General features: G+C 38.6%; 3 protein-coding genes across 5 annotated transcripts; 2 read left to right on the forward strand and 1 right to left on the reverse strand.

Moving 5' to 3' along the window:
* Positions 1–11,917: 11,917 nt before the first annotated feature.
* Positions 11,918–133,700, forward strand: ECPAS (Ecm29 proteasome adaptor and scaffold). Of its 3 annotated transcripts, none has more exons than XM_064378979.1 (49): positions 11,918–11,942; positions 47,013–47,143; positions 53,507–53,623; positions 55,592–55,710; positions 57,192–57,341; positions 60,563–60,731; positions 63,899–64,038; positions 67,239–67,320; positions 69,244–69,363; positions 71,491–71,576; positions 71,813–71,891; positions 74,020–74,069; positions 75,079–75,145; positions 75,236–75,358; positions 77,186–77,289; positions 79,357–79,480; positions 80,992–81,072; positions 82,762–82,987; positions 83,422–83,513; positions 85,583–85,717; positions 86,567–86,723; positions 87,478–87,650; positions 88,652–88,753; positions 98,646–98,769; positions 101,781–101,926; positions 102,339–102,393; positions 103,219–103,333; positions 103,980–104,048; positions 105,408–105,525; positions 105,793–105,960; positions 109,354–109,433; positions 110,383–110,488; positions 111,235–111,282; positions 112,499–112,620; positions 116,006–116,156; positions 117,847–117,912; positions 119,516–119,605; positions 120,656–120,722; positions 121,295–121,386; positions 121,488–121,554; positions 122,105–122,296; positions 122,887–123,095; positions 123,919–123,962; positions 124,055–124,247; positions 125,505–125,643; positions 128,007–128,112; positions 128,310–128,398; positions 130,793–130,864; positions 132,256–133,700. In XM_064378979.1, exons 1-49 carry the CDS (start codon positions 11,921–11,923, stop codon positions 132,393–132,395), a joined length of 5,517 nt encoding a protein of 1,838 aa, XP_064235049.1. In that variant the 5' UTR covers positions 11,918–11,920; the 3' UTR covers positions 132,396–133,700. The 3 variants fall into 3 exon arrangements, with proteins under 3 accessions (XP_064235049.1, XP_021527822.1, XP_064235044.1); XM_021672147.2 differs by lacking the exon at positions 11,918–11,942 and adding an exon at positions 12,474–12,538; XM_064378974.1 differs by lacking the exon at positions 11,918–11,942 and adding an exon at positions 23,458–23,561.
* LOC105707999 (rRNA-processing protein UTP23 homolog) lies at positions 34,963–35,726 on the reverse strand. Its single transcript, XM_064375820.1, has one exon. It carries the CDS (start codon positions 35,724–35,726, stop codon positions 34,977–34,979), a length of 750 nt encoding a protein of 249 aa, XP_064231890.1. The 3' UTR covers positions 34,963–34,976.
* Positions 133,701–137,494: 3,794 nt separating the features above from the next.
* Positions 137,495–155,328, forward strand: LOC105707998 (olfactory receptor 2K2). The gene is made up of 7 exons (XM_012439086.2): positions 137,495–139,135; positions 142,275–142,452; positions 144,013–144,088; positions 144,622–144,820; positions 147,033–147,252; positions 148,080–148,290; positions 153,571–155,328. The coding sequence occupies exons 6-7, from the start codon at positions 148,205–148,207 to the stop codon at positions 154,568–154,570; spliced, it is 1,086 nt and encodes a 361-aa protein (XP_012294509.2). The 5' UTR covers positions 137,495–139,135; positions 142,275–142,452; positions 144,013–144,088; positions 144,622–144,820; positions 147,033–147,252; positions 148,080–148,204; the 3' UTR covers positions 154,571–155,328.
* Positions 155,329–288,358: the final 133,030 nt, after the last annotated feature.

The following is a 288,358-nucleotide window of genomic DNA, read 5'->3' on the forward strand; positions in this document are numbered from 1 at the left end:
ACCAAGGTTGAATCAAAAGTTTGGAGTTTATAATTCTTATTCCACCCCACCCATAAATGAAAAGCTGTATTGTGGCCAGGTGTGGTGGCTCACGCTGTAATCCCAGCACTTTGGGAGGCTGAGGTGGGAGGATCACTTGAGGTCAGGAGTTCGAGACCAGCCTGACCAACGTGGAGAAACCCCATCTCCACAAAAAATTAGCTGAGTGTGGTGGTGCATGCCTGTAATCCCAGCTACTGGGGAGGCTGAGACAGGAGAATCACTTGAACCCGGGAGGCAGAGGTTGCGGTGAGCGAAGATTTAGCCATTGCACTGCCAGCCTGGGCAACAAGAGTGAAACGCTATCTCAAAAAAAAAAAAAAAAAAAGGCTGTATTGCTGCTTAATTATCTGACTATAGTTCTCTGGGGAATGGTCTTTAAGTTCCTCGTGGGGAGAACCCTGCAGTTGCCTAGTTTCTACCCTTCATGAAGCCTAGTACTTTAATTTCCTTTTGTTTCTGTGAACTGTTCCAGTACTCTTCTACAAATCTTGTGTTTACGTGAGTTGATTTCTGTGCTAGGAACCAGAGAAATCCTGACTGATACTACCCACTGACCATCTGCATATAGTGAGTGAAGGTGAGAGAGGATGGAATTATATACTGCTCCCAGGTCTCTGGCTTGGTTGACTGGATGCTGGTTCCACACACTCTGAAGGATACAGGAAGCAGGTTTGAGAAGGAAGTTAAATTCAGTTGGAAACATTAAGTTTGAAGCACAAATGGGACATCTACATGATGTCCTGGAGACTTAACTGGAGAGAGAAATTAAAGAGTCATTTAAGTAACTGAAGATGAGTGGAGATTGCAAAGAAAGAGGAGGTAGAGGCTGGGCACGGTGTAATCCCAGCACTGTGGGAGGCCGAAGTAGGCAGATCACAAGGTCAGGAGTTCGAGACCAGCCTGGCCAACGTGGTGAAACCCCGTCTCTACTAAAAATAAAAAAAATTAGCTGGGCATGGTGGCAGGCGCCTGTAATCTTAGCTATTCGGGAGATGAGGCAGGAGAATCACTTGAACCTGGAAGGTGGAGTTTGCAGTGAGCTGAGATCACACCACTGCCCTCCAGCCTGGGCAACAGAGTGAGACTTTGTCAAAAAAAAAAAAAAAAAAAAAAGCAGGCAGAGTGGTTTGTAGCTGAAACCCAGGAAAATATTGACCTTCAAGGGGCTCCAGAGAAGGCCAGGAGTGGTGGCTCATGCCTGTAATTTCAGGACTTTGGGAGCCTGAGGTGGGCGGATCACATGATGAGGAGTTTAATATCAGCCTGGCCAACATGATAAAACCCCATTTCTACAAAATACAAAAATTAGCAGGGCACGATGGCAGGTGCCCATAATTCCAGCTACTTGGGAGGCTGAGGCAGGATAATTGCTTGAACCTGGGAGGTGAAGGTTGCAATGAGCCAAGATTACGCCACTGCACTTCAGCCTGGGTGACAGAGCAAGACTCCGCCTCAAACAAAATTAAAATTAAAATTAAATTTTTTAAAAATGGAAGAAGATTCAGATAGGTTATTATTTTTTTTAAAGGAGAGACTGGGACAAAATAGGAGAAGAAGAAAGAGCGTGGAAGATGTGTTCTGGAACAAAAGTCCCCCAAAGATTTTCTTAGGATATATGGCCATGGATAATATCAGGGCAATCAATTTCTGGTTTGTGTATATTCTATCTTCAAGTTAATTTGCCTAAGAACACCTTCAAGGTCAAGGTGTCCTATTTCACAAGGTGAAAGGTATCCTATTTCACAAGGTGCCCTGGTCTGGCTTTAGAAAAGCAAGCCATACATCTCAGTCATCTCTAGTCTAATTATGTTCATTGCCCTTGAGTAAAAACTCCAAGACCACTTACTAACAAAGGGAGAATTTTTTTTTCTTTTTGAGATATAGTCTTGCTCTCTTGCCCAGGCTGCAGTGCAGTGGCATGATAGCCTCTGCCTGCAACCTCTGCCTCCTGGGTTCGAGCAATTCTTATGCCTCAGCTTCCCAAATAGCTGGGACTACAGGTACCTGCCACCACATCTGGCTAATTTTTGTATTTTTAGTAGAAACGGAGTTTCACCATGTTGGCCAGGCTGGTCTTGAACTCCCGACCTCAGGTGATTTGCCAGCCTCCGCCTTGGGAAGTGCTAGGATTATAGGTATGAGCCACTGTGCGTGGGCCCCAAAGGGAAAATTTGACGTATCAAATTAGGTAATGAGGATGTAAATGACTGTTTTTTTTTGTTTTTGCAAAAAGCAGTGTCTTTTTCTTTTTTCTTTTCTTTTCTTTTTTTTTTTTTTTGAGATAGTATCTCACTCTGTTGCCCATGTTGGAGGTCAGTGGCATGAACATGGCTTCCTACAGCCTTGACCTCCCGGGCTCAAATGATCCTCCCACCTTAGCTTCCTGAGTAGCTGGGACCACAAGTGTGTGCCACCATGCCTTTTAAAAATTAAAAAAAAAAATTAAAAAAAATTTTTTGTAGAGATGTGGTCTCACTATGTTGCTTAGGCTGGTCTATTCTTTTTGTTAAAAGAGGCATTCCCAATAAAATGTTCTTTTATGTATAATGACTCTGAAAAGCTGTAACACAAAAAATTGCACCAGCGTGGTGGTATGCACCTGTAGTCCCAGCTACTCAGGAGTCTGAGGTGGGAGGATTGCTTGAGGCCAGGAGTTCGAGGCCAGCCTAGGCAACATGGCAAGATCCCATCTCTAAGAAAAAAATATTATTCACGAATAGTATGATGCCTAAGAAGGTTGTAATATATATATATGTTGTTTAAAAAAAATTATTTATATATGTATTTTTGTTGAAGAAAAGAATAATGAAGTGAATAAAACTTTAAAGGTTAAAACTATATTGCATTTGTATAAATTATTGTGAGGGAAGTCAAGTCAAACTACAAGTTCAAGGAGAAAGGACAATTATGTAAAATATCTTGGTTTTTTTTTTTTTTTTTTTTTGAGATGGAGTTTCGCTCTTGTTGCCCGGGCTGGAGTGCAATGGCATAATCTTGGCTCACTGCAACCTCTGCCTCCTGGGTTCAAGCAATTCTCCTGCCTCAGCCTACTGAGTAGCTGAGATTAAGGCATGGGCCACCACTTCTGGCTAATTTTCTATTTTTAGTAGAGACAGGGTTTCTCCATGTTGGTCAGGCTGATCTCAAACTCTCAGCCTTAGGTGATGCACCTGCCTTGGTCTCCCAAAGTGCTGGGATTACAGGCGTGAGCCACTGTGCCTAGCCCCTGTATTTTTAAAATAATGATGAGGTATATATCTGTGAAAACATGTTTTCTTCTATGGTTCCTGGCTTATGACTCCAATAGCCCATGTTATAATGTTGGGGTGCTTTAGGCCCCAGAAGCAGGCTTCAGAGAACAGAATCTCTGCGGGGCATGATAGCTCAGGACCATAATCCCAGCACTTTGGGAGGCTGAGGCAAGTGGATCATCTGAGGTCAGGGGTTCAAGATCAGCCTGGTCAACATGGCAAAACCCTGTCTCTACTAAAAATACAAAAATTAGCAAGGCATGGTGGTGGGCACCTGTAATCCCAGCTACTTGGGAGTTTGAGGCAGGAGAATCGTTTGAGCCCTGAAGGCAGAGGCTGCAGTGAGCCGAGATCTTGCCACTGCACTCCAGCCTGGGCGATAGAGTGATACTCCATCCCCCACCCCTCAAAAAGAAGAAAAAGAGAAGAAAGCAGAATCTCTCTCTCTGACCTTCTGTTGCCTTCCTTTTTCTCTCCAAAGTAGGAATCTTCTTCCCCACCATTCCATCTTGGAGCCTGGCAGTAAAGAAATTCTCTGACCTAGGCTGGGTGCAGTGGCTCACAGCTGTAATCCCAGCACTTTAGGAAGGAGGACGAGGCAGGTGGATCATGAGGTCAGGAGATCAAGACCATCCTGGCCAACATGGTGAAACCCTATCTTTTCTAAAAATACAACAATTAGCTTGGTGTGGTGGTGCACCTGTAGTCCCAGCTACTCAGGAGGCTAAGGCAGGAGAATTGCTTGAACCAGAGAGTCAGAGGTAGCAGTGAGCTGAGATTGTGCCACTGCACTCCAGCCTGGTGACAGAGTGAGACTCTATGTCAAAAAAAAAAAAAAATTATCTACCTTGTCTAATTGTAGATCATAACACCCTCATTTCAGAAGGGGTCCTGCTCCATACCTGGCGGAAGGAATGCTGCACAGAGATGCAAAGAAGAATCTGAACAGACAGGCCTGGCTGGGTTTCCCTACTCAGTCTATTAGTATTAGGTCATATTGTTTTTGTCCGGTCACATTTCTGCAAGATTGTCCATGTTTCAATCATGTCTTTGCACTGAAGTCTTCATAAAAGGCCTAAGAGGATGGGGGTATAGATAGCTTCTAGGTGGCTGAGCAAATAGAGGTTCCAGGAGGGTGTCATCCCTGGGGAGGGCATGGAAGCTCCATGTCCCTTTTCATTCTTTGCCCCATGCAGCTCTTCATCTGTATCTTCTGTAATATACTTTATGATACATCAGTAAACTGTTTCCTTGAGTTCTATGAGTTGCTCTAGCAAATTAATTGAACCGAGAAGGGAGTCATGGATCCCCAATTTATAGCTAGTTGATCAGAAGCCCAGGTTAAATAACCTGGAGCTTACAGTTGGCATTGTAAATTGTGGGGCAGTCTTTTGGGACTGAACCCTCACCTGTGTGATCTGACACTATCTCCAGGTAGATGGTGTTGGAATTGAATTGGAGAACACCTAATAGGTGTCTGCTGCAGAACTGCTTGCTTGCTTGTTGTAGGGGAGAACCTACCTTCTGCCTCCACTTGGTCTCAGAAGTCTTCTGTTTGTTTGTTTGTTTTTTGAGAAAGAGTCTCACTCTGTTGCCAGGCTGGAGTGCAGTGGTGCAATTTCAGCTCACTGCAACCTCCGCCTCCCAAGTTCAAGCGATTCTCTTGCCTCAGCCTCCTGAGTAACTGTGATTACGGGTATGTGCCACCACACACAGCTAATTTTTGTATTTTTAGTAGAGACAGGGTTTCAACCTATTGGCCGGGCTGGTCTTGAACTCCTAACCTCAAGTCATCTGCCAGCCTTAGCCTCCTAAACTTCTGGGATTACAAGCATGAACCACCAGGCCCAGCCTAAAGTCTTCCATTTTGACTGTGATGTAAGCCCAGAGAAAAAAAAAAGTTTGTGTTTTTAACCTCACAGTATCAAATAAGTATCTTATTTAGAAAAAGTCTTATTTAGATTCTATACATTTTAAAAAGTGATAAAAGGGTCTTTATTTTAAAATGCTAATATTTACAATAGAATTATTTGTCAAAATTTTCCCTTTTTTTTTTTTTTTTTTTTTTTTTGAGATGGAGTTTCGCTCTTGTTACCCAGGCTGGAGTGCAATGGCGCGATCTCGGCTCACTGCAACCTCCGCCTCCTGGGTTCAGGCAATTCTCCTGCCTCAGCCTCCTGAGTAGCTGGGATTATAGGCACGCGCCACCATGCCCAGCTAATTTTTTGTATTTTTAGTAGAGACGGGGTTTCACCATGTTGACCGGGATGGTCTCGATCTCTTGACCTCGTGATCCACCCGCCTCGGCCTCCCAAAGTGCTGGGATTACAGGTGTGAGCCACCGCGACCGGCCTCAAAAATTTCCCTTTTTAATTATTTAAGCTATGAGAAAAAATTTTAGATGCCAACATAAAAATGTATTGGATTACAGTGCTTTTCAAAATTCTTTTAGGGGAATATGAACTTTGAAATCATTGTCTAAAGGAACCCAGAAGAGATAGGATATTCTGGTATAGGGGTATATTTTCAAAAGGGGGAAGATGGTCTCCTAATAGCCATGGTTTAGTTTTTTTTTTTTTGAAAGAAAGGAAGAAAGAAAGAAAGAAAAATAATAAAGAAGAGGAAGAAAAAGGAAGAGAAAGAGAGAGAGAGAATGGGAGTATTGCTTTCTTGCCCAGGCTAGAATGCAGTTTAGTAATGGGTATTGAAAACCTCTTTTATACCAATAATTATACTTGATGTAAACAGGAAGGAATAAGGGAAGAAAATAACAAACGAGCAGCCAACCAATATTTCATTTAAACCTATGAAGTGCTATGCGATTACTGAGGAGTGATTTATTTCCAATTATGTAGTCACTTATGGAATAGGTGTGAGGTGGTAATGTATGTTTTATGTATTTGAAGTGGAGAGTTCTATAAATGTTTATTAAGTTTACTTGTTCCAGGTCTGAGTTCAAGTCCTGGATGTCCTTGTTAATTTTCTGTCTCGTTGATCTATAAAATCGTTAGCTCTTCTTGTTACATTGATCCTTTTGCCATAATGTAATGTCCTTCTTCGCCTCTTTTACTCTTTGTTGCTTTAAAATCTATTTTATCAGAGGCGAGAATTGCATCTCCTGCTTTTTATTTATTTGTTTATTTTTACTCTCTGATTGGTTGATAAATCTTCCTCCTTCTCTTTGTTTTGAGTCTTTGTGTATCATTGCATGTGAGATGGGTCTGGATGCAGCATACCGATGGGTTTTGGCTTTTTATCCAATTAGAATATATATAACTTTAATACTGGCATTTGATGCTAGCTGGCTGTTTTGCCCATTAGTTAGTGTAACCAGGTCAGCTTTTTGCCTTTTTTCCAATGGTTTTTGAGAGGGAAAATAAAGTGGATGGTGGGGTTTGCACAATATTGGGAATTGACTGGCACATTTCGTAAGATAAAAACCCAGGGAAAAGAACTTGAAGGTGCTCTAGTAAGAATTCATTGCCAGGCCAGGCATAGGCTCATGTCTGTAATCCCAGCACTTTGGGAGGCCAAGGTGGGTGGATCACCTGAGGTCAGGAGTTTGAGACCAGCCTGGCCAACATGATGAAACCCTGTCTCTACTAGAAATACAAAAAATTAGGCGGGTGTGGTGGTGTGCACCTGTAATCCCAGCTACTTGGAGGCTGAGGCAGGATATTAGCTTGAACCTGGGAGGCGGAGGTTGCAGTGAGCCGCGAGATTGCGCCATTGCACTCCAGCTTGGGCAACAAGAGCAAAACTCAGTCTCAAACAAAACAAAGCAAAACAAAAAAAAAGAATTTATTGCCATCCCTGGGCTCTAGTCTAAGACTGGAGCAAGTGATACTCAGGAGAGGACACATGGACCAGAAAGCAGTTGAAACATTTCAGATGATGAGACTCTAAAATGTATTCTGAGTTCACAGGAATTAGAGAGTAAAATACGGAAGGATTCTAATCATGGTTGGAGACGGATGTTTCTGAGTGTGTTTTAGGAAGTGCAATGTTTTGAGTCATGACGGCTTTATGTGCAGTGAAATATGTCTTTAATAAATAACTGACTGAAAAGAGCAGAGATGAAGATCAGAAGTTTGAACTACACTGGCTGGTTGGACCCAGTCCCTGACTTTTTCACAACCAAAACAAATGGCATATGAGATTTATTTATGTAGAATTTTGGCTTGTCTGGAACTCTGGAGGTCCAAATTGAATTCAATTCCAAATGGAATCACTTGGGATAATTTAATTCTCTCGACGGTTTAGAATTAATCTTTTTAGGCACCTAAAATTACTTATTATAATCATTTTAGATGAAAGGCTTACTAAAATATACTCCATACTTTCTTGTTTTTTGATGCTAATATACTTGAGATAATTATACTACATTTTTTTCCCTTTTTTTGTAGAGACAGGGGCTTGTTATGTTTCCCTAGGCTGGTCTTGAATTCCTGGCCTCAAGCCATCCTCCTGCTTCAGCCTCTTAAGGTACTAGTATTACAGGTGTGAGCCATTGTGCCTGGCCACAATTTTACTGTTTTTTAAGGTTAGGATTAGCACCATGAACATCATCTATCCACGAGAAATGACTTCAGGACCTATGGAGTCAGCAGTGCATTTTGTACTTTATAAATACTCCCAGAATTTACCTTTTTTTGAGATGGAGTTTTGCTTTTTTGCCCAGGCTGGAGTGAAGTGACAAGATCTCGGCTCACTGCAACCTCTCTGCCCACTCTCCCCTTTGCCCCCAGGCGATTCTCCTGCCTCAGCCTCTCCAGTAGTTGGGATTACAGGCAGTGCCACCACGGTTGCCTAATTTTTGTATTTTTTTTTTTTTTTTTTGAGAGGTAGTCTTGCTCTGTCACCAGGCTAGAGTGCAGTGGTGCGATCTTGGCTTACTGCAACCTCTGCCTCCTGGGTTCAAGTGATTCTCCTGCCTCAGCCTCCTGAGTCTCTGGGACTACAGGCGTGCACCACCACATTCAGCTAATTTTTGAATTTTTAGTAGAGATGGGGTTTCACCATGTTGGCCAGGATGGTCTCAATTTCTTGATCTCGTGATCCGCCTGCCTTGGTCTCCCAAAGTTCTGGGATTACAGACGTAAGCCACTATGCCCAGCCTTCTAATTTTTTTTTATTTTTAGTAGAGATGGGGTTTCACCCTGTTGCCCAGGCTAGTCCTGAACTCTTGACCTCAGGTGATCCACCTTCCTCGGCCTCCCAAAATTCTAGGATTACAGGCATAAGCCACCACACCTAGCTCAGAATTTACATTTTGAGTTATTATATGTTAATTTATTTATGATTTTTGTACAGATGGGCGTCTTGCTATGTTGCCCAGGCTGGTCTCAAACTCCTGGCCTCAAGTGATCCTTCTACCTCACCCTCCTGAGTACCTGGGATTACAGGTGTGAGCCTAGCTGCTGTTTTTTTCTTTTCTTTTCTTTTTTTTTTCTGAGACAGGGTCTCACTCTGTTGCCCAGGCTGGAGTACAGTGGTGTGATCTCTGCTGATGGCAACCTCTGCCTCCCAGGCTCATGCAATCCTCCCATCTTAGCCTTTCTAGTACTGGCACCACAGGTGTACACAACTACACCTGAATGACTTTTTGATTTTTTGTAGGGACAGTATCTTGCTAGATTGCCCAGGCTGGTCTTGAATTCCTGGGCTCCAGGGATCCTCCTGCCTCAGTCTTCCAAAGTGTTGGGATTACAGATGTGAGCCATTGTGCCCAACCCTGTCTAGCTTGTTTTAATAATTTGTCTGCTTCTTTGTTGTTAGGTGTCTGTTAGCACTTGTCAACCATGTTTCTGCCCAGAAGAGGAATGCTTTAAGATGTTCTGCTTTAACTCTGGACACAAGATTTAAAAAAATCTTGTTAGATCTGTATATGCATTTGATGTGAAGACAGCCTACATGAGAGGAGAGGGGACGGATTTTTAGTTCTCGGATTTTATGATATCCTATTTTGGTTTCTCAGTAGTCTCTTTTCTGGCTCCCATTTCCTTTAGGAAATAAGAATGTCTTCACCGTTGGACCTTGTACATGGCCTATGTTACAACAGGAATGACATATAGTGATCAGAAGTAGCACTGTAAGTTGCTATAAACAACTGTATGTAATGAGACTTTAAGACTTTTTGCTTAACAGGTCCACATCTACATATAGAAATATGTGATTACATAAAGGTATGTGTAAGACTGTTTTATAGTAGTATTGTTTGCGTTAGTAAAAAATTGTTAACAACCTAACTGCTCATCAATAGGGAATGGTTAAATATATCTTGTTGGTACTTATCATGCAGCCATTAAAAAAAAAAAAGAGAGTTCTGTACATACTGATCCTAGTGATTAAACAAGCAGACTCTGGATCCACGCTGCCCAGTTGAAGTCCCAGCTCCACCACTTACTTTCCAGTTTGTGGCACATTAGATGTGCTCCTCAACCATGCAGTGCCCTAAAAATCCCTATTTCATAAGATTGTTGTGGGGATTAGATGAATTCATCCAAGTAAAACACTAGAATGGTGCCTGGCATAATTAATATTACATTAGCCATTACTATCATTACTGATATGAAAGCCATTAATACATTATTTGGTGAAAAGATAATGTTACATAATAAGGGAAGTAGAGTTCCATTTTTGCCAAAACAAAAATCTGTGTACACACATTCACATGATTTGTACATGCAGAGAACCTGGAATTTCTACATGGGAGGAACTAAAGATTTGTTAACTAGTCTTGCCTGGAGGTTAAAATTGCCTAACAGGTCAGGTGCAGTGGCTCACACCTGTAATCCCAGCACTTTGGGAGGCTGAGGCAGGTGGATCATCTGAGGTCAGGAGTTCGAGACCAGCTTGGCTAACATGGTAAAAGTCCAGTTCTACAAAAAACAAAAAAATACACACACACACACACAAAATTAGCCGGGCATAGTGACACATGCTGTAATCTCAGTTACTCAGGAGACTGAGGCAGGAGAGTCACTTGAACCCAGGAGGCAGGGGTTGCAGTGAGCCAAGATTGCGCCATTGCACTCTAGACTGGGCAACAAGATCAAAACTCCGTCTCAAAAAAAAAAAAAAAAAATTGCCTAACAAACTCATGTTTTTTTTTTACTTAGATTCGGTATTTATCTGGGGTGGCTTTGGAAGGATCCATTTGAGATTATGGGAATCAAATTTCCCCAAATCAGTCTTTGGTGCAGCTACTTTCTATGGTCACAGAAATAGTCAGGCAAGGTTGAATGTACCAAACTGTTAATGGGGATTATTTATGGGCATGAGTGTATTTATGATCATGAGTGAGATGAGGGGGATGGTGGGTATGGAGTTGGGGGAAGACCTTTATACACTGCTGTGTTGTTTGTAAATAGTTCAGTGTGCATTTATTTTGGAGCAACATCAAATAAAAGAGGAGCGTACAAGAAAAAATGGATTGGTTAACTTAATGTACTATAAAGTTACTAACAAAAGAGGGTGATGGTGGTGTGTTTTGAATTAACATGGAACAATGTGTTTGAGGGAATCATTGATCCAGAACATGGATTTTTATTGTATGAAACCTGTCCCCATCAGAACCATACATAGGGTTGTATATGTGTGTCCAGAGAAAAGGTCTTCTGCACACTTAACTGTTAGTCATAATTTCTCTGCAGAGTGGGATGGTGGTGCTAGGAGGAAGAACTTTCACTTTTCATATTATAATACTCAATTTGCATTTTTTACAAAGATCATGTATAATTTCTATAATAAAAACAATAAAGGAAATAAGAATGTCTTCACTGTTGTACTTTGTACATGGCCTATGTTACACAGGAATGACATATATTCCATTTTCAAGACATTACTTAGGGATTTATAGATTTCTGCTTTAGGGAATAAACGCAATTTCAATCCATTTAAGAGTCGATTTCTTCTTATATATATATAAAAAAACCTGATCTTGTATCTAATTTGTTATGACAATACCATCACTTAAAATACAGCAATTATGCAGCCCCTTAATTTGAATTTCATTTTGCAAGTGTACAAGACCTCACGGACAATGGGAAGGCAGAAAGTTAAAATCAGCATATCTAAAATAAATCACTCTGGTTACCAAAAAGACGTAGGGTATCTCAACAAAATCTTAGAGTTCACATAGGCATAGAAACTTCCCTGTAAACTTTAGGAATCTTACTCATCTAACTTTTGCAGGGCTGAGTGAACCCCCTGCTCCAGTCAGTCGTTTCGGAAGCACCAGCAATCTCCACCCTAGCACGGGACTGTAGGGGGCCACTGCGGCGCAGGGGCTCGCCCGGCACTGACTCAGCGCCGGGCCCGAGAAGTTCGGCGGGAGGCGCAGGGCGGGGCTTCCTCCCGCCGACTCCTAGCCGGGCTACACTTTTCCGAGTCCACGTCTCTTCCTTTGGACAGGCGTGTTTCCCCAGGTCGGGCCCAGCCAGCGTGACAGCCGCAGACCTCGGAAAAGGGTGCTCCGGCGCCGCCTCGAGGACTTCCCCTAGCCGCCAGGGCAGCCCGGGCCCGCTCGGCCCAGCCCCTCACGGACTGAGACTCCCTGGGCCCGGCCCGCCGAACGCCTCGCTCCACAGCCCTCACCTCGCGGCGCCGAACGCAGCGTCCGCGGCATGGAGACCGGCTCCGACTCAGGTCAGAGGCCCGCGCCAGGCTGGCTCCGCGCGCGTGGCGGGGCAGTTAGGCCGGGCCGCCCGCGCAGACCGCCGCGTGCCGGGTCCGCGCGGGGAGCGCACGCGGGGCGGGCGGCGACAGGTGGGCAGGACGAGCCGCGAGCGAGCGAGGGCGGGCGGGCGCGCGAGGGGCCCGGCGGGGGGGCCGCTGGGAGGATGGCTCAGCTCTTTCTAAATATAAAACCGGCGTGAGCTGGGCGAGCGCGGCGCGGAGTCGCAGAGCCGCCGCGCGGGCCTGGCGCACGGGGATTCGGCTGCATAGACGGCGGCGGCGGCAGCGGCTCCGCAGAGGAGCGAGGCTGCGGGAGCGCCCGAGTCGCGAGCTCGCGGGGGGCAGCGAAGAGCGACGCTCGCAACGCGGAGGACGCAGGCGGCGGCGGCGGGCGGGCCTCGGGGCGCAGCGCGGTCCGCGCCGAGTGACCGGAGGCGGCTCCCGGCCTCTGCCGCACCGCGAGCCGCGAGCCCCCTGGCCGCACCCTCCCCCCCCAGCTCCTCCCTCGCTCCCTCCCCGGCGCAACATGGCCGCGGCCGCCGCCTCCGCCTCCCAGGATGAGCTGAGTAAGTGCAGCGGCCGAGCCTGCGGCCGCGAGCCGAAACAGAAGCCGCGCGGGACCGGGGGGCGGCGGCCAGGGCCGGGCAGGAGGGCTGGGGAGCAAGGCCCGGTGGGCGGGCGGCGGCCGCGCAGTGCGGGGGGCTGGGGCGCCAGGGCCTGCTGGGCGGGCGGGGCGCGGGCCGTCGCCCCTGGCGTTTGTAGGCCTCAGGTTTGCACCGTCACGTTGCGAAATTGAAACCGGAGCCCCAGGCGGAGCCACCTCTGCCCGCGATCCGCCCTGGCCCGGGGTGGGGGGACCCAGCCCCCTGCCCGCCGAGCCTTGGCTGGCAGGAGGGCCGGAGCCCCGGGTGACGGGCAGTGTCCGTCCGTCCCGTCTGACCCCGCCGTGGCCTCGGGTCCCCGACGGTTGGGCGAGTTCTAGAAATGTAGCTATCGGGAAGGGGGAGAAGGTGCCTTTCTGTGACACTCTAGAATTTAATCAGCCGAAAGGTTACGAATAGGCGGTGACCCTCAGGTGGAGTAGGGAGGGCGGAGAGGGTCGCCGGACGAAGCGCTGGAGAAACCGCGGGGTGACAGCGCTTTCAGAAAGGAGAGTCAGTGCCCCCTCGACCGTACGCGGTGCAGCCTTCCTGGGGACGGCGGTCCCTGTCCGGGGAGAGCGGTGGTCACCCTGAATCCCAGGCCGCCCCGCCCGCCGCCGGGGTTCGCCTCGATGCTTTGTGGGAAGTGTAGTCCCGGGGCGCCGCGGCCCCACGCTGGGGTCATAAATACTGAATTTTCATAGGGCATAGGACATGTGAGATAATTTCTGATTGCGTTTTGGGTGTTTATTTTTCTAGGGTTTTCTTTCTTCCGTTTATTTATTATTTGTCAGTGCTGCCCTTCAGTTTATGGCAAAAACAAGAAAGGTGTTATTTGGAGATGTTGTGGATTTTAAATGGAATAAAGCATGGATGCGGTGTTGCAAGCTTTATGAAGCTTATGTTGTTAAAGCCGCTTCTGAATTTCCATATGAAAGTAGTTATACACGTAATTTATGTTTCTTTGGTGCTTGTCAGTTTAAAGCTACTTTTATATACATGATCTCACTTTTGCCCTCATAGCAACCTTGTGAGGCAGATAGGTAGGAATTATCCTTGTTTTAAAGAGGAGGCAGGTTTGGAGAGATTAGGTTCCTTGCTGCTTTGACACAGAACTGGTGGAGCAGGAGTACTGTTTGTTCTTTTTGAAGCTGAAGTAAACACTTGGTGTGATCCTGAGCAGATTGGAGAGTCGGAGAAGACAAGGTCTCATGGTGTGATTAGAGATAGAAGTGGGCTGAATAGATTGCTACTCTGACAGTTCCACGTGGAAGCACCACCAGGCCTTCTGAGATCAGTTCTATGTTTTGTTTTGTTTTGAATTGTGATAAAAATACACATACCATAAAATTTACTATCCTAGCCGTTTTTTTTTTTTTTTTTTTTGAGACGCAGTTTCGCTCTTGTTACCCAGGCTGGAGTGCAGTGGCGCAATCTCGGCTCACCGCAACCTCCGCCTCCTGGGTTCAGGCAGTTCTCCTGCCTCAGCCTCCTAAGTAGCTGGGGTTACAGGCACGCGCCACCATGCCCAGCTAATTTTTTGTATTTTTAGTAGAGACGGGATTTCACCATGTTGACCGGGATGGTCTCGATCTCTTGACCTCGTGATCCACCCGCCTCGGCCTCCCAAAGTGCTGGGATTACAGGTGTGAGCCACCGCGCCCGGCCCTCCTAGCCGTTTTTAAGTGTACAGTTCAGTTGGATTGAGTACATTCTCACTGTTGTGTAATCATCGCCACCGTCCATCTCTAGAACTCTTCATCTTGCAAAACTGAAACTTGATACCCATTAAACAACAAATCCCTATTCCCTCCTCCCTTTCAGCCCCTGGCGACCATCATTGTACCTTCTGTCCCTGTGATTTTGAGTATGTTTGTACCTCATGTAAATGGAATCATACAGAATTAGTGACTGGTTTTATTTTCATTTAGCATAATGTTCTCCAGTTCTCCAGGCTCATCCATGTTGTTGCATGTGTCAGAATTTCTTTTCCTTTTAAAGGTCCCTTGTGTGTATATACCACATTTTCTTGGCCATTTATCCGTCTATAGACGCTTGGGTTGCTTCCACCTTGTAGCTATTGGGAATAACGCTGCTGTGAAACTAGCTGTAGAAATATCTACTTGCTTTCAGTTCTTTTGGGTACATACCTGGAAATGTCATTGCTGGATCATGTGATAATTCTAGTTTTAAGTTTTTAAGGAACCAGTGGACTGTTTTCAACAGTGGTTGTACCATTTTACATTCCCATCAACAATACAAAGAGTTCTAATTTCTCTACATCTTGGCCAACACTTACCTGTATTCTCAGAAGTAACCATCCTGATGGGTGTGAGGTGGTCTGATTATTTTTTTTTCAATTGTTATGCTGTATGACATCTGAGTTCCTTTTTTTTTTTTTTTTTTTTTTTGAGACGGAGTTTCGCTCTTGTTACCCAGGCTGGAGTGCAATGGCGCGATCTCGGCTCACTGCAACCTCCGCCTCCTGGGTTCAGGCAATTCTCCTGCCTCAGCCTCCTGAGTAGCTGGGATTACAGGCACGCGCCACCATGCCCAGCTAATTTTTTGTATTAGTAGAGACGGGGTTTCACCATGTTGACCAGGATGGTCTCGATCTCTTGACCTCGTGATCCACCCACCTCGGCCTCCCAAAGTGCTGGGATTACAGGCTTGAGCCACCGCTCCCGGCCCTGAGTTCCTCTTATAGCACCAAACACATTCAAATCTGAATTGCTAGCAGGAATGGGGAACAAAACTAGAGGAAGAATTGGACATTCTGAAGTGGCTGAAGTATTTGTGTCTATGCAGTGTGCTTCCATACATTCAGGTACTGGTTAAGATGCTGGTAGTTAAAGGATTTCCTGGCTTTAGTAGCTAATGGAAAGTTAGGAACAAATAATTCCAATCCTTGCCTTCCCCTTGCTTTGTTTGGTTAAATTGTCAGTCATTAGCCACAGATAGATACCTGTTGACTTGGTTTCTGTATTTCTTTTTTTTTTTTTTTTTTTATGAGACAGAGTCTCACTCAGTTGCCCAGGCTGGAGTGCAGTCGTGTGATCTTGGCTCACTGCAACCTCCACCTCCTGGGTTCAAGCAGTTCTCTGCCTCAGCCTCCTGAGTAGTTGGGATTACAGGTGCCTGCCATCACGCCTGGCTAATTTTTTGTATTTTTAGTAGAGACAGGGTTTCACCATCTTGGCCAGGCTGGTCTTGAATTCCTGACCTCTTGATCCGCCCGCCTTGGTCTCCAAAAGTGCTGGATTACAGGCATGAGCCACCATGCCCAGCTGGTTTCCTTCTTAGGAGAGATTGAATACTTGGCAGTTGATAACTTAGAATAATTTAACTTGAATGCTTATACATGTATGCTGGTTAAGAAGTTTCATATAAACCACTTTTAGTTTTAGAATGGCTATAATAAAATAGGAGATGGCTGATAAAATGTGCTTTTGGCCAGTTGCGGTGGCTCACACCTGTAATCCCAGTACTTGGGGAGGTCGAGGCGGGTGAATCACCTGAGGTCAGAAGTTTGAGACCAGCCTGGCCAACATGGTGAAATCCCATCTCTACTAAAAATACAAAAATTAGCTGTGTGTGGTGGCATGTGCCTGTAGTTCTAGCTACTCGGGGACTGAGGCAGGAGAATCACTTCAATCTGGGAGGTGGAGGTTCCAGTGAGCTGAGGTTGTACCACTCCAGCCTGAGCAACAGAGCTAGACTCTGTCTCAAAAAAAAAGTGCTTTTAAGAATTCCACCAAAAAATGAGCAAATTATCCGAATATTTTCTATTATTTATGACTAGTAGATGGTAATAAAAGCAAACTACTTTAGCTGGCGTGGTGGTGGGCGCCTGTAATCCCAGCTACTCCCGAGGCTGAGGTAGGAGAATCACTTGAACCCAGGAAGCGGAGGTTGCAGTGAACCGAGATCATGCCACTGCACTCCAGCCTAGGCGACAGCTAGACTCTGTCTCAAAAAAAAAGCAAAGTACTAGATGCCAGCATTGTTTTCCACCAACATTTTATTGTAAAAAATCTTCAAACACACAGAAAAGTTGAAAGTGAACATTCATGTGCCCACCACCTCGATTCTACCACTGATAGTTGAATAACTTCATCATATTTACTATAATAGCAACTTTATCATTTGTTCATCTCTCATCTATTGACTTTTAAAAATTGTTAAACATTTTTAGTTTACTTTTTTTTTGAGACAGGGTCTCGCTCTGTCACCCAGGCTGGAGTGCAATGGTGTGATCTCGGCTCACTGCAACCTCTGCCTCCCCAGTTCAAACAATTCTCCTGCCTCAACCTCCTAAGTAGCTGGGACTACAGGTGCATGCCACCATGCCTGTCTAATTTTTGTATTTTAAGTAGAGACTGGGTTTCACCATGTTGGTCAGGCTGGTCTCGAATCCCTGACCTCAGGTGATCTGCCTGTCTTGACCTCCCAAAGTGCCGGGGATTACAGGCAGCTGCCACAGCTGGCCCCTAGTTTTACTTTATTTTTTAAAAAATTAGGCCAGGTGTGGTGGCTCACTCCTGTAATCCCAGCACTTTGGGAGGCTGAGGCAGGCAGCTCACGAGGTCAAGAGTTCAAGACCAGCCTGGCCAACATGGTGAAACCCTGTCTCAACTAAAAATACAAAAATCAACTGGTGTGGTGGCATGTGACTGTAGTCCCAGATACTTGGGAGGCTGAGCCAGGAGAATTGCTTGAACCCAGGAGGCGGAGGTTGCAGTGAGCTGAGATCGTGCCACTGCATTCCAGCCTGGGTGACAGAGTGGGACTCCGTCTTAAAAAAAAAAAAAAGTGGTAAAATACACATAACATAAAATTTACCACCTTAACAATTTTTAAGCCTACAGTGGTATTAAGTACTTATTACTCCATCTTTTTTTTTATGCATTTCAAAGTAAATTGGTGACATCAGCACACCTTCCCCCTAAATATTTCAGTACCAGCATTGTTTTAAATGCTTTGTATGTGTTATTCCTCAGAATAATCCTGAAAGTTAGGTAATATTATTATTGCTACTTTATGGAATGAGAAACAGGGTTCTTAGGTCTCCTGGGTCCTGCAGCTGGAAAGTAGTCCTGGGTCCTCAGCCTTTAGTATGCACTTACAACCACCCTTGAGGCCGTCTTACCTCTGTGCACCATAGAGTGTGCATGCTGATGAAACAGTTCAAATCGGATGCATTGCCAGATTCTCAGCTAGACGTTATAATCCAACCATTTCACTGCTGTTGGGTACAAAAGAGACACCAAAGCCCACCAAATGAATTATAATACTATTGAGAAAGAGGAAGAATATGTGTAAACAGATAAGTAAGGACCAAAATGTATGACTGTATGATATGGATAATAGTCAAGTAATATTTTCTGTGATTCCCAGGTCTGTTATTTTGAGATGTGTAGCTGGTAAAACTGCATTTCTATAGATTTCAAATAAACATTTTCCTCCTTGCACTTGAAGTAATTTACGTCATATCAATTTAAGTGAAATCTGCAACTTTCAGTTATATCTGCTACCATACTTTGTAGGAGAAGCAAAATTGACTGTTAGGATTCTTTTTTATTTATTTTATTTTATTCATTCATTCATTTATTTTGAGATGGCGTCTCCCTCTGTTGCCCAGGCTGGAGCACAGTGGTGGGATCTTGGCTCACTGCAACCTCCGCCTCCTGGGTTTAAGTGATTCTCCTGCCTCAGCCTCCCAAGTAGCTAGGATTACAGTTGCACCCCGACACCCAGCTAATTTTTGTATTTTTAGTAGAGATGGGATTTCACCATGTTGGCCAGGCTGGTCTTGAACTCCTTACCTCGTGATCCTTCCAGCTTGGCCTCTTAAAGTGCTGGGATTACAGGAGTGAGCCACCTCACCTGGCCTATTTATTTTTTGAATAATATCATTGAGCGTGCATGTTGCCAAAAGCCTGGGTGCAGTGACTCAAGTTTGTAATTCCAGCACTTTGGGAGGTCGAGGCGGGCAGATTGCTTGAGTCCAGGAGTTTGAGACCAGCCTGGGCAACATGGCGAAACCCCGTTTCTACAAAAAAAATACAAAAATTAGCTGGGTGTGGTGGCACCAGCCTGTAGTTCCAGCTACTCGGGAGGCTGAAGTCGGGGGATGGCTTGTGCCCAGGAAGTCAAGACTGCAGTAAGCTGAGATCACACCACTGCACGCTAGCCTGTGTGACAAAGCGAGACCTTGTTTCAAAGAAAAAAGGTTACCAAAAATAGGCAGGTTAATTTTGGGTTGAGACTTGTTAGCATTTGTTATCCTTTCACAAACCCAAATCTCATGTTTGAGTCAGTGATTATAAGAGAATAGTTAATAGTAAAGCTGTTTATTTATTGTGTATTTACCATGTGTTCTAATTGTTTTACATGTATCAACCAACTGAATCCTCAAAACAACTCTGCGAGTTTGGTCCTATTATTGTTTCAGGGGTAGAGCTATCCTTATTAGACAGTTAGGGCTTGAACTCAAATTCTTTGATTCCAAAATCTATGTTAATTCTGCCCTACTACTACTGTATTATTCCTGCATGGGAGAATATAGAGTTCATAACAAGATCAAGATGGCTTTCTTTTTTTTTTTTTTCATGTCTAACTAGTATCCAGAAAGAACCTTCTGTAGTGTATAAAATACGGCAATTGGGGCCAGGCACGGTGGCTCACACTTGTAGTCACAGCACTTTGGGAGGCCAAGGCTGGTGGATAACTTGAGATCAGGTGTTCAAGACCAGCCTGGCCAACATGGTGAAACCTCCTCTCTACTAAAAATACAAAAAAATTAGCCAGGTATTGTGATGTGGGCCTGTAGTCCCAGCTTCTTGGAAGGCTGAGTTGGGAGAATTGCTTGAACCTGGGAGCAGGAGGTTGCAATGAGCTGAGAATGTGCCACTGTACTCCAGCCTGTGTGACAGAGCTAGACTCCAAAAAAAAAAAAGAAGTGGCAATATTCTGATGTTTGTTGAACAGAACATAGTAGATTTTTGGGTAAGTTGCCAAAAAAGAAAACCATTAGTTTTGACTGTTAAAGGCAGTTCTGAAATCTAGTTTGTAAATTAGTTAAGCTCAGAGCTGTAGCTTTCTTTCCATATGCTTAGAGTGATTATAACTATTGCAAATGAAATAAAATTCAATTGCAAGACATGTGGCTAGTTTTTCTGCTAATATTATCTTCTGCCACTTTATGGAAAAATTGACATTATAGTTAATATTTCAGCAGTGGGTTGAGAGATTTCTGACAGGAAAAGAAGCATTTGAGACTTTTTACCTGGTCAGCTGTTTAGTGGTTTCGTATTCTGGGCTTTATAATTATAAGGCATCCTTAGAATCTGATCTTCGTTGGGATAAAGGCAACTCATGAAGAGCAACTGCCTGTAATCTTAAATCATGTACTATTCAATTTGACCATTTGACATAGCCATGGGAAACTTCAGTTGCAGAAGTTGGCCAGATAATCAGCATGTCAAGTTTCTTCTGAGAGAGCCTCTGCTAGTGCCAGGAATCCTAGTGACTCTTTTAGAGGATGAGACATGGGAAGCTGTGTGCTGAACATGATTCTGTGACCATACTGAAATAGCTCCTAAGAGTTACTTGTTTAGGCTGGGCATGGTGGCTCATATCTGTAATCCCAGCACTTTGGGAGGCTGAAGTGGGTGGATCACAAGATCAGGAGTTCAAGACCAGCCTGGCCGAGATGATAAAACCCCATCTCTATAAAAAATTACAAAAAAATTAGCTGGGTGTTGTGGCAGGTGCCTGTAACCCCAGCTAGTCAGGAGTCTGAGGCAGGAGAATCGCGTGAACCTGGAAGGCAGAGGTTGCAGTGAGCTGAGATCACATCCTTGCACTCCATCCTGGGCAAGAGTGAGACACTGTTTCAAAAAAAAAAAAAAAAAGTTAATTGCTTAAATGACCGGAATACAGGCTTCGGAGCTGATCTTTGTAGAAAGGCCAAGGCAAGCCTGTATTATTTAAATTTTGGTTACTTAACCAAATAGAAAAGTTAAAATGGAAAACGGCATCGGATATTTCTGTTTTTTATTTCTATTCTAATTTTTTTACTTCCACTGCATTCTTTTTTTTTTTTTTTAAACAGTCTCTGTCACCCAGGCTGGAGTGCAGTGGCACACTTGGCTCATTGCAACCTCTGCCTCCCAGGTTCAGCTGATTCTCTGACCTCAGCCTCCTGAGTAGCTGGTACTACAGGTGAGGGCCACCACAACTGGCTAGTTTTTGTATTTTTAGTAGAGACGGGGTTTTACCATGTTGCCCAGGCTTGTCTTGAACTCCTGATCTCGAGTGATCCATTCGCTTCAGCCTCCCAAAGTGCTAGGATTACCTGCTTGAGCCACTGCGCCCGGCCTACCACATTTGTTTTGAATTATGCTTTCAGTAAACTATAATATTTAATAAAGGCCAGTGTGAGTGAGAATAGTTGGCACTGGAGCATTGACATTGTTCAGAAGATCGATGTTAAAATTGAAGGCACTGCCAGTGTTCACAGATGGTTTGATCCCTGTTGCTGAGCTCTCGTTTCAGGCTTGACCTTGATGCTTCCCATGTTATATGGCTTGTTTTGCCCACATAATTTTTTCAATTCAATAAGCAGACTTTTAAAATTGAGTAAATAATGTATGGCTCTGTTGTCAGAGGGCTTATAATTCAGTGCAGAGAGAGATTTATATGCAAATATAAATAACGTATACAAAGCATGATAAGTAAACTGCCTAACACCGTTCTTTGGAAACCTCAAGAAATGAAAGTGGTATTTGAGGCTAAAGGAAGAATAGCTTGAGCTGAGACATGGAAATAGGAAAATATTATGGAAAACAAAAAAGCTGAGTAAGTCTGTTATGATGGGAATGGGAGTGCTATGGTTGTATGAAGTGCTGGGGAAGGGGATTAGCTGTGTAGTTTGAGACTTGGCCCATGCTGCCTTTATGATTCGGGATCTTGGACAAATTACCTTACCTTTCCAAGTCTCAGTTTCTTCCTCATAAAATTAGGATGACAAAAATCACTCATAGTATTGTTAGGATTAATGTATGTGAAAATGTACTGTATAAACACTTAAGCTCTTATAAATTATTATTATTATTTTTGGTGTGGGGAGTAATAGTAGATGATGCTGTGGAGCTAGGTTGGGACTAGTGTGTTGTAGGAACGCCAACAGAACTAGTTTGGACTTTGTTCTGTAGACAGTAGAGAATCATCAAAGCTTTTTAGCAGGAGTGTAACATGAGTAGGTCTGTTTTATAAGGCTAACAGGTGGCAGTGATGTAACACTGATTGCAAGGATCCAGAGACCAAGAGCAGCAAGACTTGGCCTACAGAGGCCAAGTAAAAAGAAACTTAGGATCTGAATTGGGACAGTGGAAATGGATTTGGCAAGGAGTTAATATAATCTATAATCCCTAAAATAGGGAGAAATTATTGACTAACAAGATGAGGGTTATTAAAGAAGGGAGGAGTTAGAGATGAATCTAAATCTAACCTCAGACTAGAAGGTGGAGGGAGGAGTAAGGGAGAGTGTAGACTCTAGACAGATTTAGGAAAGTGAAGAAAAGACAGAACAGATTCAACAGATAGATAGTCTGTGTTCAGCAGGTAGATTATTTGTTGAATGAATGGGTTGAATTACTGAGGCTGCATGTTATTTAGGGAGACTGTTTTGAGTAGTGGCTAAAACCTCTGGAATTGAAATCAGAGAGAGTTTTGAATCCTGATTCTGACACTTCTTAATGTGTTCTTGAACAAGGGACTTAGCTTCTGGGCCTTGGTTTTCTCATCTGTAAAATAAGATAATAAAACTTAGAAGATTTTTCTTTTCTTTTCTTTCTTTTTTTATTGAGACAAGATCTCTCTCTGTCACCCAGGATGAAGTGCAGTGGCATGATCTGAGCTCACTGCAGCCTCAATCTCCTGGTCTCAATCCATCTTCCCACCTCAGCCTCCTGAGTAGACTGCAGGCGTGCGCCACCTGCCCTGGCTAATTTTTGTATTTTTTATAGAGACAGTGTTTTGCCATGTTGCCCAGGCGGGTCTCAAACTCCTAGACTCAAGCAATCTGCCCTCTTCTGCCTCCCAAAGTGCTGGGATTACAGGCGTGAGCTGGTGTGCCTGGTCAGGATTGTTTTAAGAATGGGAAGAGATAGCACATGTTAAGAATTGTGCTTGGCACATGGGTTGCAGGTGTGTGGGAACCTTGGTTCTGAAGCTAGGGAGTTAGTATGGGAATTATTCCTATAGTAGAGCTGTGGGAATGGGCAGATTGTTCACACGGCTGACTGGGGGCCACACATATATGTATTTAAGAGTGAGAGGAAGATAATCAGAGAAAGGAGATGAAGAGTGCCAAGAGAGGTCAAAGGTGGCCAGAGTTATGTCTGTTAGCCATTTATGTTCTCATATGTAATGTGCTAAAAACATGTATACACGTTTAGTAATACTCTTCTTATGAAACTATTGTATAATTCAGATACATTCTTCTAATTTTAATGTAACAGGTTATGTGTTTATGATATATGTACACACATATGCATAGACGATAAAATATGTTGCATTGGTATTAGAGATTTTAAGTCTTCAGTGAATAATTATCAGTGTATTTTTGGAAGCATTAGCATGTTCTCAATAAATTTGTTTTGTGGACATATGCCTTATTCTTTCTCAAATTTGGTAATTACAATTTTTTCCTCATATTGAATTTGCAAAGCAGGACATCAAAGATCTAATAAGAAATGAAAAGTGCTAATTTTTTTCTTAAAATGGTAGCTATGCATATACATCTTTTAATTGTATTTTTTTGGTGTTCTAAATAATAGATTCTTTATACAATTGCGTATGTACGAGTGGATGAACATTCCATTGGTGATCCTGAGGATTTTTGTCAAGATTGGATAAACCATGTATCACATTGATTGTAGAGGTTAGTAGATTTAGTTCCTTAGGATGTGTGCATTTTTTTTTTTTTGTAGCAGCATTTAAAAATGCATAGGTTATCAGATAGCAATTTCCCCCTGAGATCTTCACGGTTTTTTTTTTTTTCCTTTTCTAGCTATCCTGAGAGAATTGGTGAAGTTTATGTTAATTTACAAATGCCTGAAGCCTCTATTCTCTGTGATACTAAACATAAAAAAAATTAGTAAAAAGACAAAGATAAAACTTGAAGTTTTTTTTTTTTTTTTTTTTCTGAGACAGTGTCTCACTCTGTTGTCTAGGCAGGAGTGCAGTGGTGCAATTGTGGCTCATTGTAGCCTTGATCTCCCAAGGCTCAAGTGATCCTCCTGCTTCAGCCTCCCTGAGTAGCCAGGACTACAGGCGCACACCACCATGCCTGGCTGATTTTTGTATTTTTAGTAGAAATGGGGTTTCGCCATGAAGGCTGGTCTTGAACTCCTGGGCTCAAGCGATCCACCCCCCTTGAAGATGTCATTTAGCAATGTGCACAAGAAAAAGACAGTGGGTGATCGTTTATAAGCAACTTTGTGTGCCACAATCACAAAAAATCATTTTACATGCTCCAGGAATGCCATCATGGAGTTATTTTTTATTAATTAAAAAAAATTTTTTGAGACAAGGTCTCGCTCTGTCACCCAGGCTAGAGTACAGTGGCACAATCATGGCTAACTGCTGCCTTGATCTCCTGTACTCAGACGATCCTGTCACCTCAGCCTCTCAATAAAGTGAGACTACATTTTTAAAATTTTTTTATTTTTTGACTCAGGGTCTCGCTTTGTTGCCCAAGCTGGAGTGCAGTGGTACGGTCATGGCTCACTGCAGCCTTGACCTCCTGGGCTCAAGTGGATCCTCCCACCTCAGCTTCCCAAGTAGCTGGGATCATAGTTGTGTTACCATGCCTGGCTAATTTTTTATTTTTATTTTTGGTAGAGACAAAGTCTCTCTGTTACCTAGGCTGGTCTGGAACTCGTGAGCTCAAGCTATGCTCGGACCTCCCAAAGTGTTGTGGCTTTAGGGGTGAGCCACTATGCCCAGCCAGTTGTTCTATTTGTGAAGAAAAGAGGTATTGAAGGAGGCATCATCATGGTAATTGGATGTTCCTAATTCTGCCATTTTGTCATGTATTGTGATTTTGAGAAAAGCCATTTAATTCTACTTCATTCTAAGGCAGAACAAGAGTATGTTGTCATTTTCACTCTTAGATGATATTGGATGGTCTTTTGATTGAAACTCTGTAAATTCAGATTGTCATTCTCTGATATCATGGACTCAACATCCAGTGAGTTCCTGGGATTTTGTAGCTTCAATCCAAAAGTGCTTTTTGTTGATATCTTCTAGTATAACTGTTGGACCCCTTCTCCCCACCCCTCCTATGCATCGTACTATTTTTTGGTGTATATATATTGCTGCTGATGATATAAAATGTCTTACTTAGGTGAAATTTTGAGGGATGGAATAATTTTAAAACCAGAATTCAACTTGAAAATAAATTTTGTCCTGTTTTTGCTATTTTCACGTATCTTTATTCCTTGGGTGCTTAGAGAAATGAAAAATGGGGAGATTGGAAGAACTGTTTAGAAGAGCAGTGAGGACATTGTTTATTTCCTCCTAGATTCTTTAACTCCTAGGGCTTTTGGGGTTGTGATTGATATGTTAATGTCATTATGATATACTGAAGGCAAAAGTGAAATGACAACTGCTAGTGTTTAAATAGTGACTTAAATAAAGAACATTCTAGGGTTTACACACCCAGATGAGCGTTGTTCTTCTAAGTAATCAGCTGCTTTGGGTGGATCTTAACTATTGTACATTTGACTTTTATGCAGTTTGAACTCTTGCATAGTATATATTATTTCCTCTAAGCCAGTTTTCACAAGCTGAAGTAATCCTTCCTGCTCATCACCTCCTAAAACCTGTTTCTAACTGAGTATCTCTGCCAGCTGTTGTCTCTGGGGGAAAGGGCCTTGGGAGGTAGGAGTGTTTGTGGACCTCAGTGTCAGGAGTCTGACACTTACTCAATCTAGGGTTTCTGTCTTGTCACCTGGCCCAATCCTGCCAAGCTACCCCTATGATTTCCTCTTCTTCCTCTGTGTGTGTGTGTGTGTGTGTGTGTGTGTGTGTGTGTGTGTCAGGAGGAGAAGGCATGATGGGTTGTGGGGAAGAGGGGGCTGGGTGGTAAGCAGTCTGAGTGGGGAGGGATAGCCTTATTATGGACTAAGCTGAATTGATAGGGGGTTTGAAGTAGCCTGGAATCATATGCAGAAGGCCAGGAAAAGAAAAACTCTTTTTCTCTTCCCTGTTTAAAGAGCTTACTCTGCAGTAGATCCAGATGCAGGAGTTTCCAGATTAGGGTATCTATCTGCCTGGGCCCTTCGGGGACAGACAGTTGGACTAGGGAACAGAAGGATTATCTGTCTGATTGCCTTAATTCTGCGGGGGCAGGGGTACTAGCAAAGGGCTCCGTCAGCAGGGACCTCCTGTTCAGGACATCATTGCCTGTGAAGGTTCTCATTGCCACCCCTTGGGCCCTGGCTGGAGAGAGGCAGCTCCTGCAGGAACCATGATGGATTGTCTCTTTCTGGGAATGGATATTCTCCCCACTTCCAACTTACTATATTTATGTTTACTGCTAGACTGCCTGACATTCTCCTTTTAAGTACATTTGCATCTGTTGAATTTGGTGAAAAAGGGTGGGCGTGGTGGCTCACGCCTGTAATCCCAGCACTTTGAAAGGCCGAGTTGGGCAGATCATGAGATCAGGAGATCGAGACCAGCTTGACTAACATGGTAAAACCCCTTCTCTACTAAAAATACAAAAATTAGCCAAGTGTGGTGGCACGCGCCTGTAATTCCAGCTATTCAGGAGGCTGAGGTAGGAGAATCGCTTGAACCCCCCCTGGGAGGCGGAGGTTGCAGTGAGCTGAGATTATACCACTGCACTCCAGCCTGGGTGACAGAGTGAGATTCTGTCTCAGGGCCGGCGTGGCGGGGTGAGGGTGGGGGTGGGGGATGAAGGCTGGGGAGGGGTAACTATTTAAAAACAGTAGTAGATGTCAACTTTCTAGACTTTAATTCTTTTTTTTTTTGAGACAGTCTTGCTCTGTTGCCCAGGCTGGAGTGCAGTGGCACAATTTTGGCTTACTGCAACCTCTTCCTCCTGGGTTCAAGTGATTCTCCTGTCCTAGCCTAACAAGTAGTTGGGATTACAGGGGCCTACCACCACGCCCAGCTACTTAATTCTTAAAGAAGCATCCTGCTGGCCTCATTTGGTTTTTGCCAAGTATTAGAGTGGCTTTTGGTGAATTCAGATGGTATTTCAAATAGATGAAGTGGACTTTAATTTCCAGTTAGTGTCTGGTTAGATTTATAATTCACAGGATTGGTCTACCAGAAAATTACACACAAAATCTAGATGCCAGTTAGGGCTTTCTTATTTTTCTATAGTTTTAGCCTCAGACTTCTAACTGTAGTGACTGTCAGAGCCCATTCTCTTCCCTACCTTCCAGCCTGCTATTTCCAATTTTTGTGAATTCCCTATAATTTAGTTTCTTATTCTTTTCTTAGCCTCTGGGCTCCCATTTCTGAAAATGTTCAACTTGGATATGGAACCCACTTGTTTTACTGATTTACACAGTAAATCTCCCCCCCACCCTCCCCACTCACTTACTCACTCTCTTTTCCCAGAATTGGTATGTCCTAGGGAACGGCCTTGCTTTAAGAGCGCTTGATTTTCTGCCCTTTTACTGGTTCACCCCTTCCTCTTCCTCTTTTTCTTTTCTCTTCCTTTCCTTCTCTCTGCAGTAACTGCTGCACTTCTGCTGGTTTGTAGTCATGTCGTATATAGTTGTCTAGTAAGATTTAGTATCTTCTCCACCTACATTCTCTGCTTAAACCATGTTATAATTTAGCATGCTAGAAGGAGCATTGGACTGCCTAGGGTTTGAATCAGCCCTGCCACTTAGTAGCTTTGTAATCTTGGTTAATGGAATATTTTCGAGGTTCTGTTTCCTCAGCTGTAAATTGGAGCTAATACTACCTGTTTTAATAGAAGTACTTTCCAAGAAGGTACTGTGTTCCAGTGTGCACTTGGAGACCTCCCTGTTCAGATTCTTTTTTTTTTTTTTTTCATTTATTTGAGATGGAGTCTTTCTCTGTTGCCCAGGCTGGAGTGCAGTGGCACGATCTCGTCTGACTGCAACCTCCGCCTCCTGAGTTCAAGCAGTTCTCCAGTCTCAGCCTCCCTAGTAGCTGGGACTACAATCACATGCCACCACACCCAGGTAATTTTTGTATTTTCAGTAGAGATGGTGTTTGACCATATTAGTCAGGCTGGTCTCGAACTCCTGACCTCTGGTGATCCACCCGTCTCTGCTTCCAGAATTGCTGGGATTACAGGCTTGAGCCACCATGCCGGGCCTGGATTCAGCTTGTGAATCTGTGTATTATTCACTTTGTGACCTCTGGCAGGTCAGTTAGGTAGTGAGTCTCAGTTTTTCATCTATAAATGCATCTATAAGCGCACCTCACATTTTTCTGAGGCTCAGAAGGCCATATGAAACTGTTTTGTAAGTATGATGTATTTTATGTACTTATATATGTGAATCAGAAGAAAGTAAATACCATTAGGAAGAATATTTCCTTGTGAAATAGTCTATTATAGTATATTTCCATAGTAACTTGACAGATCTTTTTTTTTTTTTTTTTTTTGAGACGGAGTTTCGCTCTTGTTACCCAGGCTGGAGTGCAATGGCACGATCTCGGCTCACCGCAACCTCCGCCTCCTGGGTTCAGGCAGTTCTCCTGCTTCAGCCTCTTGAGTAGCTGGGATTACAGGCACTCACCACCGTGCCCAGCTAATTTTTTTGTATTTTTAGTAGAGACAGGGTTTCACCATGTTGACCAGGATGGTCTCGATCTCTTGACCTCGTGATCCACCCGCCTCGGCCTCCCAAAGTGCTGGGATTACAGGCATGAGCCACCGCGCCCGGCGACAGATCTTTTAAAAAATATTCTGTAGTATTAGACAGTCGTGGTCTAGGTATTTAGAGCTTTGTCTTCAATCTCAGCTTCTATGTAAGACCTCTAACCTGATTTGTATTTTAAAATTTACTTTCCTATTCAGAAAAAATAACATTCTTTGTAGAAAATTTAAGCAACCTTAAAAAACCTGAAACCTGTAACTCAGAAATAACTACTCATTCTAATTCACACAAGTAATTCATGCTCATGAAGTAAGTTAGTAATGACACAGAATTAAACCAGAAAGAATCCTCTGAAATTCAACCAAACAGGGATAACATTACCTTAAATAGAATCCTTTTCCTATTCCTTTTGATAGTATACTTTCCTTGAATCATTTCTTTTTTTCCTTTTTTTTTTTTTTTTTTTGATATGGAGTCTTACTCTGTTGCCCAGGCTGGAGTGCAGTGGGGACGATCTCAGCTGACTGCAACCTCTGCCTCCCGGGTTCAAGTGATTCTCCTGCCTCAGCTTCCTGAGTAGCTGGGACTACAGACGCCCACCTCCACGCCTGGCTAATTTTTTCGTATTTTTAGTAGAAACTGCGGTTCACTGTGTTAGCCAGGATGATGTGGATCTCCTGACCTTGTTAACCGCCTGCCTTGCCCTCCCATAGTGCTGAGATGACAGGCTTGAGCCACCACGCCCAACCCTTCTTGCATACTTTCTAAGGAATGTTTTGGTGTTCTGGTTGTCCTGAAAGGCGATACAACTAAGGAAACTGATTTAGTGCCTATTCTATTCTACTCTACTCTATTCTTTCCTCCTCCTCCTCCTCCTCCTGCTCCTGCTCCTGCTCCTGCTCCTCTTCCTCCTCCTCTTCTTCACGTGCTTTTTCCATTAGTAATGATATGACAGAAAAATAAGTAATTGTAGGTTTATTGTCTTTTCTAATCCTGTAAGAAAATAGCTTTTCCTCCTTAATTTAGAGGTTAAAGTTGTATTTTTGAGAGAGATCTGAAAAATGTGCGATTTGTGTGGACAGTTTTATTTCTCAGGAATAAGTTAATATTTTCAGAAATGTCAGTAGCTAAAGGTGGGTAATACTGAAGTCCTTCAACTTTTACTGGTCTTTTTCTTTTTATGCAGATAGGAGGAGGGAGAGTTCCTTCTTTGTCTTTAGATAGAGAGATTAAAGACAGGTGAATAATATAAATTTGAATTATTTAAAGAAAAATAAATGAGCTGGGTGTGGTGGCTGACGCTTGTAATCCCAGCACTTTGGGAGACTGAAATGGGAGGATTGCTTGAGTTTAGTAGTTTGAGACTGACCTGGGCAACATAGGATGACCTCATCTCTACAAAAAATAAAACAACTAGCTGGGTGCAGTGGCATGTGTCTATGGTTCTAACTACTTCTGGAGGCTAAGATGGGAGAATGGCTTGAGCCTGCAGTGAGGTGTAACTGCACCATTCTACCCCAGCTTGGGCAACAGCAGAACCTGTCTCCAAAATAAACACACACACACACACACATTTATTTATATTTTTAGTAGGGTTTTTTCCTCCTACATGAATGTAATGCTTAACATAAGCTTGATTTTTGTTTTGTTTTGTTTTGAGATTTAAGATTCTCAGGGTTTTGATACTTTTCCTTTGAGATCAGATGTTCTTTTTGTTCTTTCTTTCTTTCTTTTGTTTTTTTGATACGGAGTCTTGCTCTGTTGCCCAGGCTAGAGTGTAATGGCGTGATCTTGGCTCACTGCGACCTCTGCCTCCTGGGTTCAAGCGATTTTCCTACTTCAGCCTCCTGGGTAGCTGGGATTACAGGTGCACACCACCATGTCCAGCTAATTTTTGTATTTTTAGTAGAGACGAGGTTTCACCATGTTGACCAGGCTTGTCTCAAACTCCTGACCTCGTGATCCACTCACCTCAGACTCCCAAAGTGCTGGGATTACAGGCCTGAGCCACCATACCTGGCCTCTTTTTGTTCTTTCGTATGCTTTAAGGTTCCTTTCACGCTTTATTTATTTTTTCTTATATTTTATTTATTTATTTTTTAAGCCGGGGTTTCACCATGTTGATCAGGCTGGTCTTGAACTCCTGACCTCAGGTGATCCGCCTGCCTTGGCCTCAAGTGCTTGGATTACAGGCGTGAGCCACCACACCCGGCCCACACTTTAAAGTTCTGTGATTAAAAAAATTTTTTTCTTGTCTTTAAAACATGGATTTTTGAAAAACATTTGCTCTGTATACTTTTATCTTTCTCTTTTTGGAACATGGTCTTGCTTTGTTACCTGGGCTGGAGTGCAGAGGTGTGATCTAACTCACTGCAGCCTTAACCTACTGAGCTGAAGCGATTTTTCTACCTCAGTCCCCTGGGTAGCTGGGTCTACAGGCACGCATCACCATGCCTGGCTCATTTTAAAATTTTTTGTAGAGATGAGGTCTTGACTGTGTGGCCTAGGCTGTTCTCAAATGCCTGGGCTCAAGGGAGTCTTCTGCCTTAGCCTCCCAGAGTGCTGGGATTACAGGAGTGAACCACTGCATATGCTGGCCTGTATGCTGTTTTTTCTAATTAAAAAAATGTGTTTTCACTGAAAAATATTTGAAAAGTATCAAGAAGAAAAATTACTGATGTATTTTCTTTCCCTTTTTATATAATTATGTCATAAAATAAAATTACTATGGAATATATATATCCTTTTAAAAACAGTGAATTATTTCAACTATGAAGAAAAGTATGGAGAGTAATCTTATGAACATTTATGTATGTCTGACTCATCTTTGTTAAGTCTTTATGTTTTTTGCTATTAGCTTCAGGTCTTGTATTTTATTTTATTTTTTAAAGAAATAAACATTGCAGATGCAATTCAAACCCTTGTGTTACTCCTTATCGTATCATTTTCTTTTTTTCTCTTTTTCCTCTCTTCCCTCCTTCCCTCTCCCTTCTCATTCAGAGATTGTCATTACTGTGATGTATATATCATACTCAATATATATTGCATTTAAAAACTTTCCATAAATGGAACTAAACTATACATATCCTTCTGTAACTTACTTTGTTTGATCCTTCAGATAAGGTCTTGTTGGCTCATGTGACATGTAATCCTTGTTTATTTATTTCCATTGTTGTGTGACCCTGCCATAATTTATCCCTTCTCCTGTTCACTGATATTTAGATTGTTTTCATATTTTTGCTTTTATGAATTCTGGGCCATGAACACTTTGATATATGTGTCCTTATGCTTGTCTCTTCCTGGGAGATTTCTTTTTTTTTTTTTTGAGACAGGATCTTGCTCAGTTGCTCAGGCTGGAGTGCAGGGACATGATCACGACTCATTGCAGGTTTAAGGGATTCTCCCACCTCAGCCTCCTGAGTACTGAGTAGTTGGGACTACAGGTGTGTACCACCATGCCCAGCTAACTTTTGTGTGTGTTTTTTTTTGTAGAGATGGAGTTTTGCCATGTTGTCCAGGCTGGTCTTGAACTCCTGAGCTCAAGCGATCTGACTACCTCAGCCTCCTACTAAAGTGCTGGGATTAAAGGTGTGAGCCACCACACTCAGCTCCTGGGAGAGTTTTTTTCTAGGACAGTGTTACACAAAGTGTTGTCTCAGCACTAGGAAATTATTTCTTGCAAATAAGGAACTTGCATAAAAATGTCAATCAACTGTCACTGTTAATTTATTTAAAACTTCTTATTCTAGCAGCACTTTTTCAGTAAGAAGTGTTCCTTATCGCTTTGCTGACTGGTGATAAACAGTTTGTAGATGGGTACTCAAATGGCAGAATTGTTGGGTTGAAGGGTATGTCCCCCTTCAACTTTGCTAGAGATGTCTTTACTGCAGAATTGTTCTTCAGAGATTGTATCAGTATGTACCCCATCAGTAGTGAACCAGAGTTCTTCTTGGTTTGTTTCCCGTCTTTGCCAACATTTGGTACTGTTAGATTTGAATCTTTTTTTCCTGACGTGTAGTCCGTTTTTTTCATCTCTGATTCTTAATGCCATTTTTGTTGATCTCAAGTTTCCATATAGTCCCTGTTATCTTTCTGTGTTCTCTGTTTTAATCTATTGATTTGTCTATTTGCCGACTGGTGCTTTTGCCATACTCAGTCTTAATTGTCAGCTTTATAAGTCTTGAAATCTGGTAGAGTCACTTACACCTCACTTTTATGGAAAATTGACAGTTATTCTTGGCTCTTTGCTGTTACATATTCTGTTCCATTCCTATTCCATATGAGTTTTATTATTTTTTTCAGCATTCACAAAGCACTCTGTTGTCTGTAGAGAATATTTGACTGTGGGGCTTCCCATCTTTGCAACATTGAGTTTATTTGTGAGCATCAGTGCTGTTTACCAGATATTTCTGGTTCTCTCTTTTGGGCACAAAATAGAATTTAGTGCTGGGGACAGAGTGAGGGACATGTGATTAGTTTTACCACAGAAAGGTTAAATTGAGCCAGAAGGATTGAGGTAATGACTCTAACCAGCAGTGTTCGAAATGGAGTTGGCTCTGTGAGCCAACTGACTGCAGTGAGCAGAGCCCTCCTCCTGACCTACGATTGAGGAGTAGTCTAAGTGAGAGACTAATGTTGGTTGTTTTTAAGGCATGGAGATTTGGGGGTTATCATCACTAACGTATCCTGACATGGAAATCCATGAATGTGGCTGGACATGGTGGCTCAAGCCAGTAATTCCAGCACTTTGGGAGGCTGAGGTGGGTGGATCACCTGATGTCAGGAGTTTGAGACCATCCTGACCAACATGGCGAAACCCCATCTCTACAAAAAATATGAAATTAGCCAGGTGTGGTGGCACATGCCTGTAATCCCAGCTATTTGCGAGGCTGAGGCAGGAGAATCACTTGAAGCTGGGAGGCAGAGGTTGTAATGAGCTGAGATCGTGCCACTGCACTCCAGCCTGCATGACAGAGTGAAACTCCACCCGCCCCCCCAAAATCCATCAATGTTATGCTTCTCCATTAATTTAGATCTTATGAATTATAATTAGGATTATAATTTTCTCTGTAAAGGACTGTGACATGTTTAATTAGATTTATTTTCAGATACTTGGTAGTTTTTATTGCCATTGTTAATTATTCATTTCTAAAAATTACATTGGCTGATACTTTGTTCTCATTTATCTCAGTTGACTTCTGTACTCTATGATAGTGCATATTTTGTCTTGTTTCTGATTTTGTATGAGATATATTTGCTGTAGATTTTACATAGATGTTTTTTGTCAGATTATGAAAGTTTCTTTCAGTGATGGTTATTTTTTTTTTTTTTTTTTTTTTTTTGTAGTACAAAAACATTTTTATTTTGACCTGATAAATGACTAAAACAATCGCAGGGGTAACTGACAGGTATGATTATTCAATTTGCAACGGAATTGACCTTCAGACTAATTTAGATACTTTTTAATAACATTCACAGTCAATCTTAAAGAGAATTTTTGCTGTTGAAGTTAACACTTACATCTAAAAGAAAATCATCATCCTTATTGGACAAATGGAACTCAAAAAAGCAAAAAAAAAAAAAAACCATCATAATAATGAAAATACTGAGTTTCTGATGTACAAAGAGTGAAATATTCATATATTAGACAAATGATGCAGTATAAATGGGAAAAACTCCATTCTTTCTAGAAGGATGTCAATAAAGAATGGATGTATCAATTATTTGATGGAAATATAAATTCTTCAACCACTAGAAGAACTGAAAGAGGAAGTTTCTTCTGTCAGTGTGAGAGACTTACTCTTTCTTGTCACAAGACTTTTAGAACTACATGACTTTTTTTTTTTTTAAAGACGGGGTTTCACCATGTTGGTCAGGCTGGTCTTGAACTCCCGACCTCAGGTGATCCGCCTGCTTTGTCCTCCAAAGTGCTTGGATTACAGGCGTGAGCCACTATGCCCGGCCTACATGACTTTTTTTTAGCGATTTGCATATAATGTTTGAAGGTGGGAAGGGGATCAGAGAGGCAAAAATGATAACTGGAAAAACAATCTCCCTAAACCATTTAGTAAGTAAAGTGAACACCATCACACCTAAACCCATTCATTGTATGTATGTATGTATGTATGCATGCATGTATGTATGTTATTTATTTTTTCTGAGACAGGGTCTCACTCTGTCACTCAGGCTGGAATGCAGTGACACGATCTCGGCTCACGGCAACCTCCGCCTCACAGCTTCAAGCAATTCTCGTGTCTCAGCCTCCCAAGTAGCTGGAAGTACAAGTGTGCACCGTCCGCCCATGCTGGCTAGGCCGGTCACTGTTTTCATTTTACAATTAATTTTAGCTAAAGAATATGGATTCATTTACAAAAATAAGTTTGGTCTCTTATTATAAATACTTCTAGTTTTTAAAAAAATTCATTTTCACATTTGAATGTACTTAAAAGTATCTAAAGGATTCATTCTCCTTCTGCATTCTGCTTCTCAGAAAGTACTTTTGAGGTAGATCTGTTCCGAATTCTTTTTCTTTTTCTTTTCTTTTCAGAAGCAGATGATTGTGTATCCGGTGCCTTTTTCTTTTTCTTCAAACAGCTAAGAGGATTGGGACCACTTATTTTCTTGCGCTTTTTTCTTTTTCTCTGTTCAGGGTTTTTTACTAAACCCTGTTCCTCTTTGAGATGTTTGATACTTTGTTTCTCCTGCACTGAGACAAGCTGACCTGACTCCACTGCTTTTACAAAGGCAATTGTTTTGGGAGAAGGTTTGTCCAAAACCATAGTGTTCTGAATAATAAACATCAGAGGAACTCCAGGCTTCTTCTTTACTTTCACAGACAAATTCTGATCCTGTGTTGCCACAAAATAATGATGAGGATTTCCCTCTTCAACCACAGAAAGCAGACATTCTGATCCACTCACTGCATTCTTGAAATGGGGACAATTTCGAACTTGGCATTTTTGTGCAATCAATTTTGCCCCATATAAGTACTTTCCCAATGTTTCTAACTCTTTTAACACACATCTGGTGGTGCACAGTTGCGTCTCCCCCATGAGGTAGCGCGGCAGCTGCTCCCGCAGCTGGATGCGGCCCCGCAGTGCCGCCTGACAGAAGGTGCCGTCCAGCAGGATCTGGTATGGCTTGCGGACTCCGAAATTGTTGCGGAAGAGGCCAAGATGCTTCTTAGCGTGTTTCTGCCTCGTGATCTTCATGCCTGGCTTACCCGGACCGAAGCCACCGGACCAGGAAGCCAGTGATGGTTATTTCTAACTCCACATTTCTAAACTCTACTCTGTGAGACAGATTCTGCTAATCATATTTCCCAGACTTCCTTACCATCTAGCTTCATGTTTTAAGGTATCATTTCCTATCTTGAGGTAATGAGAATATTCTTTATTTCTCTAGGAACTTTATTGTTTTACCTTTGACATTTAGATTTATGATTCATCTGGAATTGATTCTCCTTTATGTATGGTGATATGGTTTGGCTCTGTGTCCCCACTTAAATCTCATCTTGTAGCTCCCATAATTCCCACGTGTTGTGGGAGGGACATGATGGAGATGATTGAATCATGGGGGCAAGTCTATCCCTTGCTATTCTCATGACAGTGAATGGGTCTTAGGAGAGCTGATGATTTTAAAAATGGGAGTTTGCCTGCACAAGTTGACTCTTTGCCTGCTGCCATCCATGTTAAGATGTGACTTGTTCCTCCTTGCCTTCTGTCATGATTGAGAGGCTTCCTCAGCCACATGGAACTGAGTTCTCCATTAAAGCTCTTTCCTTTGTAAATTGCATAGTCTTGGGTATGTCTTTGTCAGCAGCATGAAAATGGACTAATACATATGGTGTGAGATAGGGATTTAATGTTTTCCCATATTGTAATACAGTTGATCTAGCACCAGTTATTGAAAAGACCATCATTTACCCACTGCACTGCAGTGACACCTCTGCTGTGTATTTGTCTTTTATGCATTTTTAATTTTGTTTAAGTTTTCTACTTATTTTTTGTAGCATATCACTCTTTTTAATAGTTTTTATTTTGCTTATTTTTTTGAGACAAGGTCTTTCTCTTTTTGAGACAGGGTCTTTTTCTGTTGCCCAGGCTGGATGCAGTGGCATGATCTTGGCTTACTGCATCCTCTGCCTCCTGTACTCAAGCAATTCTCCCACTTAAGCCTCTCAAGTAGCTGGGACTACAGATGCATGCCACCACACCCAGCTAACTTTTTTTTTTTTTGGTAGAGATGGGGTTTCACCATGTTGCCCAGGCTGGTCTCAAACTCTTGAGCTTAGGCAGTCACCCTGCCTCGCCCTCCCAAAGTTCTGGGATTACAGGACTGAGCTACTGTGCCCAGGCTACTATAGTTTTTAATAAGCCTTGAAATCTAACCAAAGTCCTCTAGCTGTTGTGCCTCTTCAGGATAGTTTTGGCAAATCTTGGTCCTTTGCATTTCTTTAAATTATAGAAAGAATCTGCTTTTCTTTTTCCTTCTAATGGTATCCACACTTTTAAAAATTACTCCTCCACTCAATCATGGATTGATTGAGATAGTATCTCCCTATGTTGCCCAGGCTGGCCTGGAACCACTATAGGCTCGGGCCACTGTGCCTGACTCTATGATCAGCTTTTTATTTTATCTAAAATATCTGCTGGATTGTGCTTGGATTATATTGTCTATAGGTCAATTTAGGGAAGAATTGACATCTTAATAATATTTTCTAATCCATGAATATGGTGTATCCTTTAAGTTTTCCTTAATTTCTTATAGCAATGTATTTTGTTTTTCTGTGTAGAGGTCTTACACATTTTTCCCTAGATTAATTTCCATCTATTTGATGTGCTTTGATGTCATTGTAATAGGTGTTTTCAAATTTTGTTTTCTAATGGTTTATTACTAATGGTTTATAGGAAACCAATTGATTTGTGTGTTTTGTTATTCTAATGTATCCATAGATTGTTTTGGATTTTTTTTGTGTAACACTCATTATCTTTAAATAATGAAAATATTATTTCTTCCTTTCTAATCTTAATGCATTTTATTTTTCTTTGTCTTACTGCTCTGAATAAAACTTGCAGTACAAATCTGAAAAACTGGTAATAGTGAACATCTTTGCCTTGTTCCTGAACTCAGAGGAAAACTGGTATTTTACCTTTAGATATAATGTTTGCTGTAAGTTTTTATAAAAATCTCTTATCAGGTTAAGGAAGTTGTCTATTCAACATTAATAGTTTATTTCCCGCTAGGTGAGGTGGTTCACACCTGTTATCCCAGCACTTTGGGAGGCTGAGGCGGGCAGATCATGAGGTCAGAAGTTCAAGACCATCCTGGCCAACGTGGTGAAATTCTGTCTCTACTAAAAATACAAAAATTAGTTGGGCATGGTGACACACACCTGTTATCCCAGCTACTTCAGAGGTTGAGGCAGTAGAATCGCTTGAAGCCGGGAGGCGGAGGTTGCAGTGAGCCAAGATTGTGCCACTGCACTCCAGCCTGGGTGACAAAGCGAGGCATGGTGGTGCATGCCTGCAGTCCCAGCTACTTGGGAGACTAAGGCAGAATTGCTTGAATCTGAGAGGCAGAGGTTGAAGTAAGCTGAGATCACACCACTGCACTCCAGCCTTTTTTTCTTAATCTCAAAAAAGAAGAAAATGTTTATTTCCATCAATTTAGCATCAACAGATGTTGAATTTGATCAAATGCCTTTTTTGTATATATTGAGATGATCATATGATTGTTATTCTTTATTGTGTTAACGTGGCAGATTACACTGATTTTAAATGTTAAACCAACCTTGCATCTTTGGTATAAATCCAATTTTGGTAGGATGTATTATCTTTTTTATATATCGTTGGATTTGACTTACTTTTTTTAAACTTATTTTATGTATTATGATTTAAATATTATTATCTTATTTTCCTCTATATTCATGAGATACATCTTTTATTTGCTTTTATCTTTCTTTCTGGTGATAACCCTTGTTTTGTATCAAGGTTATTCTGGCCTGTTAACATCAGGGACATGTTCTCCTGCCATCCCCTTACCCCACCTTTTTCTCTTCTCTGGAAGAAGTTATGAAGGAGAATTTACCAGTGAATTAATAAAGTCCTGGCATTTTTTTGTGTGGGGAGGTTTTTAAATAATACATTCCATATTTGTGGTAATTTAAAATGAACCAGTTTTTTAAAGCAGGATTTATAATTGCAAGTTGTATCATTGTGGTCTGTCTTTAGAAGTAATTAAAAAAAGAACCCTTAAAATCACATAATTATGACTTTGTATTAAGTTATGCCTCCAAATGATGAGCTCTTGTGTCTCTGAGGTATTGTTATATGGGATTTTTAGCTTTCTGGCCTGGCTCAGTTTTCCTTTGGTGGTAGTAAATGGGGTTATTAACCAGTATAGGATTCCTACTCTAGGTGGGATTCTACTAATAATTCATATTTTGCTGCCAGGTGATGGAATGTGTGGTCTCAAATATTTGGTAGACTCTTGATTTATTAAAATACTTATTTTTGTAGTAGTTGTCAGCTTTATTTAAAAAGGAGGTAAAATTAGCTAGTTGTGGTTGTTCATACCTGTAATTTCCAGCACTTTGGGAGTTTTAGGCAGGAGGATCCCTTGAGGCTAGGACTTCACAAGCAGTCTGGGCAACAATAGACTTCATTTCTACAAAAAATACAAAAAAGAAAAAAGATAATAATTTTTTCTTGCCATTGAGCTTAAGGGAGGGAAAAAAAGAAAAAGGTAAAATTAAAGGAATAATGTATTCTGAGAGAGAATCGTTATGTATAATGTTTATATAACCTATATAAAATATTTTATATCATATATAATTATGCTGCCAAACCTAACAGGTTAAGGGGATAGTCCTCCACAAGACTAAATTGATTTTATATGCCACCTACAAGTTCCTGTGATCCCAGAGCCACCCTCACTTCTGACCTGTTGGCTACAGATTTGGGGGTCTCCATGGACTCTCACCCCCTGCCTCAGGTTTAGTAATTAGCTAGAATGAGTCAGAACTCAGGAAAGCCCTGTATTTATGGTTATAGTTTTATAGGAAAGGATACAAGTTAGAACCAGCCAAAGAAGAGACATATAGGGCAAGGCCTGAGAAGGTTCCAAATACAAAGCTTCTGTTATGTCAGGGTACTTTCCCAGCACAGCGATGTGTGATAATATACACAATACACTGCTAATCACAGAAGCTCACCAGCTCACCTGAACTTTGGTGTCCAAGGTTTTTATTGACCAAGCATGATTGCTTGATTGATTGAATCATTGTCCACATGACTCAGTTTCTAACACCACCCCCCCCACCCCCGGCCCAGTCCCCTTTCCCTCTCCAACTCCCCACCCTGTTCCCCAAGTCACCTGGCTGAAACCTATAAGATGATTAGTCTTTCCAGTGTGATTAACCCCCATCCTGAGTTATCTCTTAGCATAAATGATCTAGGGGCCCACGGTGAGTTACTTCCTCAGCATAAGTTATCAGATGTGATTAGAGGGGCCCACCATGAATAACAAAGGCACTTCAGTTACTGGGGAAATCCCAAGGGTTTAGAGCTTACCTCTCAGGAGCATGGACAGAGGTCACCTAAATTCTTTATTATACAAGAATATAAAAACTACACATATAATATGATAGCCATGTAGATATATCTAAATCTAGATATATGGCTATATCTAGATATGATATAGAAATGATAGCCATATAGATATAATGTTGTGAAACATTATATAATATTCTTATGAAAACATTCTTATGAACCAGTCTTATGCTGTTCCTAATAGACAAGTTTGTTAATAACCTTAGAGAGATTTAGTTTATTAACTAAAACCAGTAATGTATCTGACATGAAAATATAGGTCCATTGACTACTTTATATTATAGAACCTCAGAATCATTAGTTGGGTTTTCAGAAGTCTATATGAATAATAATTGTGTAGGTTATAAATAATTGCCCATTTGGAATTGCTCCCATAGTATATGCAAAGGAGGCATTTTATACTTGTTTAACGTGTGTGTCTCGTGTATGTATATGCACACAAACTCTAGATACTTCTTTTAGCAGAAATTCTTTTTGGTTGGTTGATATGAAATAAAGGATATTTTTTAAAATCACATTTGTAAGTGAAGATTTAGAAAACCTTGTCTGTATATGTTTGTATTTTTTCAGTGATTAGACAATAGTGTAAATGCTATAGGGGTAGGGGGAAGAAAGGATAGATTTATTTTTTATTTGTTTGACTGTGTGGACTGATGCTGCTATAAATTTATATTCACTAACCTCAGTTGGGTCCTTTACACTTTCTTCACGTTTGTAGTTCATTTTACCAATCAATTTTCTTCTCTTCCTCACTCTGTTGCAAGCTGTTTCCTACTATTGTCACACTGCTGACTTGCCCTCTGCTCTCCAAATATCAGAAGAAGACTTTGCCTTCTATTTTACAGAAACAGTAGAAACCATCAGAAGGGAATTCTTTCAGGCCCTTCCATAAAATTTGTAACATTGATTTTTATCAACACCAGTCTTCCTGTTTCCCTTGTGTTAGAATGGCAGAGATGGCCTTCCTGTCCTATGGAAGGTGATTCCTCAAACCTTGGGCTAAATCCTAACCTGTCCCATATTCTCAGGGTCACAGTCTAATAACTTTTTCCCTCTTCAATTTTTCTTTCTCTAGTGGCTTTTTCCTGTTGCTATTTAAATGTGCTCAGAGCTCTTATTTGATTGAAATAATGAAAAAATAATGGTTCCCCTTCCCTTTAATAACTAAAAGTTTCTAAAGAGTTGTCATTTATTCCTCACATCCTTTTTAATCTTCCACTGGATTCCTCTACCCTACATGGTCTGCTTTTGTCTCTCCCACTTCGTTGAAACCGCTTGAGCCAAGGTCAGGTGTGAACTCTATTGCTAAATGTACTGGATTCTTTTCAATTCTTATTTTGCATGATCTTTTTGCATCATTTGAAATGGTTGACTGCTATCTCTAGGAAAATCTTTCTTTTCTTAATCATTCTGACCCCATGTTAGTTTTCTTTTTATTTTTTCTGTTGCTTATCATTCCCTTTTTCAGACTCTCCTTCCTCCGTCTTTAAATGCTGTTGTTCATGAACAGTCTGTCCCAGGCCTTCTGTTATTTTCTTGCTACATGCTGTTATCATGTACCTGTGAGGTAAACCTGGAAAACATTTTCCCTCTTTACTCTTTTTTTAAAAAATTTATTTTATTTTATTTTGTTTATTTATTTTTGAGACAGACTATCACTCTCGTTGCCCAGGCTGGAGTGCAGTGGTGTGATCTCAGCTTACTTCAACCTCTGCCTCTCAGATTCAAGCAATTCTGCCTTAGTCTCCCAAGTAGCTGGGACTGCAGGCATGCACCACCATGCCCAGCTAATTTTTTGTATTTAGTAGAGACAGGTTTCACCATGTCGATCAGGCTGGTCTTGAACTCCTGACCTCAGGTGATCCACCCACCTTGGCCTCCCAAAGTGCTGGGATTACAGGCGTGAGCCATCGTGCCTAGCCCCCTCTTCCCTCTTTATACCCATGACCTCTTTCCTCTTCACTCTTTATACCCATGACTGCCAAGCTCTGGCACATGGTAGAGTTTCAGTAGGTACTTGAATGAGTGGCCTAGATAAGAGAATGAGTGCTTCACTGTGAAACTAGGAAGGTACTGGGGCTTGAAGGAGAAGAGAATTTTGATGAGCAGGGAGGAAGAGGAGAAAGGTTGAATTGCAATTGACCATGTATGGAGTTAGCTTCTTAATCATAGTAGTGAGCTCTCTAGTGCTGTTTTCTGACCTTTGAATTTGTATATTTTTCCATTTTTGTAATAAATACTGCCTGAATGAGACACATTCTGGTGAAACTTTGGATATTCTCTCAAATAAAACTTCCTGTATAGGGTATAGTATGGATAGTATGGGTACCCGATAGAAAATAGGGCCATTTTTGGAGACAGTTGTATGGTATAGGCAAGGATTTTTAGACTAAAGGTCAGAAGACTCCATTCTTATTCTTACTCTGCTGCTAATTACATCTGTGACCTTAGGTGAGTCCTTAAAAACTCACTGTGCTTTTTTATGTTATACAGTCTTTCAGTCCTTTTCAGTTCTGTTTTGAGACCAGTACAAATCTTTATGCAGGCTTCAAAATAAATTTTCTTCTTGACTTGGGTGTTAGTTACAAGATTGTTTATAATAATTCATTAAACTGTGCATTTATGTTTTATATGATTTTCTGTATGTGTTATTACACAGTTAAGAAGATTTAAAAAACCCACAAAAGACTTTGTTTCCTACATCCCTCCATATGCCAAAAGAAAATTCCAGATAGATCAAAGACTTGAATGCAGAAAGCAAAATCATAAGTGTGCTTGGAAGAAAACATAGATAAATATACCTTGCAGGAGTCTCCAAGTTCACTCCTAGCTTTAGTGATTGTCTAGTAGGATTCACAGACCTCAGCATATATTTATACTCTTAGCTAAGATTTAGTATAGCAGGGTCACCAAAGGGAAAAGGCATGTGAGTGGAGTCTGGAGGAAACCAAGTGCAAGCTTCCAAGAACCTTCTGGTAGAGTCACAGAGGACATGCTTGATCCCTCCCGAAGTGAGTTGTGACAACAGGTGTGAAATGGTATCCACCAGAGATGTTCATCAGAGACTTGATGCCTCAGGTTTTTGTTTGGGGCTGGTCATGTTGGTACCTTCTTCCTAAAATGTACCAAAACTCCTCCCTGAAGGGAAGCTGTTATTCAGCATAAACAATGTTGTTTGTATAAATAGGCACACTAAGAGTGAACCACTCTTAGCAGTTCTGGGAATGGTGGAAACCCTGCTGAAATCCAAGTTTCCAGATGTCAGCCAAGGGCCAGGCTCAGCTAGAAAGCCAGCCTTTCTACAGGTAGCAGTCTTAGGTCTGTGTTAACTCTTTTCTACACAATACAGTATTTTAAAAAAATCTTGCAGTGAAAATGGCTTTTCTAAGCATAACTAGAAACTGAGAAGTCCTATGAGGAAGGAATGGTAAGTTTATACTCAAAAAACTGAGGCTGGGTGCGATGGCTCATACTTGTAATCCCAGTACTTTGGAAGGCCAAAGTGTGAGGATCGCTTGAGTCCAGGGATTCAAGACCAGTCTGGGGAACACAGTGAGACTGTCTCTACAGAAAATAAGACATCAGCTGGGTGTGTTGGCGTATGCCTGTAGCCCCAGCTACTTGGGAGGCTGAAGTAGGAGAATAGCTTGAGCCCAGGAGGTTGAGGCTGCAGTGAGCCATGATATAGCACCACTGTACTCTAGCCTGGGCGACAGCAAGACTGTCTTATTAGAAAAAAAAAAAAAAAAAGGAAAAGAAAGAAAAATTTAGTAGTTGGCTATATCTGTAGATGTTGATGTTTCTTTCTTTTTGTGAAATTTGAACAAGATTATCTTTTATTTAAGTATAGATGGGTCTGTAAAGATGGTCTAACAGTGTTAAATTGATTCACTTCAAAGCAGGTAGAAGGCTTTACCTCTTCCTCTGGTGTACCCAGCCTGTTTTAGCGGGACCCTCTCACATGGCGGTTGGTGCTCTTTCTTCCCATTCCCACGTTCTCATAATTTTAATGTGCTTAGGATGTTACATTTGCCTGTCTCGTGAGGGAGGGAAGATGTTAGGTACTATACTGGGCATACATAGGAAGCATCCAAATGATGGCATGAAAAGTAACAGGGACTAGATATTCCACCTGCGCCACCCACCCCCCAGTTTCTTTAACTGTGGCAGAGATATTCTAGGTCAATTTATTATGAGTTTAAGTTTCTGCCTTTGTCCACATAACAGTTCTTTCCAGTTTCTGTAGCTCAAATTCGTAGGCAATTTCTATGGCCTAAGAGCTGTAAGGCACTAAGGAGCTGTTCCTTTACCTGTAACTTCCACGAACACTGTGAGTTAAACTCAGCATTCTTGAGAACTCCTTTTACAGCAGTGTTCAGCATTTATCAAATAGAATCACTGTATGGTAGTCTCAGAATGTGCCTGTCTTTCTTTCCTCCATCCCTTCTTTCTTTTTATTATTAATTTTTTAAACTAAATTTGATACTTTATTTGGATTTTACCAGTTTTTCTATTAATGTCCCTTTTCCCCGCACTACGATCCTGTACAGGGTACCATTTAGTTGTAATGTTTCCCAGCCTTCTCTGGTCTGATACACTTTTTTAGTCTTTTCTTATTTTTCATGATCTTGAAAGTCTTGAGTACTGGCCAGGTGTCTTATGGCATGTCCCCCAGTTTGGGTTTTTCTGTTGTTTTACTTATGATTTCATTTGGGTTATGGGTTTTTGTGATGAATACCAGAGAGGTAAAATGCCTTTCTTGTCACATCATTTCAGGGACACATGATATCTGCATGACATCATAAGTTAACCTTCTTCACTGGACTAAGATAGTATTTGGCAATTTACTGTGAAGTTAACATTTCTCCCTTTTTTGTATTCTAAGGAAGCAGTCATTAAATGTAGTCTACCCTCAAGCGGGAGGATGGGCAGGAATTAAGCTCCACCTCCTGTAGGGGGAAATAGCCACATATATTATTTTGAATTCTCCTATAAGAAAAATTTGTCTCCTTCCCCCCAGTTTCTTTTATCATTCAATAATTATTTCCAACTGTATGGACTCATGTAGATTTATATTTTGGCTTATAATTCAATACTGTTACTTATTTTGTTCCTTCTATTGTCATGGCTTGGGCCATTAGGAGTTCTTTCAGGTTGATTCCTGTATCCCTTTGACTTGTTCCATTTCTTTATTTTTGAGACAGGGTCTTACTGTGTCACCCAGACTGGAGTGCCAGTGGCACCATTATGGCTCACTGTATGCAGCCTCAGCCTCCCAGGCCCAAGCAATTCTCCTACCTCAGCCTCTGGAGCAGCTGGGTCCATAGGTACTTGCCACCATGCCTGGCTAATTTTTTCTTTTTTTTTTTTGTAGAGCTGGGGTGTCTCTATGTTGACCAGGCTGGTCTTGAACTCCTGGCCTCAAGTGATCCTCCCTCCTTAGTCTCTCAAAGTGTTGGGATTATAGACATGAGCCACCATGCCTGACCCCATGTTCCATTTCCTTTTAGGCACTACAAGATGCTTCAGGCACGTCTTGTTTTTGCCCTGCCCCAAGCCCTAGATTCAGCCATTTTTCCAGGGAGCTTGGTTCCTTTTACTGGAGAATGGTATTGAAAAACAAGATCAATTCTGGGTGTTGGGTGTGCTTCTTGCTACTCAGGATTGATCAGTCGATCTGTTGATCTGTCTGTCTCTCCATATATCTATCTGTATCTCTGTCATTGATTGAGCTATGGAGCAATCTATATCTAGCTAAGCTATCTTCCTTTAGAAAATTATTGTGGAAAATTTCTGGCAAACACAATAGTAATTCTCAGTATCTGTCATGAAGCTTGAATAATTATCAATTTGTGGTCAATCTTGGTTTTAGTTATATAGGCCCTTCTGAGTGTCTCTTTATTATTTAAAGAAAATTCCAGTAGCTATTATTTCACCTGCAAATGCTTCCATCTTTTTATCTTTAAAAAATGACTCTTTAAATATATATTTTAAATTGAAGTATAGTAGGTACAGTAGAAGATAGGAACAAAGAGAGCTTGATAAATTTTTATAAATGTATTTATCTCTGTAATCATCACCCAGATCTAAATATAGAACATTTTTAGCTCTTTATAAAGCTCCCTAATTGCCATTGACAATTTTTGTAGGGACCTTTAAAAAACAAACATAACCACAATACCATTATAGTACCTAAAACAATTTTAACAGTAATTCCTTAAAATCAAATATCTAGTTGTTTGTGTATGCTCTCCTTTACCCCCACCTTCCCTCTTGCCCCTGCAGTGTACTGGTTGAAGAAGTTGCCTGGTCTGTAGTTTATCACAGTCTGGGTTTTGCTGAGAGCATCCCCATGGTGTCATTTAACATGTGTGTCTCATAGTGCCTTTCTTGGGGAAACTTGGCTCTGTGTTTCTAACTAGGTAACCTTAACACAGTAATGTGCAGTGATTCTGTCTTTGGAGAAACTTCATCAGTAAGATAATTTCACCAGGATAGATACATTTTCCCTAATATCTGATGGTATCTGATTAAAGTTTTGCTGCCTTGCTCTACTACCTAGTTCCAGAAAATGCCTTCAGAAATCCTGTATCCTTTCCAGTATCCAGTTCCTTTAGAAAAACTGAATAACATTGCATGTGGGAGAAAATTCTGTTATTCTTGGTTTTGTTTTCCTCCATTCTAAAGGGTAGATCAGGATAGTACAATTAACCTTTCTGGTGGTGTTTTGTAGCTGTGTCAAAGTCATCTGTACAGGGCTAGCTATGGTTAAAGTTCTGACTGAAGGATTGCAGTACAGAAGAAAGGAAAAAGCTATAAAAATAATTGGTCTTGGTTGTGTTTGGTTTGCTAAGTTGTCTCTTTTTTTTTCTTTTTGTATTATAGATCAGCTTGAACGGGTCTTTTTACGACTTGGCCATGCTGAAACAGATGAACAATTACAGAATATTATATCTAAATTCCTTCCTCCTGTTTTGCTCAAACTGTCTAGCACCCAAGAAGGAGTACGTAAAAAGGTAAGCGTGCTGGGAGAATTTAATGATGAATAAATGAATATACATTTTTCAAGTGAGTTTTCTGTTCCTGTTATTGAAATCTAGGTTTGTGATCTTAATTATGGCCTTTCAAAATGGTGAGTAAGTCTAGAACCAGCTTTTATGTTTTAAAAGTAGCTTTTGTATGCTTTGCACAGCTGCCTTTAGTACCAACTATATACTTGGCATCATTGCCAGATAGTATAGTTGAGATAATTATCCTGGAATGTATGGAGACATGATCTGAAATACATGCCCTTGATTCCAATATGCAAGTCAAGTGGTAATGGGGCAAAAATATTCTTTAGTTATTGGTTGACAATGAATATAACCTTAACTAAAAGTAAGCAAAATAAAAAATATTTGAGCAAAATATTGTATAGCTCCTGTTTTAGGATTCTGCAAAGTACTCTTACAAAAGTTGGATAACTGTCACATCAGTATCATCATCATCATCATCTCCTCCCCCCCTCCTCCTCCTTTCCCCCTCCTCTTCCCCACCCCCTTCTCTCCTCTCTTCTCTTTTTTCATTCGAGCTAGGGTCTCACTCTGTTGCCTAGGCTGGAGTGCAGTGACACAATCACAGCTTACAACAACCTCAATCTTCTGGGCTTTGGCCATCTTCCTACCTCAGCCTCCCAAGTAGATGACACTACAAGTGCAGACCACCGTGCCCAGCTAATGTTTAAATTTTTTGTAGAGATGGGGTTTCACTTTGTTGCCCAGGCTAGTCTCAAACTCCTGGGCTCAAGCAATCTGCCTGTTTCAGCCTCCCAAAGTGCTGGGATTACAGGCATGAGCCACTTGCCTGGCCAGTATTTTCATTTTTTAACCTAACTGTTCTACATGGAACATTTTCCTTTTGATTTGTAGAATAGTTCGTTAGTCTTCCAGTATATTTATAGTAGATCATCCAGTCTTTGAGCTATGGTCAGGTTTTATTCCTTGGGCCACTGTAATTGGCAGTGACTTCCTGGAGGTCTGCCCTGAGAAGGATTCCAAGGTCTGATTTGGGTTCAATGCAGAAAGAGTATCTTTAAGAATGTCTTTTATGTTTGTGTCTCTTTATAGGAGGGAATGGGCATTCTTGTCATGTATTTGACATGTCTACTGTTAATCCTTTGCTGAGATAGACGTGCATTTGATTATGTCACTCTTCTATTTAAAACTCTTCTGTGGCCTTCTGTTACCCTTAGGATAGCAAGGTCTAAAAGGCCCTTCATGAGTTGATTTCTGTTTACTTACCTAGCTTTATCAGTTTCTTTATTCATTTAGCGAATATTTACTGAGGGCCTTCTATATGCCAGGTCTTGGGGATATGGTGATGAATGATGACAACACCTAGTTGGGGGAAGTCAGTATAAAACAGTCAGGCAAGTAGTACATAGTTATAATTTGTGATACATGCCAAAATGGAAAAGGAAAAGATTTTATGAAAGAATATATTTGGGACATAATTTAGACTAAGTGTGGGGTGTAAGAGAGGCCTCTGTGTTGTGCAGGAAGTAGCCAGGTGGAGAGATGGGGAGACCATTAAGGATAGAGAGGCCCTGTGCAGGTGTTATGAGCTGGGACAGAGTGTGATGCCTTTAGGAAATTGGAGAAGACCACAGTGATGTCCCCAGTGCATGAGAGGAAGCCTGATAGGAGGAAAGAAGTATTCCAGGGGCACTGATTTGAAAGGGTAGTGCTGGTATTGCCACCATCACTACTCCAAAGAAGCACTCGGAGTAGAGACCAAGAGTGGAGACCTGGAGAACAAACAGGGAACTTTTGCATTAGTCCAGGCTGAGTATTGTCAGTAGCTTTTAACTCATTTACATCTTAGAATTTTTTTTGTTTCTTTGTATTTTATCTTTTAATAGAAAGTCATTCATCTCTGTCCATCTACTTTAATGTTCAGTTGTGTATCATTCACTTCTATCATACTATTATTCTTTTTTTAAAAAATAAATTTTATTATGTATGTTTGAGGTTTACAACATGATTTTATGGAATACATATAGATTTTAAATGTTTACTGAAGCAGATGAGCATATCTATCTCACATAACTTTATACTATTATTCTTAATATAGTCTTAATAGTCCCATTATTTCAAATGGGAAATTCTATTCTTGTTTCTTATTTTATTATTACTACCAAAGTTTTAACCTTTTAATGGCCATTTTAAAAAGAAACCTAGCTTTTAGATTAATTTTCCCTCTTTAACTTTATTTTTTTCAATTTTTATTCAAATTATTTCCTTTTTTGGATATGTTTTTCTTGTGTAAAGTTTTAATTTATATAATGACCTGGCAATTGTTCTTATGTATCAAGAAAAGTGCTAAGGACTTACATCCTCATGAGGTTATGTGAGGTAGGCATTATCCCTATTTTACAGATGAAGCTGAGGCTTGGAATGATTAATGAAGTTGTTTAAGGTCAGATAACAAATGGTTGGGCCAGGATTTGAACCCAGGGCTTTTGAGCTTCAAAGTGTAATGTTGGCTGTCAAGTTAAATGCTTTATTGTTTAATTATAATTTTTTTTAAAAGAACCAAAAATAACCTCAGCTTATGAATTTCTCTTTGATGATTATTTTAGTTATTTAACTAGTTATATTGATGTGCAGTTTGATTTTTGACTTATTAATTTATAAGAGTGTTGATTTTAGTTTCAAAATATTTGATATAAAATTTTCCTGGTTTTATTGCATTCTGGTCAGAGAACCATAGTGTGCAAATGTTACAGTCCGTCAAAGTGTATTCTAATGTTTATAAGAAAAAGCTTTCAGAAGGTAGAAAGAATACTTCCTGCTTGTGGAATATGGAGCTCAGCATGTGCTAAGGCCATTCATTAGTAACATTATGCATTTATGTCTTGAACCTGTCTTTCAGACCTATTATGAGTTGGTAGTATTGAAGAGTAATGTCCTACTGTTGTTGCAGTTTTTCTGTATTTCTTTAAGTTTTTTTAATGTTGACTTGGTGCATTTTGATGTACAAGTTTAACATCTTGTCTTTATTAATAATTATAGTATTTTATGTATATTTTTTATCTTTTGAATTCCATTTATGGTTTTTTCTTCAAAACCTATTTTATCTGAAATTAGTATTGTTAACCATTGTTTTCCTTCTGTCCGTCTGATAAATCTTTGCCCCAGCCTATAATTTTAACCTTATTTACTTTGGCTGTATCTCTTAGTACAATGGAAATGTCACATATTTTTGAAGTTTGAGTTGAGGACATTTACATTAGTTATTGTGGTTATTAACCTATTTAAAAATTTTTAAGAATTTTTATTGATACATAATTATGTATTTATGGGGCACATGTGATATTTTGATAAGCGTATGTAATATGTAATATTAAATCAGTATTTAGGATACTCCTCACCTCATTTATTGTTCCTTTGGGTTGGGAATATTTTAGATCTTCTAGCTATTTTGAAATATACATGATTATTAACCTATTTTATCACTTGATCTATTCGTCGTCTCCCTTTCTTCCTTTGTTTCCTTCTCTTTCTTTCTCTCTCACTTTCTTGTTATCTAACTATCAACACTGGTGTCTTCAAGGGGCTGTGAAAGGACAAGGGAAAAGTCTTGCTTAAGACTTGCCACTTGATTTATTACAATAAATGTATCTTTCTTTCTTTCTTTTTTGAGACAGCATTTCACTCTTGTTGCCAGGCTAGAGTGCGGTGGTCGATCTTAGCTCACTGCAACCTCGACCTCCCGGGTTCAAGCAATTCTCCTGCCTCAGCCTCCCAAGTTAGCTGGGATTACAGGCGCCCACGACCATGCCCAGCTAATTTTTGTATTTTTTGTAGAGATGGAGTTTCACCATGTTGGTCAGACTGGTCTTGAACTCTTGACCTCAGGTGATCCACCTGCCTCGGCTTCCCAAAGTGCTGGGATTACAGGTATGAGCCACTGCCCGCAACCATAAATGTATTTATTATAACTTTAAAAAGCAATAAAACAGAATAAGGTAATAAGGATAAATGTAATCATTTTGAACTTAATATATTAAATTTTAACTAATAAAATAGTATTTTTATTTGTGCATGTCAAATTGGTTAAGTTGAAAACTTTTGGAGGAAGGGAAATGGAATCAAACAGCTAAAATAACCTGTTTTATTTTAAGCATTGTGCTCAACTCTTTGACTTATCTTTTCATTTAATCTTTACAATAGCCTTTGAAATGTTATTTGAATTCCACGAGTGATTTTTAAATTTTTGTTGGTTTATAGATGATTCCAGACAAGATATAACCATATTTAGAAAATTCATCAATATTTAACATGATACTACTAGTAGAAAATTAAGTAATCCATTTAAAATTCAAAATAGGCCAAGTACAGTGGCTCACGCCTGTAATTCCAGCACTCTGGGAGGCTGGGAAGATCATTTGAGACGAGCCTAGGCAACATAGCGAGATCCCCCCAAAAAAAAGAAAAAGAAAAAAGCCATGCATGGTAGCATGTGCTTATAGTCCCAGCTACTGCAGAGGCTGAGACAGGAAGATTGCTTGAGACTAGGAGTTCAGGGCTGCAGTTAGTTATGATAATGCCACTGAACTCCAGCCTGGGTGGCAGAGTGAGACCCTGTCTCAAAAAAAAAAAAAATCAAAATAAGTTTATTATGTAAAAAAGCATGTAATTGTGGGCAGGATTCTCTATCACCATCGATAATAATTTGCTATAGAGTCCCTCTAGGAATCAGCCTAGCTTAGAATGTTAGAAGAGGACTCTTTCTTTTAGACTAGTTCCTCCTGATTCTTTTCTCTTGTTGCCTAATGGTATCACAGATCCAGGACAGGTAGGAAGTTCAGATGAATATGGATGACAATGCAAATTTCTGGCTTCTTGGAAGGTATCATGTCTCACTGACACTTTTGCTGATGTGAGTTCAAATATCAGTGTTTGAAAAGGTTAAAAAAAATGGGCTCTGGCATCATATCTTGACTTTTGTCACTTGCTGACCTAGTATCTTGGGACAAGTTACTTTACTTGAGGCTTCTGCTTCCTCATCTATAAAATGGGAATGACACCACCTCACTGGTTGTCATGAGAATCATATTAGATAAAGAGTGCCTGGGGGCAGAGTGCATAGGAACTGCGTGATAAATGTTAGCTATTTTATTATTACTGTTTTATCATTCATTTAACAAACATCGATTATAGATTTGTTTTGATTTTTAAATGTAATTCACCTGTTTCATTATTGCTCTAGATCTCTTGGAATTTTTGCTGTCACTGTCAAACATCCCTCCAGCTTTCCTTGTGTATACTTTGAGGCTAGAGCACAAATTTCAGAAATAAGGGAGAATAGTGTAAACGTGGCCCTGCAGAATAATTATCTTAAACTGTTGAGTCTTTCTTAGGTGAGACCTGCTAAAATTCCTATTTCTCAATGCTCAATTTCTTCTCTGTTGGCAGACAATCTTTTGATTGTAGTATGATTGAGGCCGCTTGACATGAGCCTCTCTACATCCCTTTGTACCCATGCAAACTGTTGACTTGTCAATTCCTATTTTTGCTCTCTTTTCCCACTTAACGGAGAGGAAGCTTGTTTCTTACAAATTATTTGACAGTATCGGATGATCTTCAGAATACAATAGAAATGCTTCAATTTTTGCCAGAATCTGTTTGTAATCCAGACCCTGCTTTTATGAACTCTTATCATTATGGGCTTCTGTCAAATGCATTGTGCCCTAAATCTTCTTATAACTGATACTTTGGTTGGAATTCTTTCAATCTTCAGGACTCAGTGTTCCTGTCACTTCTTCTTTGAAGTCCTTCTTGATGTGGCAGATACTTTCTTTTCTGGAAACCCACTGTATCTTGTGTTTCTCTTTTTTCATAGTATTCATGGTGTGTTGCAATAATCTGTTCATCTTGGGGGACTATGCTTCAGTCTAGGCCCAAGTTGGACCTCAACTTTGTTTAACTAAAGGACATTGTAAAAATAAATTCACTTGGCCGGGCACGGGGGCTCACACCTGTAATCCCAGCTACTTGGGAGGCTGAGGCAGGGGAATTGCTTGAACTCAGAAGGTGGAGGTTGCAATGAGCTGAGATCATGCCACTGCACTCCAGCCTGGGCAACAGAGCGAGACTCTGTCTTGGGGAGAAAAAAAAAAAGGTAAATTCATGAGTGCATAGATTTTTGGGAGACAGAATTTTTGAACAAGACTCATGTAGTATATATTCCCTTTCTGGGATATGGAATTTGCACCCTTTAAAAGAACAAAGTAGCTACTATTCACTAACATAGATGACATCTGATAAATGAATTTTAAGATGAGTGGTTTTTAAGATATGATCAGTAACTTCAGTTCCCATCTCTTTGTATTTTAGGTAATGGAACTGCTGGTCCATCTCAATAAACGTATAAAAAGCCGCCCCAAAATACAGCTTCCAGTAGAGACACTGTTGGTTCAGTACCAGGACCCTGCTGCAGTTTCCTTTGTCACAGTGAGTATCGTATTGGAATATTTTCTGACTTATAGCAAGTTTTCTTTCATAACATTTATCAGATGTCATCAACATATCGGCAAGCTTAGAATTTCACCATAGATGAAACATGAGGAGATATTTTTCTTTAAATTACACACTGTTTTTCCACTGAGTACCAATCCAGAGGAAATGCTGCGTTAAAGGAAATGATAGGAAAAGAGTAGTGAATGGCTGTTTACATTGGGCTAAGGAATGTTGGTGAAATGACTTGTCAGGTATGTTATATAAAAGAATGATTTGATTTTTGGTAAGAGACTATGTGAGATGGGTCTGAATAGAGAGAAGGGTTATGCAGCTTAGGCACGAATAAAGCATAATGGAAGAAAAAAAGCGAGTAAAATGGCAAGAAGATACAAGAAAGTGAGTTTAAAAAATCTTCTGTGTTTTTGATGTGTATATTCAGAAGGTATCCTTTTTTTAAAGTGGAGTCAATCTGAGGCTGGTAAGAAACGTTCCTTTTAAATTGTTGTCTTCGTGAAAATTAAATGTAAAAAATGTTGATCCTGTGTGATGGCAGGTGATGTTTTTTTCCTGGTCCTTGTAGTTCCCAGCATTCAGACAGAATCGATTGAATCTTATCTAACATCTGGAGTCACAAAACTTTTGGAGCTACCTATTGGTCCAGACATCATTTTGTCTGTTCCTGTTCTGGCTATTTGGCTCAATTTCGCATGTTGCTTTCTTTAAGCAAATAGGAACACTGTGTGCCAATAAAAATGTCAAATAGAATTTATTTAAAGAAATCATCTTATGAAGCCCATTTACTTTAGTAAAGAATTCATCAGAGGCCAGGCACGGTGGCTCATGCCTGTAATCTCAGCACTTTGGGAAGCCGAGGCAGGTGGATCACGAGGCGGGTGGATCACAAGGTTGGGAGTTCAAGACCAGCCTGGCTAACATAGTGAAACCTCGTCTCTGCTAAAAATACAAAAACTAACCAGGCATGGTAGCGCATGCCTGTAGTCCCAGCTACTCAGGAGGCTGAGGCAGGAGAATCACTTGAACCAGGGAGGTGGAGGTTGCAGTGAGCCGAGATTGCACCACCATACTGCAGCCTGGGTGACAGAGCGAGACTCTGTCTCGAGTGGGGAAACAACAACAACAAAAGAATTATTCAGAAAAGCAAATCTTAATCTTATATGTAAATCCAGATTGTATTTATGGGTTTGCTTAAAATCCAGTATTCACACAGATTATAGTGATACAGGTTGAGTATCCCTTATCTGAAATGCTTGGGACCGTAAGTGTTTTTGGATTTTGGAAAATTTGACCTGATTTAGCATCCCAAATCCAAAATCTGAGATACCCTAATGAGCATTTCCTTTATGGGTCTTGTTGGCACTCATAAAGCTTCAGATTTTGTAGCATTTCAAATTTAGGATTTTCAGACTTGTGATGCTCAACCTTGCACAAACACAAAGCACTCAATTTCCTTTGGTTCATCATGCATTGGTGAGTTACTAGAGTGAGGAACCACAGAGTGCCTCAGTATACTAAGGTTGTTTTAGTCATTTGACCAGTTGGGAAATGGCAGCCTAGCATTTGTCAACACCTCATCTCCTCCTAGCTTGTAAGGATTAATGCAACAAACTGGGAGATCTGATGTAATGTGTAGTGTGTAGGTATAATTAGATTGAATGATTATTTTTTTAATTCTCCATGATAAGAAATTGCATATATGAATGTTTTAGATTAGGCCATGCTTCCTCACATGAGGCCTGCGTTAAAGCAAGTGTTTGGAATAAATTGGACTGGAATTCTTTCTCTGAGATACAGTAGTTGGTAAAGTTGTAATAAACATGTGGAGGGAGGATGATTCATGTTTACCATGTGTTTGTTGTAACCATAACTCTCTAAGTTATCAATTTTCATTGAAATCACAGAGTATTTCCTTCATGCTGACTTGCTTTTCTCTTATTGCATTAGAATTTTACTATAATTTATGTTAAAATGGGCTATCCTCGCCTACCAGTGGAAAAACAATGTGAACTGGCCCCTACGCTTCTTACTGCCATGGAAGGGAAGCCTCAGCCACAGCAGGATAGGTATGGTTTCCTCAATTCTAATTTCCCTCCTGCAGGAGTCAACAACTGCCTTTCAAATGTTAGTTCACACATTTGGTTTTACTTGGGCAAATGGGAGGTCTTGAACTGCTTTAACTGACAAGAGTTTTCTGTGGTACCTCAAAGTTATTGTTTTATTAATACTATCATAAAATTTCTTGATGTGAACATTGAAAAATGTGCAGAACTAACAACATTTATCTAAGTCTATCCACTTTTTTGCCTAGTTATCTTGAAGCAGTTAATTTTACGTGATTGCAAAAATTACAGTTAAAAATAATTTGCATCAAAACATTTCTATCTTGGAAGATATAAAGTTTCAGAGTGGTTTTCTTAAGGAACAGAGCGCTTGTTTGTATTAATGTGGGAACTGGAGAGGTGGAAAGGTTTTTAGATAACATCACTTGTTTCTAGGCTTAGCCAAAAGTTTTGTCTTGTAACCTTGTCATAGTGAGAATCATGATGAAGAGTGCAGAAGTGTAGAGGAAAGATGGAGTTAAATCATGTTTTCAGTTCACCTTTTAGAGCATATTTATTTTTAAAGAAATACGGTAATACAGAAGTTTACAAGTAAAATTAATAGACATTATAAGCATGGTTTGAAATTGTTTTCATATGTTTTAAGAGTATCAAAAGGTGTTAGTGAAAGGAATTACTGAAGCCTGTTACTTAAATTAATGTAACAGAAATGTTAATGCTGTATTAAAATATTAATATGGTTGATTTTTTAGTTTTTAAAATTTAGAATAACTTTAGTTGTGGGAAATAATTTTTTTTTTTGAGACAGAGTCTCACTCTGTTGCCCAGGCTGGAGTATAGTGGCACAATCTTGGCGCACTGCAACCTCCGCCTTCTGAGTTGAAGCGATTCTCTTGCCTCAGCCTCCTGAGTAGCTGGAATTACAGGCGCCTGCCACCATGCCCTGCTAACTTTTTGTATTTTTAGTAGAGACAGGGGTTTCACCATGTTGGCCAGGCTGGTCTCGAACTCCTGACATCAAATCATCTACCCATCTTGGTCAGGTGCAGTGACTCACGCTTGTAATCCCAGCACCTTGGCCTCCCAAAATGCTGGGATTATAGATGTGAGCCATTGCACCCGGCCAAAAATAATGTTTTTTGAAAAGACAAGTTATAAGTTGAACTTTACTTAAGATGTAATATAAAATCTCTTGTAGAAACTTCAGATATTAACATTGAACCCATTTTTTGTATTTTTTTCATATAATTTTAGTGATGAGCCAGATTGGCTAAATGCTAATCATCACTCAATATACTGAGCTTTCAATAAGAAAGAAATCTAGGCCAGTCCCTAGATTAGGACTAATTTGTAAATTAGTGGTGTTGAAAATCAGTGTCTCTTGCTTACAACTGCCAGTTCTTGTTATGTGATTTTTGTCTGTTTTTTGCATGTATAAAAATCTCATTTTTAAGTAGCTGCAATAAATGTAATTGTTTTTTCAGCTTAATGCATCTTTTAATACCAACCCTTTTTCACATGAAATACCCTGTTGAATCATCAAAATCAGCTTCTCCGTTTAATCTTGCTGAGAAACCAAAGACTGTGCAGCTGCTTTTGGACTTCATGCTAGATGTCCTTCTGATGCCTTATGGGTGAGTTACAAAATAAAAACAAAGCAACCTTGTTCTTGACTGCTTTTACTGTGTGGAGTTAAGTACTATTTTAAATGATTCCGGTCTCACTAGTAAATAAATGCATCTCAACATCCATTTACATTTACAAAGATTTTTTCTTCTAAACCTCTTTTAAACTTCAGCTTCACTGCTTATCGGACTTACTGATGCTGAGTTGCTGTTGTAATTTTAGACTCTACCTGCCCAAGATGAAATCAATCTATCCCCATAAAAATAGTTCCTCTTAGGCTGAGGTGGGAGGATCACTTGGGGCTAGGAGTTTCAGACCAGCCTGGGTGACAGAGTGAGACTGTCTTTCAAAAGAAAGTTTCTCTTTTGAAGTTACTATCAGTGCTGTGATGATTTTCCTTGCCACCTAGCCATATAATGATCAATTGTCTCGAGCTTTTCTCTTTTTTGTTGCTACAATATCAGTTTCATAATGCCTCCTTCCTTCTCCTTGCTGTGTCTAGAACCCTTCCCACTGCTATTGTCTAGTTTTGCCTCTTTTCAAGTCTTGTCATAATTTCTTCCCAGTGGCTCCACTTCTTCAAATCTCTTTACACATCTTCTCTATGCTTTTCTCGTTTTTCAAAACACAGATCCAGGCAACACCTTGGTTTCTCATATCCAGTCATTAATACACTCATGCATTTCATGCACTCTTATGTGTCCTTGCCTTTTATTTCTTAAGAGAATGCTTTTCTCTCTGCCTCGAATGCTTCTTTAAAAAAGAAAACAAGCAAGCAAAAAGACATGTTGAAAAAAAGCATCCCAGCCATTTACAGTGGCTCACATCTGTAATCTTAGCATTTTGAGAGGCCAAGGCAGACAGATCCCTTGAACCCAGAAGTTTGAGAACAGCCTGGGCAAAATGAAAAAACCCTGTTTCTACAAAAAATACAAAAATTAGCCAGACCCCATGGCATGCACCTACAGTCCCAGCTACTTGGGAGGCTGAGGCTAGAGTATTAATTGAGTCTGGGAGGTTGAGGCTGTAGTGAGCTGTGATTCATGCCATTGCACTCCAGCCTGGTGACAGAACAAGACCCTGTCTCAAAAACAAAAAGGAAAGGAAAAAGAAAAGGATCCCAAACTGGCTTAAATGTCAACTCTGTTTGTCTCTGACAAATTTCTTGCCCCAGGAAGATATAATTGCACTAATTTCTGTGTCATAATAACACGAAATACCCGCCTGTATGGGCACTGTATGTTTCTGCTGGCGTTGTAGATATTTCCATCTCCCGTAGTAGATGGTGAGCCCCTTGTAGTCAAGAGTTGTTTCGTGTAGCTTTGGTCTCTAACATGGAGCCCTGATTGCTATCTACTTCTAGTCTACTTATTTTGTCCTGCTGCTAGAGAAATTTTTCCAAAATGCTGTTTTCATCTTGTTTCTTTCCTGATCACAAAAATATGTGTACATGATAAGCTTGGCATATAGGGCTCCATATCATTTGTCTCTCAATCCAGAGACAAGAGAGTTCATGTGGTGTGATGAACCAGTTTGTTCTCCTCCTGCCCCTCTTGTTTGGTAGCCCAGTTTTCTGGGCCTTCAGTCGCTCCATGTTCAGTCTCACCACCTGTTATATCACTTCTTATTTCTCAGCAGTTTCTTTGTCTCTGATAAAATGGCAGATGCTATTACATGTGTTACATTGTTACTGTCTCAGCTTACTCCAGATGGCAGAGACTCCATCTTACATCTCCTTATATTCCTCTGTCTTGTGTTTAAGTTGATGTTTGTTTGTTTGTTTGTTTGTTTGAGACAGGGCCTCACTCTGTCGCCCAGGCTGGTGTGCAGTGGCAACTCACTGCAGCCTTGATCTCCTGGGTTCAAGCAATCCTGTCACCTCAGCCTCCTGAGTAGCTGGGACTACAGGTGCACGCCACCATACCCAGCTAATTTTCTTTTATATTTTTTGTAGAGATAGGGTGTCAACATGTTGCCCAGGCTGGTCTCAAACTCCTGGGCTCAAGCAATCCTCTCACCTCGGCCTCCCAAAGTGGTGGGATTATAGGCCTGAGCCACCACACCCAGGCTTAGGATGTTTTATACAGTGTTAAGATGTACATACTTATTGATTGATTTACTTAATGCTACCAGTCTTGCTATAACTTAGAAATAAACTTCTTTTTATATTTGTTAAATCAGGAGGCAGCCAGAATGACAGGTGATGATGGCTTTGATAAATAAGCCTTGAAATTCAGATTTACCTTAGGAATATGATGTAATCAAGCCGGTGATTCCTCACATTTTTCTTACTTGCATCGTTTATATAATAATATTAAAGCGATTCCTTAATAGGTTTTAAAAAAATAGATTAGGAATTGAATGAATGAGACATGTAAGTAATGTGGAATAATTTATGCTATCAAGTTCTAAGTGTTTTCTTGAACTTTTATTATAGTGGATATTTTAGTTTAATATCCAATATGATAATGGAAGTTATCAGTATAGACCTTTAGTTTTAAGAGATTTGAATTAATATTTATATCAAAAACTTCATTTTGTAGGTGAGTAATACCAGTTTAATTGGATCAAAATGAATTTCTTGGAGATCTTCTTTCTCCTCCATAGAAGCTAAAATGAAATAGAGGTGATAATTTAACCAGGTGGTGCAAAGGGCTTTGAACATATAATGGGAAAAGTCAGTTCTTGTGTAACTTTTCTTTGGGCCCTTTTGATTTCTTTCATTTTGAGGACTTTATGTGGTTATGTGGTATGTCGTTTGGAGGTTTCAGTGGGGTTTCTAATGTAGGGATAAAGACTTCAGGGAGGGCTGAAGGTGAATTACAGCTTTGTAGAAATGAGAATGGCTGTAGAAATACTCTGCTTTGGGTATACAACAATGGCTCCTCCCAGTCCCCTATGTCAACAAACTTTTCTCCATATTTGGCAGCTAAAAACTCAAAATGTGGTGCTTCTGGAGTGGCTCTTAGAGCTATCATTTATAGACTGAGTAATGGTTGTAGTTCATTTGTAACCAAGTTAAGTGATGTGCTCTTCTGGTTAATTTGCTGAAGATTTAGAAACCTTTTCTAGATACCTTAAAATTTTTTTTACGATGAAATTTTAATTTCAAGTGTTTATTCTTCTAGTAAAATACAGGAGGACAGTATATGATTGATTGTTTTATATACACATATAGATGTAAATGCTTGTGTTTTTATAGAGGTTTAAAGTGTTATTTCCTTTCCAGATATGTGCTAAATGAATCCCAGAGTCGCCAAAATTCATCTTCAGCACAGGGTTCTTCTTCAAACAGTGGAGGAAGTTCTGGAATCCCACAGCCACCTCCAGGAATGAGTTTTTATGCAGCTAAACGAGTTATTGGTGATAACCCATGGACACCTGAACAATTGGAACAGGTATCACATACTGCTTGCTCATAATAGTGCTTGATCCTGGACACTTGCCCCTGTGAAGTCCATGAACCATTTATAACATAAGTATAGTATATTCAGGCTCTCTAATGAAATATGTTTGAAAGGAGCAGTTGATGTAATGTGTTCTCTTCATGCTAGTTGTTTATTGAGCCCTAGGGGCAGGGAGGAGTGGGATATGCTGTTTAGCTTTTCTAATATTGTTTACATACTTTCAGTATAACTCACTTATAAATTGAGTATGTTTAACTTGTTTTTTACGATTTTTTAACTTTTGTCATTTTAGTTTTTAAATTGTAGGTTTAATTATCATCTAGCTTTTTTGTTGCAGTTAAAATACAGTTTTTCTTACATTATTCAACTTTTTAGGGCTGTACATTTTATGTAAAGTGAGGAGCCCAACACTTCACAGGTGACAGTGTGGGGAAAAGCATGACTCCCTGTTATATTACTTCTTGGGAATTTAAAAATTGGCATTAAGAATTTTATTCTGGATTTAAACAGGACACAGATGTTCTCTGAGCAGCTTTTAAAAATGACTGGTGCTCTACAGAGAAGGTGCCTCACTGTGCCTGTGTCATCAGGCACTTCAGGGAAGAACAGATGAGATCAGTATGTAATAATTTTGGAATTCAAGCAACATGGGTTAGTCTTCTAATCCTTCCTTTATTTCTCCATGGCAGTCTAAATGATTTGATCCTTTTCTTTTTGGGAATGTAAGTGACCATTGATTAAAACAGTGTTCCCAGTAGAGGGAAAAAGAGGCAAGCGGGGTATTCTTGCCATTCACAAATTTATAGAATGTTTTATTCAGTGAGGGGTATAATTGATTTGATTTCCTTCTTCATGTTTTATGGATCTTTTTTTCCTTCTTAAATTATTATGTAAGTAAAGGTAAAGAGTTAACAGAAGCTACTCTTTTTTGAGTTCAATCTATGTGACAGGCACTGTACTGGGTACTTTGAATATAATATCTCATTTAATCCTCACAGCAACCAAGTGAGGTATAGAAATTGTTAGTTCCGTTTTCTGAAAGGCATGGAAGTTTTGAGATTTGCCAGGGTTTCACTTCTAGTACCAAACTTTGAACCTAAGTTTATCTGAAGGCTAAAGCTACAAATGCTAGAGGAAAATGGTTATTGTTCAATTATAGTCTTATATTGGTCATTATTTGCCAATATGTCTCTGTATGTGTTTTGTCAGTTTCATAATCTAGTGCTGAAACAAACAGTTTAGTTTCAGGGATGAAAGCTGTTTTCCTCTAATTTTAAAATATCTCTTTGTTTTATACTTTTTCTTCCAAGTAAAACATGGTTTTTTTTTTTTTAATTATAAACTTAATATAAATATTCAAGTAGTTAAGAATAGTAGAAAGCGAAATTAAAAATTAAGGGGCTGGACGTGGTGGCTCACGCCTGTTGCAGTGAGGCTAAGGCGGGTGGATCACTTGAGGCCAGGAGTTTGAGACCAGCCTGGGCAACATAATGAGATCCCGTCTCTATTAAAATTACAAAAATTAGCTGGATGTGGTGGTAACGCCTGTAAACCTAGCTACGTGGGAGGCTGAGGCATGAGAATCACTTGAACTCAGGAGGTGGGAGTTGCTGTGAGCTGAGATTGTGCCATTGCACTCCAGCCTGGGTGATAGAGCAAGACTCTATAAAAGAAAAAAAAAGGCACAGTGGCTCATGCCTGTAATCCCAACACTTTGGGAGGTCATATTGGGCAGATCACTTGAGTTCAGCCTGGCCAACATGGCGAAACCCCATCTCTACTAAAACAAAAATTAGCTGGGCATGGTGGTGTCCTTGTAGTCACAGCTACTGGGGAGGCTGAGGCACAAGAATTGCTTGAACCCAGGAGGCAGAGGTTGCAGTGAGCCATGATTGCACCACTGCACTCCAGCCTGGGCGACAGAGCAAGATTCTGTTTCAAAAAAAATAAAATTACCTGGAATCCTGTTACACTAGTTTATCATCTATCTACAGTTTGCTCTGTATGTATATGTGTGTGTTCACAGTTTTAAACAACACATTTCTACTTGTCATGTAATACATTATTTGTAGTTTGATTTTTATATTGAACAATATTTTGAATTTTTTGAAAAGTAATTCTTTTTAATGTTTGCATACAATTATATATGGTATTTTTAAACCAGTCTCCTGTTGGTGGACATCTGTATCACTTTTGGTTTTCTTTACACATTTTTTTGTTTATATCTTTGTGTACTTGACTTCCATAACTGTCCTCTTTATGGCTGCACAAATGTTTGAATCTTTTCTGTTGTAGCTGTTGTTAAAAGTAAGTTATGTTGAGCAGGGGAGAGAAGGCAGGCCCGTTTTTGATTTGTTATATCTTTTTAAATTGCATTTTTTCTTATTTAATAATTGTAAGCTTTATTCTAGTATATGTTAAAACTATTATGTGACTGATTTTTTAAGATAAAAATGAAATTTTATTTTTCAGGTGTATTTATCCTAAATAGAGTCATTTGTAATGAAATTCATAGAATCTTCACATTGCATGAAGTTCTAATCAGAATCTCTCTTTAGTCTGTTTCATTTCAGCCAGTCAATTAAATTGAATACTGTTCGGTTAGAATTTCTCTTGCATTGAGTAGCCAATATTTGAAATCGTATCCTTTGTATGTTAGCAATAGAGTGAAACTCGATGGAATGTGAATTATTTAATTATTTTTGAACTGTCAGAATCCATGGAGCACTTTATTCCTAGTATACCAACCTCTTATCTGGAGGCTCCAAATTTGGACTTCAAGACTTCGTCACTCTAGAGGGGCTGTGTGACCTCACTAGGGAGGCTGTATATCATAATAATTTTGGAGCCAGAGAGACTTGGGTTTGAATCCCGCCTTCATCATTTACCTGTTTTTTAATCTTTTAAGCCTTGCGTCAGTGTCCTTAGCTAAAATGTGGGTATAATAATACCTATCTCATAGATTGTGAGGATTAAGTGAAATTTTGAATATATGTGCTTAGTACAGTCCCTGACACATTGTAAGCCTAAGTAGGAGCTGCTATTCTTGTTACTGTTCATCTTAGGCTTATGACTACACTGATATGTTAAGCAGTACTTTGAGTGGGTGTCCTTTGCTTCCCTGACCGTTCTTTCTCCTTCCCTTCATTTATCTACAGTGCAAATTGGGAATAGTGAAATTCATAGAAGCTGAACAGGTGCCTGAACTTGAAGCTGTTCTCCATTTGGTGGTTGCTTCTAGTGATACACGCCACAGTGTGGCAACGGCAGCAGACCTGGAACTGAAGAGCAAACAGAGGTGACCACTTCCCTGTTAAGCTTTTAAGATTGAAAGGGCTAGATTTTTAAAAGCTTACTTACCACATATTATTACGTTTTTTTAGGATTTTATGTAATGAGGCAATCAACTTAGTGGAGATTATGAAATACACCTAGTTTGTAATAAAGTTTGCTAAGGAGTTGCATTCTGTGTAAGACAGAGAAGAAAATCTTTGTGGAGATGGTGTTTATAGCTGGAATAGGTTAGAAATGTCGTCACAGTCAATGAGACTTTTGACTAGGTGGATGAACTTTAAGAATTGATGTTAAGAAAAGTGTCAGTTCCTGGCCGGATGCTGTGGCTCATGCCTGTAATCCCAGCACTTTGGGAGGCTGAAACGGATGGATCATTTGAGGTCAGGAGTTTGAGACCAGGCTGGCCGATGTGGTGAAACTCCATCTCTGCTAAAAATGCAACAGTCAGTAAGAATTGATGTTAAGAAAAGTGTCAGTTCCTGGCTGGATGCTGTGGCTCATGCCTGTAATCCCAGCACTTTGGGAGGCTGAAATGGATGGATCATTTGAGGTCAGGAGTTTGAGACCAGGCTGGCCGATGTGGTGAAACTCCATCTCTGCTAAAAATGCAACAGTCAGTCAAGTGTGGTGGTGGGCGCCTGTGATCCCAGCTACTTGGGAGGCTGAGGTAGGAGAATCACACGAACCTGGGAGGTGGAGGTTGCAGTGAGCTGAGATTCCACCATTGCACTTCAGCCTGGGCTATGGAGCGAAACCCTGTCTCCAAAAAAAAGTGTTAGTTCTGAGAAGCTACTAATTTTTATTTTTTTCTGTCTTAAACCATTTGAGATTATTTTTAATAAAGACTATGTATGTATTATGGTTAATACAGTGAAAATTACATTCATGAAAAGAGTTGCTGAATAGATTCTGATTAACATACCAGGAAATATAGATAGCAAATAGACTTGTAGAAAACATTCTTTCTGTGTAAGAAATAAAGTCAATGAAAAATAAATGAATGGGGTACCAGTAGCAGTTGATAAACCCGTTTACGTTTCTATTGACACTGCTATTTTTATTTTTATTTTTTGAGACAGAGTCCCACTCTGTTGCCCAGACAGGAGTGCAGTGGCACGATCTTGGCTCACTGCAACCTCTGCTTCCCAGGTTCAAGCGATTCTTGTGCCTCAGCCTCTCAAGTAGCTGGGACTACAGGTGCCCACCATCACGCCTGGCTAATTTTTGTATTTTTAGCAGAAACAGGGTTTTAACATGTTGCCTAGGCTGCTCTCGGACTACTGAGCTCAGGTGATCTGCCTGCCTTGGCATACCAAAGTGCTGGGATTACAAGCGTGAACCACCACGCCTGGCTAAAACTATTTTTATACCATGTTGATTGGCATTATAAATTGAAGTTTTGTAAAGTGGTTTGCAATAAGTAATGAATCGTAAGGATATTTCTATCCTTTTATCTCAATCTTCTGGGAATTTATCCTGAGGAAGTTCATTCAAAAACGGAAAGAGATTTAGAAAAATGTTACAGATTTGTTCATTATATCATTTCCTATCATTGTTAAAATGTGAAAAAAAATTCAGTTTTCCATAATGGGGATATAGTTAAGTAAATTACTGTATGTATCTTTATGGAGTATCATATATCTGCCAAAATATGAAAGAAGTTAATTACTACTAAGTTTTTAGTTTGTTTTACTAAAGTGTTTGTTTTGTCTGAAATCTTTAAACCACAAGTATTATGAAAGAAAAGCAATGGTGGATTTTGAGGAATAGTTAGTGGCAATCAGCTGAGGAAAGATATAGGTGAATCATACCTAAAATAGAATTGTAGAATGCCTCTGAGGATAGTGGGATTGTGGCTATTCAAAGAAGAAGCATATTGATAAACTATGAAAGAAAAGATGAATCAGAAAAGCAGTCAAAGCAGCTTCCTGGGTTGTGTTTGCACAAACATAGGATAGCTTGAAAGCAGAACCAATGTCAAAGGGCAGAGAGAATATAGTGTGGTAAACCAGTCAAATGAAAGGAAGGATCGCATTATTACTAGGTTTATGAAATGATTGGGTGGGATCTGCTGCGGAGGGTGGGAGCGAATCACCAGTCATTTTTTTTTTTTTGAGATGGAGTCTCACTCTGTCACACAGGCTGGAGTTCAGTGCTCGATCTCAGCTAACTGCAACCTCTGCCTCTTGGGTTCAAGTGATTCTCCTATCTCAGCCTTCTGAGTAGTTGGGGTTGGTGGTGCATACCACCATGCCTGGCTAATTTTTGTTCTTTTAGTAAAGATGGGGTTTCCCTATGCTGACCAGGCTGGTCTTGAATTCCTGACCTCAGGTGATTCGCCTCCCTAAGTGCTGGGATTACAGGTGTGAGCCACAGTGCCCAGCCTTCACCAATCCTCAAATATCTGAGTTCACCTTGTCGTGGGGCCCAAATAGAATTAAGTCTTAGTGACTAATAGCAGCATAACTACTCTGCAGAATTAAAACTGCAGGTATGTACTGGTAGATAAGAGGGGGATGCTGGAAATCACAGTGACATAACATTAGAGAAATAGAATGGCTTGCAAGTGTCCTAAGTGTGGCTTAATTTCATGGTCACAAGTTTTTTTGTCACTTTCCTTATCACTTTTGAATTGTCAAATGGTTAAAAAGATGAATCCTACCCTGCCCCAGGCCTCTTTGAACAAATGTAGTAAAGCTCTGCTGTGTTGGAGTTGCTCCATGCTATGGGTCCAGAGTATCCATCTATATAGGAGCAGTGTCTGGTTTTCTTGTGGTAGCAAATTGTGCCATTGGATACAATAATCTGTTGAGTCAAGGTGGGATAAGTGATTTGTATTTGTTTTGGTTTAAACCCCAGAGCCCAAAGTACAATTTAAAAAAAAAAAACAAAACCCTCACTTGTAAGCCATGGAAGAGTTTGGATCTTAAGTGTTAGCTGCCCAATTCTCCTTGCTTGGTGCCATGCAATGATTTCCTAACTTTCTCTCACTGCAAAAAAAAAAAAAAACAAAAACAGAAACAAACAAACTGATAGAAATTAGACCCTTTCTTTTCCTTTCTTTCTACAATGTGAGTTGCCCATTTCATTTGTGTGTTTCTAACATTTTTTTTTTGTTAAGAAATGTTGGGGCTATAATTTTTTGAAATTACTAAAGGAGGAGGAAAAAATGATTCTAACAACCTGTGTTGAAACCTTCCATAGCTTAATTGACTGGAATAATCCTGCCATCATTAATAAGATGTACAAGGTGTACCTTGGAGATATACCACTGAAGACAAAAGAGGTATGTTGTTTTGATTTATTCTCACATCAGCGTGAAAAGTATTTTGTTTACATGAACTATATATATTTGTACATTTTCTCCTAGTTTGATTTAAGCTGAATCTGTGCTATAACAAAATTGTTGTTAAGTCGTGTTAGTTTAGATGAAGTAAAGCCTGGTAACGTAGTTTACTGGATCTGGTGTTGTAAATTCAGATTCCTAAATAACAATGCAAACTGTCTAGTGTAGGGATTGACAGATTTTTTCTGCAATTTTTTAAGGCTTTGCAGGCCTTATAGTCTTTGAGATTGCAGCTACTCAACTCTTGTAACATGAAAGCAGCCATAGGCAATACATAACCAAATGAGCATGGTTGTGTACCAGTAAAACTTGGTGGATACTGATGTTTGAATTTCATGTAGTTCTCATGTATTATAAAATATTATTCCTTTGATTTTTTAACCGTTAAAAAAATGTAAAAATGATGCTTAACTCACAGACCTTATCAAAATAAATGGTGGGCCAGATTTGGACTGTGGGCTATAGTTTGCAGACTTCTGGTCTAGAATCTAGAACAAAAGATGGGTTCTTCTAAAGGCTCTGAGTAAGACTTTTGCCTTAATAACATGAGTTCTTTTTAGTTCACTGTGTTTAAAAGTATTCCAAGTCTAAACCCAGACAGACAAGGATTATTTGTTTGCATGCCTTTTGTGAAGGCCTTTTTTTTAATGTACTGTGACAATATTTGCACTTATGATACAAAAGCAATGGTGAGTGTACTGGCTAGGTTCCTACCACACATCCAAGCTATGTCATCAGATGACTAACAGTCATTCTATTCTTCACTGTCATGTACTCATTAAAAAAAAAAAGAATAAAACTCAGCTTTACTTGAGAACATCCTTGATGAAGCAGTAAAAATGAGTTTACTTGAAGAATAGACAGGCAAATTATAGTTATTGAGATGAGTATTTGGCAGGTATTTTCTCCAAAAGGGAAAAATGAGGACTTCAAGAAAAACAACATGATTTATTATCTATGATAAATGTTAGCTTTCAAGCAAAAATTAGAATTTTGAGAAACATGTATTTACCACAGTGATTTGATAGCTTATCAATACTTGGTGGATTTTTCTGATGAGATTAGAACACAGGTGATATAGAACACAGGCATTGTAAAAAAAATGTTGTACAAGGAAACGTTTGCTTAACTCAGTGAGCCAATATTTTGTGAATGAGGAATGACGTTACAAAAGCATATAAGGGCAAGGGAGCCATTCAGAGTAACATAACAAGTGGAATATAGTATAAGAGTATTCAGAAGTTCATTGATACCGTTTCAACTCAAATTGCAACTAACATTTGTTTTTCAAAAGCAATTAACTGTTAGTTATTATTTGTCAAGTTTTGGTGTAGTATCAAAAAAGAATATCCACAATTACCTAAGAAAGCTGAAATCATCTCCACTTTTTCAAGCACACATATCTGTGCAAGCTAGGTTTTTGTTACTTCAGCCAAAACAATGTATTATAGCACATCGAATACAGAAGAATATGTAAACATCAATTTCTCTCGTAGTAAGTTGAACATCGAAGAGATTTGTAGACAATGTGAAACAATGCTACTCCCACAGTACAATTTTTTTTGTTTTGGAAAATAGTTATTTTTTATTAAAAATATGTTAGTTTTGAAAATAATGAGTTTATTAAGAATTCTGAGTAAACAAATATTTTAAAATTTCTCAGTTTTAATTTTCACTATAATAAATATTGATGGGTTATTCAGATATAAACAAAAGCTCTTTGGAGACTTCAGTAATTTTTAAGAGTGTAAAGGGATCTTGAAACAAAGTTGGAGAGACCACTGATTTATATGAATTGTCATGACATTTTGATTTCAAAATAATTTTAAATTGCTGAGTTATAATCATGCGTATTTTTAACAGGGTGCAGTTCTGAAGCCAGAGCTTAAAAGGGACCCTGTCAGTACGAGAGTCAAGTTAAAGATTGTCCCCCATCTCCTTCGCTCTAGACAAGCTGCTGAAACGTTCCCAGCAAACATTCAGGTAATTTGTTTTTTCCAGAGAATGTTGGCCTATCTACACCTTTTATGTCTATTTAATTAGAGAAAGAACTGTGTTAATGGATATTCAGGGGTAGGTTGATGTGTATAACAAGATTAATGAGATTCTTTTTTTTTTCTCTCTTAAATTTGCTGCAGTATGATTTAAAAAAAATTATCAGAATATATATATAGGTTAAGCATCTGTAATTAGGAAATCTGAAATTCTAAAAGCTCCAATGTCCAAAACTTTTTGAGTACTGACATGATGCTTCAAGTACAAAATTCCACACCCGGTCTGATGTGATGAATTGCATTAAAACAGTCAAACTTTTGTTTCATGCACAAAATTATTTAAAATATTGTATAAAATAACCTTCAGGCTGTGTGCATAAGGTGTGTAGAAAATGTCAATGAATTTAATCTTTAGATTTGGGTCTCGTCCCTAGGGTATTGCATTATGCATGTACACATATTCCAAAATCTGAAAAAATCTGAAATCTCAAAACACTTCTGATCCTAAGCATTTCCAGTAAGGAACACTCAGTCTATACTATATATGGCTTCCATTTATCTCAAATGTATGGTAATAATCCCTTTCAAACAAGGTTTTTTTTGTGTGTGTTTGGTTTTTCTCCAAAAATGGTATCATTAGTCATTTAGTCACTTAAGTGAAAAAGCTGAGTCATCCTTAACTGAAACCTCTTGAAGGCAGTGGCCAAATCCTCTTGTTTTCATCTACTTAATGTCTTTACTTCTCTACACCTAATGCTGATATTAATTCAAACTGTTACTTCTTGTTTTGATTACTGCAGTATTTTTTTTTTTACTTATCTTCCTGCCTGTAGTCTTGGCCCACATCCAGTCTGTTTTCTTCTTCTTTACTTGTTTTTTTTTTTTTTTTTTGAGACAGGGTCTCACCCTGTTGCTCAGGCTGGAGGGCAGTGGCACAGTCTTGTCTCACTGCAGCCTCTACCTCCCAGGCTCAATTGATCCTCCCACCTCAGCCTCCTGAGTAGTTAAAAAAAAAAAGTCTGTTTCAAATAATGTAGCACTTGATTATATTTTGTCCTATATCTTTTTGTGTTTTTTTGGAGACAGAGTCTTGCTGTGCCACCCAGACTGGAGTGCAGTGGCATGATCTTGGCTTATTGCAGCCTCTGCCTCCCATGCCCAAGTGATCCTCCCATCTCAGGGCCTCCCAAGTAGCTGGGACTATAGGTGTGTGCCACCACACCTGGCTACTTTTTGTATTTTTTTGTAGAGATGGAGTTTTGCTATGTTGCCCAGGCTGGTCTAGGACTCTTGGGCTCAAGTGATCCTCCTGTCCCAGCCTCTCTAGTAGCTGGGAATATAGGTGTGAGCTACCGTGCCTGGCTCTGTATCATTTTAATATACATACCTCTTAACTCCTTGACAAGATTGAGTGCTTGTTCTTTTTTATATCTCTTACTACCTAGCACAGTGGCAATTATAAAGCAGATACTCAATCCTAGTCTGGAACTCAATGTTACTGTTAAACAAGATCAGAATACTGCTGGCAGTTTTAGGAACAAGAGTGTAGAGTTTTTTGTTTTTTTGGTTTTTGTTTTTTAGTGTAATCTTTGTCATCAAAAGTAGGAACTTGAGGGATTTAGGTATTTTTGATGTTGATGGTTAATATTGAACTTGCTGGATGCTGCACAGGGCTCATCTACATGACAGTTTTGCCTTCTAGGTGGTTTCATAATACATGAAGCCCTTTTACCCCAGTGGCACACTTGTAGAATATTTCCATTTGTATATTTTTCCTGAAGCTTTTAGTAGAATTTGTCCTGAATCGTATAATTAAGAAACCTAGGGAATGGCTGAGTGGTGACTCACTGCAGTGTGTACTCTTTGTTTTCTCACCGTGGTAGACCCACAAGCCTTGCAAACTTGTGAAATCAACCATTGTGTTTGTTACTTCACAGACTATTTATGGGAGCTTCTGATTGTCTTTCTAAGTTGGTCAGCTAATAATGTTTATCTGCATTAATGTTGAAGAACAAGATGTAGTATGAAAGATCTGCTGTTGAATTCTGATTACTATTCAAAAGTATTTAATTCTTAATTTTGTTAATTGACGTTCTCAACTCTTCCTTTCACATAGGTGGTGTATGATGGACTTTTTGGTACAAATACAAATTCAAAGTTAAGAACATTATCCCTGCAATTTGTTCATCATATTTGTATAACGTAAGTTTTAACTATTTTAACTATAAAGTTTTCAAGCTGCTGGAATGCTTCAAGTATATCTTTTTATTTATCTTACCTAGAAAGAAAACGTGTGCTCATCTTTAAAAATTTTTGTATTTTAATAGATTATTTAACTTATTTTGGTTATGTCTCTAATTATTTTATGTAATCATCAGTAAAGATAAATAGTTATGAGATTTCTTACCTTGCTTTGTGTATGTGTGTTTTATTTAAAGCTGTCCAGAAATTAAGATTAAGCCATTAGGTCCAATGCTTTTGAATGGCCTCACCAAGCTAATCAATGAATACAAAGAGGTAAATGACTTGTCTTTTAAATTTTATCAACATTTTATGTCTTAAAATATTTTCTATAATCTTTTTGGTCTGTTCATTAATGTAGTTAAAGTTTGCTATTTAATTGTTTCTTAACAATTTTACTTGAAGTAGTACAAATTTCAGAAATTACTGCCCTTTTTTCCTTTTTTGTGGGGGAAATAACTGTTAAAAACTGATGAGTCTTAAGAGGTCTTACTGCATCTATTTTTTTTTTTTTTTTGAGACAGAGTTTCGCTCTTGTTGCCCAGGCTGGAGTGCAATGGTGTGATCTCAGCTCACTGCAGTCTCCACCTACTGGGTTCAGTGATTGTCCTGCCGCAGCCTCCCGAGTAGCGGGGATTATAGCTGCCTGTCACCATGCCCAGCTAATTTTTTTGTATTTTTAGTAGAGATGGGATTTCACCATGTTGGCCAGGCTGGTCTTGAACTCTTGACCTCGTGATCCACCTGCTTTGTTTTCCAAAGTGCTGGGAGTACAGGCATGAGCCACCTATTGTGTCTTTAGGTAGCATTTTTTCAGCCAGTGCCTTTTGTGCTACTTGTAGGCATTGTGCAAAAATGGAATTAAAGAAATTGAGATTTATGTTTATTTCCATATGGGACTATTTGGATTTGGCTTGTGATGGGAAACAGTGTTAATTCTCAGGGGCTAAGATTTTTTTTTTTCTTTTATATTTTTCTCTGGTAAATAATGGGGCTGAGATTTTAATGATTAAAAATTTTGTCAAAACATGCATTCAGTAAATTTTTGATTCCTTAAGCTAAATGGGATGAAGATTCCTTGAATTGTAGATTTTTAAATCTCATTTTCCTTGCTGTATTTCTTTTGCTATATTATCTCCAATATTTAAGAGGAGTTTGCTAAAAAAAGTTAATATTTCAAGAATTCATTAGTATTGTTTTCCTCAGTCTAAGCTCAACATGAATGCATGTTTGCAGTAGTATAGTGAGCTCAAGATCTTATACCATTGGAAATTAGAACTGAGTTTGAATCCTAGTTTTGTTTTTTGGTGAGTTACTTAGATTCTTTGCACCTTCTTATCAGAAAAATGAAAATAATAATACCACTTCATTAGATTACTTGTGAAGATTAAATGAGTTAATCAACCTAAATTGTTCAACATAGTTAAGGCACGTTAATAGATACTATTAGTGAAAGGCACTTTATTTTCTGTGCAGCTCTGCTTTGCGGGTAAGTAGGCCTGGTTCTCCTAGCTTCTTTCTTCTATTGAGTAATGCTTGTATGGTTAAGATCTAGGGGACTTCTCAGATTATTTTATGGCATAGATAGTGAGATGCTTTGGAGTCATGGATAGAAATAAAAATGCGCCGGGGCTTTTGGGGAGAAGCTGTATATTTAAATATAAGTTAGAGAGGCCAGACAAACCACAGGTGTGAATCCCCTTACCTCCAGGTGACACCTACGTGTCTTCCCAACAGATGAATCCATAAGAATAGCCATTTAGATGTGGAAGGGGAAATCCTAGGATAAACATAAACTTTGGTGGAAGTTTATTGTATTCTGAGTAATCAGATTATTAGTTTTCGTAAAACCATGTAGAACTCTGTCTGTATCTTGAGGAAAGATCCTTACTAATTCAGCTGATGACTATGACCCTCTTAATTTTTTATGGTAGAAAATATGGTAGGAAGCTGTTTATTACAGTGTGGATTTTTAGAAAATCGCACTACAATTTACCTCAATTTTGCTGAGAGACGGAGGATCCTAGTCTGTTGGACCAGTGATGTATTGTCTAATGAGTTAATGTGTTTTAGTGTGTTGAAGATCAATTTTGGTGTTTGCAGGTTACATAGTGTTGAAATATCTTGAACTCAGCACCAGCTAAGAGAACACTGCATTTTCCTTTTGGAACGAGTTGGGGATGCAAGGTTTTGTTATGTTTTTCCTTTTACTAGTGTGGTGGAGTCTGAGTTTGGATATTTTTGTTGTTGTTCAGGTGCTAACACCATATAGTTAGACAGAGTGAGACCTAGGTTTAATAAAGAGTAAAATAATGCATGCAATTGCAGCGAAAAGGTTTTACTGTTTACTGTATTTTTTGTTTTGTCTGTTTTTTGTTCTTTCTTTTCTTTTTTTAATTTAAAGGACCCTAAACTACTGTCAATGGCATATTCAGCAATTGGAAAACTCTCCAGGTGAGTAAACTCTTTTTTAGTGAGAGATATGCTGTTGGTAAACTGAGAAAAATTATGTGGCACTTAATAATGGTGGAGAATAAATTTGTTGTGATTCTGAAAAGAAATGGATTTAATGGCCATAGGTTGTTTAGAAATGTCTTCTGTGTAGAAGGAAAAAGATGTGAGACATTTTAATTTATATTTGAAGGTATGTTACTGTATTAAATAGTGGTCTTGAAATGAGAGTTTGAACTGAATTGTGTCATAATGGGTTGTATTTTTTTGTACCCTAGAGACTTTTGGTTGACCTTATGTGTTTTTGTTGCTACTTGGCACTAATCTTTATAAACCCAGTGATCAAGGTTTTTCTAGTGATTCTCTTTTCTGAGAATAGTGTTTATGATTCTGAGTGGCCCTGACAGATTTTTTTTACTTCTCAGTGTGATTTCCTCATTCCAGTTCCTGCTGGCTTCATCTTCCTTTACTGTATTTCAAAGCAGGGAGAGAGAGGTGAAGCATCCTCAGTGGCAACCATGTGCTGCTTCCACCCCAAGTACAGGTTTTATGTTGGCCTCTGTAGACCAGGTCTTGCTCTTCTCTTCAGAGAAAGGAGCTTTGGGGTTTGGAAGAAAGCCACCCCAGATCAGTGGATACAGTGCAGGGTTGTCAGCCAACCTTATCCCTTGTGTGTTGGCATGAAGTAACAAAGCCCCTTTCCACGACAACCATTAGTTTAGATCACAGTTTGGTCTTACCTAATTTCTTCATGTTAAAATCAGAAATGTTAACTGAATGCATGGAATATTATAGAGGGGATATCTAGAAGATGTGTGTATTAATCAAGGGCTATTTGGATTAAATAATTAAACAATTACTTAGAAAAAATTTTGGCTCTTGGGGGAGGTAATATAATGATGCCGACATTGTGTTCAGAGAGTTCAGGAAAATTTGTGTTTAGTTTCATTTTGTCCCGTTTTCATCTCTTGGAAATTTATGATAGTAACAATATTTTTACATTCTTTTGCAGTCGAATGCCACATTTATTCACTAAGGATATAGCGCTTGTGCAGCAGCTTTTTGAAGCCCTTTGTAAGGTAGGGAAGCAGCTGCTAAGTTTATGCTTTCTGTTTGGATGTTCCCCTGGGGACCCAAGAGGGAGGGAAACATTTTTATTATCTTTATAGGAAGAGCCTGAGACTCGACTTGCTATTCAAGAAGCTTTATCTTTGATGGTTGGAGCATATAGTACTTTGGAAGGGGCACAGCGAACTCTCATGGAGGCACTTGTGGCTTCGTATTTAATAAAGGTAGGTCTGTGTGAACTACAAAGTCTGGGTAGTATACAGTTTACATTTTTAAGAACAAAATTTGAATTGCTACTTAAACGTTTTGATAATTAAGAGGAATATTTGCTTTCACTTGGTCTGTGATTTATGATCTATTTTTAATTCTTCATGATGAAAATTTGACTTTAGGGGAGAAGGAGTGGTAGTATTCATAGCGGTGCTTATGTTTAAAGCTTTCCATGTGGGAAAATTATTCTAAATACCAGGTCCCTGAGTTAGAAGTGTTTTGTCTTTGTAACTGGTAGCTGAGCACTACTGTCCGCTGGGGTAGAGTTTGATAGGTAACGTTTTCAGAGAAAAGCAGAAGGGATGAAAGACAAATTCCATATGTCAAAGTGATTCTTTAGGAAGTGAGCCAGTGCTGTCATACATGCTCTTCTTCCTGTGGTCCTCTTTATTTGGTTTTCAGAGGAATTTGTGGGAGGATTTTGAATATCTGTAGATATATACACACATATGTTTATGTAATATGAAAAATACTGTGTATTTGCTTCAGTCAGTTCTTCGTTCATTTTTAGGAGTAGAAAGAGAGGGAGATTGGAAGATGGAATGATACTAAAATGTGGCAGTGAGATTAATGTAAATTGTGTCCTAATGGAATTAGACTGACATGATTTAATATATTTATTTTGAGGGAATTTTAAGTGTTCAGAAAGGTATCTGCTTGCTATGAAAATATGACAGGATTAAAATGTGCTATTAAATATATTCAGACAGCTTACTATGGGTGGAGTCCTATTGTCACGTGCTTTTAGTGTGCACTGTGCATGGTTCATGTTTGTACATCATGGACAAACGTGTAGGCATATTTGGAAGCTCATTAGAATAGAACACTTAAAACTTTCTCTAGGTAATCTTACAAGGAAATGTGATGCTTATATAACCACTTATAGATACTGGTTCTACTCCTTCAGATCAAATAATGTAACACTATTACCAATAGAAAGCTAATTTCTTTTCTTTTCACAGACAACATTTAAAGCAACCAAACTCTAGGTTAATTATGTAATTTAGGCTAGTCTTTAATATCATCACTCTTTAATGTAGTTAAAGGAATGCTAAATAGCAAGAATGCCAGAATGAATAGGACAATATATGTATTTTTAGTGTCTCTCTTATTTCACTTATGTTTGTGGTTGGAGAAGTGACCTAGGGAAGGTACATAAGAATAAAGCTTCAGGATCAGTAGATTCTAAAACTACTTTTCTGGTTGAACTTTGTAGTCATAGATTATTACTCTAAGTTAATTCAATATATTTCCGTAGTTGAAACTGCTTTGGAGTCAGTTTTAACTTCAGAGCTAATCTGAGAACATTGGAGGTATTTTGCTTCAAATTGGTGGGGATTCCAAGTAAGCTCTGTTTGTGATTTCTGCAGAATACCTGAGTTTCACTCATGTGGCTGACTGAGAGTTGGGGAGGCAGAGGTGGTGGCCAGAAACTGTCACAGTGACCCTGGTCCCAAGGTTTGGGCTGATGATGTGCAGAGGTTCCCTGGTTATGATCTTTGGGGGGGTCTTCCTGTTTTGCCTGGAGTATCCTCTTAAATTGTAAGAGTATTCTTTAAGTAATGCCACTGTCCAAAAGACTTAACATCATTAAAGATCTTGGACAAATGATTTATTTTATTTATTTAGATACATATTTATTCAAATGTCACCTTAGAATTTTGAATTGTTTACAATTAGGAAGACTCATCTTGATTGGAATGGATGGCTGGTAATTGATTTTTTTCCCTCTTTTTCTTTTTTGGGTCGGGGTGGTCTGTGTATGTTTACATGTCAAATAGCCTGAAGTTCAAGTTCGACAAGTGGCTGTGAAATTTGCCAGCACTGTGTTTCCCTCAGATCATATCCCTTCCAGATATTTGCTGCTACTAGCTGCAGGAGATCCGTAAGTTTCAAAAGGTGTTAATTTGAATTTTGGTTTATTTTGAATTTATTTGAAAATTACCAGAAGTCATATTGTTTGCAATGTTGGTCTATGAAATTTAGAAGCTATTTATTAAAGAAAGTATGGCTCTTGATGTGATATAGACCTGTACTCATATAGCTATATATTTATATAATAATATAAATATTACATGTATATCTCTATATAATATATATTATATAGATGTATATATGTAACATATATATAGCTAATACAGAAAATGCTTATGAAATGGTCAAGTGTAAATAAAGCAGATTATATGTTTGTGTGTGTAACGTAATTATATCTCTAAAAACAAGCTCTATGTAAGGAGAAAAAAGGCTAATGATGGTTTGACATATGTATTAATATTTTATTAAATGTGGAATTTCATTTTATATCTAACATACTAATATTTTAAAATGAGGCATAGGTTGCATTTTATATTAATTATACTACGGCATTTTCTAGAGTATATAATACATTTTAAAAGAATGTTTAAATGGTTTTGAAATTGGAACATGCCTTTAAAAGTTATATGCACATATAATGAAGTATATGTGGACATATTAAAACAACTCTTTTCAAATCTGTTACATATCTTATAGCCAAAGACATCTTAAAATCCATGCAGCACTATAATCTGTTTCATAATAAACCATTACTACTACATTTAACGTTTAGAATTTTTGCATCCTTTAAGTGAGATTCTTGTATATATTTTTCTTTTTTGTTATCAGGGATAGCCTTATTTAGGGGAGGTGAAAAGCCTCATTTATACTGAGGAGTAGTTTAAATAAATTATGCATCCTATGATGATTTGAACACCCTTGCTCATAAACTTTTATGGTCCATTTTTTTTTAAAATGGATAATTCCTTAGTAACTGTTTCATTATTCTAGCTGTCCAACTGTGTGCCCCTCATGCCATTTATTTTCTTTCCTATAAATTGTATATATTTTGCTGTTATTTATTTGGTTGGTATTTTAATTGGACATTGCAAGTTATTACCAGGCCCTGACTTTTGACTTCTGATCTTGGCTGCTGCTTCTTATAGAGCACATTTCGATTTGGTTAAAGTGGCTTTGGATTGTTAATCTTGATTCTGGTGCTCTGTTGCTTCTTTTTCTTTCTTTCTTTTTTTGCTTGAATTTCTCCCCAGGAAGCTCTGTTGCTTCTTACTTTTTCTACATTAGTTTCCCAACCACAGGCCAGATGTACTGGGGCCTGACAGCCAAGGTGGCAGATCATCTTAGAGCGAGGATTTAAGTCTAGGGAGTTGGACTTCCAAACAGAGCTCTTAACTGCTGTATCTTACTCTCTAAATGCTGCAAATTATTTTTATTTAAGAAACCAAAGCCATAGCATAACTAATTCAATAGTTTTTCTTCTTTAATTAAAACTGTTCAGGTCAAATGAAAATCCTCTGACAACTTGAGGTATTATTTATTAATTCTTTCTTTTTGGCCCTTTATCTGTTTGGAAAATGAGACACGATCAGAGGCAATTGAGGAATTAAAAGGCTTTTATGTGGTATCTAAGTAAGACTATTGCTGAGATCAATCTCTAGATGATCTGAAATTGGTTGGGGTTTATATTTTTACACACTAATGTTACTTATCAGATATTAGTTATACAGAATTGCATCTGAATACATACAGATGTAAGAGTTTGGGTGGAATGTATAGACCACTAGATAGTCAACTGAATTTTAAAATATGTGTTATAGTTGTTTAAGATTTAATTCTACAAGGTAAAGCATACACGTAGAACTTTACATAATGGATTACTTACCGTATGCTACCTCGTTTTCTTCTGTGAGTCAAATTCAAAGGGGGAAGCCAGATGACTCCCTGAACCTCATGCAGTTTCTAAAAAGAAGTGATTTCTTATAATGTGTTATATTGACTCTGCTTAGATAGCCAAGAGTGTATTGAAGACATTTTCTGACAACTCCAGCTGCCAAGTAGAATTGCTGTTCTTATTCTTCAAATGATCATTCTCCAATTGGTGACATATATTTTTTATTCTTATTGTCTTTTCTGAAAGACGTGAAGAAGTTCATGGAGAAGCACAACGTGTATTAAGGTGTCTTCCAGGTAGAAACAGAAAGGAAAGTACTTCTGAGCAGATGCCTTCCTTCCCAGAAATGGTGTATTACATACAAGAAAAGGTATGGCATGCAACTTAAGGTAATTAGTCTAAATCATATAATGGATGATGAAAATAAAAACATCCATCTTTAAAGTGAAAAATGTAATCACTAAATGCTGGCTCATAAAATTTCTTTCTTTCTTTCTTTCTTTCTTTTTTTTTTTTGAGATGGAGCTTCGCTCTTGTTGTCCAGGCTGGAGTGCAATGGCATGATCTTGGCTCAGTGCAACCTCTACCTCCTTGGTTCAAGTGATTCTCCTTCCTTAGCCTTCCTAGTAGCTGGAATTACAGCTGCCTGCCACCACGCCCAGCTAATTTTTTATATTTTTAGTAGAGATGGTGTTTCACCATGTTGGCCAGGCTGGTCTTGAACTCCTGACCTTAGGTGATCCACCTGCCTTGGCCTCCCAAAGTGCTGGGATTACAGGAGTGAGCCACCGTGCCTGGCTGACTCATAAAGTTTCTAGTGTTGATAGTTACAATAGGGGGAGGTACAAAGTGAAATTATAATTTTCACTCGTATTTTGATCTGTTTTGCCTAAACTTGAATTACTTATAATTCCTTTTATGCTTGGTAACATTTTGGCTGTGTTTAATATTTTTTTCCCTTAATATGACATGTTTAAAAATTTCCTCTTTTTAAAATTTTTTGAGACAGGGTCTTGCTCTGTCACCCATGCTGGAGTACAGTAGTGTAGTCTCAGTTCACTGAAACCTCTACCTCCTAGACTCAAGCAATCCTCATTCCTCAGCCTCTTGATAGCTGGGACTACAAGTGTGCACCACCACACCTGGCTAATTTTTTATTTTTTGTAGAATCGTTTTTGCTATATGGCCCATGCTGGTTCTCCTTTTTTATTTTTAAGGGCACTCTTTAGGGTAGTATAAGTTTAAGGATGCTTCAGGGAACAGTTTTCTCCTTACCATATTCATAAGAGAGCATCCTACCTACTTTTGCAAGCCTCTGCTTTTGCATAGTGTTTTCTGCCAGTAGTTCCAGGATATTGGCAGTAATGACCACCCACCCCCTCCAGGCCTTGACTCTATCCGCTTTGCTGGAGGATACCTTCCTACCTTTTAGCTCCACGGGTGATCCTAGCTCTTTGCTAGGTGGGCACCTTAAGGGAGTTTAAGGTCAGTATGGGCCAGGATTCTGTTTTCCATATAGCAGCACAGTCATATTTGTGGTTAGAATATTCTCTGTGCTTGTAGTTTCCTCCCACTTTCATTATTAATGAAAATAACTGGCATGCAGTGACCTCAGATGACCATGTTAGTAGATGTCTAGAATAGGTTTATTATTTTTAAACAAGTCAGTACAAACATGGAAAAAGGGCAACACATTTGTCATTTAGTGTGTGAGGGACATGCACTATCAGCATGATTAATAGGAAAGTGGAAAATGTATTGATCAGAAAAAGAAGCAAACCTAGGACATGTAGCTAGAAATACAGTTGTTTTTGAGTTGAGGAAGTGCAGATATGCTCCATTTTTCACTAATTGTGTCTGTTTTGGCACTTTTAAACTTAGGCTTCCCATCGAATGAAAACTCCAGTCAAGTACATGACCGGGACCACTGTCCTTCCATTTAACCCAGCAGCCTTTGGAGAGGTAGGACTTTGATATATTCCTATTTACTTTTTGTAAGTGTTCTAAAAAGATCACACCACACCCAAAGAGGTGTCTGTCATTTTGTTTTGTTTTAGGTAAACCCGTATTATGGTATTATTGTTCTTCATTGGGTTGTTTATTTTAAAAAATATATTGGGAAATTGTTATTATTTTAATTCATAGTGGAGTATGTAAATATATTTATCTCTGTGAGATTCTTTTTGTGAAAGAACTGGATGTTCTGTAGTGATTACTGTTGGGATCTTGCAGTAAGCTATTTGGGTTTTAAAGCCAACATACTGTTGAGGTTGTTAGGATTATTTAGTTTTGAAGGTTGGAGAGGATTAATTGATCACACTTATTAAGGGAAATTCTATTTTTTAGATCATTGACTTGCATTAAGTAAATTACAAGAGGTAATCTTGTTCAGAGTAAGAATTTTCACAATGCATTTGCTACCTATCCTAACTGTCAATGACAAAGCTTCCGGAGGACTCCTTAGTAGTCTGTTTATGTAAGGGTTGTTTTGTTTTTTTGTTTGTTTTGAGAAGGGGTCTCACTCTGTTGCCCAGGCTGGAATACAGTGGCGTGATCTTGGCTTATTTCAACCTCACTTCCTGGGCTGAAGTGAACCTGTCACCTCAGCCTCTTGAGTAGCTGGGACTACAGGCATGCACCACCACTCCTGGCTAGTTTTGTTATCTTTCTGGTAGAGATGGACTTCACCATGTTTTCCAGGCTGGTCTTGAGCTCCTAGGCTAAAGCAATTCTCCTGCCTCAGCCTCCCAAAGTGTTGGGATTACAGGCATGAGCCCCCATGTCTGGTCTGTATCAGAGGTTTTTATGGTGTTTTATCTATTTTTCTGTAGATGATTTGAACCCATTTTCCCAAATTCTTGTCAGTGGAGATTAAACACAGTTGGAATTCTACGGGAATAATAGGCCATTTGCTCCAGATTTCTGCCCTTCCCTCCTTCCCTCCTTCCCTCTCTCCCTCCCTCCCTCCCCTCCTTCCCTCCTTCCCTCCTTCCCTCCTTCCCTCCTTCCCTCCTTCCCTCGTCACACACACACACACACACACACACAACTTTTACAAAATAATGATTTTTAGTATAATTTTTAACTTTTTAGGTTTGGTATTAAGCCTGGTATTAAGCCTAATACCCCATAGTGATCTTTTCTGCTCCTCTCCTTCCTCCCACCCTGTCTCCTCAAGTAGACCCCAGCGTCTGTTTCCTTCTTTGTGTTCAGAAGTTCTTACCATCTAACTACTACTTAAAAGTAAGAACAGTATTTGATTTTCTGTTCGTGCATTAGTTTGCTAAGGATAACATCCTCCAGCTCCAATTTCTGACTTTAAAAGTTGTTTGTATTTTAACTTCATTAAAAAATGAAGTATTTTATTTTCTGTTCCTGCGTTAGTTTTCTAAGGATAACAGCCTTCAGCTCCAATTTCTGACTTTAAAAGTTGTTTGTATTTTAACTTCATTAAAAAATTATTTGGATTTGCAAACCTTGCTGTATAGATTTTGCTCTGTGATGGAATATTTTCTGCTTTCCATGAGGATTGGAATAGCTTTATGAAGAAGGGTGGGGGAATCAAAACTAGAAATTGTTACTTTGAAGAGTACCTTCCCACATTAACTTTTCAAGAAGCTTATCTAGTCTTCCTCTCTGTTCTGTTTGTAGATAGTTCTGTACTTGCGCATGTGCCTCGCGCACAGTGCGGGGGTGGTGCCCACCTCTCAGAGTTTGGCTGATATGCAGGATCATGCCCCAGCCATTGGACGTTACATACGGACTTTAATGTCAGGCGGGCAGGTGGCACCCTCATCATCTTCTAACAAGAGTGGGGAAACTAACCCTGTGCAGATCTACATTGGCCTGCTTCAGCAGCTGTTAGCAGGTGTTGGAGGTAGGAATTTGTGATGCTAAGGAAAGATATTAAAGCACTTAAGCAAAAATTTAATTTTAAACTTAGCTAAGATATATAGCAAAATTATTCTCTCTCTTCACTTCGGTAACTGAACATTAGCCTTTGTTTCTTTTTAAATGTTATCTGATTCATTCTAGATACTAGTTCTTTTTCAGAAAGAAATGCTAACAATAGATAATATATTCTTACTTTGGAAGTGGATGTGAAGAACAGGATATCCTTTTAAAGATAGCTAATCTGTAAATTTGCTGTAGTGAATCACATACTATATTTAGGTTGTGTAGGTTTTTTTTTTAAATAGAACTGAGAGAATGTGTGTTAAAGCAGTAGCCTTATACTTTAAAGGAATTTAGTGATCCCTGTATGTTCATTACTTTTCTTGAAACTTAAAGTGGTTCTGAATTCTTACTTAGGTTTGCCAGTTATGTACTGTCTATTGGAAGCTGTGTCAGTGTATCCAGAAAAGCTGGCTACCAAATTTGTAGACAAAACAGAATGGATAAAGGTATGTTCTGCATGTACCTTTTTTTTTAAAAAAAATTCTATTTCCAAAATAGAATTAATTAATAGAATTAACCTCATGATTTTTTTTTCCCCACCAGCATTCATATGACCTTTTCTGCCTTTAGGTCATTTTGAAAACTCTCTCATCATCAGACACTTACTGGGAAGCATGTAGGTCACTATGTTTCATTGACACATCTGGAGGAGAGTGGGAGGTGAATTGAGAAGCATAGGAGTAAAAAAAAAATTCCTTTTCTGTTTCAAAAGTTTTTTTTTTTTTTGAAAAAAATAAGCAATAGATTTGTGTAGTTTAAATAAAAACTATGTAAAATGTCTCCTTTCCTTAACCATCTCCCACCTACCCAAGTCTCCTAATTTTTGCCCTTTCTGCTCCCCTCGGGCAAGCATATGTCAGTCACCACTTATATATGGCATATTTTCTAGAGTTTACTTACGTACATACACATAAAAATGTGCATAAAATCTTTTTACAAAAAGCAGAATGCTATTCACATGGTTTTATACATTCTTTCACTTAATAGTAGAACCTGGAACTATTCCACTGCAACTATGGAGAGCACATCTTGTTTATTGTAACAGTATCCGTTTTTATTATATGAATGTACTGTAATGTATTCTAGATTTTTATAGACGGCCAGTTAGAGTAAGTACTTCCATTCTGCTACAATGAATAATCTATCATCTTGCATATTGAGGAAGTATATGTTTTCGATGGATTCCTCAGAAATGGAATAGCTGGATCAGAGGACATGTGCTCTTGTAATTTTCCTAGATAATGCGACACCCTCCATGTGGGTGGTACCAGTGTACACTTCTACCAGCCATGTATGAGGGTGTTCCTGTCCCGTGGCCACATGAAAAGGGATACCAAGTTTAACAAACAAAAATACGAGATACTCAGTTAAATTTGAATTTCAGATAAATAATGAATAATTTTTTTTAGTGTAAGTATTGGCCCACACAGTTTTCTGTATCTCCATATGCTACATATTGCAGTTCTTTTTTTTGGAAAATACAGCTTGAATGATGGTAAAAATGTACAAATTATAACTTTAAGTGTGAAAACATGAATGAAATTTACCAAGAGGTGTTAGTTTTGCACATTTCTGGATAATCTGGTCTCATGAAACTGCTTCTAGTTTAAAAAGGAATTTTTATTTCTTACAAATTTATACTGATTTTAAAATGATTTTATAGGTTTTGAGCTTTGATGTTTTAGATCAGAGGTAGTCCAAGGTCCAAATATGGCCTGCCTCCTGTGTTTGTAGGGCTTGCAAGCTAAGAATGGTTTTTACATTTTTAAATGTGGAAAAAAAAAATCAAGAAAGTAACATTTCATGACATGAACATTTTTGTGTCCATGTTTTACTGGAGCACAGGCATACTCATTCGTTGGGTATTGTCTGTTGCTGCTTTTGCATAGCAGTGGCAGAATGGAGTAGTTGCAACAGAGACCAAATGGCCCATAAATCCTTTTCTTTTTTTTTTTGAGACGGAGTCTCAATCTGTTGCCAGGCACCAGGCTGGTGTGCAGTGGCACGATCTTGGCTTACTGCAACCTCTGCCTCCTGGGTTCAAGCAATTCTCCTGCCTCAGCCTCCCGAGTAGCTGGGACTACAGGTGCATGCCACCACGCCCAGCTAATTTTTTTTTTGTATTTTTAGTAGAGACAGAGTTTCACCATGTTGACCAGGATGGTCTTGATCTCTTGACTTCATGATCCACCGACCTCAGCCTCCCAAAGTGCTGGGATTACAGGCGTGAGCCACTGTGCCTGGCCCCTTTTTGTTTTTTTTATAGAAGTTGCTGACCCTTGTTTTAGATCATCTGTGAATAAATTTCACCTGTTTTGTACTTGCGTTATCTTTGATGACAATGCACCGAAGATTTTGTTATATAATTCATTAAGGTTTCATTTTGTTTTCAAATAATACCTTGTTTTTTTCTCATGGATGTCAATAGATTGAACATTCTTTTAATTTTAAAAGAAGTTTTCAGCAGGCACATGGTTCTATATCATGTATATATTTGTTTTTTTATGCTGCTCAGAGTCTGATGAATAGCAGTAAAGAAGAAATGCGTGAACTGGCAGCATTGTTTTATTCTGTGGTGGTATCAACAGTGTCGGGGAGTGAGTTGAAATCAATGATAGAACAGCTCATAAAGACTACAAAAGACAATCACGTATGTTATTTTGTCTTCATTCCTTTTTGTGGGAGGTAGGGTTTTGTAAAAGGATCTAATTTTAGTTTCTCATTTGTAAAATGAACTTATAAATTCCTTGCTTTTGTGAATGTAAAGACTAAATGGGATAGGTAATACATTGGTTCAGTCAGCTCACTTAATGAATATGGGTGCTGTGCCTGATAAGCACTGTTTTAGGTGCTAGGAGTACAGTGATTCATAAATACGTGAGAATCGCTAGTACAACAGGATGCTCACAGCCTACAGCCATACCACCGTGAACACACCTAATCTCATCTGATGTTGGAAACTAAGCAGGGTTGGGCCTGATTAGTACTGAAAGCGAGAAATGTTAGCTCCTTTTCTCTTCCTCATCCATTGCTGCCAGTAAAAAAAGCAAGTTTTACTTCAAATAGTTTGTTGGTTACCTTGTGTTTAGAGGTTTTAGCAGTTAGAAATAGGATCTGTTCATTGTCTTCTGTTGGCAATTGGGAGACATTATGTGTGAAAGTTATGACATTGTAGTTACATAAGTGCTGTAAGCTAGAAAGTGGCATGGGAGCATGTAGGAAAGTCACCTCACCTGGAATTGCAGTGGGCATGGAATTAGAGAATGTAAATCTTAAAGTGAATCAAGATTCAGTTTCTCAAAATTCTGTTGGAAACTCAAGGTTTCTCTTGTTCCCTAAGCTTGATGTATTAGCATCTAGTGAAACCTCAAGTGTTCACTTTATTCCTTAGCCTTATGTTTTGTTGGAGAGATGATCTGAATAGACACAAAGATATTGCCATGTATTCTTGAATATATGAGAGAGAGCCAGAGATATGTTATCGTTTTGTTAAATTCAGAGCCCAGAGATACAGCATGGATCCTTGCTTGCATTGGGATTCACGGTGGGAAGATATTTGGCTAAAAAGAAAATCAGAATGGCAGAGCAACAAGAGAGAAATGCTGACCTCCTCCCTGATCAAGAGGAACTCATTCAGAGCGCTACAGAAACAATAGGTAATTAATGTCTTTATGCTGACTTGGGTGTTGCAATTTTTGAATTATGTTAAATTTTAATATGGCATTTCAGTTTCTTTTTATAGCATTGTACTTTAAAGACACAAGCTTTTTCACAAAAAAACTTACTTGATAAATTCTCTATCTTTAATAACAGTGAAGGCTGAGTGTGGTGGCTCATGCCTGTAATCTCAGTACTTTGGGAGGCCAAGGTGAGAGGATCACTTGAGTCCAGGAGTTTGAGACCAGTCTAGGCAACATAGTTGAGACCTAGCCTCTACAAAAAATAAAATTAGCTGGATATGGTAGCATGTTCCTGTAGTCTCAACTACTGAGGAGACTAACTAAGGTGGGAGGATCACTGGAGCCTGGGAGGTTGAGGCTGCAGTGAGCTGTGATCATGCCACTGTACTCCAGCCTGGGTAACAGAGCTAGACCCTGTCTCAAAAAGAACAAAACAGAAAAAACCAAAGCACTGTTTTTTTTTTTTCTGTACATTTTTTTCCTACATGTTTTTATAAACAGGGATGATCCTATTATGGGCAAAAATTTATATATTAAAAAAAACCTACTCTATCCTCTGTTGCCATGCTGTCTTTCCACTGAATAAATGTTAACAAATTGTCAACTAGAAGATATTGTAGACTTTGATTCTATTTTGCTGTCTTAAAAATAATCTTGAGTACGTCACTGGTTGCTTTAGATCATAAGGATAATGGTATATGATTCTCTTTCTGGCTAAATGTGCTTATAGGCTCATTTTTGGACAGTACATCACCCCTCCTGGCAATTGCTGCCTGCACAGCCCTGGGTGAAATTGGCAGAAATGGTCCACTCCCAATCCCCAGTGAGGGATCTGGCTTTACCAAATTGCATCTTGTAGAAAGCTTACTAAATAGAATACCTTCCAGTAAAGAGACAAATAAGGTAAGTTTCTTTCTTATTTCTTCCCTTTCTGAAATTCTATTCATAAATGAGCAAAAACAAATTCTAATGAGAATAGTTGGCATTACAGTTGAAGGAAGGGTTTAATGTAAAAATGGGTGATAAAGAAGCAAGCTTGAGTGTTTACTTTTGAGTTAGAGGTGATCTGTGTACAACCTTAGTATGTACATCTTTTGACCCAGTCATTCCAATTTAGGTCTTTATAACTATTACGATTTGAGTGAAATATTCATCAGGAAATATCTTTCGTCATGCAGAAGGTGTGTAATAAGATGTTAAGTAGTTTCATGATTTTTGTCATTTTAGACCAAATATAAATCCTAATCTAAAGCCAGTTTTGAGGTATAAGATGATTTAATGAGCAGAAATATCAGTTTACTACTACAAGTTTAATTGACATAATCTTAATCTTGGTCTAGCTACTGTTTAAAACTTTCTGAGAAGATACACAGTATAGTTTTTATTAGCTGTTAACTAATCATTACCAATCATTGTTAAGCACTTGTAATGTACCAGAGAGTGTGTTAAGTGCTTTGCATGTATTGACTGAATCTTCTAAAAGGTCTAGTGAAATGGGCACAGTTATCATCTCTATATGAGATAACATGAGGAAACAGAGTCACAGAGAGGGTAAGTAACTTGCTTAAGGTCACACACCTGTATAGGCGAAATGGTTGAGATATGATTTGGTCCTGGCCCAGAACCCACATTTTAAATCGTTATAGTTTGAAAGGTAATAAGCCTAATTAAGGCTATCTTCTTTCTTCTTTTGCAGCTGTGGGTCCTTAGTGGACTCAGATTTGTGTGTTTCTACCTTCAATGACTTATATACATACTATTGTAAAATTTGATGCTTTTATAAAAATTTATATGTTGGTGTGTTAGATAGACTGCCCTTCCTGTCATCTCATTTTGGAAATACTGTACTGAGGTAAAGCCATTATATACTCTGTTTAAAAGAAAAAAATTTGGTGTTCTTCCAGATGAAAGAACGAGCAATCCAAACTCTGGGATATTTTCCCGTTGGGGATGGAGATTTTCCTCACCAGAAACTCCTCTTGCAAGGTCTGATGGATTCTGTGGAGGTATTTATATTGCTACCTGATTGTTAGTTATTCAAAGAAAAAGCAGTGGTTTTTTTTTTTTTTAGGTACAATTTTGCCTGCTATGAGTTTTTTTTTTACTCATTTATTCACTAAATACTTAAGTACTAGTTTTGCGCTCATCACTGTGCTAGGTATAGCATTGACTAAATCACCTATGAGGGAAAGATCTTTGCTTATAATTTTTGAGTAAAGCACAGTGCAGTGTGGTAGAAGGGAAAACATACTCACATACCGAGTCAGCCAGATGGGTGGAGTGAGCCATTAAAAAACAGTTGCTCTTGAGTATTTCAGTTGTTTTCAAGTCTGATGATTTAGCTTCTGTCCTCTAGATGCCTAGTATAGTGGAGAAGACCTACAAGTAGGCAAATGCCAACAGAGTGTACTAAGTGTCTCAGCATGGCCTGATCTGGCCCCTGCTTTCCTTAGCCTTGATTCTTGACATTCACTCACTTTCTGTATACCAGCCTTTTTGGCCACCTTGCACTGAGCTTTTGAAAGCCTTCTACTTCCTTCCCAGATTGTTGCTGAGCTCCTTGAAAAGCCTTCTCTGGCCCATCAAACTAGGGTCGATTCTATAGTTATTTGTGCCACCATGTCTCTCATTCTTTTTCTTCACAGCATTTATCACAGTTTCTAATTGCCCACTAGGCTGCATGCAGACTCTGTTTTGCTGACTGCTATAAAACAAGTGCCTAGCAGTGTGATTGGTAATAGCAGGACCTCAGTAAATATTGACAGACTAAGGGACTGAATGAAGAGACATTTGTATATAAGGCAGTAGAATCACAAAGGAAGGTGTAATTCTATCAGGAGGAGTTAGTGTAGGTTTTTGGAGGAGAGGTTTCTGTTGGGCCTTGAAAGATGGGAGGGACGAGAGAGAATTGAGGCCAAGGACTGAGGCACCCAAGTAAGAGAGCCGATATTAGTCTGGATTCTGAATTCAGTATTTTTAAAGTGAATTTTTTTAGACAACCCCAGGCTCCTGGGATGTCATTCACATTGTAACCACTTGGAGAGAAACTTATGTTACTGGCTTTATTATTTTTTTTCTTTTTTTTAAATCCCTGAGCAAGGTGGGTTTCTTCTAGGGTTTTTTCCCCCCCGAGTTGGAGTTTTGCGCTGTCTCCTAGGCTGGACTGAAGTGGCGTGATCTTGGCTCACTGCAGCCTCCACCTCCCAGGTTCAAGCGATTCTCCTGCCTCAGCCTCCCAAGTAGCTGGGATTACAGGTGCATTCCACCATGCCTGGCTAATTTTTGTATTTTTAGTAGAGACAGGGATTCACCACATTGACCAGGCTGGTCTTGAACTCCTGACCTCAGGTGATCGCCCGCCTCAGCCTCCGAAAGTACTGGGATTACAGACGTGAGCCACTGCGCCTAGCCTGTTTTTTTTTTTTTTTTCAAGGAAGGCTTGTCTGCTTGCTTTTAATGCCATTATTTTAAGAGTTTAGAAATACATGAAAAACTAGAAATATGGAAATAAGGTAGAGAGATTAGATGATGAGAATAATGAAAAACATGAAACAGAAACAGAATATCTTCACAGTCAAGGAGGACACAGTGCTGAAGGTTTTTTGGTGTCTTTTAACTTTTTATTTATTTTATTTTTACAACAGGATCTCACTCTGTCACCAAGGCTGGAGTATACTGCATCTCCTAGGCTCAAGGCACCCTCCTACGTCAGCCTCCTAGGTAGCTGGGACCACAGGCCTGCCCTACTATGCCTGGCTAATATTTTAATTTTTTTATAGAGACAGTGTATTTCTGTGTTGTCCAGGGTGGTCTTGAACTCCTGGGCTTAAGCGATCTTCCCACCTGGATCTCCCAAAATGCTGGGATTATTGGTATAAGCCACTGTGCCTGGCCCATTTTCAATTTTTTAAAATTGATACATAATAGTTGTACATATTTCTAGGATATATGTGATATTTTCATACAAGCATACAATGTATTATGATCCAATTAGGGTAATTGGGATATCCATCGTTTTAAGTGTTTATCATTTCTTTGTGTTAGGAGAATTTCAAATTTTCTCTTCTAGCTATTTTGAAATATACAATAAATTCTTGTTAAGTATAGTCATTCTATTGTGCTGATGAACACTGAAACTTACTTCTTCTAACTGTATTTTTGTTTCCATTGGTCAAGCTCTCTTTTATTCCTGACCTCTGGTAACCACCATTTGTTCGCTACCTCCGTGAGTTTGATTTTCTGACATATGAATGAGAACATAGGATATTTGTTCTGTGCCTGGCTTATTTCACTAAATACAGTGTCCTCCAGTTCCATCTATGTTGCTGTCAGCAATAGGGTTTCATTCTTTTTTATGGCTGAATAATACTCCATTGTGTTTATGTACCACTTTTTAAAAATCCATTCATATGTTGATGAACACTTAAATTGATTTCTTATCTTGGCTATTGTTAATAGGGCTGCAGTAAACATTGGAGCACAAATATCTCTTCAGTATACAGATTTTCTTTTGGATATGTACTTAGGATATATACTGGGATTGCTGGGTCATATGATAGTTCTAGTTTTAGTTTTTTGAGGAACCTTCATACTGTTTTCCATGATGGCTATACTAATTTACATTCCCACCAACAGTGTATTAATGTTCCCTTTTCTTCACATTCTTACTGTCATCTGCTGTTTTCTGTCTTCTTGATAATAGCTATTCTAACTAGGGTGAGATGAGATCTCATTGTACTTTTTCTTTGCATTTCCATCGTCAAACTTTTTCATGTACCTGTTGGCATTTATATACCTTTTTTAGAGAAATAACTATATTCAGATCTTTTGTCCCTTTTCAAATCAGATTGTGTATTTGCTGTTGAGTTGAGTTCCTTATTTATTGTGGATTTTAATCCCTTGTCAGATGGGTAGATTACAGATATTTTTTTCTGTGCTATAGGTTGTCTCTCTGCTCTGTTGGATGTTTCCTTTGCTGTATAGAAGGTTTTTCACTTGATATAATCCCATTTGTCAATATTTGCTCTAGGTGTCTGTGCTTTTGTGATCCTACTTAAGAAATCTGTGCCCAGACCAATATCTTGATGTATTTCTCCATGTTTTTTTATAGTAGTCTCATAATTCAAGTCTTAGATTTAAGTTCATTTTGGTTTGATATGGTGAGATAAAGGGGCCTAGTTTCATTTTTCTGCATGTGGTTATCTAGTTTTCCTAGCACGATTTATCGAAGAGACTGTCCCTTCCTCAATATATGTTCTTGATGCCTTTGTTGAAAATGAGTTGACTATAAATGGGTAGGTTTATTTTTGGGTTCTCTGTTTTGTTCCATTGGTGTATGTGTCTGTTTTTATGCCAGTTCCATGCTGTTTTGCTTACCATAGCTTTGTAATATATTTTGAAGTCAGGTAATGCAATGCCTCTGGCTTTATTCTTTTTGCTTAGTATTTTTTGCTCATTATTTAGGGTCTTTGTGGTTTTATACAAATTTTAAGATTGTTTTTTCTAGTTCTGTGATGAAGGTCCTTGATATTTTGATAGGGATTATATTGAATCTGTAGATTGTTTTTGGTAGTATGGAAATTTTAATAATATTTCAATCCATGAACATGGGATATGTTTTCTTTTTTGTGTGTTCTTTTAAATTTTTCATCAGTGTTTTATGGTTTTCATTATAGAGATCTTGTATTTCTTTGGTTATAATTTATCCCTAGGTATTTTTTTTTTTTTTGGTAGCTATTATGAGTGGGGTTACTTTCTTGATTTCTTTTCAGATTGTTTGCTGTTGGCATATTAGTCTGTCCTTGCACTGCTATAACTGGGTAGTTTATAAAGAAAAGGAGTTTAATTGACTCGCAGTTCTGCAGGCTGTTCAGGAAGCATGACTTGGAAGGCCTCAGGAAACTTACAATCATGGCAGCAGGCAAAGAGGAAGCAAGCATGTCTTACATGGCATAGGAGCAATAGAAAAAGAACAAAGGGGGAGATGCTACATACTTTTAAACAACCAGATCTTATGAGAACTCACTATCAGAAGAGTAAGGAGGAAGTTGATCCCCATGAACCAGTCACCTCCCACCAGGCCCATCCTCCAACATTGGGGATTACGATTCAGTCATGGGATTTGAGCAGGGACACAAATCCAGACCATATCACATATAGAAATACAATGGTTTGTATGTTTATTTTGTATCCTGTAACTTACTGACTTTATCAATTCTAATAGTTTATTGTTCATCTTTTAAAGAACCCAATTTTTCATTTCATTGCTCTTCTGTATTTTTATTAGTCTCAATTTTGTTTACTTCTGCTCTGAATTTTATTATTTCTTTCCTCTACTAATTTTGGGTTCATTTTGTTCTGGCTTTTCTAGTTCTTGAAAGTGCATCACTAGGAAAGTCTTTCTACTTTTCTGATGTAAACATTTATTGCTGTGAACTTCCTACTTAGCACTGCTTTCATCGTATTCTATAGATTTTGGTATGTTGTGTTTTCATTTTCATTTGTATTAATAAATTTTAAATTTTTCTTACTTGATTTTTTTCTTAGACCCATTGGTTGTTCAGGAACGTGTTGTTTAATTTCCATGTATTTCTATAGTGTCCAAAATTCCTCTTGTTATTGATTTCTAGTTTTATTCCATTATGGTCAGAAAAGATACTTGATGGGATTTTGATTTTTTTTTTTTTTTGAATTGCTTGAGACTTGCTTTGTGTCTAACATATGGTCTACCCTGGAAAATGTTTCATGTGCTGATAAGAAAGATACATATTCTATAGCAGTTGGATGAAATGTTCTGTAAATGTCAGGCCCATTTTGCCTAGAGTGTAGTTTAATTTCGATTTGGGTGGCTTGATTTTCTGTCTGGATGACCTGTGCATTACTGTAAGTGGGGTGTTGAAGTCAGTCTTCAACTGTTTCTTTCCCTTTCCCTTTCTCTTTCCTTCTGCACATTGAATATGTTATTCCAATCCCTTCTGGCCTGTAAGGTTTCTGCTGACAAATCTGCCACCAGGCATATCAGCGTTCCTTTATGTCTTATTTGCTTCTTTTCTCTTGCTACTTTTAGCATCCTCTCTTCATCCTTGACCTTTGTGAGTTTATTTTACGTCTTGGGGTAGTCTTATTTGGGTTGAATCTTCTTGGTGTTCTTTGAACTTCTTTTACCTGGGTGTTCATCTTTTTCTAGGTTTGAAAGTTCTCTGTTATTTCTTTGAATAAACTTTCTACCCGTTTCTTTTTCTACTTCCTCTTTAAGGCAAATAACTCTTAGCCCCTTTGAAACTGTTTTCCAGATCTTCTAAGTATATCTCATTCTTCTGCATTTTTCTCCTCTTACTGTGTATTTTCAGATAACCTGTCTTAGAGCTCACTAATTCTTTCTTCTGCTTGATCAGTTCTGTTCTTGAGACACACTGAAGCATTTGTCAGTCATCCATTATATTTTTCAGCATTAAGATTTGTTCGATTATTTTCCCCCCATTTTAGTCTCTTTACTAAATTTCTCTCATAAGTTTCTGAATTCTTTCTCCATGCTTTCTTGAAGTTGTTGGGCTTTCTTAAAACAGCTATTTTGTGTTGGGCACAATGGCTCATGCCTGTAATCCCAGCACTTTGGGAGGCCAAGGCAGGCGGATCACGAGGTCAAGAGATCGAGACAATCCTGGCCAATGTGGTGAAACCCCATCTGTACTAAAAATACAAATATTAGCTGGGTGTGATGGCACAAGCCTGTAGTTGCAGCTACTTGGGAGGCTGCAGCAGGTGAATTGCTTGAACCTGGGAGGCAGAGGTTGCAGTGAGCTGAGATTGCGCCACTGCACTCCAACCTGGCGACAGAGCAAGACTCTGTCTCAAAAAACAAACGAACAGACAAACAAAAACAGCTATTTTGAATTCTCTGAGGTCACATATCTACACCACTCCAGGATTGGTCACTGGTGCCTTATTTAGTCTGGTTAGGGCAAATGTTTTTTCAAACATTTTTTCTCAGATGTCCTTGATGCTTGTGAACATTCATCAGTGTTTGGGCTTTGAAGAGTTAAATATTTATTTCAGTCTTCACAGTCTGGTCTTGTTTGCACCTGTTCTTCAGAGGGCCTTCCAAATATGACTCAGTGTTGAGTTCCCTAAGCCTGTGGTCACTGCAGTTGTTTCAGCACTAGAGGGCACCCTAATCCCAGTTGTGCCACCACTCTTAACAGACACCTCGATAACCAGCGTTGATGGACTTGGGTAACTAGGTGTCTGTAGACATCTAACATTCTCTGGGTTCCTAGGCAAAGTTTCTTGCTTTCTTCCTTCTCTTTCCCCCAGGTAGAGGGAGTGTCTTCACAATGAACTGCCTGAAGTTAGGGGAAGGGTAATGTGGGCACTCGTGTGGCCACAGCAGCTTAACACCATGCTGGGTTACACCCAAAGCCCATGGCCTCCCAGACCAGCACAGTACCAGGGCTCACCCAAGGCCTATGGCCACCTGACTGCTGCTGATGCTTTTTCAAAGATGGGGCTGCTTTAGTCAGCAGGTGTTGGAGCCACCCAGGACTCGGGACTTAGGTTGTTTCTGGCACACCAGCAGATTCCCGTCTCGCCCGGGCTAGGTCTAGAAGTGCTCCTCCACAGCAGCGTCCTGGAAGTGGGGCTTTTGAACTCTGCCTGGTGCTTTGCTTTATTGTGGCTGCACTGGTGCCTGGTTGTGAGATAAAGTCTCCTGTACTCTTGGTTTTCCTACCCCGAGGTGTGGCCTAGCTGCTGGTGAAATTTATTTGGGGACTGAGGTCACTTTAGTCAACTGACTTGGGTTCCTCTCACTGAAAAAGCTGATTCTCCTCTGGCCCAGGTTTGGTCTAAATGCTCCCTCCTTGGGCACTGGCAGAATCTGCCTGGTGCTGTGTTCTACTGTGACAGGGTGGCACTGAGTTGCAGTGTGAAGTATCGCACTCACTTTGCTCTCCTTCACCCAAGCACACAGGTTCTCTTTCCAAGCTGTGCTGCCTGGGACTGGGAGGGGGTGGTATAGTCAGTGTGTTCTTCCCACCCTATTCAGTGAGTCCCTTCTTGTTATTATGCTGAAGCTGGGTACTGTGATCTCTCACCGAATTATTTTAGTTTTTATGAAGGTGCCTTTTTGGTGGATAGTTTAGTTTGACGTTCCTGCATTAGATAGGGAGGGGATGAGGTTCTGTTGGGCTTTTTTTTTTTTCAGTTTTAAGTTTTTGTAGGTACATGTTGGATGTTTATATTTATGGGGTACATGAGATGTTTTGATACAGGCATGCAATGCTTAATAATCACATCATGGAGAAGAGGGTATTCATGCCCTCAAGCATTTATCTTTTGAGTTGCAAACAATCCTATTATATTCTTTTAGTTATTTAAAAATGTACAATTAAATTATTATTGACTACAGCCACACTAGTTGCTACCAAAGAGTATTAGGTCTCATTCATTTTCTTCTTTTGTTTTTTTATTTGAGACAGAGTCTCGCTCTGTTGCTCAGGCTGGAGAGCAATGGTGCAATCTCAGCTCACCGCAACCTCTGCCTCCTGGGTTCAAGCAATTCTCCTGTCTCAGCCTTCTGAATAGCTGGGATTACAAGTGCACACCAGCATGCCTGGCTAATTTTTGTATTTTTAGTAGAGACGGGGTTTCACCACGTTGGCCAGACTGGTCTTAAACTCCTGACCTCAGGTGATCCACCCACCTAGGCCTCCCAAAGTGTTGGGATTATAGGCATGAGCCACCATGCCTGGCCTGAATTCATTATTTCTATTTTTTTGTACTTGTTAACAATTTTCACCTCCCCTTCCCTGTTCAGCCACTTTGCCCTGCCTCCTGCCTCTTGTAACTTTCTTTTTGTTTTTAGATGGAGTTTCGCTCTTGTTGCCCGGGCTGTAGTGTAATGGCGTGATCTTGGCTCACTGCAACTTCCCCCTCCTGGGTTCAAGCGATTCTCTTGCCTCAGCCTCCCAAGTAACTGGGATTATGGGCATGCGCCACCACACCCAGCTAATTTTGTATTTTTAGTAGAGACGAGGTTTCTCCATGTTGGCCAGGCTGGTCTCAAATTCCTAACCTCAGGTGATCCACCGGTCTCGGCCTCCCAAAGTGCTGAGATTACAGGTATGAGCCACCATGCCCAGCCCCTCTTGTAACTTTTTATTATGGGAAATTTTATACATATTCAAAAATAGAATGATAATAATGTAATGAATTCCCATGTATCTGTTCTTATTTTCTCTATTGAACCCCCCTTTATTTCTGGAATATTTACAGCGAAGTCCAGATATTCATAAATGTATCATTCATAAATATAGTTATGGAGTTTTGTTTTTGTTTTTCATGGCAAGTGTATTGTTATTAACCATAGGAAATATGCAAAAACAGGTACATAAAATGAACCCTAATAAGGATTATGTTGAAATACCTGTTTTCAGCTCAAAGTTGCCAAGAGAAGCTTTTAACCAGGGAAGCTGTAGGACTAAAGCCTTTAAATCCTTTTTCCTCAGTCTAGGAAGCATGTTGCATTAGCACTTGATGCCTCATCACAAATAGAGCGTTTATTGATTAGCATAGGAAAGTCTCAGCTGTTGTCTTAATGCTTGGAAGAGTCAGTGTTTTCATAGCCCTCGAATGCTCTCTATTCATTCCCTTATTTCTTCTCTTCCTCCTAATTTCTTCTGGTTTACAGTAAAAAGTGGAAAATGCAGGTCTAGGTAGTTACATGTTGGGTCAGTGACTCCTACTTGTGAAGCATGTCAACATTTCCGAATCAAATTTTAAAATACTTGAGTGTGTACTAAATAGAATTTTCAAATGTTTGGCTTTTGAAGCACTTTCAAACTTACAGTGAAGCTGTAAGAATAGTGTAAAGAACTCATGTGTGCCCTTTATCCAGATTTTCCAAATTTTCACATTTTACGTTTGCTTTGTTCTCTTTTTTTTCTGAGCCATTTAAAAGTAACATCAAGGCCGGGCGCGGTGGCTCAAGCCTGTAATCCCAGCACTTTGGGAGGCCGAGGCGGGTGGATCACGAGGTCAAGAGATCGAGACCATCCTGGTCAACATGGTGAAACCCCGTCTCTACTAATACAAAAAATTAGCTGGGCATGGTGGCGCATGCCTGTAATCCCAGCTACTCAGGAGGCTGAGGCAGGAGAATTGCCTGAACCCAGGAGGCGGAGGTTGCGGTGAGCCGAGATCGCGCCATTGCACTCCAGCCTGGGTATCAAGAGCGAAACTCCGTCTCAAAAAAAAAAAAAAAAAAAAAAAAAAAATAAATAAATAAATAAATAAATAAAAGTAACATCAAGATATCATATAATTTAAGAGTACAAAGAGTTAAATAGTTGTTAAGTAAATGTCAATAAAATGTAATGGCTACTATTTATTGTGGAGTAACCACAATCAGGCATACTATCTAGTAGTTTTATGTACATTAACCTCATTTAATGCTTAAAGCTTAATGCTGTGGATGATATTATGCTTCTCTTAGAAATGAAGTTTTTGAGGCTCATGGAAGTTTAAATAAGGGTATATAGCTGGTGAGAGACAGCTAGAATTTATACTGACACTTACATGGCTTCAAAGTTGATGGGATTCCCTGTCTTCCTTAGGTGAACCATATTATGCTTCCAGACATCGTAAATCACTGCTTAGTGCTTCTCTACTGAGGCGAGGAGGACAGCAAAGACTTTGAAAAATATCTTCAAGGCATTCTTAAGTCCTTGCTCCTTTACCCTCCCCTGCCTTTGAGCCATTGAATTAGCTGAAAGCAAAGTAGGACAAAACAGAGAAAACAAAACATGCTCAGAAACACACTTTTAAGCAACTGTTCTGTAGAAATGGATGTTTTAGGGAAATGTGTTTTCTCATTCATGGCTTTTACTTCCTTCATTGCAGGCCAAGCAGATAGAACTTCAGTTCACTATTGGCGAAGCCATTACCAGCGCGGCAGTAGGAACTAGTTCTGTGGCTGCCCGAGATGCCTGGCTAGTGACTGAAGAGGAATATACTCCTCCTGCTGGTACCAAATATTCAGCTAATCAATTTATAATTATCAAGTAACGTTTTTGTTCTCTTTATGACATTTGAGGAAAAAAATTACACATTCCATATTCTTTTTCAAATACGTTTACCAATTTCATTCAGTGAAGAAAAATAGTTGATGGAAGAAGACAGCATGAGGCCAGGCACGGTGGCTCACACCTGTAATCCTAGCACTAGAGGAGGCCAAGGAGGGTGATCTCATGAGGTCAGGAGTTCGAGACCAGCCTGGCCAGCATGGTGAAACCCCACCTCTACTAAAAGTATAAAAATTAGCTAGGTGTGGTGGCGCAAGTGTGTAATCCCAGCTATTCTGGGGGCTGAGACATGAGAATCGCTTGAACCTGGAAGGCGGAGGTTACAGTGAGCCAAGATCATGCCATTGCACTCTAGCCTGGGCGACAAAGGGAGACTCTGTCGCAAAAAAAAAAAAAAAAAAAAAAAAAACGGACAGCATGAAATTAGTAACTTTTTTCACTTTGGCAAGCAAGCAGGGGAGTTAGCTCTGGATTACCTTGAAGCTTGTGCTCTTTTCACGAGGATTTCAGTGTTTAGCCAGTTTCAGAATTCAAGGTATAGGTGTTTCCAGATGAAGCGTCCTCTAATCCTTCATTACATAATGAAGCCTCAGTGCCTTCTGCTAGTGTTCTAGGTACACTGGCTTTTAGTGACAGCATATAGTTGAGGGAACATGTGGTTTCTGACTTTGTTGTATATATCATAATTTCAAATGTGTTATGGTTTAATTTGAATTTGGAATTGAAAATATATATTAGTATTTGAGCTAGAATTAAAAAAAATTTTAAACAGAAGGAAAAGTCACCAAGTTTTTATATTTTATCTTCTCAATTAAGGAAATTAAATGACAGTATTCTCATGGTAACAATTTGATTGTGGATTGTGTTCCATCATGAGTAATACATTAATTTAGTTATTGCACTTAGTGTTATAGTTAACATTTAACTCCATGGTAATGTGTTCACTTGTTATTTCATTAGCCACCATAAAGAGGTTTAAAGGAAATAGAAAAACACACTTTTGCTTGCACTGTAATGAGAATTGTGGATTGACGGAAGCTGAATCAGAGTCAGTTTTTTGAGGTTTTTCCTGAACACACATGAAGCAAGGCAAGGAGAAGTTTGTATAGAAGGATGAAGATAAGGGAGGGAAGTGACATTGTTAACAAGCTTAGGCAGCCATACCTGAAGTGGGAATTTTCAGGTTGCATGTGAGAGGTGATAACAGAGACTTGACAGCAGGGAGGGTTCACACTGAGGAGTGGGTTTGCTATGAGAGGCATGTTTCTGACGCCATAGTTTTTTTTTTTGTTGTTGTTGTTGGTTTGTTTTTGAGATGGAGTCTCGCCTTGTTTCCCAGGCTGGAGTGCAGTGGTACGATCTCGGCTCACTGCAACCTCCGCCTCCTGGGTTCAAATGATTCTCCTGCTTCAGCCTCCCAAGTAGTTGGTATTACAGGAGTCTGCCACCACACCTGGCTAATTTTTCATATTTTTAGTAGAGACGGTGTTTCACTGTGTTGGCCAGGCTGGTCTTGAACTCCTGACTTCAGGTGATCTACCTGCCTCAGCCTCCCAAAGTGCTGAGATTACAAGCACGAGCCACTGCACCCAGCCACTCTATGGGTTTTTACATAGTGAGTTAAGCAAATAAAGGTCAGTAGAAAGGTATCTATGCCAGTCTTCATATTCTGAACTCTTTTATTGCTTCAAACTCCTCTTGGAAGATTACATTCTGCCTGGCTTTTTACTCATCCAAAGGAATCTCAAATTGTCCATTAAATGTCAAAGTTTTATTTTTGTCTGTTTCGGGAAAGGAAAACATAACATATTGTGGAGAGAGGGTGATGATGAATCTTTGATGTGAATTTTGGTCATACGTGTTCTATGTCATTCTCATCTGTGTGCTACTCAGCCTTTGGATGTTGTTGGTTACGCTGTACCAGTCTTGCTGTGAATAGAATGAACAGCATTTGAGAAGCCAGTTAGGGCTCAGGTCTTAGCCGTCTTAGCATCTCTACATATTATTCTGGGCATGTTGTGGGACTTGAGTAAGGACTTGTTGGTTTGGTAATTGTATTTGCCCAGATAGTAGAACTGCTGGCAGCTAGAGTTGTGGTTATGGGTATTAGAAGAAGAGATTCTGACTCTGAGAACTAGAGTAGTGTGATCAGTGAGGAGCTATGAAGAGATGAAGGATGGAGGGGAATTGAACATGTCATGTACTGCCAATTGATCAACTAAGGTGAGAAGTGAGAAATAATCATTGGACTTAGCAACAGCAAAGTCATTCGTGATTACTGTGAATAATGTCCATGGAGAAGAGAAGGCAAAAGGCTTATTTGGAGTGCTCAAGAAAAGAGAAGGGCAAAGTTTGAACATGAATTTAGACAACTATTTTGAAGGGTCTTAATGTAAAACTATGCTTGTTACTGGAGGAGTGAGATTTTTGCCACACAGAGGACATTTGGTAATGTCTAGACACTGGGGATGGTGGGTGCTCCTGGTCTCTAGTTGGTGAAGGCAGAGGATGCTGCCAGACATTTTGCAGTGTGTAGCATAGCTCTCTACAATAAAGAATTACCCAGCCAAAATGTCAGTAGTGTTGAGGTTCAGAAACCCTGGAGTAATAAAGGAGAAAAACAGTATGGTAGCTGGAGGAGGAAAGAAGTGCAAAAGGTATCTGTTACTTTTAGGTATCAGAAAAATTGGTGACACTGAGAGAGTAGGGATAATTTTTCATTCTAGAGAACTAAAAAGTTACTTGAGTGCCTTTGAAATGTAATTTTGTTTATGCTAGGTTCTAGAGTGAATAATTATTGATTCCTTCAGCAACTTTAAACACCTTAGTCATTTGGACTTTAGTATGTTACAGGATTGTTATGTTGAATAAATGTTGATTTAAATTTAATTTTTTTCAGGAAACAATGTTGAATTATTTTAATTCTTTATTATTTTTCTTTGTTTTTCCCCAGGAGCCAAAGTGAATGATGTGGTTCCATGGGTATTGGATGTGATTTTAAATAAACATATCATTAGCTCCAACCCACATGTGAGGCAAGCAGCCTGTATCTGGCTCCTTTCCCTTGTGAGGAAGCTAAATACCCACAAAGAAGTGAAGGTGAGCCATGCTGTATGTGGTCAGCCCTTTTGGAAACCACAGTATTATAAGTAGCAAGGAAAGCATATGAGGATGAAGATCATTAACCAATAGTCGATTTTGAAATACATTGTACATGAAGGAATGAATGGTGTATATAGGCTGGAAGATGATTCTAAACTTGAAGGTATAAAGTCAGAAGTGCTTGAGATGGGGAGGCTCAGTTGGACCAATTGTCAGCTTGCATGTGTTAGACTACCTGTAAGTGGTGCAGCTCCAGGTGATTTGGGCCACCTGTAAAGATGAGAACAAAACAGCGATTGTAACTGGCTTGGATAATAAGACTACAAATTTTGTACATAGTGAGAGTAACATTCTTATTCTCTCAAAGAGGTAGAGTTTCAGTGTTGTAATGCCTTTTTTCTTCTTTCAGTCTCATCTTAAAGAAATTCAAAGTGCATTTGTTTCAGTTCTATCAGAAAATGATGGTAGGTTGTTGGTAAATATTTGATTTCTAAACTTATTTGAACTTGTATTTTAAATATTGAAAAACCTGGATTAATGAACGTAAAAGAAAACTTTTTTGAACTACGTGATTAAAACAAATGATCAAACCTTATTTATTAGTAGTAAGGGTAAGCATTATGTTAATGGCTTAAAAACCAAAATTTCTAGTTACGAGACAGAAACTTAGGTTCTTATTTATTTATTTATTTATTTATATATTTATACATTAGAACATGTTCCTTAGTCTGCATTTAAAAATGGAGCTGAGGCCTTCTTTAACATTAGTGTGTCTCTTAATAGCTTTTTTATACTTCTGGTTACTTTTCCTCTCCGATTTAAGCTAGGAGAGAGTGAATGTATGTGTGTTAAACATTTCACTAGTAGCTTTGTTTTATAACTTGATTTAAACATATGGTCTTGCTTTGACTTTTAAGTTAGGTGTGAGTGTATTGAAATCCTGTGAGGCTGTTTTATCTCTGATGTGTATGACTTTACAGTCTGTGGATAGTCTGTCACTGCACTGTCCAGTGACACTGTATAGGTCCATCAGTATTGTCTAGGTTTGTAAACTGGATCTTCTGTGAATGTGGTTCTCATTTATAGTAACTTGTATGGTGCCATGTCCACTGAAATGATTTAGTAGTAGTATTTTTTTTAAATAAAATAGGCATATTGATTCTGTTTTTTATCTTTACTTTGATAACATTTTGGGTCCATGTCAACATAACTTTTTAAAAATTTTGATTTCATAGCAAGTAGACAATTTTTTTTTTAAAGTAATACAATCTTGTCTGCTTTTCTTGTAGAACTTAGCCAAGATGTTGCATCAAAAGGCCTTGGGTTGGTTTATGAACTAGGCAATGAACAAGATCAACAGGAATTGGTTTCTACACTTGTAGAAACACTTATGACTGGCAAAAGGTATGGTGAACTTGAAAATTTTAGATTCAAACCCATAGAGCAAGTTTGTACACATAGAATATGCCGGAGAAGGAAAATTCAGCTTTCCATTTTTTTGTTTATGAAGGCTTTTCTAAATTGCAAGTCTATAGTTATTGTGCTGTGAATATCACAGTTATTCCAGTGTATACTTTAACTTGAGGAGCATGTCACTAGGTCAAGCTTTGAAAGTTTAATGGTCTCAGATAATTAATGCATTGGATTAGAAAAATGCTGTAATTACTGTTGGCTAAATGGAAGTTAAGATGCAGAGAAGAAGCTTGCATATCATTCATAGTCTAATCTGTGAAAAGTGTGAGGGGAAATCATCCATGTAAGGGTTTGCTGCTTTATGTTGCCTGCCTTGTAGGAAGGATAGTTTTTCATGTTGTCACCTCATTTAATTCAGTGCAAATTATGTGGAATGTCTTTTTCATCTGTTAATTTGTTCATTCTGGATTCATTTTACAAAATTTGCAGCCTGATGGAAAGGACTTTTTTATCTTGTACATAGTAAATGCTTGATAGAAAGTTCAGTTTTATCACTTTGTCAGTGAATTGTATTGGCTAGTTGAATGTTGGTATGAAAAGCTTTAAGCTTATTGAAATTCTTCTTGTTTTGATTTAGAGTTAAACATGAAGTTTCTGGAGAGACAGTGGTATTCCAAGGGGGAGCTCTTGGCAAAACACCAGATGGGTAAGTATGCTAAATCCATCAATTGGTTATGCTAATAAACATCTTTAAATATATATATGTATTTATTAGTCTGGTAAATAGAGCAGTCCTGAAGTTGATTTCTACTCTCTTAGGAAATGTTATCTATTGGTGGAAGAAGAAAACTTATATGGAAAAAAAGGCTCATGTCTTAAATTGAGTGTCGTGGAAAATAAACTCTGAGATGGAGATTTCTAGTTTGGAAATTCATTGGGTAGTGCCCTAGGGATCACTTTGGGGTGATGAGGAAGCAGGACAGGGCCTGTGACTGGGGGAGGAGCTGAACTGTTGCCATTGCTTCGGTGGATACCGACCTCTGGAGGAGCTCTGAGCTGGCATGGAGTGACCTTTTGGAGTTGTTCTGCTTTGAGGCATGGAGCCTGGCCCTTTATGTCCCGTCAGTGACCAGCCATTGGTGGTGGGCTGCTGCTTGGGAGCCCATGATGTTGGGCCCTAAGGGCATTTCTGGGAGACTGACTAGGCCAAGAACTGTCAGATCTCAGGCAGCTGAGTCCTGGGGGACACCTGAAAGCATAGCCAGGTGTACCCACTGCCCCTAGTTTTTGGGTGCGTGTAATTCTTTATCTTAGAGGCCACTACTTTGGCATTTAAAATAAATTGCTCGAGCTTGACCTCCTTTATTTTATCATGCTTTATTTCTGTGGATCGTTAGGCAAATCTTTGCTGGTTGCAGGGCCTTGCTGTGGTGTCACACATAGCCTGCTTCAGTGTTTTCTGCAACAGGAGAAAGCTGCAGTGTGTTCTGTCCTTGACTTTCCCCCACAGTGCACTGTTACCACGTCAAAAATGGTTTTAATTTTACTTACTCTCCTTATAGACTCTAAGTTTTTAAAAAAGTGCTTACATTTTACAAAATAACATAAAACGATTAGATATTTGAGCCGATTTTATTTGTTCAGAGGAATGTTAACAAGACTCCAGTTGGTTTAGGGTGGTCTAGTTTAGAAAAGACTTAGGGAAAACAGATGTTGTCTTCAAATGACTCTCTTATGATCATGTGAGATTATGTGTAATGTAATGAAGAATTATTGAGTTGCATCCCCAGGTGGTGAGGGCACCACTTCCATGGACTTACACGTGTATTTAGGTCATTTATCAGCAGCGATGTAGATGGACTTAGGAATTGCTGTTAGTTGAATTAGCTGACTTTTTATATTCTTCCCAACCTGGCTTTCTTTGTCCATGGTGATAAGATAACTCAGTATTAGAAATTGAGTGAAAATTTGATTTTAATATGTCCTAGTAATACTGATGATGTAATTTTTTAGGCTGGAGAGAGAGAAGTTTATTACTGCCTACCTCTTTTTCTTTGTTTCCAAGTCAGGGCCTTTCTACTTACAAGGAACTTTGTTCTCTGGCAAGTGATCTTAGCCAGCCAGATCTGGTGTATAAATTTATGAATTTAGCTAACCATCATGCAATGTGGAACTCTAGGAAGGTAAGTTGCTATCACTGGACGATTATTTTTTGTTTCCCTGCAAATCAAACATGCTACATTGGCAGACAGTGGAAAATGATATACAGTGCATTTTGTGAAAGTCTGTGCTTGATGAGAAAGCTGAACCCCACAAAGCTACTATTGATTGGAAAGCCCAATAAATCAGCCTGTATTTAGGCATAAGTTTGGGAGGGAGAATTTTTTGCTGTGTTAATATTTTACTGTAATGGGTGCATCTGAGTCACTTCATCCTATTATTATTTTTAGGGTGCTGCTTTTGGTTTTAATGTAATTGCTACCAGAGCTGGAGAGCAGTTGGCTCCTTTTCTGCCTCAGCTAGTTCCTCGACTTTATCGTTACCAGTTTGATCCCAATCTTGGCATTCGACAGGCCATGACAAGTATTTGGAATGCGTTAGTCACTGACAAATCCATGGTAAGTATCTGTGGACCCCTGCGTGTTAGGGAAACAGGTCAAGCATAGGATTTAAACCCAGTGCCCATCTTACTTTCTACTATTTTTATACTTACTTGTTCAAACCAATAAATTGTCTTTCATTCTATGTTTCTTCCTTCTTTCAAGGCATCAAAGACATATATGGCAACATTTACTGAAATCTCCAAAATGGAAACAATATAAATGTCCACTGGGCAGATGGTTAAGGAAATGATTATATATTCACACAAATGGAATAGTAAATGTGGATAGAGACTATTGATGCAGTGGAGAATGGGTCATAATCCCACCTCCAGTGAATTCGGTTAGTTGGGGAGACAGCCAAGGAAGCAGGCAATTGCCATATTGTTTTCTCTCTTGGTGTCCTATCATCTGGCTGGTCAGAATGTTCCATTTAGGTATTAAGATTTCTCAGGGCTTATCTCTGAGTATCTTTTGCTCTCTGAGGTTTCTCTGTATCAATCAGTTCCAAGGCATATAAATGTCATCTTTATTGTGAAAGTTCCCAGTCTAACACTTTTGGTCCAGCTGTCACTTGCACTCTAGACTTGCGTATGTCTACTTGAAATTTTCACTTTACTGTTGTTTCAGAATACCATAAGCCCAACGTGCCCAGAACAGGACTTAAAAAATAACCTTCCTCCTCTGTTTTCACTGTTCACCTATTTGCGCAAGCCAGAAAACTTGGTGTCATACTTTATTTTGGGCTGTGTCTCACCATCACCCCCAACTGAATCTAGTAGCAAATTCTGTTGTTTCTGTTTCCAAAGTATTCCTTGAATCTGCTCTCTTCTTTTCCTGATTCTTTCCTGATGAACAGGTCATCATCGTCTTCTCTTTTCTCTTTGTCTTTCTTCATTTAATTATCTACATAGTAGCAAAAAAGATTTTAAAAATGCAAATTAGATTGTGCCATTTTGGGTTAAAATCATTTAGTGGCTTTACAGCTCATTTTAAATAAATTCAATGCTCCTTACTATGTCTTACAAATCTCTGCCTATAATGTGGCTCCTTCCTGTCTCTCCTATCTGGTACTAGGGTGAGTATGTTCTATTCATGGTGGTACTTCAGGGTTCAGCTTTGAAGGCTCAATGAGTTCTGCTTGCTCCAGGAGGAATTGTGGTACTTCTGGGTCAGCCAAGATCTAATAGGCCATTGGGCTTTGTAGGTCTGAGCTCAGGACACAGGCCTAGGACCTTGAGATATGAGTACCATCTCTGTGAGTGAAAGGATTAGGCCACAGTGTGGATGAGATCACCCATGGAGAATGCTGAGAGAAGCAGACATAGGAAGACATCAGTTTGTTATTTACCTCTTTGTCTTGGTTTTCTTACATGTGAGTAAGGATAACAAAACCTTTCCTACCTATAAAAGTGGAAAAGCCATAAATTTTGAGAGGGTCAGCATTGGTATAAATCTGAGTCTACCATTATTTTCTCGTTACTACCAAGTTGCTAAGTAGAACAGAGGCTTAAAAAGTAAAACTCATATTTCATTCTGAACAATCATGAGCTAGGCACTGGGTAAGGTACTGGGGTTAAAAAGATGAGTGAGACACTGTCCCTCATTAACTGCACTGATGACAAGTGAGGCACTGTCCCTCAGTAACTGCACCGATGACGAGTGAGGCACTGTCCCTCATTAACTGCACCGATGACGAGTGAGGCACTGTCCCTCATTAACTGCACCAATGACGAGTGAGGCACTGTCCCTCAGTAACTGCACCGATGACGAGTGAGGCACTGTCCCTCATTAACTGCACCGATGACGAGTGAGGCACTGTCCCTCAGTAACTGCACCGATGACGAGTGAGGCACTGTCCCTCAGTAACTGCACCGATGACGAGTGAGGCACTGTCCCTCATTAACTGCACCGATGACGAGTGAGGCACTGTCCCTCAGTAACTGCACCGATGATGAGTGAGGCACTGTCTCTCAGTAACTGCACCGATGACGAGTGAGGCACTGTCCCTCAGTAACTGCACCGATGATGAGTGAGGCACTGTCCCTCAGTAACTGCACCGATGACAGTGAGGCACTGTCCCTCAGTAACTGCACCGATGATGTGTGAGGCACTGTTCCTCAGTAACTGCACCGATGGCGAGTGAGACACTGTCCCTCAGTAACTGCACCGATGACGAGTGAGGCACTGTCCCTCAGTAACTGCACCGATGACGAGTGAGGCACTGTCCCTCAGTAACTGCACCGATGATGTGTGAGGCACTGTCCCTCAGTAACTGCACCGATGGCGAGTGAGACACTGTCCCTCAGTAACTGCACCGATGACGAGTGAGGCACTGTCCCTCATTAACTGCACCGATGACGAGTGAGGCACTGTCCCTCATTAACTGCACCGATGACAGTGAGGCACTGTCCCTCAGTAACTGCACCGATGATGAGTGAGGCACTGTCTCTCAGTAACTGCACCGATGATGAGTGAGGCACTGTCCCTCAGTAACTGCACCGATGATGAGTGAGGCACTGTCCCTCAGTAACTGCACCGATGACAGTGAGGCACTGTCCCTCAGTAACTGCACTGATGATGTGTGAGGCACTGTCCCTCAGTAACTGCACCGATGATGAGTGAGACACTGTCCCTCAGTAACTGCACCGATGACGAGGGAGACACTGTCCCTCAATAACTGCACCAGTGACGAGGGAGACACTGTCCCTCGATAACTGCACCAATGACGAGAGAGACACCATCCCTCAGTAACTGCACCAATGACCAGTGAGACACTGTCCCTCAATAACTGCATTGATGACAAGTGAGACACTGTCCCTCGATAACTTCACTGTCCTGAACAATAATTGTGTTCGACCCCCTTGAAGGTCTCCACATAGTGGAACAGTGCAGTTACTGTATGGTCTTGTGTGATGCACCTTCAGAAGGTGCTACGGGAACAGAGAGGAGGTTACTCAGGCCAGTCTTCTCTGGGAAAGAATGGCTAATACGAACCTTGAGGGACAAGTAGGCGTTGGCATGTAGGACCTACAAGCACGTAGGACCTGGGAAGGGTATTGTAGATAGAGGTGATATGTACCAAGGAAAAGAAGTGAGACAGAATATACTTTTGGGGCTGGACAAGTCATGGAAGGCTTTGTGTGCATGCCCAGGTGATTGGACTTCATTCTCATGCACTGAGGAAAATAAGAGCATCAAATGTACATTTTAGAATGATCACCTGACAGCTTTTAGCGACCAAAGTAGGGAGAGATTTGTGGGCTGAGTGGCCTAGAGAGACATGGAGCCTGTAAAATACAGAAACATGGTCAGTGTGGTTAAGTGTGGTTAACCAGTGTGGTTCAGAGTTGAATAATTTGATTATTGATGGATTTTGCATGTTAAATTTTATCCTTTTGCTTTCATTAGGTGGATAAATATTTGAAAGAAATTCTTCAAGATTTGGTTAAGAACCTTACAAGCAGTATGTGGCGAGTTCGAGAATCCAGGTACTATTTTTAGGAATATAAGTTTAGTCAAATAAAACTGAATTTTTTTTCCTTTCAGAATTTCCAGGTTTTATACTTTGTGCAAAAGGACTAAATTAAAACTGCTGAAAAGCTGGCCGAGTGTGGTAGCTCACACCTGTAATCCCAGCAGTTTGGGAGGCTGAGGTGGGTGGATCACCTGAGGTCAGGAGTTCAGGACTAGCCTGGGCAACATGGTGAAACCCCATCTCTACTAAAAATACAAAAATCAGGTGGGTGCAGTGGCATGTGCCTGTAATCCCAGCTACTCGGGAGTCTGAGGCAGGAGAATCACTTGAACCCAGGGGGCAGAGATTGCAGTGAACCGAGATCGCACCACTGCACTCCATCCTGGGCAACAGAGTGAGACTCTGACTCAAAACGAAACAAGAAAAAAACAAAACAAAACAACAAAACTACTAAAAAGCATGATTTCTGGTTGGCTACGTTTGATAGTTATTTTTCTTTAACAATTTAAGCTTTGGTCAATGATTTTCCTAAATTGTCATAGTTCATATAAGTATGAAATCAAAGAAGTTGAAGATTACCTGTTAAATTGGTAGACACCAAGATATATTTTTATAGTGTCATGACTTTATAGTGTAGCATTTCTGTATACAGATTACATTCATTCAGTGCCCACTGTATACTTGGCAGTGTGCTGAGCCCTGGGGGCACACCGTTGAATAAAAACCGATGTGTCATCTCAAAGGGATTGTATTATAGTTACGGGAAACAAACATTTTATAATTGTAAATGCCGTATATATATTGGTATATTTGAGGGACCCAGAGAGAAGTCAAGCTGTCTTGGAGTAAGGGGATGAGAACTTGAATTAGAGGCAGAATCTGTATTCTTTTTTAGTATAAATGTTTCATAGTAAAATACTGACCTTCTTCATCATATATTGAAATGAAATTTTAATTTTCAGCTGTTTAGCTTTGAATGATTTATTGAGAGGAAGACCCTTAGATGACATCATTGATAAACTTCCAGAAATTTGGGAAACGCTTTTTAGAGTACAAGATGATATCAAGGTATTATAGAAATAAATCACCATTTATATATACAAAAAGTTAAATTGGAATTATTAAAATATTTATGTTGCATATGTCAAAATTCCATCTCCAGATAATTTTAAGAGACCAACGTTTTCCTCCAAAGTTTCATGTTTTCCTCCAATGTGTCTGTGAAATTGTAAGGTTGGGTATCCTTAGATCTAAATTAAATAGACTTAGGGAAAAAAAGATGGCCTATATACCTTCTTTCAATAGAGATCTCATGATTCTATTGAATTAGGGACAAACAACAGTTTTGAACATAGTAATGGTATTTTGATCAGTTCTGTAAATGGGATTAATTATTCCCAAATAATGTGACCAATTAATTTTAGGTATTTTGATATTTTACCATTAAAATTAGGCACTTCAATTTTACCTTTCTTTTTGCTTTATTTATTGGAGACTTTTAAGTGTTTCAGAATTCTCACATAGCTCTTTATATATTTACTTTTAAATTACATTTAGTTTCTGAACTGTTAATAGCTAATTTTTTTAAGGTCAAAATAGGTTACAATTAATGTTTAAAAATTAATAGTATGGCATGGTACTGTGTTCCTTGATGGGCAAAGAGTCTAATAAGATACTTATTTTTTTAACCTGATATGAAATGTAGGATTTTCCCCCAATCTCTATAGGGTCTGAGGCAATTAAACTGCAACTTGTAGAGTAAATGACAGTGAAATTCTCTAACTTGTATTATGTCACACTTTTGTCATTTTTAGGAATCTGTACGAAAAGCAGCAGAACTAGCTCTGAAAACTCTGAGCAAGGTGAAAACTCCTGTCTTACATTGGGAATGGAGTGGGGCAGGGTTCTGGGTGACCATGACAGTAAGGATTTATTGATTGTCATAGGAAATGACATTTAGTTGCAGTATAATTGGCTTTGTGGTGTAGTTCACTACTCTTACAGTGAATGAGAAAGTGAGTGCTATAAACACTGCAGTGCTAGTATGTTGAACAGAGTATACTTGTGGTGAACTGAAGATAAAACTTAGACTTGACCCTGAAGAGCACATCACTCCATTAGATCAAGCAACACCTGTCTTTTCTCTTGCTTTTGCTATGTTTATATATAAATCTACCTTTCATGTCTATTAGGTTAGAGAGATTTTTGAAACTAAATTATCTACCACTTGAACTTGATTTTGTGATATATCAGGAACTTTTACATTCTAGTTACACAAACCTTGCCATAGGTCACATTGGTAATAAGTAGTAAAACTAGGTTTTAAGTACAGGTGTTTTCTTGTTTAATATGTGATCTTGACCACTATATTGTGCTGCCGCCCAATGTTATTGATGATGATGATGATGATGGTGATGATAATGATGATGATGATGATAGCGATGATAACACTTTACACCTTCTTTATTTAATTTTTTATTTTAATTATTTTTGAGACAGGGTCTCACTCTGTCACCCAGGCTGGAATGCAGTGGTGTGATCACGACTCACTGCAGTCTTGACCTCCCAGATTCAGGTGATCCTCCCATCTCAACCTCCTGGAGATCTGGAACCACAGGCGTATGCCACCATGCCTGGCTAATTTTTTGTATTTTTTGTAGAGACAGGGTCTCTTCGTATTGCCTAGGCTGGTCTCAAACTCCTGGGCTCAAGTGATCCACCTGCTTCAGCCTCCTAAAGTGCTGGGATTACAGGCATGAGCCACTGCACCCAGCCCTAAACCTTTTTAAAAGTGTTTTCTTACATATAGTCTCATTTCATCATCATCTGTTTTGTTCTGTATTTCACAAATTGGAGGACCAATGCGTAGAGAGTGAAATGTATTACCAAATTTTCTGTTTAGTTCTTGGCAGACCTAGGACTCAATCTCAGATCTCATTCCTCTTTCTCTCTATAGTATCGTAGAAAGTAGATTCACTTACTCTTTTCATGGATATATGAAGTGGAAAGTCTTGTCAGATGAATGCTTTATTAGATGAGCGGTCACTTTCACTAACATCCATTCTCTTTGTATGTGAGGTCTGTGTGAAAATGTGTGACCCTGCCAAAGGAGCAGCTGGCCAGAGAACCATTGCGGCCCTTCTGCCTTGCCTTCTGGACAAAGGAATGATGAGTCCTGTGACGGAAGTTCGAGCCCTCAGGTGTGCATCAGTTGATGAAATGGATGTGTTAGATTTGCTCAGTTCCTAGAAATTGTGTTTCTTTCAAGGTTAGATTCTTGAAAATATGGAGAAACGTTTAGGAGAATGACTCTTGGGTTATTTGTGAAAACTTATATTTGTGAAAACCTAATATTATCCCTCTCCAATCCCCCGACCCCCTGCTATCCATCCCCTAATGCCTCCACCCCCGCAACAGGCCCTGGTGTATGATGAGAGGACCATGTGAAATGACATGATTGGAATACAGTCAGTGAGGAAAAATAAATAAGAACAAAAGAGGAGAGTGGAGGCTGTTAAAAAAAAGATTTAAGAAATGCAGTAGATTGCAATGCGTGAGTGAACTTGGATCCTGATTCAAACAAACCATTTTAAGAAGCTGATGAAACAGAGAAATTTGGATATTTGATATGAAATAATCATTCATATTTTTAAAGTGTGAAAATGGTATTATTATGATAAACAACCTTTGTATCTTAGAGAGTCATACTGAAGTTTAGTTAAGGGATATGCTTTCAAGTGCAGTCACGTGTCACTTAGTGACAAGGATATATTCTGAGAAATGTGTCGTTAGGTGATTTCATGGGTGTGCAAACATTACATGAAGTTGGAAAGATGGTGCAGTCAGATTGCTTATGCAGGGTTGCCACAGGTCTGCTCACTTCGTGTCTCTATGTCACATTTTGGTAATTCTCACAATATTTCATACTTTGCGTTACTATTGTATCTGTTATGGTGATCTGTGATCAGTGATCTTTGATGTTACTTTTGTGATTGTTTTGGAGTTATATGAACTGCACCCATTTAAGTTGGTGAACTTAATTGATCAGTGTTGTGTGTGTTCTCATTGCTCCCACTGAACAGCTGTTCCCCATCTTTTTCCCTCTTCTCAAGTGTCTTATTCCCTGAGACACAGCAATATTGAAATCAGGCTAATTAATAACCCCACAATGCCCTCTAACTGTCTAAGTGAAGAGAACAGGTGCCTGTCTCTCACTTTAAATAGAAAGCTAGAAATGATTAAGCTTAGTGAGGAAGGAATATTGAAAGCTGAGATAGGCTGAAAGCTAGGCCTCTTGTGCCCAACAACCAAGTTGTGAATGTAAAGGAAATGTTCTTAAAGGAAGTTTAAAGTGCTATACCAGCCAACACGCAAATGGTAAGAAAGTAAAACAGCCTTTTGCTAACAGAAAGTTCGAATGTTCTGGATAGAAGATCAGATCAGCCACAAAGTTCCCTTCAGCCAAAGCCTAATTCAGAGCAAGGCCCTAACTCTCTTCGATTCTGTGAAGGCTAAGAGAAGTAAGGAAGCTGCAGGAGGAATGTTGGAAGCTAGCAGAGGTTAGCTCATATGGTTTAAGGAAAGAAGCTGTCTCAGTAACATAAAGGTGCAAGCAGTTGCTGATATAGAAGCTGCAGCAGGTTATCCAGAAGATCTAGCTCAGATCACTGATAAAGGTGTCTACACTCAACAACAGATTTTCAATGGAGATGAAACAGCCTTCTGTTGGCAAAAGATACATGTAGGATATTCATAGCTACAGAGAAGTCAGTGCCTGGCTGCAGTGCTTCAAAGGCCAGGCTGACTACCTTGTTAGGGGCTAATGCAGGTGGTGACTTTAAATTGAAGCCAGTGCTTATTTACACTTCTGAAAATCCTGAAGCCTTAAGAATTCTGCTAAATCTGCTCTGTGCTCTAGAAATGGAATAACAAAGTCTGGATGACAGCCTGTCTGTTACAGCATGATTTACTGAGTATTTTAAGCCTGCCGTTGAGGTCTACTGCTCAAAAAAACAACAACAACAAAGATTCCTTTCAAAGTATTACTCATTGACAGTATGCCTGGTCACCCAAGAGTTCTGATAGAGAGGTACAAGGAAATGAATGCTATTTTCATGCCTATTAACCTAACACAGTATCCATTCTGAAGCCCATGGATCAAGGAGTAATTTCATGCCTGCTGTAAATTCAAGTCTTACTATTCAAGAAGTGTATTTTGTAAGGCTAGAGCTGCAATTAATAGTGATTCCTTTGATGGATCTGGGCAAAGCAAGTTGAAAACATTCTGGAAAGGGTTCACCATTGTAGGTGTCATTAGAACACTCATGATTCATGGGAGGTCAAAACGTCATCATTAGTAGGAGTTCAGATAAGTTTATTCCAACTTTTATGGATGACTTTGAGGAGCTCAGGATGTCAGTGGAGAAAGTCACTGCATATGTGGTGGAAATAGCAAGAGAATTAGAAGTGGGGCCTGAAGACATGACTGAATTGTTGCAATCTCATGATAAAACTTGAACAGAAGAGGAGCTGCTTCTTAGCGATGAGCAAAGAAAAGTGGTTTCTTGAGATGGAAGCTACTCCTGGTGAAGATTCTGTGAACATTGTTAAAATGACCACAAAGGATTTAGAATATTTCATAAACTTAGTTGATAAAGCAGCAACAGGATTGGCGAGGATTGATTCCAACTTTGAAAGATGTTCTAACATGGGTAAAATGCTATCAAGCCACATCTTATGCTACAAAGAAATCTTTTGTGAAAGGAGGAGTTCATTGATGCAGCAAACTTCATCGTTGACTTATTTTAAGAAATTGCCATAGCCACCCCAGCATTCAGCAAACACCACCCTGATCAGTCAGTAGCTATCACCATTGAGGTAAGACCCTCCACCAGCAAAAAAATAATGACTTGCTGAAAGCTGAGATGATCAGTAGCATTAAGATATTTTAAAATTAAGTAGGGTACTTTATTTTAGACATGATGCTATTGCACTCTTAATAGGTTTGTATGCACTGGTAAACCAGAAAATTTATGTGGCTTGCTTTGTTGTGGTGGTCTGGAACAGAACCTGCAGTATCTCTAAGGTATTCCTGTATGATCTTATGGGACCACTGTTGGACATGGTGGTCTGTTGTTATTGACTGAAATGTCTCATGCATCACATGACTAATACAGTGGCAGAGGGAATAGTGGCTGTATATGGAGGAGGAGGTATAAACGAAACAAAATTGGTCAAATGTTGCTAATTGTTGAACTGGGTGGAGCATATATGGCATTTCATGCCTCCTATAAATTCCTACTATAAAATTTCACTAGAAATATAAATTTCTACTATAAATAAATACATGGAATTTTATTCCTACTATTAATGAAGTAGGCTTTTCCTAGTTCCTAGGCCTTTCTACCTCTATATATGCTTGAAAGTTTCTTTAATAAAAGTTAAAAAAAATAATGCCAAGACTAGGCTCTGTAAGAATGTGAGAATATGCTTTAATGCAGTAAACTGCACAACATCCCCACGGTTAGATTTGTAGGTCTTACTTTTGTTAAAAGGACTTAGGAGTTGTGTTCCATATGTTTGTAGCATTAACACCCTTGTGAAGATCAGCAAAAGTGCAGGAGCCATGTTGAAACCACATGCACCAAAACTCATTCCAGCTCTGCTAGAGTCCTTAAGTGTATTGGAGCCCCAGGTTCTCAATTATTTGAGCCTCCGGGCGACAGAGCAAGAAAAGGTGAGTTGATAGCACAGGCATGTTGGTAAGTATCATGAGGGAAGAGCCCTGTTGATGTACTGAGGTTCATTTGAATGATACTTTCACTATATAAGAACTCACCCTTTCCGACCACATGCCATGCTTTACTGTTTTTTGGAGAGAGGTTGTCAGCTCATACACTATTTTGTGAATTGGATGAAAACTGACACTTCCATCTAAAAAATGAATTAACATTTGTTTAACATAGTTTGTACATTTCAATTTTTGTAGGGGTTGGATCTATACTTTCACAGCCCTTCCATGGACTCCCTTGCCCTATAAGCAAAGAGTATCGAACCTAAATTTTGGCATATCTCAAAGTTGTTCTGCTTTTTAGGTATAATGTAGTCACCTAGTCTCTGATGAGAGTCATTTTTTAAAAACTTCAGATGAAACATATTTATTGTGAAAAATAATACAGAATGATAGAAAGTAATGCCATAGAAGGTCTTCCCATCACCACAGTATCATTCCCTGAGGAGTACCTGCTGTCAAAAGTATCCTGTGCCTTCTCTAAAATTCCTTTTTAGTCATAGGCTACAAACCAAACAAACATACAAATTTAAAAATAGTATCAGACTGTGAATGTTGTTTTGTGATTTGCTTTTTACATTTACAATATATCATGTCTATATATACACTTATTCGTTTTAATGTATGCATAGTGTTTTACAGTGAGATGATTTTGAATTTTTGATGGAGAGGTTTTGCAGCATCAAAGGTTTTAAGTGTTCTTTTTTCTCCATACCTTTGGCACTGTTGAATAATGTATATCTGATAACAAGAATCCTATTTTTCTAATTTGCACTTTCTTTTCCTAACATTGTCCATTGCTTTTTCATATTGTATTAGTTGTTTGTATTTCTTCTGTGATTATGTTTATATTCCATGCCTGTTTTTCTATTTGACTGTTTTTTTCAATTTATATTTTTAAATTAGAACTATTAAACCCCTGCCATATATAACGTTTCCTCTCTGTTCAGTTTGATCTTTAACTTGCCTAAACTTCTCTAATAACCTGCTCTCTTTACCCTTTGCCTCTAATATTGCTGTTTCTTCTTCATTCATTATTTTCCCCTCTTTCTACAGTAGACTTGCCCCTTCCTGGGTGCGCATAGGATGTTTACTAAGAATTGAGAATTTGGAAACATAAATTCTAGTCTAAACTTTGCAGCCCTAGGCAAGTCACTTGTGTATGCCTTACTTTTCTCCTTTATCATATCTGGATAGTGTCAACCTCTCCTTCAGCATAATTGCTGGATTAAAATACCTTTGTAGATACAAAGATTGATTACGAAGTTAAAGAACTACACATAGAAAATTTTCTACTGTTTTTCAATTTTAAAAACCTTAGAAATTAGTCAGTTCCTTTTTTTAGGGGATGGAGAACCTCAGGCTCAAGAAGGCTGGATGACTTGCCCAGAGCCATACTATGCTAACTTTTTAATTATTATCTGAATTTCTCACCTGTAGTGAGGTGCTGCTTCTCCTGTAAATTGTTAAGTATAGGTCAAAAGAAATTAGAGTTAGACATGTGTTTGCCTTTGTTATAACTACAGATTATTTTTTTAAAGTTCTTTAGTTTGGAAGTGCAAGTCTTTTATGGATGTTTGTGTGGATTATTCCTAATTAACTGAATGTGTCAAGTGACTTGAATTTCGTTCTTCAGGCTGCGATGGATAGTGCTCGGCTCAGTGCTGCCAAATCCTCTCCGATGATGGAAACAATCAACATGGTGAGTGTCTAAATAATAATGAGAGGGTTTGTTTGCTTACTTGAAAGTGTAATTCTTCTAGTCTTCAGGCTACATTAAATGAAGTAGAGACTTATGTGATGAGTCAAGCAGCTGTTGTGACTCCAGTTTTTTCTTAGTATAGTTCTCTTTTCTTCCCTGTTACTAAGTGGAATAAATAATTTCCCAAATACCAGAATCAGTTAGTTCAAATTTGTGTTACAAAGGACAGCAATATATTAAGAGCTCTCTATAAATTTACATCTGTAGTCTTTTGATCTGCCTATTTAGAAAGGTTTACAATTGTGCCTCTGCGTAATAGTTATCTTTGGGAGGAACTAGGAAGGTTATAAGCTGGAAGTATTAAATGAGTAGGTAACATAATGGTAGGTGAAGAGATTGGGCAATGTTGATAGGTTGTTTTAATCATAGGAAGGAATTTGTAGTAAAGAGCTGCTTGGCACTCTGAAGTTCTGATTTCTTTCTTTTGTTTTTTTTTGAGACGGAGTCTCACTCTGGGAATCTCACTCTTTCTCCAGGCTGGAGTGCAGTGGCGTGATCTTAGCTCACTGCAACCTCTTCCTCCCGGGTTCAAGTGATTCTCTTGCCTCAGTCTCCTGAGTAGCTGGGACTACAGGCTCGCGCTACCACACCCAGCTAATTTTTATATTTTTTAGTAGAGATGGGGTTTCACCATGTTAGCCAGGATGGTCTCGATCTCTTGACCTTGTGATCTGCCTGCCTCGGCCTCCCAAAGTGCTGGGATTACAGGTGTGAGCCACCACCCCTGGCCCTGAGGTTCTGGTTTCTGAAGTTCCTGGAGTCTTGGTAAAGTTACTCTGCTGTGCATTCCCTGCAGTGGTTAGTTGGCTATGATTGTAAACTACTGGAAATTAATTTGCTAAGCAGATCTGTATCTTTAGCAGGACTCTGAAGTTATAGCTCCAACCCCTAAAAATATTGAAATGTACCAAAAACTATGATAAATTGGACAAAAGAAGTAGCTATTTTTTAGTGCCCGCTGGGGGACTATTACCAAAATTTGGTCTAAGAATGTTATATCTTAGTTGGATTATTGGGGGGAAATAAAAATTTAAAGAAATAGGAACAGTTAGTGAATACCATTTAGATGTATTCATTAGTAATAGAAAACATGTTATTGCATTTTCAAAAACAAAGGCCAGCAATTTATAGGAAAAATCGTCTAAGAAATTTACTTATTACAGGGGTTTGGTAGGGTAGGCCCACTGAAGAAGATCAATTTTTAGTTTGGGATTTTTATGCTAAACATGGATTGATAAAGAGGAAGTAGGCCCAGAAAGATTTTTATTCTTGAGTAGTCATTATTTATTTTCTTTTTTAGCAAATTGATGTTTTTAATTTTTATGGTCTGTTTTTAGTGTTGAACCACTGATAAATAATTTTTTCTGTTTGTAGTACAATGGTGGTTTTAATATTGAAATCAGAGCAGAATCAAACAGTGATTTTTCAACTTCATGTCAAGTCCAGTGGGCACTCGTTTGACAAGGGCAGTTTTTAATTAAAGATGTGGTCCTGACTTAATTATTTGCCAAGGCTTACCTTTATATTTATTCTTTTTCAAAAGTGCCTGCAATATCTTGATGTGTCGGTCCTGGGCGAGCTAGTTCCTAGGTTGTGTGAACTGATCAGAAGTGGTGTAGGTCTTGGAACTAAGGTAGGTGTACTCTTCTCAAGAGTAAGTGTGCATCTTCATTAGTTTTGGCTGTAAAGATATAACAGCCATCATGTTTGAAATTTATGTTTTACCATAAAATCTAATATTATTGTACACTAACCATTTTGTTTCCGTGGTTGCACTGATAACCGAAAACATGTAACTGGTTCAAGAAATAAAACATGTAACTGTTCAGTAAGTATTGTGTTAACTTATTTAGTGGAATCATTTCTGTTCTCTGGTTGCCATGCACATGCCTTTTGGGTTGTCATTCATTAGCAGCTCATGGAAATGCACATTCACTTATTAGGGCCTGGATTGTTTTAGGTGGCAGTTGCATTTTTCACAGAGGGATCAGTATGTTTGAATAGAAAAATGTCTTAGTTTTCAAGATGTTTGAAGGATCAGACACCAACACCCTTTTAACAAATTAATAACTCACATTTTTTCTTATGATAAAATTAACACTTTTGCTGGTATTTAAAAATTTTAGCATTTATAGATCAGGAGAAAGTTAAAATAAAAATTGTCTAGAATTTTGCCATGCGGAGATGACTGCTGTTAATATTTTGGAGTCTTTCCTTCCAGTCTTTTATGCACATGTATCTTCTGCAGTGTCCTCTTCTAATGGCTGTATGATACTCCATTGTACGGATGTAACATCATTTATTTTACTCTATCAAGGAACATCTGACTTATTTTCAGTTTTCGAAAAAATATTAAAGTGTATCTGAAGATATTTGGTTAAATTTCTAGAAATAGAAATGTTGGCACAATGATGAACAAGATGACATATTTTGCTTTTCCAGAAGACAAGCAATTTTCTTTCTTTTTCACAATGTCTGAGATCACCCATCTTTCTCTCGGACATTTAGAAAGACATCTCTGCATTACTAGTTTAAGAGTTTTCCTTTTTCTATATTGAATCCTGGAGGGGGTATTAGGCTTCATGTATTTTATATCTTTAAGTTTTTGGCACCTAAGCCAATGGTTTGGTGGGTAGAACATTGTGACCATCAGTTTTAGACCTTTGCTTTTGTAATCCTATAGGGCGGCTGTGCCAGTGTCATTGTGTCATTAACTACTCAGTGTCCTCAGGACCTAACACCTTACTCAGGTGAGTTTGTCAAATGATGTGTGGTGATATTTTTGCTTGGCCCTGTCTTGTGTGATAGAGTTTTAAAAAGGGAAAAATAATTATTCAGACCTGCCTGTGATGCTGTGTGCTTTTTCTCCCCTCAGTCCCCTGCTCCCCTCATTTCTTTGTCTGCATGAAGTGGAGGGTTTATCAGGTTTAGCAACTTTTACTGTTCATAAACATTTGATTATTTTTTAGTGGTATAAGGAGGCAAAAGTATCCTCTGTTCCATAGGACTTACTTACCATTGATAGCTGATTTACATCAGCATTTTTCTCTTCTTAGATTGGCTTCTGCACGGGGCTAATGTTCTTTATATACCTGGCTCTCATTTTTGCAACATTTTCCGTAATATTCTAGACACAGTTTAATTTTAACTTATATCAGGTGAAAGGAAGCAAATGGATATATAATTATAACATTCAGAGATCTAATTAAACTGTGGAGTGAATCAGATGTTAATTACAGGGTTAGGTTTGTTTGGGTTCTGGGAACAGAGTGAAACATTTGGTAAACCAAGTATCAAGTTTTCTTCTCTTTATTTCTGGTAGGTAAACTTATGAGTGCTTTGCTTAGTGGCCTGACAGATCGGAACAGTGTGATTCAGAAGTCCTGTGCATTTGCCATGGGCCATTTAGTTCGGGTGAGTTAAATTTCTTGTTTAGTTAAATATACTCTTTGAGTTAATAAACTTAGTTAAATAAAACAGTTATAAAGAAATACCTAGGATTGTTTCTTTTTCAGACCTCACGGGATAGCAGCACTGAAAAACTCCTGCAGAAGCTCAGTGGCTGGTATATGGAGAAAGAAGGTACCTTTCTTTTTCTGTTTTATGTCATTTTAAGTTTAGATGTTAACAGCCCAGTAAAACAGTACAAATTGGGTCTTACACTCCATGATTTTATGTGCTTTGCTAGAAACATTTGTTTTTTTTCTTTTTTTTTGAGATGGTATCTGGCTCTGTCACCAAGGCTGGAGTGCAACAGTGCTATTTTGGCTTACTGCATCCTCAGCCTCCTGGGCTCAAATGATTCTTGTGCCTCAGCCTCCTGAGAAGCTGAGACTACAGGCACATGCCACCATGCCCCGCTAATTTTTGTATTTTTTGTAGAGTTGGGGTTTTGCCATGTTGCCCAGACTGGTCTCGAACTCCTGAGCTCAAGTTGTCTGCCCACCTTAGCCTCTCAAAGTGCTGGGATTACAGCTGTGAGCCACCACACCCAGCCTTCTGGAAACATTTCTAATTGATTTTACCTGTTTGCTTTTTGTTTTGCTATTATATGAGTTGAACAATAGCCTGTTTATGTCAGTTACCCTTAAAAACAATAAATATCATGAAGATTTTGGTTTCTCCTTTTCAGAACCTATCTACAAGACCTCTTGTGCTTTGACTATTCATGCTATTGGACGATACAGCCCTGATGTATTAAAGAATCATGCAAAAGAAGTCCTGCCTCTGGCATTTTTAGGCATGCATGAAATTGCTGATGAGGAGAAATCCGAAAAAGAAGAATGTAACTTATGGACTGAAGTGTGGCAGGAAAATGTACCTGGTTAGTAGTGGTGCCTGAGTTAAACCTGCTTTTTAGGAATCACAGCTATATCACAATAAATGTCAGTGCATTTACTTGCATTCCTTATTCATAAATTCCTCTAAAGTTACTTACCCAGGACCTTAACAACATGCATTCCATTTAGTTTTAAATTCATCCAAATTGCTGAGTTCTAAAGGTTGGCACTCAGGATTTTTGTCTTATACTCATTCATCACTGCCCATATGAGAGAATATAAACTCTGTGAGCAAGGAGAGCTTTACATTTTTAATTGAGTGTGCATTTATGTGGCCTTAGAGTATTATTTTTCAGTCGTTTTCTAAATGTGTTTTTCACCTTGTCACATATTAATGGATGATGCCTATTTGTGTGATAACCTCTTGTGGGCACTGAAGTTCAAAGTTCTACTATTGTGAGAATAAGTCATACCACCAACACACTTTCTCTTCCTTTGAGAGAGTGGTGTGTTTTAACAGTTGAGAATCACTGCTTTTAGACTATTGGTCACTGACATTTTTTCAGACTTAGAAAAATCAGTTAATTTTTCTTGTCACTTAAAAGTTATTTTAATTTTCCTTTTTATAACCCAGGTTCTTTTGGTGGCATTCGATTATACCTGCAGGAGTTGATTACTATTACCCAGAAGGCTTTACAGTCTCAATCCTGGAAAATGAAAGCCCAGGGTGCAGTTGCCATGGCATCAATTGCAAAACAAACTAGCTCTCTAGTACCTCCATATCTGGGAATGATACTTACTGCATTGCTGCAAGGCCTGGCTGGAAGAACATGGGCAGGAAAGGTAAAGAAACGATTCATGCCCAGTTAAAGGAATTCTGACTTCATCTTTCATTTTCCATAATAAGAATCTGATTATGTGTACCTTCTGATGGATTATTTTTGTGAACCAGATTTCCTAGGCAGTGGGAAGCTTTGGGTAAACCTTGCCTGATTAACTGTGGTATTTCCTCTCAAACTGTAACCTACGTGGCCTTGTATAATGGACAGTAATGCTGGAGATAGAGATGTTTTTCATATTCAGCCTTCCAAGTTATATCTTAAACCAACTTGTCCTCATTTTGTACCTGTTGACCTCATGAACAGATCAGGATTGGGCATATGTGAAATAGAGTAGCAAAGTGGGCTGCTTCTAAACCTGGGGCTGAAGATGCCCATCTCTGGGACCTGTGGATTAGTAACAGTTTTTTTTTTTACACAAGGGCTATAGTAGGATTCTTACAGTGAACACTCAGTGGGGAACATGAGATTGTGGCAGCATAATGATCTTTATGTTGTAAAGGTCAATAGTGGCTCATGCAGCACTGAAGTAGTACTGGACGGGGAGTTAGACATCATTCTCATTCTCTGGTTGACACTGTTGTCTGTGAGACCTTGGTCAAATCAGCTCTTTAGGCTTCTATGAAATGGAGATGAAGATAATTATCCTGTGTCCATGGTTTGGAGTAAAACTTGGTGGATGTGCTTAAAATTATGCATTAAAGATATGGTGACTTGTTAATTTTTGTTGTCATAGTTATAAGAATTCCTAAGGTAATTGTAATCATAGTGTAGAGAGTATAAATGACATGTTTGGGCTTAATCATATTCATCTTTCAACCCCGTAGGAAGAGCTGTTGAAAGCCATTGCCTGTGTGGTGACAGCTTGCAGGTAAATGTCCTTTCAATGAAGATGCCATTTCTTAAACTGAACCTGAAAGCTGCAGACTTTATTAACTTCTGATGCTTTTGTGGATCCTGTAGTGCAGAGCTGGAGAAGTCTGTGCCCAGTCAACCTAGCACAAATGAAATTCTTCAAGCTGTTCTGAAGGAATGTAGCAAAGAGAATCTCAAATACAAGATTGTAGCAATCAGCTGTGCAGCTGATATCTTGAAGGCCACCAAAGAAGACAGATTCCAGGAGTTTTCTGACATTGTCATACCTCTCATCAAGAAGGTAATACCACCTGTATCCTCAGTTCTGGTTTATACTTTAAAAAGAAAAAGTTAAAAGATTGTTTTTCCCTGTGACCTAATTATTAGGATTAGTTTAGCTGCAAATAGCAGAGAAATTCCAAAATATGGCCTTCAACAAGATAGACGTTTGTTTCTCACATAGCGTTGGGAGGATCACAAAGCATTCAGGTATTCTGGCTCTTCACAGCTCTCAGCTCTGCCATTTCTAGGGTGTGGTCATCGGCCTCATAGTCCACAGTCTGTTTGTGTTCCAGGTAGGGATGCAGAGGAGGTGAAGCGAGGATGAAGGATCACAGTAGACATGCCAGTTCTCTCTTGAGGAGAGTTCCTGGGCACTGCTAGACAGCACTTTCACTTATATCCATCCCATTGGTCAGCACTTAGCCACACCTGGCAGCAGACTGAGTCTTCATTCTGGGTGTCCATTTGCCTTCCATGGGAGAAGGGGAGGGTGGATTTGGTAGTGAATGAACAGTTTCTGTCATAATCAGCTTTTCCTTGCAGGCATGTACAGAAGCCACCCCAGCCATCCTAAAGACAAGAAGCTCAGTGTGCCATGTGAATTGCCTCTGCCACATAGTGGAGGATTTGGGTCAAAAAAAAGACTCAGGTTTCATGTGGAAAATGGAATACTCATTTTTTAAATTTGGGCACTGGTTCCCCTGAAAAAGGAGTGTAGTTTACCTATTTATTTGTGAAACATGAAATATTTTAAGTAACATTCTTATTTCTTATTGCTGCTAATTTGCAGTTGTTTTCTTTCAGTAATAAGGCTATTTAAATAATTTCCATTACAAACATAGTAATAGTATATGGTTTTGGGAGACTTGTGTTTTAAGTTGATTACATCACCAGCGAGCCAGACAAGTTGTTTCTCTTAGCCTCTGTTTCCCTATCTATTAAGAAAAGAGTTTGGATTTAGATCATTACTGAGTTTCTTCCATCTTTAATATCTGATTCTAACGTAAGTCTTCTTGTATTATGCTCAAAAAACTACATATGCAGTGTTTTTTAGCTTTTGTTTACAGATTCCCGTAAAGTATTCCTAAATTTATTAGAGATACAGTATTCTGGTTATAAATTCTTATTGTAAATAGGGAAGCTTATGGTAGAGAATTTACCATTTAACTCTTGGTTAACGTCTCCTGCTCTGGTACCCTGATAGCTTTAATAGTTTACCTGTAACTTTGAAGAAGAAAATATTAAATTTTCTTTTCTTTTCTTTGATATATCGTAGAACTCACTTGAAAGCAGTGGAGTCCGGACAACCAAAAATGAAGATGAGAATGAGAAGGAAAAGGAGCTCCAGCTGGAATATCTGCTGAGTGCCTTTGAAAGCCTGGGCAAAGCCTGGCCCCGAAACGCAGAGACCCAACGTAAGCACCAGAAACCACATTTGAAGAAGTGCTGTAACCAGAGGTTACTTAATGAGAGCAAAGATTTTCTGTATGACAAGTTATAGTTATTGTTTCTTATCGAGCCTGATTGATTAGTAATGAGAATTATCCAGTGGAAATTTTATGTCTACATGAGCGTATCATCTCACTGATCATTGTACCACTGCAGCTAGGGCTGCTGTAAGAACGTATCACAGACTGGGTGGCTTAGCAGAAATTTATTCTCTCACAATTCTGGAGGATAGAAGTCTGAGATCAAGGCATCAGCAGGGTTAGTTTCTTTTGAGACCTCTCTCCTTGGCTTGGGAATGGCTGCGTTCTACCTGTGTCTTCATGTGGTCTTTGGTATCTCTGTCCTAATCACCTCTTCTTATAAGGACACCAGACACACTGGATTAGGGCCCACTCATATGACCTCTTTAAAGGCCCTGTCTTTTGTTTAATAATAATACAGTCACATTCTGAGGTACTGGGGGATAGGATTTCAACATAGAATTTTGGGGGCACGGTTCCACCTATAATAATCGTGATACATTTTATGCAGATAGTTTGATATATAGAAGAGTTCTGCTTGTCTTCTTGATGATCATAGCTCTATTCTGAGGAATCCACAAAGTTAATTAATGGGGTTTCTTTGTCCTAAAATGAATGGCCTTGTTACCAAGTGTTCAGTAAGCAATCCCTGTTTCAGTGAAAAACTCATTACTATTTGGACGATTTTCAGAACTGGAGATGTATTTCCCAAAGATTAAACAGTAAACCTGTATTATTGGATGAGGTGGCAGTTAGTTTGGAGTCCTCTGACAGGGCCTTAACCCTGTGATGATGCTACCCTCTACGCTTGATCTTAGCCAAAAGGCCAAGAAGCAATGATGCTACCTGTTAAGTTTGCTGTGTGTTGGGTCTTACAGTGCATCCCACTGAAGATCTTAGTATTCTTTGTTTGAGACAGGGTCTTGCTCTGTTGGCCCAGGCTGGAGTTCAGTCCTTGCAACCTTTACCTCCTGGGCTCAAGTGATCTTCCTGCCTCAGCCTCCCAAGTATTTGAGTCTACAGGTGTGTGCCACAACGTCCACCTAATTTTTTTTTTTTTTTAAAGAGTTGAAGTCTTGTTATGTTGCCCAGGTTAGTCTCAAACTCGTGGGCTCAAGTGATCCTCCCACTTTTTGGCCTCCCTCCCAAAGTGCTGGGATTATAGGTATGAGCCTCCATGCCCAGCGACAATATTATTGAATGCTATGAAAGGTATTGTTGATTATTTGTGATTGGCTATGTCTAGAGTCAGAGTTAAGGTTCTCTTTGAGCCCTGCCATCCTTTGTGTGAACTTAGATATTTGCTATGCTTATAGGAAGGGTTTCTCAGAAGATAGAAATTTGTAAGTGGTCATATTTCTTAATATTATGTTATAGACTGCAGAAGTCCACTAATATGACACCATAAAGACTATTAACTCTTCTTTGATAGGTAGAGAAAATTAAAGTAGGGAATTATATGAGAAACATGATACAAACATAAAGCAGTTTATTTTAATATAAGACATAGAAATGTGCATTTATTGAGAACCAAGGCCTTTTCTTTAAGAACTAATTGTTACCCATTGGCTTCTCATATATATTTACAATTTCTGGGCTTTGTTTCTTAAAAACAGAGAAAGTTCAAGCTCTTAATTAAGAGGCAATCCTAGTGCAGAATTCTAGATTTTTTATTTCCTCTCCCCCATCTTTACATTTGTTTGAACCCTACTAAATCCTACAGTAATTAAAAATAACTTCTTTGTTGAGTTTTCTGCTGATTCATCAGTTGACATAATATTAATTATATAATTATCATAACAGTTGCAGTTGGCAAAACAGGTTTATGATATAGCACTGTTGACTCTTGGTAAACCTGCAAATTGCAGAAGCTTGTGAGCATCTAGAGAGGAGCGCCTGGCCTCCAGAGTTCTCCTTTCTTTGGCTGTCATTCAGGGAGTTTCGAGGGGCAAAGGGAGTATGGTTAAAATGCTTTCTCGGTTCCATGGAGGATCATATGCCTTGAAAGTGAATATTTGTGAACAATTATATTGCACCTTTGTGGGGGCAGTTTCTGGTCAAGGAAATTTGTTTGGGGATTGAGTGCAAAGTCAGGCTGAAGTTTTGGGGGAAGTTTTAGTGGCTTTAATTAAAAGTATTTATTGTTTTATTTCTCTTTCTCCTGCTTTTCTCTTTTTTTATCCTCCCCACCTTCCCTCTTTCTCTGTCCCTCTTCCTTTCTCTTGCTCTCTCTATCTGTCCCTCATGTATTCTATCTTGCTCTTTTATACTCTCCTCTACTCTGTCCCACCTTGTTTTCTTTTCCCCAGGTTGTTATCGTCAGGAGCTGTGCAAATTGATGTGTGAACGGCTAAAACTCAGCACGTGGAAAGTGCAGCTAGGAGTGCTGCAATCAATGAATGCCTTTTTTCAGGGGTAAATTGCTTCATGGTTCAGTTCTGAATCCCCCCCCCCGCCCCCGCAGCATTTTCTATATAATCGATGGAATTTTTATACATTTAAAAACTAGTAGCTAAAGTGACAATGATACATACAAATAGAAATTGTGACAGGAAAGTTTTTGACTGTTTCTTAATAATTAGCATTTGTACCTTGCTTTCTGATTTATATAGGTTAATGCTTTTGGAAGAAGAACATGCAGATCCTGAGGCTTTGGCTGAAATTCTGCTTGAAACTTGTAAATCAATCACATATTCTTTAGGTGAGTGTAGTAAACTAAACTGATGAGGGAGTCCTAATTTGGAAGCTAAAGAGCTGAGCTTCAAATATTTCTTATCTTCTCCTAGGAACTAAATTTCTGAAACAACTGCTGGACTCTGCTACTTAATATACTCCATGTGTACCCCTTAACTGGAACATTTAAATCTGGAACTATAACAGGATTTTAGCATCCAGTTTAGAAAAACCTTCATCAAGTATTTTTATAAAATTGTTATTTGAAAGTAAATTCAAACTTACAGAACAGTTGCAACAACAGTACATATAATACTCTGCAGTTTGTATACACTCTACCCTGTATCGTCTGTTAACATTTTGTGCCATTTGCTTTGTCATTTGGACTTCTATATACATGTTTTTCTCCTGAACCATTTGAAAGTATATTCTTACATCAGGCCCCTTGTTCCTCAATTATTTAGTGTGCCACAGTACAATTGTCAACTTTAGGTAGTAAACATGGATGCAGTTTTTTAAAGCAAATGTTTATTGTTCATATTCTGGTTTGTTCAGTTGATTCGGTAATGTTCTTTTACTTTTATTTTTTTTGAGACAGAGTCTCGCTGTGTCACGCAGGCTGGAGTGCAGTGGCGTGATCTTGGCTTACTGCAACCTCCACCTCCCAGGTTCAAGCAGTCCTCCTGCCTCAGTCTCCCAAGTAGCTGGGATTACAAGTGTCCACTATCACGGCCTGCTAATTTTTGTATTTTTTTAGAGATGGGGTTTCACCAGGTTGGTCTCGAACTCCTGAACTCAAGCAGTCCACCCACCTTGGCTTCCCAAAGTGCTGGGGATATAGGCATGAGCCACCACACCCAGCCAGTAATGTTCTTTATAGGATTTTTTTTTCCTCCCCTTATTAGAGAATCCAATCCAGGATGATGATGGTGATGATGATGATGATGACGATGATGATTGAGATAGGGTCTTGCTCTGTCACCCAGGCCAGAGTGCAGTGGTGCCATCTTGGCTCACTGCAACCTGTGCCTCCCAGGTTTAAGGGATTCTCCTGCCTCAGCTTCCCAATTTTTGAATTTTTAGTAGAGACAGGATTTTACCATGTTGGCCAGGCTGGTCTCGAACTCATGACCTCAAGTGATCTGCCTGTCTTGGCCTCCAGTTCAGGATTATTTATTGAATTTTGTTGTCATATCTTTTTAGTCTCCTTCAATCTGGAACACTTCCTCAGCCTTTCTTTGTCTTATGACATTGACAATTTCGAAGAATAAAGTCCCCTGGACTTCCTTTCTGAAAAAAAAAACAAAAAAAAAAACGGAATGTTTCTCATTTGGTGTTTGCCTGATGTTTTCTCATGATTAGATCCAGGTTATGAATTCCCAGTTGGGATAATTACATAAGTGATGTGTCCTTCTCACAATCAGAGGCACACAGTGTCCATCTGTCATCATTTGTGATGTTAATTTTGATTACCTGGTCAAGGTATTATCAGTTTTCTCTACTGGATAGTTGCTGTGTTTTCCTTTTGTGACTAATAAGTAGCCTGTGGGAACAGACCTTAAGATCATTCAAATAATCTGTTTCTCCTCTTTAAAATTTCTTCTCTAGATTTAGCATATTTATCTGTTACTGGCATTGATTCATGGATTCCTTCCTCCTTCAAATGGTTTATAATTTATTTTTCTAAATCTAATTTGTTACTCAAATTGTCCCAGATTTGGCCAGTGGAAGCCCTTTCAAGGTGACTCCTGTGTCCTTTGACAGATCACCGTCATTCCTTGTAGCACTTCTATACTTTGTAGCATAACAAGATGATATAGGTTCATATCATGTCTACCCTGCTTTGGGCTTGGTTGTGTGTTGATTTTTTTGGTAGACAGTTTCACTGTGAACCAGATGCTATGTCAAAGAGTGGATGCCAAGGAAGCATGTTTCAGTTGCCATTGCTGGCAGTAACATGCTTTTATGGATAAAGAACTGGCAGCCAACAGACACCATTGCTGGGTTCCAGGTGTCCCTGATCAGCCTAAATACTGGGTCATATAATGTTTTTTTGTAAAATGAGGAGGGTCATGCAGACCTAAGGATTGTTCTTATGTGAAGATGATTTTGTATTTGAGATTTTTTTTTTTAATCTCCCACTTCTAAAATGGATCTTTTAAATATTGCCATTTGTTGTGGTGATTGGTATACTTGGCTGGCAGGGTTTTGTTGTCCCAAAGTAAAGACTATGGACATTAGCACATTTCAAGTATTTGTTGATAATTAGCAAAGGGAAGCTTCCTTAAAAAAAAAGAAAAAAACAAGTGTACCTTTTCCTAGAGTTGTAATTTCTGGACATCTTTCTTTCAGTAGCACAAATATAATCTTGGAGGTTGTGTTTTTCAGGCATGCCATATGAACTGTTGATTTTTATTTTTAGAAAATAAGACCTACTCATCTGTGAGAACAGAAGCTTTATCTGTGATAGAATTGCTACTTAAAAAACTTGAAGGTAAGTTCTTGATAGTTCTGATTGGAGGACCACAAAGCCATGGGGCATATGTTTTAGAATTTTTTTGTTTCATTTTTGCTTAGACTGTAAGCATATACTCTGAAATGCAAATCAGTATGTATGCACATGCAAGAAGAATGGACAAAGCCAAAACGATTAAATTTTACTAAATATTTAAGTTTAGTACTCTTTAAATTTATATATTTTTAATATGCTATTAAGCTATAGTTGTCTTAAAGTAAAAACGTTTTTGTTTTCATCATGAATCATGATTTAATCTTGGTTAATTACAGGAAGTGGTTGGCAGTGGCATGTGTACATGCAAATAAGCAGAACAACGACACACTGAAAAGTGGAGTTGGAAAAACATTTTAACAGTTATCTACCTGAGTCATCAACTCTGATAGTAGCAATTTTCTTAATCTTCTCCTCCCCCAACGCTTTTTTCTTCTGATTGTCTATCGGGGTTGAGGAGGGGGGAAACTGTTAGCATTTTCTCCAGTGGTGTATCTGTTATGGATTTCAAAAGGAGGACTCTCTTCTTGTCTTTCTCTCTCAAATTGTTTTAACTTCATGGATTAAGAATGTGGAAGATGGAACCATTTTTCCTGCAACCTTGTGTGTTTGCTCTTTTCTACTTCTATGTCTTGTCTTAGCAATTTAAACACCTCTCTTAGAGCTCCATTAAACAGAACTTTTAGACTCAGTAACACTAAACATCTCCCAATCCCTTTTTTCCTTGTTGAGATAAAAGAGCTAGACACTTAGTCATATTACCAAATTCTGAGTTTGGCAGATAGGTACTAATATAGTCCAGATGAGGAAAATGAGGCTGAAGGCAAGCTAAATTTGCTTGAAGCCACATTGCTAGAAAGTGGCAGAACCTTGTAAACAAGATTTATGATTTGATAGACTTTCTTATTTTCTAAAAATTTCAGTGTATATGTATTCTCAGGTGCTTCCTTAAAGAAAAGGGAGACACTCATCTACTTAATCTGACCTTGCAATTATGAAATTTCTTACAAGTTTTTTTTTTTTTTTTTTTTAACTGACCATATTTTATGAAGTGGCCTTGCAATGGTGTTGTTGAAATGACTTTTTTGCTACTGTGTGCCTTGCCTTGATAATTCCTTCTTCCCACTGTGCTTCAGTGTAGTTATTTCTCTTTCTCCGGGAAGGAGAGGAAACTCCCTGATGTGTCTCTAGGCTATTGTCAAGAATTAGGTTTTGAGATACCTGTTGAACTTACAATTATTATGTACTCATCTGCTATCAAGAGGTTGCTTTGTATTTATTTGGGGGATAGGATGTTTTTAATTTTTTTTCTTGCTTGTTGTATAAGGATTCTTTGGGGTTTTTTCTTTTTGTTTGTTTGTTTGTTTTTCATGCAGAATCTAAACAGTGGGAATGTTTGACATCTGAATGCAGAGTGCTCCTAATTGAGTCTTTAGCTACTATGGAGCCAGACAGCAGACCTGAACTACGGGAGAAAGCAGCGTTACTGAAGAAAACACTTGAAAATCTGGAATAAATTAGAAGGGGAAGAAACAAACAAGTGCCATGTTCGTTGGGGGTTGAAATGGTGGTGTTCTCTGAAAAACCAAGTGGGGAAGAGTAGAGATTAATCTGTAGCATGCATCATTCCTTGGCTGAAATAAAAAGAAAAAGCCTTAAATTTTGTTCCTTATTAGCTTTATTTTACTTTATGTTTTTAAAGTATCTGGGCTGAGTGAGCTTGATGGAACCTTGGATGTTTGGGGGTGGTTGTAAAGGACACTGGCAGAAATAGTTATTAAAAAATGAGTTCAAGCTGTTATTAAAGGAGTTAATAGACAAAGTTGCGGAGCAAGCTGGATAAAAATCTTAGAACTGCATTCAAAGTAGTTATTTCAGGGAGGGCCTATAACTTATTTTAACCTCCCTCTTACACACTTGAAGAAAGAGGAAGCTGTGTCCTCTCAGAGGCTTTCTGAGGCCTGTGCCAAAGTCCTGTGCCCTGGTGTTTAATGTCTCTGGCCCTGGATACTTTATTTTACAGCCATCTGCCAAAACAGTGCTAACCCTGGCCTAACCAAGAAACTCTCAACTAAAGTGACCCTTACCACTGAGTTCCTGAAAGTCAGAAGCTAAACATTGTCTTGTCATGCTGGTTGATTGGAGAAAATGATTGTATAGCATCTTTACAAATGGAGAGGGCAGATTCGGTCTCCATAGGATAATTCTAATCATCTTCCTTTTACAGGCAGATAAAGTAGATTAGGACAAGATCACACATTCTGTCTGTGTCTGTGGTTGCATATTTTGCAAAACTAAGAATAATCACAGACTGCCTTGGTTAAGACCATTTATAATCTCAGAACTGTAATGACAACTTAAAATTTCTGTTCACTTTTATGCTACCAGTATGACTTTATAGGGGAGATGGAAAGCCTTTTAATTAGCCCCCTAGAAATTACTCTTTTAAAAAAAGTCTTTTTTTCAAAATAATGAGATAAAATGATACCACTCCAAGTAAATCATTGCCGCTAGGGGTTTTCCTCCTTCCTTCTGTTGCCCATGCCCCTGCCTAAAAGTGTAGGGTAAGAGAAAAAACAACTAAAACTTAAGTGCTTATGGTAAACTGAGAACTCTGTAGCTTATCTTGGATTCCATAGCAGAAGATTGGTTACATTCAGTACTGATCCTTATTGACATTAACACCAGGAATCTCCATGTTTATTATTTTTCGTGGAAACTCCATGTTTATTATTTTTGGTGGTCTCCATTGACCGATGTATTTCAAACTTTTTTGACTGCAAGTCACAATAAAAATAACTTTTTACATCATGACCCAGAACATGTGTGTTTGTGTGTGTATATTTGTGCATGCCTGAATATAAAATCTTTAAAACATTTCATGAAATAATACATACTTAACTGTGTGATACCCATTAATTCCTGCCCCCAGCCCCCTGATTTAATACTCTTCAGACCCTCTAAATTCATTGCTTGACTCACAACTGGGTTGCTACTCACAGTTTAAAAAACACTGCCATAGATAACACCTAGACTTGGCTGAATATGCTGCATTGGGGATTGTTTCTGATTGAAAAGGGAGTTTACAAATAAAAATTCAAGTGTTTATTACAAAAACATCCTCTTTGCTGATACTAAAATGTGAGTTTTAGTAGCATCATGAATTTTAAGGAAACTCATGGATTTTCATTTGAGAATGGCTTTTGCTTGGGGAAAAATCAACTTCCAATGTTTTTTAGAAAGCTTATGGCCTCTTTTAGGATGTGGTGTTTTTCATATCAGTATTTTCCCCTCCACCAAGTACTCTCTGACTTTCATTTATGGTACCCAGGATATTCTTCCTTGGCAAGAATGCAATGCAGCTTGGGTATTTTGAGAAAGTAGGACTATAAGGGCAAGAATTATGCTGTCAGTCTATATCAAATTTTAACAGTTTGTCAAATGCTGTGTTTTTTAAGCTTTTTGTTTTTTAATATTGGGAATTTCCCTTGGTGCTCTGAGTGGTGCTGAGACACCTGAACCTTTGTGCTTCGTGGTATTGAATTCCTGTACATAGGACCTCGTTGGTCTGTGCTCTGGTAGTAATTGCACTGTGTGCACACTGCCCTTCATGGGGGCATTTCTGCCTGCTGCTGCCACGATATATTCATGCTGCTTGTTAAGTCCAGGGAGTTATTTTGACGTTGGCCTCATTGTAATATACGAACTGTTGTTAAATGGATGTATATGTAACAGAATTTTGTATTTTATATGCGACTTTCACAGAATCCTCTGCAGTATGTCCCAGCTAGCTAAGTGTGTGATATAGTCTTATTTGAAAGGAAAATCCCATCTGTGCCCAAGAAGGTATTAAATGACAAATAAAAGCTGCATGATCTCTTCTTTTGAAGTAGTGCATTAATTTTTATTCTCCAGAAAAACAGTTCAACTGCCAAGGCATTAACTAGTTATACTTTAAGAAAAAAAAAAACTCTACTGCCTGCCATATTCTGAGCTAACTCTAGTAAGTAGAAATTGCTGGCTTAAGTGTTTGGGAGTTCCAAGGCAAAGCAGCAACAAAAGGAAGACTCCCTGAACAACTGCCATCAGATGCTTGGAGAAAAGGTATCAAGGAAACATTTGATTAGCTCATAAAAGCAATCCCTTGTGAACATACAGAGCACCACAGGCAGTTCTCCTTTTGACCAAGATTAAGATACGTGGCTACAGACATAAAATGTCAGAGGTACAAGTACATCCTGTACTGTAAACTGCCAAGCAAATTTTAGACCGTGGAAGATGGCTTTGAAAGTGAGTTACCTTGCTTATTCTCTGGAGCAGCCAACAAGCCTATGCTATTCCTTCCTGGTATGCTTTTCTTTTTCCTTTCAGGCAGATTCCAAAGTAGCTTACTAGAGTAACAATTTTTTTTTTGAGACGGAGTCTTGCTCTGCTGTCACCCAGACTGGAGTGCAGTGGCGCGATCTCAGCTCACTGCAACCTCTGCCTCCCAGGTTCAAGTGATTCTCCTGCCTCAGCCTCCTGAGTAGCTGGGATTACAGCCTCCTGCCAACACACCCAGCTTATTTTTGCATTTTAGTAGAGACGGGGTTTCACCACCTTGGCCAGGCTGGTCTCAAACTCCTGGCTCCAGGTGATCCACATGCCTCAGCCTCCCAAAGTGCTGGGATTACAGGTGGGAGCCATGGAGCTAGAGTAAATACTTTTTTTTTAAGAGAAACATTATAATGTTAAAATTAAGTTGGAAACAGCCAGCCTTTCAAACTGATGCTTTCTGAAAGTTTTAAGTGTTTATCTTTAAAAATGTTACATTTGTTTTACATTCAAATAGAATTGAAAAAGCTTTTATGAAAAAGATAAAGGACAGTGAGAAAGTACTTTAAAACCAATTTTGGGTATTAGTGGTTAGATATATAATTCTGTTATGCTACTTTTGATTCCAGAACAGTCTTCAAATACAAGATCTCTTCTGAACATCAGTATTTTTGAGTATTTGTTTTATTTTAGCGTTGTAAAGATGCCCCACTGTTTCTTGGCCTTCAGGGTTTCCAGTATGATTTCTGTGGCCATTCAAATTGTTGCTCTCTGGATGTGGTGAGTAGTTTTTTTTCTGTCTCCTTTCGTGATTTTTCCTATTTTTGGATTTCAGCACTTTGATGTACTAGGTGTGCTTTTCTTCATATTTATCTTCAAGTTTTGCTTCAATTTTTGAATTTCTAAAAGTATGAATTTTACTGAATTTGGGATTTTTTTGGTCATTTATTCAAGTGTTTTTTTTCCCTGTGCCATCTTCTCTCCTCTCTTTTTAGAACTCTAGTTAAACCTGTGTTAGATCTTTTGATATTGTACAGGTCCAAGTCATTTTCTTAAAATTCTCATTAAGTTTACTGACTCTACTATGTTCATTCTGATAATAAAGCCCATCTAGTGAGTTTTTATTTCAGATATTTTAATTTTTCATTCTAAAGTTTCCATTTGGTTCATTTAAAACATTTTCTATTTCTAATCTTTTCATTCATTAACATGAATTAAAAAAACTTTATGGAGCATAATTATAATTGCTTCTGAGTTCTTATCTGATCATCACATCTGGATCATCTTGGCTTTGGTCTTTTTTGATTGCCTCCCCCAGGTCCTCAACATAATTTCCTGGTTCTTCATAAATCTGATATTTTGGGATTGTATCCCAACATTCCTGGATATTGTGCATGTTATATTGCGGAGACTCTGGACTGTTCCTCTGAGGAGCTGCTTTTCAATTTTAGCAGGTGATGAACATGGTTAGACTCAAACTGCCAACTATCTCCCCTTTGGTGGGTGGCTCAGATCTCAGTTCAGCCTTTTTTTGCAGGAGGCTGAGCTGTTTGCAGTCTGCCATGAGTATAGGTGGTTCAGAGGTTAGTCACAGACTTGGGCAGAGTTACACATAGAAACTTGGGTTCTCTTTCTCTGCTGTTTTATTTCCAGGATTTCCCCCTTATTTTGTAGTGGGCTCTGCCTCCCTTAGCCTGGAGAGAAAGTGATTTTCAATGGGAGCTGTAGCTGTTCTGTGCCATGCTCTGACTGTGCTTTACCTTAAGGACAAAGCCACAAAGCCTCGAAACTCACCCCTTGCCAGCCCCTTCCATGTTTTGGCTCTGTGCCAAAATCTACCTGACCCTGACTCTAGAGCCTTAAGAAAATTGCTTTGTTTTTCAATGCAGTGTTTATAGTTTCTATATACAAGGCAGTCTTCTGGGAAGTTACTCTGTTGTACTGGACATAGAATTTGAGAATATTTGTTCTTTTTTTTTTTGAGACGGAGTTTCGCTCTTATTACCCAGGCTGGAGTGCAATGGCGTGATCTCGGCTCACTACAACCTCCGCCTCCTGGGTTCAGGCAATTCTCCTGCCTCAGCCTCCTGAGTAGCTGGGATTACAGGCACGCACCACCGTGCCCAGCTAATTTTTCGTATTTTTAGTAGAGACGGGGTTTCACCATGTTGACCAGGATGGTCTCGATCTCTCGACCTCGTGATCCACCTGCCTCGGCCTCCCAAAGTGCTGGGATTACAGGCGTGAGCCACCACACCCTGCCTATTTGTTCTTTTAAAAAAAACTATACAAAGCTAAACATACCCTTGCCATTTGATTGTACTCATTGATATTTATGCAGGTGAATTGAAAACTTGTGTCCATGCAAAATCTGTACATGGATATTTATAGCAGCTTTATCCAAAATACCCCAAAATTGGAAGTAACCAAGATGTCCTTCAGTAGGTGAATGGATAAACTGATATATCCAGAAAATGGAATATTGTTCAGTGCTAAAAAGAGCTATCAAGCTATGAGAAACATGGAGGAAAAATAAATTTGTATTATGCAATGAAAAAGGTCAATCTGAAGAGGTTACATACTGTGCGATTCCAGCTACGTGACATTCTGGAAAAGGCAAAGCTGTGGAGACAGTAAAAAGATCAGTGATTGCCAGGAATTGGGGAAGGGAAGAGTGAATAGAGCACGGGGGATTTCTAAAGCAGTGAAAACACTGTGTAATACTGTGGTTGTGAATATATCATTGTACATTTGCCCAAACCTATAGAATGTACACCAGCAGAAGTGAGCCTGAAGGCAAACTATGAAATTAAGTTGATAACTTTATTAGTGTAAGCTCATCAATTGCAACCAATGTAACCCTGTGGTACAAGATGTTGATAGTGGACAAGGTTGTACATGTGTGAAGGTAGGGGGTATGTGGGAACTCTGTACCTTCCTCTCAATCTTGCTTTGAACTGGAAACTTCTGTAAAAAATAATGCCTATTTGAATTATGTTTTAGATCAATCTAAAAAATAAGTATTTTTTTTTTTTTTTGAGGCAGAGTCTGGCTCTGTTGTCCAGGCTGGAGTGCAGTGGTACCATCTTGGCTCATTGCAACCTCTGCTTTGTGGGTTCAAGCAATTCTCCTGCCTCAGCCTCCTGAGTATCTGGGATTACAGGCACTCACTTCTACATCTGGCTAATTTTTTGTATTTTTAGTAGAGATGGGGTTTCACCATGTTGGCCAGGCTGGTCTCAAATACTTGCCCTCAGGTGATCCACCAGCCTCTGCCTCCATAAGTGTTGGGATTACAGGCATGAGCCATTTTTTCTTTTTTGAGTCAGAGTCTTGCTCTGTCACCAGGCTGTAGTGCAGTGGCGCAATCTCGGCTCACTACAACCTCCAACTTTCTGGTTCAAGCAATTCTCCTGCCTCAGCCTCCCAAGAAGCTGAGATTACAGGCAAGTGCCACCATGCCCAGCTAATTTTTTTTAATATATATTTTTAGTAGAGATAAGAGTTTCACCATGTTGGCCAGGATGGTCTCGATCTCCCAACCTCGTGATCCACCTGCCTCAGCCTCCCAAAGTGCTGGGATTACAGGTGTGAGCCACTGTGCCTGGCCCCACTTTTTGTTTTCAGACAGGGTCTCTCTCTGTTGCCCAGGTTGGAGTAAAGTGGCATGATCCTGGCTCACTGCAGTCTTAAACTCCTGGGCTCAAATTGATTCTCCTGCTTCAGCCTCCCAAGTAGCTAGGACTACAGGCACACACCACTGTGCTCAGCAAATTCTTGTATTTTTTGTAGAGATGTGGTTTTACTATGTTTGTTGCCCAGGCTGGTCTTGAACTCCTGAGCTCAAGTGATCCACCTGCCTCAGCCTCCCAAAGTTGGATTACAGACATGAGCCACTGCTCCTGGACTACACGTGAGTTTTAAGTGAAGAGAAGATTATGGGTAGGTAATTTTGCCTTTGGTCAAAAAATTAGAGAGTTCAAGTTTTTAAAAGTTCTTCAAATATGGAGTGTGGAATATGGTATATTTATTTGCACTTGAAACTTCTGCTTGCTCTCGTTTGGATTCCTAGGTATTGGATTCTAGCTTATTCTTTTCTATGCTGATATGGTCTTTCTAATTTGACGTTGAATTATTCTGGCCATTTCAGGAATTTTAGAAATAGAGTTTTGAAATGAAGGTTTACATTGTTCAGAACTATTCTCCAGAAATCAAAAATGTAAGGGAAGAAGAAAAGTATGAAAAACACCTTTAGAATATTTCTTTCAAAAGGGGAGATTTATTTCCATGCACTCCCTTTCCTCACACATCCACAACATTGCCCACTATCAACATCTTGTACCACAGTGGTACATTTGTTGCAATTAATGAACTTACACTGACATATACTTATCACCTCTCTTGGGGCCTGCCCAAGTCCATAAGCCATATAAAACAAGCCACAATTCCCAAGCTGATCTACAGATTCAATGCAATTCCTATCAAAATGTGAGAGGACTGAAATTGTAGAAAAGGTACTAATCACAATGAATTGAAAATAGAAATTAATAAGTCAATGAAATTGGGAATTTTGTAAGCATGGAAATTAAGTTACATACTTCTAAGTAACTAGTGGAACAAGAAGAAGTCACCAAAGAAATTAGAAAATACTTTGAGATGAATGAAAATGACACAAAACTCCAAAACATATGAAATGCAGCAAAAGCAGTGCTCAGAGGGGAATTTGTAACTGAAAACACATTAAAAAAAAAAACAGGCCATCTTACTAGAGTATAAATAATAAAGACCAGGTGCAGTGGCTCATGCCTGTAATCCCAGAAGTTTAGGAGGCAGAGGTAGGAGGATTGCTTGAGCCCAGGAGTTCGAGGCTGCATAATTGCATCACTGCACTCTAGTCTTGGCGACAGAGTGAGACCCTGGCTCAAAACAAAAAACAAATCAGAGCTATCCCAAACCTTTCTCTTGAAGCATCGGGGGTGGAGGGGAAAGAGCAAATTAAACCTGAAGGGAGGAAATAAAGATCAGAGCAGAAATGATGAAATTGAGAATAGGAAAAAAAAAAAAGAAACTTCAAGTTGGTTCTTTGAAAATATCAACCAAATTGTTGATCAACAAATCTTTAGGTAGACTGACCAAAGAACAAACAAAACTCACTGAATTATTAAAACAGGAATGAAAGAGATATATTGCTACTTGCTAATCTTAAAAAATAAACCAGAACATAAAGGAATACTATGAGCAACTATATGACAACAAATTAGATGCAACTTAGATGAAATGGACACATTCTTAGGAAGATACAAATCAAAAAATTAAATCTGACTCAGAAGAAATAGGAAATATGCGTAGACCTACAGCAAGTAAAGAAGTCAAGCTAGTACTCAAAAAGCTACCGGCAAAGAAGTGAATTCTACAAAACATTTTAAAGAATGCCAGTTCTTTTTAAAATTTATAACTTTTTAATTTTAAATTATAGGTACATAATAGTTATGCCTGTATCAAAAGAATAGCGATTATTTACACACTCTTCTGAAAAAATAGAAGAAAATAGAAGACCAGTATTACCCTAGTACCAAAACTGGACAAAGATATAGATGAAAAATTAAACAAGCTATAGAGAGATTTCCCTTATAAATATAGATGTAAAACTTGTGAGCAAAATACTAGAAACTGAGTGAAGCAATGTAGATAAAGGACTATACATCATGACCATGAGGCATTAATTTCAGGAATACAAGGTTGGTTTAATATGAAAATCAAGTTATATAATGCCTCATGCAAATAAAGGAAAAAAGAAACCACATTATAATCTCAGATGCAGAAAAAGCATTTGATAAAATCCAATATCCCTTCATTTTATACACACACACACCCACACACACCCCACTCAAAAATTTGGAGTAAAATAAAACTTCATCAACTAATAAGTTGGATCTACAAAAAACACAGCTTACACCATAATACTACATGATAATACATAATAGGGTTAGATGATATGTAATGGAAAAAGACTGAATGTTTTCCCTCTAAGATCAGGAATGAGATAAGGATGTTTACTCTTGATACTTCTATTAAACATTATACTGGAAGTTCTATCTAGGGAAATCAGTCAAGTAAACAGAAGGCATCAAGATTGGAAAGAAAGGTAAATTAATGATATTTTCAGATAATATGTTGTATATAGAAAATCCTAAGGAATTCACTAAAAACCTATTGGAACTATAAATGAGTTCAGCAAGTTTGAGGATCAATTAATGATTGATTTTTCTAAGTTATTTACAAAAATCACTTATTTCTACGTTGTACCAATTTCTGTAAATTAAATTAAGAAAACTTTCATTTTTAGTAGAAAATTATTTGTTCAAAATGAATTTTTAAAAATGAATTTAATGAAACATGCAAAAATAACACTCTGGGAAATTGTAAAATATTGTTGAAAGAAATTAGGAAGAGCTAAGTAAATGGAAAGACATCCCTGCTTGTGATTAGAATACTTAATACTGTTAAGATGACAATAGTGACCAAGTTGATTTACAGATTCAATAGACAAACTAATTCTAAAATTGATGTGGAGTGCAAAGGACCCACAATAGTTAAAATATTTTGAAAAAGAACAAAAGTGGATTATTCCTCCTTCCTGACTTCAAAACTTACTAAAAATCTATAGTAATCAAGTCTATGTGGTACTGGCATAAGATTGTACATACAGTTCAAAGGAATAGAATTAAGAGTCCAGAAATAAACCTTTACATTTATGGCAAATTGACTTTCAACTTGAGTGTCAGGTTCACTCGATGAGGAAAGAATAGTCTTCAACAAATAGTGCTGGTACAACTGGACATCTACATGCAAATGAATGAAGTTGGACTTGTTCCTCACATTGCACACAAAACGAACTCAAAATGGATCAGACTTAAATGTAAGAGCAAAAACTGTAAAAAAAAGTAAATCTAGAAGTAAATCTTCATAACCTTGGGTAAGGCAAAGACTTCTTAGACATGATACCAGAAGCTCAAGTGACAAAAGAAAAAATATATAACTTGAACTCCATCAAAATTCACATCTTTTTCTGTTTTTACAGGACACTGTCAAGAAAGAAGAAGCCTACAGATTCAGATAAAATATTTGCAAATTCTATATCTGATAAGGAACTTATATTCAGAATATATAGAAAAAAACTTTTACAACTCAAAAAGACAACCTAATTTCTATAATGGGCAAAGGATCTGGATCGACATTTATCCAAAGAAGATATACAGGTGGTCAATATATACATAAAAATCAACCACAATGAGATGCCACTACAAACTGTCTAGAATGGCTATTAAAAAAAAGACACATAAGTATTGATAAGGAAGTGGAGAAATTAGAACCCTCAAGCATTGCTGGTGGGAATGTAAAATGATACAGCTGCTTTGGGTAATAGTTTTATAGTTTCTCAAATGTTTAAACAAAGTGTAACATATACTCAAGAGAAATGAAAACATCTGTCCCACAAAAAATTATAAATGTTCATAGGAACATTATTTATGAAAACCAAAAACTAGGAACAACCCAAATGCTCAACGGATGACTATATAAAAATTAAATGTGGCATATCTATACAATGAGATATTTGGCATGTATGATTATTTCATTCCTTGCCAAATATCTCGTTGTGTATGGATATCCATACAATGAGAGATTATTTGGCAAGAAAAGGAATGAAATAATGATTCTTGCTATTACTTGGATGAATCTTGAAAACATATGATGAGGGAAAGAAGTCAGCTTAAAAGACCACACATTGTGTGACTCCATTTATGAGAAATGTTCAGAATAGGCAAATCTATGGAAACAGAGTAGATTAATAGTTTGCTAGGGTTAAGGGGTTGGGGGAAAATAGAGAATGACTGTTAATGAGTGTGAGTTTCTTTCAAGGTTGATGTTCTAAAATTGATTTTGTGTCGATAGTTGTACAACTCTGCGAATCCACTTAAAATTATTGGATTGTATATTTTAAATGGTTAAATAGTATGATATGTGAATTAAATGGTTTTTAAAAAACATTTGGAACATTCTGGGGCATTTTTGAATATTTATAATTTGTAGATACGAAAACATGGTATTGGTTATTTTCTATACATACTACTTGTTAAAATATGTTAGTAAATCATGTTTCCTGGAAAAAAAAACCCAACATATGACATCACACATTGAAATGACTAAAATCAGAGTGACAAAATAAAGCATTGGCACAGATGTGAATCAAGAGGAGTTCTCATATCACTAATGGAATAGCAAAATAGGACAGCATCTTTGAGAAATTGTTCGATGTATCATATGAAGTTAAGCATACACTTGTACTATGATGAAGTTAAGCATACACTTGTACTATGACCCATAAATTTCACACCAGTGTATTTACCTAAGGCAAATGGAAATCTATGTTTGCACAAAGACTCATAAGTAAATATTTATTATAGGCCAAAACTGAAAACCATTAAAATGTCTATCGAGTAGTGAGTATACCAACAGTTGTAAATCTACACAGTGGAATACAACTCAGCAATAAAAGAAATGACTACATAAACATAAAACATTTTGCTAAGTGAAATGACTGCATGCTACACATAGTTCTATTTATGTGAAATTCTAGATAAGGAAAAACTATAGTGACAGAAGTGAGATCTGTAGTTGGAGGCATGGGGTCAGGGGAGGTCATTGACTGTAGATAGGCATAAGGGATCTTCTTGGTTCAAGAATATTCTACATCTTGATTTGCTCATAATCAAAATTATGTCTCTATCTTACTTAAAACAGTTCTCCATTGTCCACAGAATTAATTTCAACTTACTTAATATGGCATTAAACCCATTTATGATGTCAGTACTGTCTCCTCTTGAAGTCTTTTAAGTAAGTTTATGTTTTTATCTGACTCTTTTGGCAATCAAAATGACTTTCAAATGCAAGAATGTGCTAAACTAGAAGTTCTGTGTTTAGAAAATAAGGCTCTGGAAACTTCGTTGTTTACCATTTATTTCTAGTGTGTGCTTGGGATCTTTTTTAGGGGGTGGGGGGAGGAGGGTGATCTGGAGAGAAGCCTCTGCCAACCAAAGTTAAAGTTAAGGAGATTGAGGCAGAAATAATTTGCTAAGGGTTTATTGGAAGTCAAATGTAAGTGTGAGGACCAACTTGAGAAGGTACACTAACAAAATTGGGCATGGTCTGGAGTCAGCTTCAATTTGAAAGGCTTTTCTGGGAAAGTTCAGGAGCGGGGAGGGGCACTCCTCAAATGGAAGTTGTCCTTTTTCATTGGTGATTACAATAAAAAGGTTGCAGTCATTGGCTACAGATGACAACGTGCAGGTTAAAATGTTCTATGTGCAAAACAGGCAGTAAAACTGTATGATTCAGAAACAAATCGGTGTTCTTTTCAACATCAACAGGTTACGTATTCATCAGTACTTCAACAGTAGGAGGAACTCGAGATTCTTTACTCATGGAACAGGATGTACACCACGAGTTATAAGATTTTCCCAAGGCAGTTAATTTGGGAGTCTGCCAGATGTGGCCTGCAGATGATCACTTCCATGACCCCTCTATCTGTTTGTGCTCACATAATTCCATCATGAAATATATAAAATTGTAAGTGTTCTTTTAGGTAGTCCTTTTACATGTAATTCCTAATGTTAGATGATACATTTTTTTTTTTTTTAGTTTTAGACAGAGTCTCGCTTTGTCGCTCAGGCTGGAGTACAGTGGCATGATCTTGGCTCACTGCAACCTCCATCTCCTGGGTTCAAGTGATTCTCTTGCCTCAGCCTCCCGAGTAACTGGGATTACAGGTGCGCACCACCATGCCGAGTTAATTTTTGTGTTTTAGTAGAGAGGGTGTTTCACCATGTTGGCCAGGATGGTCTCAAACTCCTGACCTCAAGTGATCCACCAGCCTTGGCCTCCCAAAATACTGGGATTACAGTCTTGAGCCACCATGCCTGGCTAGACCATAAATTCTTTAGTGAAATAACTTTCTTTTAGATAATTCTCCTGGAGAATATTTATTCACAGAATGAATCTTCTCCTTTCATTAGTTTTACCAGGTTTTTTTAATTCTGAGGATTAGTTCATTAGCTCTGACCACAGTTGAACCAACTCCTAGAAGAAACAAAAACCTACCCACAAAAATTAAAAATAAAAAAATTTAAAAAGTGAATACAAGAAAAAAAGTTCCTAATCCAAAATCTTTGCCAAACTTATATAATCTCACAAATACCTCCCTAAGTAGTCTGAATTTCTACTCATACTTCCATGATGCATAGGAAAGTGGCGATTGTTTGAGTTACTAAGTTTTGGTTTTGTTTGTTATGCATCAGTAGGAAACTGGTACTCTTGAGAGTGTAAATTTTCATAACATATTGGAAAATCATTTAGCGCTATCTACTCAAGTTGACGTCAGCACGTCCTATCACCTATCATTTCCACTCCTAAGTATATACCCAAGAGAAATGTGTATGCATGTGAACCAAAAGACATATGCACGCAGGTGTATAATGACATTGTTGAAATAGCCAAAAAGTGAAGACAATTCAAATGTCTAACAATAGGACAACAGATAATGTGTGTTGTTTATAAAACAGTCAATAACAACAACAAATATGGACAAGCTGCAACCACATATGTCAACATGGATGAATCTTGCAGGCATATGTGGAGGGAAGGACACCAAACACACCATAATGCATATCATATGCTTCCTTTTTTTTTTTTTCCCCAGAGCCAGGGTTTTGCTCTGTTGCCCAGGCTGAAATGCAGTAGTGTGATCATAGCTCACTGCAACCTCAACCTCCCAGGCTCAAGCAATCCTCTCACTTCAGCGTCCTGAATAGCTGAGATTTCAGTCACATACCAATGAATTTTTTTAAATTTTTTGTAGAGACAGGATCTCACTGTGTTGCCTGGTCTGGTCTCAAACTCCTTGGACTCAAGCAGTTCTCCCGCCTCGGCTTCCCAAAGTCCTGTGATGATAGACTTGACCCACTACCCTGCCCTGATTCCATTTTTTTAAATGCAGTAACAGGCAAAATTAACATATGAAGTAGAATTCAGGAGTGCAATTGCCTTTGTGGAGAAAGAGCATACTGATGGGCGTGGGCACAAAATCGGCTGGTGATATTCCATCAGCACTGGAGAAGAATGTGCAGTGCATGGGTGTGTGCTGTGCATGGGGTATTCCTACATCACATAATTTTACAGAGAAAATCTGTAAAATGCTTTGCATAGTGCTTTGGCATGTGGTGAGCATTCAATAAATAATAGCTGTTTATATGAAAATTATTTTTATCAAAGTTAGTTTAATGTTCATCAACATATTCTTGTAATTATCACTTTTTAAGATTTTATTTTTTAAGGCAGTTTTAGGCTCACAGTAAAAATTGAGAGATTTCCCATATACCCCGTGCCCCTACACATCCATAGCCTCCCCAGTTATCAACATCCCCCTCCAGAGTGCCATAGGGTTCACTCTTGGTGATGTAGAGTCTATAGATTTTAGAAAATTTTTAATGACTTGTACCCATTATTATAGTATGATACAGAGTATTTTTGCTGTCCTAAAAATCTTCTATGCTCCTCCTATTCATTCTTCTTCTTACCCCCAATGCCTATCATCCACTGATCTTTTTACTGTTGCCATATTTTGCCTGTTCTAGAATATTAGGTGGTTGGAATCATACAGTATGTAACCTTTTCAGATTGGCTTCTTTCACTGAGCAATATGCATTTAAGTTTCCCTCATGTATTCTATTGTTTTTTCATTTAGCCTTGACTTGAAATTCATCTCCCATGTCTTTTTTTCCAGGAATTAATAGCTAATTTCTTTTGAGTGCTGAACAATGTTCTACTGGCTGCATGTACCATCATTTATTTATCCATTCACCTACTAAAGGACATCTTGGTTGATTCAAAGTTTTGGGAATTATGAAAAAAGCTGCTATGAACATCCTCGTGCACATTTTCATATGGACATGTATTCAACTCCTCTGGGTAAACACCAATGGGCACAATTGCTAAATCATGTGGTAAGAGTATGTTTAACTTTGTAAGAAAGAAACTGCCAAACTGTCTTCCAAAGTGGCTGTACCATTTTGCATAAAAGTTTTACAGTCAGTTTATTGATATCTACAAAATAACTTCCTATGATTTTGATTGGGATTGTATTGAATCTATAGCTCATGTTGAAAAGAGCTGACATCTTGACAATATTGTCTTCTAGCATCCAAGAACATGAAATATCTCTCCGTTTATTTAGTTCTTCTTTGATTTCGTTTATCAGAGTTTTGTAGTTTTTCTTATATAGATCGTACACATATTTTGTTAGGTTTATGCCCAAGTATATCATTGCAGAGGAGAGATGGTAATGTAAATAATGCTGTGTTTTTAATTGCAAATTCCACTTCTTCTTTGCTGGTATACAGGAGAGTAATTGACTTTTGTACGTTAACCCTGTATCCCGAAGCCTTACTGGAATTGTTTCTTGTTCGTTTCAGCAGTTTTTTATTGATTTTTTCAGATTTTCTACATAGACAGTCATCTCATTGTCATTTTTCTTCTAAAATTCTTGTTGTTTTGTTGTCTGGTGATGGGAGGGATTTGTCGTGAGTGCTGACTTTTAGAAAAATAAAGTGTCAAGATTAATATTATTAAAACTTGAAGTCATTAACAATCATGTTTCCCATGTTTTACAGTCGAACAAACCTATTGGACTTAGTGAGTTTCACTTTTCCAAGCTCATGCTATATGGGCCACTTTAGCCCATTATCCCCAAAATATAATCCTACTACTTAATTAGCTCTATTTAAAAATTTCATATTATTCAATATAGTTGTGTTATTCCTTCTTTTCCTAGAAGGAAACAATTTGCCTATTCGTGTGGTAGGACCAAGTTCTTCTGATGGTCTTCTTTCTGTACGTTTGCCGTCAGTGATCAGAGTAAATGAGCCATCATAAGGACGCAGAAAATATGGAGATTGCATGACTTGCACTAAGAATGTGGGAATAAGTGCTTCTTCTTTTCACACACAACTTTTAAAAAACCTGTTTTTACCGATGATTTCAGGGTAAGTTGGAGACATTTTGCTCCTTTCACATTCATTGCATTTTTAGAATAAATTACCTAATATTTTCTAAGGCCTGAGATGTGCTTAAAGCTTTTGTCACATGTTTTACCTTTGTAGGGTGTCTCTAATATAAATTCTCTTAGGCTTTGGGAGGCTGAGGCAGGTGGATCACCTGAGGTCAGGAGCTTGCGACCAGCCTGGCCAACATGGTGAAACCCCATCTCTACCAAAAACACAAAAATCAACCTGTATGGTGGCACATGCCTATAATCCCAGCCACTCAGGAGGCTGAGGCAGGAGCACCACTTTACCCCAGGAGGCAGAGGTTGCAGTGACCCAAGACCGTGCCACTGCACTCCATCCTGGGTGATGAAGTGAGATTCCATCTCAAAAAAATGTTTTTTAAATACATTTTCTTAGGTTCATTAAGGTTTGAGGTCTGGTTAAAGGCTTTGTTACTTTTTTATGTTTATATAATTTTTGTCTAATATGAATTATCTCAGGTACAATAAAGGCTTGGAACTGGTTAAAGGTTTGCCAGTAATTTTTTCTCCACACTTGCAGTAATTTTTTCCAGTATAATTATTTTATAGAAGGCCTGAGGGCTGGACTTTCCCACATTATTCACATTTGCAGGGTTTCTCTCCAGTATGAATTATCTTATGATTAGATAGACCCAAGGACCACTTAAAAGCTGTCACATTCTTCACATTTGTAGGTTTCTCTCCAGTATGAATCCTCTTATGAGTATTAAGAGTTGAGGAGAAGGTGAAGGCTTTCCCACATTCTTTAGAGATTTTCCTCCTTTAACACTAAATGCTTCAGTCTGTATATCCTAAGAACAAGAGCATTATCTTACATAACCATAGTACAGTGATCAAGGTCAGGAAATTTGATATTGATAGACTACTAATATCTAATCCCCAGCCCGTATTCAAATATTGTCGATTGTCCTAATAATGTTGGTTATAGCCCGGTATTTCCTGATCTAAGCTTCAATGCTGGGGCATGTATTGTATTCAGTTGTCCTATCTTTTTCAGGTATGGAACATTTTCTTGGTTTCTCTTTTTGCTTCCTGATTGATTGTGACACTTTTTTTTTAAATTAGGAGTTTATTATTTTATTTTTTCTTCTTTTTTATTTCAGTAGGTCTTGGGAGAGCAGGTAGTATTTGGTTACATGGATAAGTTCTTTAGTGGTGATTTCTGAGATTTTGGTTCACCCATCAGTTTACACTATCCCCAGTATATTGTCTTTTATCCCCCACTCCCCTATCCTTTCCCCCAAGTCCCCAAAGTTCATTGTGTCATTCTTATGCCTTTGCATCCTCATAGCTTAGCTCCCACTTTTAAGTGACAGCATAGGATGTTTGGTTTTCTATTCCTGAGTTATTTCATTTAGAATAAGGATCTCCAATTCCATCCAGGTTGCTGCAAATGCCATTATATATATTTGTATCTCACATTTTCTTTATCCACTCATTGATCATTGGGCATTTGGTCTGGTTCCGTATTTTTGCAATTGCGAATTGTACTGCTATAAACATATGCATGCAAGTATCTTTTGCGTATGATGACTTCTTTTCCTCTGTGTAGATACCCAAAAGTGGTATTGCTGGATCAAATGGTAGATCTACTTTTAGTTCTTTAAGGAAACTTCACACTGTTTTCCATAGTGGTTGTACTAGTTTACATTACCACCAGCAGTGTAAAAGTGTTTCCCTTTCATCCCATCCATGCCAACATCCATTATTTTTTGATTAAGGCCATTCTTACAGGAGTAAGGTGGTATTGCATTGTGGTTTTGATTTGCATTTCCCTGATAATTTGTGATGTTGAGCATTTTTTGGATATGTTTTTTGGCCATTTGTATATCCTTTTTTGAGACTTGTCTGTACTTTTGAAAAGTGTAGGCTGATTATGTTGCGTAGTATCCCTAAATTTAGGTTTGTCTGGTTTGCACTCATGGTTAGATTCAGGTGATTTAATTTTGATGGGAATACCACAGAGGTGATAGTGTATTCTCAGTACCTCATATCAGAAGGCACATGGAGTCTATTTGTTCCAATTCTGGTGATGTTAACACGATTATCCTCCAGGTCTCCCCACTGTAAAGTTATTATTTTATCTTTAAACTTACTAAGTAATTTGTGGTGAGATATTTTGACACCATGTAAATATCCTGTTCATCTAACTTTTACCTTCAACAACTACAATGCTGTATCAACCTAATACAACATTTAACCTATGGGAATCTATTGCCTACAAAACCCTTAACCATGATTATTTTCTAACACCATTCCTCTATATTTATTTTTTTGGCATCTTACTGTGAGGAAGAGCTTTATATTCCTATTTATTTAAGTCATAATGAACTTGTACATTTTTATTTTATTCTGTGAATTATGATCAATCATTTTTTATTTTGACACTTTGAACAATCTGTCCTAAATTAAGCAATGGGAGCTTCATCAAGTGGGTGTCTATGACCCTTTGCTACATCTCTACCACTCTTTGCATATTTCTTAGTTTCTGGTACGATAAGATACTCTGTTAATCTTGTTCTTTCCCCATCCTACTTCTGGTATTAGTTATCTTCACAAGGAGCCATGTTTCCTTCTAGTTGTGAATGGTGTTTAGAAATGAATATCTGCGACTGGGCATGGTGGCTCACACTTATAATCCCAGCACTTTGGGAGGCCGCAGGCGGGTGGATCGCTTGAGCTCAGAAGTTTGAGACCAGTCTGGCCAACATGGTGAAACCCCGTCTCTACCAAAAATACAAAAATCAGCCCTGTTGGGTAGCACGCACCTGAGACCCAGCTACTCAGGAGGCTGAGGCAGGAGAATCACTTGAACCTGGGAGATGGTGGTTGCAGTGAGTTGAGATCATGCCACTGCACTCCAGCCTGGGCAACAAAGCCAGACCATGTCTCAAAAACAGAACAAAACAAACTAAGATCTAGGATATGCCCATTACTACCCACGTTTTATTGCTTTATGATCCTCTCAGTGTGTGTATATTGAATAACATTTCTGATCAGAATAACATTTCTGATCACAGTCAGTGATTTCTCTGTGTCTTTAAAAAGTAAATATTCTTTCCCTAATTTCTGAAAACTAGGAAGTAATTTCACTAATGCACAAAATGTGTCTTAATATTGTAGGGACATCTTTTCTCTGTATTCTGGTAAGTATTTTACACCGAAATCATTAGCTAGGATTGACAAGAAGAAAGCGAATAGAAAACTTTGTTTTCTGAGTTTTTCCAAAGTCTTTTGGAGGAACTATGTGGTTTACTCTCTAGCTTTTTAAAAGTTCAATATAATTGGATCTTTGGGACAATATCCCTGAAGGATCTGAAGTTTCAAACCTCTCTATATCTTAGCTGCTGAACTTTAAATTGTTTAGGGACAACAGGTATTCCCCTAAAACAACAAATGATTTAAATCTACCTAATATTCCAGTTGCTATCCTTTGAGATTTTTAGTTGTGGTGGGAAAAGTTAATAATTTTGAAAGAAATGAATTGCACTATTGATTTTTACATAATATTTAACATTTTAAAATGTGGATTAATTTATTTCTTGAACATAGTTAACTTTATGAAGTGCATCATAAAACAACATTTTATTTGAAGTTGGTGACAGGGAATTCATATGGGATGATCAATTTTTCTTGGCTACTGTTACTTTTTAAATAATAGCCCAGCTACCTGCGATTTGCTGTTTTCTGATTTTTTCATTTAAAAACTTTTGTGCTTGTTAGTATTAGCAATAGTATAAAAATTAAGCTTCTTTGAAGTAATCTTTTATAATAACCTAATAATTTTATTATTAGAGAAATCTATTAAATATAAAATTTCGCAGAAAAATTTATAAGATGAAGGCAATTTTTAAGAACATGTATATTTGAAAATAGGAAAGACTCAGTGGAGAAAGAAAAAGGTTGAAGGTTTATTAAAGGGCAATATGAGTTCAGAAGCAAGGTAAGTTTCTGTAATAGTTTTTTGTTAATAATGTGAAACATAAGAAAAAAAAAAACTTTAAGTTTCTGACTGCCCTGCTAGAAATTAGTTTTGCGCTGCAGTGACCCCTCTGTGGGTCACTGGATATGATCATGACAGCGGTCAACATTCTTCTCTTGCCAATTCCAATGTTCTTATTTATAACTATATGCTCTGTAATCTATTTTCAAAAAGATCTTATGATAATCTTCCAAGCGAGTTTAGTTTCTGCATTTCCAGGTATATGGGTTTTAAAGTATTGCCTGGCTATAATTATTACAACTCTTTACACACTCACAATAATATGGGACTCAACAATGAATGAAACTGTACAGTGGATGTATTAATATTTAAATGAGGGTGGGTTATTTTGTGTGACATAAACTAGCTCTTAAATATAATTACAAATTAGTATCTACAATGCTTTGAGCATTGTTGTCCTTTTTGAAACCAGTATACAGCCCCCCAAACTGTTAGCGGGAAAGGACAGAGTTTATTTAGACCCAGAGCCTCTAACTCTGAAGTTGGCTTATTTATTTCTTTACTTACTTACTTACTTACTTGAGATAGAGTCTCACTGTCATCCAGGCTAGAGTGCAGTGGCACAATCTCAGCTTACTGCAGCCTCTGCCTCCCAGTCTCAGCCTCAGCCTCCTGAATAGCTGGGACCACAGACATGCACCACCACATCTGGCTAATTTTTGTATTTTTCCTGGAGACAGGAAGGATTTCACCATCATGTTGCCTAAGCTGGTCTAACTCCTGAGCTCAAGCAATCCATCCCCTGGGATTACAGGCATGAGCCACTGTGCCTGGCCTAAAATTTATTTTATTTGTTTCTTTCAAGGTTTCTCCTCTTGTTTCGGTGAAGATCAATATTGCTTTTTATTGTATATTTGAGCTTTCTTTTCTTCACTTATCTGGATTACTTTTCTGATTTGAACTCAATAACTTATTCAGTGTACATTTATATTTTTCCTCATTCAGTCACTTTCAAATCTTTATTAAAGACCTACTGTGTGCCAAGGATAGGTTTAGGAGCTCAGATTCAAGTATTAAATATATATATTCTTTTTTCAAATTCGCTGTTATCTAAATTTTGTTGTGGAAGAATCAACTTATATAGATCAAACCTGCTTTCCCCCCTTACATCAATAAATACACTATCCTGTGATTTCTTGTAGTAAAATTGCATTTATAATAGTAAAAATAAATTTGAGAGTATTTTTCTAACTAAATGAATATCACACTTTATTCATTTTTTTATGTCCTCAGATTAAATGAAGGGAATACTACAGGAATAAATATAGATGAAAGAAAGAAAATGCAAGGAGAAAATTTCACCATTTGGAGCATTTTTTTCTTGGAGGGATTTTCCCAGTACCCAAGGTTAGAGGTGGTTCTCTTCATCTTCAGCCTTGTAATGTATCTGACAACCCTCCTGGGCAACAGCACTCTTATTTTAATCACTATCCTAGATTCACGCCTTAAAACCCCCATGTACTTATTCCTTGGAAATCTCTCTTTCATGGATATTTGTTACACATCTGCCTCTATTCCTACTTTGCTGGTAAACTTGCTGTCATCCCAGAAAACCATTATCTCTTCTGGGTGTGCTGTACAGATGTATCTGTCCCTTGCCATGGGCTCCACGGAGTGTGTGCTCCTGGCCGTGATGGCATATGACCGTTATGTGGCCATTTGCAACCCGCTGAGATACTTCATCATCATGAACAAGCGTGTCTGTGCGCAGATGGCCGCGGTCTCCTGGATGATGGGTTGCCTGACTGCCCTGCTGGAAACCAGTTTCGCCCTGCAGATACCCCTCTGTGGGAATCTCATTGATCACTTCACCTGTGAAATTCTGGCGGTGCTAAAGTTGGCTTGCGCAAGTTCAGTGCTCATGGACATGATCATGCTGATGGTCAGCATTCTCTTGTTGCCAATTCCAATGCTCTTAATTTGTATCTCTTACATCTTCATCCTTTCCACTATTCTGAGAATCAGCTCAGCAGAGGGAAGAAACAAAGCCTTTTCTACCTGTGGTGCCCATTTGACTGTGGTGATCTTGTATTACGGGGCTGCCCTCTCTATGTATCTAAAGCTGTCTTCATCAAACTCACAAAAAATAGACAAAATCATCTCTTTGCTTTATGGAGTGCTTACCCCTATGTTGAACCCCATAATTTACAGTTTAAGAAACAAGGAAGTCAAAGATGCTATGAAGAAACTGCTGGGCAAAATACCATTGCATCAAACACATGGATGTCTCTGATTGGGTCTCTATGGTTTTACCAGAGCTGTGCCCCTGGCAGAGCTCACCAGAGAAATTCTAGACCACATACAACCTCTTAGAATTCTGATTGGATCTTATCTCTATATAATTTCACAGTTATGAGATGCATACACAGAGTGATTGCCTATTAACAATAGTAGGTTTCAATTTGCATTTGTTAATATTTCCTTTTTGTGTTTTGTGGTTGTGGGGTTTTGAGTTGTGAAGTCATCAAATGTGTGCTCCTGAAGAAATCTTGTATATCTTCTGTGCTTTAATCTTTTCTCAAATGAGGTGGGAGCAAAAAGAAACAAATAAAGACTGGCCTTGATTATGCAACTGAGAAAACAGAATTTAAAAATGTAAAAGACTAGCTCAACATCACACAATTGTAGAACTGGGACTATGACATCCTTCCGATTTCTTGGCCAGAGGTTGTTCTACCACATCATAGTGGCTTTCAAATTACCCTTCATTATTCAGAACTCCTGATTAAAATTCCTTATCTCCCTGAGTAAAGCATTCAATGATGCCTACTTGATTTTTCTACTTCCAGCCTTGCTTTTCTAAGCTCACAAATACTTGTGCAAATTATATCTGCTTTTATGCCAGTATACCACCCATACACTAACTAAGTCTTTTTCATTTATGTTTGTCTTTTTTCTTCATTGGATGATTGACTTCACAGGGACAAGCATTCCTGTTATTTTGTACCTTTTCTGTTTACAGTAGTCATTCAGTAAATTAATACATTTGTCAGCTTTACACCAGTCACTTTATTTCAAATTAATACATTTGTCAGCTTTACACACCACTAGAAAATACCACTTGTGAAAATTATAAAGACGAAACAAGGGCAGTAAGGTGTATTGCTTTATAAATATTTAAACATTATAGAGACAATGTTTACATTAGTTGTTTTAAATCTCTTATTCGCATACAAACATTGCTTGTTAAAAATGCCTTCACTCCCAGATATTCTGATTCAGTGACTCTAGGGTGGCTCCTCAATAATCTGTAGTTATAGGTGGAGCCTCAAGAAATTCTGATATAGATTGGGCGGTGACCATACATTGGGAGACATTATTTCCAGCAAAAATTTATCTTTCAAAAAGAGGCCAGGCACGGTGGCTCATGCCTGTAATCCCAGCACTTTGAGAGGCCGAGGCGGGTGGATCACGAGGTCAAGAGATTGAGAATATCCTGGCCAACATGGTGAAACCTCATCTCTACTAAAAATACAAAAATTAGCTGCGCCTGGTGGTGCATGCCTGTAATCCCAGCTACTCGGGAGGCTGAAGCAGGAGAATGGCTTGAACCCGGGAGGTGGAGGTTGCAGTGAGCCAAGATTGCACCACTGCACTCCAGCCTGGTGACAGAGCAAGACTCCATCTCAAAAAAAAAAAAAAAAAAAAAAAAAGGAAAATAAAATTAATTCTTTTTCCTTTTTTATTTTATTTTTATTTTTATTTTTTTTTCCTTAATTCTTTCTGCCTCCAGGTGTACCTTCTTACTTGTCTATCTCTACTTCTAAAGTAAGGAAGGGAAGAGGGTTTTGACTGGAGGAATGTAAACTTATGGGACAAATTAAAATATAAAATAAAATGTTAAGTATTAGAGGTTGAGTTTTGGATTACTCAACTCTTAGAACTTCCTTTAGATCTAGGACTTCTGTTACATGTTCCTAGATGTGTAGCCTACATATAAAGAAACTCGAACCCACCTATAAAGAAACTTGAAACCATATATCAAAATTTGGGAGATGAAGCAACAAAATTTTTTTTTTTTTTTTTTTTTTTTTTTTTTTTTTTTTTTATTTTTTATTTTTTTTTATTATTTTTTTTTTTTATTGCATTTTAGGTTTTGGGGTACATGTGAAGAACATGCAAGGTTGTTGCACAGGTGCACACCTGGCAGTATGATTTGCTGCCTCCCTCCCCTTCACCTATATCTGGCATTTCTCCCCATGCTATCCCTCCCCAACTCCCCACCCCCCCCCACTATCCCCCCTCCCCCCAACAGACCCCCGTGTATAGTGCTCCCCTCCCTGTGTCCATGTGTTCTCCTTGTTCAACACCCGCCTATGAGTGAGAACATGTGGTGTTTGATTTTGTGTTCTTGTGTCAGTTTGCTGAGAATGATGTTTTCCAGGTTCATCCATGTCCCTACGAAGGATGTGAACTCCTCCTTTTTAATGGCTGCATAATATTCCATGGTATATATGTGCCACATTTTTCCTGTCCAGTCTATCATCGATGGGCATTTGGGCTGGTTCCAGGTCTTTGCTATTGTAAATTGTGCTGCAATGAACATTCGTGTGCATGTGTCCTTATAGTAGAACGATTTATAATCCTTTGGATATATGCCCAGTAATGGGATTGCTGGGTCAAATGGAATTTCTATTTCTAGGTCCTTGAGGAATCGCCACACTGTTTTCCACAGTGGTTGAACTAATTTACACTCCCACCAACAGTGTAAAAGTGTTCCTATTTCTCCACATCCTCTCCAGCATCTGTTGTCTCCAGATTTTTTAATGATCGCCATTCTAACTGGCGTGAGATGGTATCTCAATGTAGTTTTGATTTGCATTTCTCTAATGACCAGTGATGATGAGCATTTTTTCATGTGTTTGTTGGCCTCAAGTATGTCTTCTTTTGTAAAGTATCTGTTCATATCCTTCGCCCATTTTTGAATGGGCTTGTTTGTTTTTTTCTTGTAAATCTTTTTTAGTTCATTGTAAATTCTGGATATCAGCCCTTTGTCAGACGGGTAGGCTGCAAAAATTTTTTCCCATTCTGTTGGTTGCCGATTCACTCTATTGACTGTTTCTTTTGCCGTGCAAAAGCTGTGGAGTTTTATTAGGTCCCATTTGTCTATTTTGGCTTTTGTTGCCAATGCTTTTGGTGTTTTGGTCATAAAGTCCTTGCCTACGCCTATGTCCTGAATGGTTTTGCCTAGGTTTCCTTCTAGTGTTTTTATGGTGTTACGTCTTATGTTTAAGTCTTTAATCCATCTGGAGTCAATTTTAGTGTAAGGTGTCAGGAAGGGGTCCAGTTTCTGCTTTCTGCATATGGCTAGCCAGTTTTCCCAACACCACTTATTGAACATGGAATCCTTTCCCCATTGATTGTTTTTTTCAGGTTTGTCAAAGATCAGGTGGTTGTAGATATGTTGTGTCGCCTCCGACGTCTCTGTCCTGTTCCATTGGTCTATATCTCTGTTTCGGTACCAGTACCATGCTGTTTTGATTACTGTAGCCTTGTAGTATAGTTTGAAGTCCGGTAGTGTGATGCCTCCCGCTTTGTTCTTTTTGCTTAGAATTGACTTGGCTATGCGGGCTCTCTTTTGGTTCCATATGAAGTTTAAGGTGGTTTTTTCCAGTTCTGTGAGGAAGGTCATTGGTAGCTTGATGGGGATAGCGTTGAATCTGTAAATTACTTTGGGCAGTATGGCCATTTTCACGATATTAATTCTTCCTAACCATGAACATGGAATGTTTCTCCATCTGTTTGTGTCCTCTCTTATTTCGTTGAGCAGTTGTTTGTAGTTCTCCTTGAAGAGGTCCTTTACGTTCCTTGTTAGTTGTATTCCTAGGTATTTTATTCTCTTTGTAGCAATTGTGAATGGCAGTTCATTCTTGATTTGGCTCTCTTTAAGTCTGTTATTGGTGTATAGGAATGCTTGTGATTTTTGCACATTGATTTTGTATCCTGAGACTTTGCTGAAGTTGCTTATCAGTTTCAGGAGATTTTGGGCTGAGGTGATAGGGTCTTCTAGATATACAATCATGTCATCTGCAAATAGAGACAATTTGACTTCCTCCTTTCCTATTTGAATACCCTTTATTTCTTTTTCTTGCCTGATTGCTCTGGCTAGAACTTCCAGTACTATATTGAATAGGAGTGGTGAGAGAGGGCATCCTTGTCTAGTGCCAGATTTCAAAGGGAATGCTTCCAGTTTTTGCCCATTCAGTATGATATTGGCTGTCGGTTTGTCATAAATAGCTTTTATTATTTTGAGATACGTTCCATCGATACCTAGTTTATTGAGGGTTTTTAGCATAAAGGGCTGTTGAATTTTGTCGAAGGCCTTCTCTGCATCAATTGAGATAATCATGTGGTTTTTGTCTTTGGTTCTGTTTATGTGGTGAATTACATTTATAGACTTGCGTATATTGAACCAGCCTTGCATCCCCGGGATGAATCCTACTTGATCATGGTGGATAAGCTTTTTGATGTGCTGTTGTAATCGGCTTGCCAGTATTTTATTGAAGATTTTTGCATCTATGTTCATCATGGATATTGGCCTGTAGTTTTCTTTTCTTGTTGAGTCTCTGCCGGGTTTTGGTATTAGGATGATGTTGGTCTCATAAAATGATTTGGGAAGGATTCCCTCTTTTTGGATTATTTGGAATAGTTTCAGTAGGAATGGTACCAGTTCCTCTTTGTATGTCTGGTAGAATTCGGCTGTGAGACCATCTGGGCCTGGGCTTTTTTTGGGTGGTAGGCTCTTAATTGCTGCCTCGACTTCAGACCTTGTTATTGGTCTATTCAGGGTTTCGACTTCTTCCTGGTTTAGGCATGGGAGGAGACTACTGTCCAGGAATTTATCCATTTCTTCCAGGTTTCCTAATTTATGTGCATAGAGTTGTTTGTAATAATCTCTGATGATGGTTTGAATTTCTGTGGCATCTGTGGTGATATCCCCTTTATCATTTTTTATTGCATCTATTTGGTTATTCTCTCTTTTCTTTTTTATTAGTTTGGCTAGTGGTCTGTCTATTTTGTTGATCTTTTCAAAAAACCAGCTCCTGGATTTATTGATTTTTTGTAGGGTTTTTCGTGTCTCTATCTCCTTCAATTCTGCTTTGATCTTAGTTATTTCTTGTCTTCTGCTAGGTTTTGAGTTTTTTTGATCTTGCTCCTCTAGCTCTTTCAATTTTGATGATAGGGTGTCAATTTTAGTTCTCTCCTTTCTTCTCATGTGGGCACTTATTGCTATATATTTTCCTCTAGAGACTGCTTTAAATGTGTCCCAGAGATTCTGGTATGTGGTGTCTTCATTCTCGTTGGTTTCGAAGAACATCTTTATTTCTGCCTTCATTTCAGTGTTTATCCAGTCGACATTCAGGAGAAAGTTGTTCAATTTCCATGAGGATGTGCGGTTCTGGGTTGGCTTCTGAATTCTGAGTTCTAACTTGATTGCACTGTGGTCTGAGAGACTGTTTGTTATGGTTTCTGTTCTTTTGCATTTGCTGAGGAGTGATTTACTTCCAATTATGTGGTCAATTTTAGAGTAGGTGTGATGTGGTGCTGAGAAGAATGTATATTCTCTAGATTTGGGCTGGAGAGTTCTGTAAATATCTATTAGGTTTGCTTGTTCCAGGTCTGAGTTCAAGTCCTGGATATCCTTATTAATTTTCTGTCTCGTTGATCTGTCTAATATTGACAATGGTGTGTTGAAGTCTCCCAGTATTAATGTGTGGGAGTCTATGTCTCTTTGTAAGTCTTTAAGAACTTGCCTTATGTATCTGGGTGCTCCTGTATTAGGTGCATATATATTTAGGATCGTTAGCTCTTCTTGTTGTATTGATCCTTTTACCATTATGTAATGTCCTTCTTTGTCTCTTTTGATCTTTGTTGCTTTAAAGTCTATTTTATCAGAGATGAGAATTGCAACTCCTGCTTTTTTTTGCTCTCCATTTGCTTGGTAAATCTTCCTCCATCCCTTTATTTTGAGCCTTTGTGTATCCTTGCATGTGAGGTGGGTTTCCTGAATACAGCACACTGATGGGTTTTGGCTTTTTATCCAATTTGCCAGTCTGTGTCTTTTGATTGGGGCATTTAGTCCATTTACATTTAGGGTTAATATTGTTATGTGTGAGTTTGGTCCTGTCATTTTGATGCTAGCTGGCTGTTTTGCCCATTGGTTGATGCAGATTCTTCATTGTGTTGCTGCTCTTTACCATTTCGTGCGTTTTTGGAGTGGCTGGTGCTGGTTGTTTTTTTCTATGTGTAGTGTCTCCTTCAGGAGATCTTGTAAAGCTGGTCTGGTGGTGATGAAATCTGTGAGTACTTGCTTGTTCACAAAGGATTTTATTTTTCCTTCACTTATGAAGCTTAGTTTGGCTGGATATGAAATTCTGGGTTGAAAGTTCTTTTCTTTAAGGATGTTGAATATCGGCCCCCACTCTCTTCTGGCCTGTAGGGTTTCTGCTGAGAGATCTGCTGTGAGTCTGATGGGTTTCCCTTTGTGGGTAACCCGACCTTTCTCTCTGGCTGCCCTTAGTATTTTCTCCTTCATTTCAACCCTGGTGAATCTGATGATTATGTGCCTTGGGGTTGCTCTTCTAGAGGAATATCTTTGTGGTGTTCTCTGTATTTCTTGGACTTGAATCTTGGCCTGCCTTGCTAGGTTGGGGAAGTTTTCCTGGATAATATCCTGAAGAGTATTTTCCAGCTTGGATGCATTCTCTTCGTCACATTCAGGTACACCTATCAAACGTAGATTAGGTCTTTTCACGTAGTCCCATATTTCTTGTTGACTCTGTTCATTCCTTTTTACCTTGTTTTCTCTAATCTTCCCTTCTCGTTTTATTTCATTGAGTTGATCTTCAACTTCTGATATCCTTTCTTCTGCTTGGTCAATTCTGCTGTTGAAACTTGTACATGCTTCGCGAAGTTCTCGTGTTGTGTTTTTCAGCTCCATCAATTCATTCATATTCCTCTCTAAGTTGTCCATTCTCGTTAGCATTTCGTCAAGTCTTTTTTCAAGGTTCTTAGTTTCTTTGCATTGGGTTAGAACATGTTCTTTTAGCTCACAGAAGTTTCTTATTATCCATTTTCTGAAAGCTGATTCTGTCATTTCATCACACTCATTCTCCGTCCAGTCTTGTTCCCGTGCTGGTGAGGAGTTATGCTGCCTTGTAGGGGGAGAGGTGTTCTGTTTTTGGGTGTTTTCATCCTTTTTGCGCTGGTTTCTTCCCATCTTTGTGGATTTATCCGCCTATTGACTTTGTAGTTGCTGTCTTTCTGATTTTGGTAATTTTAAGTCTGCAGCAGCTGAACTCATAAACCCCCTTTTCTTCTCCCCAGGTGTTCTGGCCCAGGGGTTTAGCACTTTCTGTTTTTCAGCTGTGTTGCTACCGTTTTCCCTGCCCACAAGGTGGCAGTCTAGTCACACTCAGCCTGCAGAGGCTTCGCTGAGCTGTTTTGGGCTCCGCCCAGCTTCCGTGTGAGCTTCCCTGCAGTCCTGTGAGTGTAGTTAGAACTGCTTCCGCTATGCTGGCCCGCCCCTGTAGTGACGGAGTCTCTGTAGTGGCGGGTTGTCTTCGTTACGGAAAATTGCCCCGGGAACTGTAGGGTGTTTCCCGATGGAGGACGCCCCTCCCCCACAGAGCTGAACCGTCCCGGGTTCAGCCGTGTTGCCAGAGGGGCCCTCTTTGTCCTGTAATCTCTTGGCTTGCCTCCTTGCCACAGTTCCCCTTGCTGGTCCAGAGGGGACACAGTCTCGTTCACTTTGTTCAAGGAGCCGCTGCTCCCCGCCCCCCGTGCAGGCCGAGCGGCTGCTCCGGTCCAACCAGCGGCGCTGGGAATGCGGGGAGCTTCTCCGCGCAATTAAAATCCGCTGCCCTGTGTGCCGCTGCGTCAGCCGAAGCAGCGGCTCTGAGATTCGTGGCACTCCCTTGCCCGGGGGTCTCCTGGCTTGGCTCCCTGCTTCAGCTCCCCTTTCTGGCTCAGAGGGAACTCTGTCTCTCTCGCTCTGCGCAAGAAGCCACTGCCCCCCGCTCCAGGGCGTAGGCTGAGCGGCCACTCCGCTCAAACCAGCGGCGCTGGAGACCCGTGCGGCTTTTCCTCCTGTGAATCTCCTGGTCTGTGGGCAGTAAAAGTCCGTCTGGAAATGCAGCATCCACTCACCCTCTGCGCCTTCTCTCGGAGCTGCAATCCCGACTTCCTCTTAAGTGGCCATCTTGGATCAAAATTTTTTTTTTTTTAAGACAGGGTCTCACTCTGTCACCCAGGCTGGAGTGCAGTGGCATGATCTCAGTTCACTGCAACTTCTGCCTCCTAGGTTCAAGTGATTCTACTGCCTCAGTCTCCTGGGTAGCTGGGATTAAAGATGTGTGCTACCACGCCTGGCTAATTTTTTAATATTTTTAGTAGAGGTGGGGTTTTACCATGTTGGCCAGGCTGGTCTTGAATTCCTGACCTCAAGTGATCTGCCCGCCTCGGCCTCCCAAAATGCTGGGATTACAGGCATGAACCAACGTGCCCGGCCAACAATGGGACAAATTTGATGCCAGATATTGCTGCCAAGAGATGTTTGATAGTAAAGAATGGAATTAAGCTCTGAGTAATGGTTTTGAAATAGTAAGGGAAAGCTGATTGGGAAGCATTTATCCTAGAAGTAACTATCTTTCTTCCTAGATACCTCAATCTTCCCAATGCAACTGCCACAATCATTGCCTGGCAATTTCAGTGTTATGTTGCAGTGTAATTTTATAGTAGGCTTTTATTCAAGTAGAGCTAAATTTTATGTCATAATAGAACTGAATTGTCTGCTTTCTGGAATTTGTTATGTGTGGTTCCAAACATAAACAGGAATAACTAGAGCTGTAGAAATAGCTAAAAGCTTTACTTCAAAGAGGGAACTATGAGACCTTGGAGACACAGACCAAACACCCTCTGTAGTCAGTCTGTCAGCTTTGACACAAGAAACTGAGCATATTGGCACAGAACCAAGTGTTTTAGAATGGGATATGGACCAGAATGGAACAGCAAAACAGATGAGAACCCAGATGTCAGAAGAGGACCCAGAGAACCTGGGTGAGAATCTCCTTGCAGGTCTTGGCTAAGACATTAGTAGTTAAGCTATATGTTCCATAACATTGCTGTGTACAACAAATATATATATATATATATGCTTTATATATATAATATGCAATAGTAAAGTTAATTATTGGTAAAATGGTGCATTCCTTTCTTTGGATTAGATTCTATCTCAATCAACACTAATTTCAGTTGTTACTTTTATAGAGCCTCAGATAAGGAATCCTTTTGAGGTACTGTTTAAGAGAGGAATATATTTGACAAAGAAGGTAGAACTACCTCTGATGGAGAACCAATTCCTGCATGAAGGATTATGTGACTAGATTTATGCTTTAGAAAAATCTGATTATGCCACTTCTCTGCTTAAATCCCTTAGCACTGTTTCACTGCCCTAACATTTTAAGTCCTTAAGATGACATGCAAAAACTTTCATAATCTGATTACTCACCATTCATATCTTTTGCTTTAAGCACACCAGAATTCTCTTGTTTCATCATGAATATGTTATGTTCTCTCTTGTTTCCTTCCTTCCTTCCTTCCTTCCTTCCTTCCTTCCTTCCTTCTTTCTTTCTTCTTTCTTTTTTTTTTTTTTTTTTGAGACGGAGTTTCGCTCTCGTTACCCAGGCTGGAGTGCAATGGCGCGATCTCGGCTCACCGCAACCTCCGCCTCCCGGGTTCAGGCAATTCTCCTGCCTCAGCCTCCTGAGTAGCTGGGATTACAGGCACGCGCCACCACGCCCAGCTAATTTTTTGTATTAGTAGAGACGGGGTTTCACCATGTTGACCAGGATGGTCTCGATCTCTTGACCTAGTGATCCACCCGCCTCGGCCTCCCAAAGTGCTGGGATTACAGGCTTGAGCCACCGCGCCCGGCCTCTTTCTTCTTTCTTTCTTCTCTCTCTCTCTCTCTCCTTTTTTTGAGATGGAGTATCACTCTGTCACCCAGGCTGGAGGACAGTGGCACGATCTCAGCTCACTGCAACCTCTACCTCCTGGGTTCAAGTGATTCTCCTGCCTCAGCCTCCCAAGTAGCCAGGACTATAGGCTCACCATGCCCCGCTAATTTTTGTATTTTTAGTAGAGACGGAGTTTCACTATATTGGTCAGGCTGGTGTCGAATTCCTGACCTCAGGTGATTCACCCACCTTAGCCTCCCAAAGTGCTGGGATTATAGGAATGAGCCACTGCACCCAGCCTTTTGTTTCTTTTTTTAATGAATAGCATTTATCATAATTTGTAATTCAATAATAATTTGTGGGTTTCCTTGTTTGATGGTTATGTCCCTCACTGGTCTGTAGGTTCACTGAGGCAATGACCATATCAATTTCACCTATAACTGTATACTCAGGACCTAGCACAAGTCTGGCATAGAGAAGACAGACATTCAGTGCATTCATAACAGACATTCATAACACTTAATATAAAAAATTAAGTGTTTACTGAACATTGTTTGAATAAAAATATACATGTAATAAGCTTTTAATGGCTATTCAGTTAGGTACTTAACCATTTCTGTGATGAATGCCTCTCTTTGATTGCTAGCTGTGGTTGGGTGGTTGTGGTGGTGGTGGCAAAAATGTCTATTAGTTCTTAGCATGGAATCTTTAAGACTAAAGCATTAGATTAACCACCTTTACTTTTCCAGTAGAAATGGCACACTGTTAAATAAGGGAAATATGCTAGAAATTATTGTTTCAGGCTTTTGGCCTCTGGTACTGTATTTGATGCAAATTCTAATGATCACGATGGAGCATTCTGTGTACATTTATGAGTGACTCATAATTTGAGTGACTCTGGGGTGGGTCCTCAATAATCTGTAGTTATAGGTGGAGCACCATGAAATTCTGATATAGATTGTGAGATGACCATACATTAGGAGACATTATTTCCAGAAAAAAATCCATCATTCCAACAGAAAAGTAGGATTAGTTCTTGTTTCTTTCTTTATGAGAAATAAGATGAACATGGAAGAGTGTTGGATCTGATGAATATTGGAAGAGTGCTCAGAATAGAATGAGTACTTGGTCTGTTCATAGAAGGGATTCAAGTATCACATGAATGATTGGGCCATATGTCCCTTACAGCCTCGATTCCTCATTTGCAAAATAATAATGATAACATAATAGGCTTTTAGCATTCCTTCATTCTCAGCAATATGAATAGCTGTAATTTTTAGACCTATCCAAACTATCTAACTTTAGAACTTGTCTCAATGGATAGAAGAAAAGAAGATAAGTCTCATTTATGAATAAGTGACCTGGATGTGAACAGAAGCTCTTGGACTGACTTGGGTTATACAGGTTTTACTCTCTCTTTTTAGATAAGGAACACAGAAATAGGAAATAAATATTGGGCTGATGTGTGAAGAAAAAGTTAGATAATGTGAAGAGGGGTAGAGAGTATCTCTGGCAAGAGAGCAGAAGAAAACATGACACGAAGAACCAAAAGAAGATAAATATGTAGAGGCATGGAAAGAAAAGGGAGGAGTAGGGCTGGGTGCGGTGGCTCAGGCCTGTAATCCCAGCACTTTGGGAGCCTAGGTGGGTGGATCACTTGAGGACAGGAGTTCAAGACCAGCCTGGCCAACATGGTGAAACCCCATCTCTACTAAAGATACAAAAATTAGCTGGGTGTTGTGGCGCATGCCTGTAATCCCAGCTACTCTGGAGGCTGACGCAGGAGAATCACTTGAACCTGGGAGGTGGAGGTTGTAGTGAACCAACATCGCGCCACTACACTCCAGTCTGGGCAACAGAGCAAGACTCCATCTCCATCTTCAATGGCACATTGAACAGCCATTGAAATGGCTTGAGTGGGGGTTTAGCAAGTATTTTCATAGAAAAGTCATTCTGGCTGCCATATGGAGAATTGATTATAGAGAATAGAAGTGAACACAGGGAGATCAAGTTGGAGAAAATTGGAGTGGTTCAGGTGAATGTTACTGGAAGCTTGGACGAGCATGGGAGCAGTGGAGGAAGTAGGCAGATTTGAGAGCTATTTAAAAAGTAACCTCTCAACAATTTGAGAGGTAACATCAACAAGATTAGACATAGGCAGAGAGAGAGGCAAAAGCATCAAAGATGACTCCTAGGTTTCTTGTTTGTAGAACAGAAGACTGATGGTATCATTAACTGACACAGGGAATCCTGAAGGAGGATCAAGTTTGCGGTTGAAAGGTAGGTCATGATTCGTATTCTAAACATGCTGAATTTTCCCATGATTTTGAGATATATGGTGGAGATATCAAGGAGTCAGTTGGATATGGTAGTCTGGAATTAACGAGAAAGGTCAGTTTGGAGATACAAACTTTGCATGCACATGATAATTTCAGTAATGAACATGGTTAACATTAACTAGGGAGAGAAAGTAGAGTGAGAAAGTTGCCTAAAATGAGCCTGAGGTAATGCTAATATTTAAAGCTAACCAATTAGGAAAAGCTAACCAAGGGGCAATGAGAAGAAACAACCCCTGGAGTAGGAAGTGGGTAAAAACTAGGAGACCACTTCCGGTTCTGGTCAATATGAAGTAAGCACATTGCACTCTGCCTCTCCCCTTGATAGCAATTTAAAGCCCTAGACCCAATGCATGGGGCAGCTGAGAACTCCTCCACTCCCACCCCCAATATGTCTTGGCTGGGTGACTCCAGTGCAACCTGAAACCCAAACCTACACACTGGGCACAGACAGAAAGTTCTAAAAGACGCTCTAAGAGAAGCTCCCTAGAAAGAGGGAAATGGGATCCCTTTGCTTCAGAAAGAGTGAAATAAATGCCTTGATTTTTTTCAATTATGCCCAGACCCCCAGGAAATCCTGTGGTGGCAGTGGCAGCATCAACAGTGGTGGCTGGACAGGCATCTAAAATTCTCAGGAAGAAGAACTCTTCTCTTGGATCAGAGGAACTGTGGTTCCAAGAAGATGGGGGAGTCCCTATTGTTTCCTTTCCCCCCTCTATCCTCTCACCATTTGGCCCCTGAAACAGATGCAGTTGTGAGATGTGCACAGCACAGTGGAGACATAAAAGCGCTGGCTTTTTAGCTGGAGAAGGAGGACTTTTGGGGAGTGGAAAGTTTCAGAAAGCTCATGGAGAGAAGGGAGTCAATAAAGCAATGCCATAAAGTTGTATGTAAACACCTGGGCCATCCCCAAGTGGAACATGAATTTCTCTGACCCTAACGAAATTCTGTAAGGTAGGCCACTTTTAAGTCCCAAATATGCCACTGGATGGCACGCATACTGGGCAGATTTGAATAACACTGCAAAGTCTCTGTAAACTTGTGTAACAGTGAACCATACCTTAAAGATGGGTAGAAGCTCATAGCCTGAGCCCAACCAGGTCAATGGCTTGTTAAAACACACACACACAAATTACAATTTTCTTTTGGATTTAAACAAGAGTCAGAGTCTCATGATATAATAATCAAAACGTCCAAGATGGAATCCAGAATCACTCAACATATGAGGAATTAAGAAAATCCCAATGTCTTGCAAGGGAAAAGGCAGCAAATACCAACCCCAACATGACAAAGATGTTGAAATAATCAGAATAAGGCTTTAAAGCAGCTATTATAACCATGCTCCAAGTCATAAGGGCAAACATTCTTAAAATGAATAAAAAGAAAGAGAACCTCAGCCAAGAAACAGAAGATAAGAAAAGAAACAAGTGGAAACAATAGGATTAAAACATAGAACTGAAATAAAATATGTACTTAATTGGCTAAATTATAGAATGTAGATTATAGAAGAAAGAGTGTGAACTTGAAGACAGATCAACAGAAATCATCCAAACTAAACAGAGAGAAAAGATTGAAAAAATATGTATGAAAAACTAACATTTATCTTCTAGTTATTTTTTGAAGAAAAAAATGGTAATCCATGGCTGGGCATGGTGGCTCATGCTTGTAATCCCAGCACTGTGGGAGGCCGAGGTGGGCGGATCACCTGAACTCAGGAGTTTGAGACCAGCCTGACCAACATGGAGAAATGCCGTCTCTACTAAAAATACAAAAATTAGCTGGGGTAGTGGTGCATCCCTGTAATCCCAGCTACTTTGGAGGCTGAGGCAGGAGAATCGCTTGAACCTGGGAGGCGGAGGTTACGGTGAGTCGAGATTGCACCATTGCACTCCAGCCTGGGCAACAAGAGCGAAACTCAGTCTCAAAAAAAAAAAAAAAAGGTAATCCATGAAAACAGTTATTAATTCAGCTCACAACTCAAACAAAACAACTGAACAAATGCTTTTCCTCAAGATAATCATGAAAATTCCAGATGCAGCAGAGCTGTGTCCTTCCCATTTTGTCACAGTTACTATTAAAAACACATGTGCCCAAAGGTCAAGATTTAATACGTTTTTTTTTTTCACTGCTTCATCATATATGCTTAAGTGAAACTGGAATTTTTTTCTATGAGTGCATTATGATAAAGAATATAATAATTACTAGTATAGTTAGGTGCTAGTCCTTTTATTTCTACTACAGTGCCATCAGTTTTACTCACCATTGCTTTTGTAACATCTGCAACCATTAAAAATATCATCAAGGTAAAAAAGTAAAAGAAATTTGTTTGTATAATTATAAATCTTATTTTGACCTCACAGAAAGGGGCTTGGAGACTTTCAGGGGTGTGCATACCATTTGTGTTAGTTTTCTATTGCTGCCATAACAAATTACCCCAAACGGAGTGATTTAAACAATACAAGTTTGTTATCTCACATTTATATCAGTCAGAAATCTGACATGAGTCTCAGTGGACTAAAGTCAAGGTATGGGCAGAGACGTATTCCTTTTAGTAGGCACTGGGTAGCAGTTGTTTCCTTGCCTTTTCCAGTTTCTGGTGACCACCCACATTTCTCAGCTCATGGCCGCTTCCTCCATCTCCTAAGCTTTCTCCTGTAGCAATATCCTGACTCTGCTTCTGGCACCACTTCCCTTTCTCTGACTCCCTCTTATGCCCCTCTTGTCCACTTTTAAGGCCTCTTGTGATTGCACTGGGCCGAGCTCGATCACCTTTCCATCTTAAGGTCAGCTGATTAGCAACTTTAATTCTGTCTTGAACCTTAATTCTCCTTTGCCAGGTAACTAAAATATTCACAGAATCCGTGGTTTAAGACATGGATATCTTTAGGGGCCATTATTCTTTTTGCTACAACTTGATTTCAAAACAAGTGCAGTAAGAAACAAAAACACTCAGAACTTTTGGATTTCTGAACATTGATTCAGACCTTACTCCAATTCCCAGAGACCCAGAATAATACTGCAATATGTGTATCTTGCTCCGTGGCTCAGGCTGGAGTGCAGTGGTGTAATCATAGCTCACTGCAATTGCAACTTTCTAGGAGCTTCCTCTTCTGTTTTTTGAAATAATTTAAGAGGGTTGGTGTTAATTTTCTTAAATGTTTAGTAGAATTAACTAGTTAAGCCACTTGGTCCTGGGATTTTCTTTTTTGACAGCTTTTTGATTTCTAGTTCATTATCTTTGTTACTTACAGGTTGGTAAGTAACAAATTTTCCATTTCTACTCGAATCAGATTTGGTAGTTTGTGTAGTTTCCAAATTGGAAAGGAAGAAGAAAAATTATCTCTTTTGGTAGATGACATGATATTATGTAAAAAAATTCTAAACAAGTGACCAGAAAAAAAAGAAAAAGAAACTATTAGAGGTAATAAATAAATTTAGCAAAGTTATGGGATCCAAGATCAATGTACGAGAACTAGTAATATTCCTATACATTAGTGAACATTCTGAATAGAAAAAAGAAAACAATTTCATTTATATAGTATCAAAAAGAATAAAATACTTAGGAATAAATTTGACGATAAAATGGTGAAACCCTGTCTCTACTAAAAATACAAAATATTAGCTGTGTGTGATGGCATGTGCCTGTAATCACAGCTACTTGGGAGGCTGAGGCACGAGAATTGCTTGAACCCAGGAGATGGAGATTGCAGGGAGCTAAGATCAATCACTGAGTTGCAAGACTTGTATGCTAAAAACTATAAAATTTTTGAAATTAAGGACCTAACTAAATGGAAAGATATTCCATGTTCATGTTCTGGAAGACTTAAGATACTCCCCCAAAGTGATAATCCCCAAAGTGACCTACAGATTCAATGCAATCCATATCAAAATCCTAATGGCTTTTTTTCATCTTAAATTCTAAAGGACACCAAATAGCCAAAACAATCTTGGAAAAGAAGAACAAAGTTGGAAAACTCACACTTCTTATTTCAATATGTACTATAGAGCTACAGTAATCAAAACAGTGTGGTACTGGCATAAAGATAAACATATAGGACAATGAAGTAGATTTGAGAGTCTAGAAATAAATCCATGCATCTATTGTCAACTGGTTTTTGACAATGGCACCCAGAACATTCAATGGGGGAAAGAAGAGTCTTTTCAACAAATAATGTTGGGAATGCAGAATATCCACGTGCAAAAGAATGAGGTTGTACCCTTACCTCATATTATATATACATATATAAAAATTCACATTATATGTAAAATTCACATTATAAATAAAATTCACATTATAGATATAATTCATTATATATAGTGAATTATATAGTTCTATATTATAACATATAAATATATATTTAAATGAAAATATATTTAAAATGAATATAAATTAATTAAAAATATATAAATACTATATAATATATACTATTATATAATATATAAATATGATTTTATATTTCATATTTTTTATATATATATATATATATATATATACACGCACACACACAACTTAAAATAGATCAAGGACCCAAATGTAAAAGCTAAAACTCTTCGAAGAAACAGAGGGGCAAATATTTATGCCTGGATACAATAATGGCTTTTTAGATATAACCTCCAAAGCCCAAGCGACAAAAGAGATAATAGATAAATTGGATTTGATCAAAATAAAAGACTTGTAGCATCAAAGGGCATTATTAAGAAAGTGAAAAGGAAACCCACAGAATGGGAGAAAATATTTGCTAAATATAAATCTAGGTCCTGGATTTATGCTAATCATAAATTAGGTTCTAGTATATAGAATATATAAAAGCCCTGGCTGGGCACAGTGGCTCACACCTGTAATCCCAGCACTTTGGGAGGCTGTGGCGGGCAGATCATGAGGTCAGGAGATCTAGACCATCCTGTCCAACATGGTGAAACTCTGTCTCTACTAAAAATACAAAAAATTTGCTGGATGTGGTGGTGCGTGCCTGTAATCCCAGTTACTTGGGAGGCTGGGGCATAAGAATCACTTGAATCCAGGAGGTGGAGGTTGCAGTGAGCTGAGATCGCACCACTGCACTCCAGCCTGGTGACAGAGCAAGACTCTGTCTCAGGAAAAAAAAAAAAAAAAAAAAAGGAATATATAAAAGCCCTATAACAGAGAAACAATCCAATTAAAAAGCAGGTAAAGGACTTGTATAGATATTTTTAAAGAAGATATACATATGGTCAGCAAGCACATGAAAAGGTATTCAAGTTATTAGTCATTAGAGGAATGCAACTCAAAACCATAAAATTCCCACTGGAATGGTTATAATTAAAAAATGGAAAATAACAAGTGCTTGTGAGAAGGTGGAGAAATTGAAACTTTCATACATTGCTGATGAGAACATAAATGGGGCAGCTGCTGTGGCAAACAATTTAGTGGTTACTTAAAAAGTTAAACTTAGAATTATAATATGTCCCAGAAATTCCATGCCTAAATATATATCTAATAGAAGTGAAAATACGTGTTTAAGAAAATACTTGTACCTGAAAACTCATTGTAGCACTTTTCACAATCATAAAAATGTGAAGAAAACTCAAACATCCATCAATGGATTAATGGATAAACAAATGTAGTATAGCCATACAATGAAAATATTATTCAGCCATAGAAGGAATGAAGTACTGATATGCTACGACATGTGTGAACCTTGAAAACACTGTTAAATGAAATAAGCCAGACACAAAATGCCATATATTGTATGATTCCATTTATACGAAATATCCTGGTTAGGCACATCCATAGAGACAGACAGCAGGTTAGTGGTTGGAATGGACTGGGAAGAGTGAGAAGTGGGAATTGACTGCTTAATGGGGTTTTCTTTTAGGGTGATAAAAATATTCTGGAACTAGAAAGTGGTGATGGTTGTACAATACTGTGTATGTGCTAATGCCACTAAATTGTACACTTTAAGGTGTTTAAAATGACTATATGAATTTTACTACAATAAGAAAATGCTAGAAAATACTATGAACACTAATATCAAAAGCTTTGAAAAATTAGATGAAATAGACCACATTGTTAGAAAAATATAACTTGTCATATTCAGTATGAAATAGAATACTTGAGAGTTTATTACCTCACAATTAAAAATTTTTCTTACTAAAAATTTATAATTTTTTTACCAGAAATTTAGGGAATAAGTAACTGTAATCTCAGAAAAACAATTCCGGGATATAGAAGTAAGAATGCTTCCAAACTCATTTGTGAAGCTATCAAAATCTTGATACCAAAATATAAGGAAGAGTATATAAAAAATGAAAATCATAGGTCACTTTGATTCATGAACAGAAAGGCACATGTCAGAGATAACCCATTTATAATAGCTTCAAAACAGAAACTATTTACGAATCAGTCTAACCAAAGAAGTGAGAAGCTGTAAGGAAAATGATAAAACTCTGGTGAAAGAAATTGAAGAGGACACACAGAAAAAGGAAAGATATTCCAAGCCCATGGTTTGGAAGAATTACATTGTCAAAATGACAATACTATCCAAAGCAACTTACAGATTCAACGTAATCCCTATCAAAATATTAATGACATTCTTCACAGGAAAAAAATGTCCTAAAAGTTATGTGGAACCACAAAAGACCCCAAATAGCCAAAAGAGCAAAAAGAACATGGCTGGAGGCATCACACTACCTGATTTCAAAATTTACTACAAAGCTATAGTAACCAAAATCGCATGAAAACAGACATATAGACCAATGGAACAGAACTGAGAACCCAGAAACAAACCCACACCTTTACAGTTCACTTATTTTTGGCAAAGATGCCAATAACATACAATGGGGAAAGGAAAGTCCCTTCAATAAATGGGGCAGGGAAAACGGAATATCCACATGCAGACAAATGAAACTAGACTCCCATCTCTCACCATACACAAAAATGAAATACAAATGGATTAAAGATGTAAATCTAAGACCTAAAACTGTGAAACTACTAGAAGAAAACATCGGGGAAATGCTCCAGGACATTGGTCTGGGCAAATTTTGTGTGCATGAGACCTCAAAAGCATAGGCAAGCAAAGCAAAAATAGACAATTTAGCTTGATTACATCAAGTTAAAAAGCTCTGCACAGCAAAAAAAAAAAACAAACAAACAATAGACAAAGAGACAACCCACAGAATGGGAGAAAATTTACAAACTGCCCATCTGACAAGGGATCAATAACCGGAATATACACGGAGTTCAAAAAAATTCAATAGCAAAAAACCAAGCAATCTGATTAACAAATAGGCAAAGGAACTGAACAGACATTTCTCAAAAGAAGACACACAAATGTCCAACAAGTGTATGAAAAAATGCTCAACATTACTAATCATCAGAGAAATGCAAATCAAAACCACAATGTGATAAACATACAGATACAGATACAGATATTGTCTGTCTTTTTGTTTATATACAAAAGACAGACAATAACAGATGCTGGTGAGAATGTGGAGAGAGGAGAACCCTTGTACACTGTTGGTGGGAATGTAGAGTACAGACATTATGGAGAACAGTATGGAGGTTCCTCAAAAAACCACAAATAGAACTATCATATCATCCAGCAATCCCACTGCTGGGTATATACCCAAAAGAAAGGAAATCAGTATATCAAAGAGACATCTGCCCTCCCATGTTTATTGCAGCACTAATCACAAGAGTCAACATACGGAATCAATGTAGGTGTCCGTCAGTGGATGAATGATAAAGAAAATGTGGTACATATATTCAATGGAATATTATTCAGCCAGAAAAATGAATGAAATCCTATGATTTGCAACAACATGGATGGAATTAAAGGCCATAATGTTAAGTGATATAATCCAAGTATGGAAAGAGAAATATCACATGTTCTCAGTATTTTGTGAAGATAGAGAATAGACTGGTTGTTACCAGAGGCTGAGAAGGGGAGGAGGGAAGGAGGGATGAAGAGGAACAAAAAGAATATACATGTATTTATTTACTGTTACCACAGAACTGTACACTTGAAAATGGCAAAAGTGAAAACTTACATATATATTTTTTACCTCAACAAAAAAATTTTTTTAAATCGGAATTAAACAAGTAATGAAATCCAATCACATGTCAAGATCGTGCCACTGCACTTCAGCCTGGGCAACAAGAGTGAAACTCTGTCTCAAAAACAAAAAACAAAACAAACGAAACCAGGTAATAGATGTAAAACTTGGGATTATCCCAGATGTGCAGTTTTTTTTGGCAGGGAGGGACAGGGTCTCACTCTGGTGCTCAGGCTGAAGTAGAGTGGTGCAATCTTGGCTCAGTGCAGCCTTGACCTCTCTGGCTCAAGAGATACTCCCACCTATGCCTTCCAAGTAGCTGGGATTACAGGTGCATGCCAGCATGCCCAGTTGATTTTTGTATTTTTTGTAGAGACAGGGTTCACCATGTTTCCCAGACTGGTCTTGGACTCCTGGGCTCAAGTGATCCACCTGCCTTGGCCTTCCAAAGTGCTGGGATTACAGGTGTGTGCCACTGCGCCTAGTCCTAACAAAGTTGTTTTAACAAAAGCATCAACTATCACATTATTAGATTAAAGGAGAAAAGTTATATTGGCACCTCAACAGATGAAAAAAATTCCATTTGATAAAGTTAACATCCTTTCATGATTTTAAAAAACTGCTAGCAAACTTAAAATAGACAAGAACTTCCTTAACTTGGAAAAAACCCATATACTTACTGTGAATTTTGAAAGCATTTCTTTTTTTCCTTTAGCTTTGCACAATTGGTTAGCTCATCGTTTATTTCATTATTTAATTGATATAATATTTGTACATATTTATGGGGTACATGTGATATTTTGTTACATGCATAGGCTGTGTAATGATCAAGTCAGCGTATTTAGGATTCACACTGCCTCAAGCATTTATCATTGCTATGGGTTGGGAACATTTCAAGGCCTCTCTTTTAGCTATTTTGAAATATACAATACATGTTAACTATGATCACCCTACTCTGCTATTGAACAGCAGAACTTATTCCTCCTATCTGTATGTTTGTACCCATTAACCAACCTGTCTCATCCCCTGACTCTCCCACTTCTAAGCCTCTGGTAACTATTATTCTACTCTCTACCCCATGAGATTAACTTTTTTAGCTCCTACATATGGGTGAGCTCCCACAAATATTGCATATGGCTCCTACATATGCAATATTTTTCTGTAATTTTTATTTATCAGGCTGGATTTATTGGATCTGGTTATAAAAGAATGCTAGTACCATAAAATGAGTCGATGAGTGTTTCCTTTTCTCCATTCTCTGAAAGAGTAGGTATAAAAATTGGAATTCTATTTCCTTAAGTACTCGGTAGAACTCACTGGAGTTTTTCTTTTTCTTCTTTTTCTTTATGGATCGCGGGTGAATAGAATTGTAATAATTATAGTCCTTGCTTCATTCAGTAATTTCATTATTCAAGTCTCATTTGTTTATTTTGAATAATATGATGAACAGTTATGAGCTTGTTCATTTGCACATAAGTTGGAATGTTGACAAAATAACTTATGTCTACCTATGGGTTCATTCCCAGCCTGTTCCTTGACCTCCCTATTAAGGTAAACGCTGTCCTGAATTTTGTGTTTATAATTTTTTTGATTTATTTTTATATGGTTTTGTCTTATGTGATGAGGTATATTTAGGGTCTTCTTTGTCATTGTTTGCAACATTCTCTCTTAAAGGTGTTTGCTTTTTCACATGATATTATATTGCTAAGAGGCATCCCTATTATGCTTTGTGTGAGTAGTTCATTCATCCTGACTTCTGTATAATATTCCATTGTGTGAACATACCAAAATTTACACACTTTTCTGTTTTCGGCATTGGGCTATTTTTTTCAGTTCGTTTATTTGTTTTTTGCTATCACAAACAGTGTCGTTATAAATGATCTTGAACATTTCTCCTGGTATAAATGTGAAAGTGTGCCTGTTGGTTTCTACTGAATGGAATTCCTAGCTTGTATGAAATGTGAATGTTCAGTTTTAAAGGATAATCCCAAACTGGTTTCCAGAGTGGTCATTAACAGTTTATAGTCCTACCACTAATGTTTAAGAGATTCTGTTAATACACATGCTATCTATACTTGGTATGTCAGACTTTTAAATATTTGCCAATATTAATATAAATTGATATTGTGGTCTTGATGGCATTTCTCTGCTTGTGGTATTAGTTCAACGGTTATGAAGATACGTAAGAGAATGATATCTTACCACATTTCCCACATGTGCCCTCTGTGCCAATGGATACTATCAATTGGCTGTTGTGCTGCTGTAATATAATACCTGTGACTTGTAATTTATAAAAAACAAAAATTTATGTCACACAATTCTGGAGACTAGGAAGTCTGAGATCAAGGTACTCACATGTTTGGTGTCTAGTAAGGGCTGGGTTTCTGCTTCCAAGATGGTGCCTTGAATGCTGCATCCTCTGGAGGGGATGAATGCTGTTCCTCACATGGCATAAGAACAGAAGAGAGTGAATCCTCTCTTGCAAGTCATTTTTATAGCAGCATTAATCCATTCATGAGGGCTCCATCCGAAACACTTCCTATTAGTCTCTACCTTCCAGTGCTTGCACTGGAGATTAAGCTTCCAACCAATGAATTTGAATGGGGTCAAAAATGTTCAAACCATAGCACCATCGGATGATAGGCTTCCAATACAGCTAGGCCAGAAGATTGGCAGCAGAAATATGGTAGGAAGGTTAAATAGAAACATTTTGACTTTGTAATTCTCTGATGCCTGAGAAATGTGAAGAAGCCCATGACCTCTTAGAAATCCTTGTAGAAGTATTACTTTATCAGAGACTGAAGGTTCAAGCATCATATTAAGGTTAAATTCACACTGAACAAACAGTCTAAGATTTATCAACAAAACAAATTGGGGATGTTTTGCTTTGGCTTTCTGGGAACTGGTGGTTCTTGGTGCTTGATTTAAGGAGTGGTGTGGGTATTATCAGATACTCGTGGGAAATAAAATTAGAATCAAATAGCTTTCATTTGCCCAGTAAGTTCTTTCCAATTTTGGTATGGACATCTCTGAAGCCATAATGTCTTTCCATAATGTCTTTGTTCATGGAGTTGGTGCTGGGAAATTAATTGTGGGGAACTGCTAATGTATTTGGGCAGTACAACTTTGCCTGAAAGAGCTTTGTAGGTTCATAGGAAACTGCTTATTAAAGAGTTATGTCTTTTTTATTTTTTGAGACAGAGTCTCACACTGTCACCCAGGCTGGAGTGCAGTGATGTGAACTCGGCTCACTGCAACCTCTGCCTCCCAGGTTCAAGTTATTCTCCTGCTTCAGCCTCCCAAGTAGCTGGGATTACTGGCACCCACCACCATGCCTGGCTAATTTTTTTGTATTTTTAGTAGAGATGTGGTTTCACTGTGTTGGCCAGGCTGATCTCAAACACTGATCTACCCATCTTGGCTTCCCAAAGTGCTGTGATTACAGGTGTGGGCTACCGCACCCGGTCAAGAGTTATATCTTCTTAAGCAGAATGTGGTGAAATTGTCACTGGACAAATATAAATTCTGTTTCAGTTTATTGAAATATTTATGGCATCTTTGTTCCAGATATGGGTGAGTACAAATTTACTCAAAATGCCAGCTTAATCTCACTAGTCCTAAAGAAATGAAGCCATTTTATACTTGCTTCAGGTGCTATTAGCATTTTATTAAAAAATTAATGTGCATTTCTAATTCACCCAAGGATATGAGGACAGACTTTAGGCAATACAGCCAGATAGTGGATATAAAACCTAGAAGAGCATGGATCAATTTGCAGAAATATGGGACATGCCTATGAGCTGGCATTCATAATGCTTGAGAACAGTTAATCACCATTCCGATATTAACTTTTGTAGACCCTCAAATCTCTTTGCACTAGACACTTATATTAGCTGGCAGGGCGTAGGGAGGATACAAGGATGAGTCTGGGGAAGACGAGAGTGTGAAAGCAGATCTGATGGTGAGCTAATAACCTGCCATAAACTGGAGTTTTTAACACTGAACTGGGCTACACACAGATACATTAAATATACGTATGGAGTAGTCTTTCCAGTGGCTTGACCCAGTAATGATCCTCTCTGTTCTGACATGAGCTAAACTGAATGCTACAGCCTAATGTTTTCTGGCTGCTTTAGTTTACTATAGTTGTAGCATTCTATTTTGTTGGGTGCTAAGAAATAGAGGCCGTTTCTTTTACCTAGAGAAATATCCTTTCCAGGACATGGATATTATACCAAATGAAATAATAAAATGGTCACTTTTGCTGAAGAGGAACAGCCAGAGCTTACCCTGAAGGATGTGCCCCAAATAATCTGAATTACATTATCCTATATTAATTGCTTCTGCCCCAGGGAAGGCGTGGGGAGCTGTGGAGCAGAGCATAGTGGGCTGATTTAGGGACTAGGTTGGTAATGGAGGAAAATGTAGCCCTGCCTGTGGGAAGGAGGTGAAATTCTTCCAAATGCACAAGAATTCTGCTTTGAGATCGGCAGAAGTCATCACTAGGCAGAAGGGATTGCATAGATTATTTTTGTGGATTGTGGAAGCCCAGACATTTATTTCTTGCCTTTCTCTGCTTTAGCGTGGATAACATTCACCTGTGGAGCTTGTTATAAATGAAGACTCCTGGACCTCATTCTCAGTAATTCTGACTCAATAGACCTGGGGTGGAATCTAGGCAACTGCACTTTTATGAGCACTCCAGGTGATTACACGATGCATGTAGTTCAAAGGCCACATTTTGAGGCACATAGTTGTAGAGCAAAGTCCACTGTTTCCAGTAGAAATATTATTGTATATTATTGTAATCACTCTCATCCGCCTATGAAACTTCAGAGTATCTGCAATATATAATATAGAGCAAATTTTTTAAACTTGAGAGTGATATCTTTTTTATTTTTTATTTTTTGAGACTGAGTTTCACTCTTGTTGCCCAGGATGGAGTACAATAGCACGATCTCGGCTCATTGCAACCTCTACCTCCCAGGTTCAAGTGATTCTCCTGCCTCAGCCTCCCCAGTAGCTAGGATTACAGGCATGTGCCACCATGCCCGGCTTGTATTTTTAGTAGAGACGAGGTTTCTCTATGTTGGTCAGGCTGGTCTTGAACTCCCGACCTCAGGTGATCCACCCTTCTTGGCCTCCCAAAGTGCTGGGATTATAAACATGTGAGCCACCGCCCCTGGCCAAGAGTGACACTTTTATGGACCTTTTTTATGAATACTTTAAACTACTCTCACTTCTCAATGTTTCACTGTTACTCAAAAGGAGAAATCAATTTCACCTTGAATCCACTTCAAATTCACTTTAGGAAACTTTCTGAGAAGAAAAGTTCTCTTACTAATAAGTCTCAATTGTATTTGTACACACTCACTCCTACGCTGTTGCCTACCCCAGGGGCTGAGTCTCATGGTATCTTATTTAACCTGTGCACACTTCCAGGGCAGCAGTGCCTCTTGGTTCTAACCTGTAATGAAGGCTCTTGAAACTCAGCTCCCTTCAGAACAGTCTGTAACTTGTACTTGGTGTAGTGGGAATACTGTCATAATGAACTGAGGTGCAGAAGAAAAAGAAAAGCATTATGACTGTGTTGGTTTGGTGTATTTTGCCAACAAAGACATACTCTTGGGCTGTTTTCAGAGCTAAGCCCAGTGGCTGCTTCTCCCAGAAGGCCACAGGAAGGTCTTCTGAGAGGACTGGTGGAATGAGAGACAAGCTAGGTGGAATGTGGCATGGGCTGCATGCATTTACTATTCCCTGAGGAAAGAAGCCCTTCCCAGTAGGACTCCAGCTCCTTTCCCCATCTTCCATTTCTCTGCCTCAAATGCACCTGCAGATTAACGAAAACGTTTTCTTTCATCTTCATGCTCTATTGCCCCATTGTTAGGGAAGAATGATCCCTCAAGATTGTATTAATATTAGTACAGTAGCCAGGACAAGTCAAGGGCTAGTTCCATTCTACCCTGCATGGGTCAGAACTGCTCCCACAGTGTCTGCTAAGTTGAGGAGGAATGTACCATCTACTTTGGTAATTATTCTGAGCAGTCCTGGTCCACAGGAGGCTACTCCTAGAACCAGATTGCCTGCCAGCTGTGCTTAGAGGAAATGAATTTAGGCATGGCATCAAAATCCATTTTAATTTCCCTTCTAGCATTTGTTGTCTTTTAGCCATAGGCCAAAGTTAGCAATGGATGAAATCTGCGTCTAGAGACTAGCATTCCAATTTACAAGACATGTTGATAAAAATGGGGGCTATGCCATATTTTACGCAAATATTTCCTGAGTACATTATCCTTGAAAAAAATTGTTTCAGGTTTTGTTGTATTTTTAAATAACACAAGCAATAGGCCAGGCACAGTGGCTCCTGCCTGTAATCTCAGCACTTTGAAAGGCTGAGGGGAGGTTCGCTTGAGCCCAGGAGTTTGAGACCAGCCTGGGTGACATAGGGAGACCCTGTCTCTACAAATAACTAAAAAGTGAGCTGGGTGTAGTGACGTGCACCTGTGGTCCCAGCTACTCGGGAGGCTGAGGTGGGGAGAAGATTGCCTGAGCCCAGGAGGTCAAGGCTGTTGTGAGTTGTGATACCACCACTGTACTTTAGCCTGCGCGACAGAGTAAGACCCTGTCTCTAAATAAATAAATAGCATAAGCAATGAACCAGTATATTCTTGTAAAAACCACTAAAGTGATATGCTTTAGCAGAATTCTCCTTTGACCCCATTCCCACCCCATCCCAGCCCTACTCCTAGAGTTAATTTCTCTGATTCATTTGGTGTGTATCTCTCTGGACCATTCTTATGTCACATTATAATAGTTCTCAAACTCTACTGTGTTTGAGCATCATCTGGTGTTATGGGCTGAATCGTGTCTTCCCAGAATTTATCTGTTGAAGCCCTCATCCCTAGTACCTCAGAATGTAACTATTTGGAAATAAGACTTCTAAAGAGGTGATTGAGTTAAAATGAGGTTTTGATTCATACAGAACAATATTAAAATTATGACACACTCTTATAATAGAATATCTTGCTATAATTAAAATGATGAATATCTGCATTTGTTCAACTGGGGAAAAGTCATGTGATGTGAAAAGGCAAAAATATTTCTATATAAAACATTTTTATATTACTTTGAGATAGCGTGTCCTAAAACCTGTCAAGGCAAACACTTATATGCTTATAATATAAGTGGAAAAAAGCTAGCATCCAAAGTTAGCAATGGATGAAAGTTACATCTAGAAACTAGCATTCCAATTTACAGGACACATCGATAAAACCCATCTCTACTAAAATACAAAAAACTGAGGTGGGTGGATCACGAGGTCAGGAGATCAAGACCATCCTGGCCAACATGATGAAACCCCGTCTCTACTAAAATACAGAAAACTAGCCTGGTGTGGTAGTGTGTCCCTGCAGTCTCAGCTACTTAGGAGGCTGAGGCAGGGGAATCGCTTGAACCTGGGAGGCGGAGGTTGCAGTAAGCTGAGATCATGCCATTGCACTCTAGCCTGGTGACACAGCAAAACTTCATCTAAAAAAAAAGAAAAAAAAAAAAGAAAAAGAAATTTCTGTTGTTTAAGCCACCCAGTTTATGGAATTTTGTTATGACAACTATAGCAAACTACTATAATAATAATCATGTTGTGAAAACATGATCCCCCAGCCCACCCTAGAGATTCCATTCAGTAGGTTTGGAGTGGAAGGTGAGAATATGTATTTCTAATATGTAAGTCCCAGATAGGACTTCATGTTTCAGGAATGCAATATCTTCCTATACTTTTAAAATACCTTGTTTCCCTGCTAATTTTAAAAATTATTTTTAATTTTCATGGGTGCATATTAGGTATATATTTTGTGGGTGTATGTGAGATATTTTGCTACAGACATACAATATGTAATGATCTCATCAGGGTAAATGGGGTCTCCATTACCTCAAACATTTATCCTTTCTTCTTGTCATACACAATTCAATTATATTTTTATTTTTAAATGTACAATTAAATTATTATTAACTATAGTCACTCTGTTGTGCTATCAAATATTAGATCTTATTCACTTTTTCTAACTATTTTTTTGTATCCATTAATATCCCTACTCTCCTGCCCTCCACTACCCTTCCCAACCTCTGGAAACCATCATTCTACTCTGTATTTCCATGAGTTCCGTGGTTTTCATTTTTAGCTCCCACAAATGAGTGGAAACACCCTGTATAATATCTAATTCTTCTGATTTGGCTTTTTTCCAGTTTGTTTGCCTTGACGGGTGTCAAGACACACTATCACAAAATAATATAAAAGTGTTGCATATAGAAATATTTTTGCCTTTTTATGTCACATGACTTTTCCTCAATTGAATAAATACAGATATACATTATTTTTAATTACTGCAAGTTATTCTATTATGAGAGCGTATCCTAATTTTAATATTACTTTGTATGTCTCTGAATATGCATTGTTTCTCTTCTTGAGTAATTTCAATTTGCCCAATAACCAAGGAGCACATTTTGTCCCGCTGTTCTCTTACTCATTATTTCCATATTGGCTGAATTCAGTCTGGATTATATTTGCTGTTCTTCATCAGCTTTGTCTTTTCTGTTTAGAATTGCCATGTATCTGTTTACTCTAGTGGAACAAAAAGAATGTCTTAATTCTCTGTGATGTTGCTTTTACGAAAGATAGTCCTTTAACTGAACCGCTTTAATAAGCTTTATTTACTCAAAACATGCAGACTCTTTTATATGACTTTTGTGCTGATTTAAAAACTGCTGAAGGTCTTTCAGTATTGTGTTTTATGATATAGAACATACACACACATAAGTAAGAATTAATTATATTAAGACAGAATAAGTCTACCTATCTGTACTCCCCCGCTGTTTTGAAAATGGAATATTGAATCAATATCCAAAGTGTGATTGACTTCATCTAAATATATTTCCACATCTAAATATATTTCCAAAGCAGTACATGGATGGAGTCTTTAAACTGTTTGAATATACAAAAATAAGGAGTATACATAATCTATTAGTCAACATAAGCTGAATCATATGCAATAAACTATAAATCATATCCAGTGGGATTTTGATATTAATTTACAACTGCTGTGTAACTATGAGAGTTTCCCTTATTCTATCGGGCATGAATTTCTCTTTTCACATAATGTAGATCCTGCTGATCTTCCATCCAGGAGTCACGATGAAACGTAATGCAACAGAGTACCGAGAAAAAAGTCTTCTTTAAAATAGTGAAGGGAATGTTGAGAACATGAAGATTCAAACAAAGAGGGGATAAGTAGTCTTCATAAATTCTTGGTGCAGCAAGAGAAGAATGAAGATATGAGAGCCAATATACATGATAGATGCTCCATCTTGGGGCCTCAATTGGGTCCAGTAAGGAGAAATTCTTTAAAGAAGGACATATTCCAGGGTTGTTGGGTGGAGTCTTTGTCTTGGCTGGGTAGCTTCTTGTCTGATTTCATAGCATTCCTTTTTATGATTCCAAAGTATTGTAATTATCAGCGATCAGAAACTCCTGGAAAGAGCTCAGATTATTTAAACGAAGAAGACTAATTTCCAACTTCCCAAGTGTTGGCGGACTAAAAGCACCAATTATCGCATAGAAAACTGAGAAGCGCTGGTGGCCAGAGGTCGTCAGAGCTAGCAGGTGGTCAAGAAGAACTTTGATGATATGAGCTCTCTTACAAAGAAACAAACAGCCCTGGGTATTGGCTCAGAGAATAGCACCACATTACTACTACCCAAGTTCTTGCTATTCCTTCCAGCTGGTATGCTCTGGAGGCAATCCATTCTCTTCCTCCTTCTCCCTCTCTTTCTTTCAAAATGTGCATTGGTACTTTTCATTGTCTCCATACACCTTGACGCCATTACCTCCCACTTGAATATGATCTTTTCATTTATTTTGATTTTGATTTTTTAAAATTTTACTTTAAGTTCTGGTATACATGTGCAGAATATGCAGGTTTGTTACATAGGTATACATGTGCCATAGTGGTTTGCTGCATTTATCAACTTGTCATCTAGCTTTTAAGCCCACCATGCATTAAGTATTTGTCCTAATGCTTTCCCTTCCCTTGCCCCCTACCCCCGACAGGCCCCAGCGTGTGATGTTTCCCTTCCTGTGTCCATGTGTTCTCGTTGTTCAATTCCCACCCATGAGTGAGAAAGTGCGATGTTTGTTAGTTTGCTGAGAATGATGGCTTCTGGTTTCATCCATGCCCGGGCAAAGAACATGAGTTCATTCTTTTTTATGGCTGCAGGACGTGATCTTTTTAAATGCCCTATTATTAGTTGAAAATAATATATGTATCTTTATAAAGTTCGTAGGTTTACCCCAAAAGACAAATTCCTTGATAGTTAAAAAAAAAATTAATTCATCAGTGTCTTCTAATTTACTTTTCTCCAGCTTGATTTCTTTTGGACCTTGGGCTCATGCTAATTTTGATAGCCACACTAGGAGGCACTGTTGAGTTACAAACGCTCTCAACAGTGTTTGCCTGTTTTTTATTAATGCTGAACTTGCAACTCCTTTCATTTATGTCAGTATTTCACCTTCTGTGCTAACAGTAGGATATGAAAAAGACGTGTAGATTTGCTTCCAGCGCAGAAAAAAATAATGATGACTTAAAACAGTACTTGCTGGAAGGCGGGGAAAGAAAAAAAATGCATTTTTGTGAAGGAATACTATTTTTTTTCTCTTGGCATTTTTTGGGTTATAAATTCACATTAGTGATACAGCCAATATACAAACCACAGTTGTAGCAACCAGAGAAAGAAACAGGATATGACCCCTTTTGTAAGATGCTCATAATATTCCCAAGGAGGCAGGAGAAAACTCCATTCATCTGTAGTTTATTCAGAATGTTCTTTTCTGTTGCTTGTCATTTTGGAGTGGATTTAACTGTTGCTAAAAAGTTACAGGAACAAAAGCCTCATAGCTAGAAATCATCTGTTTCTTTACAAAACAAGTTCACCCCAGATCAGCCACGTGACTTGCCCCAGCAGTGCCCAGCCCTCTGACCCGGGTCTTGCTGGAACAGCATCTCTTTTGGGACTGAGAAAGAATTTACGTTCTAAGTCCTTCCTTCTATTTCTCTCAAGCTTGGTGCCTGCTGTGATGGAGGCACCAAGCCTCCATCTTTTTTCTTTAAACCAGATACTGAAAAGTAAACCTAAAAACCCAAATCCCTTCAACAGAGAATTAAATGTGCAGATTTGGGATAAAATAAGCCACAAATATTTGACCACTATCATGATACACCAGTGCAAAAATTTACAAAAATTGTCCAGGATGATTGAGTTTTCTCAGAAAACTAACATAGCATCTAAACAGTTGGCAATTTTATTTAAGCTGAACCTCAAAGATTCTTACATTTATTTTCGATCTTTTGTGTTAACAGAGTCGGAGCTACATCTTTTGTTACCTATACTTAATATAATTATCATTTTACAAATCTTTTAGAAATGATATGTCCTTCTTAACTTCCATTAAAAAGGATTTATTAAAAACACACGTTTTTCTTTTTTCTTTTTTATATATATATATTTAATCTTTGATTTTTTTTCTCTAAAAACACACATTTGTTTATGTAGTACACAACCAGTTTTTTTTTTGTGTGTGATTCTTGTTGACTCGATGTTCATTCTCCACTGAGGCACCAAATATACCCGGGTTTGTGTCCCAGCCCAGCGGGTGTATTTGATTTTCTGAGTCTCAGATTAATGAGGATAATAATAGTTTCATCATAGTGGCTTTGTAAGAATTAAATGATGCATTAATGTGGGGTAGCCAAGTAGGCACAGTATTCAATGGGATCTAGTGTGCTCCTTTTTGCATTCACTTAAGAGCAGCAATGATGTAATATACAGAAACAATGAGTCCAATCTGCTGCATTGTTGTGTGTTCTCACATGATCCTAGAAAAGTATCACAAAGGCAAAAAAAAAAAAAAAAAAAAATTAGAAAGGGGAATGCTTATTTCTTGCATTATGATGTCAAAGAAAGAACATATATGCTGTTTAAAACCTAGACTAAATTTGAGCTATTTATAGAATGAATTTGAACTATTTGTACTTCAGAATATTTTAATCAAAGTTTTGTGAATAACTTTAGATCAAAGAAATGAATCAAATAATCAACAGAAGTACAGCCTCTATTTCTTTAATGCTTCATAGTCATACTTAGAACATTTAAGTACTTCATACTTACATGAAGTACAGCCATTTTGGAAAATAGTGTGGAGGTTCCTCAAAAAACTAAAAATAGAATTGTCATGTGATCCAGCAATTCCACTTCTGAGTACATATCCAAAGGAAATAAAATCAGCATTTCATAGGCACAGCTACATTTCCGTGTTCATTGCAGCATCATTCACAATAGCCAAGATATGGAAATAACCAAAGTGCCCACCAATGGATGGATGAATGGATTGAAAAACCGTGGGCCGTGATCGCACCATTGCACTCCAGCTTGGGTGACAGACTAAGACACTGTCTCAAAAAAAAGGTGCTTACTGTCACTCATTGAAACTACACTAAAATATTTTAACCTATGAAAACCTATAAAATAACAAATGATTAAAAAACAGTGCTGCTGAAGAATATAGGTATAGCTGATAAGAATATATTCGTGTGCATATGTGTGTATGGAATTATACAATACTATTTAGCCTTTAAAAAGCAGAAAACTCTGTTATTTGCAACAACATGGATGAACCTGGAGGGCTTTATGCTAAGTAAAATAAGCCAGGCCCAGAATGTCAAATACCACACGATTTCACTTACATGTGGAGTTTTAAAAATAACAAGTAGAATGACCAGAGTCTGGGAATGGGGAAGGTAGGCAGGGAAAGAGGAGATATTATCAAAAGATACAAAGTTTCAATTAGGAGGAATAAGTTCTGGTGATCTATTGCACAGCATGACAACTATAGTTAATAATAATGCACTACATACTTTAAAATAGCTAAAAGAGAGGACTTCAAATGTTCTGGCCACAAAAATGGTAAATATTTCAGGTGATGGATATGGTAAGTGTTAAGTGTAACAATGTATACATGTATTGAAACATCACATCATACCCTATAAATAGATACAATAAAAGCAGGAGGAAAGATAGTTTAAATTTCTATTTTCATTAATTAGTGTGAAGGAAAATTTAAAGAAAGGTATCATAGGCTGGGCGCGGTGGCTCACGGCTGTAATCCCAGCACTTTGGGAGCCTGAGGTGAGTGAATCACCAGGTCAGAAGATCAATACCATCCTGGCCAAAATGGTGAAACCCTGTCTCTACTAAAATAAAAAAAAATTAGCTGGACGTGGTGGTGTGCACCTTTCATCCCAGATACTTAGGAGGCTAAGGCAGGAAAATTGCTTGAGCCTGGGAAGCGGAGGTTGCAGTGAGCTGAGACTGCACCAAGGTACTCCAGCCTGGCCACAGAGCAAGACACGATCTCAAAAAAAAAAAAAAAAAAAAAAAAGCCATTGTAATAAAAACAGGTTTTCTTAATTTAAGAAATATGAAAAATGTGAAAAATAAAATTTGAAAAGGTAGTAGGGCTTGAGATCCAAAGGGTACAAATGAATGTAGTATAAATGGATTTTAAAAAATAGTTTTTCTTTCTTCCTTATACTCCGCTATCCATTGTCCTTCCCAGAGGCAGCCACTGATATATTTTTGCCTATCTTTCTATGGAGAGAGATAGACCAATGGATATGAATCTGGATATAGATATAGATGTAGACATAATCATTTCACACATTTGGGATATATCTTTAGGATAAATTACTAGAAGAAATTGCTGATCACAGTCTTTGTGCATTTTTAATGGTTATATGGCTAAATTGCCGTCTTATCCTCTACAGAGGACAATTTAGCCATGTAACCATTATAAATACAACTATGTATCTTTCTATAATTCCATACGCTCATATGCACATGAATATATTTTATCAGCAATACCTTTATTCTTCAGCAGCAGTTTTTTGATCATTATTTTTTAGGTTAAAATATTTTAATGTAGTTTCAATGAGTGACAGTAAGCACCTTTTTTTGTTTGCTTGTTTGTTTTGTTTTTGAGATGATAGGGTCTCACTCTGTCACCCAGGCTGAAGTGCAATGGTGCAATCATGGCTCACTGCAGCCTCAGTATCCTGGGCTCGGGTGGTCCTTTCCCCTCAGCCTCCTGAGTGGTCGGGACAACAGGTACATGGCACAATGCCGGGCTAGTTTTTGTATTTTCAGTAGAGACAGGATTTTGCCGTGTTGCCCAGGCTGGTCTTGTGCTCCTGAGCTCAAGTGAATCTCCCACCTCAGCCTCCCCAAATGCTGGATTACAGAAATGAGCCACTGTGCCTGGCGTTGTAACACCCTTTACGAGCCATTTTCACTTTTTTCTATGAATTGTTTTTTCATATCCTTTACTCATTCTTAATTGGACTCTGTCTTTTTCTCACTAATGTTTAAATATATTAGGAAAATAAGGCCGTTGTAATCTCAATTATAATTTTTCCAGCTTTCTATGTATCTTTTGGCTATTTATGTAAGTTTTAATATGCAGACATACAAAATTGTTTTGAAACCAAACCATTCTAAGATTATAAGAACACAGAATTTGCCATATGCGGAGTCCCTATGTGTATTTTGAGATGTTTAGTGTTTAGAACACTGCATTTTAAGAGAATTTTTTCTTCCTTTCTACTGGAATTATTATCTTTTACTATAAACATATAACAAAAATATTTCTAAAAGGGTTGGAAGAGACCAACTTGAATCATAGAAATGGATTTTATTAAAGAACATACAATCTCTGAGAGTAGAGTAAGGGCTGATGAGTAGAGATAAATGATTTTAATTGGCACATTGATTGTATGTCTGCAAATGAATGCTTCTGATGAGCCTGAAACTAGTCCTTCTCTTGATTGGTTCTTTTAAGATAATTTTAGTTTAAGAAGAACCTTTGTGAAGTCTTCTGGTACTGGCTTTAGAAATATCCCATTTGTATGGCTGATTACTTTTTAGCATTCCTGGGCATATCTGCTGTATATGACAGGTGCATTTTGCCCTGCCCAACAGCACAAAGTTACACTAGTAACATAAGCTTGGAGAAATGTTTTATTAATGACCTTGTTTACATTCTTGATATATGTATGTATGTGTGTGCGTGCGCACACACAGACACTCACACATGCATACATTTTCCTATAAAGGAGAATACTGAACATCAGCAGATAATTTCCAAGCTATTTCTTAAAAACCAGTAGACTACAATCTGATGAGATTTCTCTACACTACTTGCAGTGCTTCAAGCCATCATGTGTTATATTTGTAAATATTTAAACAATGTCACTGGGAGAGATTTTGGTTTATGAAAAGTTATTGTAGAGATGTGCTTGAAAAGCATTTATGCAGTTGTGAAAAGCGTTTCTCAGTGATTGAAAATGGTTAAAGAAAGGTGAGAAGCTGGTTCTCTTTACCGGTTTCTTCTAGGCCCCTTTCAGAAGTCTCTGGTTTGTCCTACTAAATGGCTCCCCATGGTTTTACTCAACAGCTGTAACTTAAGACTGTCAGGACTTGTTTCTTTGAGTGAAGGCTGCTGAATTGCTCTTTTTCCAATAAATATGGACTCTAATTTTTTTCATGTTAACCAGACAAAGATTCCCTTTGAGACACATAGTCTGAGCACCAAACACTGGACTCATTGTCTCTGAAACAATAAGTGCCACATTCAGTCTTTAGAAATAGTGACCAATTTGCTTGTATTCAAGAACCATAGGAGTTTTACACATCTACAAAAGTGATTCACAGTTGAGTTTCCAATAATGCTAATACTGCATGTGTGAGTGTGATTTAATGCTGTGATGTATACAGTATTGTATCCTGACTGTTATATGCCTGCCACTCATGGATCAGCTTTGGACTTTTCATGATGAATTACTAGTAATTCACCTAGTGACTTCAAATGAGAGTAGAAAGAATTCCCGTGCATGTTTAGTTTTGCATATAAGCATATACAATTTGATTATAACTGTCATACACGTTTTGGGTGTAATGTGGCACTCAACATTAGGGACTGTCTTATAGGAGTTACTCCAGGAGCAGACACTGAATAAAGAATTTATGTGCAAATGATATTAGGAAATTGCTCCCAGGAAAAACTGGTAAAGAAGTAAGAGAAGCAGATCAGGGAAAGGAAGGAATCCAGCCAAGGGTACAATTTCAGGCAAAGTTGTAGCCGCAGTTATATTGCACAGATGAACAGTAGAGATTAAATTACAGCTCAGAATTTGTCCCAGTTTGAGGCAAGGAAGCTGGACCTTCACAAGCCAGACATTGTTGCAAGGACACTTAGGAGTCTTAAACTCTCAGATCTTTCCAACTCACCGCATAGGCAGGCCAAGCGGCATCTGTGGCTCAGGGCAGTCTTCTGAAGATAGTCATAGGTGCAGGCCCATGGAAGCAGAAGCACAGAAAAGCTTGGGGTGCGTTGCAGTGGGTACAAAGAAATGGCAGAAGGGCTTCAGGAGGATCTGGATCTAGTACCAATAGTTGTTTGCTGCAAAGGTAATTGGGTAATAATTCTGAAGAAATTCTTTTCAATAGTTAAAATTAATTTACTTAGTGATTCTACTACATTTTATATATTTTTAAAAGTTGTTAGGTAAATGATTCTGATCAGATATTCACTTAGTCAAGGACTGCACTACAGGTAATCTTACTCCTCACTATTTCTCAAATACACCACATATGCTTTTGTCTCGGGGACTTCATTTTTGTATCTTTTGCTAAGGTTTCAGACTGATTTTTTGTAAAAAGCAGGAAAAACATAACTTTGTGATTGGTCTGTTTCACCTTGATCCAGTCCTGCTGTCATTGGCTAGATGTTGTATACCTCTTAATGTCAGGCAATATGAAATATACATGTTCATGAAGTGTTCTTGCCCAAAACTATTTAAACAGAACCTTATCAGACCTTTTCCTAACTTCTGGTTTATAATACAAATATTATTTTTAATTTTATTTTGTTTTATTAGACAGAGTCTGTCTCCGTAGGCCAGGCTGGAGTGCAGTAGCGTGACCTTAGCCCACTGCAACCTCCACGTCCTGGGTTCAAGCAATTCTCATACTTCAGCCTCCCAAGTAGCTGAAACTACAGGCGCTAACCAACATGCCCAGCTAATTTTTATATTTTTAGTAGAGATGGAATTTCACCATGTTGGCCAGGTTGGTCTTGACCTCAAGTGATCTGTCTCAAGTGAAGGACTCAGCCTTCCAAAGTACTGAGATTACAGGCGTGAGCCACCATGCCTGGCCCAAATATTATCGTTTCATACAGTCAATGTTATTTTAGAACATTGGATTTTTCCACATATTTACCACTTGCTTTCCTCAACCTCCCTTCTTGCATGTCAGTCCTTCCATCTGGAATCATTTTCCTTCTATCTAAAGTGTATATTTTAGCACAGTGCTGACTACTATAGTGATCACTGGTCGCGTGAATATTGAGACTTGAGATATTACTAGTATGAATTGAGATTTGCTGTAAGTGTAAAATACACACTGGGTTTCAAGGGAAATACAAAACCCCAAATTTCTCCTTAATGGTTCTTTTATCAATTACATTTTGAAATGATAATATTTTGGATATATTGGATTAAACAGACTCTTTTTAAAGTTAATTTTATCTGTTCTTTTTTGCTTTAAAAATGTGGATACTAGACCATTTAATTTACATATTGCTCACATTATATTTCTATTGGACATCTCTGTTTTAGAATTTTCTTTAATGATGGCAAATTATGAAGTTTCGTTTTGTCTGAAAATGTCTATTTTGTACTTGCCCTTGACATCTCTTTTCAATGGATAATTGAGTTATTTTCTCTTATCATGTTGAGGATATGATTTTACTCTCTGGCTTCCATTGTTGCCATTATGATGTCGGTTAATGTCGTTATTCCTTTGGCTTTAATTTGTCTTTCTATTCTAGTTCCTGTTTGAAAAATCTTCTCCTCGTTTTTAATATTTTGATATTTTATTGTGATGAATTTAGCTATGTGTTTATCATTATGTAGCCTGCTTGGATTCACTATTGATTTCTTCTATAGATTCTAGGAAATCACTCATCATTATCTCTTCAGGGATTACCTCTTCCCCATTCTGTTTCTACCTTTTTATGAAATGCCAATTACATGTATATTACACCTTTTTATCGTCTATATCTTAACCTCCTTTTTTATTGTTTTCCATCTTTTTGTCTCTCCAAGGAGCATACTGAATTAATTCTGTATAACTAACCTTTTGCTAATACTTTTATCTTTGTCTAAACTTCTGGTTCAACTCCTTCACAGAATTCATTTCATTTCAATGGTTTTATTTTATGTTTTGATACTGGGAGCACAATCTGGTTCTTTTTCAAAACTGCTTATTCTTATAATCCTTTGCTCTTTGATCATGTTTAAAACACTTCATTTCTTTGAACATATTTTAAGTCAACATACTTTTAAAATATTCTATTACCAATAATTCCAGTATCTAAACTCTTTGCAGGACTGATTTTGCTGTCTATTATTATTGCAGGCTTTCTCAGGTGGTAGCTTCTTTCCTTGTGTATTTTGTACTTTTTGACTGGTCACGGTCCTTGGATTATCTTTGATAGGAATTCTTTGAGGCTTTTGTTGACGGTTGATTCATTGAAAAAATATTTACCTTTGCTTCTTCCATGAGCCTAGGGACACTGAAAACCCAGGGGGATAACTTTAAATTAAGTTTGCAGGTTTGTTGGATCATCTATACAGAGAAAATTTCAGACTCCTGAGGGTATTAGCCTGTGGATGAATTTGTATACTGTCTTTACCCCATCCAAGGTTTCAAACAGGCAGTTTTCTCTGTCATGCCCTTGGTATGTGAGGTGTTTGATTCTATTCATCTTACACTGACACATAAGTAGTTCTTTGGGAGCTCACTTGTTATTTGGCCAGTTTTCCATGAGACTGTGAATCAGAGGTGAGCTTTGTCTTCTGTCCTCTGCAACCCATGAGCCTGTGAAAACAGAAGCCTAAGGTCACCTGGATTCAGAAAATGCCTCAAAACAAAGCCAGGTTTAGTTCTCCACCTATTTCATTAAGTTTTTTTTTTCTCTTCAGTTTTTATTGTCCAAAGTTTGTCTATTTTCTCATCAGCTTATTTAGTATTTAAAAAGAAGTTTAAATATATGCATGTGTGTGTGTGTGTGTGTGTGTGTGTGTATTAGTGCTGGGCATGTTGGCTCATGCCTGTAATCCTAGCACTTTAGGAGGACAAGGCAGGTGGATCACTTGAGTCCAGGAGTTCAAGACCAGCCTGGGTCTTGAACTGTTTTGTAGAGACATGGCAAAAGCTCGTCTTTACAAAAAGTACAAAAATTAGCTGGGTGTGGTGGTGTGTACCTGGTCCCAGATACTTTGGAGGCTGAGGTGGGAGGATCACTTGAGCCTGGGAGACTGAGGCTGTAGTGAGCCATGATCGCGTTACACTGCACTCCAGCCTGGGCAACAGAGTGAGACCTCGTCTCACACAAAAAAAGTTATTTCTTGTAAATCTTCTTTAGTTCTTTGTAGATTTTGGGTATTAGCCTTTTGTCAGATGGGTAGATTGCAAAATTTTTTTCCCATTCTGTTGATTGCCAATTCACTCTAATGATTGTTTCTTTTGCTGTGCAGAAACTCCCAAGTTTAATTAGATCCCATTTGTCTATTTTGGCTTTTGTTGCCATTGCTTTTGGTGTTTTAGTCATGAAGTCCTTGCCTATGTCTGTGTCCTGAATGGTTTTTGCCTAGGTTTTCTTCTAGGGTTTTTATGGTGTTAGGACAAACAAACCCATTCAAAAGTGGGCAAAGGATATGAACAGACACTTTTCAAAGGAAGACATTTATGAGGCCAACAAACATGAAAAAATGCTCATCATCACTGGTCATAAGAGAAATGCAATCAAAACCACATTGGGATACCATCTCATGCCAGTTAGAATGGCCATCACTAAAAAATCTGGAGATAACAGATGCTGGAGAGGATGCAGAGAAATAGGAGTACTTTTACACTGTTGGTAGGAGTGTAAATTAGTTCAACCATTGTGGAAGACAGTGTGGTGGTTCCTCAAGGATCTAAAAATAGAAATTCCATTTGACCCAGCAATCTCATTATGGGGTATATACCCAAAGGATTATAAATCATTCTATTATAAAGACACAGGAACACATGTGTTCATTGTGGCACTGTCAAAGACCTGGAACCAACCCAAATGCCCATCAATGATAGACTGGACGAAGAAAATGTGGCACATATATGCCATGGAATACTATGCAGCCATAAAAAAGGATGAGTTCATGTCCTTTGTAGGGACGTGGCTGAATCTGGAAACCATCATTTTCAGCAAACTGACACAAGAAGAGAAAACCAAACACCGCATGTTCTAACTCATAGGTGAATGTTGAACAATGAAAACACATGGGCACAGGGAGAGGAATGTCATACACTGGGGTCTGTTGGGGGCTAGGGGAGGGACAGTGGGGGTGGGGATGTCGGGCAGGGATAACATTGGGAGAAATGCCTGATGTAGGTGACAGGGGGATGGAGACAGCAAACCACCATGGCATGTGTGTACCTGTGCAACAATCCTGCAAGATCTGCACATGTATCAGAACTTAAAGTACAATTAAAAAATAAAAAGAGTTATTAAAAAATACATATTTGATCTAGCATTTTTAGTCATTTTCACCAGGAGGGTCAATCATGGATTTTAGTCCATTATGATACCATAAATGGCAGTCTTACATTTGCTTTGAGTGAAATTTTAAAATTATATTTGCAGCAGGTTTTGTAGTTACTTTATTATATTGTCATGTTATGTTGTCTATACGGATACTAGCACTTTTATATTTTGACTTTTAACTTCTTGAATCCTCTATCAACTACTTTAGCTATAGAATGTAGTTCAAGACATTTCTGTCAAAGGTACATTTGTGGAATTCTTGCTATATCTTTGCATAAGAAGTTTTTTCTGTTGCTTTTGTTTGTGAAATAAAAGTTGACAAGGTTTAGAATTTTGATTCACTACGTTTTTTCCCTCAAAATCTGGCAGATATACCTCCATTGTCTTCTGGAATTTATATATGTGATAAAGCTTGAATTGTTTCCATGTCTAGATCATCTTTTCTTCTTCTTTTACTCTATAGTATTTTTTTTAATCCATATAATTAAAATAGTTTGTCTTTTGTGTTTGAATGGTTTCTAGTTCACTAATTTCCCCCAGGACATGCTGGACCTTGTTTTTGAATAGACTCAGGGTTTCTATTTTTTTAATTCTAGAAATTTTTTTTCTTTCTTTTATGTTTTTTGTTCATTGTGTTTTTGGGTCCTAATATTTCTGACTGCCCTGTTTTTTAAAAGTATTATTTTTCCTGTCATTATTTAATTTTTGTTCTTATTTTCTCTTTGTGCAGTGAGAGATTCTCAAGTTTGTCTTCAATATCATTGTTCCAATTTTATCCAACGTCATTTCTGCTCTTTACCTTCTTCAATGGGGATTTTATTATATTAGATTTTTTTGTACTTTTCCCCCCTCATTCAGCTAGTTCCTTCTGCATCTCTTTCTTCATTTAACTGTATTTCCCATTCAAACTTGGAGTTTTTGTTTTACAAAGGTCATGCCTTCCTATAATTCTGGGAATACTAGGAAACCATTACCATTAATTTTCTTCTGATTCTTCTGGAAGTCATTTTATTACTTTTTAGAAATCTATTTTTCTCCTGAGTTTTCATGCCTTATATTTGGCTTCCTCCTTTGTTCCAGTATCTTTTCATTGATTTTATATTGGTTTATTTTTTGTTCATTTAATTTTGAAAATTTAGATCTATTCAGGCATGGCATGGTCTACAAATCAGGGTAGAACTATATATCTATACACACACATATGGTATTTAAAGAATTCAGATTCTGTTAGCACAAGTATTTTTAAAATGTTCTCTGCAGGTTCCTAGATTTCTAGTAAGGTCCTTCTGGGAAGCCTCAGGGGTCAAGAATGAGCACAAGCCTATCCACCTGAGTTCTCTTATCCTGAAAACAGAGGCACTCCACACTTAACTGTTTTATATATCAAGCGTCTGCATTAAAATGTATTTGAAGAAAGAAGCAAGATGTTTAAGACATTTCTGAAAATGATTCCTCTGATGTATGAGTAACATCTTAGATTAAGTTAGTCACTTTTGGAAACTTTGTTTCAGGATATTGGAGTACCAAAAAGTAGAAAAGCTGAAGGAAATAGGTCCCAAGAGAAAACAATGGACTAATAACTGCCTAAAAGGACTTAAAGGAGGGGCAAATAACTTAATAAGAGGAAATGGATGTAAATTACTTGAACAAAAATGAGCCAGTTGCCATGAAGATGTGCTTAGCTAAAGCGAAATAAGTATGACTTGCATCTGAACTCTGAAATAAAGAGTGAGTCAGCTTAGAGGTTGGTGAAATTTCAGTTCCTTTGGTTTCTACTCATTCCCTTACAACAGCATCTAAAATACAACTGTTCCAGTGAATGCTCCAAGATTTGATAGTTTCTGTCAAAGGAATCCAAGGGCACTGACTGGCTGGAAGGAGGGCATAGGACTTGAGAATGTCCACGGCGGAAACATTGTGGACAGCTGTGGGATTGACATACCAAGATGAAAGACTAAAGTTAAGGAACATTCAGTTCCACTAAGGAAGATTTTCATATCATATATATATTTCATATCATATATATGATATAAATATCATATCATATATGTAGATTTTCATAGCATATATATATCAAATATATATATATATATATATACACACATTTTTTTTTTTTTTGAGATGGAGTCTCACTCTGTTGCCCAGACTGGAGTGCAGTGGTGTGATCTTGGCTCACTGCAACCTCTGCCTCCCAAATTCAAGCAATTCTCCTGCCTCAGCCCCCTGAGTAGTTGATATCACAGATATACGCCACCATACCCAGCTAATTTTTATTTTTTTGAGGTGGAGTCTAGCTCTGTTGTCCAGGCTGGAGTGCAGTGGCACAATCTTGGCTCACTACAACCTCCACCTCCCAGGTTCAAGTGATTTTCCTGCCTAAGACTCCTAAGTAGCTGGGATTACAGGCACCTGCCACCACGGCCAGCTAATTTTTTTATTTTTAGTAGAGACGGTGTTTCGCTATGTTGGCCAGGTCTCGAACTCCTGACTTCGTGATCTGCCCACCTCAGCCTCCCAAAGTGCTGGGATTACAGGCATGAGCCATCACGCCCAGCCACCCAGCTAATTTTTATATTTTTAGTAGAGACAGGGTTTCACCATGTTGTCCAGGCTGGTCTCGAATTCCTGATCTCAGGCGATCCACCTGCCTCAGCCTCCCAAAGTGCTGGGATTACAGGCATGAGCCACCATCCCCAGCCTCACACATATTTTCATAAGTGTTTTTATGTGATAGGAATTGAGTGGATCAAAAATATAAGATAAAATTTGAGTAAGGAACTAGAACGAACACTAGTGTAGGGTTTGGACACATGGTAGAAGGTGTACATGGGGGTTGTAGTTCTAGGAGCATGATAATTTTCTGTTTGTCTCTTGTCGTTGGCTTCTGCTGGGATCAGTTTACATTTGGGAGTAAAAAGCACACACTGCTTCTCTTCCCTCTCCTCTGTGTTCTTCTTCCTCATTACCTCATCTGTTATTCTGTAGGTAATCACATGTTGTCTTACAAAAGCACATTTTTGCTTAAAAGCCTTTCTTTTCTATGCAAAGAATTAATTAAAAATTTTTTTGAGACATGGTCTCAGTCTGTTGCCCAGGATGGAGTGGAGTAGTGTGATCATAGCTCACTGTAACCTTGAACTACCAGGCTCAAGAGATCTTCCTACCTCAGCCTCCTGAGTAGCTGGGATTACAGGCACGTGCCTCTATACCCAGCTAACTCACCATGTTGCCCAGGGTGGTCTCAAGCTCCTGGCCTCAAGAAATCTTCCCACCTTGGCCTCCGAAAGTGCTAGGATTATAGGAGTGAGCCACAGTGGCTGACCAAAGAATTGCTTTTTTTTTAAAGGAACAGTCTCACATAATAATCTTAGAATATGTGTATGTGTTCACATATATGTGTGTGTGTATATATATAAACATATATGTGTATATATATCTATATATCTATATGGACACTTTATCTGTACATAGTTGATGAACTCTGAGGTATGTCATGGCTAAGTGGCAGGAAATGATTGAGCCACCTCAAAGGGTGACTCAAGGTTGCCTTGAAGCTTAGCAGAACCTTTTCCAGGAGGACGCTGGTCCCTGTGTGAATGCATTCCACTGCTTCCAGCCTGAAGCAGTTGAGGCAGAGGGAGAAATATCATCAAAAGGCCTGGAGATCCCTCCTTGAGAGATTTGATTTCTCTACTGAATGTGTGCTGGGAAGGCGATGAAGGCCAGACCAGAGGCCAGACTCTCTGTTTCTCGGGCTGTATCATTAGGAGAAAAGTGAGGTTGCTCCGTGTGGAGAAATCCTCTAACTCAGGTGAGAACTCTGCTGCTATCTTAACAGGTGGCTCAGATGTTCAGGGGGACCTGCTCAGCAGGAGTGGTTTTACACCCTTCAGTAAGCCACATTGGCAGAGACAAAACAGTATCACAGTCCTTGATAGGGCCACCACCTGGGACAAGGTGCTTAAACTGTGGTTGCACCTACGAATCACCTGGGGAAACTGTTAAAAACACAGACACAGACTTGTGGGCCTCACCACAGACCTACTAAATGAGAGCTTTTACTAAGGCAAAGGAAGAAGAAGCAAACATAAGACATAAATTGTGAGCATATTTGTACCTAGTTGAACATATAACTTATCTTGCTAAACAATCATTATGATCGAGTAAAAAGTGGCATTGTAGTCTAGTGAAAAAGCATAAGAGACTAATAACCAGAGAAACTCAAGTGTAAATAACACTTGATTATGTAATAGTTGAGTGACCTTACACATTTGACTTAACCTTCAGAGCTTCAGTTTATTTATCTCTTCTTAAGAATTATAGGCCAGGCATTCTCACTCACCACTGTAATTCCAGTGCTGTGGGAGGCCGAGAGGGGAGAATTGCTTAAGGCCAGGAGTTTCAGATCAGTCTGGGCAACCTAGTGAGACCCTATCTCTACATAAAAATAAAAATAGCTTGGTATGGTGGTGCATGCCTGTAATCCTAGCTACTTGGGTGGTTGAGGCCAAAGGATTGCTTGAGCCCTGGAGTTTGAGGCTGCAGTGAGTTATGATCAAGCCACTGCACTCCAGCCTGGGCGACAGAGCCAGAGACTGTAAAAAAAAAAAGTAATAGGAACTCAGAAAGTTTAAGTTTCTCTGTCCTTCTGTGTGGATCCAAAGAAATAGACCTTCTGAGTTTCACTGTAACTATAGTGTACTGAATTTGTATGTTCTCTACATAACAATTCTACCATATTGAGTAAGAAGGTTGTGATATCCTGCTTTGCTTCCATTGTGTTACAGAAATTAAAAGTGTACTCTTTTGAATGTGGTTTTCTTAAAAAATGATTTCCCAAGGTGAAATAGTCAAGTGTATTCATCTGCCAAGCAAATTAGCAGAATACTATTGTTGTTCCTTGTGCATTGCAAATTTTACAAGTGGATTTGGAAAACAAATTAAAACTTTGAAATACAAAAAAGTTTCTTTACATTAATCTGACAGTAAGTTGAACTTAACTGTGTTTCTTCATATGCCAGTACATTTACAAGCTTTTCAAGTTTGGAATGTCATTTTTTTCCCACCTCAGTAGGAAAGGGTTGTATTTTAGGTGCCAGTAGTTGAAAAGGATGCATATACCATATTGATTTGCAGGCAACTTGCAGCCCTCCACAATCTTAAGTTTCTCAGATTGGAAAATATTGTCATTTGGAAGACATTTTGGGATTGAAGACTTATTTAGGTCAAAAAATTCAAATCTTCTCCTTAGTTTTATGCTGCAGATTCATTTTTAGGACATTGGCCTTTCTTACATTCCAGATGAATCTTTAATCCAGATAATGGGGACCAGTTTCAGCACCTGCAGGTTCAGCATTCAGGTGGGGTCAGATGGAAGGGCATTTTTATATCTTCCTGTTTGATCTGTCATGTTCTACACTGAACAACATCCCCCAGGTGTACCGGCCAGTCATTGGGCCTATAATTTGCTGTTTCTACAGTAAAAATATGAGAAAAGCATTACATTTGTTAGGTCACAGTCATGACTTACAAATCCTTTCTCTCTCTCTCTCTCTCTGTGTGTGTGTGTGTGTGTGTGTTTGTGTGTGTGTGTGATGGGTGAAGAGAGAGAACTGGGGGAGGCTGTACTTTTTGCTTTGGCTAATTTTGTCTCATTGGTAATGGTAGTAATGTAAATGTGTTTTTCTTTTTATTATAACCCAAATGTTGAACTCATTGGAGAAATCCATACATCTAAAAATCAATGCACAATACAAAAGTTTAACTCAAACACATTTTAGAAACGATAATTTTTACTGTTGTTTTCTTGTGAAGATGGGGGAAGGGTTTCAGTGCATACCTTAGAACAAAACTCCCCTAAAAGTCCTCTGGAAGCATCTTTCTTCCGTAAAGTTAGTTTCACTCCACATAGCAGCTGCTATATTTCTGCCCTTTGCACTTTCTCTTTCCCACCACTAGCCTGAAGCTCTTCATCCCCTACCTTGTGCCTCCGCAGACTTCTACCAGCACACCTCATTCAGACATTCATCTAGAAAAAGGCCAGCTGAAGGCAGACAGCCAACAAACCCCAGTCACTTGCCACAGCCCTGGCCATCTTTGTCCCTCAAGCATGCCCACTGGGAGCTTCCATTCATCTTACCAGACTGTTATGGAACAGCACAGTGAAATGGAAAAGGCACAGAGGACTCAGAAGACCTGCTACCAAGAAGGGGTGTGGTATCAGTAAGCTTACTTAACGCTAGGCCCCATCTTCCTCGTTCTACAACGAGGCTAGTAATTCCCACCTTACCAACCCGATAGGGCTGCATAAGGGCCATATTCAATGATGCATGTGGTGAAAGTGCTTTACGAGCTGAAACACTGGTACTGCTGTGAGTTTTAGAATAAGAATGTGATCACTGGATAGGGGTCTTAGAGTTCTCTTGAGTCCTACCCTTTACTTTAACAATGAGAAAATCGACAACCCAGAAAGTGTTGTAACTCACTCAAGGCCATATAGGCAGGTAGAAGCAAAACCAGGTTAGGGCCAGTTTTCCCAGTTTGATGGCCAAGAGTTAGAATGAGTTTTCAACTGTTCAATAATGAAGCAAACACAAATGGATCAAATGACTTTCAGTGTTGGAAGTGACGCTCGCACATTAAGGATAAAGTGGAGGGACAGAGTCAGAGATACTGCTGATAGTGGACAACAAGGGAAAATCACATGAAACAGGTCATCGATGTGGGAAAGAGCAACTGAATTCTTTGAATTGTTGGTCAAGGATGATAGGGAGTCAGTAACATTTGTTATCCTACCTATTCTACAGTGCCACACAAAGATGTGTTTTGTTTGGAGTATTTATTTATTTTGAATGATTAATGATAGGTTATCATCTCAAACTGAACTCCCTAATTTCTAGTCTTAATTATGGCTATACAACAGCTGTGGATATGTGTCAGAAATTCATTTACTGGAATGAGAAAATTCCCCTTACCCATGAGTCATAAGAATCTTCTTACCATGGGAGTTTTATTTTAATAAAGCCAGTGATTTTTTTTTTCTTTGAGACAGAGTCTCACTCTGTCACCCAGGCTGGATGGAGTCCAGTGGCTTGATCTCGGCTCACTGCAACATCCACCTCTTGGGTTCAAGCAATTCTCCCAGTCTCAGCCTCCTGAGTAGCTGGGATTACAGGTGCCCATCACCACACTTGGCTATTTTTTTTTTTTTTTTGTATTTTAGTAGAGATGGGGGTTTCACCATGTTGGTCAGGCTGGTCTTAAACTCCAGACCCCAGGTGATCTGCCCACCTTGGCCTCCCAAAGTGCTGGGATCCGCACCTGGCCAGCCAGTGATTAAGCAACTGGCAAATTATTAGATTCACGATGTCCAGATTCTCACAATCTGCCTACAAGTATTGCTTATCTTTTAGTTTGGAGTTCTCCATCACTTGGGTGAATAGACCTCAGATAAGGCAGTTGGCCAGGTCATTCTCTCCTTGTAAATGGCAATGTCGTGAGAGACCTGATGACCAGATGGTGGCTACGTGAGGAGCTGGCCCTCCCAGGTAACAGACTGATGTGCATTAGGAAAGAAGTGAGCTGGTTTCTTCTATGTCTTTGCTTTTGTGTTTCTTCCATTTACATGTCACATGATGTGTGCTTTTAAAGCTTACGCTGTCATCAAGTATTACCATTTTTCTTAAGCAATTCCTTCAAGAGAAGTTTCATTACCTCTTTCTTTGAAATGATACTCTCCATCTGTTTTTGTTGGCAACACAAGGAACAATTTCCAGTACCCAATTAAAGTTATGCAGGCTGACTTTCATTAATATGTTGCCAAACATTTCTGACTTTTGTGCAGTTTTTAAAAATAAAAAATCAAGGTCCCTTGGTAGTCACTTCCTGAACTATCTAGAGCTTACATCTGTTCTGAGTCCTCTTTTCAGAGGTACTAATGCTTCTTTTTTGTTTTGGAGACAGGATTTTTTTTTTTAATGTGAGGGACAATTCCTTGAAGAGCTCTGATAATGCTCATTCAAGTTCTTACCATGAACAGTGAGCCAGAGTATATATGTATATTGCTGTGGTTAAAGTATATAACTTCAATATACATTCAAAGTTTGATTATCTTCTTGTACAATTTTGAAATTCTCATGTCTGAAAGCATATTTTGTCTCATCCCATTTCAAATCTTGAACCTATTCTCAGGATTGACTGAAGGACAATAAGAATTTATCTGCTCATTGCCATATTTACAATTCATCACAATTAATTTCATTTGATATAAAACAGATTCTGAAAAAAACTTTTTCAATTTTAACATAGTTGGATATTTCATGAAAAGAAAAGCCACACGGAAGACAGAAAGAGGGGGCAGATCTGGAGAGAGAGAAGAAATTGTATGTTCTGATCTCAGGCTCTATCAGGGAAAAGGGAGGGGAGCTGGGGGGAGAGAGAGAGAGAGAGAAATGAATCCTAGATAGCAGGTGCTGAGATCTGAAACCCCCTTGGATCCAGTCATCCTTGTGCAGAGAGTTTCTTGAGGAAAATGACTGCTTGCAGGTGTGTATAAGGTCAAAATAAGTAAGGCACAGGATCGAGTCTGGGCTATTGGTTGAGAGCTCTAAGAATCTGTACACCCAAGTGATATGGACCACATCCAAGTATGTGGCTGTATTTCCTCTTTTATCTTATTGCCCAATAAAGTCAACAATTGCTCAAGTGGTAAATTATTGGTTAATGATGCCCAGGTACTCACAATCTGCCTACACGTGTTGCTTATCTTTTAGCCTTGGGTTCTCTACTCGTTGGGTGAAGAAACTTCAGATGAGGTCTGTCGCCATTGGTAGAAAAGCCTGAACTAAGGGGTCTATGCCTGGAAGTGGACCACAATTATCACAAAACTGATGGGTTTGTAAGATTTCGATAAAGATGTGGGCCCATTTTGCCATAAATCTAGCAGGAAAAAAAGCTGGATAATGCCCAAGTTACTGAACCACCTGGGTTTCACTAGTGACCTCAGGTGGCGGTGTCAGCCCCAGAGGCAGTAGAGTATGGAGCCATCTGGTAGACAAAATTTGCTCTGTAGCTCCATCCATGTTCCTGCAAAGGACATGATCTCACTCTTTTTTATGGCTGCCTAGTATTTCATGGTGTATATGTACCACATTTTCTTTATCCAGTCTACCACTGATGGACATTTAGGTTAATTCCACATCTTCGCTATTGTGAATAGTGCTGCAATGAACATATGCGTACATGAGTCTTTATGATATAACAATTTCTATTCCTTTGGGTGTATACCCAGTAATGGGATCAAATGATAGTTCTGTTTCTAGCTCTTTGAGGAATCACCACACTGCTTTCCACAATGGCTGAACCAATTTATACTCCCACCAATTGTATATAAATGTCCTGTTTCCTCCACAACCTTGTCAGCATTTGTTATTTTTTTTGACTTGTTAATAATAGCCATTCTGGCTGGTGTGAGATGGTATCTCATTGTGGTTTTGATTTGCATTTCTCTAATGATGAGTGATACTGAGCTTTTTCTCATCTGCTTGTTGGCCACATCTATTTCTTCTTTTGAAGTGTCTGTTCATGTCCTTTGCCCACTTTTTAATAGGGTTGTTTGTTTTTTTCTTGTAAATTTGTTTAAATTCCTAATAGGTGCTGGATATCAGTCCTTTGTCAGATGCATAGCTTGGAAATATTTTCTCCCATTCTTGAGGCTGTTTTCTCTGTTTCTTTTGCTGTGCAGAAGCTCTTTTGTTTAATTAAATCCCATTTGTCAATTTTTGCTTTTGTTGCAATTAACTTTTGGCATCTTTGTCATGAACTCTTTGCCAGTTCCTATGTCCAGAATGGTGTTGCCTAGGTTGTCTTCTAGGTTTTTTACAGTTTTGGGTTATACATTTAAGTCTTTAATCTATCTTGAGTTGATTTTTGTATATGGTGTAAGGAAGAGGTCTAATCTTCTGCATATGACTAGCCAGTTATCCCAGTACCATTTAGTGAGTAGGGAGTCCTTTCCTCATTGGCTGTTTTTGTCAGCCTTGTTGAAGATCAGATGGTTATAGGTGTGTGGCCTTATTTCTGGGCTTTCTGTTCTATACCATTGGCCATTATCCTTAGCAAATTAACACATGAACAGAAAATAAAATACGGCTTGTTCTTACTTGTAAGTGAGAGCCAAATGATGAAAACATGTGGACACAAAGACGGGAACAACAGACGCTGGGGCCAACTTGAGGGTGGCGGGTGGGAGGAGGGAGACGATCAGAAAAAATAGCTGTTGGATACTAGGCTTAGCACCTGTGTGACAAAATAATCTGTACAAAAAACCTCTGTGACGTGAGTTTACCTATGTAACAAACTTGCTCATACCAATTGTGTATAAGTGTTATACTCCCACCAATTGTACCCTGAACCTAAAATAAAAGTTAATTTTTTTCTCTCTCTCTAAAAGGCACTTGTAACCAGGAATGAAGCTTTGAATTGAACAGTAAATTCTTGGGGTCGGTGGACTTATCTTGCATGTGATAGTGGTGTGTTGAAGGAGGAAGAATAAACAACATGCTTTAAAGAGAGATGAAAGATTCAAAAATATGTGACTTTGTTTTATGTCCTAAGTTACTAAAGCAGGAACTCTCTGTTGCATGGTATTAATTCTATGAGATTTTCCTTAAAACTGGAAAATAGAGAAATCACTTTCCAATGGTAAAGGATGCTTACGTTTTTAATTATTACATGCAACCTAGAATATGTAAAAATCCCATAAAAGGGTAAAATGTCAATATTTAGATAACGGAGGTCATGCTATTATGCAAACATGGTGAATCCTAGAAGCCTTTAGGCAGATTTTCTCTTTCTCACTTGGGAGAAAGAGCTCATGCTAACAGTCTCTGGTCGGTGTTCTGTTTCTGAAAGCGGAATTTCTAATTGTTTTGAATGAAACCAAAATATCTAGGGCATACTTTGGGAGGTAGAAACAAAATGTACAATTCTGGGGTCTTAGTATTTCTGTGGTATTTGTCTAATTAGAATCTCATTTGACTGCACATATACCCAAACTAGGATACAATTTTTTTTGTTTTAAAAAAAGACATCACAGAATGTAAATTCTGAATGTAAGACTTGAGCAGGAAATAGTAGTTTTATGACCTTTTAACTCTCTTGTATGAGTAACCTTGCACCTCAGTGGTGAAGAAGAGCATCATGGAAAGGTTACTGACCAGGGTTTGAATTGTTGGTCTAGCATTTACTAGCAAGTGTGACCTTGAACCTCAGTTTTCTTATTCATAAAATCTACCTTGTTATAAGAATAAGAAATCTGTGGCCAGGTAGTGACTCACACCTATAATCCCAATACTTAGGGAAGCTGAGGCAAAAGAATCACTTGAGTCCAGGACTTTGAGACCAGCCTGGGCCACAGGGAAAAATGTTTTCTCTACAAAAGATTTTTAAAAAATTAGGTGGGCATGGTGGCGTGTGGCTGTAGTTTTGGCTAGTTGGGAGACTGAGGTGGAAGAATTACTTGAGTCAGGAGGTTGAGGCTGCAGTGAGCCAAGATAGTGCTACTGCACTTCAGCCTGGGTGACTGAGCAAGACTCTGTCTCCAAAAAAAAAAAAAGAAAAATTTATTAAATAAAGTTCCAGGCACCTAGCAGTTACTCTTTAATAGTAACTATTATTATGACTACACATGATTTTTATTCATGAATTGTACTTTTACATGTATACATTCATATAAAATGTATACATAATACTTTTTAGGTTCTTACATCTTTTGCCGTCTTGTTCAGAAATATACATCCTATTAGTAAGCATCAATAATTGATTATATCAGTAATCAACCTCTCTTGCTCAACAAGACATTATAAAATTATAATAACTGTAACTTATTTTATGCATGGTTTATATAGATATTATTTTACATTCATTTATAATCTGCATCTATGATTCCGTTTGTACTTGGGCACAGAGTCTAAAGACTATATTTAGAGTTATCTAAAACCTATGGAAAATTATTAGAGGGCCAGAGTTCAACAGAATTTTAAGGAACAAAGGAAATAAGATAATTTCAAAAGATAATGAAGTTAAGTAAATGTGAAAAAAAATCTCCATTGGAAATCAAGGGAAAGGAAGCAAGAAGGTGCCACTCCCCACTTAATGGAATAACAAAGAAAAGAAGAAAAATTGTAGGATAAAAGTTGAAATTCTTAAAATGCCCTCTTTAAAATTTATCATTAGCAATTTTTCATATGCTTTACAGTCTTCATGATTTTTCACCTACTTCATAATATCCCAACAAATGACTATGCTGGGATTTGTTTAACCATCTCCCAAATTTAAACATTTATGCTGCCTTGAATGTTGTAAAGAACATATATCTTCAATAGCCTTTTCCTGAATCAACGCATTCTAAATTCTAAATTTGTTTCACATTTACTTAACTTTATTATCTTTTGAAATTATCCTATTTCCTTTGCTCCTTAAAATTCTGTTGAACTCTGCCCTCTAATAATTTTCCATAGGTTTTAGATAACTCTAAATACAATCTTTAGACTTTGTGCCCAAGGGCAAGGGAAAGGAAGGGAAGGGAAAGGAAGGAAAGGGAAGAAAAAAGGAGAGGAGGGAAGGGGAGGGGAGGGAGGGGGAAGGGGAGGGGAGAGGGGAGGGGAGGGAGGGGAAGCGAAGGTCCCAAATTTGAAGAGAAAGTAATAAAAGTATTTTTTTGTTTTTATTTTTGATAAGAGCACATTTTGAAGGAAAAAAGCAACATAGAAAGCTAATTTGATTATATATATTTATTGAGAATGAAAATTGTTTATTTACTTTGACTCAATATCCAATTGCTCCTGGGAATTTGGAATGTAATGATTCAGGAAAAGGTTATTGAAAATATATGTTCTTTACAACGTTCGAAGCAGCGTAAATGTTTAAATTTGGGGGATGGTTAAATCTCAGCATAGCATTTAATGGGATATTAAGTGGATGAAAAATCATGAACACTGTGAAGCATATGAAAAATTGCTAATGACAAATTTTTAAAGAGAAAGGGAGAACATAAAAATTGATTATAGGTTATGACCACGTTATGTTTTTTAAGTGGTCCTTCTCTATCCTGGGAGGAGGCTGGTCTGGCTTATTTCTCAAGTCCTTGACATCCTCAGACCTGGTGAATGATGTCCTCCCTTGAGTCCTCCTTCCCTACCCCTAAAGCAATCTTGCTGCTTACAGAAAATACCTTTTGCCCTCTCTCTGGTTCCTTTGACCCACACTTCATTATACAGACTAAATTCTTTAAAGAGCAATTCTGCCTTGTGCTTTAGTGTCCTCATAGATTTCTAAATCCAGCACTTTTCTGTTTAACTATTTAGTATCCACAGGGCTCCAGCACAGACCCTTAGGGGAAAGGTATTGTGCTGGAGAAAAATCTGAGTAGCATACACAACGCTCTACTGAAAATGACACCTTCCTTCTGGTCCTTACCCAGTAGGCTTGGCCTAAGCATGCATGCCACATGTTTCCTTTACTTATGATGGGTTTTAAACAAAGAAGCTTCTCACTTTTCTAGTAAATAGCCCTGCATGAGTGATTCCACCAAATACCAGCCATGCCCAAAACCATCTGAATTTAGACTGACCCTGTTCCAAATGCTGTTCCACTGAAACCACCAGTCATCCCCTGACCTTCACATAATCTTTTGGAAGATATCTGTATTGCATATTGTGAGCTTTGAATAGACTGTATTATTATGTAAAATCCTTACACATCTTTTTTTTTTTTTTTTTTTCTGAACTAGTTTGGTAATTTCCAGGATGGTTTTCACTGAGTCCATTTGTTTCTATGTGTGACAATATAGTCTTAGTTCTGCTACTGGATAGTTACATAAACTTACGTAACTGTTTACTTTTAAATTCTAAATTTGTAAAAAGAACAGGTAGACTTCAATGTGTTTAAAGCTCTCATCAGAAAACTCTGGGAACTCCTAGTTTATAGCTATAGAGAGTTATATCTATATAGAGATATATCTATATAGAGAGAGTTATATCTATATAGAGATACGGTTTATAGAGAGTTAGTTAAGGACAAGACAAGCTTCCTAAGGGGCCCTTTGATCGTCCTCTCAAATCTCCAGGGACTCAGCCTGTATTCTTACCTGCCATTGCCTACTTTCTCTTTCAGGGTTGAATAGCCCTTAGATTTCCATCAGCATGAGCTTTAGTATTTTCAGATGTTATTGTCTTTGTGTGTATGTGTGCTGAAAGGAAGCAAATATGTCCTTGTGGCTTTGAGTTTTACTGTTGTAAGCAGACAGACAAAATATAACCAAGGCAATAGTTCCAGAAAGTTAAAAAATGATCACAGATGCGTTTGTAATCTACGTTTCCCAAGATGGTTTTGTTTTGTTTTGTTTTCAGGAGAAAGCATGAACATAGCCCCAAGTTCCCTGTTCAGCTGGTAGCTGGAAATATCTTTTAGATGATGCTGAAGGTTGGTTTTAGAGAACTGAGTTTCAGAGTAAGCTACTCATAAGGTGGCCTGAGATGGCTGCTACTGCCAGGTCTGGTGGTACATTGTATTTTCAACTGTTTTCTAATCTTTCATTTACTGTTTTCATCCATTCTTCCATTCGTCCATTCATCCACCCATTATTTCATATTGAATCTCACAACTTGCTATTCAGAAATGAATAAGATTCATGGCCAGGTGTGGTGGCTCACACCTGCAATCCCAGAACTTTGGGAGGCTGAGGTGGAGAGATCACTTAAGCTCAGGAGTTTGAGACCAGCCTGGGCAACATAGTGAGATCCTGTCTCTACTAAAATACAAAAAATTTAGCTGGGTATGGTGGGATGCATCTATGGTCCCAGCTACTCAGCTACTTGAGAGGCTGAGGTGAGAGGATTGCTGGAACTGGGAGGCAGAGGTTGCAGTGAGTTGAGTTCATGCTGCTGTACTCTGGCCTGGGTGACAGAGTAATACCCTGCCTCAACAAAACAAAATAAAACAAAACAAACAAACAAATAAAAAAAAAAAACCTCTGAAAACAGCCTGGTCAACATGGCAAAGCCCTGTCTCTACTAAAAATACAACAATTACCCAGGTATGGTGGCGCGTGCCTGTAATCCCAGCTACTCAGGAGTCTGAGACAGGAGAATTGCTTGAACCTGGGAAGCAGAGGTGGCAGTGAGCTGAGATCTTGCCACTGAACTCTAGCCTGGGATACATAGTGAGACTCCACCTCAAAAAAAAAAAAAAAAATAAGGTTCAATTTCTGTTTTCAATTATCTTACTGGCCTAATGAAGGAAGCCAGGATGTAAAGGAACAATGTATTGTTGAATGTAATAAATATAACAATTCAATCATACACAAAATGAAGAAGCAGCACATTGGAGCCAATATATGGCTAGGTTTTTTAAAAATTAAGACAAGGGAGTACAGAGACATTCCAGGCAGAGGCAGTAGTACATATAAAAGTGCTGAGTAGTGTGGTATGTTGGGGCCATAATGAGAGATCAGCTGGCTGAACGGGGGCCACCACATCATGAAGAGCTTTGAGTGTCTTGCTAAAGAGCTTAGATTTGATCCTGTAGAGAAGAGGGAGTCATCGAGGAATTTCAGACAGAGGAAGATGTGATTCTATTTGTGCCTTGGAAGAATGGATTGACAGTAGACAAGGCTGGTGGTGTGAAGAATAGCTCTAAACATGTCCAAGCAAGAGAAGCAGGACCCAGGCATTATTAGTTAGGATTAGAGCAAAGATGGACTCAAAATATTTAGGAGATAAAATGGACAGAAATGGATATGTTTGATGTTAGATATGAAGAAGAGAAAGGAAGTCATGGATGACTTATTTGTTCTGGCTTGGGACACTCAGTAACTTTTGTGGTCATGTACTTAGAGGCACTAGAGAGGTAATTATGGTTCCTGGTTAAGTTTTTATGATAGATACCTCCAAATACAATTGCTTAAAGAAAGACAAAGTTTGTCTTTCAATTCTCTACATGTCAGAATAGGTGGCTCAGGCAGCTCAAAACTTTTGGAGACCTGGGCTCCTTCAACCTTGTTTTTCTGTCATTCACAACATGTGGTTTCCATCTCAAGATCTGGGATAATTGCTTCAGCCCTGGCCATCACGGACACGCTGTACACACACCTTCCCTTTAGGGGAATGATTCAGAGGCTGAACTCATCATTTCTGCTTACATCCACTCTGCTCGCATTTGTTGACCAATCTTAATCAAAAGGCCATTTAGATGTAAGAGAGGCCGCAAAATGTTTTCATTTGGGCAGCTATGCACCATTTGAAATTCTGGTGTTCCATTTTTAAAGGGATTACGGGAGATCAAACAGGACAATCAGCAGTGTTTGCCACATGTATACAATTTCAAGTGCCTGTTGGATATCCAAGTGAAAATTCCCTGTATGTATTTTGAATATATAGGCTTAGAGACCAGGAAAGAGGTCTAAAGTGAAGAAAAAAAATTTTGAATTCAGAGCATTAACTTTCTTCGTTCATTCACTTATACCCCCCCGGCCCCGGCAGAGATAGCTAATTCTCCCACATATCAATTTTCTCCATCTTCCTATTAGTGATAGGAGTTGCAGAAGGCCAGGTGACTGCTCAGCTACAGACCCAACCAGGCTCCCTTGCAGATAGGTATTGCCATGTCATGAAGGTCTGAACTTCTTTCACTTTTTTTTTTTTTTTGAGACAGAGTCTCACTCTGTCACCTAGGCTGGAGTGTAGTGGCATAATCATGGCTCACTGTAGCCTTGACTTCCTGGGTTCAAAAGATCCTCCCATCTCAGCCTCCTGAGTATCTGGGACAACAGGTGTGTGCCACCATGCCTGGCTAATTTTTAATTTTTTGTAGAGATAGTGTTCTTACTATGTTCCCTAAGCTGGTCTCAAACTTCTGAACTCGAGCAATACCCCCTCCTTGACCTCCCAAAGTGAGAACTGAACTTTTTTTTTTTTTTGAGACTGAGTCTTGTTCTGTCACCCAGGTTGGAGTGCAGTGGCATGATCTTGACTCACTGCAAGCTTTGCCTCACAGGTTCAAATGATTCTTCTGCCTCAGCCTCCAGAGTAGCTAGGATTACAGGCACATGCCATCGTGCCTGGCTAATTTTTGTATTTTTAGTAGAGACAGGGTTTCACCATGTTGGCCAGGCTGACCTCAAACTTCTGACCTCAGGTGATCTGCTCACCTCGGCCTCCCAAAGTGCTGGGATTAGAGGTGTGAGCCACTGCGCCCAGCCAGAACTGAACTTTTTAATGAAAAAAAATTTTGTTTTAAAAATTTTCTCTCCAAGCATAGTGGCTCATTCCTGTAGTCTCAATGCTTTGGGAGGCTGAGGCAGGAGGATCACCTGAAGCCAGACCACATAGTGAGACCCTTATCTCTACAAAAAATTAAAAAATTAGCTGGGTATGGTGGTGTACACCTGTAGTCCCAGTTGCTTGAAAGGGTGAGGCAGGAGGTTGAGCCTCAGAGTTCAAGCAGCAGTGAGCCATGATCACACCACTGCACTCCAGTCTTAAGACCCTGTCTCTATTAGAAAAAAAAATCTGGACTCCTAAATGGAGAAGGAAGAGAGATGTTGAGTCAGCACACTGGAGCAATAGTGGGGAAGAGAAGGTTGGCAACTTGAGACCCTGTACAGTTTGGCCTCATGCTTCCAACTTTCATATTTAATTTACTTTTCTTTAACTTTCTTAGTTCTTTTTCCAACAAATTGAAGGTCTTAGAGTCACAGAGTTGCCTTATTCCCATTTAACCAAGAGCAATGCTGCTGTAGTATGAAAACAATTCTTTAATGTAATTGTCACTTTAAAAAAATACCAGGGAGGGACTTGGAAGGAACATGATTAGAAAATTGGTGAAAGAAAAAAAATACCAGGGAAATAATTGTAGCCTTCATTTCTTTCTGCTTTGTTCTGTAGTTAGGTATGTGACACTTTCCACCATAAAATTGCAAGTCCTTAGCCCCATTTCTTATTTATTCATCTTTGTACCTTTATGTCTATCATGTTGTAGGTTCTTCATAAATGAATTTTGAGGTGATAAAAACCACCATTATTCCTGGTTCAATCAGCTAGTTAAAGAAGCAGCTCACCTGTTTCACCTTTCCTCTCTTTTCCAGCTCCATTGCAATCAGATTATTTATGGAAAAAAGGCAAAATGGAGATATTTAAAAGACTGAGAGAGGGTCGATCCCAAGATTGCTGAATAAGAGGCAGCCCTGGAAAGTAGCTCCCAGTGAGAGAGACGCAGAAACCGAGTGGTCTCCGCAATTCCAAATGAGGTACCAGGTTCATTTGGTGGGTCTGGTTGGACAGTGGGTATTTGGTTTAAATAGGGCAAGTTGAGGCAAGGCGGGGCACTGCCCCACCCAGGAGGTGCGTGCAACCAACCAGAGGACTGCGGGGTCTCCCCCTCTGGGACTTCAGTTCGGATACAGCACTCCACCCAAGCCCTCTATAACCCACCGAACAGGAGATCTTTGCCGGGCTGGAAAGCCTCAGTGAGCTGCCTGAACAGGGCAGAACAGCAACTTTGGCCAGAGCTGGGGCTGTCAGCATAGATCTAGGTGGAAGCAGTGGCTGACTCGAAAGCCAGAAAGCCGGCTGGACGGATCTACCCTCCCACCAGAAGGAAGGGGAACTGAAAACAGGGAAACAGCCCATGCTGGATGGTCCCCCCTAAAACATCACAAAGCCAGCACACTGAAAAAAAACTCTCACAGCACAATTTTACACCTAGAGAGTGACCAGGAACTATCCATCTTGGTGGGAGAGGGGCAGCCACCATTGAGGAAGCCGACTTAATTTCCATGAGTAAATGAAAGATGCAGCAGCTCCACTGACCCCGTGGCAACCCAGCAGTGCCTCTGCAGGCAGACAAAGGAAAGGCCACCTCCCCAAGCAGCTACCTGAGATCAAAACTATATAAATCCAATGAGATGGGAAAAAAACAGTTCAAGAAGAATGAAACCATCAAAAACCAGAATACCTCTCCCCCACCACGAGATCACAACTCCTTACCAGCAAGGGAACAAAGCTGGATGGAGAATGAATTCATCAAATTTGTTCTCTGTCCAGCTTTGTTCCTTTGCTGGTGAGGAGTTGTGATCTCATGGTGGGGGAGAATTTGACAGAAGCAGACTTCAGAAGGTGAGTAATAACAAACTTCTCTGAGTTAAGGGAACATGTTCTAACCCAATGCAAAGAAACTAAAAACCTTAAAAAAAGGTTAGACAAAAATGCTAACTAGAATAACCAGCTTAGAGAAGAACATAAAAGACTTGATGGAGCTGAAAAACACAGCACAAGAACGTCGTGAAACATACACAAATTTCAATAGCCAAATAGATTAAGCAGAAGAAAGGATATCAGAGATGGAAAATCAACTCAATGAAACAAAACAAGAAGGCAAGAAAAGAGAACAAAGAGTGAAAAGAAATGAACAAAGCCTTCAAGGAATGTGGGATTATGTGAAAAGACCTAATCTACACTTGATTGATGTACCAGAAGATGACGGGGATAATGAATCCAAGCTGGAAAACACTCTTCAGGATATTATCCAGGAGAACTTCCCCAACCTTGCAAGGCAGGCCAACATTCAAATACAGGAAATACAGAGAACACCACAATGATACTCCTCTAGAAGAGCAACCCCAAGGCACATAATTATCAGATTCACCAGGGTTGAAACGAAGGAAAAAATACCAAGGGCAGCCAGAGAGAAAGGTTGGGTCACCCACAAAGGGAAGCACATCAGACTCACAGCAGATCTCTCGGCAGAAACCCTGCAAGCCAGAAGTGGGGGCCAATACTCAACATACTTAAAGAAAAGAACTTTCAACCCAAAATTTCACATCCAGCCAAACTAAGCTTAATAAGTGATGGAGAAGTAAAATCCTTTACAGACAAGCAATTGCTGAGAGAGTTTGTCACTACCAGACCTGCCCTACAAGAGTTCCTGAGGGAAGCACCAAACACAGAAAGGAAAAACCAGTACCAGCCACTGCAAAAAAGAACCAAATGGTAAAGACCAATGATGCAATGAAGAAATTATGCCAACCAAAGGGCAAAACAACCAACCAGTAATAAAATGGCAGAATCTAATTCATATATAACTATATTAACATTAAATGTAAATGGACTAAATGCCCCAATAAAAAGACACAGACTGGCAAATTGGATAAAAAGCCAAGAACCATCAGTGTGTGTATTTAGGAGACCCATCTAACATGCAAAGACACACATAGACTCAAAATAAAGGGATGGACGAAGATTCACCAAGCAAATGGAGAGCGAAAAAAAGCAGGGGTGGCAATCCTAGTCTCTGATAAAATGGGCTTTAAACCAACAAATATCAAAAGAGACAAAGAAGAGCATTACATAATGGTACAAGGATCAATACAACAAGAAGAACTAACTATCCTAAATATATATGCACCCAATACAGGAGCACCCGGATACATAAAGCAACTCTTTAATGACATACAAAGAGATTTAGACTCCCACACAATAATAGTGGGAGTCTTTAACACTCCACTGTCAGTATTAGACAGATCAATAAGACAGAAAATCAACAAGGAAATCCAGGACTTGAACACAGATCTGGACCAAGTGAACTTAATAGACATTTACAGAACTCTCAACCCCAAATCCACAGAACATACATTCTTTTCAGCACCACATTGCACTTACTCTAAAATTGACCACATAATTGGAAGTAAATCACTCCTCAGCAAATGCAAAAGAATGGAAATAATAACAAACAGTCTCTCAGACCACAGTGAAATCAAATTAGAACTCAGGATTAAGAAACAAACTCAAAACTGCACAACTTCATGGAAAATGAACAACTGGTTCCTGAATGTCGACTGGATAAACAATGAAATGAAGGCAGAAATAAAGATGTTCTTTGAAACCAACGAGAACGAAGATACAACATACCAGAATCTCTGGGACACATTTAAACAGTGTCTAGAGGGAAATTCATAGCAATAAATGCCCACATGAAGAGAAAGGAAAGGTCTAAAATTGACACCCTATCATCAAAATTGAAAGAATTAGAGGAGCAAGATCAAAGAAATTCAAAAGCCAGCAGAAGACAAGAAATAACTAAGATCAGAGCAGAGCTGGAGGAGATAGAGACACAAAAAAACCTTCAAAAAATCAACAAATCCAGGAGCTGGTTTTTTTGAAAAGATCAACAAAATAGACCATTATTCAGACTAATAAAAAGAAAAGAGAGAAGAATCAAATAGATGCAATAAAAAATGATAAAGGGAACATCACCACCGATTCCACAGAAATACAAACTACCATCAGAGATTACTACAAACAACTCTATGCACACAAACCAGTAAATCTGGAAGAAATGGCTAAATTCCTGGACACTTTTGCTCTCCCAAGACTAAACCAGGAAGAAGTTGAAACCCTGAATAGACCAATAACAAGGGCTGAAGTTGAGGCAGCAATTAATAGACTACCAACTAAAAAAAGCCCAGGTCCAGATGGGTTTACAGCTGAATTCTACCAGACATACAAAGAGGAGCTGGTACCACTCCTTTTGAAGGTATTCCAAACAATACAAAAAGAGGGAATCCTCCCCAACTCATTTTATGAGACCAACATCATCCTAGTTCCAAAACTGGGCAGAGATGCAATTTAAAAAGAAAACTTCAGGCCAATATCCATGATGAACATCAACGCAAAAATCCTCAATAAAATACTGGCAAACAGAATGCAATGGCACATCAAAAAGCTTATTCATCATGATCAAGTAGGCTTCATCCCAGGGATGCAAGGCTGGTTCAACATATGCAATCTATAAACATAATCCAACACATAAACAGAACCAAAGACAAAAACCACATGATTATCTCAATAGTTGCAGAGAAAGCTTTTGACAAAATTCACAGCCCTTTATGCTAAAAACCCTCAATAAACTAGGTATTGATGGAAAGTATCACAAAATAATAAAAGCCATTTATGACAAACCCACAGCCAATATCATACTGAATGGGCAAAAACTGGAAACATTCACTTTGAAATCTGGCACAAGACAAGGATGCCCTCTCTCACATTCCTATTCAATATAGTATTGGAAGTTCTAGCCGGAGTAATTAGGCAAGAAAAAGAAATAAAGGGTATTTAATTAGGAAAAGAGGAAGCCAAATTGTCTCTATTTGCAGATGGCATGATTGTATATTTAGAAGACCCCATTGTCTAAGCCCAAAATCTCCTGAAACTGATAAGCAACTTCAGCAAAGTCTCAGGATACAAAATCAATGTGCAGAAATCACAAACATTTCTATATACCAATAACAGACAAACAGAGAGCCAAATCAAAAGTGAATTCCCATTCACAATTGCTACAAAGAGAATAAAATACCTAGGAATACAAATAACAAAGGATGTAAAGGACCTCTTCAAGGAGAACTGCAAACCACTGCTCAATGAAATAAGAGAGGACACAAACAGATGGAAAAACATTCCATGCTCATGGTTGGGAAGAATCAACATTGTGAAAATGGCCATACTGCCCAAAGTAATTTATAGATTCAATGCTATCCCCATAAAGCTTCCAATGACCTTCTTCACAGAACTGGAAAAAACCACTTCAACCTTCATATGGAACCAAAAGAGAGCCCACATAGCCAAAACAATCCTAAGAAAAAAGAACAAAGCTGGAGGCATCATGCTGCCTGACTTCAAACTATACTACAAGGCCACAGTAATCAAAACAGTATGGTACTGGTACCAAAACAGAGATGTAGACCAATGGAACAGAACAGAGGCCTCAGAAGGAACACCACACATCTACAATCATCTGATCTTTGACAAACCTGAGAAAAACAAGCAATGGGGAAAGGATTCCCTGTTTAATAAATGGTGTTGGGAAAACTGGCTAGCAATGTGCAGAAAGCAGAAACTGGACCCTTTCCTGACACCTTACACTAAAATTAACTCCAGATGGATTAAGGACTTAAACATAAGACCTAACACCATAAAAACCCTAGAAGAAAACCTCGGCAAAATCATTTAGGACATAGGCATAGGCAAGGACTTCGTGGCTAAAACACCAAATGAAATGGCAGCAAAAGCCAAAATAGACAAATAGGATCTAATTAAATCCAGAGCTTCTGTACAGCAAAGGAAACAATCATTAGAGTGAACCAGCAACCAACAAAATGGGAAAAAATTTTTGCAATCTACCCATCTGACAAAGGGTTAATATCCAGAATCTACACAGAACTAAAACAGATTTATAAGAAAAAAGCAAACAAGCCAATGCAAAAGTGGGTGAAGGATATGAACAGATACTTTACAAAAGACAACATCTATGAGGCCAAAAAACATATGAAAAAATGCTCATCATCACTGGTCATTAGAGAAATGCAAATCAAAACCACATTGAGATACCATCTCACGTCAGTTATAATGGTGATCATTAAAAAATCTGGAGACAACAGATGCTGGAGAGGATGTGGAGAAATAGGAACACTTTTACACTGTTGATGAGAGTGCAAATCAGTGCAACCGTTGTGGAAGACAGTGTGACAATTCCTCAAGGATCTAGAAATAGAAATTCCATTTGACCCAACAATCCCATTACTGGGTATATACCCAAAGAATTATAAATTGTTCTATTATAAAGACACATGCACATGTATGTTTATTGCAGCACTGTTTACAATAGCAAAGACCTGGAACCAACCCAAATGTCCATCAACAATAGACTAGATAAAGAAAATGTGGCACATATTCATCATGGAATACTATGCAGGCATAAAAAACAGTGAGTTCGTGTCCTTCATAGGGACATGGATGAATCTGGAAACCATCATTCTCAGCAAACTGACAGAAGAACAGAAAATCAAACACTGCATGGTATCACTCATAGGTGGGTGTTGAACAATGAGAACAAGTGGACACAGGGAGGAGGGCATCACACACTGTGGTAAGTTGAGGGGGACTAAGGGAGAGACAGTGGAGGGTGGGGAGGGTGGGGAGGGATAGCATGGGGAGAAATACCAGATATAGGTGATGGGGAGAGGAAGGCAGCAAACCACCTTGCCATGTATGTACCTATGCAACAATCCTGCATGATCTGCACAGGTACCCCAGAACCTAAGGTACAATTAAAAAAAAAAAAAAGACTGAGAGAGAGCAGAAAGCTGCTTAAGAAATTGCTTTGAGTCCACAGGAGAGAAGCATAAAGAAGATGGGATAATAGCTTTATATACTACATGGTAAGTGTAATAAACTCCAAGCTGGGAGGACAGCAAGGGCACTCTGTGTGGGTTAATTGGTGCCCTGCCTACACTCGAGAGAGAATAAATTTTCAACCACATCAAAGTCTTCTCCAGAAAAAGAAAAAAAGCTCATTAAAAATGCCATTTCCAGGAACCCTGGCAGCTAGACAATAAGAAGGCTAAAAAAAAAAAAAAAAAAAAAATTACCTCTATTTAGCCTGCTACTCCCTCAAACATTAAACTGTTTGCCTTGAGAAGAACAAAGAAAGCGTGTAAGTAATATGTTTAAATTCAACTTCTTAGAAAGTGGAATGATTTAGCCAGAATTGGCTTCAATCAGTCTGAGACCTCCCAAAGCCTCAAAATTTATTATTTAGAACTGTGTAAAAATTCACCTTTGGATACCCTTCTGTCCTGTCCTCGTGATTGCTTACAGTGTGGTACAAAGATGGATACAAAATTGTACTTATGATGTGGGAAAAGGCAGATTGGCTCTACATTTATTTTTGATAAAAGAATCTGTAGTTCGTAGTTTTTTTTCCCCCACCATTTACCTCATTTATCCCAAGATTGTGGATTACTATGAGAATACTGACGGCAGGAAATATATTTTACTCAATTTTTAAGACTTTTAAAATTTGGAAGATTTTTAGATTTATGGAAAAGTTGCAAAGATATTATAGAGAATTCCCATATATCCATCACCCAGCTTCCTCTAACATCATTTTACATAACCAGGTACATTTGTTAAAACTAAGAAATTACATTAGTACAATGCTATTAAACCACAGACTTTATCCACATTTCACCAGGGTTTCCACAAATATCCTTTCACTATTCTAGAATTCAAGCCAGGGTACCACATTCCATTTAGATCATTGCTGCATTTAGATCTTACTCATTTTTATATTTCTGGTATACAGGATGGTGACTAATAGGTACTCAATGTATATTTGCCAAGAGAACAAACTAGAAAATACAACTAGAATTGATGGCAGATACTGAAGAGGGGACTGGAGGGGGCCGTCGAAGGAGCAGACCTGGATCTACACTCAGCAGGGCCCACTTTTTTCTCAATAGCTTCAAAAGGGGAGAGGGAGCAGGAGACAGTTTCAATGGGCTGAAGAGTGAGTGGGAAGAGGAGACTGAGTGTGGAGAACTTACAAAGCAGTCTGTCAGTGAAAGCAAAGGCAGAAAAGGTACAGTAATTGAAGGGAAATAAATGTCATAAAAGTAGTTTTAGCAAAGGGAATAGTGAGCTGTTTTGTAGTCTGAGAAAAGGGAAACACGAAAAGGTGGAAGTGGGTTGGGGACTGAATACCCAGTAATGAAGAGATGATTGCTGAAATAATGCTGGGGAAAAAGCAGGGGGCATATGATTTGGAGTCTAGGTGGAAATGGGGTCTTGCAAAGACTGATAAAAATTGTTGGAATATCTGCTATGTTGTAAGGAAAATTAACTCAACTAAGAATGAAAGAAAAGAATGACATCATTATTGAAGGCCCAGAGATAATCAGGTCATTAGATTTTGGGTCTGGAGCTAATGACACTTAGTGACACTCTTAGACTGCCAGACTCCTTGAGGACGTGCAGTTTCAGGGAGTCTGGCAGTCTATGTGTGGCGCCAGTGTGAGTCTTTTTAAATTCACTTTTCCATCTCTGTTCATATGACTACATCATTGGTCAAATCATTTACTTTGTCCCAGGATTCGGTAACAGGCTTAATTGAATTAATAACGAATAATTTTTGCTTTGTGTTGGGATTCCATAGAATAACCTAGATATATTAACAGTGGAATTTTTCTACTTTGTTTATAGCAAGTTATTCTAGTAATATTTATTCTAATAAAAACAATAACTATAATCAGAATTTTCTGAGCATCTACTATGCTATAGCAATGTACTTGACATTTTATGGACTCTACAAGGCATCTTCACTTCAAATGTGGGAACTGAGTCTTGGAGAGAGTCATTCTTTCAACAGGTATTCATGAAACATCCTCCATGTGTCAGGTTTCATTTGAGGCAATTGGGATACATCAACAAGAAAATGAGATAAAGATCTCTGACCTGTGATGTCACATTTTAGCAGAAAGTCCAAGTGGGTAAATGATTTGCCTAAATTCACAAATGTAATAAGTAGCTGCAATGACTTTCACTAATTTTTGGCTGCCTTGTATCCATTTCACCTTCTTTAGGAGGGAGTTTTACTTTCCCTATTTGATGCAGTTTTGTAGGACTGTTAGTCCAGGTATCTGTTTTCCCTAGTACCTGTATACTAGGTATATGACTAGTAATGACCAGGCCAATTGAATGCTTTTTTTTTTTCCCCTGAAATATGACTCCTGTATATAAAGAAAAAAAGTACTGAAAATCATTGAAACTTATCCACCCTTCTAGTTTCCTAAGATTTTTTTTTTTAATGAGATCCCTTGGTGTGTTTTTAGTTTTTGTCTTTTCCAAGTCTGATTGGCTAGACTTCCCTTCAATTCGGAGAGCTCCTCCAAAGCTTTCCATCATCATCAGTCATCACCATCACCATCACCATCATCATCATTTTTGCTTACACTAGCTTTAGTTAGTTTCTGTTGCTTATCATCCAGGAACCTAGATTTGTGATTCAAGAATCAACCCTTTGACTACACTTAGCTTCACTAACATACATTCTGTAACACATTGGAATTCCTGAGAGATTGTCCAAGGATTTTTTTTTGTTAGCATAGATATTCTTTTGTTTTTCTTTTTTCTTTTTTCTTTTTCTTTTGAGATGGAATCTCACTCTGTTGCCCAGGCTGGAATGCAGTGGAATGATCTCGGCTCACTGCAACCTCTGCTTCCCGGGTTCAAGCAATTCTCTGCCTCAGCCTCCCAAGTAGCTGGGAATACAAGTGCCTGCCACCACACCCAGCTAATATTTGTATTTTTAGTAGAGATGGGGTTTCACCATCTTGGCCAGACTGGTCTTGAACTCCTGACCTCGTGATTCACCCACCTTGGCCTCCCAAAGTGCTGGGATTACAGGTGTGAACCACTGTATCCGGCCGTTAGCATATATATTCTGACTGGAAAATTTCCTATTTTTAGACAGAACTGGGCACTGACTTATCTGTGTTTCTTGATTTTGAGCTTGACTTAGAAAGACTGTCCCTTGCTTCATTTCTCTTGGGATATGGAACAGGCTAGATAGAATACCCAATCAGCTTTTACTCAGTTGACCTGTCTACCATTGTGGAATTTGGCAATGGTCTCATGGCATTCACAAGTGGTTGGTGTGACATTATTCTAGCATGGGCTCAGTCAACACCTCCCACCACCTCTGGAGACTTCCATTGCTAGACTCTTACACTGCAGGCCCTGTTTGTTGGTATTCAGGTGACACAAGCACAAGAGGAATACCTGATATTGCTGTCACTTGCAGGGTCAACCTATGTTTGTAGAAACATGGAATTATTATTGCTAGCCTTGCTGCTTTGCTGCAGCATTGTATAAACCCTAGGTCACCATTCATACCGTAAGCATCATGAACGGCACTCCCAGAGTCAGAAAATTAAGCATCCCTGACTCCTGTTGTGGAATTGGCTTCCTGCCTATTTCTTTCTACTTGGCATGTTCTCCTGGATGCTGGCTCAGCCTTCTTTCTTAGGACTCTTCATGGCTGCTTCCTCATACTGTCTCTAGGAGTTCGGGCTGAAAACTTAGTTCTACACTCAAAATTTATTTTTCTCATCTGTTTTACCTAAGAGTGAATTCCTGGATAGGCCATGTGTGTGCAGAGACTCTCACTACTCTTACCCCTTTGCCTGTCTGACTCCTGATATTGCCTCTTCTTGCTTTCTCTCTTAAGACCTGCTCTACCAGTACAGTTCTCTGTAGGTGTAAGTTCAGGCTCACTTCTAAAATTTGTGGAGCCCAGTGCAAGGATGCAAGTGAGTGCCCACATGCTATGCTGTCTAAATAATTACAAGTGATACTTCAAGCTAATAAAATACCTTCTGTCCACCTACTTTGACTAATATATCTTCATAATGACTTGGAAGGTCAGGGTTCTTGGACTTCTAAAAGTTTCACTCCTGAACATAGCAGCAGGGAGAACCTGTCCCCAAGTCCATATTCTGGCTGTGCCTTCTGTTCTCACTCTAGGTCTATCTTATACAATGAGAGGTCTCATGCACATGAGTGTGGAAACTCTAGTCCATATTTACAAGCTCCTTTTGCATCCCTACAAATGGCTTTCTTTTGGCTATTCCTTGGGGCTAGGGATGTTCTTGTCATCGGTGTGGTCTGCTCTTAAGAGACAGGGCCTAGGGAAGAGGCCTTCTCTGGCTCTAGACTTGAGCTCAGGGCCTTTTTGGCAGAGAAGTTTGGGGTCCAGGTATAAGAAGGCTGGTCTAGAGGGAGAGATTCAGGCTGAGGGTGAGCATATACCCTTGGCTCCAGAAAGGTCTTGATCTGTGAGAAGGAAGATGGCTAGAGAAGGCCAGGGGTCTTCTTCGCCCAAGCTTAAGTGTGCAATGATAAAAGGTAGAGCCAGTCTCATTCTCCTGTAATGCTGGGAGTATAAGCCAGTTTAGCCATGCTCTTCCTCTTCACAGGGGACGTTTTGGGGCAATGGGAAGTAATGGTTATCTTTATACTCAAGATGAGTAAAAAGCATAAAATATGATGTTTCTGACCTACTTCTCAGAAGGTGATGAACATAAAAGGTATTCCATTGTCTCTGGATCTTGAGGTAGTTATGTAAGCAATATAACTAGCTGTTTTGGAATAGTACTATGGACTAAAACACCAAGTCCAAGTTAGAAACTGTTCAAATATCAAGTGTCGGGGAGGAAGCTCTACATTGCTCAAAACTTCAGTGGATAAATTCACTCTTAATTTTGTGCAAGAACAAACGTCAGGTTGTTTTACAACTACTTTGTCTTTATTAAATTCAATAATCATTTGTTGAACATCTGTTATGTTTTGAAATCTAACTGGAAGGCTACAGAACTTGATGATAAAATAGGATATGCACCTTGAGGGATAAGAAGGGCATTAGATGAGTAGGTTGGAAGAATGTCTGTGAGAAGCAAGTTTCCTCATCTGTAAAAAATAGTGATAGTACTTACCTTATAGGGATTTTATGAAGATTAAAAAGAGTAACAAAGGCAAGACACATAGCTCATACTCAGTAAGTTTTAAGTATTCCTGTTTTTTTGTTTTTGTTTTTGTTTTTGTTTTTTTTTTTTTTACGAGGGAGAAAAATTCAAAGAAAGTGAATTGAGAACATAATGACTTGTTTGAGAAGCTGAGTACAGTTTGTATTGTTAGAATACAGTTTGCACAAGAGAAATTACTGGAGATTAAAGAGCTCATTATCTGACGAGGAATTCACATATGTTTTATAGGCAAGAGGACTCAGTGAATGGCCTGGTGAGAGGGCTAACACAAGGAGATTTACTCTTTTAGAAAATTCATTTGCTTAGTGCCATAGAGGATGGTTTGGAGATAGAAGAGATTGGGAACGGGATGATCTGCAATCATTCAGATAATACATGAGATGGTCTTAAACTAAAACTCTGTGAAATACTTAAGAGAGAACAAATGTTAGTGGTCAAGTCAGTGGTACCTGGTATAAAAAGAAAGGTTAAGTGATAAAGACACTTGAAGGTTTCTGGCTGTTGCAGCAGCTTGTCTGGAGGGACTATCAACTGGGATAGGCATGACAGATTAGAGAAAGCATTGTGGGGCAAACCTAAACTTGAAAACATGAGATATCCAGTGTAGATGCCCATCTGGCCATTGGTAACAGAGATCACAGTGGAAATACAAATCTGGAGTCTCCTTTATTTGTACGATAACTGAGACATTCTCCCAATGCACTCACCCGGTGATATGGTTTGACTCTGTCCCCACCCAAATTCCATCTTGAATTGTAGCTCCTGTAAATCCCACATGTTGTAGGAGGGACCTGGTGGGAGATAATTGAATCAAAAGGGTGGCTTCCTTCATACTCTTCCCGTGGTAGTGAATAAGTCTTATGAGATCTGATGGTTTTATAAGGAGTTTCCATTATTGCTTCTCATTTTCTCTCTTCTGTTGCCATGTAATATGTGCCTTTTACCTTCTGCCATGATTATGAGACCTCCCTAGCCACATGGAACTGTGAGTCCATTAAATCTCTTTTGCTTTATAAATTACCCAGTCTCAGGTATGTCTTTATCAGCTGGGTGATAAAATAATTTGTACAACAAATCCCCAAGACACAGGTTTACCTATATAACAAATCTGCACATGTACCCCAGAACTTAAAATAAAAGTAAATGCAGAAGCATAAATTCACTGATGTTTTGAGCTATGTGGCGCTTCCTTTCACACACATATCTGAACTGTTTCTCATTTGGACTTGCCATTTAGTCCACACTACTATTCTAAAACAGCTAGTGGTATCACTTACATAACTATCTTAAGATCCAAGACAATGAAATGCCTTTCATGTTCCTCATCTTCTAAAAAGTAGGTCAGAAACATCATATTTTATACTTTTTTCTCATTGTGAGTATTATGGGCAATGATCAGGCATGTCAGTGAGAGTATAAAGTGATGAAAAAGGAGGATCAAAGAGCAAGTGGGGAAATAATGAGAATGAGAGGAGGTAGTGTGGCAAGAGAGTTAAAGGAGTTAGAAAAAGAAGGTTGGGCTTAGGTTGTAAGGTGCTATATGTGAGATGCTAAAATGAGGTGAAGACTGAAAAGTGGCCATTGGATTTGACAATTGCAAGGTAATTATTGATTTTAATGAGGTTAAGGGTTGAATAAGTGACAAGAGGAAACAGCTAGTTAGATCTTGTTATAGTGAATTTTGGGACATTTTCTTGGGTAAAATTTGAGCATATAAAACACGATTTTTTATTAGAAAAACCTATATATGTATACACACATACACATATATATTTGTAACTCATAGAGATGTGGAAAAATACATACTTTGTGGGTGACAGTGTTTGCCTCAAGATAAAGGGAATAGAAGAACAATGGAGAGATATTAGTAATATTTTCTTCATAAACTGTATGGTTTTAATGTTTATGAGTATTTCTTTTGTAATAAAAATATTTAAAATATGGCATTTATTAATAGTTGGTAATTTGAAAAATTAGATTCATGCCTACCAAAAATAAAATGAATATTAATAATAAAACTAAATGAATTTACGGAGTATAGATCAACCACACAAGAAAATGTAGTGAATATGTATTAAAACTCTGAAGTATAAATGACTTTCTAAGCTCAGAAAAAATTAAAGATATTGAAAGGAACATGTTTGTTACTAGGAAAATAGTACAAGATGTTAAAAGTTAATTTTTAAAAAGTCATAACTAAACACAGGTAGGGCAAACAGTAGATTGGGTGAAGCTATGGCAAAAATAGCAGAAAGTCTAGTATCTTCATGACACAGAGTCAGGAACGTGCAAGCTGTTATCAGATGGATGGGATCTTCCAGCACATGACAGTGCACAATTTCTGCAGCGCACCCCCCCCATTTTCTCTCTCTCCTTTGAAAGTCGATAGGGCCGGACAGTGTGAGAAGTGACCCCTGGGTGTGCTTCCTCGGCGGCAGGTTTTAGTACAAGAGAATCATTGTCTTTTCTTACTGGACTCACCCCTCTTTTGGAACCAAAAGGCTTCTTTTGCCTTGAAGAGTGCCAACTTGGTCTCATTCCCTCTCTGAACCCCAAAGCATTTTAAAATAAAATGACTGTACTCAGAATCTTCTCAATTTTCTGAAATCTCTTGGCTGGAAAATATTAAAACAAAAGGCTTGTTTTACTGAGCGACCTCAAGCCATGTTTTAGGAATTATGGACAAAGAGGTTATGCAGTCTTCTTATTTAGGATGAGCTTTCCCAGCCATTTTAGATAAAACTAGTATTTTATCTTGATATTACCAAAATCATACCCAAGAAGAACTTTCAAAGCATTTTAAAAAGCAGAGAAACCAAGGGTTTGAAGATCTCAAGGCTTAAAGTCTGCAGCCTGCATTTGCCAGAGCAAGACTTGAAGGACTCTTTTAAGATGCCTTCTATGAGTGTAATTTAGAGTGCCATAGACTGAATAAACCTCCATTAAAATAGAGTTCTTATTTGTTTTGTCCATTTGAGCACCAAGTCTTGGTTCAAAGAGTCAAGCAGAGTCCAATAGCCTATATATAATAATTTTTATGGGACTTTCGGAGGATGACAACAAAGGTTCAGAATCCATACTCTGAAATAAGAACTAATGTTCCTAATCAAACACATCCACACGTAACTATGTGTAAAATATTATAGTATTTTTTTCATAAAATCCAGCTCCTGCAGAATAAAATATTATTATGTGGGATTCTGATACCAGTTCAAGTTCTTGCTCAGTATGTGATAGTTACTCTTTTTTTTTTTTTTTTTTGAGACGGAATCTTGTCTGTCCCCTAGGTTGGAGTGCAGTGGCATAATCTCAGCTCACTGCAACCTCTGCCTCCTGGGTTCAAGTGATTTTCATTCCTCAACCTCCCGAGTAGCTAGGATTACAGGTATGTGCCACCACGCCCAGCTGATTTTTTGTATTTTTAGTAGAGACGAGTTTTCACTATGTTGGCCAGCCTGGTCTTGAACTCCTAGTCTCAAGTGATCCACCGCCTCGGCCTCCCAAAGTACTGGGATTACAGGAGTGAGCTACTGTGCCCCACCCAAAATGTGATGATCACTCTGAAAAGTCAAATAGTTTTGGTTCTTATTCAGCCTGCCATTGCTTTCCCTGTGTTTCTCCATGTTTGCCTTAGAATGTACCTTGCTTATTTCACATTGTGGCCTTATCAGGATTTGCACACAGTTCTTAGTCTTTGCATTTACAAATGCTCTAAGTTCACTCCCAGTACAGAATTTTGATGCACTACAATTTGTCCAGTAACATGTTCACCATATACTTGATGTTAGCGTTGGGGTAGGCACTAGCCTGTTTGTTAGGTCTAAGGTTCTGTTACTAGAGTGCCTTATCCTGTTTTTAATTCTCTCATCTGGCTCGTTGTTCTACTGTACTCCATGGCAGCATTTCTGAACACTGGCTGCCCATTAGAATCACTTGAGTGAGGTTTTATTTATTTATTTATTTATATTTTTTGAGGAGTCTTGCTCCATTGCTAGGCTGGAGTGCAATGGCACGATCTTGGCTCACTGCAACCTCTGCCTTCTGCGTTCAAGCGATTCTCATGTCTTGGCCTTCTGAGTAGCTGGGATTACAGGCACGTGCCACCACACCTGTCTACATTTTTGTATTTTTAGTAGAGATGGGGTTTTACCATGTTGCCTAGGCCAGTCTTGAACTCCTGACCTCAGGTGACCCACCCACCTCGGCCTCCCAAAGTGCTGGGATTACAGGAGTGAGCCACTACGCCAGGCAGGGGGAGGTTTTAAAACATAGATGCCCAGATCCCATCCAAGACTAATTGGAATCTCTGGGAGTGAGTCTTGAGGATCAATATATTTTTAAAGCTCTCTAGTGATTCCAATATGTGGACTGGCTTCAGAAATTTTACTCTAGGGTTAAAAGGGGGAAGATTTTTATGCAGTTTCTTTTGTTAGCAATTCACCCTCTTGTTCAATGCCAAAGTAAATTAATCATCTGATTCTTCAGCACAGTGATACTTCCAGCATAACTCTGTTAAACATCTCCCTAGGAGCAGTAGTTCCTGAAGGCATTACATGTCCAATATTATGTAGGCTGGTAGCTAGCATTAAGTATAGGATAGCCTTTAAGAATTGAGCTTCTGATTTTAGTTGCGTGTAAGTTGACATTCATGCAATAGGCAGATGGGATAAATGACTGTTTATCATCAATGTTAAGTTGGAGAAGGACTGATACATTTTCTTTTCATTCTGAGGCTATAATTTCAATGATGAATTTAGATTTACAGGGTTTCTGAGATAGTTTTCTATTTCTCTAATTCTTGCATGTAGGAATTTGAAGGTGCTACAAATTTCCATTTGAATTTCTCTAATTCTTGCATTTAGGAATTTGAAGGTGCTACATGGCCCCTATTCTGGGGCTATAATTTCTATGATGAATTTAGATCTACAGGGTTTCTGAGATATGTTTTCTATTTCTCTAATTCTTGCATGTAGGAATTTGAAGGTGCTACATCACCTGCTATCTTCATGCACAGTGATAGGTTGAAGCCTTGGGAATGAGTTGCTTTCTGGAATAATGCTTGATCACACTATCCTGTAGGGGAGGCTAGTTTAAGGTAGAATATCTCTTTTTCATAGCTGTTGTCTATGGGGCCAGAAGCTAAACTCTGAGGGATAGTGCTTTGAGACCAAGATGCATGTCCAAGACGGGTAATAAAAGCAAAAAATGGGCATGAGGCTAGATTTAGAAACTTAAAGCTCAGCTTTGAGCCCAACTCTGAGACTAACAGAGGTTGATGAACTAGGAATAATGAGAAGTGCATAGATCTGAATGAGTAAATGTGAAGTGATTTTAAAGAATTCTTAAGATAGAAGTCAGTGATTTTAACTAATTTTTTACATTGTCATGCTGGGTATCTCTAGAGGGGAACATTATTTACTGGTGACTGAGATGGCTGAACACAAAATAAACATTCCCAGGGCTATTTTGTTTGAAATGTTTGGTACATCCCAGAGGTATTGATATTGCTTATACAAAAATCAATTTTGTCTCTGCCTCAGTTGTCATCCATTTCAAATTAATAGTAAAAATAATAATGTTTTTACAAAGTTTACTAAGGCATAGTTTGTAACTCTGGTCAATATAAATCCATTAATTCCTTCAGTTTTTCATTCAGCAAACATAATAGTTGCTGCTGTGATTTGGATATAGTTTGCTTGGCCCCACCAAGTCCTTTTTATTTTTGAGACAGAGTCTCGATCTGTTACCTAGGCTGGAGTGCAGTGGCGCTATCTTGGCTCACTGCAACCTCTGCCTCCCAGGTTGAAGTGATTCTCCTGCTTCAGCCTCCTGAGTAGCTGAGATTACAGGCACCCACCACCACGTCCAGCTAATTTTTGTATTTTTAGTAGAGATAGGGTTTCACCATGTTGGTCAGGCTGGTCTTGAACTCCTGACCTCATGATCTGCCCACCTCGGCCTCCCAAAGTGCTGGGATTATAGGCATGAGCCACCATGCCGGCCAGGCCCACCAAGTCTTATGTTGAAATTTGATCCCTAATGTTGGAGGCAGGGCCTCGTGGGAGGTGTTTGGGTCATGGGGGTGGATCTCTCATGAAAGACGTAGTGTCTTCCTTAAGGTAATGAATGAGTTCTTGCTCTATTAGTTCCTGAGAAAGTTCCCTTAGGAGCTGGTTGTTAGAAAGAGCCTGGCATCTTCCTCCTCGCTCTTGCCTCCTTTCTCAGCAGATGATCTCAGCACACCAGCTCCCCTTTTCCTTCTGCCATGAATGGAAGCAGCCTGAGGCTCTTACCAGACGCAGATGTCAGTACTGTGCTGCTTGCACAGCCTGCAGAACTCTGAGCCAAATAAACCTCTTTATAAATTTCCCAACCTCAGATATTCCTTTATAGCAACACAAACTAACTAAAACAGATGTCTCCCATATGCTAGACCTATGATACAATACTTATAAAATCCATTTCTGATACTTAAAAATTTTTTAGAGATATAATTAATATTTCATAAAATCCACCCATTTAAAGTGTACAATAGATGCACTTGCTATTCTGGAAATTTGCCTATAGATTTTTCTAGTCTGGACATTTGACATAAATGGAATCACATGATAAGTGGTCTTTTGTCTCTGGTTTCTTTCACTTAGCATAATGTTTTCAAAGTTCATTCACGTTGTAGCAGGTATCAGTACTTCGTTACTTTTTATTGCCAAATAATATTCCACTCTATGGATCGATCACATTTTATTTACCCAGCATCAGTTGATGGATATTAGGATTATTTCTGTTTTTGCCTATTATGAATAATGTTACTACGAACATTTGTGTACAAGTTTGGTGGAACTGCTGGATCATAGGGTAACTCTATGTTAAGAAACTACCAAACTGTTTTTAAAGTGACTGCATCTCTTTCCCTTCCTACCAGCAATGTATGACAGTTCTAATTTTTCCACATCCTTGCCAACACTTGAGTGTTGTGCCAAACACTGTATTTTTGAGATTCTTGATTTTCCAAGTTTAATGAGATGTGTATGGTGTTTACGATTCTTTGGATTTTCTTAATAGTATGTAACAGTACAGAAAATTGTCTAGTTTGAAATATGCTTTTTCAATGCAATATTTTATCTGATAAAGTTTTAGTATTTAAACAAATAAAATGCAGTATGAGAATCCTTTCAGCAAAATAAGGCAGACCATGTGAGACATATCAACTCTGAATGAACTCTATGAATGAAAATTACTTTGTACAGGAACGTGAAACCCCTGGCACAGGACGCTCTCAGCATTTTGAGAACTGAGGCTGTGTGGTGAAGCTGGAGCCAGATCCTGGTGGTTGTTTGCCTGATCACTATGGGAGAATACAAGGGATCAACACAACCTCTCAAAAGGCTTCTTCTTGGAAAATGAAAAATATGATTGGCAGGAGTGAGGAAAAACATCAAGATTGAGAGCAGGACTGGCTCCCTATTCTAAGCCCAAATAATGACCTCTGGATTAGGACATGAAAACAAGAGAGCTCTGTATTGCTACTGTTGGCTCTAATGGGCATGCCCTGTCCTAGGCCAATAATCTTTTACTGCAGGTAATAGCTGGAGGAAGGAATGGGAGACAAACCCGCTGACCTCAGCAAGCTGTTTATTGTCAGCCTGCCCAACAACACACTGATAGCAGAGTTCGAATCCTACCAGCTTTTCATCCTTTCCAACCCTGGCTGCCCTCAAATGCAAGCCCTTCTTGTCATCTAATCATTCCTATACTTGCTTGTATTCTTTATCATGCTATAGTGCTCTTCCTTGACGCAAATCCACACTACTCTCCTCCTTCCAAACGTCTGCTCTGTGGCCTTTGGCACATTCACTCCATGCTAAACAAACTCTGTCATCTCTTTATTTCTTTCTTTTCTTTTCTTGTCTTTTTTTTGAGGTGGAGTCTTGCTCTTTCGCCAGGCTGGAGTGCAGTGGCATGATCTCGGCTCACTGCAACCTCGGTCTCCTGGATTCAAGCCATTCCCTGGCCTCAGCCTCCTAAGTAGCTGGGACAACAGGCGCGCGCCACCACGCCCGGCTAATTTTTTGTATTTTAGTAGAGACGGGGTTTCACCATGGGCAGGATGGTCTTGATCTCCTGACCTCGTGATCCACCCGCCTTGGCATCCCAAAGTGCTGGGATTACAGGCGTGAGCCACTGCACCCGGCCCTTTTATTTTGTTTCTGAATGATCTTTCCACCTCCTGCCTTAACAGAAATGATGCTCTCATTCAAGGAGCAATCCCTTCCTGTGTAGCCTTCTCAAGAAGCTGCTCCTTCACCCAAGTCTCAGCTGCTACTGAGATCAACATCCTCCCTGATCCCATTGCATTTACAACCCATTGCTCTTCCAGTTGCATGGGAAAATGACCTTCTTGTGAAATTCATTCTACCGAGGTAAACCATTTTCTAAGTTCAGATCATGCATGTCATCCATGACTGAGTCCTATGACCATATTCATGGACTGCTCTGGTACTCGGGCTGGTCTTCTCTCCATCCAGACTCCTTGTATCATCTGAGCAAACACCATATTCATGGGACAATATCCCAAGACCCTATCCTCACAGTTCTTTGACATTTTAAACTTGAATGAGTCTCAACCACCCATTTTCAGGGTTACACCTTAGTGTCATCATTATACCAAAATCTCTTAGATCTTATTTATTTTATTTTATTTTTAGAGATTGCTATGTTGCCCAAGAACTCCTGGGCTCATGAAATCCTCCTGCTGCAGCCTCCAGAGTAGCTGAAACTACAAGCATGAGCCATCATGTCCTCAAATCTTATGTTCTCATAGCTTGCTCTTTGCTGTGATCTATTCATCCTGCTCTCTGCCTTCCTTGTTCTATGCTTGTTCTTTGGCCTCATTCTGGATCCATTTTCTCTAAACTGAAAATGTTTAAGAATGAGAAACAAGTGAAGCTTTGGTTATATTTTGCTGGGTTAATATCCACAATTATTGTTCTTTAGCTGTCTATTTTTACCATCTCTTATTTATTTGGAGTTCTTCTTAGAGTATTTTATTTTTTTTAGGAAACATCATTTTGGGGTCTTTGCATACCTTAGAATGCTTTTCTGTTACTTTCACATGTATTGTGTTGCCCATACAGATTTCTTTTACTGTCTTTTCCCCAAAAAACTCAGAAAAGCATTGCTGCACAGCACTTACTATTGTGGACTAGTATCTGGGGCCAGACTGAGCTTTCTTTGTACTCTAGTGGACTGTGATAGTTATTTTTTTCCCTACCCAGTTCTTCTGGTTTCTTAGGGAAAATCTACATGGTCCTGTTGAGCCTGTCAATAATGATGCCATGTGGGCCCCCACCCCACCCTGCACTCCCACAGGGTGTGCACATAATGCAGGCCGATCAATCAAAGCACTGCCATCACTGGAGATACTGACTGCTTCTTGGATGGAATCTGACTCAGCTGGGACCAGCCAGAATCTTCCCTGGGGTTGATGAAAGGAGTTGGAGAAATAATTATTTCTGCTGGGTTTGGTAATTGAGGGAATGTAAATCTGCAGTTACTAATAGCTATGTTGAGAGAGGGAATGGGGAGAGCAAGAGTGAAAGCGAGAGAGAGAGAGGGAGAGTATGGAGAATCTGAACATGGATATGAAGGTAAGTAGAGGCACACAAAACTGAGAAATGCAAAGAGAAAGAAAGCCCTGAAGATATCATTTGAAGCCTAGATTCAGCTGACTCTGCAGCAAAATTCATTCTAGACTTCCCAGATTACATGAACCAAAATATTTCCTTTTTTTTTTTTTTTGAGACGGAGCCTTGCTCTGTTGCCCAGGCTGGAGTGTAGCGACATGATCTTGGCTCACTGCAACCTCCACCTCCTGGGTTCAAGCAATTCTCCTGCCTTAACTTCCTGCGTAGCTGGGATTACAGGTGCGTACCACCATGCCCAGCTAATTTTTTCGAATCAAAACATTTCTTAAGCTAATTTGAGTTGAATTTCTTTTACTTGCAGCTGAGGATTTTTTTTAAAAAGTTTAAAAATAAAAAAATTATTTTAGGCTGTGTGCAGTGGGTCACACCTGTAATTCACCCACTTTGGGAGGCTGAGGCAGGCAGATCACCTGAGCTCAGGAGTTCAAGACCAGCCTGGGCAACATAGCAAAACCCCATCTCTACAAAAAATACAAAAATTAGCTGGGTGTAGTGGCATGTGCCTGTAGTCCCAGCTACTTAGGAAGTTGAGGTATAAGGATCACCTTAGCCCAGGGAGGTCAAGACTGCAGTGATCTGTGATCACACCACTGCACTCCAGCCTGGATGACAGAGTGAGAAGGTGTACAAAAAACAAAAAAATTCTTTTAGAGATAGGATCTTGCTGTGTTGCCCAGGCTGGCCTTGAACTTTTGGGCTCAAGCAATCACTCCCACTCCAGCCTCCTGAGTAGCCGGTACTATAGGTATGTGCCACCAGGACCAGCATGCTGAAGGATTTTGACCAGCAGTGTCTTAGTCCATTTGGACTGCTGTAATAAAATACCACAGACCAGGTGACTTATAAACAACAGAAATTTATTTCTCACAGTTCTAATGGCTGGGAAGCCTGAGATCAAGGTGCTGGCAGCTTGGGAGTTATCTGTCAAGGGCTCATTTCCTGATTCATAGATGGTGCCTTCTTGCTGTATCTTTATGTGATGGAAGAAATGAGCTAGCTTTCTGGGGTCTCTATTATAAAGGCACTAATTCCAACCATGAAGACTCTGCCCTCAGGACCTCCTCAGCCCCAAAGGCCCTGTCTCCTAATGCCATCACCCTAGGAGTTAGAATTTCAACATATGAATTTTGGGGAGACACAAACATTTAAACTACAGCAAGTAGTAATGAATCCACTTTTTCCCCTTTGAGTAGTTGTAGAATGCTTCTCCTGACTAAATTTTAAAATATCTGCAGAGTATGGTTACATTGAGATATCTCCTCAGCAGATTTGCCTGAATTGGTAGAATCAGAATCATAAAAGTTGTTTTGTATTATGTCTCTGAATACTGCTTGTGTTCTATTTGTTCTTTTTTCCAAACATTGAACTTCTTAATACCAGTGATCATATTTGTCACCTTTATTAGTTCATGCCCACGCTGCTATGAAGAAATACCTGAGACTGGGTAATTTATAAAGAAAAGAGATTTAATTGACTTACAGTTCTGCATGGCTTGGGAGGTCTCAGGAAACTTACAATCATGGCAGAAGGGGAAGTAACACATCCTTTACATGGCAGCAGGAGAGAGAAGAATGAGAACTGAGTGAAGGGGGAAGCCCCTTATAAAACCATCAACTCTTGTGAAAACGTACTATCATGAGAATAGCATGGGAGAAACCACCCCCTGATTCAGTTACCTCCCACTGGGTCCCTCCCACGACAGGTGGGGATTATGGGATTACAATTCAAGATGAGATTTGGGTGGGGACACAAGCCTAACCATATTATCACCTTTCTTGACATTTCATCCTCTTGGTCTTTTCCTGTGTAGTCTGAGAAACCTTCCAAAGTTTGTCCTCCATTTTACTGATTTGATTTTCTACATTATATATTTGGTCTTGACACATGGGAATCATGGGAGCTACAGTTCAAGATGAGATTTGGATGGGAACACAGCCAAATCATATCCACACTCAGGGCCCAGAATATTGTTTCTAGACAGAGGGAAAATAAGAGGAAGAGAAAAATGGCTCCAAGTGGATGTGTCTCATTTTTTCCCCTTAGCTCCCATCTCTAAATCTCTGTCTCTCCAAATTAAGGGATATAATGTTTCCCTCCAATTTCTTCCATTTTATGCCATCACACTGCACAATTATTTTAGGAACAGTGGTATGTGGGTTTAGTAGTTGTTAAGGTTGAAACATTTTCCTGGATTTTACATAATTATTTTTGTTGAATAATTTTTTTTTAAATTATAGTCTCTTTTAGGGAGGGGTGATTTGTATATATGTATTTATGTCACAGAATCACCCAGAAATGTCTTTTTTTTTTAAAACATAAAGATGTTTTTGTGACCCCAGATGTTCAGCATCTTGCTTTTCCTATTTCTAATAGTCCAGCAGTGTCTTTTTTTCCACCCCCTCATCCTTTCCCTCTATGCTCTGACTGCTACTTGGCATTTTGGACCACTCCAGAACATTAAGTGCCTTTTTCTATTTCTTTTGTGCATCTCAGTGGCCACAGCAGGTTCACAGCTTCAGCACAACTGTGGAGAAGGTCAGAGAATGCTAATGGGACATTTAGCAGCAAGTGTTCCTGCTTGACTTTTTGTTGAAAATAAAATTGAATTGACAGAAAGAGAAAGTGCAATCCTAACTTAATGTAGAAGCAGTCTCAAGTTAGGGCTTTTAAATTAGTCATTGATAGATGTAATTAAAGATATCATTTCACAAGAATAATATCCTCACTCTAAAAATGGCCTTTTGAGTGAGTGGTGAATCATTATGATGTGAATCACCAGACATATCCTCCTAAGTGAGTACTTCTGTAACATATTAGAGAGATTTGGAATGTGCCTAGAAAATATGCAGTAAAATGTGTACATTAGAAATATGTTGAAATTTGAACATGAGAATAAATGGATAATTTGGGGATGTATAAAATACAATTATAATTCAAAAGACATTTTATGCACCTTCTCATGGAAATATGGTTCCCTGTAAGTATAGTATTATGCACTCTTGCTTTCCCCCTTAGGCAATGTGAGAAAGTGAAAAGGTCAGGTGATTTAAGGTTAGAAGCTCTAAGTACAAGTCCTGGATCTCACATTTACTGGCTATGTGAATTCAGATAAATCACTTGATTCCTGACTCCAGTTTTATCATCCACAGAATGATGATGGTAGAATACTTCACAGAGTTATTGGAAGTATCATATAGCAGGATGTAGTTTGCAAATTGCAAAGCATTTTATATAAGTACATACTATTTTGTGAACTGCTTTTTTTTTTTTTTTTTTTTTTTTTTTTGAGATGGAGTCTCTGTTGTTGCCTGGGCTGAAGTTCAATGACCTGATCTTGGCTCACTGCAGCTTTTTTTATGCCACAAAGCTACAGTACACTTTTCAAGTGGATGTATGCTATTCCGTTATATGAATAATTCCAACATTTAAGTTATTTCATATATATATGAGAAACATATATATAAACTATTATAAATACCACTGCAATAAGCAGCCTTGTAGATAATCCTTTGCTCATATATGTTATTGTTATTATTACTTTCTTTTTTGAGATGAAGTCTCACTCACTCTGTCACCCAGGCTGGATTATCTCGGCTCACTGCAACCTCCACCTTCTGGGTTAAAGTGATTCTCCCGTCTCAGTCTCCTGAGTATCTGGGATTACAGGCACCTGCCACCCAACCCAGCTAATTTTTTTATATTTTTTGTAGAAACAGGGTTTCACTGTATTGGTCAGGCTGGTCTCAAACTCCAGATCTCAGGTGATCTGCTCACCTTGGCCTCCCTAAGTGCTGGGATTACAGGTGTGAGCCACCACACCTGGCCTCATTATTATTTTTTAAAGAAAATATTAGTTGACCTTGAACATTCCTGTGGCTCAACGACATGTAGAAGTTAGTTAAGCCCTTATCTGATTCCTAAGTATTCACGATCTAATGCTAACTCTGCCTTCTACTTTTGATTGGTTACATTACAATCTCTTTTAGTTCAGAAAACATGCCTATTCACTGCTTTATGTTCAGCATGTAGGTGATTGAACAAATGACTTCATTAATTGTTGCTGTTATTTTTATCATAATTTTTCTTACTAGAAAAACTTCTTATGTTGTATGTTCTGTTCATTTACAGTCATGTGTTACTTAATGATGGGGATATGTTCTAAGAAATGTGTCGTTAGGTGATTTTGTCATTGTGCTAATATAGAGTGAAGTTTCTGAGAAAGAAAAAAATTTTTAATTTAGGAATGTGAACCCCCTTTAGTGATCAGGCCCAGAGAGGCACTGAAATGCAACAGCTGTCATGTCTTATTCCCCCTTGAGGTAAAGAATAACCTCCTGAAGTCACTTGTTTTGTGGCTCTGGACTAACTTACTCCAAGGTGTCATAAAATGCAATATGCTGGACCCCGTAGCTTATACCCTGTAGTTCAACCAATCACTAACCCATGTTATTTCTGTAAACCAGGGAGAATTCCTGTAAAACAACTTTCTGTCAGCCCACTCCTTTTCCCCTTTGCTTTTAAAAACTGGCTTGCCAACCTGGTGAAACCCCATGTCTGCTAAAAACACAAAAATTAGCCAGGTGTGGTGGATCACACCTGTAATCCCAGCAACTACTCAGGAGGCTGAGGCGAGAGAATCGTTTGAACCTGGGAGACAGAGGTTGCAGTGAGCCGAGATTGTGCCATTGCACTCCAGCCTGGGCAACAGAGAGAGACTCTGTCTCAAAAAACAGAAACAAAAAGAAACAAACAAAAAACCGTGCTTGTAGCAAAGGCTGAAGGGAGCACTTTCCAAAGCAACTTGGAAGTGTGTCCCAGGCTATGGTCCTTGACTTTGGCCCAGATAAACTCTCTATATTAATTTTGCCTTCATTTCTTTCTTTAGGTCAACACTATACCAACCTAGATGAGATAGTCTACTACACACCCAGACTAAATGGTATAGCCTATTGCTCCTAGGCTACAAAATGGTACAGCATGTTACTATACTGAATACGGTAGGCAATAGTAACATGATGGTAAGTATTTACGTATCTAAACATATCTAAATATAGAAAAAGTACAGTCAAAATCAGCATTATAATCTTATGAGACCACTACCATATAGGTGGTCCATCTTTGACCAAAACATTTTTGTCAAAGACAAAATGACTATAAATTCTGTTTCTCATTTGAAGCACTAATTTCTCCCAAACATGGTATGAGCAAACACTTATTAGACAGAAATGATCTGGATGAAAGTCCTGTATGGTTTGTTTCTCAAGTTAATTTTATTCTAAATATCCATAATCTTTACAATAAATGGCAACAAGAGTACATACAATGATTGTTTCTCTGTCTTGTACTCTTAATTTCTCTTCCCATCATTTCTGAATGATTTTTGGATCAATTTATTAATTATGGTTTCAGCCTCATTTTTATCCTTTTCATGAAGAATTGTGCCAATATTCTCCAGTGCACTCACAACGAGACATCCTAAAGCACTTACATGAGCTTAAGGAGCAAGAGAACATGAAGCCTTCAGTAGGAGTATGGAAGCCTAGTGCTGTTTTTGCGCGTCCTACCCTGAGAAGGTCATGTACCAGTGGATTATAGAAGCAGAGTGAAGGTTTAATTTCCTCATGATCATTGAGAAAATTTTGTTATAAATTCTTCTGAAGGTCTATTTAAAATATACTTTGGTTAAAGTATATGTTAGGAAACATATTTTCATTTATCTTTTCTAATAAGGGCAAGCATAAAGGTAGACTAATTTGCTTCTGAGCACAGCTTTGGCTTCCTCTCATATTATTTTCCAAAACCTCAGTACAGCAGTCCTCCCTTATTTGTAGGGGATATGTTCCAAGATCCCTAGCAGATGCCTGAAACCATGGATAGTCCTGAACCCAATCGCTGTCAATAGAAACATGTTGGGCCGGGCGCGGTGGCTCAAGCCTGTAATCCCAGCACTTTGGGAGGCCGAGGCGGGTGGATCATGAGGTCAAGAGATCGAGACCATCCTGGTCAACATGGTGAAACCCCGTCTCTACTAATAGAAAAAATTAGCTGGGCATGGTGGCGCGTGCCTGTAATCCCAGCTACTCAGGAGGCTGAAGCAGGAGAATTGCCTGAATCCAGGAGGCGGAGGTTGCGGTGAGCCGAGATCGCGCCATTGCACTCCAGCCTGGGTAACGAGCGAAACTCAGTCTCAAAAAAAAAAAAAAAAAAGAAACATGTTTAGGTCTTCTACACACAGATTTAATGCCTTTTCCGTCTTCACGAAGCACTTATCATGCACTGTGGACTTCTGTAGTTTGAGGTGCAACAGCAAAACTTACATGAGTTTCTTTTTTCTTCACAATTTCACTGACAGAAAGCTTGTTCTTATGTGAGATCTTAGCAACCTCAGTATACAATGTTTTTATTTCCTTACTAACTTGAGAACTTTCACCTTTTCTCTTAAAGGAAGCACTTTACAGCTTCTCTTTGGCATATCAGAATTGCCATTGTCACTATGCTTGTGCTTTGGGGCAGTTATTTAGTAAAGTAAGGATTCCTTGAACATGACACTGGACACCATGACAGTAGATTGGATGACTGAGACAACTAATAAGTGACTAGCGAGAGTGTAGCGTACACAGTGTGGATACATGAGACAAAAGGATGATTCATGTCCTGGGTAGGACGGAGTGGGATGGTGCAAGATTTCATCATGCTACTCCAAACCGTGTGCAATTTAAAACTTACTAAGTGTATATTTCTGGAATTTTCCATTTAATATTTCAAACCATGGTTGATGTCCGGTAACTAAAACTGGTGGGGTTGGAGGGGATATTGGTAATTGTTGTTTTGATTTCTTTTTTTGTGTATCTGATACTATTTATGACAAAAAGTGTTAAATCATACAGAAAATTTGAGAGAGTAACACAATGTAATGAATACTTTCCACCTAGTTTCAATCATTGTTAACCTTTTGCTACTTGCTTTAGCTATAGATCTACATTTATTTTTTCCTCAAACATTTGAACCTAAGTTTCAGATAAAGTGACATTTCACCCTTAAGTACTTCAGCATGTATCTCCTAAGAAAGAGATATTCTCCTAAGTTACCACAATAATACTGTCATGCCTAGGAAAATTCATAGTAATTTCACAATATGGTATTCTCTATGATCCAGTTTATTGATAGTGTATCAAAATTTTCCCTCAAAGTATTTTTAAACTAGGATCTAATCAAGATTCAGCATCACACTGTTGATTAGATCTCTGTAGTCTCTTGTTCTAAATATTGTTTCCCAGAGACACTGACTTTTAAATTCTAGGCAGTTGTCCTGCAGAATGGTCTACTTCTGGAGTTGTCTATTTCTTCATGATTAAATGTTTTTGTCAGGAATATGTCAAAGGTGATTCTGTGTTCTTCATATTATATCCCATCAGGAGATGCGGAAATTATGTTGTTATTAACACAACACTAGTGATGCCAGATTTGGTTTTGTTACTTGGGTAAAGTTGTGAGTACTGGATATCATGTTTTCTATTGCAGTGAATACACAATATGTGAGATGGTATTTGGTGCCATACCAATATCCTATTTTCCAATAATCTTTCATCTAATGGATTTTAGCATTCATTGATGCTAACAGGGGTGTTATTATACTGAGAGTTGAAAAGGGTGATTTTCTAATTCCATCACTCCTTTTATGGTTATTAGCTGGGACTCCTCTTAAAAAAAAGAGTTTGTGTTTCTCTCTCTTTTCTCTCTCTCTTTTCTTTCTTCTCTCTCTGACACCATTATCTAAACATGGATTTTATTCTACGTATTAGTTTAGTTACTGTCGTGATGCATTATGACACCCAAACTGTCCAAAAATGGCCAACGTGAGCCCCTTCACACTAGCTCTGTGCGTGACTGACATGCCCCATTGGCCTTTGAGAATGTCTTTGCTTTCTGACCCCACGTTTTCCCTCTTCCAGACCTGGTATTAGTCATTCCAAGGAACCCAAGATCTTTTTAGTATAGAATAATATTTAGAAACCAAAATTTGGGTGTTAAGTATACTTCTTGATTTTGCTGTATCATCTGCTTCCAAGATATTTTAGTGTATAGATCTAGACAGTATATATTTTTAAAAACTCATAAGGTCATGTTGATATTTTCAAATCAAATTTTCGTTATTGGCTATTGTCTTTGTTTACTTGTCTCTGTTGTTCTTACACTATATGTCTTTGTTCTTTTTTTTTTTTTTTTTACATCTTGAGATTGAGTCTTCTCTGTCATCTAGGCTGGAGTACAGTGGCACAATCTCAGCTCATTGCAGCCTCCACCTCCTGGTTTCAAGCGATTCTCCTGCCCCAGCCTGCTAATCTGAAATTGTAATTCAGTGTACAGTCACCCCACAGTATGTGCAGAGGATTGACCCCAGGATTCCCATGGATACCAAAATCCTCAGTTACCCAAGTATCTTATATAAAATGGCATAACACTTGCATATAACCTATGGGCACATCCTCCTGTATACTTTAAATCATCTCTAGATTAATTATAATACCTAATGCAATGTAAAATCTATGTAAATAGTTGTTATACTATATTGTTTGTATTATTTTTATTGTTATATTGTTACTTTTTATTGTTTTTTTTTCAATGTTTTTGATCCATGGTTGGTTGAATCTGCTCATGTGGAACCTGAGGATATGGAAGGCTGGCTGTATTTTTGTCACTTTTTTCTCACTATGAGTGATGTTGAGCATATTTTCATATGTTTAAGGGACATGATTCTTTTTCTATGAATTTCTGACTTTCTGGATAGGACTACTTCTTCTTCCATATGAATGCCATTCTTATCCATTTGGTCTAATTATGGATATGTTTTCAAAACAGTGTTTTAATTTTAATTTTTTCACTTTCCACCAAACTCTTACCAACTATAATATATATTAACCAACTTGTGTGTAATCTTTTGTTTCACTGTGCTCAAATAATCACATATACGTCCTTTTATTTTTTAAAAATGGGTAACATGTATTCTTCTCTGTGCCTTGACATTTCTTTACTCTCTGGATGTTGCATCATTGGCATCTCCAAGTCAACCAGTGTTGTTCTCTGTGTCCTTTTAAAGGCTGTGTAATATTCCACAGTATGGACTTATGATGCTTTGTTCAAACATTTCCCTGAGATGGGCATTCCTTTTGTTTCTAGTCTTTTGCTACTGCAGACATAGCTACCACAAATATCCCTGTATCCAGTTGCTAGATTACTTAGTCTTATAGATTAACCAAGGAAAGGTTCAATGTAGGCATTGGGGGAAAAAAGAATCTATTGTTTCTTTTCCCCTGGTTCTGGAAGCAGTGCTTTTATCTGAGGCTTATATTTGGGTTTAGGGTAGGGGAGTATTACTTGAAAGGCCTATTTCATATAGAAAAAGGAATTTCCCATGTGCCGCATCCTATTTTTTGGCAAGTTACCTTGGATTTTGAGGCCAAAATCCTAAACTGTAATGAAATGCTGATTTCTCCAGCTTTGCCTATTCTCTACACTTATCTCCCTAAGACAGTTGTTTTCAACCAGGGATGATTTTGTCTCCCTGAACCCAAGGGAATATTTGGTAATATTCAAAGACATTTTTTTGTTTTTACCACTGGAAGAATGCTACTGGCATCGAGTAGGTAGAAGCCAGAGACACTGCTTAAAATACTGCAATGCACAGGGCAGTCCTCACTGCAGAGATATTCAGTCCAAATGTCAACAGTGCCACTTTTTGTTAAACTTTTATTTCAGATTCAGGGGTATATGTGCAGATTGCTATATAGGTGGATTGCATGTCACAGGGGTTTGGTGTAAAATTATTTTGTCACCCAGGTAATAAGCATAATACCTGATAGAGGGTTTTTTGATCCTCACCCTCCTCCCACCCTCCTTCCTTAGGTAGGCCCCAGTGTCTGTTGCTTCCTTCTTTGTTTCCATGTGTACTCAATGTTTAGCTTCCACTTATCAGTGAGAACATGTGACATTTGGTTTTCTGTTCCTATGTTACTTTGCTTAGGATAATGGCTTCCAGCTCCATCTATGTTGCTGCAAAGGACATGATCCTGTTTTTTATGGCTGTGTAGTATTCCATGGTGTATATGTACCACATTTTCTTTAGCCAGGTTACCACTGATGGGCATTTATGTTGATTCCATGACTTTGCTATTGTGAAAGTGCTGTAATGAATAAGTATGTGCATGTGTCTTTATGATAGAAACCCTGTCATAAGTGAACTCACAAAGAACTTGAATGGTCGAGAACAGAATCAGAACATCGTTGGTCATCTTGGTCATGACATCACCAAATGCCAACTTAGTATCTCCCCATAATTGTACCCCAATTTAAGATTTAATATTTAATATAATACACATCAATTCATCTCACAGCCTTAGTTTCCAAAAGCTCAATCAACAGATTATTTATTTAAAAACTTAGAATCAGTTGGGATCCCTTCTGATAATTAGCTGGAGGACTGGCTAAGATGTGCACATACTAGACTAACTTCTCATGTTTTACAATATGCATTTCATGTGGCTCTGCTGGATTGAAATATGTGTTCCTGCTTCCACCAACTCTTTCTTTTTCCACTTGTGCATTTAAATGTGAGACATTTAAATGTAAGTTTAACAACTGTATGGTGAATACAGGAATTAAAAATAAATTTGCTGGGCCTGGTGCAGTGGCCCCTTCCTGTAATCCCAGTGTTTTGAGAGATAGAGATGGGAGGATTGCTTCAGCCTAGAAGTTGGAGACCAGCCTGGGCAACATAGTGAGACCTTGTCTCTCCCAATCAATCAATCAATAAACAAATAAGTAAATAACCACCCAGATGCTACAGTTAACATTTTGCTATCCTTGCTTTATCACTAAATTTCAAAAAGCAAGGATGATGAATTATTTTAAAAATCTACTTAGCAAGAAATGAAAGCATTAGCAAGAAGATCATAGTAGAATAATGAAACAATAGAATAAAAAAAGGACATAAATTTGCTGAAAGAGAAAACTAAATAGGATAATGTGATAAATGTCAGCAGCTGTTAGAAGTACAAAGTCCAGCGTGATGGGTCTATGCAAGAGCAAAGAAAAGGAGGCTCTGAAGGATACAAGAGGAGTTTCTGGCCTGCAGTTCCTCAGGCCTGTGGTCAAGGGAGGATGTTCCCAGAATAGGAAACCTTGGGACAGGTCGCTTTTGGCCCCCATGAAAAGTTTGTGGCTGATACACGCAGTGTGGTCTCTAGACCTCTAAGCCTCTGCTTCATCAGGAAGATTTGCTGAAATGCATCTGAACCCCAGGAGCCCTTACCTTAGATCTCATAAAAGTGTTGGAAGTCAGCTTGGATTTAACTTAATTAAATCCAAATTTAGGAATTTAATTCCTAAGCTGGAGAGTTTTTTGTTTTGTTTTGTTTGCTTTTTGTAAAAAACTTCCTAGTTATTTAACACTGAGCTATTCCTTTGTGTGTAAACCCTGATTTAAAAGAAAAGAATTGGGGTCTAGAAATCTAAAGTTTTGAATTCTGAAATCTGAATTTTTAACAAGCCTCCAAGGTGATTGCATTACAGACTGGTGCTGCAAATATGGTCATTTTTAAAGAATGTGGTCTATTTGGGCCTCATGAAGATCCACTTGCTCCAGAAGTCTACAACCTTGCTTTGCCAGGAATGCCTTTCTTCTCAAACAGCTAATACTGATCTTCTAAATCAGCTTAATTACTAAACACCTAAGGGAGTTGAACATCAAGGACTTTATCTCTTGGTGTAGATAAATCATCTCGTTCGAGTGTTGTAAACCAGTTTGGACCTGGGTAGGGCCTAAAGAGAGGAAATGATTGTTATTTGATACATAACATTTGTACATATTTATGGCATACAGGTGATATTTCATTACATGTAGAGAATGAGTAATGATTAAGTCAGGATATTCAGAGTATCCATCACTTGAAGTATTTATCATTCCTATATGTTGGGAACATTTCAAATCCTCTCATCTAGCTGTTTTGAAAACTACAGTACATTGTTGTTAGCTATGGTTATTTTTAACTTCCTTATTATTTACTACTGCTGCTATGGCCCTTTATGTAAACCTTCATATGGACATTTAACACCATCTTCTTTAACCCCTGGTTCACTGGGGTCTTTCAGATACATGTGCTTTAATTCTTCACTTTTCTAAGGGAGAAAAGTCTGCAAATAATCTTTTTTTCCTGGTGTTTTTCTATGGAAGCTTCATCCCACTGTTATCACAGAGTATTTGAACTCTCATCAATTTCCTTGTGACTTCTGTGGAATGTGCTGGTAGAACTGCAGCTGTTAGTTCTTGTACTTAGAACAGGTTTTCTTCCCCTCAAGGATTAATAAGGAGGACAACTATTTGCAGTTGCTTCTACCCCACCTCTGACAGTTTTTTAACCCCCGAGAAGGAAGGATCGCAGAGTTTCTCATTCCTTCTAAGGGTGACAGTTGTTCTTCCTTGTCTATTTCTTTTACTTTCTCTTTTTCCATTTTAGCTTTTCAGTTGGAGTTGAATTAGTTTTTAGGGTGGTCTATCACCTAATGGAAAACATGGTGCACCAAGTAATGAGTAACTTAGTTTTTATTATGTTTTAAAAAATACAATAACATTTCTTGAGCACTTTCCGTGCACTAGGCATTGTGCTAAATGCTGGCAACACAAGTGAGAAAGTGGGGACAGAGGCAGCCAAGTCTCTGAAGAACCTTGACACGTCCAGGTTGAGAACATCCCATCTAACAAGAAAAAACGCAAGAAAAAGCCGGGAAGTAAATTTGTAGGATGGAGACTATCCAGGTATGCTTGGGATCCAGGGTACCTGGTAAGAAATAAAAGCTTTTCAGACTTGAGAGCTGCTGTTAAAAATCTGAATATTACCCAATAGGAAATTATTTCTTAACCCGGTTTTAAAAGTTAAGCTATGGGGAACTTAAAATGATGCTTCTATTTTCCTTTATAGTCAGTTTAGGTGAGAGAAGTATGGGAAGGGGTGGAGATGATAGAAGAAAAAGGGGAAAAAAATCCAGATTGAAAGATGGTCAGAAAACAGGAGGTATCAGCGAAGAGGAAGCTACAAAGAGAGGCTCATACATTTATGCCAAGTACTGTTGAGCAAATGATTATGTTCCGTGTCTTAGACACTGTTTGGCGTATGTGATGTGGACTGGGCAGAGTCATTTGACGACCTTTATGTGTTTATTTAAAAAAAAAGATTCTGAAAGGAAATGGAATCAAATACAGTACCATAAAATGTCAAGATCCGACGAAGTTAGATGGTGGGTACATGGAATTTTTGCTTTACTAGTTTCTAATGTACGTTTGAAACTTTTCATAATACAAACTAAAAAAAATTTAGAATGATGGATAATTGAGCATGGGCCCATTTAGGCCCCGTTACCTTACACAAAGTCCCTAGAGTTAGAATTGTAAAGGCCTGGCAATAGATGGGATATGGAAGGCAAATGGGAGAAAGTTGTGTTCACTCCAAATGTTGGTGCCCTGCTGATTAAGAGGATAATTATTACTCATGAATTGCAGGTTTGGGAAGACAGCTAAGAAATTCATTTTTTTTTCCCCGATAGGGTCTCACTCTGTTGCCCAGGTTGGAGTGCAGTGGTGCAATCTTCTCTCACTGCAGCCTTGACCTCCCAGGCTCAAGTGATTCTCCCTACCTCAGCCTTCCAAGTAGCTGGGGATCACAGGCATGCACCACCATGCTTGGCTAATTTTTGTATTTTTTGTAGAGACAGGGTCTCACTATGTTGCCCAGGCTGGTCTTGAATTCCTGGAACTCAAGTGATCCTCCCACCTTGGCCTTCCAAAGCGCTGGGATTACAGGCATGAGCCACAGCACCTGGCCAGAAGTTAATTTTTTTATTAATGTTGGAGGAATTCCCAGGGAAATGTTTGTAGACCAAAGGAAGTTTGTTCCTTATAGAACTGGGGTTTCATGAGGCACAGTGGAGAGGCTCAGAGAAAGAGGGAGAGCAAGGGGGGCTTGGGTGGGGAGCTAGAAGACAGGGTTGAGGGCTGTAGCTTCTGGTTTTCAGTAGTGAAGAAGGACGGTTTGGATGGAAGCCCAGACTGTGGGTGTGGCCAGGATAACAGCTGAACTCGTTGAATTATCCAGCACAAAATTCCTGGTGGAATGTTGATTTGTTGTCTTCTGCAGGGTTCTTTAGCCTCCCAGGTGCTGGGCACAGTTGCTCAGAGCAGCTCCTGCAGGGGAGGTCAAAGGGTCAGAAAGGAGGGAGGTCAGAGGAGAGAGCTGGAGATCTCAGCCTCTGCAAAAGGCACTTATTTTTCTTGGCATTTAACAGGTGGACTGGATTGAATCTAGCTGAGGGCTGAGCCAGTCAACACATTCCCTCAACTCTTTCTCATCACTTCATAACCTCCTCCCTTGTTTAAGGGATCTCTTCTTTTTTTATTTTTATGTTTTGCCTTTGGGGGACATTCTACTTCAGTGTTCATTTGCTAATGGTTTAAGGGAAGAATATTAATCTAATCAACAAAGCAGTTTTTGAAGTTGACAAATCAGCTCACTTAATAAAAAATTTTTTCCTCTCGCGGTGTCACCCAGGCTGGAGTGCAGTGGCGTGATCATAGCTCACTGCAGCTCCAACTCCTGGCCTCAAGGGATTCTTCTGCCTCAGCTTCCCAAAGTGCTGCAATTACAGGTGTAAGTCACAGCAACCAGCCATGAATTCCAGATTTTTAGCATTATTTTTTAGGGCCTGGAGGTAGCCAACTCAATTGAATTAGAGAAAGATTTTTTAATATGTGAGATTAAGAAGCAAAATTTTAATTTTGTCTACATAAAAGAAGATTGCTAGTGCAATGATTATTGATTGGTTTAGAAAATCACAAATCCACTCTATAACACATTCATGACAATAAACAAATACTATGTCAACATGGAGTCTGAGCAAAAATTAGCATGTCCTAAAACAAAAAAGCACCAGCTGTTTAGAACGTCATAGAGGGGATGAGAGAATTCAAACTGAATTATTTCCTTGGTTAGAAAACAAAATCTTTAAACAAAGAGAACATTATATCTATAAGGCACTAGCATTTCCAAGATTCCAGCCACAGCAAGGCCAGAAGACATAAAGCCAAGCCGTTCGCTGGTTGTTAAATTACTCATATAAACTTGGAAAATTACAAGAGAGTGTAACTGAGAGATTGTGTCTAGATCAGCAGTCCCCAACCTTTTTGGCCCTAGGGACTGGTTTCATGGAAGAGGATTTTTCCATGAATTGGGAAGTTGGGGATGGTTTTGGGATGAAACTGTTCCACCTCAGATCATCAGGTATTAGTCAGATTCTCATCAAGGAATGCAATCTAGATCCCTCGCCTGTGCAGTTCACAGTAGGGTTGGCGCTCCTGTGAGAGTCTAATGCCGCCCCTGATCTGACAGGATGTGGAGCTCAGGCGGTAAGGCTCACTTGCCTGCCTGCAGCTCACCACCTACTGTGTGGCCTGGTTCCTAATAGGCCATGGACCAGTACCAGTCGATGGCCCAGGGATGGGGAACTGCTGGTCTAGATAGCTGATAGTCAAAAGACCGAACTGCTTCCTTTTGTTTGTTTGTTTTTTCCCAGAGTATACCAACCAGTATTCTCATCTTTTATTCTTTTGCATTTAGGTTGTCATCAAATCTGATTTCTTAAAGCACCATCTATTTCTTATGAATCTTTAATATCAGTTGCAATCAACCTCAAAACTTGTTTGTAAGGGAGCAGTTTAACAGTAAGAGTGAAACTTCATTGAGTACCAAACACTATCCCAAGCACATACTAATATCTTCCATCCATAACAACTTTCCAACAAGGTACTATCATCATCCTCATCCTCCTCCTCCTCATCATCAGGTGAGAAAACTAGGGCTTACAGCAGTGGTTCACAGCTGTGGCTGCCCATTAGAGTCTCCTGAGAACTTTAAAAATTATCAGTGCTCAGGCCATCATTCACTGATTGGTTAAATCAGAACTTCTAAGGTAGCACCTGGGCTTTTGTAGTTTTTTAAAAAAAATTATACTTTAAAAAAAAATTATACTTTAAGTTCTGGGGTACATGTGCAGAATGTGCAGGTTTGTTACATGGGTATACATGTGCCACGGTGATTTGCTGCACCCATCAACCCGTTACCTACGTTAGGTATTTCTCCTAATGCTATCCCTCCCCTAGCCCCTGACCTTCCAACAGGCCCTGGTGTGTGATGTTTCCCTCCCTGTGTCCATGTGTTCTCATTGTTCAACTCCCACTTATGGGTGAGAACATGTGGTATTTGGTTTTCTGTTCTTGTGTTAATTTGCTGAGAATGATTGTTTCCAGCTTCATCCACATGCCTGAAAAAGACATAAACTCATCCTTTTTTATGGCTGCATAGTATTCCATGGTGTATATGTTCCATATCTTCTTTATCCAGTCTCTCATTGATGGGCATTTGGGTTGGTTCCAAGTCTTTGCTATTGTGAACAGTGCTGCAATAAACATATGTGTGCATGTGTCTTTATAGTAGAATGATTTATAAGCCTTTGGGTATATACCCAGTAATGGGATTGCTGTGTTAAATGGTATTTCTGGTTCTAGATCCTTGAGGAATCGCCAGTCTTTCACAATGGTTGAACTAATTTACACTCTCATCAACAGTGTAAAACTGTATTTCTCCATATCCTCTCCAGCATCTGTTGTCTCCTGACTTTTTACTGATTGCCATTATAACTGGAGTGAGATGGTATCACAATGTGGTTTTGATTTGCATTTCTACAAAAACCTCCTCAGGTGGTTACAAAGTGTAGCAAAGGTTAGAACCACTGGCCTAGAGAGCAATGAAGCATCTCAAGGTCACAAGATTGAGTAATAGAGTTGGGATTGGAATTCAGGTTTTGTTAGATTTCAGAGACTCATTTTGACCTCTCTCAAAGTATTTAATATTTGTTTTAAAACAAAAACCAATGACTATTTATATTTTCATATTTTAGATAACTGTAGGGAAGTGCATAAAACATACATGGAGCTATGAATGCTAATGAAACATACAGCAGTAGTAAAACCACACACATTTCAACATAGGACACTTTCCTATGGTGGCCTTCTATGACTGTAACTTTCTATCTTCTCTCTTTAAGAATCTTATGCCCTTACTGTTGAGATAATTACTTTTTGCTTTTCTTTATGCTTTACTGCTTATGTATTTCTAAACAGTATTGTTAAGTTTTGCCTGTGTTTGAAGTTTACCTGGAATGATTAATATCATATGTAGTATTTTGCGTCTGGCTTTTTTCACCCAACATTAGGCTTTTGATTTACCTATGATGTATGGGTATCTACTGTTGCTCATGTTCATTGTGATGTGATATTCCATTGTAAAAATATGCCATAATTTGTCTACTTCACGAATGACAGATATTTGGGTTGATTCCAATTTGAGGCAATGATAGCATATTTCTTGTTGTATGTGTAAATGAGACTCTAGAGGCCAACTTGCTATAAGTTATGCGTATTTGTTTACATTGACAAGTAAAAATTATATATACTTATGGTATACAACATGTTTTGATATGTGTATATATGTGGAATAGCTAAATCAACCTATTTAACATATGCATCATCTCACATTTATCATTTTTTTGTGATGAGAACTCTTAAAATCTACCCTTAACAATTTCCAAATTTATAACATATTATTGTTACTTATAGTCACTATGATGTACAATAGATCTCTTGAACTTATTCCACCAGTCTAATTGAAATTTTGTGTCCTTTGACCAACATCTCTGCAGTTCTCCCATCCAGTCTACACCTATTTTCAGACTGATAGGTAATGCTAATCATATTTCCAATGTAACTTATACTATTAGGTTGGTGTAAATGTAATTGTGGTTTTTGCCATTAAAGTAATGGCAAATTACAACTGCAATTACATTTGCACCAGTCTAATACTTTATCTTCTACCTGGTGGTGTTTGAGATTTCCTAATGTTCCACTTTCTAACCAATGCATGCTAGTGTCAGACTTTAACGTTTGCCAGTGAGGTGGTTTTGAAATTATAACTGTTGGTATTTTTAATTTATATTCTTCTCATTACCTATGAGGTATACAATTTTTTCATATGGTTATTATCTATTTGAATTTCCTCTTTTGTGAAGTGCCTATTTGAAACTTTTGACTATTTTTCTATAGGTTGTCTGTTATTCTTGTTAATAGCTAGGCATTCTTTTTTTTGTTGAGACAGGGTCTCACTCTGTTGCTCAGGCTGGCATGCAGTGGCATAATCATAGCTCACTGCAGCTTTGACCTTCTGGGCTCAAGTGATCCTCCCACCTCAGTCACCTGAGTAACCGGAACTACAGGCACATGCCACCATGCCTGGCTAATATTTTTACTTTTTATAGAGACAGGGTTTCACCATGTTTCCCAGACTGATCTCAAACCTCTGGCCTCAAGCAATCCTCTCCCCACAGCTTCCCAAAGTGCTGAGATTACAGGAATGAGCCACTGTAGGCATTCGTTATCTACTCAGTACTTGCTTTGTAATATTATTACAAATATTGCTGAAGTATAGGAAAAGTTCTTAATTTTAATACAGTTGAATTTTTCCTTTAGGGTTAATTCTTTTTTTTAAGAAATCTTTATGTTTGGGCACGGTGGCTCATGCCTGTAATCCCAGCACTTTGGGAGGCCGAGACAGGTGGATCACCTGAGGTTGGGAGTTCAAGACCAACCTGACCTACATGGAGAAAACCCATCTTTACTAAAAATACAAAATTAGCTGGACGTGGTGGTGGGCACCTGTAATCCCAGCTACTTGGGAGGCTGAGGCAGGAGGCACTTGAACCCAGGAGGCAGAGGTTGCTGTGAGCCAGGATTGCACCATTGCACTCCAGCCTGGGCAACAAAAGCAAATCTCCATTTCAAAAAAAAAAAAAAAAAAAAAGATCTTCATCTATACTGGATTAGTAAAGATATTTTCCTATATTTTAAAAACATCATAGTTTTGCCTTTCTTAGCTTTTCAATTTACGTGGAACTAAATTTTATGTATATGGGGGAGAAAGGACCAATTTCATTTTTCTCCATATGGGAAAAATGGTCCCAGCACCATATTTTTAGTGGTCTGTCCTTTCCTTTATGATCAACAGTGTTATTCTGTCATATATTAAGTATCTATTATGCATACATCTGTTCTGATTTCTATATTCTGTTGCCATTGGTCTACTTGTCTATCCCTGAGCAAATATCACACTATCTGAATTATTATAGGTTTATAATGTCTTGATAGCTGATGAAGCAAGTCCTTTCAACTTTATCAAGAATATTTTGGGTATTCTTAGATCTCTGCATTTCTATACATTCAGTTTACCAAATTCCACAAAAGGAAACCTGCTGGATTTTGACTGGGATTGCAATAAGTCTATCTATTCTACTTGGGGTAATTTAAACATTTGCAGTTTTGAGTTTTCAAATTCATAACATGATATGTCTCTTAATTTTTTAGAGATTTTTTAAATTAATGGCTCTTTAAAAAGTTATATAATTTTCTCTGTATATATTTTAAACATTTTATTTGAGTTAATGATATAGATGGTATTATCTGTTTTAAAAGTACTGTTTAAATTTTATTTTCTAGTGATATGTTATTGATAAAAAGCTAGTAGATACGAGTACCACCACTTTCACAAGGATTCTAAAAGAATGAGAAATTACAGATTATTTCACACAATTATAGATACAAAATTCTTTAATCAAACTGAATACTGCACAAAATAACTAATTTATCATAACCAATCTGGACTCGTCCCAGGAATGTGAGGTTACTTTAATGATTCTAATATTAGAACTTGCATGTTAATTAATTACCATAGTTAATTATATTAACAAATTAAGGGAAAAAATATTTCAGTAGTGTAGATAAAAATTAAGTTTTACAAAATTGAACATTCATTCATGATTTGCAAACTAATAATTGAAAATTGCTTAATCTAAGAAAGGTTAATTTCAAAAAACATAGGGCAAAATTATGTGTAATGGTTAAACATAGAAAACATCCCCTTTAGGAGTAAGATGATTCCAAGGATGTCTTCTGCTTAACATTGAAATAGGAATTCCCCATCAATTTGGCAGAAAAAAAACGAGGAAAAAAAAGGCATAAGGATTTGAAGAGAATAAACAAAACCATTATTATTAGATGATAAGGTCTTTGAAATTTCAAAAGAATTTATAGCTAAATTAGAATTAATTTACATTTGGTAAGTTTGCTTGATACAAAAATCAGTATACACAACTCAATTATATTGCTATATTCCTGCCACCTACAGTTAATGTAATTCTAAATTTCCTAGGAATAAATGTGACAAACATTTGTGAGACTTTTTAAGGACAAAATTATGTTTTATTAAAGTAACATTAAAGTCCATACCATGTCCATTGATTGGAAGTCTCCAAATCATGAAAATTGCAATGTTCTATCAATTGACCTGTAGATTTGATTTACTTTAAGTCAAAATACCAATTTTGTTTATTTTTACAGAACTTGCTAATCTGGGCCTAAAGTTTACGTGGAAAGGCAAAAATTAATAGTCCACTTATTTCTGAAGAACAAAGGAAGTAGATTTTCTCACCAGGTAGCAAGAATTATTTTAAAGCTACAGTATAGTAGTCTGACATCTGCAAAGGCAGAGACACATAGATAAATGAAACACCAGAAAACTCAAAGCCAGAACCAGATATATATATATATAAATTTGATTTTTAACAGTTTGCATTGAAGATAGACTACAATAAATCAAGCTACAAAAACTAGTTACTAGTATGTAAAAAGATCAAATTGTATTCCTATTTTTATCATATCTTCTCCCAACAGGTTCCACATGTGTAAAAATTTGAATATGAAAGGCAGAACTATACAACCTTTAAAAGAAATTATCCTTATGAATTTGGAATAAGTTTCTTAACCATCATAAGATAAATTATTGACAAATGTAGCTATACTACAATTAAGAACTTACATTTACCAAATGACACTATAAAGAAAGTGAAAAGACAAACCTGAGTTATTTGTAACACATGCAACTGTCAAAATAATTGTAACCAGAATATAGAATAAAAGTCTACAGAATAATAAGAAAAATATCCCAATAAAAAACAAAAGTCTTGAATGGCATCCCACAGAAGAGAATTAGCCAATGAACACGAGATCTTCAACTTCTTTAGTTATGAGATAAAAGAAAAATTAAAACATTAGAAGACACCCTTTCATATTCTCCACAGTGAAAAAAATTTAAATGTCTGACAATATCAAGTTTTGATGAGGATATAGATCAATAGGTGTTATTACGTATTGCTGATGGTAGCATGAATTTATATTACAATATTATAAAACAATTTGGCATTATCCAGTCAAGTTGAATATATTCATCTACCTCTGGATATATACTAGATTTTCTTGCAGTGGGGGCCAGGTATAAGTATATTTATAGTAGCTGTTTTTGTAATAAGCAAAATCTACAAACTGAAGTGCTCAACATCAGTAACATGGTTAAGTAAACTGTGATATGCTAATAAAATGAAATAATATAGCAGGAAAAATGGAATGCACTCTTAACTTTGAACAAAAACATGAATAAAATTCAGGCGCACAATTTTTAATGAGAAAATCAGGTTCTAGAAAACATATTTCCATTTATTCACAATCATAGCCATATAATCTTATATTTGGTTATATAATATTTGGAGAAATTTCCAAAGAAAAAAAGGATAAAGCAGAAATTTAGGAAAAGTGCTGGGTCATGAGAGGAATACACAGATAACTTTAAATATAATGTAATGTTCTGTTAAACTAGATAATGAGAATATAGGTATTAAAATTTTATTTTCATAGGCATTTGCTTTATTCCTTATACATATTTTATAAACATTCTTTTATGTTGACAAAATATTTTTAAAAGGTTATAGAAAAGCACCATAAAGTACTTTTTAAGCAAAAAGCTAAAATTAAAAAGCTAATAACAAAACCCAAAAAAGCTCATCAAAAAATATCAGCACCCAGAAACATGCATTAATTGATAATCATTTCACAGTATTCTTAATACATATATATACAGGAATGATAGAAAAGAAACTATTAGGATTGTCTTAGTTATCTAGTGTGTATAACAAACCACCACTAAATTTAGTGGTTTATAACAAGAAAACCAGTTATTTACTCATGATTCTGCAACTGAGCAGAGAGAGCTTGGTGGGATGACTATCTTTATTCCATGTGTTGGCTGCAGTTACATAGTTGTATTTAGCTGAGAACTCAGCTGCAGTTGGAACATCTTATATTGTTTTACTTGTCCGTTTGCAATCTTTGCTGGAACAGCTGGGATGGCTTGGGGCCTACTGGCTGGGCTTATCCTTTCCCATAGTTTCATACCATTCAGTGAATCTCAAAAATGGGGAAGCAGAAGCTACAAGTCTCTTAAGATCCTGTTGTAGAAATCCCAGAGTATCACTTCCATGGATTCCATTGGTCAATGCAAGTTACAAGACCAGCTCAGATGCAAGGCAAAAGGAAACAGAGACTCTACTTTTTGATGTGCGGAGATGTGTGCCTACAGGGATTGCAGGAATTGTTGGAGGTCATCCTAGGTTTATGAAATGCTCTACCCCTGGAATCATAAGTATGCCGCTTCCATAGTCTGTTGAAAGCTGGTTTTGCCTTTGAAAAAATTCATTAAACAATTATTACTAAATACCTACTATGTTCCAGGGACTATTTTAGCCACGGTAAGAGCAATGAACCAAACATTTCAGTAATTTTATATCAGAAATCAATATGGCAAAAGAGTGAATGTTTGGTTAATTTAAATAAAAGAACAGCAACAAGCAAGAGCTGCGGACCTTACTCAGTGGCCCACCTAAACTCAGATCTAATAGAACAAAAATTGCCAGAAATGTAAATCTGCTTGAGGTTCCATTCAAACAAATTCAGCAAATACATACTACATAAAAAGATCTTTCCTAGCTTACTGGAATGAGAGATTATTTTGGAAGCATTTGATTTGATTCAATTGGGATTTGTTGGATATATTTGTAAAGGATGAAAAGCACAGGATTCCTGGCATCATGGTGTCAACAATGCTGAGTACTCGTAACTATGATACCAGGGAAGTAAAAGTGCCATAACTTGATATTAATGAAATGCTAGGGGCATTATAGAAGCTAATATTTCTTTCTGGGAATTATGGGAATTCTGCGTTTGTGGGAATTGTGTCTTCATGAAGTAGGTAGCATTTTGAGCTAGTTCTTAAAGGTTGCCCACATTTCCATTTGGGAGGATGCCAGTAGGCTAGAAGAAGGACATACTAGCTTAATGTCCTCTGTATTATCAGCTTTGATGGTAGGTGCCTATTTCCTCTTTATTTCTGATTGAAGCTGGTGTGGGCATTAATGGTAGTTCAATGATTTCAGTTTTCTACTTGAATTCCTTGTTTAAATGACCTATTTACATTTCTAGTCTGGGTGACATCTATGCCTAGAGATGTCCTCTAGTTGAAAATGAACAAACAACAGCTAGGTATTTCTTATCTCTAATGGATGATCTGAAAATCCTCTTGCTTTAGAATTTTTTGTACAATGAGTTTAAAAAAAATAAAAGGAATAAAAGTGACAAACACATGTCCAAGTGCTTTGTGCAAACATGATATTCTTCTGTTGAAGTGACTCTAAACATAGGATATACAGTTGGAATGTGATCGATACAGAATTGTTTGTGTCATTTCTCTTACTCAGTTTCTTGTTTGAGAAATGGACTTGTCTTTGGAGTGGAGAAACACTTGAGATTTCTCATCTTTCAATGTCTTAATGTCTGCTATATTGAGATTTTTAAGATATTCTTTTCATCCAGATACTCCTCTGTAGAAAAGGCTAACATGAGTCTGAACAACTGACTGCAGTCAGGTCTTCTTTTTTGGTGCTCTGGGTTCCCAGAATATTATCTCTACTGTATCATGAATATCTTTCTCTTCTCCCTCTAACAAATATTCATTTATTCCTTTGACAAATTAACATTTAAGTAACTGTTATATACCAGCCACTAGTCTATGGACTTGGGATACATTTATGAAGAAAAGAAACAAAATTCACGCTCTTTTGGAATTTATAGTCTAGCTATCAGTAATAAATGCAATAAGTAAGCAACTTATAGAAGACTAAAAGATGATAGGTGCTATAAAAAATCGAGTCGGGCAATGAGGGCAGGGTGAGAGTGGGAATTACAGCTGTAAAGAGATTGGTTGGGACGATGCTCATTAAGGAGTGTGTTAACTTTTGGTCCTCTTGGTGTAAGAGCCTTCTGAGCAGAGGGAGCCACCTGTGTTCAGGTGCTTTAGTGGGAGCTTTTCCAGGATGTTCTAGGAACAGCCTGTAGGTTAACATGATTGGCATATAGTCAACAAAGGGGAGAATAGTTGGGAAGGTAACAAGGGCAGATTGCGTGAGGAATTGAAGGAGTTTCTAAGGACTTTGACTTTTATCCGCTGGAGGCTCTTCAGCAGACAAGTCACCTTTTCCTTTCCTTTATGGTATTGCTGTCGTGTTTTACCTCTGCAAATGCTATAACAGTACTTTGTTGTTTTTGCTTTAAATACCAATTGACTTTTTTGGAGGGGTAACTTTTGGTTTAATGTTTGCATGATATAACATTTTCCATTCTTTTACTTTCAGTGTACGTATGGTGATATATTTGAAGCGAGTTTCTTACAGACAGTATATTAATAGTTCATGTTTTTTATCCAAACATTAATAGTTCATGTTTTTTACTCATCTGAGTTCGGGAGTTCGAGACCAGCCTGGCCAATAGGGTGAAACCCTCCTTCTACTAAAAATACAAAAATTGGCCAGGTGTGGTGGCATATGCCTGTAATCCTGGCTAGTGGGGAGGCTGAGGCAGGAGAATTGCTTGAACCTGGGAAGTGGAGATTGCAGTGAGCCAACATCGTGCCACTGCACTCCAGCCTGGGTGGCAGAGTGAGACTCCATCTCAAAAAACCAAACCAAACTAAAACCAGGTGCAATTTCTTTCCTATTCTCTCCTCCTCTGTCCCTCCACCAATATAAGTATTATGCTATATATACACAGTACACATGCATTTGCTTCTTAGATTTCTTTCCATGGCAATACAATAAATTTGCTTCAGTCTTTTTTAACCTGCTGACTGTTTTCCTGGCCTCATGGGGAAATCTTCCAGTGACGCACACTCAGTGTATATAAAAATGCCCCCTTTTCAGTTGCTTTTCTGTCTGGGTGAAAAATAAAGCTGAAGTACTGTTTTGTCTAAAAAAAGAAAGATATATATATATTATGAGATATTATGCAGCCATCAAAATCATGGTATAGCTATTTAAATATTAACATAAAAATTTCTAAATACATTAAGAGCAAGAGGCAATGTACAAAGATGTCTGTATAAATGATGTAATAAATGTAGGTAAACATACAGTTATTTATATGTGTGTATTTGCATAGAAAATAGTTTGGAAGGAAATATGTTATTACAGTGGTTATCTCTGGATAACATTGATATCTAAATGATCTAGAGATTTTTTTCTCCCATTTTTCTTTTTAAATTATATTTACACTTTTTCTATAATAAAGATTATCCAGGAAGTTTTAAAAAGGAAGAAATTATTTCTTATAACCCCATAGTTCATTATAGTAAAGTTGTTGTATACACTGCCATTGTATACAGCATAGATGACACAAACAAATGGTAACACATCTTATGCTTATGGATAGGAAGAATCAGTATTGTGAAAATGACCATACTGCCAAAGCAATCTATAGAGTCAATGCAATTCCCATCAAAATACCATCATTTTTCATAGAAAAAACAATCCTAAAATTCATATGGAACCAAAAAAGCCCAAATAGCCAAAGCAATTCTAAACAAAAAGAACAAATCTGGAGGCATTGCGTTACCGAACTTCAAATTATACTACAAGGCTATAGTTACCAAAACAACATGGTACTGGTATAGAAATAGGTACTTAGACCAAAGGAAGAGAAGAGAGAACCCAGAAATAAAGCCAAATACTTAAAAAGCCAATGGATCTTCATCAAAATGTACAAAAGCATCAATTGGGGAAAGGACACCATATTCAATAAATGGTACTGGAAAAGCTGGCAAGCCAAAGGTAGAAGAATAAAGCTGGATTGCCATCTCTCATCATATACAAACACCAATTCAAGGTGGATCAAAGACTTAAATCTCAGCTGTGAAACCATAAAAATTCTAGAAGATAACACTGGAAAAACTCTTCTGGACATTAGCCTATGCAAAGAATTCATGACCAAGACCCCAAAAGCAAAGGCAACAAAAATAAAAAATAAATAGGACCAAATTAAACTAAGAATCTGCACAACAAAATAAATAATTGGCAGAGTAAATAGGCAACCCACAGAATGGGAGAAAACAGTTGAAAACTATGTATGTAACAAAGGATTCTTATCTAGAATTTATAAGGAACTCAAACAGAAAAAAATTCCATCATAAATTGGGTGAAGGATGTGAATAGACATTTTTCAAGGGAAGATACGGAAATGACCAACAAACTTATGAAAAAATGCTCAACATTACTAATCATCAGAGAAATGCACATCAAAACCACAATGAGATATCACCTTACTCCTGCAAGAGTGGCCATAATTAAGAAGTCAAAAACCAATAAATGTTGGCATGAATGTGGTGAAAAGGAAACACTTTTACACCACTAGTGGGAATGTAAATTAGTACAACCTCTATGGAAAGCAGTGTGGAGATCCCTTAAAGAACTAAAAGTAGATTTTCCATTCACTCCAGCAATCCCACTACTGGGTATCTATCCAAAGGAAAAGAAGTAATTTTATGAAAAAGACACATGCACACACATGTTTATAGCAGCACAATTCACAGTTGCAAATATAATGGAATAAACCTACGTGCCCATTGACCAATGAGTGAATAAAGAAAATGTGGTATGTACAACCAAGGAATACTACTGAGATGTGAAAAAGAATGAAATGTCTTTTGCAGCAAGTTGGATGATGCTGGAGGCCATTATTCTAAATAAAGTAATTTGGGAATGGATAAGCAAATACTATATATTCTCATTTATAAGTGGCAGCCAAGCTATGAGGATGCAAAGATATGTAGAGTGATATAATGGACTTTGGGGACTTGAGGCGGAGGGTGGGAGGAAGGTGAGGGATAGAGGACTACATATTGGGTACAGTGTACACTGCTTAGGTAATAGGTACAGTAAAATCTCAGAATTCACCACTACAGAATTCATCCATGTAGCCAAAAACTGCTTGTAGCCCAAACCAAAAGCTATTGAAGTAAGCCCACAATACACAGAACCAGGGAGTCACTGAGTTACTGTAATAATGTTCAGCTAATCTTTTTTGTTTTTTAATGACAACTTAAAAATGTGTCCCCAAAGCAATCTAAACAGTTTAGGCATCATTGTAAACCACTTTGTGAAACAATATATTATAAACGTAAAATGTACTTTTATAAAGGCTGTTGGAAAATTGAATCTTCAGTGTATTAAAGATTTTCATATTCTTTCTTATAAATTTAATTCTGAAGAAGGAAATACAATCAGGTAAAACAATTAGGTCTGTTTATGAAAAGCATGGCAGACTTAACCTCCATCATAGAGCTGTCTTATGCTGGTTGCCTTTTAATTACTTAGAACATTGCTGAATATCCTAATCCTAGAATAATAATGTTGACAATCTCAGTGGTATATGGAGAAGGTTCATGCTCAGCATACAAATTTGGGGCATGAGTCAGGCTTGGTTCAAACACATGTTTAGTTTTTTTTCATGTATTTTCTTTTGACAAGTAATCCTTCATAATATGTCAATCTCATGAGATAATTATCAATGGAATTAAACATAAACAGCTCAAATTGATACAGTTAATTGCATCCTACATAGAACTGGATAGGAAGCAATTAAATGGCAATATCGGTGACATACTTCCAGTAAATTGAGAATGGGGTTACAAAAGAAGTATCCTGGTATCTTAGAGGCACGTAATGAGAAATCCAAAGGAGCATATTGATTGTTTTTTTCAATTGCCACAAAGGATGATTATTGGGTTAGAAAGAACAGAGTTGCCTGTGAAAAAAGGCTATTGACAGTCAGTTTAGGATGGAGACACTGGGAGCCGCAGTATCACACAGTCTCATCCTGAATTGCACAGTTAATTTTGAAGGGAAGTTAAGTCTTCCATTAACATCAAATAATTGTGGAAATAACTGCTAAGAATTAGCAGTACATTCCGTGAAGTGAGAAGTAAATATCCTAGCATAGAACAAATGGAACAAAGTCCAGAGTGGGACATAGCAAGGAGGACAGGAACCGTTAGTCAAATTGGTTAAAAAGATTAAAGTAATGTTGCTTGTAATACCAAGGAATAAAAGAAGAGATAGTCAGACTAGTTAAAGATTATTATCAATTTATTACTGAGTAAAATGTAGAAAGTAGAATCAGAACGTCTAGAATAATGGATCGGAGCAAGGAGCCAAAGAGAGGATGGATTAAAAATACACGTACTCTATGAACCTGCAATTTCACATCTAGGTATTTATCCAAGAGAAATAAAAAGCTATGTCCAAAAAGATTTTCACATAAATATTCATGTCAGCTTTATTTGGAATACTCTCAAATTAAGCTGGGAAGGAGCACACAGGAACTTTCTGGGGTAATGGAAAATTTCTATATCTTGATTGAATTAGTGATTACATGGTTGTTTACATTTGCCAAAATTCATTGAACTTTACATTTAAACTCCATGCATTTAATTGTAAATTATTCCTCAGTAAAGCCAATTTTAAAAAGAGATGGAAGGCATTGGGGAGGTGGGGGGCATACCTTCAAATTGTGGCACGGAACCAGTAGAAAAATCTTGCCTTCCAAGATAGCAAGTGAACAGCAACATCTCCAGGTTCAAAGAGGCTCTGTGTTCTTGAGCCAATAACCTAAACTTCTTTATAGTTTGTATATATAGCTATGTACAAGTAGACCATGTATAATAAATAGAGTCTCAGACTACAACTTAACTATTCAAAATACCCTTATTTGGACACAAAGTTATAAAAACTTGGACATGTCGAACAAATAACTATCTTTTAAAATCTGAAACACTTAAGAGAGATTTGATCTCCTGATGCTACACAATTTCCAAATATTTTAGTGGGTGTGATAGGCAGAATAATTGCCCCTAAAATATCAGATTCTAATGTCTAGAACCTGTAAATGTTACTTTATAAAGAAAAAGAATCGTCCGGGCATGGTGGCTCACGCTTGTAATCCCAGTACTTTGGAAGGCCAAGGCGGGCGGATCACCTGAGGTCAGGAGTTTGAGACCAGCCTGGCCAACATGGTGAAACCCCGTCTCTACTAAAAATACAAAAATTAGCTGGGCGTGGTGGTGTGTGCCAGTAATCCCAGCTACTCAGGAGGCTGAGGCAGGAGAATTACTTGAACTGGAGAGGCGGAGGTTGCAGTGAGCCAAGAACATGCCATTGCACTTCAGCCTGAGCAGCTGAGACTCTATCTTAAAAAAAAAAAAAAAAAAGAAATGTGATTTCTTTTCTTTTCACTTTGCATATGTGATTAAGGATTTTCAGAAGAATAGATGAATATATTATCCTGGATTATTCAGGTCGGTTCCAAATGTTTTCACAAGTGTTCTCAGAGGAAAAGGAGATTAGAGGGAGATACAGAAGAGGAGGAAGCAATGTGGCCATCCAGGCAGAGATTATGGTGATGTAAAGGAAGGGAAAAAGGAATGAAGAAGAGCTATACTTTATTTTTCATTACTTAAATAAATATCTATTTATAGACCTGTCATGTCTGCCAGGTGGAAATTTTATTTTTAGTTTCTATGAGTTGTTCAATTCCATGGGGTTGTGCTGCAATTTGAGAGGTCTTGGATTGTGCTAGAGTATTGGTGAGAAGCCTATCTGTTCCTTGGTCATTGGACCACCCAGGCCAGTGCTGAAAGCCCTTGTCTCTGTTCATGTAGCCTCCCCAACCAGAAGACCCCTGCTTAATTGCTATGTTGGGAACCTCATGGTTCTCTCTGTTGCTTCTGGCTCCCACTTTAGAGGTTATCTCCATGCAGACCCCCTTCACTCTTTTGGTCTACAATCCAGGGGAGCATCATTCTGGCATTGGTGGGGGCAGCATGGGGAAGCCCACAACCTTCTGCCTATTCCCAAATATTTAATTTATGCCTCAACCTTTTTTCCCTTCAACTTTTAAGTTCCAGAGTACATGTGCAGGATGTGCAGGTTTATTACATAGGTAAATATGTGCCATGGTTGTTTGCTGCACGGATCAACTCATCACTTAAGTATTAAGCCCAGGATTCATTAGCTATTCTTCCTGATGCTCTTCCTCCCTGTAAGCCTGCTCCACCCACCATGATAGGCCCCAGTGTGTGCTGTTCCCCACCATGTGTACATATGTTCTTATTTTTGAACTCCTTTTTACAGTCCTCTCCAAATGCTTGAAATTTTGGAGCACAAAAGCCAGAGTGAATCACATACTGTTTACCCTTTCTGTTACTGCCTCATAAAGCTCTGGGGTTGAACAACTCTCCAGTAATTATTATAGATGAGTACCTGGGCCTGGTGGACCCTGCTTAAGGACAGAGTGAAAATTCTGATGTTCAGAGTGGATACATCCTGTGGAATGACTTCATTCAAGAATTCTCTATTTTTTTTCTGTCTCAGAACATGTGTAAACACACTCAATTCTAGTCACAATTATTAACTGACCCAAACAGTTACTAATCTTCTGTTAAATATCTATTTATCTGTTAAATCTGTTAAACTGCTGTTAAAATCATCCCACAAATACTTACAGAAGTTTGAATATGGACTGTGTATTTGATGATATTATGGAAGTTTTGTTCATTTTCTTAGATATGACAGTGGTATCATGGTTTGTAGGAGAATTTCCTTATTTTTAAAAGATGTGCGCTGAAATGTTTAGTTGGTTACATGGTGTGAAGTCTGCAACTTGCTTTCAAATGAATGAGTAAAATTGTGTGTGTGCGTATTTGTGTTGTGTGGTATGCGTGGTGTGTGTGTATGTGTGTTGCATGGTATGCATGGGGTGTGTGTGTATGTGTGCGTCATGTGGTATGTATGGTTTGTGTGTATGTCCCATGCCCCCTCTTCTCTATCCTTTTCTACCTTAAATACAGAGCAGACTCCTATAAAGATAGGGAGAGGAAGAGGAAGACAGGTAAATCACATGTGAGAAAACATGAAAAAAATTGTTAAATTTATTTTTTTTATTTATTTATTTTTATTGCATTTTAGGTTTTGGGGTACATGTGAAAAACATGCAAAGTTGTTGCATAGGTGCATTCATGGCAGTGTGATTTGCTGCCTCCCTCCCCCTCACCCATATCTGGCATTTCTCCCCATGCTATCCCTCCCCAACTCCCCCCCTCAACAGCTGTTTTAAGTAAAGGGTTATAGATGGCTACTGCAATATTGTAATGTTGGTTCAACTTCTCTTAAAAAGCCTCAACTTCTCTCAAAGCCTCACTTTCTTCTTCTGTAAACTAATAATAATGAGAAAAAAGGATTATCAAGATTTACGGTGTTCTTATGAGATAAAGCAAACTGATAATATATGTAAAGCACTTAGCATGTGTTACAAAATGCTTAACATTCATCACATTAGCTATTTTATTATCATTATTGTTGAGCCCTCAGACCCCTCATGGGTGATGAGACTTTAGGGAATGATCTGGGTTGCTCTGGGGCCACTAAGCTCTGGAACAGGAAATTTCAAAGTCTCAAGTTTTGAGAAATTTTTGAGAGTTTTGATTGCATAGAGGTAGGCTAGCTATTCCTCAGCTTTCTTTGAAATCAGAGCAGCTGTGGGTCTCCCAAAGACTTTCTAGATTTATGGAAATACTAGGTTAGTAACAAGGTGGAAAAATGAAAGTTCTGGGATACTTCTGTGGCTTGTTCCTCTTGGGACACATGCTAGGAATCTTTTTCTGGAGAGACCCCAGATTATAAGGAGCCAATGCTGTGGATTCTGTGCCTCCCTATAACAAAGATACTTTTTTTCATTTGTGAGTTTGACATACACAACAAGTAGGAAAAGGAATGGTTTTTCTTCCTGTTATTGACTACCCAGTCTGGGTATTATTCATTTATTTAATCATTTATCCATCCCTGTAATATTTATTGAGCACCTGTTATGTGAAGACATGTCTAGATATTTTTAAAATCTTGCTTCATCTGCCCGAGGCTTTTACTCCCCTCAACATACAGTAAGAGATGCCTGGAGAGAAATGAAATGCCAAGTGTATTTTAATCCCTTAGAAGTACTGAAGTGACCTATGGGGTATTATGCTGATTACCTGGGTGACAAATTTGTCTGTACACCAAAATCCTGCAACACACAATTTACCCATATAACAAACCTGCTCATGTATCCCTTGAATCTGAAATAAAAGTTGGAAAGAAGAAAAGAAAATCAACATTGAATTTCTACTCTCCTAACTTCAATCAATGTCTGGACCTGTTACCACAAAAATGGTACAATATCTGAAAGATCAACTTTTTCTTATTTTAGTCAATTTAATATAGATCAAAATTCCAGTACAAATGAAATGATGTGAATTATTCCTTACAGTAGAGACTCTCAAACCTGGATGCTCATTAGAATCAGTGAAAGATTTCAAAATAAATATTTCTCATTTTTTTAAAAAAAGCCTTCAGAATCTACTGAACTAGAATCTTTAAAGTCTCAAGACTCTATTGTTTTAACAGTTTCCAGCTGATTTCTGATAAAAATGGTACATAGATTGGCATTTAATACTACCTCAGAGTACACGGTAATAGGATGTGTATTATGACACACATTTTGAATTGGAAATGGAAAAGTTCTGTTTATCTGTGCCAACCTGAAAACTTAATCCTGAAATAAAGAGGTCAACTTAAAAAAAAAATACTGGAATAAATTTAAGAACCTTCTCACCCACAAATGAGTAGACCCTTAGTTTTATGCTTATCAACACAAGTACCCAAGCAGGTCATCCTGATCTGGTGAGTAGGCTCTAGAAACCCAACAGCCATCTCTTAAAATTATATTAAACATTTTGCTAAGGGAGCCTTTTCATCTCATTTCTTTGCAGTATTGGGGCTATCCTGTGTGTACTATATCGGAACCTTATACAGAAAGCAGGTGTTGTAATGTGGTTTTCTTGTGCCAACTCTCTTGTTGATAAAGCACCACACTCTGGGGTGTTTTTCTCAGACTTGGATCATGCAATTCATTGTTCTTGCACTTCAAATCGTCTTGAGGACCTAGAGACTCACAGGACTTTTGGAGTGTATCCGATGTTTTTAGTTACAATTTATTTTTAAGCAAATATTTAAAAACACTTCTAAAAGGTTCCAAATATTAAGAATGAGCCTATACTGAAAAGGTAAAGCAAGTTTTCCACTGAGAGGATATTAGAATATGTTAAACTGTTTACTTTGTGAAAGGTGTGCATTAGAGACAAAGAGATTCATCAGAAAGAAAATTCTTGATATTTGAATGGTATGATCAAATATATCTTGGAATTTAAAGAGTCTGTATGCCAAAACGAACACTATTTTGGATTTGAAGCATGGTGAACTGAAATAAATTCTGCCCTCCTTCCTTTTTTCTACCCCAATGACCAATAATTCTAACTACTTAAGTAGCATGATACCCAGCAGGTAATATATGAGTAATAGGTTCATACTGAATATAATAAAGACCAACCTAAGATGAAAGTTAAAGAAAGACTTAACCAATTGCCTGAGAATTCAGATGCTATTTTGGTGAAATTTTTGTTTTATATTGGTAGTGGAATGGCCAAAATTTAATGAAAAGATGAGGGGAATATATCCTGAAAAAGAAGGAGAAAGAAGGTTAAAAAAAAAGAAAAAAAAGACGAGGTAGAAAACCAAGAGGACTTCAAGTTTAGTTTTTATTATACTTTTTTCATTATTTCTGCTGTATGTTATTTAGTCTAACATGGCACAAGGCTGGATAGTACAATTACAATGGTTTAAAAAGACATCTGTGATTCTTTGACACTCCTCCCATTGAGAGGTGGAGTCACTATTCCCTTCCTTTTTGAATCTGGGCTTACCCTAGTGATTTTTTTTTCTTCAGTTTTTAACTTCAGGGGTACGTGTACAGGATATGCAGATTTGTTACACAGGTAAACATGTGCCATGGTGGTTTGCTGCACAGATCATCCTATCACCTAGGTATTAAGCCTGTATCCATTAGCTATTTTTCCTGATGCTCTCCTTCCCCTCCCTGCTCTGAAAGAACCCAGTGTGTGCTGTTCTCCCCATACGTTCCTGTGTTCTCAGCATTGAGCTCCCACATATGAGTGAGAACATACAGTATTTGCTTTTCTGTTCCTGCATTAGTTTGCTGAGGATAATGGCTTCCAGCTCCATCCATGTCCCTACAAAGGACATAATCTCATTCCTTTTTATGGCTGCATAGTATTCCATGATGTATATGTACCACATTTTCTTTATCCTGTCTATGACTGATGGACATTTAGTTGATTCCATGTCTTTGTTTTAGTGAATAGTGCTGCAATTAACATATGCATGCATGTATCTTTATAATAGAATAATTTCTATTTTGGGGGGTATATACCCAGTAATGGGATTGCTGGGTTGAATAGTATTTCTGCCTCTAGGTCTTTGAGGAATTGCCATACTGTCTTCCACAGTAGTGTAACTAATTTACACTCCCACCAATGATGTAAAAGCATTCCTTTTTTTCCACAATCTTACCAGCATCTGTTGTTTTTTGACTTTTTAATAATAGCCATTCTGACTGTCATAAAATGGCATCTCATTGTGATTTACATTTACATTTCTCTAATCATCAGTGATGTTGAACTTTTTTTCATATGTTTGTTAGTTGCATGTATGTCTTATTTTGAGAAGTGTCTGTTAATGTCCTTTGCCCACCTTTTAATGGGGTTGTTTTTTTCTTGTAAATTTAAGTTCCTTGTAGACTCTGGATATAGACCTTTGTCAGATGAATAGATTTCAAAAATGTTCTCTCATACTGTAGGTTGTCTGTTCACTTTAATGATAGTTTCTTTTGCTCTGCAGAAACTCTTTAGTTAAATTAGATCCCATTTGTCAGTTTTGCTTTTGTTACAATTGCTTTTGGCATTTTCGTCATGAAATATTTGCTTGTGCCTACTTCCTGAATAGTATGGCGTAGATTTTCTTCTAGGGTTTATAGGTTTTGGGGTTTACATTTCAGTATTTAATATATTTTGAGTTGATTTTTTTTTTTTGACAGTCTTACTCTGTTGCCAAGGTCGGAGTGCAATGATGCGATCTTGGCTCACTGCAATTTCTGCCTCTCGGGTTCAAGTGATTCTCCTGCCTTGGCCTTCCAAGTATCTGAGACTATAGGTGCATACCACCATGCCTGGCTAATTTTTGTATTTTTAGTAGAGATGGGGTTTCACCATGTTGGCCAGCTGGTCTCAAACTCCTGACCTCAGGTGGTCCTCTTGCCTTGGCCTCCCAAAGTGCTGGGATTATAGGTGTGAGCCACTGTGCCTGGCCCTTGAGTTGGTTTTTGTATATGGTGTCAGAAAGTGTCAATTTTCTGTATATGGCTTGCCAGCTCTCCCTGAGGTTTTTCTAGGATCAGATGGTTGTAGATGTGTGGTCTTATTTCTAGGTTCTCTATTCTGTTCCGTTGATCTATGTATCTGTTGTTGTACCAGTACCATGTTGTTTTGGTTACTGTAGCCCTGTAGTATAGTTTGAAGTTGGGTAGCATGATGCCTCCAGCTTCTTTTTGCTTAGGATTGTCTTGGCTCTTCAGGCTCATTTTTGGTTCCATATGATTTTTAAAATAGTTTTAACTCTGTGAAGAATGTCAATGGTAGTTTACTTGAGAATGGCATTAAATCTATAAATTACTTTGGGCAGTATGGCCATTCTGACAATATTGATTCTTCCTGTCCATAAGCATGGAATGTTTCTCCATTTTTTGTGTGTCCTCGCTGATCTCTTTGAGCAGTAGTTTGTAGTTCTTTTTAAAGAAGTCCTTTACTTCCCTTGTTAGCTGTATTCCTAGGTTATTTTATTCTTCTTTTGTAGCAATTGTGAATGGGAGTTCATTCATGATTTGGTTCTCTGCTTGCCTGTTGGTGGTATGTAGGAAGGCTAGCCATTTTTGTGCCTTTATTTTGTGTCCTGAGAATTTGCTGAAGTACCTTATCAGCTTAAGAAGCTTTTGGGCTAAGATGATGGGGTTTTCTAGATACAGGATCATGGCATGTACAAACAAAGATAATTTGACTTCCTTGCTTCTTATTTGAATACTGTTTATTTTTTTCTATTGCCTGATTGCCCTGGCCAGAACTTTCAATACTATGTTGAATAGGAGTGGTGAGAGAGGGCATCTTTGTCTTGTGCCAGTTTTCAAGGAGAATGCTTTCAGCTTTTCAGTATTATATTGGCTGTGGGTTTGCCATATATGACTGTTGTTATTTTGAGGTATCTTTCTTCAATATCTAGTTTATTGAGAGTTGTTAACCTGAAGGGATGTTGAATTTTATTGAAGGCTTTTTCTGCATCTATTAAGATAATCATATGGTTTTTGTATTTAGTTCTGTTTATATAATGAATCACATTTATTGATTTGCATATGTTGAACTAACCTTGCTTCCTGGGGATGAAGCCAACTTGATTGTGGTGGATAAGCTTTTTGATGTGCTGCTGATTCAATTTGCTGGTATTTTGTTGAGGATTTTTGCATATTGGCCTCTAGTTTTTCTTTTTTGTTGTATCTCTGCCAGGTTTGAGTATCAAGATGATGCTGGCCTCATAGAATGAATTACGGAGAAAGTCCTCCTTTTCAATTGTTTGGAATAGTTTCAGTAGAAATGGTATCAAATCTTCTTTATCCCTCTGGTAGAATTCAGCTGTGAATCCATCTGGTCCTGGGTTTTTCTTTTTAGTTGTTGTTGTTGTTGGTAGGCTATTTATTACTGCCCCAATTTCAGAACTATTTCTTGGCTCTTCAGGCATTGAATTTCTTCCTGGGTCAGTCTTGGGAGAGGAATTTGTGTCCAGGAATTTATCCACTTCTTCTAGATTTTCTAGTTTATGTGCATAGAGGTGTTTATAGTATTCTCTGATGATTGTATTTCCGTGGGGTCAGTGGTGATATCCCCTTTTCATTTCTGATTGGGTTTATTTGATTCTTCTCTCTTTTCTTCTTTATTAATCTAGCTAGTGTTCTATCTGTTAATTTTTTCAGAAAACCAGCTCCTAGATTTGTTGATTTTTTTGAAGAATTTTTTGTGTCTCTGTTTCTTCAGTTCACCTCAGATCTTGGTTATTTCTTGTCTTCTGCTAGCTTTGAGGTTTGTTTGCACTTAGTTCTCTACTTCTTTTAGTTGAAATGTTAGGTCATGAACTTGAGATCTTTCTAGCTTTCGGATGTGGCCACTTAGTGCTATAAATTTTCCTTTTAACATTGCTTTAGCTGCATCCCAGAGATTCTGGTGTGTTATCTCTGTGTTCTCATTAGTTTCAAAGAACTTTTTGATTTCTTCCTTAATTTCATATTTACCCAAGAGTCATTCAGGAGCAGGTTGTTCAATTTCCATGTAGTTGTGTGGTTTTAAGTGAATTTCTTAATCTTGAGTTCTAATTTGATTGTGCTGTGGTCTAAGAGACTGTTATGACTTCAGTTCTTTTGCATTTGCTGAAGCATGTTTTACTTCCAATTATGTGATCAATTTTAGAGTAAGTGCTATGTGGCGATGAGAAGAATGTATATTCTGTGGATTTGGAGTGGAGAGTTCTGTAGATATCTATAGGTATACTTGATCCAGAGCTGAGTTCAGGTCCTGAATATCTTTGTTAATTTTCTGTCTTGATATCTAATATTGCCAGTGGGGTGTTAAAGTCTCCCATTATTATTATATGGGAGTCTAAGTCTCTTTGTAGGTCTATAAGAACTTGCTTTATAAATCTGGCTGCTCCTGTATTGGGTGCATATATATTTAGGACAGTTAGCTCTTCTTGTTGAATTGAACCCTTTACCATTATGTAATGCCCTTCTTTTTCTTTTTTGATCTTTGTTAGTTTAAAGTCTGTTTTGTCAGAAACTAGGATTGTAACCCCTGCTTTTTTCTGTTTTCCATTTGCTTGGTAAAGTTTCCTTCATCCTTTTATTTTGAGCCTGTGTGTGTCCTTGCACATGAGATGGGTCTCTCAGAGACAGCATACCAATAGATCTTAGCTCTTTATCCAGCTCACCATTCTGTGTCTTTTAATTGGGGCATTTAGCCAATTTACATTTAAGGTTAATATTGATATGTGTGAATTTGATCCTGTTATCATGATGTTAGCTGGTTATTTTGTGAACTTGTTCATGTGGTTGCTTCATGCCACTAGTCTGTGCGCTTCAGTGTGTTTTTGTAGTGGCTGGTAATGTTTAGTGCTTCCTTCTGGAGCTCTTGCAAGGTGGCCCTGGTGGTGACAAATTCCCTAAGCATTAACTTGTCTGGAAAGGATCTTATTTCTTCTTTGCTTATGAAGCTTAGTTTTGCCAAATATGAAATTCTGAATTCTGAGTTGGAAGTTCTTTTCTTCAAGAATGTTGAGTAATTGGCCCCCAATCTCTTCTGGCTTGTAGGGTTTCCACTGAGAGGTCTGCTGTTAGTCTGATAGGTTTCCCTTTGTAGGTAACCTGGCCTTTTTCTCTGGCTGCCATTAACATTTTTTCCTTCATTTTAACCTTGGAGAATCTGACGATTATGTGTCTTGGTTGATCTTCTCATGGAATATCTTACTGGGGTTCTCTGGATTTCCTGAATTTGAATGTTGGCCTGTGTTTCTAGGTTGGGGAAGTTCTTCTGGATGATATCCTGAAGTATGTTTTCCACCTTGGTTCCATTTTCCATGTCTCTTTCAGGTACCCCAATCAGTTGTAGGTTCAATCTCTTTACATGGTCCCATGATTCTCAGAGGTTTTATTCATTCATTTTCATTCTTTTTTTCCTCTATTCTTGTCTGCCTGTCTTATTTCAGAAAGATAGTCTTAAAGCTCTGAGATTCTTTCCTCTGCTTGGTCTATTCTGCTATTGATAGTTGTGATTCATCGTGAAGTTCTCATGTTGTGTTTTTCAGCTCCATCAGGTTGGTTATGTTTCTCTCTAAACTGGCTATTCGGGCTATCAGCTCCTGTATTGTTTTATGATGATTAGCTTCTTTGTATTGGGTTACAACATGCTCCTTTAGCTTAGTGCTGTTTGTTATTGCCTACCTTCTGAAAACGACTTCTGTCAATTCAGCCATCTTAGCCTCAGTCCAGTTCTGTGCCTTTGCTGGAGAGGTGTTGTGGCCATTTGGCAGAGAAGAGGCAACTCTGATCTTTGAGTTTTCAGCATTTTTGCATTGATTCTTATCTTTGTGGGCCTATCTATCTTCGATCTTTGAGGCTGCTGACTTTTGAATGGGGTTTTTTGGGGGGCCTTTTTTTTTGATGCTGTTGTTGTTTTCTGTTGGTTTTTCTTTTAACAGGCCACTCTACTGTAGGACTGCTGTGGTTTGCTGGGGGTATACTCCAGACCCTAGTTCTCTCAGTTTTTCCTGTACCTGGAGGTATCACCAGTGATGGCTGTGAAATAGTGAAGATGGCAGCCAGCTCCTTCCTCTGGAAGCTCCACCCAGGGGGGTACTGACCTGTAAGAGGTGGCTTGTCCTCCTGGTTGGGAGGTCTCATCCAGTCAGGAGGAATGGGATCAGAGACCTGCTTAAAGAAGCAGTCTGGCTGCTACTTGGCAGAGCAGATGTGCTGCATTGCGGGGGACCCTTGTCTGGACCATTTATGTTCTCCAAAGCCAGCAGGCTGGAACAGCTGAGTCAGCTGAACCACAGAGATGGTGGCTGCCCCTCCCGCTGGGAGCTCTGTCCCAGGGAGAGATCAGAGCTCTATCTGTAGAATCCTGGCTGGAGTGGCAGAAGCCCCCACACTGATGTCTGCCCAGTGAGGAGAAATGGAAAGGGACCCCGTTTAAAGAATCAGTCTGTCAAGGCAGCTGTGCTGTGTTGTGGGGGACCCTTCCTGGTCCAGACTGTTTGTATTCTCCAAAGTCAGCAAGATGGAATGGTTGAGTCTATTGAACCACAGACATGGTAGAAACTCACACCTGTCTCCTGCAGATTCCAATCTGTTGCCATTAGCTGGCTGGAATTCCAAGCCAGTAGGTCTTAACTTGTGAGGTGTTGTGGAAGTGGGGCCTGCAGAATGACATTGCTTGGCTCCCTGGATTCAGCCCCCTTTCTAGCGATATGTACAGATGGACTTCCCACCTTTCTGGGGATCCTGGGACCAGAATATGTAAAACTCCTGGGTCTCTATGTGTGACTGAGTGGCTGCTCTGCCAAGACTCCGCACAGCTCTGTGTATTTGACCCAAGGCCCTGGTGGCATGGGCTCATGAGAGAATCTCCTTATCTGCAGGTTGCAAAGATCTGTGGGAGAAGTGTGGTTTCCCAAGCAGGGTCACACAATCACTCACCACTTCTCTTGGTTGGGAGTGGGGGTTCCTTTGGCTGTATGCTGTTCCCAGGTGGGCTGTCACCCCACCCGCACCGCCACTGCTTTTCTTAATTCTTCAGGAGTTGAGTTGTTTGCCTAGTTAGTCCCAATGCAAGAACCTGGATATTTCAGTTGAAGGTGCTGAATTCACTCATCCCTTTTCATTTTTCTCTGAGTGTTGCAGACCACAGCTACTTCTAATCTTGGATTACTCTACCTTAGTGATGTACTTGTAATTAACAGAATGTAGCAAAAATGACGTTACTTCACTTCCAGGGTCAGTTAAGGCCATGTGGCTTCTGAGTTTATCTCTTGAAATTCTCATTGGGTGAAGTCCGCCACGATGTTCAAAGTCTGACTTCTGTAAAAGCACCATACTGGAGAGGATACATGTAGGCAGTCAAGTGCTAGGCTAATGGTTAGCAGCAACTGCTGGCTATATGATTTTTCTCCACCTTGGACATCTAGACAGGCAAGTCTTTAGATTACTGCAGCCTCAGTGGACATCTGAATGCAACTAACTGCATGGGAGATCCTGAATGAGGGCTGCTCTGCACTGCCTCCCCCAGTTCCTGACCCTTAAAACTGGGAACAAAATAAACAAACTGTAGTTTATACCTCTAAATTGTGGAATGATTTTTATACATTAAAAGTGACTGGATCAATTGTGCAGCCTCATACACTTAAAGGAAAAGTAACAAACCTGCATGCTCTGCACATGTACCCCAGAACTTAAAGTATATATAAAAAAAGAAACAAAGATTTCAAGTGTCATCCTGCTATAAGTATTTCAGAGCAGGCACATCCTTTGCCAGAATGCCGTCTTCCATTTCATGTATCACTCCCCCTCCCATCCTCTCCCTTGGTGAAGCTCCACAACCCTGCACCAGACCCAAATCTTATAAGCCAGTGTAATTCAGGCTTTTCCTAGACTTTCTCATGATTCCAACAGCCTCTAGCTCTATAAAATCTACTGCAAGAGGAACTATTGTCCAAACTAGCAGAAGAAAAGAATCTGTGTTTTGCTCAAAGCCACTGATTGGATTTTGAATTGTTTTGCTTCTCCCTGACATTCCAAGAACAAGATGCTTGCTTTTCCAAGATTCTTTTCTGCTGAATAACAGAATACAAACTATGGCGTAACAGACTTTCATTGTGAACTGGCCACATGGGCTCAAAGTTCCTTTTCTCTTCTCCCTTTTTTATTTGACTTAGCCCTACCTTCCTTGGATTACCATGGAGGCAAGAGGAGAATGTAGGGAGTAGGATTTTTCCTAACAGAGGTGTATACTTTTCACACTTTGCTTCCATTACTGTGACTTATATTGTTCTGACCCAAATTTAAAGAAAATTTAATGCATGATTTAGGGAAAATTTCATGGACCAATAACCGAAAATGTTCACAATTTGACACCTGTTTAAGGAGAGGCAATCCTTTCTTTCTTTCTCCCTTCCTTTTTTTCTTCCATCCTTTTTAATTTCTCTTGCTGCACGAGACAACTTATTGTCTCTGATATTTTTCCTCCCCAACCCCTGAAACAACGCTCATTTTATTTTTTCTTATTCATCTATTCATTTAACATTCATTGAGCACCGTATGCTTCCCACTGTTCTAGCTATGGAAATAAAGATATGAGTAAACAACACAAAGTCCCTGACCTAATGTAGTTTGCATAAATTAACTAGTATTAATGGACATGGAGAAGAATAAAGTGAGAAAGATAGGGGTAGGGATGGGAGTAGAAGCCGTTTCTAATTTTATGTAGGTCTGTGGTCAGTTTTTGATAAAGTAATGTTTGAATTAGATCTGAAGGAAATTATAGTAGACAGAATATGCTCCCTTCTAAAAATTTGCATTTCCTAATCTTTAAATCCTGTGCCTATGTTACCTTATGTGCAAAAGGGACGTTACAGATGCAATTAAGTTAATAATTTTGTTGTGTTTTTTTTTGTTGTTGTTTTGTGTTGAGATTGGGTCTTATTCTGTCACCTAGACTGGAGTGCACTGGCACCATCTTGGCTCACCACAACCTCTGCCTCCTGGGTTCAAATGATTCTCCTGCCTCAGCCTCCTGAGTAGCTGGGATTACAGGCACCCACCACCATGCCCAGCTAAGTTTTTGCATTTTTAGTGGAGATGGCATTTCACCATGTTGGTCAGGCTAGTCTTGAACTCCTGACCTCAGGTAATCCACCCACCTCAGCCTCCAAAAATGCTAAGATTGCAGGTGTAAGCTACCACACCTGGCCAAGTTAATGGTTTTGAGAATGGAAGATTATTCTGGATTATCCCAAGAAGATAGTCCCAATGTAATCACAAGGCTCTTTATAAAAGGGAGGCAGAAGGGTCAGAGTCAGAGAACGAGACTTGACATTGGAAGCAGAGTCAGAGTGATTTGAAGATGCTATGCTGCTGTGTTTGACAAGGGAGGAAGGGTCCATGAACCAAAGAATGTAGATAGCCTCCAGAAGCTGAAAAAGGCTTGGAAACATTCTCCTCTAGACCCTCCGGAGGAACACAGTCCTGCTGTCACCTTGATTTTAGGACTTCTGGTGTCTGGAATGGCAAGATAATAAATTGACGTTGTTTTAAGCTACTACATTCGTGGTAATGTATTACAGCAGCAATAGGAAACTAATACAGAAATATGGAAATAAGATGTGTAGGTAACTGGGAAAAAAGAAAACCCCGAGGAAAGTGCAGCAAGGGCAAAGGACTTGCTTGAGGTGGGAGCATGTAGAATGGGTTGAAAAGAGAAAAGGAGTCCATGTGGCCATGAGTCATGTGAGTTGGGGTAGGGGGTGTTGTATGGGTAGGAGGAGATAAAGGCTAGAGAGCTGGAGGATATATAGAGTTAGGCCTTTTCTCTTGGTGAGCTAGGAACTCCCCAAAATAGAATGCATTCATTACAACTGTACTTTGGGAGGCTAAGGCAGGAGGATTGCTTGAATCCAGGAGTTCAAGACCAGCTTGGGCAATGTGGTAAAGCCCCATCTCTACAAAAAATTAAAAAATTAACTGTGCATGGTGAGCAGTCCAAGCTACTCAGGAGCCTGAAGTAGGAGGATCACCTGAGTCCAGGAAGGTGGAGGCTGCAGTGAGTCATGATTGTACCACTGAACTCCAGCCTGCATGACAGAGTGAGATCCTGCCTCAAAAAAGAAAAAAAAATTCATTACAACTGAAAATATATTACCCCATTTATTTGTATTTTTTTTCTTAATGTGTCAAAGTTTCTAAATTTTTTCGAGGATTTCTCCATCATTTCTATGCTTAGAATTATTTTTTATACCTCAAGATCAATTAAATAACTGATTACTAATAATTTCAGTTTGTAATGGTCTCATCTACATTTAAACTACATCTTGTTAATTTTTATGCATAATATTATTAGGTAAAGATCAAACTTTATCAGTCTTAAATTTTTTTTGCCCCAGTGGAAGCCAGAGATCTCAATATTTGTCAGATTATTCAGCACATTTTCACTGTGGTGTGACACTTCCATATAATAAAATTCCTATATGTATTAAAATCTGTCTTCTGGCTGCATATTCTGTTTCACTGGTCTGTTTGTTCTGGACCAGACCCATTTAGGTTTTTAGCAAAGTGCCTAGAAATATATTAGTATATATGTATTTAAACAACTTGCCAAAGATCTGGAGGTTAAGATAGAGTTTGGCTCATTTGAAAAGTTGTTTGTATTGTTAAAAGTTGTTCATATCCAGATGCTGGAGAGGATGCAGAGAAATAGGAACATTTTTACATTGTTGGTGGGAGCATAAATTAGTTCAACCGTTGTGGAAGACAATGTGGCGATTCCTCAAAGATATAGAACTAGAAATACCATTAGACCCAGCAATCCCATTACTGGGTATATACCCAAAGGATTATAAAACTTTCAATTATAAAGACACATGTATATGTATGTTTAGTGGCACTGTTTACAATAGCAAAATCTTGGAACCAACCCAAATGCCCATCAATGACAGACTGGATAAAGAAAATGTGGCACATATACACTATGGAATACTATGCATCCATAAAAAAGGATGAGTTCGTGTCTTTGCAGGGACATGGATGAAGCTAGAAACCATCATTCTCATCAAACTGACACAAGAACAGAAAACCAAACACCACATGTTCTCACTCATAAGTGGATTGAACAATGAGGACACATGGACACAGGGAGGGGAACATTACACACTGGGGCCTATCGGGGGGTTGGGAGGGTAGTGGAGGGATAGCAGGGGTGGGGGGATTGTGGAGGGATACCATTATGATAGATGCCTAATGTAGATGACTGGAGGATTTTATTTTTATTATTTTTATTATTTTTTAGTCTTTATAGTTTTTGTCGCAGCCAGAACAGTGAATTATAAAGGTGAACTATAGTATATTTAATAAGCCTGTTTATTGAAACAGGTTACTTCCAGGTTTAGGTTCTTGCTGGAAAAAACAGTGATGAACCTCTTCATACATTATTCTTGGTGTGACTTTCTATTAAGGTAGATTCCTGATGTAGCAAACCACCATGGCACGTGTATACCTATGTAACGATTTGCACGATCTGCATGTGTACCCAGAACTTAGAGTATAAAATAAATAAATAAATAAAGTCGATGTGCAGAAAAGGGGAAAAGAAAGTTGTTTGTATTATTGGAGCACAGGGGAAAGGAAGAGAGAAGTTAAGGTGAGAGGCAGTGCCTGGAGATGAGGCTAGACACATAGGCTAGTATAAACTACTCGACTTGACTTACAAGCCGAGTAGTTTATACTTAATTATGAGGTCAATAGAAAATTATTTTATTAAAAGCTTTTAAGCAGAGAGCGAAGGATCAGATACCACAGGCTAAAATAATTGTATTCAAAATAAACACAGTGGAGAGTGAGAGCCCAAAGTCAGAAGTAACCATAAGAATTTAAATCCATTAGAAATATGCAAGATCTTGGGAGGAAGCATTGGACTTCCCCAATGCTGATCAAAGGGTGAACCCAACTGACAATTGGTCACAGAGAATGGTTAAATAAACGGTGAAACATTCACAGTTTACTTTTTTCCATATTAAGATAAACCAATTTTTAACTCCTACCTTACCAATGACACTGTAGGAGAATTTTTAATGACATAGAAGACAACAGATTTGTGGCAGATTGTTAAATGAAATTGGAAAGGTATCTCTGGATAGATAACCCAGAGACTGACAGGTGATTTTAACATTTTCTATTGCTTATTTGAATATTCTTTTAATAATACATTTGTTATATGTTTTATAATTAAAAAGAAAAATTTTAAGATAAAAAGATACTTTATTCTGTATTTTCTGAATTCTTGTATATCTGGAATGACTATTTTTTCTTTCATGCAGGAATAACTATTCATTTAGAGATAATATTCTTGTGTTACAACTTTTCCCCCAGAAAATCCTATAGACTTTTCTCTATAATTATTATTTTTTTACATTTTATATCAGAGAGAGTTTTGAGGCCACACAATGTCTTTTTTGGGGGGGACAGGGTATTCCTTTGTAGGTGTGGCAGTTAATTTTATGAGTCAACTTTACTGGGCTAAGGGATGCCCAGATAGCTGGCAAAATATTTTTTTGGGGTGTCTGAGAGGATGCTTCTGAGAAAGACTGGAATTGAATTGATAGACTAAGTAAAGATCTACCCTTCTTAGCATTGAGGGGTACCATCCAATCTGTTGAGGTCTGGAATAGGATAAAAAGGCTGGGACATCAGAGCTGCTGGTTGGCTCTTCAGATTCTGAGACTTATACCACTAGTACCCACTCCCTTTCCTTTCTCTACCCTTCCTTTGTTATTCTTCCCTGCCAACTCCCTCAGGCCTTCAGACTCTATTCCATTGGTTCTCCTAGTTCTCAGGCCTTCAGATTTAGACTGAATTACACCACTGGCTTTCCTGGTTCTCCAGCTTGGAGGACTTCTTGGCTTCCATAATTACATGAACGGATTTCCATAATTAATTATATCTGTATCTATATCATCTCTATCCCTCCTATTGGTTCTGTTTCTCTGATACAGTAGGTAACATCCCTCTAATCCTGAAAACCAATAGGATATTTTCTTGATCTCTGTAATTCAGAAATGTTGCCTTGGCTCTTTTCTGATAATTTTGTCTAGAACCTGCTAATCACCTTCGATATGAATAATCTTCATATGTTTCAGCTCAGAAAAGTTGTAACTTCTAAATTGTTCAATTTTGTTGTCCTGTCACTGATGTTTTGACTGGATTTTTATCTAATTTCTTTATATTTATGAAATCACATAGTTTTCAGGTCTGTATCCTTTATAGCTACATTTTAGAAAGGCTCTTCAAATTATTTTCCACACTTGTTTCTTTTTCATATCATTTCTTCTCTTCACTGACTCCACTGTAGACTTTAATTATATTTCAATGCTAGTTTCCTTTTTGTTCTTCTATACCTCCTGGCCTCCCGTTCATCTCTAAGTATTGTCTTTGCATCAAATTTTCTTCCACTAAATTGTTTCTATTCTCCCTCTTTATATTTGCTCTGTCTTCTGGAATTCTATTAAGGATGCCAAGTTTTCTAAAAATTTTCTTGGCTTTCCACCATTTTTTTTTTGAAACAAGGTCTCACTCTGTGGCCTGGGCTGGAATGTAGTGGTGAAGTCATAGCTCACTGTAACCTCAAACTTTGGGGCTCAAGTGGTCCTCCTGCCTCAGCCTCCTGAGTAACTGGGACTACAGGCGTGTGTCACCACATCTGGCTAATTTTTTTTCTTCTTGTAGAAACTGGGTCTTGCTACATTGCCCAGGCTGGGTCTCAAACTCCTGGCCTCAAGCAATCCTCCCACTTTGGCCTCCCAACGTGCTGGGATTACAGGTGTGAGCCATTGTGCCTGGCCTCCACCAAATATTTGTAAGAATAGGTAAGTCTCCTCTAGTTATCAGGGGGGTATTACCTTTTCCTTGTGATGCATTATTTTTTCCATAGAACCCACTTAATATTATTTTTCTTCTATTTTAAAACATTTTTAACTTTTAAATTAAAAAATTAAATTTAAACAAAATTAAAAAATTTGAAATAAAACTATTTTTCTTCTTCTTTTACAAAAATGGAAAGAGCTATTTAGACCTGGTGTTTTATCATCAGTCAAGATGAGTAGACTATCCTTAAGTCTTTGCACTATCTCACTAGGTGCCACTTAGCCAAAATTTCACTGTACTCTGTACATTTATTGAGCACATTCTGCTGGAATGAGGTATGCTTTTTCTCTTAGCTCTGCTCTCTGAAGAGCATGTGCAACATCACAGCCTGCATTGTATGTTCTTATCAAGGCTCTTCCTCTTTCTGCCTTTGCTATCTATCTCTCCTATGGAGCCAGAGCGAGAGAGGGAAGGATGAAGTGTATCTCCTGTTGTCTTTCAACACAGCGTTGCCCTTTGTTTCCTATGATGATGCTTGAAAATGCCTGAATTATTTTTTCTCAATGAAACTGCATTGGCATTTTAGTCAATGGAAATTAATTGCCTTCCATATATTTCCATTATAGTATCTGTTAATCTTATTAATGGTATCATAGTTTTCTGAATCTTCATCAGTATGTTAGGATGTTTTCAGGAAAGGTTGTTGTAGACGTTGCTAAGCACATACTAATTTAAAAATGTTAAACTATATGTTTTAAAAAAATTTTTAATTACATTTAATTTTTGTGGTTACATAGTAGGTGTACGTATTTACAGAGTATAAGGGATATTTTGACACAGGTGTACAATGTGTAATAATCACATTAGGGTAAATAGGGTATCCATTGCCTCAAACATTTATTCTTGGTGTTACAGTCCAATTATACTCTTTTAGTTATTTTTAAATGTACAATTAAGTTATTATTGACTATAGTCACCCTGTTGTGCTATTAAATACTGGGTTTTATTCATTCTTTGTAGTTTTTTGTACCCATTAACCATCCCCACTTTCCCCCAACTTCCCACTACCCTTCCCAGCCTCTGGGCAACCATCATTCTACTCTTTATCTCCATGAGTTAAATTGTTTTAATTTTTAACTCCCACAAATAATTGAGAACATGTGAAGTTTGTCTTTCTGTGCCTGGTTTATTTCACTTAACATAATGACTTCCAGTTCCATCCATGTTATTGTAAATGACAAAGTCTCATTCTTTTTTATGGTTGAGCAGTACTCCATTGTGTACATATACCACATTTTCTTTACCCATTCATCTGTTGATGTACATCTAAGTTGTTTCTACGTCTTGGCTATTGCAAATAGTGCTGCAATAAACATGGAAGTGCAGATATCTTTTTGATATACTGATTTCTTTTCTTTTGACTGTATGCCAGCAGTAGGATTGCTGGATCATACAGTAGCTCTATTTTTAGGTTTCTTTCTTTCTTTTCTTTTTTTTAATGGAGTTTTGCTCTTGTTGCACACGCTAGAGTGCAATGGCATGATCTTGGCTCAACACAACCTCCACCTTCTGAGTTTAAGCGATTTTTCTGCCTCAGCCTCCCAAGTAGCTGGGATTACAGGCATCTGCCACTATGCTTTGCTAATTTTGTATTTTTAGTAGAGACAGGATTTCTCTATGTTGGTCAGGCTGGTCTCGAACTCTTGACCTCAGGTGATCCGCCTGCCTTGGCCTCCCAAAGTGCTGGGATTACAGGCATGAGCCACCACGCCCAACCTATTTTTAGTTTTTTAAGGAACCACCAAACTGTTCTCCTTAGTGCTTGTACTAATTCACATTCCCATCAACAGTGTATGAAGATTCTTTTTATTCCACAACCTTGCCAGCATTTGTCATTGTCTTCTGGATAAAAGTAATTTTAATTGGGGTGAGATGATAATTCATTGTAGTTTTGATTTGCATTTCTCTGATGATTAATGATGTTAAGCACCAAGCAGATGCCATTTTATACCAAAACTATGTATTTTTCTCTCCTTGGTGGAAATATCTAAATCTTATGTTTAGTTGAAGTGTATTTTCTCAATGGAGTTTTCTTACATGATTACTTATTCTACCACATCCTCGCAGTGGCTTGATTAATCTTTTAATTTCATTTTAAGCCTCCCAAAATACTTTTTGGAATTTGGAGGACATAAATAATAATATGTGAAATGAATTTTTGTTCTAACAAAAGTAGCTAAATCACTAAGATTAAAATAATATAAAACTTTAAAAATTAATATTACTCAGAATTTCCAAGCCGGGTTGCCTACACTGAATGCTTCCTGTGTATTTTTAAGCTAATTGTTCATCCAGCATCCTGGGTAAACATTATTATATTTATCTCTGTGCCAAGAATAAATAGAAGAATTGATAATTTGATGTGTACACTGCACTCTTGTTTTGAAACAGCTCATGGCCACTTAGACTTTTTATTCATTTTGAAATAGTATCCCTGAGGAAGCAAGGAAGCATTTCTATCTCTGTAGACTCCATAGATGGACATAAAAGCTTTTTTTTTTTTGAGACTGAGTCTCACTCTGTTGCCCAGGCTGGAGTGCAGTGGAACCATCTCCACTCACTGCAACCTCTGCCTCCCAGGTTCAAATGATTTTCCTGCCTCAGCCTCCCGAGTAGCTGGGACTACAGGCATGCACCACCACGCCTGGCTAATTTTTTATTTTTAGCAGAGACCAGGTTTCACCATGTTGACCAGGCCGGTCCCAAACTCCTGACCTCAGGTGATCCACCCACCTTGGCCTCCCAAAGTGCTGGGATTACAGGCGTGAGCCACTGCACCTGGCAGAGCATTCTTGACCATGTGTTTTCCCCGCACAAGTCTGTCTCTTTCCAAATGCTCTGTTCTATTTCTGTGTCATGCTTCTTCAGTATTACCAAATAGTCCTGACCTAATAACAAGGATGATCTCCCTACCACAATTTACAGACGCACAGTGTACAGTGATAATTATACTTAACTGCAAACATTTTGGGTGCTGTCATAGTTTCCATGAAATTTTACTCTAAATTATCAAAGGTATAATAAATGTTCACAAAATTTTGACACTAAGGGAAATTTTCAGACAGTTCTCAAAGTGTATAAAATAGTCTCTTTTTCCCACTGTGAAAGGGTATAGATTAATTATTTAGATGTATGTGCTGTACACATCAGGCACTCTGTCTTGTGTGTGTGTGTGTGTGTGTGTATACACACATGCAAGGAGAGTGACTACTTCTACCTTAATAAATATTTAATCTGGCATACCTAAACAATAGATTTGGCTGGTGAAAGTTATTATGACTCTTAAAACTCTCACTGAAAATTGTTCAAGAAGTTGATGTTTTAGGCTCATATATTGCTAGAGTATGTATAACAAATGGAGTTAGTCTTTGCCATCAAACGTATTTTGGGTTCTATCTTACTTAATAAGTGTGTGCACACTGTTTAGTTTGGGTCATCATGTTCCTGATCTCTGTTTTTTATAAAGAAAGGCCACTAATGCTCAGCCAGAAAGCTTTATTAGTCACAGAAAAAGATGGTAGACCACTGGAATTTCACTCTAATAAGATGAAATAGAATTTGTACTATTCAGCTTCTAAAGAGCTGAGTTATCAAGGAATTTGAAACACCCTGTACACCTTAAGAACCACGTGTTTTACTTGGAAATAATGCTACTAAGAAGAGAAAGGGAGATAGTTTGGGAGGCAGAGATGGGAGGATTGCTTGAGCCCAGGAGTTTGAGACCAGCCTGGGTAAAGCGATGAAACCAGGTTTTCATATATATATAAATAAATTTCAAGCCAGGAGAAGTGGCTCATGCCTGTTATCCCAGCACTTTGGGAGGCTGAGGCAGGCGGATCATGAGGTCGGGAGAGTGAGACCATCCTGGCTAACATGGTGAAATGCTGTTTCTACTACAAATACAAAAAATTAGCTGGGTGTGATGGTGGGCACCTGTAGTCTCAGCTACTCAGAGGGCTGAGGCAGAAGAATTGCCTGAATCCGGGAGGTAGAGGTTGCAGTGAGCCCAGATCATGCCACTGCACTCTAGCCTGGGCGACAGAGGGAGACTCTGTCTTAAAAAAAAAAAAAAAAAAAAATTGGCCAGGCATGGTGGTGTGTGCCTATAGTCCCAGCTACTTGGGAGGCTGAGGTGGGGGGATTGCTTGAGCCTGGGAGGTTGAGGCTGCAATGAGCTGAGATCACACCATTGCACTCAAGCCTGGGTGATGGAGTGAGACCCTGTCTCACACAGAAAAAAATAAATAAAAGGAGGGAGAGACATTACTGGCACAAAATACCACTTAGAAAGGGATAATTTTAGAGTGTAGTTGATTTAAAACATTAACTTATCTAATTACCTCATTAAATGGATTATCAACTCATTTAAGTTTTTTTGCCTTTATTTTTGTGACAAATAGACCTATATTCCCATCTTGTGCCCTAGACTTCTCATCAATGTTTACTGCTAATGAATGCTGTTGTACTCGTGTATTATCCCTTTCATTAGTATATTATTGGACTATACAAGCCGTGGTAAAGAATATTGTTCTGGTCTATGTCTCTATCATATACTATAGATGACAACACATTAGAGAAGCAATAGATCAGACAGCATTCAGATTAAACACAGAATGTCATAAAAATGCTGGCAAGAACTAACAAAGCAGTCATTTACACAATGACTCTTGGCACAATAGTTTTTACAGATTTCACACATCTTAGGTAGGATACAGTAGTGGGTAAGAGTCTGGAATCAGATTGTCCAGGTTCAAATTCCAGTTCTACCATATCCTAGCTGCATGATGTTGGGCAAATCACTTAGCCTCTTTTTTTGGTGATGGCAGCAGTCTTCCAGATTGGAGCTCTCTTATCACCTTGTCTGTTATCACCTTCCCGACTTCTTGTCCATTTCCTAAACCTGCTCCTCTAAACTTCTCAGCAATTTAAATAAAGCTCTTGTTTAAATCAACCATAATTTATTCTGTAGATTACAATGGTTCTCAATGTACACAGCCTTCCAAAAGTAGTGTGACCATGTGTTCATATGCTTTACTTCTACCACCTAACTTCCTTTATATATATATTGCCTATGTTTGAACAATAAATAAAATCTGACACTTGACATTCCAGACCACCGCATAGTGGTGCTGTGCCATTAATATTTGCAGTGTCATCTCTTTTGTCTATAAAACAGCGGTATGAAATTATGTGAATATTCTTTTACCCCTTCTAGCAAGTATTTCTTGAATAAAACCATTTCTAGGTCTATGTTAGGTGTTATAATTGTATTATTTTTCCTTTTAAATGAATTTTTTGTTGCACGTATTATATACTAATATGCTATTTTTTTAAAAATCAGAACATTATAGATTAAAGACAAGTATCCTTGGACTACCCTCATTTCTATTCCTCTCTACACCTTCCAAAGCATAACAATTACTGCAGGTTTAGAGTAACTTTCCAGATATCTTTTTTACAGATAAAATACAATAGGAACTATATGAAAAATAGAAAACCACTCTATGTGTTCTGGGTATAAGGATTTATTTATTTAAAATTTTTTTGCCCTACCCACCCTGGTAGCTGAAGACAAAGGACACATTATCTTGGGAGTGCTAGGGCCCCGCCCGCCACTGGTTCCTTTCCACACTACCATAGCTGCTACTTTCTGGAAAGCACCACCTCCCAGCAGAAGGCAAACCAACACAAAAATAGAGCATTAAACCACCAAAGCTAAGAACCCTCATGGAGTCCATTGCATGCTTCTGCGACCTCCACTGGAACAGGTGCTGGTATTCATGGCTGAGAGGCCCATAGATACTTCACATCATACGACTCTATGCAGATGACCCCCAGTACCAGGTTATCCAAATAGCCTCACTGAAAAATGAAACAGGAGATGTTACAATTGACACCACTGCAATACAAAAGATCATTCAAGGCTACTATGAAAACCTTTTAGCACATAAACTGGAAAACTTAGAAGAGATGGATAGACTCCTGGAAAAATACAACACTCCTAGCTTAAATCAGGAAGAATTTGATACCCTGAACAGACCAAAAACAGGCAACAAGTTTGAAATGGTAATTTAGAAATTACCAACAAAAAAACATCCAGGACCAGACAGATTCACAGCAGAACTCTACCAGACATTCAAAGAAGAATTGGTACCAATCC

The sequence above is a fragment of the Aotus nancymaae genome, unplaced genomic scaffold, assembly GCF_030222135.1.
Source record: "Aotus nancymaae isolate 86718 unplaced genomic scaffold, 86718_ANA_hifiasm-v0.15.2.pri h1tg000003l, whole genome shotgun sequence".
Lineage (NCBI taxonomy): Eukaryota > Metazoa > Chordata > Mammalia > Primates > Aotidae > Aotus > Aotus nancymaae.

What these genes read in the sequence shown, in the direction of transcription:
- ECPAS (XM_021672147.2), top strand. Translation starts at nt 12,499, where the DNA reads ATGGCCGCGGCCGCCGCCTCCGCCTCCCAGGATGAGCTGA. An exon ending in TTTTTGAAGCCCTTTGTAAG is followed by an intron (nt 75,146 to 75,235) that starts GTAGGGAAGCAG and finishes TTATCTTTATAG; the next exon opens with GAAGAGCCTGAGACTCGACT. An exon ending in GTGGCAGGAAAATGTACCTG is followed by an intron (nt 122,297 to 122,886) that starts GTTAGTAGTGGT and finishes TTTATAACCCAG; the next exon opens with GTTCTTTTGGTGGCATTCGA.
- LOC105707998 (XM_012439086.2), top strand. Translation starts at nt 148,205, where the DNA reads ATGACTTGCACTAAGAATGTGGGAATAAGTGCTTCTTCTTTTCACACA. An exon ending in TTTTTACCGATGATTTCAGG is followed by an intron (nt 148,291 to 153,570) that starts GTAAGTTGGAGA and finishes TTATGTCCTCAG; the next exon opens with ATTAAATGAAGGGAATACTA.
- LOC105707999 (XM_064375820.1), bottom strand. Translation starts at nt 35,726, where the DNA reads ATGAAGATCACGAGGCAGAAACACGCTAAGAAGCATCTTGGCCTCTTC.